This window comes from Ascidia mentula, chromosome 5 (genome assembly GCF_947561715.1).
Source record: "Ascidia mentula chromosome 5, kaAscMent1.1, whole genome shotgun sequence".
Lineage (NCBI taxonomy): Eukaryota > Metazoa > Chordata > Ascidiacea > Phlebobranchia > Ascidiidae > Ascidia > Ascidia mentula.
The window spans coordinates 10,091,340-10,363,969 of NC_138570.1; the positions used below are offsets into that span (position 1 = coordinate 10,091,340).

Below are 272,630 nucleotides of genomic sequence, written 5' to 3' on the forward strand. Positions count from 1 at the left end.
TACATGTACAGGTTACTTGTGTGCTGACGTAGATTGAAACATCAATTTATTGTAATTCCTTTCATATATGCTTTGGTTTTTTCAGATAAAACTGGGGTAAAAGATTTTATATCTTATGAAATGAGAATAAACGTTACCAGTGCAATTTCCTTCCACACCAGACCATGAACCGTCCTCTTGACACTTTCTCACGTCTGATCCGTTTAAATTGAAGCCGTCTAAGCAACCAAACACGCATTCTGATTGGTACAACTGAGACCCGTTCGAACTGCAGTTCATCGTTCCCCACTCCGGAACGCTTAATTGTGGACAAGTTATTGCTGTGGAAATAGAACATGTTTTTGTTATTACACTCCTTTGTTTGTAGATAAAGTTATAAAAGTATTAGGAATTAATACAGAATAAACGATATGCGTGTCAATGTTAAATGAAAAGTCGTGGGTGGTTAAGTCAGAATGTTAGGCTTCCAAAAATTGCTACTTACGATCACATTTCAATTCCACAGGATTAACGTCCCACAAAGCGTCAAGCGATGGATCTGTTTGAGTACAGACGGCTTTCGAAATGTTTCTAGGTGTGAAACCTTTCTCGCAACTCAATTTACATTCAGTCAACAAGTCACATTCTTTTCCATTGCACTAAAATGCAGAAAATCCGTTTAGCAGATATTGTTATACTGTTCCTAGTAAATATAAATGTCAAAACAGTGACAAACTACTTCCGATAAACTGGGCTGTGGACTTACCTCACCATTAGAACAATCAACTTTTGAGTTTGGAGGAGGAGCAAAGATGTCGCAAAACGGATAACCGATTTGCGTTACCCCATCCCATACGCAACTAGAAACAAAAACTATGCTAAAAATACATGGAAAATCAATGCGTTTTCAAATCATTTCCAAAACTCACGAAAATTCTTGTGCCACAATTTCGACGTTTTTTCTTTTTACGACTGACCACGAACCGTTTTTTGTGCAAACTTTCTCTACAGGTTTGACCTCCTTCTGTTTTAGGAAACCGGGCAAACATTGCAGGAAACATTCCGACGAAAAATATCTGTTGTCAGGTTCGCAAACGTATTCCGCATTTTGAGGAGGCTGAATTTCACCGCAGTCATGATCTATAAAAGTGATTGTAAACGTAAGATGCTCTTGATGGTGAGGTGAAAACAATAAAAAGGTCAAAGTTTTTTACTGTGTAATACATAAGTGTACTGAACCAAATTAAAGTTACGTTTATTATTTTCGTGTTTTTACAAACATGTGCTTGTAAACCTTCTAATATGGAAACTTAATTATTACAATAATGATCAATTCGTTGAACACGTATTTAACGTCGGTTGTACTTAACTCTACCACATTGCTGTGCTAACATACCTTTAAGACCCTCATTGCAACCGTCTCCCTCAGAACAGCAGTATCTGTGAAGAAATCGCGCGATAAATGGATCTAAAGTCGATGCCACAAAAGGTTACGTACCGACACACGGACAAAGGTGAGTCCAGGTCATTATTGCATTGTGTTGAAGGCCAACTCGTTCGATTATTCTGTGCTTCATTGTTCAAACACGCTTTTTGTTGTTTGCAACCTTTCCTGATTGTCAATGTAGGTTTTTCGAATTCTCCGTTTACCCTCGTGCGAATTTCCGTTTGACACCAATCCTAAAATACAACAAGTTCATAAATACCATTTCCTAAAGGGTTTGATGTTCAGCAAAGTACGCATGTTTTGAACTTGCATTTTGTTGCAACCACTGCTGTGCAGCGGTGTGTCAGTTTCACGAAAGCTTATCTGCTGTCCCACTTGTTACGTAACTCTCACCTCGCTTTTCGGACATTCCACTAATCCTTGTTTGTTGCATTCCGCGTTGCTTGAGGCTCCCGCACAGCTGTAGCATTTCACACCTTGTACAACGCACCGTGACATCAGCACTACAATACAAACAAAGCGATCACTAATTTGTACGAATTACTAATTGGCCGATTTGTTACTCACTCAAAAATAAGACAATAATCCGGAGCATAATCTCAAACAGCAGTTCCTTGCTTTGCTGACAGCACTGCACGAGTATTCTACACATGGGTGATAAATTGTACAACCAAGCCAACAAGCCAAGTGCGCCCTTGAACCCATAACTCCTGTAAGTAGGTAATGATTAGGCGTACTAGATTAGATTTCCGGAATGGCCACACATCGCCTCTATATTGAGACGACCAGCTTTGATAATAAGCGCGCTGCGACCCCGTGGTTTCTGTCTTCTAATCTCTTTGCCAATTCTCAACGATGATAATGGAGTTTTAGAATACACTCTCTCTCCACGATTATTTTTTGGATTGCGGTCGAATGACGTGTTTATCAAGTACTGCTTCAAGTGTCTGGTGTGATTGACAGCAAACTTGTACGTATTTTCCAATGTTTGGAGTTTCGAGATTGTTTTGTTACAATTCAGATTGGTAATACAGCATATAATTTTTCGCACCGATTTTTAGTTTTGGATATACAACCTTATCTTTCAGACCCCTTTCCTTACTTTGCAGCCCACAGTCATTACGGGTTGTCAATTTTGTATTCAAAACAATGAAACATAAAAACCCCAACAAATAAAACAGTTCAATAAGTACACCACGAATTCTACTGAATATTCATGCTAGGTAAAATATTTGGAAACAACTCTAGAATATTTTCATCAACATTGAACGCTGCAGACTTTATCGGCCACATTGCCAACAACTTCGTTGATGTCAGATACTTCGGCGAGACTGTAAGTGTTGTCACTGATTGGTTTGGAGGCAATAAGACTTAGATCCTGTAGGTGGGACCCAGTTATGCCGATCGCAATCACGTGAGTCTTTGAATCGCGAAGCTGTTTGGCTAAACAAAAGCAATAGTGACATTAGTTTTTTTGTTGTATCACCAAACGCAAATCGCAATTATGTTGTTGTTTTTAGCTGGTGGCATTAACTTGGTTTAGACAAAAATTAAAGTAATTTTGCTGTCACAATAATTTTTTTACCTGCATTACGAAGATCGTCCTTAGCATTTCCATCAGTAAGAACCACAACCACCGTGGGCACTCCTTCGTCGCTTCGCATTCCAGATAAATTTGCAGCCACAAACTTAAGTGCTTGGCCTTAAAAACGCCATAATTTTTTTAGTTATTTAGCTTGAATTGTTGAACTAATCAATATCTGGAAGTTTGGGATCAAGTCACGTGTCAAAAGAACTTTAAAGAGTAAAAAAACTTTACTTGTATTTTTAGTGGGACTGTAAAGCGCTAGTGTTGGTACCTGCAAGAGTACCCTTTCCGGTGTACGTCAGCTGTTGCAGCGACAATTGAACCGAAGCTTCATTGGTGTGCCACAAAGTGTCGTTCGGGACAAACACGGTTGAGTCGAATCCCACAAGAGAAACTTGAGTAAATACCGAGGAAATTTCAAATGATTTATACATCTGCGAATCAAAGCAATGGTAAGTCAAAGTTGTAAAGAGGTGGTAGAGGGAGTAGGAATGGATTAAACTCACAGCCTCGACAAAAGTAAGGATGGTCTGGAAATTTGTTGCACCGATACTGCTTGATCGATCCACGACAAAGACGAGATTTAGTTTGGCTTTAGGTGGGCATTGATCTGAAAAACAAAATAGCGTCGCGACCAAGAGCAAAAAATGTAAAATGTGGTTAATGATGCGCACCCAGACAGCAGGGCTTTCGGCCGCTCCAATCTAGGTTGTCTTCGCAGGCGACCATTGCGTTCCCGGAAAGTTTAAACCCGTCGTGGCACGAGTAGTGACACACTGACCCCACCTTGTGGCCATCAGTACACTGTACAGAACCTCCGCTTGGTACAGCAACATTCGGACAAACGGACTCTAAACAACATAAATATCACGGTTGTTTGGGTGCAAAAAGAAGGTCAAATAGAATGAATCCTTTCAACAGACCTTGTCCAAATAACTGTCACAAGCGGTGTAATTAAAACGCATTGTACGTGGGAATGTTGCTCAAAATATTGTGAAACACTGGTTCTTTACTTGCAATTTTGTATCAGCAGAAACTTTGGATGCACGTGCAGGCGAAATCGATTTTTCAATGTTTACAATAAACTAGCCGACTTCAATTATTGACTTCATAACGTGCAACACTCACCAACACACACTGGTAGGATGTTGTCCCATGCCATGTAGGGGGCGACACATTGCACAGTGTCGGATGGTCCCAGGAGAGTGAATCCGGGCTTGCACGTGAAAGTGCATCGTGAACCGTTTCTCCATCCGTCGGTGCAACTTACGTCACCATTGGGTAACCCGGCAAGGGCAGGCTGACAGAGACTAATTTGTTCTAAAAAAGTAGAAAGTGTATTGTAGATGGCCAATAACTAGGTGTTTTTCTAAGGTCTTAACATACCAATGGCTTTCTCGCTGTCACAAACGTATCTGGCGAATTCGTTGCACTGAAGTTCAACCCACTTGAAGTCGCGAGTGCCAAATCGACCAGGGTCTGACACCAAGTGAACGCAAACCGGTTCACGCTCTGCAGAGAAGCAAATTACTCTAATTTATTGTTATCCAGAAATATAAAAAGTAAAAAGGTAGTGATAAACCTCTGTAAAAATACAAAACCGTATACTTTCATCGAAACATGTTTACAACGAAATATGCGACGAAACAGTCTGTCTGTATTGTAAGTATATAGGCAAGATACAAGATGAAAAACATACGGTTTCCTATCTTCGGCGGCTTGTCTCCCCACATCTGGTAATCGTAAGGAGAGAGCACTGATCCATCCCTCCATCGGAGAACTCCAGTTTCATAACGATTGTCCAAACCAATCCATGGCCCCAAGATAACAGTTTTCATGTCATTTTCGGGAATAAGTTTGTTCTAAACAAAAACGTCAATAGGGCGTTTGTTGATAGACCTTAGGGTGAGTGGGGAAGCTTGTTTTAACTCTCTTCGATTTTCGGCCTTAATATCACCAAAAAAATGGCATGCAAAGGTTTGCACAACGCTGGCAATTCCGCTTTGGAGGTCATAATGTTTGCGTATATTTCGCGTTGTTTTCTTTAAAACGTTGAAGTTTCGAACTTTGTTTAACGTACCAAGAGAATCGCGTTGAGTGTTTCGTAATCTTCCTGGGTCCGGATGAGCGCTGGATGTCCGCTTTCAATGTTGGCGCAAGCGTCAGAAGCAGTGAAGGAAGGATGTTCGGGATCGACCACCATGTAACGGAAGCAGTACAAGCCGTCAAGAAGATCGTGTGCTGGACAAGGAAGATCAATTTCTGGAAATAAAGTTGTAGGTTATTTCACAATTCCCTCAATGTGTTTGCTTCCAACGCCAAGAATCGAACATATTATGCTTTAATATCGTGATTCTTACTTGTACAATTTCTCCCATTTCCGGTATATTCTGGTGCGCAAGTACAAGAGAATGTTCCAGGCAAGTTAACGCACATGCCCCCTTCGTCCGGCGTAGAGCAGTCGTCCAGACCTTCGATGCACTCGTTGATGTCCACACACGTAAAACCGTTACCTCTGTATCCAGGGTTACAAGTGCAACTGAAAAAACACGAAATAATGAAAACGACCCGTTGACGTATGTATGTTAAATGAACAGATTTCATACTCGAATGATCCGACTGTGTTTTCGCATGTGGCGTGCTCGTGGCACCCACTGAGCAAAGTGAAAAGACATTCATTTATGTCAGAACAAAGGTTATAGCCATCTCCTGTATAATGTGGAACAAGTTAGCTGTAATGTCGAACTTGTTTTTTTTTTTATTTTAAAGCAAGAATTCGCACCTTCGAAGCCTGTCCTGCACTCACAGTTCGTCTCGTCAATGGTTGGGACGGCCAGTGCATGGCAATCTGCAAAATAAGATTCGCTATAAATGGTGTGCATTGATGTACTTTCAATGATTTCACCAGAATGTATTTTTCCCGTCTTTTGACAAAAAAAACAAACAATGAATTATGAAATGGTTTTCAATCAAAGTGTGTTACCTTGTTTGCAGTGAGGCAAATCTCCGACCCACAGTCTCGTCTGTTCGTCGCACACGAGCTCGTCGCTGCCTTGAAGAGTGAAACCTTTATCACAAGAAAACGAACACACGGAGCCGACCCGGCTCTCCTTGGTGCAAGAAGAAGTTCCATTTCCCAACAAAATAACCGGTGGGGGAAGGGCCTCGCACACCACTAAAAACATTTTTTTATCCTGAACGTCTCAAGAGAGCCGAAATTAAACAAAATTAGTGATCGAATAGATTCCATGATTTTTTAGTGCCACTGTATAACAAGTTATTTCTTGTTACGATAATGGTGATGCAGAAAAAAATCGCAAGTTTTTACGAGATTATATTAGGGATAAGTCATGTGTTAGAAATTTTCGTATAGCTAAAAGTTTCCGCCACTGGACTAAACTTACTCAGCTGACAAACTGGTTTTTCATTGTCCCATTGTCTCGTGTCGCTGATGCACGTGGAAGCTTTGTTTCCAAACACCTCGTATCCGTCTTGGCAGGAAAATGAGCAACGCGATCCGAGTCTAGCGCCGTCTGTGCAATCCATTATTACATATTCCGGTTCAATCAGCATGTTGGTGTCACAGTAAGAAGCTGGGCAGTTTACATCTGACATGGGGTCTATACAAAAAAGATATTTAGTAAAGTTATCATTACATCCGCAGCCGTTATCGCAGGCCTAAATACCCAGTTTACATTTTTTGGAGCAAAAACTCAATGCAAAATAACTGTATATCTCACCATAAACACATATTGTTTGTTCCCCAGACCACGAGGTGCTGTCCAGGCATCTTCGGCTTGTTGGGCCATCTACTCGGTAACAGGTATCACATGTGATTTTACAAGTGGTATCGACTACAGGTATTCCCGCAGTTGAACAAGAAACCTCTCCGTTTTCCACATTAAGATTCGGACATTCCACCACTTGTGTTTTCTCCGTCACTGTGCATTTTTTTTACATTTTAAAGAACTTATACTATTTGACTAAAAGAATTGAAAGCACACCATCCAAAGTATAAAACTTTTTTAATTCAGCATGCTGAAAAATACCAGAATTTTATTCCAATATTATTTTTTAAACTTACAAAAACAGCGTGCTCTGGCGAAGTTCCATTCTTTGCTGGTTATGTCGCAAGTAATCGACTTTTGTCCAAACAAATCGTAGCCATCGTCGCAGACAAACGAGCAAACTGAACCGAATTTGTTTAAATCAGTGCATTTGACGCCACCATTCCTTGGAGGTTCAGTCATCTTAATGTCGCATACGTCGCAGTCGGTATCTGCATAAATCATCGGACGGATGATACTGACGACTTACCAGATCAAACAACAGCTTACTTACCATACACACACTGTGCTTCCTCGCCTGACCAAATCTCGTCCTCCATACACATTCGTCGCGACGAGCCGTTCAATTTAAAGCATTTGTTGCATTCAAAGTCGCAAACGTCTGTCTTAAACTCCTGGCTGTAACTGCAGAACGATTTCCCGTTTGCTGGGACATCGAGGGGTGAACATGACCTCTCTTCAAACGAGGGTTACGGTTTACAGAATGCCCCTTATTTCACGTTATATCGGAATTTATAATAAAAACACGAACTTACGATCCATGTCGCCGTTACAACCGGGTGTTGCGCAACAATGCCGACATACAGACAAAGGTGTGTCCTCCACGTTGTTGCACTGCGTGATGGGCCAGCTGGGTCGATAGTTCTGTTTCTCGTTGTTGAGGCAGGCATGGGTTTGCTTGCAACCCTGCAGCACAAACATTACAAATTTAGATTTATTGTTAGACTTACCAAATGTAGTGAAATTGCTCATTGCTTATTGCTCACCTTGCTGATTCTGACGTCGAACTCGTCTTTCGTGCTCCAAACACGAATCTCTGTTTGGCAAGACTGCTGTGAAGCCAGACACGTCACCAAGTTTCTGTTGCATTCCTCATTGGTTCGAGCGTTGTGGCAGGAGAAGCATTGCAAGTTGGAGTTGAGGGGACGGGAGAAAGGGATCGAGTTTGTGAAGACGCTTATCGGCAGTAGAAGAGTCAAAATCATCCGCAGAAGATGCTTCGCACCTTAATGTGCATAAAGTGTTAAAATTGTACTACCCTAGATTTTTACCTGACAGTCTACAGAAATCTTACCTTGGGCATTGTGAAATGTGTCCATGTTGTTCAAGAAAAGTCAGTAGTGTCGACCTATCTTTTTATGGTTAAAGAATGCAAAAAAATGCCTCCTAAAAAGAAAATACGTTTCTGTTACTACGAGTGTTTTGCTAGCTGAAACAATAGCTGCGAACTGCAATGATCCTTGTTGACATGGGGCCTTTATATAGGGATAAATCACTTCGGCGTCTTTTTTCACGCTTGGCTTAAACATACATACAGAAAGAGCAAACTACTTTTATTGTACATTGTCATAATTTTACGATCGTCTGTGTCTCATATACTGTTTCCCTGATTAACAAATACCAAGACAAGCGATATTACACTTGCCTGTCTGACGTTTTACGAGTTATGTTCTAAACAGCCGAATAGAAACCCTGTCAGTGCCTAACGACGTACCTAGATATGAATATGATTGTCTGGGGCTTGCACATAACATTGTCTTACAGAGTAAAAGTCAGACAGTCTCTCTAATCAGAATGTTTAAAATCTGTAATAAACTTTAACTGTGCACTTACTTTATGCTTTCTTACATTCCTGGTATGTCTCAAATCTGCAACAGACATCTAGTATATACTTTTTCTTGTATTACTAGATTTAGTTTAAAACACAAACGGTTCTGCCATTCCTTGTCATGCTTAATACTTGTAGACCCAGTTTATCTGTCTGTTGCCTTTTCTGTCAATTTCATTCGGTCAATGAAGCACACAAGTGTTGGGTAATTTTTTGTTGGTTATATTTTTCTTACGAAAGATGGAAAATTTACACAGCACGAAATTTCTCAGTCTCGTTACTTGTGGTACATCTTTTCAGTTAAATGCACGAATGAGAAATGCCGAAGGACGGTGAAGCTGTTACGTGTACATATTACTCAGAGGCCTAGTTACAGGTGATTGTGTGTGAAGGAGTGAGAAAACAAAACATGATAAAAACCAGCGAAAAGTCTCAAAACCCACAGAGATTTTTTCCGGCAGGCAAACGTTTCGCCTTTTGCTCGTTTCATAAATGTCCTGTCAATTCAGTTTGCTTTCGGCGAGTAAAAGTTAAAACGAACGTTAAAAAAACGAAATGTAAATCTCGTGATCACGTGACGACACGCATCAGTAGCTTCATATGTGGTTAGCACGGGCGCACAACAACGCCCTCTACGAATCTCAACACCATCGAGACGCACAAAGGGAAGGGGCGACTAAAATATTCTACGGTTAGTCCTACGGGTGGGAAACGGACGTGGTTAGTGACGAAAGGAAAGATAGCATTGTCGAAGGCACCACTGAGTTAACTCATTTCAAAATGGAGAACACATTCCAGAAGATGAAGGCACTTCTGGAATTAAGTAAAGACACGCACACAGTCAAGCTGCAAGCTTCGCTTCATCCAGCAGCGCGGCTTGAGGCTGATTGCAAGCATGCCGAAACGAGAAAAAAACGCGTTAATCCAGTCGGCGATTACGTAAGCTGGCGAATGGCGGGCGCGGTGGACGCAGAAAGCATTCAGATCATGCAAATGCTGCCGCAATCTTTATTATGTACACAATAAATTACAGATGAAAGTGCGGCGCACTTCCGGGCAAATGGTTCAACACGGATGAAATCCGTAGGTTGTTTTTATTTTTTGGTTTGTATTTCTGTATCTGCTGGGGTCTGCGGTCCCGGTGAGGTAGGTTTATGTAACTTTCCGCTGATTAAACATGGCTCCTGTAGCCACAGTAAAGGGTTTTAAAGCGGTGGTTTTTCTGTTGATGGTGGTGAGATTTGCCACGGGCGCGCTAAATAACACTCGATAGAGGAGTAAGAGAGCAAGGCAGGCCCGCCACAGGCGACGGCGGGACGAGAAAATAACGAACGCCATAAAATAATAATAGTAAGAATATGCTGCAATGCGACGTTACAGAAGGGCAAAATAAAATTCGACTAAAAACAGTAAAGTGGTATCAAGAGAGTATGCAGGTTGGATGTGGTCGGCTGTAGAGAAAGTTAAAACGTGACTTTGAAATTGTGCCGGCACCAATCCCGCTTATGTTCAATTCAAAAAACGCACATCGCATGACGATGATAATGTGGTGCGTCATATGACGTCACACGTATTTCGCGCAACGTCACGTGAATGTGGAGAAGTAGAGGTTTACTCTTTCTACAACAGTGCGGACGCGTTAAAATGCGTGACGCCAGCCGATCTTTTCTAACAAAAATGCGATGTCGTTTGTCGGCGTGAGACCGTATAGGTTTGGCATCCTGTATTAAGGCGAGAAGAAATGATTTTAGTCTTGCTCTACCGAGCTCACAGAGTTGCATGTGGTCGGGATTGCTTGATCGATCTCGTTCAGGTTTGCGATGTCCGCTTGCAGCTGCGCAATGTGCATGTCGTAGTCGGCTAACGTTGCGTTCTGTCGTTGCACCTCGGCTTCGAGTTCCTGCACCTTTGCTGGTAGGTCGGCAGCGGCGACGTCGACGCGCAGTTTCTCGAGCTGCCGTTCTAGTGCGGCGATGTCATTTTCATCCACATCCACCATTCCATCTACACGAGAAACATTGGCGTGGTTATAACCAAAAAGTAGCATTCGGGGCTACAGTTGCTTGAAAACAATTTGTTGATGTAATTTGATTGTAATCGTAAGAAATACATTCCCTTTAATATCTTGTGGCGGTTGACGTATTGTATACAACAAACGTTTCAAAAACCTCACTTACTTAGACTATCAAGGATATTTTGCAGCTCTGACAGGACACTATCCACCATCCCACGAGTTCTGGCAGCGTTGGCAGCTGCTGTATTTGCATTTGCAGTCACCTGTTACACATTCAGTTAGTAAAGTATCCACATCAAAAAATCGTCTCAAACCGAACCGGAGTGAAAATCAAAAGGCAGGTATACAAACCTCGGCTACAGCTGCCTGGTCTGCTGCAGCTTGTTGCTCGGCACTTGACAAATCCATTTCCGTTTGATCCAGATCGATTATGAGTCGGTCAACTTTTTCGCTCACAGCCGTCGCTTGTCCCGCGCTCGATTCCGCGTCGTTTAGGATGGTTTGGGCGCTCTGGAACAACAAACGAATAAGTAAATGATTAGTATTTCTATTGAACATATTTGTTGCATTACCTAAAATAATGATATTGTTGCAACCTAAAATAATGATAGTAATAGTTACGTAGGCCAGCATGCATCAGTTTGCACTTGTGTGTTGTGCACTAGAAAATTAGACGTGTTGTTTTGACACTGCTACGTGTTGAAATGACACACTTCTGTGTTGCCAAACGTGTTGTTTTATAAGCACCGAGTGAAAACAACACGCTTGATGTGTATTTCTAACACGGCGGTGTGTGTTTTAGCGTTAAAATCTGCAAACAACACGTGTGTTCTTTGGAAACAACACGGCAGTTTCTGGCAAACGTGTTGCAAATTTGCATAATAACACATCAACGTGTTATATGCACTATTGTTAGCAACACGCTTTCCGTGTTGTTATCAGACATCTATGTTTGCATAGGATATTGACAGTCAAAATTCGAAGGCTGGTGAGAAGATAAATTACTAAAGAAGTGTTTTATATTGCATATCAATATTTCTATTGAAGTAAGTAATGGCGATGGGAAATGCCCAACATGTATTCCTCTGTCATAATGTATTTTAAATTACGTCATAAAGCAAGCAATCAGTAAAATGCATTAATGCTGATTTTACTGCTAAGCACAATTGTATGCGCAATTGCTAGTGTATAATTAAGAGCGTTTTGAGTTAGATATTATCAAACTATACTCCTATCGTTTTGGCATTGCGAGTAAAATTTAGGTTCTCTCACCCACGTTTCGAAAACGCACAATCCGAAACATGGAGATCCGCCCATTGTAAGTATAAATTAATAACTACCTATCTTATTTGTCCATTATTTCTAAACGTAAATTAACTGTATTAATACAATAACATCTTGTAATGTCAGATTGTTATAAACTTGGAAGCTGAGAATTTTTTGGACTGTGTAGACAAGGTTTTATTTACACCTTACCTTGAAAATATTTCGGCGGGAATTTCATGGCGAAATGTTTCAAATCAGCTTGCCAGGTTGGCTTGTTAACTATGTTGTTTTAACTACAAGGGTAAGTCGTGCCACTTCGTTTTTAGCTATGTTAAAATGTGTATTTTGTCATTTTTAATATGAGCTGTTTGGTTTGCAAAATTATTTTAGGTTATATTGTATAAACTAGATCCTTGTATACTGTTGATCAACTTGTTGCAACACAAATTGTGGATTAGATGGATCACCCTGAGGTTAGTTAATTAGTTTCAAGCACTTTATCAACATGTGTGCTTTTTTAGCATGTGCTTTTATTCACTTCATTAACAATTGCATGTACAATAAACCAAACCTCAGGCACTTTAAAACATACATAACAATAAATGTTGTGCAGATGTTATTTTTGTTGTTGAATGTTTTGTAGATTGTCTTACTTGCTGGTTTGGGTCTGATACCAGAAGAATATGTTGACACATGAAAAGTAATGTTCAGTAAGTATTGTCATTTCTTATCAAAGTAACAAATATAGCATTTTTGTGTTCTGTATTTTGCCTTTGCCCTTCGGCAAATAAAATTTTTCAACAACAATTCTTTTTAGGTTAATTAATGTTGGGGTGGACAACATGAAGATACAAAGGAAAAAGTAATATCAGCAAGCATTCTACTGCCATTTTTGTTCCGACGAAGGTAAATATTTTTTATATTCACAAAACAATAAGTTAGTTTTGTAAGTAGTATGTATGAAGCCGCTTACAAAAACAAGTTACTGAAAATGCTCATTTTGTGGTAGCAAATTACTATATGGCATTCTTGTTTTTCATTAATTCGCATATTCGAAGGCTGAAAACATGTTGGTGATAATTTATATTCATACATTGACTTTGCAAGGCAAAGTTATATTGTTGTCTCAATTTTGACATGGTTTTAAAAATAACTAATTGTGTTAGTGTCAATGCTATATTCATATATTTTATCTTATGCCTATTTATTTTATTTTCAGAATGAACAGCCCAAGATGCTAGCCCATGCTTGTATTGTAATCAATACAAATAATGCTGGGTTCATTTGACCGATGTCCATTGCTGTGGATACCTCTATATAAAGTAAAGCTACCAAACATATTTGCTTGGTTGACTGTTCATTATAGTTTGATTTTGTTGAATCATGGTACTTTGCAGCCATAAAATGTTTTCAAAGTTAACATAGTTGAAGTTAATGCCTTCGACAAAATTGTAAGAAAACTGTTGACTTTGACATTTTGCATGTTTAACATAAAAAGGTGCTTGATATGTATTTCAACTACTTATGCTACTTGATGGTTTCAAATTTGGTTATAATTAGTGGCATATACACATTTTCACAGTTCTATTTGTTTTTCTGCATTTCGTTCCAGTCCTTTTCAATTGCCTTTGGTATTGTAATACAACTTGGTGCATATATAACTGTGTGGTTTAAAACAACACGCATTTCCCGTGTAATGGGCTTGTAGCCCTATACGACACATTACACGCGTGTTGTTTAGGCAGGATCGCAGATTTTCACGGCAAAACAACACGTTTGGTGTGTCACAGCATTCACAGGGAGGAACAACACGGCTGTTATGCAACACGTGTACAGTGTTGTATACGGCTACAGAATTGCCGTGTTAAAACAACACGTTTCACTTTTCTAGTGTGTGGCTGCCGGGTAAATGCCTCAACAACAACATTAAAAATTGACGCAATACATCTGAATACATGCGTCATTCGGCAGACACTATACCCTACATAGTAACCCGTAACAGCAAGTGGCAAAGGATCGATTCTTCGACAGGAAAACGCGTCATCAGCTTCCACTTACAGTTTGAATATTTCCGGCGATGTTCAGAGCCTGTTGGGCCTTGTTGCTCGCCTGCACGGCAATTTCGCGTGCTGTTCCCAAAGCGCTCTGCGCCTCAGCAGTCTTGTTGTTTGCGCGGTCAATCGTATTTTGAACGTTGTCAGTGTTCTGCAACGCGGCTTCAGCCTTCTCCCGGTTCATCGTGATTTCGTTGTCGAAACCTGCGCGAAAATTTGCGTAAGTGCGACGAACTCGTATTGGGGACACTGGTTTACTCATTGCACTACACTTACTTTCTAAAGTTGCCTTGCTGTTAAGTACTGATTGGTAGGATGCGTTGCCAACGGCGACCGCTTCAAGGGCACCTTGCTCTGCGCTGTGGACTTGTGCCATCAATTTATCCGCGTTCTGAAACCGCAAAAATGATGTTCTGTTAGCTTGGATTACGTAAGTTAATTAAAGCCTCCTGAAGTACATACGTTTTGGTAGGCGTCCGCGTAATTGTAACGGGTTTTTCCCAAGAGGATTTGGCCCTCTAGATCAGTATGACTTGCTTTGTATTCCTCGTTCAGTCGGTTGATCTATAAGTTAAGGTTCGAAGTTATAGACCTTGTTGACCACAGGTGATATTCCAATTTTTAATTAAGTGCATATCTTCAACGGAAGATTATACGTACCTCGGGAATTAATGCCTGTGCTTCATTGATTATATTTTGAGAGCGGGTGTCCATGCCATCAGTGTCAACACTAGGTACGGAAAGCTTGCCAGCCTTGGTGAAAAGGTCAGTTGATTCGTTCTTAGCAGCCTCGGCATTGTTTTTCACAATTGGAGCCTGTGTCATCAGTTCTTGACGTAATGTGCGAGCAGCTGGGATCTTGGAACTGCAGACGGAACAAAACACATATATTCCAATGTATGATCAAATTACAAATCAAATATTAATAAAAAACCCAAGGGTTAAGAAGCATAGCGTTACATATATACTCGTCATACCTGGACTCAATCATATCAGTGAGTTCAGTAACTAGCTCTTCGAGCGTGTCGAGCGCCGATTGGACGGCGTCCTGGGCTTGTCGTGACGTATCGTAAGCTTGTTGTGCGGTCGTAACGATCTCCTGGGATTTCATTTGATGACTGCAAAGTAACAACGATTTGTGATTATTAAATGCTGTGGTTAATCTTTTATAGTTTGCCAATTCACCTCGTAACAACGCAGGGGATAATTTACAAGTACTTAATAAACAAAATCAAGACAGGCCAACAGAAACTATAGCTTATAGTGTGAGAAAAAGCACGTACCTGTTCGCCAATGCCTCGGCTTGTTCAGCAAGGAGACTCATGTTGTTTTCTTTACTCAAACTCTCCAGAGCGATAGCCTGGGCGTCCATCAAATCGTCCATAGCCTTAAAAACAAACCATCTATTGTAACTCCATTCTCCATAACAGTTATCAGCAACGTCCACTTCTTTTATCCAACAAGGGATTGACAACGAAAACAAGAAGCATAATAATTACCTGATTCAATTTATCTTGGGCAACACGCAAGGAGTTTGCAATATCGACAGTGTCGTTGATACTTCGATCCATGGTCTCCCTTGCCTCTTCAACAGCGTTATTGCATGACTCGACATTCATTTCAACCATGGTGAGCTTTTGGTAAATCTGCTGAAGTTGTTCCTCGGCTATGTCCTGTTTCTCCTGAAGTCTTTCCATTTCATCTGAACCGAAAACAAACGTTTTAAAGCGAAAACTTGCACCTAACACCTCTAATGATCCATCAAACAATCAGACTTCACATGCAGTTGCAACCTATATTAGTTCATTTTTCAAGTGGAAGGCTTGTTGACAACAACATGTGTCAAGTTTTAGTAAAACACTGCCTATTAATGTTCACGAATTGATCCATTTTCAAAAAGATCATTTTTACGAAATTGGATCAAATTTTACAGTAAAATTTGTGATTCTAATACATCGAACTAGGCCATTATTTTATTTGTCTTGATGTTGAGTAAAAAAACGACTTACAGACGTACCTTTGTTTTTGGCAGCACGTTCATTGAGTTCCCGGACCGTGGTATTAAGTTGTGCGAGCTGGTCAAGAAAGTCTTCATTTCCGCTATCGGCCACTGGTTGAATGCCAATAGTGTCAGTCATCTCTTCAAGACGATCCAATTCTCCGCGGTGTGTTTCTACTGCACCTTGCACTAGACCATAGCAAGCCGGACATTCTGTGAGAGAGATGTATTATAGTACAATTGGACGTAACGTTTATAGATTTAAAAATGTCAGTATGTAGAGGCTGACAAACAAAGAAACAATAAACAAACTAATGAGATATTTTGGGGAAGAGAGTAAGTTAAAAAAAATATTTGTTTTGTTTTGTTGGGAAATCTGAAGTATTTATTGACGTCAGATTCGACCAAACACATTCTTATTTCGTACCAATACATCCACTAGCGAGGTCGTAGTAATTCTCCTGACATTGGTCGCACTTGATTCCAAGTACTCCTTTTTTGCATTCGCATCTGCCGTTTTCGTCACATTGCAGGCTTGTGCTTCCATCCATATTACAACCGCACGCTGAACAAATATAAATATCCGTTGTCCAATGCTGCCCCGGTTATCTTAAACAAATGCAAGCACTGTGTTCAAACCTGTGCATCCTTCGCCGGTCATGTTGAAATGGTTGGGCAGGCACTGTTCGCAACGTTGTCCCCCAACTCCGGGCAAACATTCGCATTGTCCGGTCTCCTGATCGCACTCGCCTTCCCTGGTCGCACCCACCTGATGACAATTGCACGCATCGCAACCCTGACCGCTGTGGAGGTTCCAGAAACCGGCACGGCATTGGTCACAAGCGCGACCTGCAATACACAAAGTGGGTTAATGAAGTTAGTTTCATATTTTGAGTTTTCCGCTATATTTGATTTCTAAAATATAGATATTGGTCTACAGGTCACAAATATGATGCAACAGTTGTTAAACCAGAACACAAAAATTTAAAAAACGGTTAAGGCAGTAACATACCAACGACGTTGGGATAGCAGTCGCACTTTCCGCTGGCAGGGTTGCACGTGGCGATATGTCGACTTCCCATGTGGTTGCACTCGCACACTGGAGAAATACAACAAAGAATATAAGTACGTCAAACTGCCGAAGCCACATCCAACATAAAACTTCAAAAAAATATCATTCCAAAAACCCTCGAGAATTCCACGAACCCGCGAGAATTCCATATCAAGCCTAAACTCACATTGGCATCGTTCCTCCGGGATATTGGTGATCGCCTTGCCGAAGTAACCGGGTAAGCATTCGTCGCAGTGGAATCCAGTCGTGTTGTGGATGCATTTGAGGCACTCGCCCGACGAGGTGTTGCAGTTCATGATCGCGTTGTCGTCAATGTTGCCATTGCACATGCAACGCTGACAAGGTCCAGTGACACGTGGGTCGCCGAACCAACCGTCCGTGCACATTTCACATTGTTTGCCTGTTTTGTCATTAACAAATAGTTTTGGTGTTTGTTAGTCCACTGATACCGAACAAACATAAACAAGAGAATGGTTGTCTGAAGTATTTTATCAACTCACCAAAATCTTCTGTAAGTTGTATTAAAAAAAACAGTTCGGCCCCAAAAGCACATTTTCGTTTGTTTTCGCATCTAACATAGCACACAAAAGTGAATTGTGTCTATACCTGCATGTCCAGGCGGGCAGCTGGTGCAGACCACACTTCCGTCGTCCATAAGCGCACAGGAAGAGTGGTTGGGAGGGCATGGACACGACTGACATTCGTGAGCAGTTCCTCGCCTGGATTCCTCACCGTTAAAGTAGTAACCTTCAGCGCAGAGCTCGCAGTAGTTGCCAATCGTGTTGTCGTTACACTCACACACGCCTGAAAGCGGAAATCCGTTGGGTTAGGCTCGGAAGGAAGCCAAGAGTTTGACCATAAACATTGAGGCCGTTTTGGTCTTGGATATATGAGTAACTCGCCACACTGAGGTCATTAGTGGGGTTGCACCATTGATCAAGTTAACGAAAATTAAAGTTAATTCAAGGGCTCAAAGAAACGTTCCCAATCCCAAGGTTCAAACAAATTCATAACCTCAGCCTAGCTATAAAGCGGTGTGAGAGGCTGATAGCAAAATTCAATTAGAGTTGTATTTCAGCACCACGGTCAACCGCAATTCCCACCAGATATAGAAACAATCTTCACACGGCGCTGTGTCCCATATCACAAATTCGTTGCATGCTTACCACTCTCGGGATCACACAAACTGGAGTGGCCGTTGCAGTTACACGCAACACAATCAGCCAGGACGCCACCGTTGGGTGGGTCACGTGTGTAGCCTTGTTGGCAACGGTCGGCAAGAATTCCGTCGAATCCTGGAGCAGTACACATTTCCACCCAGTTCACTTCTGGCCCGGGGCCGAATTGCTCAGCCGTGACCATCTGTACGTTGTCCAGGTGACCAATAACTGCAAATAAAATGGGAACACTGTTGGTGATGGACATACAATATAGACACAATGTTGCGCATGCAAAGGTAGCTATATACTGTGAACATGGATTGGAGTTTTTTCGAAAAGTATTGCCAGCAAATACATACGTCCTTCCCCGTAGGTTGATCGAATCTCAAACTTTTTCAGAGAGTTGAGCATCTGTTGGAATTGGAATGGTGTGATACGTGGAGAGAAACCTGCGGCCTCGTGCAAGCGGAACTGGTAAAGTTGCCTCTCGTTTCTCGGTATTTGATTGCCCTGAAACAGATGCAATCATTAGCCTCCCAAAAAAAATCCATACAAAGTTAGTCTAGATAAAACAGTCTTGATGTTGTACCTGTGCTTGGATGCTTATGGAAACTTTCATGTCGTTGCCATACTCGTCCTCGCCGACAAGTATGAGGTCTTCTGCACTCGCCACAGCAACACCTCCGTTCAAATCGCTTGCGCCACTGCCGGTGTCCAGGAGAGCAGACTCGTGTTCTTCCACCCACAACTCAAACTCGAGCATTTGGTTGTAACTAAAGAACTGCTGGCCCAGGTACTTATCTGTAAAACAAACAATAGACGTTGAAATATATCGAACATTGACGTTTAAATAACGCTTGGATATTGCAATTTTAGGAAAAGTGTATCAATACGCAAAAATGTTTTGACTGTGAAGTAGAGGCTGCGAAACTGTGTAGTTTTGGAAAGTAACCAAACATTTCAAACATTTTAACCTATGCACGACAAAAGTGCAGAGAGCGTGAAGTTGACAGACACGCCAATAGTGGCGCCTCGAGTCATTAACCTAGATTTGGCGCAGTGTTAAGCTGTATAACATCCGGTCAGCGGTGGTACCTGGAGCGACGAAGTAGGACATGTAGTAATTGTCAGGAAAGATGCTGATATCGTCCCCGTTGTAGCGAACTTCGCTCGGGTTCCCATAGTAATCCCGTCCTGTCCACCCGTCTTCACCTGGTAAATAATAGAACATATTGCTATATTAGGCTTGCAAAAGGGTATCATGAAACGAGGTTCAAGGAGAAAGTAAGAACTGGCAAAATTAAAGCACATATTTCACGAAACAAGAGGACACACAGAGAGAGGTAATATCCGTCTTATCACGCCCATCGAACCGACACCCACGGGACCCAGAGACCTTTACAGCTGATTTACGTAAGGAGGGGCGGTTAGTCAGGCTTTCAAATGGTTCAAAGTGGCTTTGGGCAAGGCCGGGTACAGTGGCAACTTTAATGGCGTGTAGCAAAACGTTGATGGGCGGCTCGGCGGCAATGCGTTGTTTGGTTATGGTTCCTTTTTCAATAGCCGTCGCCACAGGAAATGCCACCATTGGGAGACGGCGGCATTAACGCTGACGCAACCTGGCAAACCGACGGATTTTGCTCGCCTTCAAGAAAGCATTCTTTACCGACACCGCATTGGCCTTGGGGTATTGCAACATATCCAAGATTCGAAGGCACGATGCGGTGAGCTGCTATAGAGGTTGAAAACGTCTGAACCCACCTGATTGAAAGTCGCTTATGTGGTAGGCGATCGAAAAGTCGGGCGCCGTGTGGCAAACGGATGAATGGCCATGACAGAAGCACGCTGTGCATCCGTATGGATCGCTAGCTTGCATGTTCCAAAATCCAGGCTTGCAACTGAAAAGAATTACAGCTACTGTCACAAATAGTTACCAAAGTGACATACTTTGAGATTGAAAGCACATTGTTCCATAGTAGCATTGTGTAAATGCTCTTGAAAATAGCACAAAAAAATGTTTCTGAGCATCACAAGGTTGCGATTTTAATCAATGATTTCCACAGATTGCTGTTTTGTTTAGTGATACGATCCATTGACGTAAGTTTTCAGTTAAACTTACGTTTCGCAGTTTCTTCCTTCCACGTTAGTTTTGCAAACGCAATCGCCAGTCTCAGCGTCACAAACCGTTCCTGCTTGTGTTCCAGCACCAGAGCATTGGCACAATCTAATAAAAAACACGACATTTTGGCTCAGATCCAATCGGAATTAAAAATACGAGTCGCTTCCAATTCAAAACCAATACTTACGAGCATCCGGCTTCACTGAGGCCGTAGTAGCCGTTCATGCATTGGTCGCATCTTGCGCCACCGACACCTGCCTTGCACTGACATTGGCCGTTCTCATCACATTGCTGACTCGTGGCGCCTAAAATAAAACATATTGTTATTGCTCAGAAAACTAAAAATACATCAACGCATGGCTACAAATGTATTACAAAGTTGTTGGGATGTGACATACTTTATATTTTCGCAGCATATACAAATTGTACCAACCTATTCCATTGCATTCACATTCTGTGCATCTGTTAGTAGCGGGGTCTCTGAAGTGATATGATTTACAATATTCGCAGTGAGGCCCGTCTGTGTTGTCTCTACATTCCGTGCAGTGGCCTCCACGACCCGTCTGGCGATACAACTCGTCGTCGAAGTAGCAGCTGTCTGACATCCCGTTGCAGTCGCATTCTGAAAAGAGAAACGTTTGTTTTTTTGTTTGTAAAAGTATCTTTGTTATTCGTGCAAACACAACTCGGTCAGTCACTGCCGGTTTAAAAAATTGGAACGTTTCATTGGTCCGCTGTCATATGTGATTGTTGAGGCACTGATGATACGCATATAGCACCGCGCCACTTCAAAAGGTAAATGACAGCAATCAGGCGCGCCGACCGCAAGCGGAGGCCTTTTGAAGTTGTCCCGCAGCGCGAGAGCACCACGAGCAAATTCAAAAGATTATTTCCGGAGCCAAGGGTCTCACATTGCTCTGTTAGCTCGCCTACAACTCCGTGTTCTGGTTAAATCAGGAGTGACGACAGGTTAAAATGTAGTGGCGCGGCGACGCCCTTTAGCTCGAGTGTATTCTAGCTTTAGCGCACGCAGAAGTTTTCGAGGTAAAGACGGTCGCAACACTTCGTGGGCGGGTGAGCGCGAAAGGACGACGATTTCCCACCAGACAATGAGTCAAGTGAAAGTCGACAAGTGGGGCATGGCGGCCTGGCAAAAAGTGACATCACCCTGTGTCACAACAAACCTCCCCGACGAGTGTCAGACGCTTTGAGCAAAGGGTTTTATCCCTTATTTTGCACTTTGGTGGTTTCACGCTCTGCCCACCAAGTGTTGATACTGATTTATAGGCACTATTGCTAACGTTTCTTACACCGTCATACGCAATTAAAAACAAAGAAAAGACCCCAGAAGCGTGATGGTGTCTTAATTCACGAGAACGGAAAATGACTATATTGCAAAGCATATATTCGTACTCCTAAGTCCTAACCCAACATTATCAACATATGCCATGTCCGAGCGATTGTCCAAGCGCACGTGACGAAAGGCATCACTTCCTCAATCGGAAAACGACGCACCTGCCGTTATTATGTTGTGATATCCCCCCGACTACGTGGGGCGAATGGTTCAAACGTTTTTTGAGGAAGGATCCCTTCACGCGTGGCGGGGCCACTATAAGGTATCCGCGCCAACCGGACTCACCTCTCCACTCTACGCCGTCCCACATGATGCGTGCACGCGAGACGTTTGCTTGGAGGACTATCCATAACGTGCATAGATATACCACAGCACATAACTTTGCAAAACTGCGTTGATACTTCAGCATGCTGCTAAAATATTTCTAGACTTAACAAGCTAAGCGACTGTTTATGAGGAAAATCTCTTCATTAACTGCTGGACATCGCGTGTCTCCGTGGGCTTGGAGCTCTTAACCCGTCGCCTGAAGCTTTCAACTGGCCATGTCCCTTTTCGAGATGTTGCCGTTTTCAAACGAAGCCTTATAATCTCATTATAAACGAGGAAGTGATATACTGGTCGCCCCCACGGACCCATTAGCGATGGGAAGAAGGGAGGCGGACTCGTTTCTTCCACGGCATCATGAAAAAAACCGATGGTCCCCAAGCGAACGATTACGTCACATACAGAGGAATAACTATAATAAGTGTGGCTCCGTTGTGACAACATTATCACACGAACACTAATAGCCGACAGCGACATTTTGGGTCAAAACTGTCTACATTTCTAACTGCTCTCGCTCGAACTCAGCCAACTCTATAGGAAACACTCTGAACTGGGAAAAAACGTTGGTGGGAGGTGAGTTGCCGGTAGGAAACGGTGTATGGGAGTAAACATAAAGAATAACATTGTAAAGAGTACATTGTTTTTTTGCGCGTACTCCGTTTCGGCGAAACTTCATTGGCACTTCAAGCACGCGTTTTGGAGAATAAACTGGCAAAGAGTGAAATCGTTTTTAAGAAAAAGTTCTGGTTATTAACTACGTTGTTTATCATCAAACGTTAGCACATCGACAAGTTCCTTTCCAGAAAGGGTCAATTTTTTTCCGTAATAAAATTATCAAAAATTAACTTCAATAAATTTTTAATTGCCCAAATTCAAATTAGAATTTTTTTTCAAAAAGGAACCTCAACTTTCTACAGAGAAACACTGTTTCTGCTGGAACCTAAGTTGACCCGTTCGTAACTGTAACAATAAAAGGCGCGGAAAGAACGGAAACCATTTCTCACATAACAAGGAGAAAGTGGATACGATTGCTGGGTGTGTCCCATTGATGTATCGTCTGCACCTGTTTTTGTTACTTTACTTCAGTTGTGCATCTCCCATTTAAAAACTTTACCAAACAACTCTAACGTGAACAAAATTTTCGCAAACTGCCGGGGTACTTGTTTTTGAGGTAGTCGTAACCTCAAAGACTTTACTGCCACCAAACGATACAAAACAGTTTTGAAAATATCCGCAGAGTGGCGTTGTAACGGAAAGTGTGTCTTCGTATTCTCATAGTACACAAGGGCAGTGGACAACTTTAGTTTTTTTACCACGATATATAATCCAGTTTTAGCTTGCAAAATGTGATACTATTCTTACAGCAGACACACGATGCCTACTTCAAAAAGAACTGCTTGGAGGCTTACAAGTGAATAGATAAAACAATTCGACGAACCTTTCACGAAGCACACTCGTATTTCAGAAACATTTATGTACAGTCTAGGAATGTGCCTGGAAGCGCGAGACAAAGTCATAATTGATGCCATACCACAGGTTTATCCCGAAGGCAACAAGGCCACGATTGTACGTTAAAGTATTCGTGGTTGTGACAGATGTCTGAGGCCCTGCTGTGAAAACTTGCTTTCCTTTCGAGACATGCGTCATGATACCAAACTACGTGTAACGCGAGACGTCGGCAAATATTTCATTGCGTCGTCGCTGTGTATTATATCAGGCGCCGAGGGTTTCTGTGTACAGGATTTAATAAAAACCACAGGTTACACGAACTTGCTGACATGCAAGGTTATGTTTGCCAATTTTAACGTCGTAAAACGTAGTTATAACCGGATATAAAATTTCCACAAAATTTTCGTGGTTTCAATCACGCTTCTTTGACTTCGATGCAAAACAAGGCAACTCATTGTAATGAGAATTATCTCTTTACCTGCACATTCCGACGGGTCATCTCTGCTGGCGCGTCTCCATGGCCGGTCGTTGAACATGGGAGCACACTTTTCGCAGTCCCGCCCAGCCGTGTTATGCCTACATCGACACGTGAGCACACTGTCGAAGTTGAGGTAGCACTCGGATGCGTGGCCGTTACAGGAACATCTGCGATCAAGAAAAACGCGATTTAAAACGATCTTGTTTCGCCGTTTGAAAAAGGTGCAGGGGATGTTTGTAGTGTTGGCAATTGTCAGGCACTGTACGGTGCCTTTTCGGGGACCCATGAATTTGGCATTGTTTGAGCACAAAGGCCACATCCGCCGCGATTAGCAGGTACTCCAGACCTACTTCCACCGCACGTGAGACCTAACACCCCAATTCATAGGTGGTTTGAATCAAACTGTCGCCCGTCTGTCAAACAGTGTCATGAAGGTTTTGCCACACGCTTATTGTTTCAATATCGCGTTACAGGTAATTTCGTAATGTTGGTTTGCTGGGAGAAAAGATGATTTGTCACCAGACCGCCTGGAGCTCGAAAGTGTTACTGTTTGGGATGAAAACAATGGCTCTCCCCACTTCACAAGCGCTATACAGTCTCCTGTATACGTCGCTGACATTCTCAGTAAAACTGAAATCCGCCTTGCGTGGGCCGCGACGCCACCTACGCCTGATTGTGGCCTATTCACGCAGACGAAGGGCTAATACCGACGTCCAAGTGTTTAATGAATACACATCGCATCTCGTTTAAATCACACCAAGCGCAAATAAGGCAACACTAATCGCTTACACTGAAAAGGCCAATACACAATCCTGTATTGGAGGAAATACAACGCGTTAAATGCGTCAATTGACGTCTGGACAGAACCGAATTGACCTACAGTAGCGACAGGGCGCCACCTTGTTTACTCCTCACGTTTTGATCGCGCGCATGTGATGTAGTACGCAAGACATGTATTGACTACAAATAGCATTGATGTAAAGCTCACCTTCCACCAACAGACAGATCGGAAATGGCGTAGTAATACGACTTGAGCACTTTAGGATCTTGGAAAACTTCGTCACCGAATGTGTTGATTCGGTTGAGAGTGATTCGGATTGCGACGGCTTTCACCCAATCCTGCCAAGTAACGAAACAATAAATGTAACCAGTAAGCCAACAGTTCGCTTGCATATTAAACCGTTAGATAAGAACCAACAATGCATTTCCACATGTAAGTGGAGAAAATTTCTGGGTAACTTTACCTAAATGATTTAGATGAACAAAGTGAAAAGCGGATAAAATTACGAAATGCATTAGGCGGTAGATTGCGCCTGGGGCGAAACGGAGGCTAATGCGGTCGCGGCACTGAGGTGTTTGCACTTGCAACAAACGTCTATTGCTCTACAAGTGAATACAATGTCAACCATGCAAAGCAACGCGTGCCCGCCACTTCCGCATAACTGAGCGTTTTGGAGATGCGTCGTGCAGATACCGAAGATTGGGGACAAAGCAAAGACAGCAGGAGCAACGCAACTTGACGGATAGCGGGAAGTCAGGCCCGGAATTTTATTCAACATCGAATCCATTTAACGGCACGCGCCATGTTCCGCTTTACAATAGGAGAAATTGACTGCGGAAACACATATATATGGGCAGGAAGGCAGCAGCAAGTCGCATTGATTTGCAACGCAAGTTGCATTTCTACCCCACGAGCTGCGCTTGGGGCAACGAATCGTTTTCACAGCTTGCGCAAGAATTAGGCCGAAAGCCAAAGGTTCACCCGATTAGCTAATGCGGAAACGATCTTTTCCGATTGGCACCGTGGCAATTTAAAGCCTTCAGAACTGCAGCGTTTCGCATACAAATTTGCGGTCACTGACAGCGATTTCATAGCCGCGGTTTGCGCTATTTGTCGCGACCGGGATTTAAGTTATAAGCCGAGCAGATCCGCCGCTTTATATTCATAAAACGCACATAAAAATTTCCACGCTGGTAAACGTACAAGCGTCGCGGTAAGCAAATATCGGCGACCTACATCCGTTTCTGAAATGTCATTCTGTTGCGTCACAGAGCGCTTGTAGTGAGGGTAATTGGGCCGAAAATAGAAACGAGATATGCAATCTGCAAGTGCGGCCCAAAGCGCAGGGACTACATGAAACGGGCGGTCGACGTGCACTTATGTCGCTTGAAAACTTCAAGCGAGCAATTTGGTTTGCTGTAGTTGTGATGCGGTACTTTAATATTACTTGCTCTCCTTGCAAACGTCTTTGCAAATAAACTGTCACGTTGCTAGCTTAACGTGGGATTATAAGTAAATGTCGTCCCTTCTCTTCACTAAATTTAAATACCGCTTTAAAAATAGTAAATCCTTTTTAGAGTAAATTCAAACAGAAATTTACGTGTTTGTGTCCCGTTTCTGTGAAATTTCTAATTGAGAAGTTTAGATATAATTCTCACACAATTTTTGGGTGAAATTTCGGCGGGTTTAGCACATTTACGAATGGCCAACAATTACTTATAACAAGGAAACTACCCACCTGCAGTACGGGACTTCTGTCAAAGTTGTACGCGCTAGGCCGTCCTTCCAATGTACTAAACGCCACGTTGCCGCCTGTCAAAGGCGATATATCGGCGAATTCGTTGGTGCATATCGCTTTTCGTTCATTTTCGACGGTCACAATGCCCTGAATAAGATAACAGTTGGCTGGTTAATATCTCATGTCGAACTGACCGGCGCCATGCGAATAGGAGAACACCCACTTTATTGTCCAGGTTGTACGTAGCAAAGCAAGATCCCGAGTAGTACTGAAAGGGCTGCCAATCGCAAGTGTCACACGTCTTCTTGTAGATGGCAAAGCTCTCCGGGCGCGAAGTGTGAAACCTCAATCGTACGTAGGTGATGTCGAAGGATTTCGCTGTAAAAAACAAACAACAATCGGCGTGTTAGCGTTTTCTTATGTCATGTCTCTCAGTAGGTCTTTTAACACGAACTTGCAAACGGGTCGTAACGTTATCATATGCGTGTTATTTTCGAAATGGGCTGTGAAGAGGTCAGTTTTCGGTCGGGGTTACTTTGGTACAACGGGATAAACGTGCCAGTAAACAAAATATTTGTGATAAGAGGTCGCTTCCTCATCCTTGTTCATGGCCCGATGCGCAAAACCACGTAGTGCTTCGCGTGGACTAATTTGGTGATTTTCCCCATGTGGAATCCCACCTGCGAACAGGCTGCCGCAAAACAACAACCCGCGATGTACGTATATAAAGAAAATGTGAATTAAACGAGCAGTTTTTGGTCACAGTGAGCTCCAGCTGATCGCCCAACTCATTATTGCAGTCGAAAGAAATGCCCTTGGGCGATAAAGGAAATACGGCGGTAGTGAACGTCGTTGCAGACCACACAACGCCTGCTTCGGGGTAGCCGACAGCTGCTGGAACCCGAAAGTTTATAATTGAAACCTAATTGTGAAAAAGTGCCTTAAGGCTGCAACACAAACACGGCCGATTAAAGACACCCGAGATTTTACAACTAAGAGGTGGGAAAAAATCAACAAAGGTAATATTTCTTTAGAGGCGAGCAATCGTGGCTTACGCCGCGTACAAAGCCTCGCCCGTGTCGGAGGCAAGTAAAACGCGTCGCGATCAGCACGGTGCGGGGAAATGTGACCCTCTCTTTCTCTTTGCTTCGGCGCGCTGTTGCTAGACGCGCAACCTTGCCGCTTTGGCGCGCAGGAAGTGGATTGTCTGGAATCGTTTGGGACAAAATGCTGTCACTTGGCCGAAGTCGCGGCGCGCCAATGGCAATTGTCGAATTTGCACAACAAACCAATCGACCTCTCTTTAAACGACTTCTATTGAAGCGATGCAAAAAATACAGCAAACCTGTCTTGCCCAGCTAAACGTTGCCACACCTTTCTGTGGCTAAACACAGGCCATTTTAGTGCAAACCGGAGTTTTGAGAAAGTTTGCGCTTTTGGAAAAAGTTCAAATACGCCAAGACACAAGCCACACTCTCCGATGCACTCACTTTGATCATGTCAAGGGTCTTGGTTTTCTGAAGGACAGGTCATTGGACATTCCACAGGCTCGACCAAGCAGAAGCTGGCCGCTATAAGGGGCTTAGAAGTACTAAACAAGTAAGATAAATATTGCTATGGAAGCGTGCCCCCTGTTAGCAATCAAACATTGTACTCGCATGGAAGATAGAGCCGCAGGATTGGAAAGACGTCCAAATGACCGAGATTGACCAACCAATGTGGGTTAAGTGCAATCGAACTGTAAAATCTCCAACTGTTTGCAACCTTAGATCATTGTCGTAAATCAACCATCATCTAGGTTTGATGGCACGTAAAGGCGATTTTTAATTTAGGTCATTGGGTTTGTTATGTTTACTTTACTCGTCACTGCACTATAACTACGTGACCGAGGAATCTAACTGAATGTCGAACACTTTAAAATGAAACTTCTTAAACCAACCAGGTTTATGATGTTGGACTTGAGTGATACAAATTACCTAAACCCAATTCAGCAGTGCGGGTGTGATAGGCGAGGAAGTCAATTACCCATCATACGGATGTTAAGGATGTACGAAACATTCCACAAGGGAGTAAAGCGGAAAGCCGGCCTCGATGTGAGTCGTGTGCGTGTCTTGGGCCTATCTTTACACTTCAGATTTCTATTCCACAACTGTCAGTCAGACTCCAGCGTGTATCAATGCCATTGCGAGCGCTCACCGTGTAGTCGCAAAGCAAGCGCTGTCTAGGCGATTTCGTTAGGGATCGAAACACAAACTACATCAATGGACTGCACTTTGTGCAGTGACGCTTAAGCAAACCCGGGCGCGCAACACGGCGAGCGATGTTTGACTGATATAAATACCGCCCAACATCAGGCTTCATATTTGCTTGCCTGAGCGTTCTACAAACAGGTGTAGATTCTTGAGTCGGCAACCGGCGGGCCGCGCGCTTTGCGTGTTTGACTCATATTTATTATTTTAACTGGTGGTTTAAATCGACATTCCTCTCCAAATCTTTGTATGCATAAAAAGTAAAGGCATGGGTGTGCCGTTTAAGGATTTCTCGAATTGCACGCATGAAGTGCAGGCTGTTAGGAACCGCGTGCTCGCTTCATTACATTTTAACCGTAACAAAACAGTGAAAGTCCGGGCGCTCGTTCACCCACAAAACGTGTCGTGGAGACTCGGATGGTGACAGTTTTTCCCGACGTCACAGGCCACAGGGGAATATCAGCTGTAAGGGGCATGCGCCACTCATCGGCAACGCGATCCTGTCAATTAAGCTCAAGCGCTTTCGTCCAAAGCCAAGTTATCTCTTCCCCGCCCTTGCGGTGAGTCCGTGAGAATGTCATAGCACACTGGCGGGGGTATGACGGTGATCATGGAATGTCACAAGATCATCATCAAACCGCACGTTACATTCAACTGTAGGTCGCGTGTGCCAGTCCCCGTAGGCTTAGTGCCTTTTATGTGGAGAAAAGACGTGGCGCAAATTGTGTATATTGGCACAAAATTACGGCCAAAGCGCTCGAAGCCATGACAAGCGCCTACGGGGAAAGCTCTTATGTGCATTTTTTTGCGCGCAGCAATTGGCCTGAATTAAGCCCGACCTGCTTCGGCATTGTCGCGCAATGAACCGGAGAAATTGTGCCCGTGTTTGCGCAACCTTTAAAATTCCTGAACGTAACGTTGTTTATACTGAGAAAAAGTATACTTAACGCCCTTTTTCTTTAGGTTTAACATTGGAACGCGCAGATAAAGAGTCGAAGATAAGCAATTGTCGTCTGAGAACAGCACTGTCATTGCCCTCCTTTTTGATGTAAAACAAACACAGTTAACTGTTGAATCGCGGGATGAAAGATGAAAGAAAGGACCGGCCGCGAAAAGTCGCAATTCAAGTGAAAATAATTTGCAGGTGCTTGGGCGAAACAATACCGCTCATTTGCGCCATTGCTTGCAGGTGGAGGTTTCAAACGAAATGCCGAATTCACAATCGCGTCGTAAAATTTGTTTTGCACCCGGCTGTTTTGTTTAGAACGCGACGCGCGAGCACGGTCAAAAGGGAAGGCAATTTCTCAAAATAAGCGGTTAGGAGGAACGCTTCGATCTGCTGGTTTTCCACGAATTTAGGTAAGTTGAAGTTTTCAGGCAGCGACGCGGAAATAGAACTTGAGCGTTTGTTGCCAAACAATAACCAAACATCTCGGCACGTCGAGAATGATCCGACATTAGCAGACATGCAATACCGTTATGGTGTTGAAAAAAACATTACTTCACTTTACATATGGAATTTTCACTACTGTCTGTGTCATGCAGGTGCGAATCAGCCACTGAAAAATTGGGGGCGGGTGCCTGTTTTTTTTGTGTGTACCCTCCAATGAACCCGCAATGCCCGCGGTGGCACAGTGATTGCGGAGAAGATGTTTACTGATAGCGGTATTTCAAACCGCTAATCAATACAAAGAAGTGACAGGGACCCACCGAGGGAAGTAGGTTGGGCGATACACGACACAATCGCGACCCAACTACAAACAATGCTCCACGTTATTTGACGCTTTGAGCGGATATTTAATTTGGTTCGTCTCCTGTACACTATTTGACACCAAAAGTTCAAAAAGGCGTTTACGTTGTTTTCAGCAACAAACAATCACCATTGTTGCTTGCGTTCTTGGCTGGGACGGCTGCCAGTCTTTCGTGGTTTCCGGATAAACGGACGCATGCCTTTCAATGTCATGTTAACAAGCGGATAATGACAGAGCGCCTAAACGCCAGCGTCGGTTTTTTCAGGAAACGCAGAGTTAATGTGCCGGTAATAAGGGTACTCGTCCCTGGACTACATTGCCAATTATACCATAAGGCCGACGCTAGACGATTTATAATTGCTATCAACGGTTACCACTTCATTCTCTCAGCCCAAGTATGAGGCTTTTACCGAAACAAGGATCATCTCATGTATCTACTCGACTGTTTCCTACTTCATGTCTTTGAGGCTAGAAACATTAAAATCGTTGTAAGTATAACAACACAGACCTAGGTAATTGTTTAATTCGTCCTTGAACAACCACCGGGCGGTGCCTAAGGTAGGCTCTGTCGGCCTAGGGCATGGTTTCCGTGATTACCAGAGGTTCGAGACGGGTGCTTCCTGGGTTTCAAAGCACTAACCATGGGTGAGTATCAGCTTTAGGCATAAGCCACAAGGTAACTTTCCTAAATCTTTGATGTCAGTCGGCGCTGGTAACTGGAAAAGTGATACATACCCTTCGCTGACAAAATATGTGGGAACCTTATTTAGTATTACTCATTGCGAATGACTTATGCTTATCATGGAAACACAGTGACATTTTTTAAACTGGGTATTTGCTATTTTTACCAACTACACAAAAGGGCATCTGCGAAGTATCTGTCGGACAGGATGTCGGTTGTACGTTTTAGCACATTCCTTGACTTTGTTCTAGTCAACTGGACACAACACCCATCGTCAGCCACGGCCACAGAAAGTAGGTCGACTGGCTGGAGCCTTCAATTGAGATGAAGCCAACTAGGCAGTTGATGGGTCGAGCGCTTTTGTCAAGATATGGACAATTGGCTTTATGCCCAACCCGGTAAAATCACCGTTGGATACAACAACAAAGGATTGCTAACTATTGGTCTGCAGCCAACCATTTAGGTTTAGAATGAATGCAATCTAACGACAAGTGTTTTGATGTCGTGGACAATGTATTCAATGGTAAACGTTCGGCTTCCACCACAAACCCCATATCTCGGTCGATCATAAAGCGTTTTGACATTTTATTTCATGCGCAAATATCAACCTTTCAACCGAGTTAGCGACCAGCTCTATTTGCTTTCCAGGCAAACCATCTCCCAAAGCAAACGAACAACGTGCGCCGCTCGCTTTTTACAACACATGTGATGACATATTACCTAATATTTTGTTATTACACTTACTTAAATTCAAGGTGAGGTTGACACTTGTAGGGAATTGAACGTCATGCAGCATTGTACTGGACTGCCACCAGGTGCTGGTTTCTTCGTTGTTAAAATCCGTGAGCAGCGTTGCATCGCGTCTTGTGGCGGGGTTACTGCTATTACAAATGTGACAGGACTTTTTTACGCCAGTAACGCCCGTTTGCAAGCAGTATTCCTCTGCCGGCGTGCCACACGTATTGCTGGCAACCACAGTCCTGCCAAAAGCTGCATTTTCGAACGGAGGCAAACAGCGCTGAGGTGTGTGAGAATTTGGCAGGTAACATTCGTCCATGCTTGCAGCAGCGTATGTACACAAAGCCGTAAGGCCGACAAGAATAGCTTTGAGAAGCCCAAGCCACGTCATGATTTCGGGTATTCCAAGTATCTGAGATGGCAAGAGCTGTCCACCAACGTCTACCTTTTAAACACTACAACCGGGCGGGTGATTTACAAACTGTAACACTCTGATCTTATTTTCGACCCCGCCAACCCGTTTCCTTCGTTTGAAACTTTCCTGTCACAGATAGGCACGGGCGACACTGTGAGATAAACAAATACGTTAAACGAACTTTAGCTACATTCAAAACTAAGTAAAAACTAGATTAACGACTTTACAAAGCTGCCTTCCATCTACCACTTCACAGAGCCAGTCTCCTTTCAAGCTGGGTGCGTCTGCACTGGACGCTTTTACCGTTGCGCTCCGTTGCCTGTTTACCTTTTTTCCTTTTGTGCACTCAAGATCGTGTGACCTTTTTCCCTATTTCCACTTTAGCCTCCAAAAACGAACAATAGTGCCGCCGGTAAAGTCACTTCTCGATGCGTTTCAGCAACTTTTTTGCATGACAATCATGCTTGTTACCCTAATTGGCGTGTTGCAATAACAGCTCAATTTCTTGTCCAAACCAAAACTTTAAAAAAATGTTGCGACTGCATACATTTTCATAAACGTTACCGGTGCTGGATTGCGTGAGGAAACGAAGGAAACCATCTTGTTCTCATGCGACAAATTAGGAAGTATTTGAGTTATAAGTGAAAGGAGGCTTTGGAAATAAAAACAAGAATTTCGCGACGACGGGAAAGTTGTCTCGTCTGCCTCAAGCAACGACCAGTGGTTGGTAATAACAGTTAACCACGAAACAACATTCAATATTTTCGTTCCGAAATCGACCTTTTTCTAACGCCACTTGTTGTGCGTGACACAGGTGGAAACTTCACGTTTGCAAAATTCCAATATAAAATAACCTTGTGTCACGTTAACCACGAAAAAACAACCTTTATATTCGGAGACGGACTTTCCCTCGGTCTGATAAGTGAATACGTATAGTTTTTTCGCGACCTTTCTTGAGTGCATTTGCTTTCCGCAATCTAAAGCGGAATGTTGTCGCATTTTTTTGTGGCACTGAATCGTAATGTCACCACGGTGTGATAAACAAAGACAACACGATGGTTTCATTATGAGCAATGGGAAAGTTATACTTGGTAGTTATTCACACTTCGATGCGAATGTTTGCAGTCCTAACGATGCCGTCATATAGCATGATTATATGAAAGCGGAAAATGTAAATCTATTTCACGCGTACATTGAACAAGCTAGCTGTAGCAGACAAGATATCGTCCATATACAATGGACACTATTCACATTCTACTTACCCACACACAAAGTTTCATACTGCAGTATGTGTCCACATATATATAGTATATTATACATTGTGTAAAATGAGATATTTCAAAAAATTATATTTGCAGAAATAACAATAAATCCAACTCATCCACGTTTCCACATATAATTTAAATTAGCACCGACGTGTGTTTGGGTAAATCAGCATTGACCTAATTCAGTTCCCATCCTTGAGCAAACGAGTACACAAACATACGAGTTAAGATGGAAATTGGCGGTAATTTATCGCCGGACGAAGGTCCACCCATGTAGATGCCGTCCAAACTTAACCACTAATTGAAAGGCGACAGGATACGTGGGAAGTCTGCCGCCGTCGCATCCCACAGTCTTGCCATTGGACAGAAGTTTTATTGTTGGCCGCGTTGTGAAGTTAACTTGGCACCTTTATCATCGCTCTGTGGGATTTATTTAACTCTTAGAGACGCAGGGGTGATGTCAAAGGGTGATATCGCCTAACAAAGGTGCCAAAGTCGGCGCTGGAATTGAGTTAAAAAAATGTTTCCTTTACAAAAGGCTTTTACAAAGGCGAGATAGCACAATTTAACCTGGATATCACAGTCTGTTAAATTTTGCACGAAAAAGGTGCGTTGTTTCACTTTCAGGAGTGGTTGCAACACCGTGATGTATGTTCCTTCGATTTAAGTAAAACCCGCATTTTAGCTAAATTGAAATTTGTGCTTCTACAAATACCAATTCCTACCCATCGTATATGTGGTGTTTGACATTCGATTGACCGACTTTAAATTGAGGGAGAAACATTTTGGGAGAAGTTATCTAATGTAGAATTACTCGGGATGTGACTTGTTTGTAAAAGAAGCCACCGCGTTGCTACCTTCAGAATCTTTGTATTGAACAAATCATATCTAATTGCAAGTATATTCCTTGTTCAACAAAATGCTTCTAAAACTTTTACACACATTACTTTAGGTACACACACAAAACTATTAAACTCAAAAATATATGAATATACATATGAACAAACTGGGTCCATGCAGCGACACAGTGGAAACGGTGGGGGAATATGACGACAAAGTGTCCAACAAGCAAATATTTTTCAAAGGAAACCGCTGAAAAACCAACACATTACGGTCTGTAGGCAGCACCGGCGCCGGCCGCACCCCCAGTGAACTGACTGAGAAAACGTAGAACGTCTTGCAAAGAATAAGATGACGTCATCTTGGCGGCCATCGTCAACTTTTGCCAGTCTTCGCGATTCGCAGCGCGTCCTGGAGTCTTAAATTCGACCTTGTTCCGCAACACCGGGTAACCTGCGCCCAAAATGAACACACGGTCTAAAAATATGTCAGCGTGTGCGCGCACCTACTGTTTGATTATGCTAATTTTTCTATCAACAACGTCAAATAGACTTGGTATAAGAGAAGGTCGGGCAAATATGAACAAATTATTTGAATATCATTTTTACCGTTTACGTCTCGGTTAACCTTAAAAATCTTTAAAGGAAATTATCGAAAAGGATCAAAACAAATTCTTTTCATTTGCAGCATGCCTAAACTTGGGTACTATCAGTTTAATCGAACATGCTAATTAAATAAATTCATCACCGGTTCCTACCCACTGTGATAAACGAGGCAATCGAATTGTTTGTTTCGTAACACCCAAAATCTGTAAGGCACCTGATATGTGTGGATATTTTGTTTTCCAACTACCCGGCGATGTTGACACAAAACAAATAACCCCAGAAGAGGGGCAACTCTAGCGGTCTTACTACACGCCCAATGATGTACGTAAAAATAGGGCAAATGCTACGGTAGCACTGTAGTAGTTATGACAACAGCATGGATTAGTTTGGAGCCGGGCGTGATTGCTTCCCAGGACAGGGAAATATTTAGCATATATGGACGCAGCGCAGACTCGAATTTGAGTCTCGTCACGAAGACGATAGCATCGCGGTTATTACCAGCACTTATCAGGTTTTAATTAAGGGAAACCCGCACTTTTCTGTCTGGCAAGCGGCGCTGCGCAAAACGACGCCCGGCGGCTCACTGATCGGGCGGCAATGGTTTCCTTTGCCCAAGCCCGCTTGCCATCATTTATTCGCTACACTCTCTTTTTTCGCACCTGTGACAACGCAAGGTAACGCGCTAAGACCGGTGTTGTGTGCCAAGAGATTTCCTTCGAAGGTGTCACGCTCATCTACCGGCAGCACCTGCTCCACCTTGTGGTCGACCGACACCGCCAGCACCCAATCCCGCACTTCCTCGCGCCCTGACTCCTGCCAATGCAAGGGAAACCAGTCTTTGATCGCTGTTCGCGTTCTCGAACGCCATGCTCCATTGCAACGCTATGCGATGCAACAGCATAACACGAATGCTTGAGACCGGGCTGGTGTTTAAAGCGAGCGCGCAAAACGTTGGGGCGGAATTTTGACCGAGAAATGTGAAATATTTGGGCGTATTAACTTTTTTAGCGCCCCAACCGCGACTTATAGTGATGGAATATAGAAAAATATTCTCCAGTATTTTAGTTTTATTTTACTAACGACTTTCAACGTAATTTTTACACGACATATGCTTTTACTCAGGCGAAATTATTATCATTACAATCAACATTCTCATTGAAGTCGCCTTAAATGCTGGAATAATTATATTTACAATCACTTTACCAAAACCACATGCGCTTTAGTTAGCTGGTGTTTACAATACGCATGGCAGATCCGGCCAACCCAAGCTATTACAATATTTTTGTGTTTCTGCAACCCATGCTTACGTGTAGAAACTGCTTCTCAGGAAGTGGAACTTCGAACGGAATATCTGTCTCTTGAAAGTCTGTGTTGTCGATCATATCAAGGGAACCTTCATCTATCGCCTCTGACATATCCAAAAATCTGCAAAGAATAAAAAACCCTTAAAAACAATGCACTTCTAATCCAACATTTGTTTGTCTGTATTTGAATTAAACAAAAAAGCTATTTTTGTCGAAATTTAAAATTATTTGCACTTTATCGCAGGTTGCATATATTTCATTTTTGATTAGACTGCCGGATAACAGGTCATACATATAATAAACCTAACGGGAAGCTGGTATAGTGTTTATGTTGAGACTTTGTGACAATGTTCCTCAATGGGCTTTATCTTCATTGTAATTTTTTTTAATAATATACCACATTCCTATTAATCATAACCACAGGTTTCATACGAAAAACGGTTAATCTCCAATACAAGAGCAAAAGAGTCGTAAATGAAACAGTAATCGTTTTGCATCACCTGTTCCATAGGACAAAGGCCATGTTGAGTCGATCCACTTCCCGGCAATGCAGACCAGCCTCGTAGAAAGCTTTATCAGCGGGCACCACCGCAGTGTAACGAAGCATGGAGGTGCTGATTTTCGCCACAAGGTCGCCCTGAGCGACATATTACGTCAGTTCCATGCTCATACAATAACGTCTTGCGTGCACATCATGTATGCACTGCGGTGATCTTATAACCGAGGGTGAATGTTACATCACCCACACGGCGATAATTACTAACCTATGAGTGTTTCGCCCCTTTGTTGCTTTCAGATATTAATATATTAGAGTGCAATTTATTATGTGGGGTAAGGTTTGTGCTGTATTTAACCCTACAAGAAACACATAATGCCATACGAAATGAGCAAAAAGTACAACGAATAAAAAGTCGTGTATAACTGTGTGCAAAAAGTGGCTCAATCAAATACATGCAACACTGAAATGTTGACCACATCTTGCACATAAATCTAAGTGGCTTGAGGTTTACGTACCATGTCGTGTTCGCCCATGCAAGCTGATCTAACCGCGTAGTAATGCGACACAAGGAGGAAAGTGAGGAATTCCTCGTAGTCCGGGGAGTTAGTTTGTTGAGTGTGCTCCATGTTCTCCATCTAGTTAAGAAGGAAAATTGGTGTTAATAGAAACATTTTTAACTATTAAATAGGTGCAGCCTATAGAACGCATGTCTTTTTTCATCATTTTATCTTTGCTTCGTCCGTGTTGCGAAAGCCGAATGACAAGTTAAAGACAATTTAAGGCTAAAAACAATAAACGAATTGCAATTTCGGGATGGTGAGCGCCCATTATCTAAAATAATTCGCGCAACCTATTTTCTGCTTGGCACACAATAACCTTTGGTGTCGAATCAAACAACAAAATGCAGCACAAACTATAAACACTAAATCATGATGCCTTTTCATGTTTTGCAAAATGTTACACAAAGTTACAGGACAATTAAAAGAATATTGCTTTTTGTTGGCACGAGAGAGTCGAACGCGTTAACTGAACAAACGCAGCTTACCAAGTTATACATGACGTCACGTAGACTGGCCCAAGTCTTGTAGTTGTCACATTCGGACGAAGATACCAGATCATTTGCGATGCGCTTGTAAATGTTGAAGTTCTGGACGTTGGCCGGGGCTCCTGCGATGTGACAAACACTTAATTTTGGGCCGGATTATTGCTGAAAAGCAGATGGGTGGAAGATTCACACGCTAACGACTTGTAATCTCAAGATTGCAAGATTTTTGGCAGAAGTACAAAGCTGGTCAAAAACCTGGCAAGGCACTTGACCAATATAGGAGAATGGATCTACTACAAAGATAAAAGCTCGTTTGAAAGTTTGGCAGTAAAGCCACTCACGAAACAAAAATTGTTCACGCTTGAACTGCGAGTGGTTTTGTGAAATAAACCACATTTATTTCCAAATTAATTGCCCAGTCTTAAATTTACTTGAGGATTATTTTTGTATTTTGATTATAGAATTAGGAAAAATTGCGTAGTGTTATTAGTCTGCGACCCAACTATACAGAATATAAGAGTTTTTTGGCAAAATTTTGTGCCGAAATATCTTAGATAGTGGATTTGGGCAAGTTGTTCATAAAATACCATGTTGAACGTAGAGGTCAAGTGCTTCGAGAACGTTGTCATCCTTGAGAAGATGAGCGGCATATTGTGCCACGTACTTATGGAGAACTTGGTGGCCCTACATGAGAGAACAACATGATGTAATCGAACTGTAACAACTTGACATTTTCCATGCCAGCAAACAGTTTTGCAAAGCGTTTTAATGATTGCAGTTCCTCACAAAAAAGAAAAAGTTTTAATAATTTTTTATATTGTTTAGCATACAACTAACGGTATTGTGCATCATTTAAAATTTTTGTTGTAAATATGTTTAGTGAAAGAAACAATACTTTCAGAACAAATCATTCGGCAATAAATCAGTTCTTACTTCATATAATTGGCTACTTTGACAGAAAACAAAGAATGTTATTTTCAACCATGTTTCACCTGTTGTTCAGCTGTCTGAATGCATTTATCCCATTGACCACGTTCAACGTACATATCAAGTGCTGCAACCATGTCCACGGATGCCATCTTGTGGTAAAAATGTATGGGAATGATTAGCAATCAAAATATCAACATGGCAAAACTTGTTTTTCGGACATACGAAATTATATCACACACGGTTCGCAATAATCTTTGAAATCTTTTTAAATTAAGTCATTGATGTACAACATGATACATATTAGCGTGCCAATGATTACAACCAGGCTGTCAATACCAATCAAGCGTAATTAACAATTGCCAATAATAAATTTCTGTGGCAAGATAAACATCCTTGGCCCAATGTTCTAATGAAGCTTACCGCCTTGGTGTCTCCGTGGTGTTTGAGGTGCTGCTTGTACTTCTGATCGACATATTGTTCAAGGTGGGGAGCGTAATCTCGACAAACGCTTTTCGCTTTTTGAAACTCGCCACAATCCATGAATGCATCGGCCGCCTCCTGGATCATGTCTACTTGAACATACAACTCAGCAGCCTAAAATTAAAATGGTTACAACAATTTGGTGAACTTGATAATAAAAAAGGAAAGTAACATTATTTTTCAGCACGATTACTACCTTTTCGTGTTTTTGGATTCTTAAGAACTTCGGGCCGAGCAGTTTGATGACGGCGGTTGCTTTGTCGTTATCGAGGAATTTCAGTGCTAGGTCCGCAGCCTTTGACCAACACTTGTCCAAAACCCTAGAATGAACATTTACGCTAGTTAACATACCACCTTTTTGTTCTGTCAGAAAAATGCCTGTCAGCCATAGGGAAACACATCTTAAATATCAATTTAATTCGGATACATTACATTAGGTGAATATTCACTGTTAGAAAATTATGAAATAAAGCAAATATCCGGGAGGCAATTATGTCGAGTGTATTTCTAGTTTGAAATCTGTGATCGAACAAAAACAACAAACTTCGCTGTGGGAAACCGGTTTCAGCCAGTTTTAATTGGATTGCCGAAGACAACAAAAAGCGAAAGCGGTCGACCAAAGGATCAACGACTTGAGATAATTATTTACCTTGCGTCGGGGTTCATATCGTGTGTCACCTTACAATAGCACGAGATTGCCTGTGTGTATTCACCCCGCGCCTCCCAATCCCGAGCCTGCTTCACTAGTCCGTCGGCGCCACTGCTGCGGATACAAAACAAATAAATTTCGGTTCCACTGCGGTTTCGGGTTCAGCGGCGTGTGTGTGTGTGTGTGTGGGAAGGGGTTGTTTACGTGTTGTTCGTAGTCAGTTATACCGAGCCGCGTGGAGGATATGGTTGTACCAAGCCAACTTCACGATTTGGGAAATTTTGTTGTTGTGTTCATTTGATTGTAAATACATCCGCACGTTTAACCGGAAATTCAATGTTATTTGTAAATATGTGTATTGTTTTTTTGTTGAACACAAAATCATAATTGCTTTTTGCCTTGACAAACTGCCCACAGTCGGGTGAATTTTTTACCTGCACAATTATTTCTTATTAAATAAATAATATAATTTTAACAAAGTAACGGTGCAAGCTGGCAGTACTTTTCTAACATCAGTGTTGCAAATTTGGTCATTCCTCTTGAACAACATTTATCCTTCCTACAGTCACAATGTTATTCAGGTTTTGATCCACAAAATTATTTTAAAACAAATTTACTGGAGAAAACGCACGTTTGATAATTTTAGGTTGTTATTAGGTTTTTATGTCCTGTGGCAAACATTTTTATGAATGGTTGCTCTTTATTGGTTGAAAAAAACCACTTTGATGTAACATTACGTAAATTTGCCACACACGACCTTTCCGCTAAATCCCTTGAAATAGTTACCTAGAACCCGAACCGGCTATAACCGCGTCATATTCTTGTTGCAATATCTTAAACTTGTTGGGTGGCAGATATTCCTTTCCGATTCGCAGTGCTTCCATCCACATGTTTGCTTCTTTATAGTATTTTGCGCAAAGGTCTGCTCGCTGGGCGCGAAGCAGGAATGCTTCGGCTTGCTGGAACTCCTAAGAAAATTCTCACAGCATGAGTAACCTTCGTTATAATCTGACAAATGCATTAAAATTATCACACTGGGTACTATGAAGTTCTTCAGTGCAAAAATGTTCAGTTGAAATAATGATCATTGTTCATACCTTTTGCTCAAATGCGACTCTAGCTTGACCAATGAGTACATCGTTGACAGAATCTGGATCATGGGCGGCAGCAACACGCTGAGCGCTTTCCCAATCCTGGTTGTGGACATACCTAGACAAAGAAGATGTTACAAAATTCAACAACTCTCATTCTTATTGCGCCAGTTGTATCACAAAAACAGAAAAAGGGTAATTTTACATAGTGAGTCTTACATAAGAACTGCTTCCTTTGGTTTTGCAGCTTTGATAAATTCAGCTTCAGCCTCAGAAAATTTACCTGGTAATGAAAAGGAACAATACCGTCAAATTTCTTTTGGAACTAATTAAACTTAATCATACCTTCATCTTCCAAATACATGGCATACTTCAAATGAATATCGGGCATTTTTGTTTTCAGTCCTGTTTTTGCAAGATCAAATGCAAAATCGAAGGCACTGGAACAAAACAATACTGTGGAAATACCATAACACTAGCATTAGGATATTATATTTCATGTAGCTTATTCAAAATACACTGTAAAAAACATCTATTTATTTAAACTATCATACACAGAATTTTACCAGTTGTCAGCAGCATAATCAATAGCAGCATCGAGTAACCCGAACTTGGTGAGAAGTTTTACAGCTGAATCACCACCGAGTGACCTCGCCCATAAGTAAGCAACCTGACAACGTAATGGGTAATATAACTCCCATCTTTTTCCCAACTACATACAATTGCTTACCTGCTTGTGAGCTGTGGTTGTCCCATGTGACTTTGCTACTCTGTATGCATCTTCCCACAAATCCTTAGTAGGCAAAAAAAATTCTTTTAATAAAAATGTTTAATAAATGCTGAATGCTTTGCTGGTTGATAAGTCAACCCCAAACAAGAATTTGCACTTTTTGATAAATCTCGAGATTTACGCATAAAAAAAAGTATATGGTAGCGAAAATCACATTCTTTTGAAATTTATGTTGCAATAAATATTTGGAACAAATGCAAGGGCAGTGGTTTCAAACATCTGTTTTAGATACCAGGGATACAACAGCAAATGATGAGATTGGGAATAACTTAATTTAACTTTGTTTGAAAATTTATCTACTCACCCTCTGCCTGTACATGTTCACAACAGATTTCCAATCTTCCCCCTCAATAAAGTGGTGCTCTGCTTGTTGCAAGATTTCTTCATTTTCAAGTTCCTGAAACACATTTGGTGTTAGTTCTATTCAGCACCTAAACTCACAACAATTGCACACTTTAGCCAAGTGCAAATGGGTGTCTTGCAAAAGATCTGGGTGATAGTCTCTGACAAGTCGTATCATGTCATCATATCGTCTTAGTTTTTTGTGCATGGTAATTGCAAGATCTGGTTCTTCAACTGACAAGTACAACCTAAAAAAAACAAAAAAACGTTGAATTGTAAATTGAAGTGAAAATTTATTTATTTTCTACTGAATATTCAGTATTTTATCTAAATTGGATTAGTAAAAATCCTGTTGCATAACATACAGGAATTTAAACAAATAGCAACCCCTACCTTTCAGCCTCCCTGTATTTTGCTTTAGCCTCTTGTTGCTGTGCAGTATTAATATAGAGTGCTGTGACTTCCTCTGGCTTCATACAGGTCTGTGCAAGTGCATGAGCCTCCTCCCAGCGCTCAGATGCAAGCAAAAGTTCCACAGCCTCGTGTCTTGAACCCGCTTTCATAAAAAGTCTGGCAGCAGTCTGAAAAATAAATATGTGTGCTAACATTTCCTCTGAAACATTGTGCATGTTACAATTTATAGGTTGATTGTTCACAACTTATGCAATATATTTGTAATTATATACATAAATTAACCAGTATGTGCATAATTGCTTACATAGTTTGCAAGCATAAAGTAACTTACCTCATGATCATTAATTTGAGAATAATGCATTCCGATTTTGTGGTAATACTTCCCACCCATTGATGGATCTTGATTTTCCAAAATTAAAATGGCCTTTTTAAACTGGTGGGATCCAATTGCTGCCTCCACTGCTTTCTCCGTTGCACCAGCTTCAATATAGTGGTTGATGGCTAGAAAATAAAAAAAATTGTGGTGTTTGCCTGTCAGAAATCATCAAGTTTAAAATGACTTGATACCTGCATCGAGTTGTTTCTGTGAGTTAAGATGTTCAGCCCATTCATATTCCAGGCGAACAACTTCAGATGGGAATGAAGTTCTTGCCAGGGCAACCGCTCTCCTATGTTGAAAATATAGAAACATTAACTATCTACAAATGCTTTATAACTATGTAAACAGTATGTAACTGCTTTAAAAGTGTGATTTTCTGGGTTTACAAGCAAATATTTTATCCATGCAAGAATGAAATAGACCATAAACACACACCTGTATGCTTTGTCCCTTCTGTAGCAGTCAAGGGCACCTTGAAAGTTTCCAGTTTTTTCAAACAACTCTCCTGCCTAAAGGTAGTTGGTATAATAGAAAAAATATTTTTAGTAAATCTTAACTAGAAATTTACCTGTTCGTTGAGGTCATATTTCAACAAGCCAGAAGCAATTTGTTCCATCAGGTTTCTGTTAGACATCAGATCCTGCAAAATGTAACAATTACACAACTAAAAATTTTGAATGTGATTAAATTAACTTACAGATCGGGAGAGGGCAAGTTTAGCTGCTCTTGCAGGTAACCCAGCCTTCATGTAAAGAGCAATTGCTCCATGCCAGTCACCCTGTTGTTCTTTCGAAGCACCAGCTGCCTCATCCTGGTTTGTGTCAAGAAGCCATTGGTAATATGACTGATGTAGTTGATGAAGATCTGGATGATTCTGAAATCCGAATTTGGACATTAGTCACAGTAATATGTTGCAAACAGACAGATACAGATATAAATGTGAAATAAAACTGTAAGTAGTTTTTGTGAACACAGCATTAAGGTGACCTTTTCCTCTGCAACAGCTATGGCTTCACTCCACATATACATGTCTTGGTAGAAACTTATACATTCATCAACTGCTCCATTGCTCAAATATATCTGAAACCCAGGATTTTATTACACATTTGAATCAACATATCTTTTAGGCTATTAGTTAACTTACATGCTCAGCTTTTTTAAAATCTTTTTCAAATATTGCCAGGCGAGCTTGCACTTTGTAAAATTCTAAACCATCTCCACCCTACAAATGAGAAATTGAAAGTTTATTCTTGAACAGAATGATTTTTAAGGAAGTTCATACAGATTCCCGTTCATATTCATCCATAAGTTGATTTGTTTTCTTTAGGTATCTTGCTTTTGACACATCACCCAAAGCAGCGTAACACCTGTAATGATAAACATATTACTATTTTAGTTGTACCTTATCTGTAAACGGAAATAAAACTATAGTAGTTTCATTTAAATAACACTTCATAGTTTTGGGAGATAATCCACACTTATTACTTTGGAATAATAAAAAAGTGAATAATTTTTTTAAACTTATACCTCTCTGCTATGTACAGTTGCTGAGATTCCAATGCAATTTTGCTGAGAGTTGTCCACATTGCTTCAGTTTCTGGAGACATTTCCAATGTTTCCAAAAATGAAACAGCCCTAAAGAAAAGTTAAATTTGTGATATAATGGTTATTGGAATCAACACAATACATAGTCAAACTAACTGGTTCAAATTAACTTTTTCTCATACAAAGAGTGCAATATTTTTATGGAATCCCATTTGTAAATTAAGTCTTTAGTTATTAGTGATGAAATTTAAAAAGTTGATCCCACCTGTCGAAGTCGCCATCATCAGTGGCAGTTCCAAATTCAATCAGGCCTTCATCAAGAGTGTATGTCACAGTGTTCACTCCTTCCTGTACCAACACCTGCAAAAAAAAACTTAGATTACAGTTATTAGAATATGGCACAAAATGAAAACTTTTCTTTTGCCAGTTGCGAAGCCAGTTAAATTTATATTTACTAATAATGACGAAGATCATTTCAAAACACTGTTAAAAAATGATGCAATACACTGTAGGGACTAAATCTGAAGCTCAACAAACCACAGAATTTAAAATCATACCTCTGTTTTTCCTTCAGTACGTTCAAGGTCAATTATCTCCCCCTTAATTGGAAACATGGTGACACCCTCCGGTGTGTCAATGTTGTACCATACACAAAGGTTTTCCCTGTTTTGAGCAACCAGCACATCACTTTGTGGAACCCACTGCACAATAGTAGAACATGTTAATTCTCTAAAGAGATTAGAAGATTATTAGAAAGATCTACACAAACCTGTACAAATGAGCAATAATTTAAAAGCGTTGTTTTCTGCTCTGTTTTTACATCATATAAATGTAGATGCAATCTTTTGTCCCGGTACAATAGTTTGCCAGCTAAAAACACAGCAAAATTAACATACAGAAACTTACAAGCATGTTGGACCTTTTATAATGACTTTTTACTATAATATAAGTTTTTCATGAAAAAAATCACACACAAGTGAATATCAGTCTGAACCTCCAAAATTAACATGATATTAGATACAATAATGCTTTTCAAAAAATCAACAATCAAAGCACTGGTTTTCAGTACAGAAATAATCTGTTTTGCTGTCGTGAAAGTATTTGCCAACATGTTGTTTAGTTTGGATACATACCTGTCTCGTTAAGTTCCAACCAATCCAGTTTGGAATTATGTTGAATAGTTGCTATTGGATATGATGTCACCAGGTCCACTGATAGAAGTAAATAGAGGTAAGGTAAAATCTAGCATGGTGCAACAAAGACAAATATTACATACTTATTGATATTGTTTTGGGGTCAATGAGGTAGGCCATCTTTTTGTTGTCCGCAAACTGTTTGTGGGCATGTTGACGTTCATTCAACCTGACACTGATAAGATGAGGATTCATCTGTTCTGTTCTCACAGTTCCAAGCACAACATTGGTTCCATATTCAACCAAAGACAGTTCGCCTGCCAATTACACAAAACTATAACAAAAGAATTGTTCTCTACCTTGTAGACAGCATTACATACCAGCATTAAAAATCATGCACACATTTTCATTCTCAAAGAAGTATTTCTCATTTCCACCAGAACCTTGCCATGCAACTTCAGATAGTCTGTTTGATAGCAAATCACCGAGCAGTAAAGTGTCTGAGGTATGGCCCACCAAAAATCGTTCTCCGCCCAAAATTTTCACCTCGTCAATCTGCAACGTTTAGAATCTGGTTTGTACATCTATATCAGTATAAAGCTATTTTGGAATAATTTTTTTGCACATATGCAGCAAAAGAATATGTTTCAAGTGGAAATTTAGCACTAATGCGTTTTGTTTATTTAGAAATACTTGGCACACTCATTCAGTTTAAAGATCATTTCTGAACCAACAATATAACTGTCAAAGGATTTTTATATATTTTTTTATATTACTCACCTCATAACCATATTCAGATTTCAAAACCACTCTGGTTCCAGTGCTCATATTTCTTACAATCACCTACAAATAATGATTGTGGATAAGACAATTTCATGCTAACATAGTGTTTTTTTACAAACCTGTGAGAGACCAACATAAGTCATTTCAAACTTGTTTTTATAAATTGATCTACGCAGGCAACAATCAAACATCTCAACTCCCCCACACAAAGTTCCCTAAAAAGTAAAAAGAGTCAAAATAATGTTTTTGAACGCTGGAAAACTTGGAAATTTTTACTCTTACTGCACATAGTTTAGATCCATCTTTCTTCCAGGTTAGAGCAGTGATGGTATAAAGGTTTTTTATTTCTTTAGGCTTTGCCTCATCCCAGGCCCCCCGCCTCGGACTGTAGTTGAAAAGCCTAAGTCTAATCCATAATAATAACAAAACAGTGAGCATAACTGCAACATATTTGTATAACTTGTCACATATTTACCTGTCATAGCTGCCAACAACCACACTCTGACCACTAGGATTGGCAATAGCGACAGTAAATTCCTTTTCAGTGTCATCACGCGAGTAGTCAAAGTTTTGTATTGCTCTACCATCTCGATTGTAAACAACAACTCTTCTGTCACATCCAGCTACAACAATGCTGCACCAAATTGTAAAGTTGCCTTATTCTATTAGTTCACAAAAATCTGCTGTGCATATTAAACATATATACCTTGACGCAGCCCACGCCAATGCATAAGGGGAGCATGAGTGTGTAAGTATTTTTCCCTGAGACTCCCCACTTCCTTCATCATCAAAGAAATATCGCACAAGAGTTCCATCAGCATGGCCAGAAAGAACTCCCTTACCGCTTTGACTACAAGGAAATATCACTATGTTTTACACAGAAAATATTATTTACACAGTAAATGGTTGTGTGCATTTCTCATACTTTGTTGTAACTGCAACCACATAGGAATCAGTCCCATATATTGTGGAAGACTTGTTAGTTCTTGTGTTTGCCAAGCGGACTTTGCCTTCAGACAATCCAAAGACAATAGCATTTTCCATTGGCCACATTAGACATGTTACAGCACTCTAAAAGATATTCATGTGACACTGGTCCAGTCAAAGTGGTTAAAAAGATCTTACTGTTTGAACAAATTTGTTGCAGATTACTTTCTTATCTCCCCAATCCTCACCAATTTTGTAAACATAAATAATATTGTCTGTCTGTCCAAGAGCTATTTTGGTTGAACATGGTGAAAATGCCAAAGCTTTCACAGAATAACTTTTCTTTCCATACTGAAAACATGAAATTTGAAAACGGGATTATTGATGAGCACAGAAAAAATTTATAAAGTTTACCTTTGAGTCGACTGGCTTGGATGAAAACTTATCCCTTCTTTCCCCACTTTCATCATACAACAAAACAACTCGATCTGAAGTGCACACTGCAAGTTTATTGTTGTTTGGTGACCAACCCATGCAGCAAACTTTTGCAGCTCCGAGCTGTAAATAAATTAGACAATTTACTATTATGTTGATACATATGGATTTAATGACTCAACAAAATATGTGGTATGAAAAGTATTCATTTTTATTTGATATAGAACTGCTTTACGCATACGCTTATGTTATGAATAGTAATAACACCTAATGATGTTACCTGGGGATCCAGCAGGGTCTTCATATGTTTTAATTGCATGTCAACGGGTATTTACTGACGCTAGTATAACTTTGTCTGAATAAACACTACCAAATAAACTTGTGCTTGTCTCAAAGCATACTTCAAAAACTAAAAATATTTTTTACTTTGGCTGTATCGTCGCTATTGCTTAATTGTAGCTGTTGTGATTTAATTTCACATGCTTGTCAGGGAACAACTTGTTGTAGATAATACATGCAAACATGGACATACACCGTATGCCAATACTAGTAAAATATTTACTCAACACTTGCTTTGATGTTTTATTGTCTTTAAGTTTTGTTATTGCAAACGGTGGACGTTTATATTTTAATCAGAGGGGATCTCCCGGACTACGGCGAGCGTGTCTGTTTGCGTTGTTGGTGGTTGGTTTGTGTCTTTCGTCTGGCTTACAATTGCTAATGCTTTGTCAATTTTGCAGTCTGTACAATAACGAAACAGAGCGACAGACAATGATGTTGAATCAGCCTCATTTTGTATTCTAGCATGACAATTTTCGCATTGTTCCAATATTGTACTGTTAAAACTGTCAATAAAGCATGCATGTCATTTATTGTAGCTTCTTAATATAGTACTCCTTATGAAATTTTAAGCTAACATTTTATAGAACAAAAACCCTGGTAAACTTAATGTCTAGCCATTTTGATGAAAGGAGCGGCATTGTAGATTGCTCCACGCCTTGGGGTCGTTGGTATCAAACAGCAGAGGAAGTTTATGTTGAAGTTCTGTCGAATTCTCCAATCAGAGGTAAAGCAAATTAAACCACAGTTTTGATGTAGCTTGATTGACATTGTATCCCATTAGGCCGTGACGTCTGTGTCAAGTTTGTTTCAAATCACATTTCTTGCTCTATAAAGCAAGAGACGATATTCAAAGGTGATCTTCCCTCATCTATTATTGTTGACGAGTCAACATGGAGTGTTGAAGATCAAAAGCTTGTCAGAATACTTTTAGCAAAGTCCCTTAGAAAAGAAGGTTGGTATTACTAGTGTTTCAAGTCATTTTATTCTGCTTGAATTTGTACCACTGATCTACAGATCCTTGCTGGCGATCGCTTTTAAAGGAGGAGTATTTGGCTGATGCTTGGACTTATGAGGAAATGCAAAAAAAGTTAACCCTTGAAAAGTACCAAGTTGAACAGCCAGGCTTTGATTTTAGTTCTGCCGACATAACTGGAAACTATGCTTCGTGATTGTCATATTTACAAACTGATAACCCAATATGAATAAACAGTATTCTTCTGCTCTGGATTGTTTGTTTGATGATTTGCTTCAATTTTTGTCTTCAAAGCAAAGTCTTTATGACTGGATACAAAAATCCTTTGACAGTTATGTTGTTGGTTCAGAAATGATCTTTAAACTGAATGAGTGTGCCAAGTATTATTTGGAATCAAAATGGGAAAGTCTTTTGTACACGTCAAAAGAGGTATACATGATATGTTAGCAACATTTACTTACACTATATATTAACTGTTTCCAACTTGACAAGCAGATTGTCAATTATTCTTGGGAAATGCTTAACACTGGTCATTGGAAGGATGTGTCAGTAGAATGGAGAAATATTTATTCATGTGGAATGCTTTTTAAAGTTGTTGTGATAATCAAAACAAATGATGATTTAACAGCAATTTTACAGGTAAAAAAATAATATGCAAAATGTTTCCTGTATTTTTCAAATAGGTTAATATGTGTCAAATGAAAAAACAGTTTTCTCCTTTACTACTATGCGCTTCATTTTATTGAATGCATTTTCTACCATTTAGTGTTTATTGTCATAGTTGGATATACTGTACTAAGCTCTTGCTTTTCTGGTACTTAAAATTTATCGATTGAAAGACTTTTGCTGACTTGTTAATGCATGTTTAATTAGTGATTTTAAAATATAGAACATATGTGAGATTTCTGACAAAGCATTGCTTATGGGTGGCCCTTTGCTTGATCAAGCATTTCATCGAATAACCTCCATTTGCAAACCAAATGTAACGATAGCAAACAAAAGGACAAATAAAGATCAGGCTGAAGAGGACTGCAAAAGTGTAAGTTTGGGTTAATACATTTTTTACCAGTGTAATAGGTTTGATAAAAAATGTGATTTTGAATTGCACAGAAACACCAAAAGATAGTTATGGACAGTGTGATAAAAAATGCAATACCAGTTGCTAAATGTCCCTCTCTGGAATGCTTTAAGTCTCAACATATGGACACCTCTGTACCAGTCGTTATAGAAAATGCTATTGATCATTGGCCGGCATTATCTAAGTGGAGGTAGAGCTTAGGTGGCAATTTCTTCTGATAAATACACTGAAGTGATTTTGTACTTTTAGCTTAAAGTATATTGAAGATGTTTGTGGCCACAGAACAGTCCCTGTGGAAATTGGGTCAAAATACACAGATGATTCCTGGGGACAAAAACTAATAACTGTGTCAGAGTTCATTGAAACATACATTAAATGTGGAGATAGCAATGGCTATCTTGCTCAGCATCAACTATTCAACCAGGTTTGTCTTGTTTTTTAGTAAAATATATTTTTATCTTTAAAAGTGTATTTGTTGCTTTCAGATTCCAGAATTAAAAGAGGACATAGAAATTCCAGACTACTGTTGTTTGTCAAACCATGAAAATTTTATTCCAGAAACTGATGTTGATATTAATGCATGGTTTGGACCTAAAGGCACTGTGTCACCTTGCCACCATGACCCGAAGCACAATCTGTTAGTGCAGGTTGTTTACTGTGTTACATTCAATAACAGTGTAAAAAGATAATTTCCGTGTTATATTTATTGAAGGTTGTTGGTATAAAATACGTACGTCTCTACTCTCCAAAGCATTCCGACGCACTTTACCCACATGAAAGTTCATCATCTGTTCTCACCAATACCAGTCAAGTTGACGTGGAAGCGCCTGATTTAAAAAAATTTCCATTATTCAAGGAAATGAACGAGAAATTTGCTGAAGAGCACTTGTTGTTTCCTGGACAAATGTTGTATATTCCGCCGAAATACTGGCATTACATTCGTTCACTGGATGTTAGCTTTTCTGTTAGTTTTTGGTGGGAATAAAAACAATTGGTTCTTAAAGAAATGGTTGTGTTTGAAAGAACTTCATAAATACCGTTTATAGATTTACGTCTGCAACTGTTAAGTACGTCAATGAGATTCCTGTTACCGGCAGAAAAAACAAGGAAGCGCGGTGTTGACGACCAGAGATAAATGTGTAGCAAAAAGTAATATAGATTGCTTCCCTTCTGTTTGGAGCTAAAAAGGGGTTGGAACCCGATTAATCGTGGCTCAGGTCTGGGCTCTGATTTTGTTCGGTGAGCGATCATGCGACTCACCCCAGTTGCCGCCGGAATTACCTCCCACGGTATCGGTCCCCATCTTTGGGTAGTCGGCTACCTGGGGGCATTGTCAGGAAAGGTTTTAGACCTCGCTTAAAAAAATGAATGCGATATCCAGAATCTGATTTCTATGTGAAATGTAATTCTACTACAAGACAGTAGAAAAGTGATGTAATATACTGATTCCCAAACACATCTATTGTACAAGTTGTCCATGGAAACCACATCAAACGTGTATTTAGTTTCAAAAGAATCTAAGAGATATAACTTCATATGGCAAGGAAACATGCACTGACAGCGACATGACTCGCATGTCACAGTTATTGTTGTAAAGTGATGTTTACGTTAACCCAAAGTTTCAACCATTAACACACTCGACTCATTTTATCGGCGAATAAACAAAACATTTGCCTTGCACAAGTGTTTTTTTTTCATCAGCCTGACCAGCTTTCATTTTGACTAAAGAGGGCCGAGACACTAACAAACTCATTTTCTTAGTTTATTAACGACATTGTGGTTGGGCGACAGTAACAGTTTTACTACAAAGGTGAGACACTCTCAGAAGTTAATAAGTATAGCGGGTTGGCGAGAACAATATTATTATTAGTAAGTAGAACAATCATGCGGTGTAAATAAAATAGAAACGTATCGATATTAACACGGCACGTAATAAATACTGCACATAAAAGAAGGGAAAATGATGCTAACGAGCGGCCACACAGCCACCGGAACTGACTTATTAAGTGTATTTACTGACCACCTTTTACTTATTGAAGCACCCAGAACTCATAAAAGTGCTATGTCATGTGGTCCCGTCGAATTTGATGCGAAGCAGCCTGTGACACGATGAATTATTAGATGGAAACAAAGGAAAGTACAAGTATATTACACACCAGGCAATGAACGATAGATTTCAGTAGGGTTCCATGCACTCACATACAAGCGTACACACAACACGGAACGAGCTTTGAAGAAGGCTTGTTTTGTACAAAAAGGTAAAGTGGACGTAACCCAGCACGTAGGTTAAATGCTGTGAAGCCTGTTTCGGGCACCTTGTTTCATGGCTTATTTGCATCTCGTGCCAGAAAACAGACTTAACAGCCAAAATTTTGACAAATCGAATTTAAACACATTTGATTGGAGGATAAGATTTAGTGCACTGGTGCCTAAGTAATGTGGCATTGCGACTAATTTCACTTGAAAGGGGGCAGTCAGAAAGCTCATACAGTGCTTAGAATTGGTCAATTGCGACAAGGATGGCAATGAACAAGTTTCGGCGACGAAACCACATACGTTATACAGTGTATATATAATATACACCAATGGCAAATACCAATTTCTACGACACCTCATAACGCGACTGTCTTGATTTCAAGGTAAACACTGGGGCGCTGTTGCGCAAGTTTTAAGTTGCTTCAGTTGGGGCCGAAGTGCTTTCATTTTCATTTCCAGCAGTGGTTGAAATGTCAAGTTGTTCGACCGATTGGTCATTGGATGAAATAGTTTGCTGGTCTTCATCCTGGATAACACAGAATAAGATTGCGCACATAACAAACAATATGTATGACCTTAAAAATTAAGCTCAGAATATCTGAATTTCCTAATTCCCCCCAAAGACGCCAGGAAGCAATTTAAATACTCGATTCCCAAAGATATATATTGTCCAAGTTGCACTAGGCAATAAAAATGTATTTACGCAAGCGCAAAAAAAATAATTCATTTAAAACTAACCACGTTACTGTAGATATGGTAAATATACTGTAGTGGTCTCATCAGTTTACTTGTAGAAACGTTTGTTTTGTCATCACTTACACTTAGCGTTCAAAAATATGTTCAAAAATACCAACTACATTGTACGAAAACCGGGAACCAAAAACAAACCTTTAACACTGACAAGATTTGGAAACAATGCAACTTTGAACAATTACGCAAGAAGGAAATTTGATATTTTCTCTTCAACTCAGGCGCACCTCCACATAAACCTATACCGCTTTCTCATAAACTAAACCTCAATGGAATGTATTAGCATGACTCATCACGCGCAGCAATTTAAGGCGCCCACGCAAGTCGACTATTTGCAATACTTCGGACTGTTGGTCGAAATAAGAGATCGGACGACTTACAACGGGCGGTTGCAATCTCCTTGACCGTCTCTGCCTCGGTTTTATCTCCAGAGAAAGATCCCACAGAGCTTCGGTGGAGAGATGGTCGCTAAAGCGGTTCATGATACGTAAAACGTCCTCATCACGTTGAAAAGGATATTGGCTGCAAATAGTTTCGGTAAATATTTTACAAGCCTGACGAGACGGGTACAATACAATCATTCTCCAGGGTATGAGTCATTTCCACGTATTGTTTGAAACGTCTGGCCTCATTACACTGGTTTATCACATGATCTCAACCACAAACATTTCAGGAATGCCACCAACGGTTTCGTAAACTTCCAACATAAAAATCATAACAACTATAGTTGAGTTTATTTTTAACAGACGGTTGTATTCTGTATTTTATGTTGAAAACGTTAACAACGCACCCTCTTTAACCGCGAGCAATGAAAATGAATTCTGCTTTATTTCAACAAAATAAAACCACGTTGATGTAATGCTTTACCTTTGTTTGAATCGTCTCATAGTATCCAAAATATTAAACTGTTGCCAACGTTTTCTGAAATTCACCACACCCGGAGCCAACTCATCTTGATTACCGAGATGAATAAACGTGAGATCTTGTAGGATGAGACCGCTGCGTTAAACAGAGACATATTTATGATAACACTGACTTTATAACACAGCCGATGGAGAAATAAAAAATGTGCAACCTGATCAAATTCTTTTTGTAATAATAAATGGTAATTGGCAATGACAACTGTTGGTAAATGTACAGCGCATTTATTATTGCCTGACACAACCAACACCAAGGTAAAAATCACCGTCAAAATATGTTACGTGATATGTTATTGTTAATAAATCTTCTATTTCGTAACATTTGTGTCAGACTGTAATTCTTACAATAATTCCAACATAAAACAACAAATCAAAGCTGACGTATTATTGTGGGTTCGGGGTTTGAGTTTCCCACACGTCCACAAAGCAGGAAATGGGGCACAAGGAAATAGGATGAAGGGACGTTGAGGTCGCCAACAACAAGGAAACTACTGTTCGTTGCGAAAGGGCCTTAACCACAACGCTATGACAATTAACAAATAGTAAGCACATCAATCAGTTTCACGCTAATTAACTCACAGGTATGGGATACAGGGTTGGGAGGCCTCGGCTAGCGCTTCACGGTAGGTCCTGAATGACGACGAGCTATCAATTAAATGACAATATTCCTGCAATCCTTCCTTGGTCTGACGTTGCCATTCGAGACGACGAACTGGCGCGGAGTCGAGAGCGGATAGAACGGCCAGGTATGAGTTGAAGTTGTTGAGCTTCCTCAAATGCTACATGCAAAAAGTTGGAAACATGTAAATGAACCTACTACCTTCTTATTGTAACTGCATGTGGAGAAGACAGATTTAATACACAGTTCCCCGATATACCCTTTGTTACTAGCTTCAAAACAATTGCCCTGGAAAATACTTTCTGATACCTACGCCATAACTGTAAAGTTTATTTAAATGCCCAAATGCCTCAGAAATGCAGCTCCAACACTCAACTGCACAATCTTTAAACTAGTAAGGGTGGGGTTTTGTATCGCGTAAAACAGTGCAGCACGGACATACCCTCATGATTCGGACGAATTTATTGAGAAGCCGTTCTCGTTCCTGTGGTTTTTGTTGCGTCAGTATCACGGTTCGAGTCCAGTAAGACATCTTGTTAAAGTGTTCTGTGAACCTTGTGAGGTGCGGGCAGAGTTCTTCGGATTGTTCCTTGGCCCATTGCAAAACTTCAGGGATCTGTAAACACCGTTCAATTATTCACTACTTTTCTCACGGAGGTGAGACAGTGACACTTTGCATTGTACCGAAGTTGACTCAGTTAACACAGCACGCTGGTGCATTATGCTGGACATAAAGAAACTTTCCAATCTTTAAAAGTTGTTTAAAATATGTCCAAACACATTTCTGAGGCGTAATATACTTTTATCTTTGTTCTGTATTATATGTAACAAGGACAGTTTTCAGTCAGACCGAGACAGGCGACTTGCCTCTATTTTCTGAAACATCTCAAGGTCGAGCAAGGTCATCTGTTCTGCGAATTTCTCGCTGCTGAAGTCATGAATGCTCATCACCCTGCACAGAGAAACAAGTCGCGTCAGATGGATCGAACCACGCAGAAAGGCAAACATAAACATCGTGACGTAATCTGTGCGTAGAATTATGCAAAACATCTCACTTCGACGAAATGTGCAGAGAGGAAAGGGGTTGCGCCAGAACATCGAGGCTGTTCGCCTTGCGGTGTTCGTATTTTCCAAGTACTTTCGTGCGTAGGATTTTGGCGAGCATAAGTTGATCGCTGCACAAAAGTTTGTAAACGAGCTCCATGAGGATGTCGAGAACTTCGTTCGTGATGTCGGCCAGACTACAAAAGAAAAGTTCTCGTTCAAAGTAAAATGGAAATGATATCAACCAGAGTGCTTCGGTTGTTCGCTTGGCTATGTACATGTTTGTATAGACGGAGTGTTTTCAAACCGGTTTTGACACAATCTTTGACCAAACGACGCTATGTCAAATCAGTCGTACATATTTTCTCGGTAAAGTGGACGAAACCTAGCAAATTATACAGTAAATACCAGCAACATAGCAAGACTTTATCTTACACACCTGGATGTTCAGCCGTCATAGGCTAAACACCCTAATTGTGATACTCGTGTGGTTGTTACAATGCTCATGCATACCTCAGTTCGTCCACTACTCGCACCAACAGAAAGAAGGCGTTCTTGCTCACTCGCGCGTTTAAGCGATCGCCAGGTGTCGGTGATTCGGTGGAAAACTTCTCATGCGTGACGATGAGAATAGCATTAAGGAAATTATACGTCACGAAATTGTCACCTTGTTTTACCAATATATTTGAAGTGTTTATGAGGTTCCAACTGGGGCGAAAAATACGAATAAAGATTTTTTTAATAAAATTAAACAAGGTTTTACCCAAGAAAACACACGAACAAAATTGTTTACCACGTATTTGTGTTCGTATGTCTTTTGTTAATGTTGTTTACAAAAGTGGTTATCCCAAAATAACTATATGAATGTGTTTTTTGCTTCGTTATCGGTTTTACAACTAACAGCAATAAAAACAAAAAAGGATATCTGTAAAGCAACTTCTGTAACAGATCCAGCGGAGTGATGAAGGAACGATAGGTGGTGAGAAATGCCTCATAATAAATAAGGTCTACGAAGACAAAGGGTAATATGGTATTTATGCAATCCGGGGATAAGACAAAAGCATTGGAATCGACGGAAAGGGACTTGCTTAACGACATGTAAATCGATGCAGATCGGATCAGCCGACCCACATATTTTTCTGTTTGATCTTAAGGAATCGATTTCTAAGCACTGCCGTCTGCCCGCATATAAATAATAACTGCCGCTTTTAAAAGCTCAAAAACCGGGTTAAAAAAGGTGGGTTCCTAAAAAGATGAAACGATGGTACAACCTAACAAGGATACAAAGAAGTAATTTCAAAGATTGAGTAACTTGCGATATGACGTAGCCTTATTGTAATATATAGTAAGTTATAATCGTTTGTCCTTTTTTGTATATAATGTAAACATGGCCATAACGACTAACTCAAATTCGTGACACTAAATAATTGACATTAAACAACGGCAGTATCCTCAAATGACAACAGGAAATCACATCGACCAAATCACAGCGCAACTCACTTTTCTTGTGGAGTTCAGCCGCGTACACGATCAGAGCATCGACACACGCAGAACAAACTTCTGGTTGCGACTGTTCACTGTGTCTGTGAACACTCAGATAAGAAGATACGTCAACCATGTCCAGAAGGTTGCCTGGGTCTTCGGGAGGCAAAGCACAACCGTTATCCGATGACTGCATGCGACCACTCTTCGGTGAGGTTGGCTCCGTTTCTGGAGCTTCCGGTTTTTCCGTTTTGTCACCTTCACTGTTCTTTTGATGATCGGCATCACCTTCGCTGCCTGTAGGGATATGAGTAATTACAAACCAACCGTTTTGTAAACTGTTGGGCAACGTGAAAGGCGTCTTCGAACTAATATTTTTTTTGTCACATAATAAGTCGTATCAGTCTTGTGACACTAAACTACACTGTTTTGGTTCCAGCTGCAGTGATGTAACCAGATATTTTGAAACAGTGTGCACAACTGTGTGTTGTTATGGAAATGAAAAATCAGTCTTTCCAATAATGCCAAGACCGAAGTATCATTGGCTGGTTAATAACACTTCTAACTCTTATTACCTAGGAATCAAAATATGTTATATTTAAAAGCACTAAGTTGCCAGATTTGTAATTAAAAAAGGCCCATGGAGAGAATACTGGTCGGTGAAAGGCAAAACGAGTACCCGCAATCGCACCCGCATTTAAACGTCATAATCGATTTTTTTTAAACAATGCGTATATTGACGTACATAACAGCCGCACGTCACCCAACAGCTGAGCACAAAAATCCCGTGTGTACAAACCTTGTTGCGTGTCCCCACTCTGAACGTCTTGTGAGGGTGAGGGTTCGGGGTCAGTGTAGCTTGTTTCGGACTCCGAATGGAAGGAAACATGACCCGAGTCACGCTTAAAAACGTGAAGTAACGCGTTAAACACCGCACGGTCGTTAAAGGCTAAGTTCAAAACAAAACAGGCCGAGCGACAAAATAAAAACAAAACCAAACGGATAAATTTGTTGGAAAAACATAATTCGAAATGAAAATGTGTTGTTCGTTCTCATGCAAAACATTTAACATAAAATACAAATAAAGTGCGCCAGAACTAATGTTCTACCTGTAGAACCAAACTCAGTATATATCACCGAAATCTGCCCCTTTTTTTCTAAGCGGTATTATGTCACAGTACAGTCGCGATATACTGTGTTCATTACAAGCATCGTCTAATAATATGGAAAAGAAGTGATTTACATACCGACGACGGACTGCCGTTTATATGAACAGTTGGCGTCACCCTGGCAGTGCTTTTCTTCGGCAGGGGCGGCACACGATGCGACTCGGGCAGAGAAACCGGGCCCTGTTGTGCCAAGTGCCACTGGTTGACGCGCACTGTTGGGGAGTCGCCCAGGTCCACAGATACGTGGGCTGGCAGCGGGGGCGGCGTCGGGGAAGCACCGCCTTTCCACGTATGCTGGTGGTGGTAAGGACTGCGACTGCTAGAGGGTTTGCGGAAACTGAGACTAGTCCGCTTTGGCAAGAGTGGCGGCGGTTTATCGGCACCGCGCTCTGTTGTTGAGGCCACAGGAGGAAAGGCAAACGCTGTGGCACTGCGTTGCCGTGAGCTGGTGTTTTCGAACGCTGTGGCTGGGGTTTTTGCGGAGAGGGGCGAAGGACTCGGTGAACTGAGTGAGTTACAACGGCGTGCCGACTGCGTTGTGTTTTTGAATTTCCCGCGACGAGACAAAAAACGATCCATGCAAACGAAAGGAGAAATGCATGCAAATTAGGATATGCAAAAAAAGGGTTCCTTTACAAACATTGTACATATTTTCGGTATTACTATTATTGAAGAATGCGTAGATTGTATGAACAAAATACAACCAGATTCTAATACGTAATACTCAAAGCTAGAAATCAAAACTTGAAATTGAATAAAATCAAACATGAATTGAACAAAAATATAATCAACATAGGTGATAATGAGTCGGTGCATGTAGTGGGTTATGCCCGATAAAAAAAACTCACCAATCTATTTTTCTTGGGTGGTAATAATGGAGGAGTTTCGGGAAGGACTGGAAGAGGTTGTGTTACTTGCAGGGGGTCGTGTTGGTCTTGCAAAGACGATAAACTTGATTCGGAAGCATGGAGTGGTGTCCAATAACCGGACGATACGTCAGAGTGACGGGTATTTAGTGGCGATTGCTGCAAAATCGCAAAAAAAATTTGTACGTTAGCATTAACCTACGTTTTCGAACTGATTTATTTCGATTAACATGATAAAAATAGTACAATCACGTAAAGGTATTACATAATTTACAGCAAACCACTAATACGTTGTTGGCTATTTTCAGTAATCTGTATTCAATGTGTATACTTGGTAAGCAGCAACGTTTTCTATGTTACATATTTTTACATTATATGCTACACATGCTTGTCCAGCAACTAAGAGTAATAACGCCGGAAAGAAAATTACATGTCTTCACAGCCTACAAAAAGTAGGTACTGTTACAGTGGCGGATCTAGAAAAAATATGAGGGGGCTGTTCGGTTTCGGTACCTAATTAATGAAGCCGCAGTACTACTGTAGATAATGGAAAGTACCTGTGCAGATTGTTGGTCTTCTTCAGACGAAACAGTGGAAACATTCGATTTGAGGCTTAAAACTCTACTGAATTGCGCGGAGGTTTGTATCATGCTTTCCTCGGATGCGGGACTGTCTACAGATTGCCGCTGGTGGCCCACATAACGTCGCAATGATTCAGGCTGGTGGTAGCGACGAGCGGTCTGTCGCGATATATCCGACATAGGTGGGGGCTGAGGCTGTTCTTGCACAAATTGCATATACAGGTCGACTGCACATAAATATAACGAAACCAGTTGCAGGGGGGTGAAATTCATTAAAAATTATTTAAATCTTACATTTTTCCATGGAGATAATAGTAACTTAACTTAAAAGGGGATATTGCTCCAGAAAAAATGTACGACACTTTTAAATTCCACCAAACATTAAAAATATGCAATTTGAGAAAAGGTTAAACAGGCCCTTCACATAATTTCAAACATTCAGACAAAAATATATGTTTCTATTGTGTATATATATATATAAAGTATATACTTATAGATCTATTCCAGACCAGAAGGATACTGAAAATGCCATGCATTGTAACATGCATATAACACGTCATGTAACACTTGGAAAATTACTAACTTTTGTTCTTTTTAATTGGCAATGGTGGAACTTCATCATCATCACTGAGGTTTTCCATCGTTTCGTCTGCATCTTGTTGAGAAAATTGCATTCTAAGGAAACCAATGACATCATCAATGGTATTTACCCTCAAATGATCTCAGATTGCATGTCGTTGAATACTTTCCAAATATAGTAATATTGCATGCTGGTTTAGCATATGAATGGAGTTGCGTAGAGAGTTACATCAACCCTATTTATGATGACTTATCTACATACTGATTTACATACTACATAATGATGTACAACAATGGCTTCCTAAAACTAGAAGTAAAAAACCAGAAGTACAATCATGTCTTTCTTATCATTGCTTACTTGTTCTTTTTTACAGGCAATGCTGGGGGAATATTGTTTTCACTGTCATTTAGTGATTGTTGGGATGTGCTGTCAGTTTGCCAGGAACCATTTGAAGTTGGTCTGTAGGGACTGAAAATCATAAACTTTATGGATCAAATTTGTTTGCACATACAGTGAAACTGCTTTTTGCTGTGCACACACTATTGGCAGGCATTTTTGTCACTTAGTCATGTCATGATTCAACAAATTGTGTTTCTAAATATATAATCCCAGGGCGAGGCAAGAGTTTCAGCTTATGCCGAGTTGATTTGTCACACACCGAGTTGTATGTCGCTAAAAATTTAACTTTTTTCACTGAAATGTATAGGTAGGGAAATAAACCCATACACAAACGTTGTCAACAAATTACGAAGATAACATCAGACAGAATATACACTACACTACTAAAAGAAATACACAAAACCAAACTAAGAGTTTATTTTCAAAAAGTGGGAGAGTTAGTAATAACAGCTTTCTGTTTGTTGTATGGTTTCCTCTATCATAATATCCGGGTTGCATGCTTGCTGACGTCGAGGCATAATTGGCAGACGCCTTTATATGCGGCCAGAGCAGCACAAATGGGCTATACAGTGAATTGTGACCCACTGCATCCTGTCCGGGTCCCATTATTGGACCATTCTCCACCTGTGGCATGCAGTATTGCCCTCACACAGTGATTAAACACCCAGAACCATACATTTGAATGTGACAGTTTGGTGTAAGTTTGCGCAATGAGGTCGGTCCCTTTTAGGATTGCGATTGAAGTGAATCAGTTGAATGAAATGCGTACACTGTGTGTGTTTACTGGACAAACAACACTGTTAACTGTTAATGGACAAAAATGTCATGCCAACACATTGCTTTATAAGTGAGATAATGGACGCAAACCTCTCACACACAATTTAATGACAAATAATGTTGGAATTGAATGTTAAACATTACTATGGACAAGCTAGTATAGATCTATAATCCATATAAAAAGCAGAGCAACGGATTTTGGTTTAAAAGAAATTAATATAAAAGATTGTGGTGATGAAAAACCTCAACAGCTAAAACAGATGCCCTCTCATTGAACAATTTTTCAAACATGCTGTTAGTACAATTGAAATATTAATTGCTCATGCATGCAAAAGACATGACAAATGAGCAAACATGACACACTGTGTTAAGTTGACAAATTAACAAAAAAGCACAAACCTGTCAAGCAAGCAACCGGTCGAACTTGCATGGTGAGGTGAAGCCCAGTCGTCCACACTTGCAAAACTACTATCGCTGGCAGAACGCTGTGCCATACCATCCCCAAGGTTTAGCCTAACATGAATTACACACATGCATTTGCTTGAAGTCATGCAGTGAATGCAATATTTGTAATGCAATGTAAATGCCTTCATTTGTTAATTGCAATGAATTTGGTTGATGTTAGTATGGTTTTGACAAATCTAGGCCCCACCTTATTGGAAGATAATTTGGGAATGAAGTTGGACGGTCCTTTGTTGGGGAGCATGGCACAGCAAGCTTTTGATCAGATTCACTTATGCCCATTGTTGAGTGTGCATGGTGGACAAGTTGCTCATAGTCGCCAGAATCATGCTGTTCAACATTATGCTTTCGCAATATGTTGTGTACCACACTGGAGGCTTCACCATTCGTAAGTGCATCATAACTATCTGTAATCAACATGAACCTTTGTTTACAAGAAAAAAATGTGGCTTGAGGTTGATACGAGGTTTAATACATACTAATACATACTAAGGGACTACAGAACATACTTTCACCCTGCAGAAAGTTTAAGTAAACAATGACATTAAATATAATTTATATTTGTAACTTTTTCCTAACACATAAATGAGTTTCTTTTAAATTTGCTGGCCTTTTACAAAGTTTCGAATGTGCAAACTAGTTTGTATATTGGTTTCAGAACACAACACACTTCTGGATGTAAAAAGACAGTGATGTTGCAATAATGTCGAAATACATGTACACAGCACTAAACACCAGTCTAAACCAAACTTTTAAATCTTACCAGCTGTGTCTGAACTCATGTTGCTGGAACAGAAACTATCCCTGTCTCCAGGCTGATAAACATGAGAGGAAAAATAATTCTGGAGTGGGAAGAATTCATGATGACCCAGTAAGGATTCCTGTGATTTTGTGAGCCCTTGTACTCCCAAGATATTTTGCGCAGCCTAAAAAAAATTATGATTCAAACACAGAGAAAATGCCCACTTTTAACATTACTGTTCCAAAAATCCTGGACTTTTCCTAATTGGGATAATTTCTTTTAAAAGGCAATGAAGGAGTGACAATGAAATTATGTCAACATAAAGTTCTGATCCAATTTCAACTTGACTCTCTCACAAGGACCTTTACTTCATAAACAGTTAAGTCACTTCCAGGCAGAGACTGATCAAAACAAATGTGTTTCCTGTACAGGACAAGAACCAGCCTGTCGCTGTTTACATCAGTCCCTTTTCAAGTGCTTACATCTTGTGAAGCGTTGTTTGGTGCAACGATACCAACTGGTTTGGACAAACTGCTGCGTTTTTTAGGTGGAATTGGAGGGACATTTTGACTACCATCATGTAGAGGTGGTTTGGAGTCATTGAGTTCCTCTCCAATGTTGTTAAAATTGCTGAGTGTACATAAACACATGAGCATTATCCACTACACACATACACAAATATTATGTGATATTTGCAATGCAAGTTACTATAGTCACTGTCAGAAGAGTTAAAAAGTGGTATTTCTCATTGTCACTGAATTTGTGTTGATACTAGACACACCATACAGAATTTCTGCTATCGTAACAAATTTGTTACATAACAACAAACAACGGTTAAAGACAGCACTCTACTAATCAGGTCATGCACATTCCTGACAGGCAGAGAGCTGGTGCTTAGTGAAATACATTGAAACAATAAAATCACTCTGAACACATGACACTGTGCAGATGTACTTGGACCTGAAGGTTGGAAACTGTAGTAACAGTAGACCTATGATTTAATTGCTCAAAGAAGGTATAGGGTACCTGCCAAATGGAAAAGCCAATGATGTGCTTCGATGGGTGGGCACAATTGATGGCAACGAAGCAAATGCATCAGGCAGACTAAAACGAAGCAATATCAAGTCTGTGATTTACAGAAGACACAGCCAACAAGCATGCAATAAATATTTATTAGGATAAATTTTATTGTTGTCAAGCTTTCAATACTAGTGTTTTTCAGGTTTCGCTTTTTTAAGTCAACTTTTCTGCTATTAAACAACAGGGACAGGTTTTCATGCAACAAAAAAGCTGATGCTTATGAAATTAAACCAGTCAGAGCAAAAGTACCAATATAGAACAATTTTGCTGAATCAGATTCAAGGTAGAATAAACTGGCATGCAGCCCAAACTTTATCGAGCTACGAAGTTTGAAAAAAGATACAGCACCAATAATAAAATGACAAATTTAAGCAGACTAATTACAAACAAGACAACATTTTTGTATGTCATTATATGGGAATACTGAAACTTTTACGACCAAAAAAATTTCAAATGACTGTTGAACATTACACTTTACTGATAACATAGAGGTATCAACCAACACAATTCACCAACACCATTTCAAAGTATTTCAGGACTGCCCTGTGGTACTATCAAATAAAACCAGGAACAAATCTAACATGCACTCATGCAAATATATTGTATCAACAGCATGCTTCAAGGCAAAGCAAAAATAAAACAAATGTTTTAAAATTAGCATGCACAAACCTGAGCACTTATACAAGTTTATAATGTACCTTACAGCCCGGTTTGTAGGAGTAGGGGGTGCACTGTTGCGCGATCGAATTTTATTTACCGCCTCATTAACTAATTCATCCACACCTTTTTGCACACAGCCTTCAAAAGACAATTGGCAACTAGTTAATACTTAAAGAGCATGTTGGCAATTTGATAACATACCTATTATTTGTGGAGCTGTCTTTAAATTAGTTTCTAATGATGCCTCGGTTGATTCCAATAACATTCCGTCAGCCCAGTGTATTAAATCTGCAACTTTCTGAATGACATTGCTCCGGCATGACATAAGAACAGTACTGTAAAAAAAATACAGGATTTACATAATTTTGCAATCTGTGGTACAATGCAAAATTTGTAATATTTTTAACAACTTCAGCTATGTCAGAAATTCTTCTGGTATCAATTAATTGAACTCATTTGGACACACCTACACAATAATTAAGTACCGAGGAATGAAAATGACCCGGTATATAAATTATAATTAATTATCCATTGTGGACAAAAGGCAGACAAATTTGTTATCAACAGCTGACAGACGATATCCAGTTTTTTCATCCAAACATAAAAACTACACACACATAACAATATACTCAGTCGTAAAAATTAACAATAAACTTTGACATTAACAATACCTAAGCTCTGGGGCATATTGGATTCTGGCCAGTTGATCCAGTATTGTAATCACTACTTCCAAAACTTGAGTTGCAGAACCAGAAAATTGCTCTACACGCTTTTTGGCAATGATGGCCTCAAAGTACATAAGGACTACCCTCACCTCTTTGCACAACTCATGCAACTTATTTTCATCACTATCCTGAAATATGGAAAAAGCAAGATTAGAAATATAATGTTGGATATAACACCTATGTCATACTTTAGAACCAAAAAGGCCATCCCTTAGCAGGTCTTCCTGACTTCCTGATGGTGATGGTTTAAGTTTGTCGTGGCGATGTCGCAAACGTGCTGTCAATAACAGGAAAAATGAACTATTTTACCTCAACATCTAACTTGCTTTTTCAAATAATATTAAGTCACATAGTTACTTACATTTTCCAGGTTTTCTATACTGGCGATACTTTTCTAAATAAAAATCCTTTAAGTTTGTTGACTTAAATGACTCAGTAAGTTTTTGCCTGGCGACCTTCAGTTTTTTGGTCACTTTAGTACCCCCATCAGGTGCACCTGGGGACTCTGCAACAAAAACCTTGTTAGACACAATAATAAATTATAACACATGTATATACTAAAACACACAATAATGGAAATCACAAATACATAAATTCAAACAATGAGGAACTCTGAAATTATAATTTTACAACTGACCCCTTTTTTCAGGTATGTTATCCGACATGTTTTTTCGGCCTGTGTGGACAGCATGAATCTTCTAATGATGGTGCAAACCTTTAATTAATTGCCACAACAGGACAAATAGCACATTAACATAAATTACGTCATTTCATTTACCACATTTCACCTGTAGTTAATGAATGAATTCATTTATATTAACAACAGTGTAAAAACAGAAAGTCTTCTCAATAGTGCTTAGACACAAACAGCATGCATATAATTAAATTTTGCTTGAAAGCATCAAATCAATGCAAACCCACTGTTTGACAAACTCATGTGATAATGGCTTGACTGGGTCAACTATAATGTTATCTAAAAAATTGTGGTTTGCCAAAATGGAATTAATTTTTTTGTTACAACCTAAAATTTAATTTAAACCCTTCAGCATTTCTACAGATTTAACAACTGTATCTGTAGGCTATATACTTATGATAGGTCTCATTTTAGTTTTTGAATGCCCGTAGCTTTTTGAATGATCCATTCTAACTCTGACACAAGCAAGCTTTCTTACCCAAATAAGACTGCACTTCTCTACAACAAGCTAACAACAACTACTAAGTCTGCATGTTAACAATGTTAACTTTTCGACGCAAGAATAATTTTTCATATTACCAAACGCTCTTTTTTGTAACGTAATAATAATAAACAAAACATAAACATAGAGCCAATCCCCTTTCCTGCCTAACAACTAACAATCACTTTGATCTTCCGCAAGTTCCATCGATAATTATTACTTCAGTCAACAGTCAACACAATAGTAGTTTTCACAACTGTTCAGGAACGCTTCGAAAAGTTCTGTGGGCATCATAAAGATCTCAACCGAAAATTAACTATCAAATTAAATTCAGTCGAAATCATGTTGCAAGCTTAAAGCAACTGTCATCACAGGTATGATATCATAAATTCATTTCTTTTGAGCGATTTATGTCTAACAGTTCGGAGTAATGTAATTTGTGACATCATAAACCTTCACAAACGTTTGGAAACTATCGAAGGTTATCCCCCGTTTTTGATGATTTTTGCGGAGTGTTACATTGGAGATGTTCGCCCCCTTCTGACAGTTTTGTTGGGGCCTGCATTGATAATTGTGACTTGTAGTCAATTAGTTGTTTAAAGAAGAAAGGTTGTGTTATAATTAAAAATGTGGATTTGTGTGTCGTTTGCAGTCACCTAAAAAAACATGTTTTTTGTGCACGGGTCTGGCGATGGTTTGCATGCTCCGCATGTAGCTTCATCAGAAACTGTTTGGAAGACGTTGTATCTTTCAAGATCTTCCATTTTGGAACGGCCGTCATTTTGGCAATATTCCAAGTTTACTGCGGGTGGGTACCAGTCACCAATGCCCCCACCGTACATGGGAAGGTTTGTACATTTATCCTTGGTAAAGCTTACATCTAAAGCAGTAACTATATACCGAACACCTTATTGTTAGATCCTACCCCACGATGCATCCACATGTGTCCCACCCGTTTCCAGCCTACTGTTCCAAATTGGGATTTGACATGCCAAGGCCGAATTTATTTACACATAATCTGCGGTAATACAGACCAATAGTTCAGTTTGTTAAAATTACTAGTCATCGAAACATACATAAACTGTTTAGACACATCTATGGTGGTCATCTAGGGTCGGGCGACGGGCCTGTTGTGCCTGTTCCGTACGTGGAACCAGTGGGCTCGATTCGACTTCCACCCACACGACATAAAGATGAAATTACAAGCGATCGTAAGAAAGGCAAAGCGCCATATTTGTTTGTTTACTTAAATAAGTAAAAGTTCGACTGTGTATGGAACAGGTGCTTCAAAAAAGACAGACACAGTGCATAGGAAGCGACATATTTACACAAACGTGGAAAACTATCTTATAAAGATTGCTGAGTTTTACAACAAGCTGTCTTACCGGCATTGTTACAGGTTTGCATTTGGCTATGCGTAAATGTCCCCAAACAAAATTCTGCTTTCATCTTGCAGCCCTGGTCACTACAAAATGGCAGTTAACAAGCTACTAAACAAATCACAATCGCTTTTTTACACTCTGGAGTCACACGCTGTGCGTGACGTAATATCAAAGAATCAGGACTGGAAATCCACCGACCAGGCTGTGGAACTATTTCAACATAATGTATTTCAGTCGTGTTTACTCTTTTTGTAAAATTGACCAACTTTAACCATTTTTTTTTCTAAGTACCTTCTTCTGGCTGACAATTTGGCTGTCAATCTTCTGCAGTTTATACTGACTTACAGTGAGTATGGCTTCATATCCGTTGACCAGGAAGATCCATTAAGGTAGCCAGCGGTACCCACACTGCTTTCACGAAAAAAAATACAATAGTTGTGGTTTGTTGCCAGTGTATCTTCGTTCTACCGTGGTGAGATGCGTCTTGGCCGAGTTCTGCCCGGAGTTTACCAAATGCACGTGACATCATTACAATACACTACCTTAACCAACATCTTGCAGCTTTCGCCATGCCCACTTGAACATATGAAAGTTGAAAATCAAAATGATTCTATTGACTTTTCAACTGCTCTGTACATAAGGTGAATTAGATTTAATTATATCCCCTGGTGACTATTTAAGTTTATAATGTTATATAGTGACGAATCAGACTTGGACATCAGCGACATAGACCATGAGTGCGAAGAAGACGTGGATTTACTAACTAATGACATCGACGAACTTCCAATGACAACAGACGAAATAGAGGAGACTTCGAACTACTTGAAAATTTTGCGGTGGAAAGTTCGTTTTAACCAAAATCCGGACATGGAAGACGAAAAGTGATGGAAAAATCTGTTGTTTGCAACGTTATATAAATAGACCTTTTCTATTTTTAGTTACTATCTTTGCTGCAAAGCGGTGCGTCCGCATTACGACCAACCGGAGTTTATACTGCAACTCGACTCCGTTCAATACGTGTTTGGTAGGATGGTATCACCAAAGATGAAGTAAGTGTTGCTGTTGCTATATTACGTCCAACAGAAACTTGAAGCTCGACCAAACTAAGTAACGCCACGTGACCTTTCAGCTTGACAAAAGCACCCAAACAGAGGCGTTGACAACCGACTTCGTCTTCAGCCACACGAAAAAAAAACATTTTGATTAGAGCTAAAAAGAAACTTACAGAAATAAATTATCTGAAAATGGTACCTTTGAATATCGTACCTACGATACCTTATTTCGCGCCATAGCAGAAAGTCTTTTTGACTGGATGCTGATGAGTACACCTTTATACTTGGTCCATATAAATTGGTCATAAATAAGTCCATTTATCCACCATTATTGTTTCCCGGCAAGCTGATTGGGAGATTCAAGTTTAAACGTTAAAAAATTACGTATGTTGCAGTTTTGACAATCCAACAATAGAAGAAATCATTCTCGTGTGTCGCCCAGTTGGACGTTTTGAAGTTCTTTATTCATTCGGGCGTTCGTTGCCAACATACTCCCAGGCAGTTGCCATACTGGTGGACTATCTTCGTCACAAACGCTTTAAACGAACTGTGTTTTAAAAACTCGAATCGGTTCAGCAGTTGCAGAGCATTATGACCTTTGATCGCAACATGCAGACTAGCTTGAATACTGAATGTTCCATTTGTTCTTTTCTGCTTCTCTCCCCATTGTTTTCGTTTGTTTTGTACCGTACAACATTTTCAACCGACATTCTTTTAAACTTCGCTTGTTAATTACAATAATGGCCATTTAAAGAAATCTTGATGTTGACGTCAGAAAATAGTTGTCAGTGCGAGACCCTTTTTCGCAAGCGACTGTCAATTGAAGTACTTTTGACAAAACAGAAATGAAAGATATCACTAGATTTTGTTTTGGCGTCTTGACGATGACCCTCATTTGGTCGTGATTCACTGGCGACCATTTTAGAGTCCCGGGCGTCGCAACAACATTCTGAACATGTCCGAAAGAATGTAGGGTATTTAGGAACATTTTGCCATTTTTATCGGACGAAGATTGTAACGTCAGCATTCTGCAAAAAAAAGGTATTTTACATACGCTATTTTACAAAAACGCTTTTTCCATTTGTTTGAACATATGCTGCGAAATGGTCCTCATAGGAATTTGATTTCTATGCACGAGGGCAAAAGCATGAAGTTCTCTACTTTCCTTTGCTGTTATTTCAAGAGTTACGTTACGTACATGTTTGTTTTGAACACCCTCATTCCTGGCAAAACAACAACATTTATTTGCCATATTTTGAAGGTAAAACAAATATTTATCAAAACAATTATTTGTGATAAAACAAATTTAGTTGCAAAGGCTAGTTTAATCCATCTGTCAATCATGCCCTCAGCAGGCATTTAAAGCTAAGTGGTGCATAGTATAATATGGTGTATATGATAATACTATGGTTGCGGCACGGCACAAAATCTCGAATTCTGTTGAACCATAGAATGCTAAAACAGTATCTATACGCAAAAAAATTTCCAATTTTTTTTTGTTTAAGAGGTTTGAGATAATGTCTATATCGTCATTACCTTTAAATTCCTAATGGGGTTTTAATTAACCAATGAATTTGAAGGTCTTTTGCAATTCAAGAATTTTATTTCAATTTTATTTTTATGTTTGCAATAATTATTCTTTTAAATGTTTGTTGTGCCTTAAGAAAATATTGTAAATAGACGATATAATTCTGCCAGAATTTTGTCAGAGTGAAAGTGCAAGCAGAGTGGTTTGTTTTGATAATGCTAATTTTTGCTGATGTCAGGAAGGTTTGGTTTCGAGTACTGCCCAATTGAATGGTTTGATTATACTGTGTTACCAATTGTATAACCCCGTGTTTTGACCGTTCAATTAAAATTTAGTAAATTATACGTAGGCCTACAAAATATGCAACTTATTTGTTGTTTTGTGATTTGTATTTTTAGCATGCAAATGTGGTAGCCTAAGCCTATTTTTCAATTTTATTTACGTTTAATTTTAGCATTTTAAAGATGAACTCATGCATCATGCAACAATGTAATGTTGTAATGTAAAAAATTAAGTAGACTATAAAATGTCACCCATATCCTGAAGAAGTAAATTACCCATATGATAATATGTGCAAGCTTTTTTAAAACTGTTCTATAAAAGTTTGTGTTGTAAAATTTCCTTAACTGCTTTGTTGTTGTCTTATAAAATATTCTCTATTAAACATGTTTAAAAGTCAGCAATGCAATGCAACTCTATTTACTGTACACCATTGTCCTTGATGAGGTTATCAAAACGTATCGAAAAGTATTCAAATGTTTTGCCCATTAGATGTGACCAGAGGGAAGTTAGTTGACAAAAAAAATCCCTCTGGTTTAGATGTGTCACTGACTAAAAGATTTTCATTTGCAACTTAATAAGAAAAGCCTTATTTGGACTAATTTTCTTGTAACATTAATGTACCAATGTGCATTTCTCAATTTGCTTTATGTAATTAAGAGGATCATGGTGATTTTTTTCAAATTGCTTTGCCATATTTATTAGATGGCAGGTATGGTAGACTGGCATTAGGTCCAGTGTGGTTGTTTGTTTACAAGGAGCAAATTGGAAATATGGGAAAAGTGAACATTAAGAAATATTTTCCACTCAGCTTTGCCTCTGCACTGCTCTTGGTTGTACCTGGCCTATTTTATGCCTTCCCGTAAGTATACCTGTTTGCTACAGAATCTGATTCTCTCTTGTTAGTGTGTTAAAAACACTGTATTTAAATTTGCAGGGGGAAGAAAATGGCAATGGACGTGTCACCTTGGCTGGTGGTTTATGTCGGATTGATTTATGTTTATGTTTTAATAAACTTTCTGATGGCTGGAGCCAAAGATCCTGGAGTATATGCAAAGCGTAAGTGCAACTTGTTTTCAATAGATTGATGCATGTCTGCTGCCATTCCGAACATGATATTTATTCCAATGCTTTATCTCCTGTCTGGCAATACTTTGTACCTGTAAAACTAATGTTCCTTTTTAAGTACCATTGGGAGTAACTCTGGTCTGGTTTACTATTTATAAATGCATTAGAATAAACTTTAAGGCACCAATTATACCATGAGGCAAATGCTGCATATTTCTCGGGCATAAAACACATCAAGTGAATGTCTTATTTGTGCCTAACTTGTTGTAGTCTGTGTGTTGATTTTATCACCACTTAAGTGATTAGTGCCAGTTTCATTACACATGATGATAAATATTGTTTTTTTTGTGTAGGTGCAGAGCCAGAGGATGATGAAGATGATTTTCGGGCACCAGTTCATATCACAGCTTTAATTAACAATGTGTCAGTGCGTATGAAGTGGTGCAGCACCTGTAAATTTTACAGACCACCCAGGGTGTCCCACTGCAGTGCTTGCAATAACTGTATACTGGTATGTGCATAAATATTTAATTGATTTAGTGGCAACATTGTTTTCTGTGCTGTTTCTTGTACCCAATACAGTGTTGTTTCGTATATTTATTGGTCTAATCATAGCTTAAAAGTCACTATCAAGTGATGATTCATATGTCGACATTGATGTTGATTTGCAGAGGTAGCATTGATGCTGTTAGCTTTAACAGATCAAAACAACATATTGTCCCATTTTTAGCACTTTTTAAAGCAGTGTGTAGCGTTGTTCCATATTGTAAGAAGTACAAAAGCATTTTGTTTTATATTAGATATTGTTTAATTTATCTTTTATTTGTCATATTTTGCTTAATGTGGCTGTAAATACTAAGCTGTCCATTGTGTACCGTTGCATATTAAGGCGTGTCCTGTCAGATACATGCTGTGTATGGATTGCTGATTAATGATATCAGTACATGCATAGCTTGCGTTCATTGTAATTCATTTACAACCATAAATTACCATTATAAAACCTTATTGCAGTTTTCTTATACATTTATCAACGAATGTCCTTATTTCTAATGTCCTTATTAGAATTTGTCCTTACTTTTAACTTGAGTCCTGATTTTTGATAAGTAACGAGCGAATCATCCAAAAAGATATATACCCTGAGAATGCATAAATCATGTTTTATTATGGTCAAAGTCCATGTTCAATTTTTTGCAAGTCAGACTTGTGCTGTATTGTTTAATGCAGGGGTTCTCAAACTAATCCTGTATGTGGTTGCTGTATTGTTCTAATGCAAGTTTAATTTTGGGGTGTTAGGATTTATCACATTTATAATTTTATTTACAAAGAAGTGTAGTCTAACCATCAAGAGGTCCTAAAGAAATTCTTTTTCGAAATACAGCCACAGAACAAAAAAGTGTAAAAACCTCTGGTTTAATGAACATGTATATTTAAATACTGCTGCTTTTCAGAAATTTGACCATCATTGTCCATGGGTAAACAATTGCATCGGAGGCAAGAACTACAGATATTTCTTTATATTTTTAATCACCCTGTCAGTGCACATGGTTAACACAATAGTGGTGACTCTGTGGTTTTTGATAAGAAACCTTTCAAGCCGTATACCAGCGCCCACAAGTGATCCCCATGTAGGAATATCGTAAGTGCTACTACTGCCAAGTGTAAAACATTTTTTTAGATAAGAATTTAAATCTTTTGTTTCCATGTATATTATTTTGTACTGTGATGGTATTTTTGAGAATTTATAGTACTCTGATATTATCTGTGTTGCCTTTTACACTATAACAGTAAATAGAGCTCCATTGGGTTAAAATCGATCCATTGAATAGGATATAAAATGATTTATTGAATGCTGCTTTATTGTGAAATATTTTTCCTTAGCAATAAAAAAAATGACTTCCCTGTGACACATGTCATTTCCTTATGTGTTGATAATGTGATGAAGATATATATATATATATATAATAAGACTTAATTTTTTTGCAGAATCTTTATTCTTGTGATTGTAACTTTGCTGTTCATACCTGTATTTGGTCTCACTGTATTTCATGTCACATTGGTTGCACGTGGAAGAACTACAAATGAACAGGTCAGAAAAGAGTTATTTTATCCCACAAACTCCACTTAAAATAGAGGCCATATAAGCTATTTCACTAATTTTGTTTTCTATATACCTTTCACAGTTCCTCAAATGCTAAAATCAATAAATAAATGTGTTTGTCATTGACATTGTGGTCTGCTTTGCAACCTCTTGGCTGCCATAAATGCCAAGGCAATAATGCAAATTAAATTAGTATATTAGTGCCAAACCAAATTGCCAAAGTTTGTTGGAAGTCAATCTGGTAAATGTTTTCTGAGAGCATTTAGCATTGGCTTATATCATAACAAGAAGAAACTAAATGTAACAACTTGCATCATATTTTACTTTAAACTTGACTGATTAATGTGGTCTGACTGTGGCCTTAAGTTGAAAAGCAGATCAGAAGGTTGCAATCCATAATATATATCGTTTTTATGTCATGAATAAAATCGGATGGAAACTGTCACAATCAATTTTTATGGATTTGTCTTTCAGACTGCTTGAAGACCACAAAAATGTTTTGTTTTAATGCTGTCTATTCTGTGTTTGTAGGTTACAGGCAAGTTTAGAAATGGTATCAATCCTTTTGATGACGGGTGTTATACAAATTGCTCGAAAACATTTTGTTCCCCTGCAGCACCAAGGTGTGTCCATAAAATTCATATATATAAACCACACAAAATACATCAAAAAGAAGGATCCTGCCAGGGGCCTTTGGTTTTTTGATCCAGTTTTGATTTACTAATCACAGCAAAAAGAAGGAATTCTAAATATATTTTTTTTTATTTTAGCTATTTGAACTATCAAAATGTTGACCCATCAGCCTATGTTCAGTACATGAGGCACAGGAACAATGCAAAGACTGTATCGCCCAGCATGGTTGTTATAAAAGTTAATCAAAATGGTCATAGCAAGCCAAGTACCCTGCTTGCAAAGGTATGCTATTAAATTTCAGACATGATTTTGACACAAAAAACATGAAATTGTGGGAAACCTGTCTGGAAGAAATATGGTGACTGGAGACAAACCAAAATACTGTATTGCGGCATATATCACTGTTTATATAAAAATAAAATTAATCTTTTGGTATTAGAAACTTCTGTTTCTACATAAAAATAAAAATTTTGCACAATTTTGAAACTTCTGTACAGGTATGAAATAATAAAAACATGTTTTCCATTTCTTGCACAGAATAGTGGAAATGATGATGACTCGTTTGAGGACATTGAGTTAGATGGTTTATCTCCAGACACTGAAGCCCCACCTCCCAAACCCAAAGGTCAAAATCTAATGCCAAGTTCATCAGTGAAGTATGTTCAGTAAGATTTTTTTCCTGTCAAATTATGCATGAGTTATATTCAATGGCGTAGAGTTTTGCATATCAACGGGGGTGTGGCGAGTACAAAATGCTAACTTCAGAAGTTCGTTTGCACGCTATTTGTTGTAGCATCTTTCATGTTAACAAGTGTTTTGTTCGGCGTTCGAAAAAAATCGTGGTTTTTACGTGGATGAAACGTGATTTTAAATGCCTTTGCGACGAACTCGGTATTCAATTACACAAACGATAACGTGATTTCGCTTGTCTTGCTTAATTGTAGATCGCGATTACGATACATACGAAACTGCGTGTTAAGCACCTTTGTGAGTGTAGTTAGAGGTATGTGCCTTCATTTTTACTGCGGTTTGAACCGAACAAAGCCAATTAGACGCGATGTGAAATTTAGAAAAAAGCTGGGAGTGCGCTGCCACCCCCGCACTCTACGCCAGTACTTATATTTTGAGTTTATTGCTTTTATGTTTTTTCGCACACTTTCTGTAAATAGGAACCAATTTGGTCTAACTTAACTTGTTTTATTTTAAACAAGGACTTAAATTGAATATCAACACACTATCCTTGCATCTTTCTAGGCATTATGGGCCATCTGATTTTATGGAAATGGAAAGACTGCACACTGACACAGAGGTACAGATTATCCAGCCAGCCAACCGATCCTCCAGTCGAAAGGTTTGCATTTGTTTTTTAACAGCACTGTTTCCAAGATGCAAAATGTTTGTTTTTATGTTGTTCGTTTTAACCTGATTTTAAGTTTTATTGATTGCTTTTAAATTTATTTTTTACAATTTGTTTTCTAAGTTGGTATTTTTTCCATGTTTCCTTTAATCATTATTTTTTCATCTTTTGGTTTGTCAGGAATTTGATCCAAGTCGATTCCGGGCCAAAGTGACAGCGGTTCCTATGGAAACACATAGTTTCATGGTTGGCATGATTTGTTACACTTACCCAAATAATAACACAAAGTTATTGTGCAATTGCTTGCAAATAATAATAACCTCATCGGAATATTTCCTGCATTGCAGAGGGATGGAAGAAGTGAAGAACGCTCAACGCGAGATGATCTCAGCATAACTGACAGTAGATTAAGTTTATCGCTCTCAGAATCTGTTCTACAAAACTTTTATCTTGGAGTTCCAGGTTAGAACTCACAATTTGTGAAAGCAACAATACTAATTTGTTGCATTGGTAGTAACTTTTTTCTACAACAGGGAAAATCCCAGGCTCTATGAGTTCTCTGAACAACCGTCTCGATCTTTCCTCTTCCTCTGATAGCGAAGATGATCAACCAACTTCTTCCATCCATCATCCCAATTCTGAACCATCCGAATTCCGCGAGCAGCTCCAATCACAAGATGAAACCACCAAAGCTGCCCCGTTTCCCACCTCAGCAGCAGATAAAGAACAACTTAATGATTCAGTTACGCTTCTAACTCGCTCTGAAAACAACAGCAACAGCAGTACCAGGGATGGACCATACTTAGAGGCATCGCGCATGTCAAATGGACGTCTCAATCGAACCAAACATCGCTCGTACTCTGACAAAACTACTGGAGATTACGACAATCTTAACGCCATGTGGTTGCCTCCAAACAAACCCCTAATTCATTCGATGAGTGTAAATACGAACAACTCAAGCAACAGATCACTGGATGGTATGAGCACGGAACAGGTGATCTAGGATTGGTTGTGAACGTTGCATTTATTTTGTGACAATGGTGGCCTTCAACGATAACATATTTCGCTTGATTCGTTTAAAATCTGAAACAGTGTTAATTAATCTATTTTTTGATAACTTGTAAACAAAAGTAATATGTATAGTGTGATTGGCTTTCGGTTTACCATTGTTTTATTTTTAGACAAAACTAGAGTTGGAAGCTGCAATGCACGAAGCAAATCTGCAAGCGTATGCCGCTGAGGAAGAGTTACATCGCTACGATCATCCATCCACCACTGCCACGTTTGCCGACAGTGGTTGCGAGCTCACGCTGCGCGACGAAACCCGGCCGTTGCCAGACAACCAAGTGCCCAGAAGGGAAGATACGGTCGTGGAAACTACAACCACTTTATCGTCGGTGGAGTCGAGCCCTGGAGAGACGCGCGGATTAGCGGTTGTTCAACAAACGCGCTCCAAGACGCGAGCGCGTACAACGCCCGCAGCGCGCCATCTGATGGTGGGAATGTCCAAGTACGAACGTCTGCCCACTTCCGGCCACGTGTCGTCTATAATAGGACGTTTTGAGCATCCGAATAAGGACAATTCTCACGGTGACGATGTTGCAAACGTTTCTCCGACAAGGCGATCCAACGTCGGAAACCACTTGCTCAACAACAATCTGGAAACCGCAAGTTTGGTCGCGAAATGATGTATCGCAATCGTCATGACGACCCCGTCCACATACTTGCCCAGCAGTGTGCGCTTTCAAATCACGCTTCCCAATAACTTAATAAATATATCACACTTTGCATTCATCGCCCTCGAATGTGATCAAGACACTTGGTTACATAACAGACGGTTTAAGTACATCCAGGCATTGGACTTGTTTCAATGCAAACGGTAAACTGCCTAGATCATAAACTGAGGTGTAGATAAGCCTGGGATTGGTGTGTGATGCAGACAATTCCGCAGGTCTTGCGATATTACACACAGGGGAATAGTAAAACCCTTTTTCTCGCATTTATGGCGCACGCTTTGTCCGAATCCAAGTATGTTACGTATCGTCACGCAGTGTTGCACAAACGAAAAGTGAATTCTCTTTTATTTATTGCTCGTCACATTAATATTTCCTTCGTCTTCGGAATCGCATTTTCATCCTCATCCCGCTTGACGACGTAAGTGCTCGCAGTCCTCACATCACCCTTGTATTGATTTCCGAACGCTTATTTCTGCAACGGCGAAGTTGGCGCCGACTCGATTTTCCTCTGTATCGATCCCACACATCGATTTGGTGCGGGAATTTTCACTTTTCACTCCGGCACTTTGCATTACGTCATGCGTTTCTTTGGGTGACGTCATAGCTTAAGGATAGTTTTTTGGTTAAACTTTCTGGCGTGGAAACTGTTTTCAAACAGAACACCTCAATTAATGCAACCGATTTTGTAATTCATAAATTTGAAAAACAATTACGCCAACACACTAATACAAATCATACAAGAGCATTGAATCACAAATGTAAGTGTTTCGTAAAACCGCCAATTCGGGACTTTGTTTGATGTGGATTAAAACAGTGCTGTGTTAAGTTCACTTCTCTCACTCTGCGTTGATATCGATTGCACTATAAATGCGTTGATTCACGAACCATTCGTTTTCCCATTTCACGTCAACACTATTTGCGCTATACGTCTCCACCCACGAAAATTAGTATGTTCAGAATGTCAAAAATAATTGTTTATTTATCGCTTGCATAATGTGCAGTATTGGTTGCAAAATGATACGTCTTCTGATTTCTCAGAACGATTTTGAAACGAACAAGAAAGCGTGGTGACGGACAGAAGTACGATTCTCTGTAAATTTTCTGTTTTAACGCAACCCGAACTTTCTAACCATTGAAACTTCGCATACACAAGTTTGTACGTGACTATCAGTTTTGTCACTTTGCATCGTTGCATTGGAACTTAACACGAGCGACTTCGGTTTTTCGCTATACTGTCAGTGTTATAATGCTAACTTAACGCTTTGCTTATATGCGACCCTACGTATTAACGTGTTAGGCGCCAGCCTTGCCAAAAAGAGTAACATATTACAACAAGAAGGCTATTTTTCGTGTTGCAACAATACGGGGTGGCGGAAAGTTGTATTTATTCGCCTGTTCATGTTTTTCGCTCTTATTGGTTTGTATTCTATCGTTTTGTTGATCTTTGCGGCGCAGAGAGAGATCTTGTGATGATTCTAAAATTGTTTGTTATATAACTAGCGAAAAAATACATAACACAAACGATATGTGTGTCTGCTTTACTTGAAGTTACAAGGGAGTTAAGACGACAATTTGCAATAAAGCGTGAATTCTTTAGTTTAGGCGCTCCAGATCAGACGACATTTCGAAGATTTTAATCGTAGGCTTGACTTCAATGCCCCTCACATTATAACCGCAACTATACCATTGGTGTCATGTGCAATGTAATAAAGAAGTTTTGTGTAAATACAAATGAATAAAATAACCATAATATAGGTAAATAAAACTAAAAAAGAAAAAATATTTCACAAGTTTCAAAACTAACAGACAACATGTTCAAATAATTTTAAACCTACGTGTATGCATGTCAAGTGTCACCTTATTTCAAAGACACATCTACCACTAACAATTATAAATTTTTTCAGACAATAATACTTAGCCTATACTCTAATAATGAATGTGTGTGTGTTATTTGGTCACCAAACGTTAAAGCCATGTTCACATGCAGCAGTTTTGCTTTAATCACATTAAAAAATTCAACCTCATCGACGTTGGCATGTCTTATTGAATAATAAAGTCGCAAAAAAGATTTCAAATTATTTGGCAATCAACCGGGCACGTGACTCCGCAAGGTTCGTCACTTTTGACTCGCGGCATTGAATCAAAAATGCTGATTGGTTTTTCGGATTTTGGAGTGAAGTGAATTCGATTTCAGTCATTCTGTTTGCGAGAGCAGTGTGGTTGTTGTGCTTGTGTTGTTTCTCGGTTTAGGTTTGTTATGGCTTTTTTAGTTGTTGCAAGGTGTATTTCGATCATCATATTTATTTTGGTTATGTTGCGTATTTCCGTGGAAGGTATATATGCTGGTTTAATGTAGTGAGGAGGAAGCATGTAACTAACTTTGATTTTACTTTGCAAGGGAATGAAGGACGTTTCTTGGACGGCGAAACTTGGTTATGCAAGGATGGAAAATATTATATTGCCAGGAAAGAGGTTTGCGATGGCAGGCTAGATTGCGAAGATGAATCGGATGAGAGCGTAAACATATGTGGTAAGTAAATAAGTAAATATCTTTCTGTTATTTTTCTATCTTTAGCCTACATAGCCCACGACATCAAAACCCCCTGCAAATTAAATCACAACTTTGCAATATTTTAGCGGTCATTTAAAATATTGTTCCAAAACACGAAAGTAGCCAAACTCATTTTTGTCTTACTAATGTAGAGATTTCTATTGGAAAATGATAATTACATATTTACGTACCATATTTCTACGGTGAAAGACAAAAAAATATTTTCATATTCGTAGGTGCGGAAGATCCTCGTTGGTGTGAATTTCATTGCGAGAAAACAGGAAACTGTTTATTGAGTATACAATTATGCAATTTCGTGCCAGACTGTGGCGAAGACGACCTTTCAGACGAAGAAAACTGTGATGTAAGCTTTTCTGTAACATTGGAAGTGTTTTTATAGCAACTCACCTTTACCGTTTTAGTCCAACGAGTGCGAAGACAACTTGACTCCGTGCAATGATGATCTAAAGCGATGCTATGAGTCATCAAAGAAATGTGACGGTGATGATTTCTGTCTCGATGGTTCGGACGAATTTAATTGCACTCTAGCCGAAGGTAATCGACATTTTTTGTCGTGATGTAGGCTACATGTTACGAATTTACAACATTTAAGTTTGTTTCCATTTTCCACATAAGTGTATGGCCTAATTTATGCAATATTGGCATTTACTAATTTACATTTCACTTGGTTTAAGATAGCTATGTTTACAGAGAAAATGTTTACACCAACAGAGGTTGATGATTTAATGGTGACTGAACCAACCAAAGCGGCGAAGAAACAAGGAGGGAAATCTGGACGAAAATTGTCAAACCGCAAGTCTGGCAAAAAACGAAGAAGAAAACATCGCCGCAAAGCTACTCGTGAATTCTGGGAAAGCCACTGCGAAACCTGGAAAGCTTGTGACAAGAAGTTAAAAAAGAAAGTCGTGAAGTCGGCGTTCAAGCAGTGTTTGAATTCTCCCACCAATAAAGTCTGCCAGTGGAAACCAGTAAAGCGGTTTTCACTTAAGAAATGCAGACGGATTCAAAGAAAACAGAAATTCCGTTCACGCTGTGAAACTTTAACCGAACGATTGCAAGTACGCAAGTCTTGAAGTTTTATTCGTGCAAACTATACGAAATAGCCAAAACAAAATACAACTAAACTGATATCAAAATGTTAACAGGTTGTAAATTTGTGGTGCCAAATATAAGATTCAGTATGTTTTAAATCAAACACCAAGAAGAAGCTGCATGTCTACCACGAACCTTACCAAGACAACAAGTGATAATTAAAAGGCGTAGCTGAATGTGTGGTATTGCAAATGTTCAGTAACAACTGACGGTGTTTAATGGTTTCCTAAATTTCATTAACACAAAAATTTTTGCTCGCTTGCTGCCACAAAACGTGGCGTAACCCTAAAAACCAAGAAGCGTTTCATCTTTGAAGGATATTATCACTGCCAAAGCTGAACTAGCTTAGCGGCATAACGTGGCAAACGAAATAAATATACGCAAAGCTGCTTTGAAAGTCGTGTATGCTGTGGAAGTGAGGTTGCGACATCCTGCTGATGTCAAGTTGCCCGAGCTTTGGGCTCGTGTCGGAAATGGCGTTACAATGTTTGTTTTCACAGCAAGTTTTGGGCCAAACATAACAAGATTTTCTCATGTCCAAATTTGGGGCATATTGCACTATCACTGGGCATATTGGTGAAAGACATGAAAGTGGCCGTTACAGCTTGTTTACTAAACCAGGCAAGTTAACGTTTACATTAACACATTTTCAGAAGAGCATTTTCACTGCACGTCCTCGGAAAAAAATATAACTTGGTAACGTAATCACAGAGAATCGCGATTTTAACTGTAACCATAATATAATAATGAGCGTGTACCGTACTGTAACCATGCTGTAACACGGCAATAAAAAGTCTGGCTGTACATGTGGCGGCAGTGCAGAGCAGAGAGAAAGGCCTTGTTTGAAAATGGTACACTATGCTGGTAGTGTGGGCAGTGTTCAGCTCACACAAAAGAGTGTGGGTGTAGCACCAGCTTCAACCAAGTATCACGTTTTTTTGTGAGTGTATTTTGTCACAGTGGTTATTTCAGAATGACAAAAGTTGTAGATGTGTGCATAATACCAAACTTTGCAAGTAGAAATAGAATAAAAATGTGATGGAAGTTCCCTACAACTAAAATAGCTAAGCAAATATATGGCAAGCAAATTGAGAAAGGGATTTTGTAAGTTCAATAGTATAGTAAAAGCATTTTGTGCGTTTGCTAGATCTGTTTTGCACTTAGACCAGCTAAAACTGTCTTGTTGGCTTGTTTAGGACTTGGAAATTGATAACCTTGTTGTATCATCAGATAAGCCTACAACAACTTGTAATGTAATTCAATCTTACACTTGTTCAAAGTAATGTTACGTTATTAAGATAGGCAAAGAAGAGTAGGGTTCTTCTGGATGACAAACTATTGTGATTGATGTTTGTTACAGAGCAAACCTTTGTTATTATACTGCATGTACACCAACACTAGTAAAGTTCCTTTTTTACCTTTGGTATTGCAATGTTTTGAGAAACAAGTGCACAACTAAAGACTTTTGCGATATAAAAATGTTGTAAGTGCAACAGTAAGAGTCTGCTGGACTCACTGTAGTAGTAATTTCTTAAACATTGCAATGCCAAAGGTGAAAAAGAAAGTTTACTAGTGTTGGCATACATGTAGTATTATAACAAAGGTTTGCTGGATGGTCGTGATGTTTTTTTATCTTCGGACAATACAGTTACTTTTCATGGTGTTTTTGGTTTGAAAGATAAAATTATATACATTTACGATGAAATATAAATTTGCCAATAATAAATTAGAATAACAATCAAATGTTGTTGCTTTGCTGTAAAGACTTTCTTTTTCTAAGATTTACAATATATATGCAAACTGTTTTTCATAGTGGTGCTAAACAGACCGAAAATTTACATCATATTCCACAATTTTTATGTTTTTTTCTAACTTAAATTTGTTACATTGGGATTACAAAAATAGCCACACTGAAAACATATTATTGCTGGGCAAATGATGTACAGTTTTATGGGTAATGTATCTTGTATTTTTCTGCCATGCATGTTATTTCGAAGTTTTGACATAACCCAAAATAATGTTAAAAGTAGGGTGATAAAATTCCTTAAGTTTGTGAAACAAAGGAAAATGGACTAGACTTGTCCTGAAAGTTTTTTTCATAGCTCTTGACTATTTTAACAGCATTATTATTTTGTCAATCCAGGTGTGTAAATAGATGGTTGCGCTTGATGATTGTGCGGAAGAGGGACAAGGTGTGTTACTTTTAGTGTGTGATGAACTATGCTCAATCCGTCCAGTCGAAATGTGGCTTCAGGCAAAATTCTCCAAAGCCGACCCGCCGCAGAGAAGGGCGACCGCTCAATGTTTAGAGTCTCGTCATCACCACAACTACCGGCCTCCGGCGGATGCCAAAAGTTTGAGGAGCCACCAAATTACAACGATTCGGTGTCCATTAACGTAACCGACGATTTATCCCGTCCGGAGCGAAAGACTAAAAATGGAACATCTTCACACCCGCGAAAGACTACTACGCTGGGCTCAACGATGGACCAGTGCACGGCGGTTTGCGGGTTAACTGGCATGCCGGCCTTTAAAAACTCAAAACTCAATGGCCGATGCGTCCTAAATTCCCTGATGAAGGTTTACCGCCGGCGAAGTCAGATAATCATTCCTTTCATATGGGGAATTTTGGTTGGTATAACCATGACTGCCGTATGCTTCCAGCAACACATACTTTTTCGCGGCCCTATGCCATGGCCGGTCGACGGTGGAAAATCGTACATTATCTCAAGAGAACAATCTAACATATCTTTAAAGAATAAACCTCACTTGGAAACGCGAGGTCCAGAGACGGTTTCGGTGCGCGCCGTTCAGGAGCATCTTAAAGACCTGATCGTAAGCGACGGGCAGAGTTTGTCATCTGCACAGGTTAGACGACGTTAACTCCGGTGTTGCTATTCAGTTTCACTTACATGTTTATTCGCCAAATTTTTGTAGGCTGAAGGACATACGCGGTTTAAAACACGAATATTCGTTGGAGTTATCACCGCCGAAAAATTCCTCAACAGTCGTTCAGTTGCAGTCAACAACACGTGGGGTACTCAGGTATTTTTCACTATCAATGATTAACAATCTGGCAACGGTAGCGATTTGGCACAAAGCTATTAAAGCAATGATACTGATATGCCTGGCAGTACTCACTTGGATGGAGAGCACTATAGCCACTTTTAATACTCTCCCTTGTAAAAGCAACATCCCTTTCACTCTGCCTTTGTTCGGTTATTGTGATCCCAGAGTAAACTTGCACTGTAAGCTATGCTTTTTGCCACATTGTTTGGACAAAAATGTTTCTTTCACGTTGGTACGTTAAATAGTTAAAAAGCCATGAGGATTGTTCTTTCAAATCATTTAGTTGATTTTATGGTTTGTTCTACAAATGTAAATGTAAAACTAACAGCCCTGCGCCACGTACTTTTTGTTGCAGGTGGACAAGCTTGAGTTTTTTGCGGCAAAAGGCAGCCAAGATGAATTCCACGTACCAGTTGTCAACCTGAATGGAATCAGTGACACTGAGTATCCTCCGCAACGCAAAATGTTCACCATGCTCAAGGTAAACTTTTGCTTCTTACAATTATTTTGCATAGCTTTAGTTTTCTGAAATATTCAAGTATGCGACATCATACTCTCTGCATAACAAACTATATGGTTCATATCGCCGATTAGTGTGGATTCAAGCGTTTTAAAAGTATTTTGTGGGTGCGTGTAAGAATAAAGGCACTGCCCCCGTGACTTTAGTACCAATTGTGTGTTGGCGTCAGCATATAAAACATCGAATTTAAAATCTATTTTTGTTCAGCATATGTGCAAACATCACGTCGATAATTACGAATGGTTCATTCGCGCTGATGACGACGTTTACATTCGCGTGGAGAAACTGCGTTCGTTTCTGTCACAAATCGACGGAGAGAGAATGGTAAGCAAATCCAAACCCCGTTTAATGTTTATTTCCCAAATGCATTTTCGGAATTGTTGTAACTGAAGACCCCATCGCATAAATATTACATATACGTTTATTTCGCGTCGTGAACTATATTACGTGGGGAAAGGGTACCGAAAGTGGAAAATTGTGGACTGACTATGTTTTTGATGGGAATACAGTCATGATTTTAGTTTTGGGGGTTTGCGATCTTCTTAAAAACAACTCTGTCTACATACTAGGAACAAAAAATTCTCAAGCTAATGATTTCAAAATGCTAATCAAACTCTTAAAGAATTCAGGCAATCTATCGTATCGTTTTACCTTTTTGTGCCCAACTTACAAAAGCCAGCAGCGTACTCCCATTGTTAAAAAAATCCGAAGTCAATGTTCTATGTTTTATGCTGATGTCTGGCGACAAACTTCTTGAATAGTTTTTTGTGGATAAGGAATCTGCGGTGTTTGCATTCACATTGTGCACCTCACTTAATTACTACCGACTTTTCGTCGCAAGTCGATATTTTATTGTTCAGCTCGCATTGTACACGAAATGCTTGCGCTATCCAGTATCACGGCCTACACAGCATGGAAACAAGCGCTAGAAAATCTTACGACATAATTTACATGTTAATTAGAAGCAGTGCGAACTACCAAAAATTGCATTACTTGTTGCACATGTATAATGCAGGATATGCGTTATTTAGTTAATTAGTCAAATGGAGGCCGGTATATACCGGAGGCGACAGACTCTAGCACAATGGCCTTCGATGTGGCTGCTTTGTACAAACAAAGTATGGGGTTGAATGCAGTACTGTTTATTATTGTACAACATTAAGCTATTTGTTTGGTAGAGTGATAAATATGCGGTGTTTATTTCATTGTAGTGCAAACATTTGTTTAATGCTAAATGTTTAATGCTAAATGTTTGACTTTACAATATTCATAACCTTGTTGCCAAATGTCACACTATGGAAAACTGTAAAACTCGAATCGCATTCGATTTTTTCCCAACACACATTTCATTGCCTGTAGCAGTTAAATCGAGACATGTTAAGAGAGCGAGGTGCAAACGAAAGTGACCCACCCCATCGCGGTGTCCTCATTATCGCACGGACGAGCGACGTAGATGACACTCGAAAGCCTTGACGCGTCATTCTGTACATATTTAACGTTCTGACGTGGCGGCTCGATTCGCGAACCGACTTGTTTACGTTACAACACAGCGCCTTTCTAAAAAAGCATCATGCATCTCGCATTTCGTTGAATTGCGTGTGAACCTTACCACCCAAAGCGTGTTATTTGGTTGCTAGTTTTGTGTGGGAGGTGACTCGGGCAGCCCGTAATGTTGTTAAGCTACATAGTAAAAGGATCGAAATGATGGAAGTGTTTCAAAACTAAATTTTTAATCAGAGCTTGCAGAATTGCTACCATTTATATTTAAAATATCACCAAGCCCTAACTAAAAAAATGATATTCAATTGTGTACAGGGTTGGGGGTTTCATTCTCATTTTGAAGTAAAATATTTGCCTGATAATATCCAACATTTACTCTATCCCTGTTAAAAAAGTGTTGTTCCCTGCAAGCAAATTTCACCCACAAAGGGAGGTGCGTCGGTCTTCCAATTGTAAACACTTGCGGTAATGGTGGTGGCAACTACATTGTTATTTCAATACGGTTGACGCCCAGAGAAAGCACACCCCGCGGCTTCAATTTTTCACAAACAGCGATTTCAAACTCACGGCGTATTGACATTAGATACACCAAGGGATGGAAAATCCCGACTCTTGATGTACGATGTAGATTGATTTGGGATCTCCAGTTGATATGTTTAATCCGTTTGAAAACCTTCAGCGTGTGGTAAAACACGCACTTTCGTGGGAGTGCCACCTTCAAACGGATGCTGATTAATGTTCACCAGTGGAGAACAGATCACTCTGTTGTCTTATGCCTTAGCTGCTATTGTCCCATCGAAGGTTTCAAGCACCCTCGTGCTCAAAAGCGTACTACATATTTACTTTCATTCCGCTTCGGTTTATGGCCATTAACTGTCGCACATCCGCGTGTGGATCTTTGTATAGTTCACAATGTCGCAGCTCTTCGTAGACAATGTGGTTGATGAAGTTAGTTCATTGTTTTGCTCTGACGGGGATGAATCGTCACACCGGCTTAATTTAACTCAGCTATTTAACATTGTATTCGTAGAACTCTCACTGAGATGCGTTCGTAAATTTCCAACGGTCTTGCTTGATCACCCGAGCGGCACAAGTGTCCCTGTCTGTTTAACAACCGGGAATACATCAAAAACATAGCAACACATGTGGAAAGCGACATCCGCTACGTTTGCACATAAACTGCTTTGCGTGGGTCCAATTTAGTCCTAGGTTGTAGTTTGAAGGCAGACAATAACCGTTAAGTTTAACCATAATGACCCCCGCCCCGAATTGGGTTTGATGTTTGCTCGGACGAACCGTTAAATACAAAAATGCGAGTAAATCATGCTCGGTGGTGTTGGTAGTTCAAATATGCGGTGATTATGATGGTTTGTCGAGCGGAAAATCGTGACTTACCAAGTTTAACCTTCCATTCGCACCTTTTTGTTCAATAATGATGATTCAGACCCTTTAAACCATCCATGCGCACATTCGTCTTCATTTTTACTACTTTACAAACATCCTCTTTATTGGCCAAGACGACGACAGTCGTTTAAGCGTTAGTTTTGTAAGTTCTCTTTTATTTATTAAAATCACCAACGATAAACCATTTCTCTTAAAGCCGCTTGTATTGCAAATGTTTGAGCAAGAAAAGGACCAAGTTTTCCCATTTAAGGCGGCAAAAGTGGACAATATGTGGTCATGGTTTTTAGTTAAAGATGTCCAGATCGTAGTTTTTCGCGAAATCGTTCCTTTCGATTAATCGACTGGCAAATTTTAAAATTATTTCATATGTAGTATATTCTACATTCATGTACATTCAATTGCGGTTTCTGTTGAAATTTGTGTGAAAAAATATTGCTTGAGCGAATGAGCGACAACAGGGTACATCTTGCCTCCCATGCTCCGTCAATAAAATTTCCCAGAAACCATCGTATTGTTTTCCATACACTGGACATCTCTGTTATGTCGTCCACACCCTACGCACATTCACTGGCACGACTACAACCGGACCGTTTTAGTTTACACAGGCGCGTGTGAAGAAAATGCCAACGGTCGACATTGTTTTGACAGATCTACATGGGACAACCGGGCCATGGCGTGCCGGAAGTTAGGGAGAAGCTGGGATTGAATGGGCACAACTTCTGCATGGGAGGTCCAGGCGTTATCTTCAACCAGAAAGCGCTAAAAGGTAAGCTTGTGGTATTGTGAGGAACCGAAACAACGCCCGGAGCAGGGTAGCCCAAAAGACAGCTTTCGTGTAACTCTAAGCCAGGGGTGCACAACCTTTTTACTATTGCCGGCCGCAACACACACACCACTGTGTGCTAGCGGCCGCCACTGAATATACTGCTTTTTCAACGATATACCCCTGATAATTACGACAAGTTGACGTGAGCAATATTAGAAAGGAATGGAAATGATTCCATACCTGAAAAATGTACACTATTTATTATCTACATTTTCCAAATTACGTATATTATAATATATTGTATACAATGTAATGAAATGTCGAATTATTCAATGACTGCCTTGTCCTTGCAAGCTAGGTTCACGTCTCCATCATAAAATAATCCACTTCCCATTTGGGATTAAACGCCCTTTTCTCTTTTTTTTAACAACCTTTTGCGTTTCAGCATGCGGCCGTACGGCCGCAGGTTGTGCACCGCTGGCATATATTTTGATATAAATGTGCACGGCCGCAAAAAATAGCGTCCGCGGCCGTACGGCCGCAGGTTGTGCACCGCTGCTCTAAGCCTACGCGTTTTTGGATGCGGTTAGCGGTAAAATACATGGGTATATGTCGCCGTGTCGTGCTTGTGTTTGCTAACGTGATAAATCAATGTAGTCGACTGCAAATTTTGGCCCCTTTACGATTTTACAACTTCCTTAAACAAAAACCAGGGAACCTTTGGTTTCTCTTGGCCTGAAGGAGAATATTTGACAATAAAATTTTCGTCTTAGCTACCGGGTATTGAAACGAAATACGATAAAAACTCCCTCATAAAAACTCCTATGGATTGGAGATAACACATTGCGAGACAAGTTTATTTCAACACCAAACAATTGTGAGATAGATTTTTACATTTCCACACGTTATTCTTATCCAATGTGAAGGAAACCCAAATCATCATCCCCATAAACAGTTTGTATCCCGCAATTTTTGAACCGGATTTCGACCACAAAGTCCAAATATTACCACTGTTTTTTTTTTGACGTCGTCTAATCTGCGCGGCTTAACCCTCCAAATACGTTTATAGCCGAGTTGGCGCGTTAGAGGCCACGTGCTTGGTTCATGGTTTTCTAAACTCAAGCGAAACTTTTTGAATTTGAGAGTTGCGCGGAGTCGGGTTAGCTCTTTTGCGGTTACTGCAGGCTCCGCTACAGCGGGCAACTCCGATTAGTGTTCACGTTTCCTCGGTTTGCCGCTGTGGTTTCAGTAATTTGACACTTGGGGGTAAACGTGTTTCCCACTGTATCTCGAAACATCTGTGCAACAAGGTTTCTTTAGGTGGAAATGGTTTGTTCAACATGGCCATTTGTTTCTGCATTCACAGAATATGTCCATGTAAAACAAACATTTGATTGTTGATAATCTGTTGTTGTAACTTGACAGTACATCCAATCAATTTGCAATTACGGTCGATTGTATCAACATATTTCTGTTGTATCGCCAACATTTTATCCTGGGGAGTTGTGAAGTGGAAGAAGGTATCAGCAGTGGTTTTTAAGAATTTTTTTTTTATTTTGAAGAAATTTACCACTTTATTTGCCGGGAAACTCGCCCACGCAGCTAAAATGTTATTACACAGTACACACACGACTCCTAGAATTCCGTGCGTGCCGGCTCTTTACACAGTGGAATATAAAACATTTTCAACCGTTGCCTACCATCATTATATTGTTTGCCAACTCTGAGTCATTTTTTAGTGTCAAATTTAGCCAAGTCAAATTTGCTTTTGTCGCTTCGTTTCGTGCCACTGTTAATGATAGGAAATGAAGAAATGTGTTTACCAGACGCAAAGCGAAATCGTAACGTTACACATCAGCCATATTGTGATTGATAAACAAAGTGCATAATATAGCATAAAATGAAACATTTATTGTTTATTTATGTACATAGTTCGGATAAACCTGTTTTGTCGTTACAGAATGTTGCATGTTCTGTGAGTTGAATTACATTAAAAGTTTTACCATACATAACCTTCAAAGATAATGTGTTCCTGTATCTCAAGTAAACCAAACGCACCCTAAGGTTACCTCTAGTAAGGTATTCACTGAAATACATGCAAAAATTTGGTGCTGTGTATTGTAGCAGGGGAGCGAAGCAACACTCAACACAACACAAGCAATTCCCAGCAATTATTTTACACAACACCGCCTGAAACACCCCCAAATGCCCAGCCATCCTTTTGTTTGATTAAGATTATCTCTATAATGATTAACAAGTGGGCGTATAGCTCTTATTCGTCTTTAGGTACCATATTTTAACCCACATCCACAAGAAGTTGTGTCACAGTATTTGTTGTTTCTACCACCCACAGCTCTCTGTCCTCACATCGACCACTGCATGGAGGAAGTTGTTTCCAGTGAGGAAGACGTGGAACTCGGGCGGTGTGTCACCAATCATCTCCACATCGAATGCACTCATGCATGGGAGGTACGAGAAGACGGTTTTCTTACTTTGATTTTGTCACAAGTGGTATATGTTGCATTTAATTTCTCACATGCCCGGTGCAGCCCGCTAGCGCGAAGCCGTGGGAGAGCGTGTTTTGACACTATGGAAGGGTGGGGCAAATTCTTCACCCTGCGTGCGCGTCCAGTCAAATGCCGTTACACCGCATTGCTTATGACGTAAGCGGATAGTGGAAGGTATTATTTGCCTTTTCGCCTCGCTGTTTGTTCAGTTTATCGTGACCACAATGGCCAATACAATTCTCCCGTAAGTCCGTTATTGTGTTTGGTCAATTATCGTGGCCGATCAATCCTGGCGGTCTACAGATGCGCGTTCCAAAGTGATGCGAAACACTTTTTCAATTTCACAATAATTCATGTTTATTATGCACAATAAAATCTTACCCACAGATGAACAGTAAACTTGAGAATAAAATGGCATGGGCACCGATAAAACCATAAAGATTATCGAGCCAGACTCCCACATGAAGGTGGTAAGTATATCAACACAAAAAATTTGAATGTTAGCTGAAAGCTCAGCAGTACTTGTTTAAGGCTTTTCGGGTCGTGCTGTTTCAATCGGTTGCTACACTGTCTGGATGTCTTGTCGCACCGCCAATATTCAAATATCCAATGACGTCACGGAAACCTTCGCTCCGCATTCGAGACCTATGCTTAGTGCCGGCAGTAACCATTTGGTTTTGTTCGTTTTCGCGTTGGCCGAACGATGCGACCACAACCATATCCATAGCACCACTGAGTAGCGCTTGTCACAACAGGGCTGGTGCGCGTGGGACAAAACAAATTCGGTATTTTATTGAACCCACCAACGCTGTGATTACGTGTGTTGTTGTTATCTCTTCTCTATGACAATAATTGCTGTTTTGCCCCGTTGTGGGCGGTCGCGCAAATGAAGGCTTCCTGCCATATCTGCGATCTTAGGAGCAAGGCTCAATACGTTTGCATTATTTAAAGCTGTGCGCTGCTAAGCCTGGTCGTTGGGTTATCGTCGTTGCACGCAAGTTTGGTTTAACATTTAATTGTCAGGAGCAGTGCCTTAATGTTAGCTACCTGTTTATTTCGGGTCATGAACGCGATGTCTATTCACCTAATGGCAACGTTGCTTACCGTTCCGAATAGTCATCCGTTGATTTTAACAGGAAATTCCAACAACCTTTTGTCAAGTAGTGACGTCACGTTAAACGTTGCGTTGTTTTCACCTCCGTGAGCGTGGACAAACATTAGCATTGCTGGCAGACGTGCTGTCGTTCCTGCGACGTGTTGGCTGTCGCGCGGACTACCAAGAAAGATCAAGTCTGCAACATGTGTGTTCAGACGTTGTATCTGCCAGCCCAATGCAATCATGCGCTGTTTTTAGGCGCTTTTTGTTGAATGTCAAACAATTCCAAGTCCTTATCACAGTTTTTTCTTTCCCAGACCCTCAAGCTATTTTACCACTCGTACCAAGAGGAGTACACGGAGGAAAAGCCGTTTCTAGGCAACTTGGCCGAGAACGATCATGTGAGCAGGGCGCTGACGCTGCATCACATCAAAGTTCCCTACATCATGTACCGCGTCCATCGTCATTTTACCAGTCTTTTGTTGAACTCCACAATACAGGTTTGTTAACAAAATTGCTGTCCTTGCTATAAATGATTGTCTTGTTGTGTCGCGTTAATTGCAATGACTTAATTGCTGTATGTTCCATTTGGAAGAACTAATTAAATAACTATTTCTGGGCAAAGGAAACGATGAAATCACGCGTACGTCTAACAAAAATACATTTGACCGCGTGATTTTTGTGTAAACGTCAAATTTGACGTAGTACAAATCCATGAATTTCCACCATTTTCTCACCTTACATAAAGACCACTGTTGCCAAATCCAGTTCATGAATAAATATGTTTAGAACATTTGAGGACATGTTGCCTTCTAACGCAACTGTGGTTTATTGGACTTTGGTATTTCGTTCAGTTTGACCTTTGATGCAAGTAGTTGGCGGTGTTGCGGCCCTATAGATAGACTGGTCGGCAGCTTAGAAGGGTGTGTTGCACTTGTTTATGATTTGTAAACACCAAGCAAGGCTGACAACTAGCAGATCCGGCCAAATGAGTTTTCGCTGGTTTAGAAGTCTCCGACCATCGCCACACACCAACTATGTACACTGGTTTTTGGTTGTATCCCCGCAAAGCCGCTTGATTCTGAGGAATGCCGGTGCACAGTGGGTTGCGATGGAGCTTAAACAGACCAGCATCTCGGTTCCCGTTTTGGTTAACTTCACTATATATCGGGCCCTTATCTTGTATTTTGACGTATCCAATTTACAAACATTCTCTGGTTGCTGCAGCATTACCGAAACGCCGTTACAAATGGACGGCATTTGTCTTCGCCTTTTGTGGAATTAAACCCTGTCAGTGTAGTGAGGTATAGGCCTTTCAATACCGGCCTTTTGTAGAATGTTGAAATAATAACCCCTATGTTATATACGGTATTAAACACCCAGTCCCAGAAAAATGTTTGCAAAATAATCATTTAATCCGTTGGCTTACATGCGAACTGCAGGCAGAGCCACTGTTCGGGGGAAACTTAAACGGTCTTGCCAGCTGAATAACCTTGCAAGATCTCCACTTTGTGGTCACCATACAGTCGCCTTTAATCGTTTGGTAGTAAACCTTCATACAGTTTTGACATGTGGTGTATAAATGCGACCAGTTCATGCATCGCTAAACCCTTTACTGTACAGAAAGATTAGCTCCATTACTTAAAATATCTCGAGGTACTGATTTTTTCAAACGATGTAAACAACATAACAAATAACCAAAGTATGGGTAGAACGGAGTTACATCGCAGTTATGCCACCCTAATCCACTAAAAACCAATCACTTCATTGTTTGACCAATGACTCGTATCGACCTCGATTGCGATTACGTTAGCTCTCCGATTAGGAACACATGCTTCATTTAAACGCATGACGTAATTGTTTTATTTGTTATTACGCATGTTATAAAGCTACACTTAATCCCCAATATAGGCTTACACTTATTCGGATAATATTTAACTATTTTGAGACGTTTTTGTTTGGTTTGATGATAAATTAGGTCAACGGACCACAAAAGCGTTAACCCACAGCCTTTATGCGTGGAACACATGACGATCCAACGACACCTCATTGCGAAAAAGGCCTGCGGTTGATAAGTGCGTGAACTGGTTGCCTTGTGTCATCAGAAATTTCAGCCTTGCTGTTAATCATTTATCCCATATCGAAAAAACGATGCTATTCGCTTGTCGACGCGTAGGTTTTTAACGAAGGTTGCATTCTTGTGTGTGTCATAATTGTTTGTTGCGCGTAGAAACTTTCATATGGTGCAACGAGTACACACATGCGTTTGAACTCCCACTGACATAATGGTGGCAAACAGTTTCTTTAACGCGTAATAAACATACTCCAATTTATTATTTTTTATTGTAAAACTGACTGGTTTTGGTGTAAAAACTATAGTCACTTATTTTTTCTGTGTCCCTGTGGATTAAAGAAACGTATTTCTCTTCATTTTAATTGCTGTGATTTGCCCTTGGGTGAATCTGCACTATAGGGTTCGTCTGTTGTTTAAACCTGGGCATTTCATGCCAAGGAAAAACAATCTACATTAAATTGGAAAAACAATCTACAATAAAAACGACGTCGTTGGTGATGTAAGCATTTCATGTATACCAGGGTTACCCAAACTTTTTGGTCCACGAACCCCAATGTTGAACCTTTTTTCTCGAAACCACAGTCTCATGTCGCATCGATTCTGTGCGTTTTGTTGAACCATCAACCGACGTGAAAGTCAATAGAAAAAATATATGTTACGCAACCACCTACAATTATGATTGCTGAAGCTTATCGAAATAAAGTTTGACTTTTTGTCATATCGTCGCGGAACGCAGCTTGGGAAACCCTGATCATATGCCATACCGTTTGTTCCTTTTACATTGGATTCAGCCTATTGTTAGCGGAATGTCAGTGGCAAAATTGCGGCATTATTACACAGTATACTGTGTACAGTTGTTTGGCTCAATAGGTCTTACTTCCCTGGAAGTTCCCTTGCAAATTACCAGTAATTGGAGCTTGGTATATTTCACAGTTCGTTGAGTGCCAATCTGGTGGCTTTTCCCATCGATAACTGCAAAATACTTTTCGGCCGAATTCGCAAGGAAGTTGGTATGTCGAAAAAACAAGCAAAAATTTAAGACTTATTTTCCTTCCATTGTTAACTCGCGTTATCGATTTTATGACGAAACCTGTTTCTCGCTGCGTTTCGCCAGAGCGTTGCAGGAAATGCACACAAATCTTAAGTATGGAGCTTGGAGTGAACACCAATATTGTGATTCGATTTAACAGGAGTTATCTATTGTGGGGAAGGACTTGGACCGAACCAACGTGGTTTTGCCGTTAGACCAACAACGCTTCTTGTCAATGGAGAAGACCCTCGTTCCGGAGTTCAAGCCCCGCAGGTTTGTTGTTATTTGCCGCAAAGACCGCGCGTCCCGTTACCGTGGCAACTGCTAAATTATCTCTTTTTGTGTGTCGGCGTCGCTCGTCACGCTTAAATCGATACGAGACACCTGTGGTAAGATGGTCCTGAAGGGTTCGTTGAATTTAGGGTAAAGAAGAATCAAAACAAGTCACCTTTTTTTGGTGGGAAATACGAAAACGCCCTGTCCATATTTTTCGACATACGTCAGCAAAATATACATATCTCTGTCCCGCCAGAAAGCAATTGTCATTTATTATGGCGACAAATTTGGTTTGCGCTACACCTGGGTGGCATTTGAAAGCGCCAGAAACAACGATTCTTCACAGGAAAAATATAGTCTTCGGCTAGTTTTGTGTGTGTACGTCGTTCGGGTAAACGTGTGGGCGGTCATGGGTTATGTGAAAATAGCACCCCTGCAATCCAGGATTTTTTCCAGTATCTTTTAAGTGTCGGTTCCCTAGCAACGTATAGCCCCGGGATAATGTGTTCGGGATCAACTTTCTGCTCAAATCCCCAAATCAAATATTGGCGATCCCGTTTTGAGTCAATATTACAACAAGAACTGACTATAATAGTATGTGTCTCTGTCGCGCGTTTTGTGCTCCAAAAGACACAGATGTGGTTGTTACCACTATGATGAATTTACTTGTGTGCGAGTCGTTTCAAATACAAACAAATTTCGTTTGCTTGCTTGTAACTGCGTAATAGTTTGCTTTCAAAAAACCGGTCGTAGAGCGCGAGACCCTTGCGTTTTAATTGTTCAAAAAAAGCGAAAGCCTTTCAAAGCAGAGTCGTCAATTGCCATATGGAGTCTCGTAAATTACCAACACGATTATATTCTGCGCCCTTAAATGGTAACTCGGTCCTCGTGAACCTCAAAAAATAATTTGAGTCTGCCCCGTGCGGCAGCTTCTTAACTTTGTGCCAGGTTTGAAACAGTTCAAAACTTTCCCTAATCCCATTTGAACGCACTTTATTTCAGATTAAAAGATGTGAACGCTTGGGACTCTTTTGAGGTGGATTCCATGTACAGTTTGGCGCCATCGCAAGTCGTCCGAGATATTACAAATGACATGTTGGCTGATCTGAAACAGGTCAGAACGACCGCACTGCCTTGCTTTTTGAAACCTGTATAACCCACGCAATCAGTGTTTCATTGGCTGGTGTTTTCCGTTTTGTTCCTATTGGTTTTTAACATTTCTCTTGAGTTGAAAAAATTAAACCTATTATTGCGGCTGCACAAGTACATACTGGCCGCGAAAAGATTTTTCAGTATTTTTTTACGTAATTTGTAAAATAGAAACTTCATGATTCAAACTGTGTGGTTGCCAAAGCTTAACCACGATATGTAAATGCAAAAAATATCACTAACCACCTATTCATCGAAATGCGTTGTGAATGGACGCACAACTCTTTGCATGTTTGAGACAAACTCATGTAGCTGTTGTATTAATCTACTTTTAACGTTTTGTCTACATGCCTACATTTGTTATGCATTGAGAATGATTGTAGAAACAATTAAATTGTCTGCCTGACGAATTTAACAGCACCAATGTGGACTAGATTGTGAGTTGTGTTCTTGAATCTTTGCGCTTTTAGATTGGAGAAACTGGGATAGACGAAACAATCGGATTCCCCCAACAACAGACATTCAGCTACAGTCACGTTAGTGACGGTTACGTTCGGTCTGACCCGCACAGAGGCACAGATTACTTTCTCGACGTTTATTTTAACAGCAAACAGGCGGGCACTCCAGATCAGGTAACCCTTTCAGTCCATCCACTACTTTTGTCTACTTTGTATGTTGCTTTAAAAGGAATTTGAAAACCGTTTCAAAAATGTCAAATGTTGGTTGACCATTTCCTTTGCTGTTTTGTTTGAACGCAATCGATTCTTGTCCACAAAATGTTCCATTCAAAATGCATTTAATCATTGCTTTGTTTGTTGGGCGAAGCATTCAAGCGTTACACGCGTACTGACAGTCATACTGTTTAGGGTTAATTGCTTTTTCTCAATAAAGATCCAAGAATTTGCACCTAAAGACGGTATTGTCATTTCGTTTTTTTGGTTTTCGGCAATTTTAGGCCTTTTTCATTTAGTTAAGAAAAACCCATGAACAAAACGGTTTATAAAATTTCTAAAATATGGTCCTCGTTGCCATGTTTAAACCGGATTTCTTACTAAATAAATTATTCCATTTGTTGCACATCCAGGTACTGCTGGTATTCAATGTCAGATGTTAATAAAATACGATATATTTAGCTCTGCCTCCGTATGTTGCCGAACGGTATTGTACTGGCGCTTGCTTCAATGTTATGTCTACCGTTGCGAGCGCAGATTCAAGTAGCCATGGTTGAAAACAGAGCTCTTTCTAAATTGTCGTACGTTGTTTAACAAACTGTTGATTTGTTTCAAAACACGCCGGTCTCTTTGTTAGCTGCGATTGCTTCACTTTGAAACAAATGTCTGGTGGCGCAGGAACGTACATCTCTGTGAGGTTTTGCTGCCAAATTAAATTATCATCGACCTGAAACGGTCGCACGAATGGAAAACAGGAAGATGTCAGTACGTGTAACAGATGATATGTTTGTTGCAGATTCGGCGTGTTCGTCTCCTGCGTCCTGCCGGTGATCTGGAGGTGACAGGCTTGAGAGATTACCAGTCCTTAAATAAAGGTGGGCAAATCAGCGTAAAATTTTCGCATCGATTCGATGATTTTGCCACTACCTGCACGCGACTTATAATAGAAATTATACATATTTAAGTTGTAGCTAGGCTAAGTGTGTTGAAATGTTGATTTTGTTCACCTGAAAATGTGTAAACATTTTTGTCACTGTGCCTGGTTATAAATCATTGCTAAGCACTTGTCCTGCTTGACTACGCAAAATCCGATGAAATTTACGGGCTACAATAAAGGGTTTCTTTTCAGGGTATTTCAGTTGCGCCCCCTGCGTCGTTAGAATTCGGGTTATTTGCCGTACAACCAGTCACACAAATAAACACATATCTTGCTTTGCAGATAAGGCCGCGTATTTCTTCGTGATCGTCGCGGTAGCAAGGAGGCAGTCCTCGGCTTTCGAGACCTTCATGCGAAACCACTTCGAGAGCACATTTCTCTCCTCCGATGTCCACAGCAAGTCGGTTCTCATCGCCGTACCTTTTCGAGAGGACGGTGACAAAGACGACCAGTCGTGGGCTGCGTCACCCTCTGCTGAAGACGTGGTCAAATGGTACGGGATTAAATATCCCGATGCGCATATCATGTCCGCTGCGCCACAAGAATCACAACACGGCAACGACTGTTTGCAAAACGCCTACGCGAGAGGCTTGCTACTGGCCGAGAAGTTTTTGAGTTCATCCGCAGAGTCTAGCGCAGTTTCCTACGCGTTGCTGACGTCACCTAACCTGAGCTTGACCGCTGACGTCCTCCATACATGCGTTAGCAGAACTAGCGGGTCCACTGCGGGCGATACGGAGAACAACTACAACTTTTTAGATTACAAAGTGGGGAAGGCACGCCGCAGCACATCGTCCTTACTTTACCAACCGGTTCCCTTCCGCATTCTTCCTTCAGCTTCTGTAACTTCTTGGGATAATACGTACAACGCCCAAGGCATCGCAAAATCCTCACTCGACTCCAACGTCGGGTTTTGGGATTCGAGCGTCGCAACGGGCGAAGAAGGAAATGCTCTCACTGCGCCCCTGTGCGGACAATTTGGACAGTTCCTGCCTTCCGCTAGAGACGCTGTGGCGCAGATGAATTTGACGAATGAGTTGACGCCATCGTCGTTTCGCGACATTCTTTTTCAGCGCATATATGCAGGCGAGTTGCGGGTAATGCGTTCCCCCGACCGTGTATTTGTTAACATTCCGCGAAGGTAACGTTGACCAAAACACTAGCGGCCCTCGCGTTACCTCCGCGTTTCAGACGTAATCAACATTACTGTATATTTATTGCAAAAACCGTGGTTACTGTGCCTATATACTTACTGTCACCCCTTGCACCCAGTGTGTCTTGTTGTGAAGTTATCAAACGTAGCAACTCACCACACTATACTTACGACAACCGTATTGGTTTCTGACGAGGTTGTCTTACTGATTATTTTATCGTTCCGTCAGTGCCTTTGAACCTTTCAAATCATTGCTTTGCGTCTATCATTGGGCACTAAAACGCGAGGCGATCTTTTGGTAAAACTCGGTTGCCGCGTTTTTTGCCTAGTTTTTATCTCCGCGTCAGCCACATTTTGCTGCACCTCGGGATTTTGAACTTATGCAACAGCCCACATCGCACAGAGCTTAATCGTAACTGCAGTCCCAGCAGTTTTAGCTGTCAATCATGGAATCGTTACATTTGCTTTAGCTTATTCATTGCAGTTCTGTTTTCTGTAATTACGCGTGGTGTTTTGACATCACCACTTGACAAAATGCTTGTGTATTTGTAGCAAAAAGAAACTATTCATAACCTCCCCACTAACATTGTTCTCATGAATTCTATTGCGCTGTACTTTTTGCTTTCATCAAAATGCACTTCGATATTTTCGGGTTTCGTACTAAGTTGCGTTTGGCCATTTTACATCTCTGTGGTGAGCAGTGCGTCGCTGCGATTTACAATCGTTGTTGCTTCAATTTAATTAACCAACCAATTGTTCAAGGCCCCCCTCATTCCCATATTCAAGTACACACACCCGTCCCCGGTTTATTGCCCGGCTTGTGGCAGTACATGGAGCACACGGCTGGTCTCGGAGTTATGCGCCAGATCATATTTCCGACCGAGCCTGCTTGCCGCTTCGCTAACATAGACCCGCAGTGTTGTGTACTTGCAAAACCCGACCCCTCTCACGGCCTACTTGAACCGCATCACGTGGCTAAAGCAACAAACTGAAAATTAGTTCGTCTCCGGCCCAGCTTGTCACGCTTCACCTGTGCTCCGGTAATTCCCTGCTTCTGTGAATAGGTGGCTACTGTATGGCTGGCAACACCAACCTTGCAGTTAAATTTAGCTTTGCTGTTTCGCAATTTCGTATTCCAGTGATTCTGCTCATTCTTTACCGATCATGGCCTGACGTCGCCATTCCCGCTCTACCCGACGTTGTCGATCATCAGCTCCTGACGACGCCCAATTAAACTTTCTAGCAGTTGCTTGCCCGGCGCTCACTTAAATTCGTCGTCACTTAATCACTGTGCAATATAGTTTCGCTTTATAGTCGGTGCTTGATCGTGGCAATGCTGAAGGCGCAACCCGGCAACTTCTGTCACCAACTGCGCTGTCTTATGCAAAAACCACCAAATCGTCCGTCGCTGTTCGGTCCCTGACGCTTCTCAAACTTCGGCAAAACTCCAATCCTAAAACTTGGTGCGTGTTTTCATTGTTTTTTCATCCAACGTGGTTTACGGGTTTTTACTTTTCACCCTATCTTGCTTTGTTATTTATATGATCGTTTTCCCGTGAGCTTCGTTAGTTACAATACAATCTTTGAAACTTTTATCGACCTTGTTTTTTTTAACAAACCTAAAACTGCGCAAGTTACATCCGCTTATGAAACCGACACAAACTCAAAATATCACAAGTCTCAATAAAAAATATATTCAGTCCCATTTAGCTGATACGCAAAGTATATTAAAAAATGTGTCTTTATTTTACAATTTCCCCATATTTAAGGTGCAACATATCAAACAACTTGTATTTGTAGGAATGTTTCCAAGGTCACAAAATAGACAGGATTGCAGATAACTGCGTCAAGGTAGCACTTGACCTTCTGCAAGCTTTAGATAGGCGTCTTGTAATGGCCTGCCTGATGCTCACTAACAGATTTACGAGGAAAAAATTCTTAACACAGCGCGAAACTGCATGACACGATCTGCTATTTGGACATAATGATGTAAAATGATCTTACGACTTATGACGCACGCCATAAAATAAACGGGGAGGCAGCTTTAAAACCATCGCCCTAAGAGCATTGAGTGCATTATTTTGAACCTAAACGTGCAGCGTTTGGTTATGGTGCGATTTGGCCTGTCTGTGTACTATGGTCTGTGCCAAATTTCTTCGACAAGATGGTTTTTTTTCCATGTTTTTTTATATCTTTAGGCTTTGCACCGATATGCGTGGTTTAGCGTCGTTTTGCGCTGTACTCTGTACGCTTGCCAGCAGCAACGCTGTGCCAATTAATCAAAACTTGAGCGAACTCATTGAGGCTTTTGAACGGTTAGGAATAACATTTTCCCCGGACAATTCGGAGGACGGGTTTTCAGGAGGTAAGAGAGGTTTTTAATTTTATGCAGCTTTTGGATATAGCAAGAGTATTAAGAGTTTAGGAGAGTATTACATAGTTCCGTGAAGTTCCCATTTTATGACTTACCTGATATCTATGTTTCGGTGATGTGACCAATGATGGTCGCATTTTCCGAAGTCAATCTTTTTTCCATTCGTTTTTATCGTTTCTGGTAATCATTACCTCAAACACTCCCTGTACACTAATGAACCTGCCATTTTTTCGTTCATTTTTGATTGTCCACAGCTGGCTCGGGATTGGGAAGCTCGACTCCCGAGTTTGTCTCCCCTTCACCAAGTTCAAGTTCGACGACGGGAGTGCCATCAACTGCCAGCACCGTTCCAGTATCTACACCTTCCCAATCTCAATGCGGCAAGCAAACAATAAAGCCACGCCTCAGCCAATGGAAAAAGATCATTGACGGCAAGGCTGCAGTTCCTCACAGTTGGCCGTGGCAGGTATGTCCCTTCTGTGTTTACTTCATTGGTTTATGTGACATGCTTTTTTACAAGGTTTCATTGTTCCACGATAACGAAGCGTACTGCGGGGGCTCTATCGTCAATCGGAATACAGTTATAACAGCGGCCCATTGCTTTGAAAAACGGTAAATTCCACCAGTGATTTTACTGCATCTTGTTCTAAAATGTTAGTGTGGGTTTAGCAATTACATGGTCGTTTAGAAAACTGAAGGACTTCACGGTTATCTCGGGCATGCACCGTTTGTCAGACGACCACCGCACTAGATCTGTATCAAAAATCAGCCAAGCATACATCCACCCTCAATATTACGACGCGGACTACGACATCGCCGTTGTTAAAGTATGTTCAATATCTCTTTATATTTGATTTCTTTTGACTTTAGTTTTGGGGGTAATAACCATCACTACTTTTAGCTCGTCAAACCGATGTGATGGGCATACGAAATAAGTTACATGTGAAAATTTAGTACACGACGTACAGTGCTTATGAATCATTTGTCATTTAGCTGCTAACACCAGTGAACTACTCTGCAAAGATCAAACCGATTTGCCTGCCCGCTCAAAGTCAAGTTACTGCCACAGGAAAAAAATGCGTGGTTACAGGATGGGGAGAAACCAGTAAATGGATCGTTGTTTGTACTTATTGAAATACATTTTGTCCTCAGAACTATATTGTTATATATATACATATACATATCTTCATACCTACTAATATTTTCATGGTATGTAGGGCGCGGTGTTCCTGAAAGTGAACCGAACGAGGACTCTGATGAGTTGCTTCAAGTAAAAACGACTGTAGTTGGTGCTGCATTTTGCAACAAGCACTACAGCAACTCGTTAATAGACAACACATTTATTTGCGGTACAGCTTCAAACGGGGATGCCTGCCAGGTAGTGTAATAAGCGGGATAAACAAACTTTTCAGCAAAAAGCCCAATAGTGCCAACGTTGACGTACATAAAATAGGAAAAATTCTATTTTACTTGGGGCAACAACCTCAGTATAAAAAGTCGAAACCGCTCTCGATAAAAAGGTCATTTTACGAGTGTTATTTGTACTAATTTCATGAAGTAAAATATAAGTTTAATAATGGCATGTAACATTTTTTGGGTGGGTCGTGATCAGTTGCAAAATAATTTATATATATACGATCATAAAGCTGTTTTAACTCGAAGTCTATCATAAGGGTGACAGCGGTGGACCTATGCAGTGCGAAAACCCAGATGGTTCTTGGTACCTAGCAGGTATAGTGTCATGGGGTGATAGCTGCGGTGGAAGTTCCCCTGGAGTTTACACCAAAGTCGAGTATTTTCTCAAATGGATTGCAACTAAAATGTAAAACAAGTGAAATATGAGCCAGTTTATTTTCCGGGAATAAATCGAATATTCGACATATGAATTCACATTCAATGAATTGAGTTTTTAGTTATTTTCTTTTGTTTATTTTGTTTATCTTTGGTTATACGTGCACAATAATAAGTTTGCTTTTTGTCAACGTGTAAGTTGGTGCGTGCTCTCGTTTCAATTATTCAGAAACATCAGGGTATGGCATGTTTGAAAGAGATTTCAAAATGGAAACTTTAGGCATTACAGCAGAAACAAAACGATATTTCTAAGCATTTTACTGAAACTGATAAATGGCTTTGAACATATGGGTAATATTATAGATTGTTTAGGCATTTGTGGAGATAGGACTGACAAAGATACCGCCAAAATGGTGTACTGTAAACAACTTCTAAACGTCAGTCCTATTAGCAAACGATTATCGCTACATACCAGATTAGAAGTGCAGACCTCGTACAACTGCTGTTGGCAAATTACAGTGTGAATAGCGTATCTCCAGCCATAAGAAAATTTAGCAAAATGAAAAGGTTAGTTTCTTGCATGCTGTTTGTTTGGATCACGGTGCTAACGGGATGTTCTTGTTCAAGCGTGACAAATGAAGGTAAGTTTTAACAATCACAGTCGGCAACATGATGAAAACTAAATAATTATTTTTTTGTGTAGTTTTAAAGTTTTTGGATCAAATATTTAAAGAAGAGGTGGTATGCGGTTCGCCTGTCTATTCGCCGCATCTGGTTCACGCCAGGAAAATAATTAGAGGAAATGAGGCCGTTAGTAACTCGTGGCCATGGCAGGTGAGAGTTTTAACGTACGTATGTAAGTACATGACTATATGGTTGTCAGTCGTATGGGCAACGAGTATGAAAGTCGCCGGTTCATATAGGTTTTCAAAAAGTCTTGATTATACATGTAATATTGCATTTAGTGGAAGTCGATTGCTCACAAAGGGAGTATGTTTTGCAAATTAAGTCGCAGTGACAACAATTAACTGCTAGCAAAGCAAAATACGTTCAATCGCTTTCCTTTTTTATGAATTACAGCACTTGCGACTCCTAAAAGTAGTTGAAATTTACCTATTGCTAAAACACTCAATTACTGTTAAGCGCGACTATTGTGCCAACGGACACATATTAAAAATAATTTCTATTTTTGTAAAGGTATCTGTTTTTTCCAACGGGGGGCACGATTGTGGGGGAACACTGGTTGACAAAAACTTCGTTCTCACTGCTGCTCACTGCACACCAGATGACGGGTGAGTGCTTTCAAAATTTCCCAAAGCAGCAGAAAATTGTGACCGCAAACAACGTTTGAGACCGCAGCAAATTACATGAACCCCCAACATACGAGCAATTTGCATTAAAGCTTAACATACGAAATGGAAGGCATTTAGATTATCTTACTTTTTCGGCTATGAAGGAAAGAGAGGAAATGTCAGAGCTATGATTGTATAACTTACATTGTGATGTTGCAAACGTTTCAAACACATGTCGTGTTTATTTATAAAGTATTTTAAACCAATAACACTTGAGATTAGATGTCAAGACATTTGCAGTGACGGATCGTCGATGATGGTGCTGATGGGCGCTCATAACATAACTATCGAAGAATCCTCTCAACTGGAAATGTCAGTGTACAGAGTTATACGACACCCAAAGTTCAGACCTGACATTAATGCATTCGACATAGCTCTAATTGAAGTAAATAATTTTGGGAAATTGTATGCATAGGCTAACATCTAGTAATACAAAAAAATAGGCCTAAATTTTTCTATGTTTTGCATTTTCTTTTAAGTGCCGTTCCGTTGTAGGGAGCTAATTCATATCGTTTATAAATTTATCAACAGTTAGACAGGCCAGTTACATTTACGAACGAGATACAACCCATATGTTTACCTGAATTGGATGAAATACCGGAGACCGGTTTCACGTGCTTCATAACTGGGTGGGGTGCTGTGGGTAGGTTGGACAGACTGATGCCGTTTTACTCGACTTACCAGTAAGACCGTAATTGCGTATTTCCAGAGGATCCCGACGATGCCAAGCAAGGAGATGGTTCTGATATGTCTGATGTTTTATTGCAAGCCCCGACTACCATTTTGTCACCAGAGAAATGCGAATCATTCTTTGGCGAAACAATTATTCCCGAGTTGGTAATTTGTGGCACTTCCACAAGAGGGGACACGTGTCAGGTACATAACAAGCGTTTGCCACGTGGTTGAGGGATGATAATTTTTCGTATGGGCTATATTAATAAAACCATATGACAAACATTTTCTTTCAAGTAAGCTAAAATTGTTTAAAAACTTTACGTATATTCCACCACTGACTGTTTTTAGCCAACATTAGCTATTTCGCTTATATGGTCGCTGTTGGGCCACATCGCACTTTTAAAGCAATCAATCGATTACTTTTGCCAATATCTAGAAATATTTCTATAAATCTAAATCTAATCCTATACATAGGGTGATAGCGGAGGACCCCTTCAGTGCAGGTCGGCTGACGGTAGATGGCACCTGGCTGGCATTACTTCATGGGGTTGGAAGTGCGGCAAAGGTACACCTGCCGTTTACACTCGAGTTTCAAAGTACCTCGATTGGTACAAAATCGAGACCGGCACCTAAATTGCAGAAAATGTTTCCTAATTTTTTGGTGCTTGGCGAAATGTTGACAGTGCTTCTTTCCACCGTCCGGAGAACGACGTACTACTAAGCTTTTGATAAGCAGTACGCTATTATCCGGTCTGTAATTCAGAAGCGTACACCATTGCGTTTAACAGTTGTGAATACAGACAATAACTGAAAATGGCTTGGTTTTGTTCCCTATATTATCCAAAATATGGTGTTTCCTATAAATATCTTTTCTATAGCCTTTGACGATATTCGGTCGCATTATATCATGTTATTATTTCCTGGGCCTCAGCCATCAGGTCACATGTAGTTTTGATTACAAAGATATAAAACCATCATTTATATGAGGGTTTGAGGTGTAAAATAGATAAGGTGAGTTTGCATTTCAGACGAAGCAGCTTTCCCGGTACCGCATGGTTAACTCGCACTTTAGCACTTCTTGCGCAAATACCGACTGTCTGGGGTTTCAGTCATCGATCTACCTGCCCAGTTAACGCTTGGTTGGCAAAGGAGTATTGCCAACACAAGCGCTTGCCTATCGTTTCTCTGCTTAAAAGGAATTATGTGACCCATGGGTACCCAGTAAGGTGCAGGATTACTTGCTCTCGTTGAAGAAGGGTGAGCATGCCCAGTGCGATTTCACATACGAATCACGAACTGCCGCTTCTTTAAAAAGCGGTATACCTATACCTGGTTAGGCGGTTCCGCTTAATGCTCCAGTGAATAGGCTTGCTAACCAGCACTTTATGCGAAAGGTTATAGGATGTATAAGTTTAACCCTTCACAAGAATTCTGGGGTAGACCTTCAGTTAAAAAAATATCGGAAAAATTTTGAACAGAAAACAGAAACATTTGAAAAAAATATGAACAACTTAATTGTAAACTTGTTGGTTACATTTGTGTCAAAACGTAATAAAAGTAAATTTTATAAAAAGATTTAAGATTGTTTCGATGCCAGATCAAAACTTAGTAGTAAAAAAAACGTTTTTACAGTAACATTGCTTACATTTCAAAAATAAAAATATGTTTACCTTTGCAATTATAAAGCATCAACACATTTCTTTTACGCAGCTAAAATAACAACAAATATCTTTAAAGGTAAACACAAAATCAATCCCATACCTTTCAAAGCAATCCAACTTGATCCGGTACAGGGCAACGTTCGTCACGTTGACTGCGGCCCCCAAATGAGTCTTACCGTGGGACCGCCCAAAGATCGCACCATCCAAAGAGTCACGCTTATTCGGCCATGACAAGACGCGCTTAGTTAAGCGAGCAGAACTTGCTACGTTGGCATTTTAAGCTCGCAAGGTAGTTTTCGTTTCGAAGATTTTTTGCGCCTTTCTGAGGTTAAATGGTCACTTGAAGGCGATGTCGTGACGCGCATTTTGAGGCGTCACAGATATGACATCTACACACGTTCTGCAAGATCCCAGATTCCCACCAAAGTAAATAAAAAAAATTTTTAACATATAAAACAATAAATTTTACTTTTTGGAAACCTACCCTCTAGGCTGTAAGGCCCAGATTTTCTGAAGATAGTAAATATATATTGAGGTCTGCATCATTATTTTTGTAACGGAATTATAAACAACCTAAACATAACGCTTTGTTTCCTTTAAAGATAGCTATTTTTAGTGTGTCAGTGTTCGTGTTTATTTTGAATTGCAAAGCAAGGGTGATGAAGCAAACACCATGTCGGGAAGTCGGCCTACTGTATTAGTTCCTCAGACAGTTTGAACCATCAACTTGCATGCGACGGTTTTGCTCTATGCACATGACTGATGGAGCATCCTTATTTCCACGAAACCAGCCGAAAAAAGTTTTAGGTGTTGTATGTGGAAATATTAGGCTTGGTTGCCGAGTCTCTTTGACACGACAAGCTCAAACCCCCTTATAAACTTAATGCAATGTAAGTTACAAAAACTTATCACAGCATTACACAATATAACACCAGAGGCCATAGCAAAGCATCCCGGCGGTTAATAAACCAAGAAAAAATTGACCTTAGGTGACTGCATGCACCTCGTCGGTAGAAATGAAATAAATGCTTATACTGAAGGTGTATTGGTGCAATACGCTGCCACAGTATATTTTGCTGTGTGACATTTGAGTGGTTACTTGCTTTACGTTTGTCTCTTTACAATGTTTTAACACAATTGAAGCGTGTCTCTATTAGAGCTGGATCAATAAGACCCTGGTTGGATCAGTGGATTTACTTTGCTTATCGAGTCCGAGGAGTCCGGTATCGGGTATTGATAAAATGCCCAATGTTTGTGGAAAACGTTTCAAGCTCAACATACCGCTGGAAACATCAATTTTTATTCCGTGATATTATGGTTTGATTTAGTTTCAATTTTTCGTTTTTGTCCCTAAGGACACAACCAGACACATAACCTGTTGCGAATTAACAACGAATTCTAAAGTTTCGTGTTTATTGCAACGCAAACAAAAATAAATGCACAGGCAGTAGTTGGAGGTCAATATTTCTACGTAGAAAAGGGTACTTTGTTGCTCATTCTTTATCTAAATACTCTTTTAGGGTTCCAATATCGACGGGTACAGAAAGGTATTCGCCACCATCGGCACCCTGAAAACACGAAGTATAACACCCATTAAATGTAGGCTAACAAGCTTGGATGTAGAAACACACCTTTCTTATTTGTGCGAGCTTGTGATCAAGAAATTCTGTAAGATGGGCGCGCAAAGTTAGTTCGCTGTTCACCAAAAATTTCTCCCGGCATTTCTGGTACAGTTCGGAAAAAGACAAATCTGTAAACAAAATGTAAATTTACGGATCGAATGCCATCTAACAAAGAAATACAGAAACCTAAGTCCGAAAATTGTTTCCACCACCGTCAATGAAGAAAAAAACCTTTGTTTTGATTTTTGTGCCGAGTACATGTATCTAAAACTTCACGTGAGCCCTTTACCAACGGACTCTGGTTGATCGAAGTTCAACGAGGTTCAGATTAATTTGTGACTACGACGCAAAACTGGTAACGGGCTGTCGAACACTTTACATATGACAATAACTCAGTCAACAGGAATACTATTACAAAAACTTTTCAACAACACAGTTCTACATAACAACGTATGGAGTACACTCCAACCTTCTTGTACCGCATCTTCTGTTTCTGCGCTTTTTCCCTCTTCCAGATCAATTTGATGTTCCGCCAAAATCCGAAATACGCCTCTAGCATTAGATGTTAAACTTCTAGCTACATGCAACAAACCGCTAAGGGCCAGAGCGGCGCCCCGAGCACCAATGCCGGAACCGGCGCCGGACAGCAAAAGCGACCCTTCGTAGGAAGTCTCTTCTCGGTACGGTGAAAACGTGGTGACGTCATACCACAACCAGTTAAACTGGGACTGCATGGTTTGATCCCAAACTACAAACATAACACACTTGGTCAACAAAAATGTACATTTTCATGAAATAGCATTAGAATTTATGAAAATGAAACTCTTCACCTACTCAGTGGGGCATTGATGTGATCTATAGATGCAAGAATGTGAATTCGCGGACATGAGGCAAGTTGGCTTAAAACAGTTTGGGCTCTTGAGTTCCGCAAGCACATACCATCGATGTTGTGAACAACCAGAAACAGACGATCTGCATAAATGTATAACTTGGGTTTTACAAATATACATTAGGAAGGCGTTTAATGTCAAGAAAATTTAAAAAAAAAGTTTGTTAAAACAGAGCACATTGAACAATAACTTTAAAGAAAACTTTTTTATAGTTTTTTTTATTGACCTGATTTGTCCTCTGCACTATAGTGTGAACATATCTGCTGTATCTGCAGTTCAATATTAGAAAAACTGACAGTGTGTTCCAAAATCTCTTCACATATCGACATTAAAATCTACCCCAAAAAAAGTGTTTAGTGTTGTTTTCTACTCAGAAACAAAACACAATTACCGATTTTATAGAGAGACTGGGAAAAAAACCGTTGACAACAAGTTTGCTTTGATTTGATAAATATTCAGAGCAAAAGGAATGAATCAGCTGACGTTTGGAACCAAGACCAAAGAGCATAACATTGAAGTTGTTACTAAACAGAGTATGCAAATGTCAACATGTTTTTATATTAAATTCAGTAAATAAACTTACCACAAGTGAAACAACCACTTTACAAACATCTGTTTATGGCTTTTACACAATATGTCTTTAGCTGCTACAACTTCCTGTACTTCCTTTACTATAACAAGATCCAGAGTATTGGTAATGCAGACACAAAATTAACTTGTATCTCATTGCAACAATAAAATTTGAAAAGGTACTACTCACTATTTTTTGCCTCATTGCTGTGTTTCAACAAGGCATTTGACAGTTGATCTGGATTCAGTTGGGGATTTTTAAGTTTTTGTAAGGTGTGGTCTGATGTCTTTGTGAGCTGTTTTTTGTTCTTTTTTCCCCCATGTGTGTCAAAGTACAATTCCCTTTCTGAAGGCTTAAAATTAAAATACAAAAAGTTGACACTTAGATAAAAGGAACTACAACTTTAATGACATTTACCAGTTGCAAACCACTTGATAAATGCTTGCTTTTTGATGTGGTTTTAGTGTCTCCATTTCTGCATGAAACAATTTCAGATAGCATTCATTGTAAATAATACTACTAATCACTGTTATACTCTGTCATTATCTCATCTTCAGAAGAATCAGATGAATCTCCACTATCACTGCTAGAAGCCTCCTCCACATTGTGTTGAAGAGCATATTGTGTTCCTAGAATCAAGGTTAAACACTGCTATACGGTTACAATTTTGCAAGTCGAAGAACCACAACATACTTGTAACTGCTTGCATAGCAACAACACTTTTCTTTAGTTCAGCATCCGTCTGACAGTAAAAATAATGTTTTTATTTATCTTGCAAAAAGTTTAAATATAGCGCACTCACGAACATTGACAGACGAAGTTTCGTCTGTTTTCTTTCTCACAGACTCAGCTGTTGATCATATTACTATTGTTATAAAAAAACGGTAGTAACACAACAAACAAATTACAGCATACCAAATTTGCTCATCTGTTTGGAGCGCTTGGGAGTTTTGAAACTGTAAACATTAGTTCCGCTTTGATTGCTTTCATTATCAAGCAAGACACTGGAAGCTGAAAATACATAAACTTGAATGATCTAGGACAATGGTAATCAGCTAAAGTATAAATATTTCACCTATTTGCACTGAAATGGACTGTAAGTCTTCTGACAAGGTGTTGGTCTTTGTTTTTTTGGAAGATTTCTTGGATTGTTCACCAATTGTTGCCTCAACAAATTTCGTCGAAAGCTTTGAAGTGGCTTTGTGTGCTGTTACAATAACTTTGTTTAGGAAAACCTTGTCCACTTTATTTTAACATCAGATGAAAACTCATTTAAATAACATACATGTTTTCTTTCCTTTAAGTGCTTTGATGTGCCTGGGGATATCATCATTTCCAACAAACACAACTGGCACTGTTACTGGACTATCAGCCATACTTAACTGAAATTTTTTTACCTTTTTTATTCCAAGTTCAATCTGATTTTAAAACACAATACCATTAACAAAAGAATTCCCAATACAACCACATACAAGCAGAAAAATGTATGCACAAAAGAATTACAACAACTGTTAATTTCACCAATAAAAATATTGCATGAACTATTGTGTGCAGCAAATATATAGATTTACATATACCAACATTGCAAACATATTTCCTAAAAGAATTTAGCAACATTTTGACAATTTAGATTTACCAATTCACATTAACATGGGTATGAGGCACTTAGCAACATGCAGAGAAGTATATGCACTAAATCTCTACAAAGATGCATCAACCAAGTTTATGAAAGAAACAGTGATGCATGTGGCATAAATATCTATGAAAGCAGTTTTTTACACAAGCTTTTTAGCCTCAAAGAAGCCCTTTAGATGCCTCATTTGCCAAACTCCAGCAAGAACAAGGACACAGGTTTGAGCAAGTGACCACCAAAGTACTCTCGAATTGGTGTTTTCACTAGTTTGTCGAAAGCGACTCTCACGAACTCGTTGGTAATTCTGTTCCTTCTGAATTTGTTCCACTTGGTCCAGGAGTTGCCGAACACGTAATTGCAGCTCTGTCAACTTGTCCTTCTCAGCAATCTTGCCATAATCATTTGTGTGCTCCCCGACTTGAATATCAAGATACACGCGAATCTTTCCACCAGCGAATAGAGACCATTTTGTAGAGTTGGAGTGAATGCAAATTTGTTGTTCACCAGGGGTATGTGAAGTAAATGTAAATGCCCCCTCTGAGCCATATGTCTTAGATAAAAGAATCTTATTGTTTGGATCTTTTACCTCTACATGCATCCCCATACCAGGTGGGGAGTCAAGGAAATTGTTAGACCGTTTGTCCCAAAGTTGGGCTTTATATTTTCCTGTTACCATCGTATCTTCCGGCAGCTCCTCAATAAAACATTTTTTTTCTTTTTCACCGATGTGGAAGTACACAGCACATGTCAGCTGCATACAACTCAGCAGTAACAGACATACTGACCATTTCATTTTAAATTACTATAGTAATTACTGGCTAAAAACAAGAGAAATATTACATATATCTTCAACTTACAGTGTAAGTCTATTGTGTTTCCATCATTGATACACAATGTTATAGGATAAAAAAAACTTTTCCAGCCACAAAAACTAGTAAGTGGTATGCGATGCTAAGTAGGTCGAATCAACAAACCGACAAGAAACCTCTTGTTACATGACACTTAAAACAACATTTATAGAACTTGAAAATAAACATGCTACCACTACAATAATTATGTATGAAGTTTGGTTTATACAACATTGTACTGCACAATTTATTAAAATTTGTCGATTCAAAAAATGATGCTTCCATCGTCACCACTTCCATATGGTTGATAACGTTGATTTGTCTTTTTTTTAATCCATACCACAAAAACTCAAACGATAAAGTTTGTTGTGCAAAATATTATTGTCCAGTAAAAACAATTTTATTCTAATGATTTTTCATGTATTATATTACAAACACTTGTATTTATTGAAGTACGATGTGGTCTTGTCTCCTTTTAAAGTATGTCGTAGAGGTGCGGATTATATGTGTATATTATGACACGTCAGAATTTTTCCACGCAAGAAGGATGCACAAACGGACACGCCAATCAAACAACATGTACAAATCATTTAAAATAACACACACAAACGTTTTGTAGAAAAATACACAACTTTCGTACTTTGATAAGTGACTATGAGTTTTTTTATTGGGCATGGATGCTGTTATAAGCTATGTAACTACTGCAAAAAGGGGTCAGAAATGGATGATCCAGGGCGAAGATTAACGGCATCGGTAGAACTTATGTATCTCTTCCACTGATTTGCCTCTATACCGAGCTTTGTATTCTCACGTTTCGGCCTCTCAAGACGCTTTCTTCTGAACAACATTGGAATTTCGAAACATGGATATAAGGTATCTTTTTGATTGTAAGGTATAAAAGGCGTTTCTGAAATTAAACCTCTTAACTTTCTTTTTGGGTGCAATATCACCAGAGGTGAAAGTAAGAATATTCTTACCGGGACGATTGGATATACACGAAAAAATAAACCATTGTGTTTTTGTATACTAGGTGAGATTTATCATATAAGTGAATAAACTATGTTTATATAACTACTAGGGACACACCAGCAGCCTTTGAATTCTTACCGGTACGCACTTCCAGCAAGAATTGTCTAGCAGGAACTTTTTCAGCCCTGATTATTACCACAGAATATACCTTGACCAGCGTTTCCACAAACGATGGCGAAATTTTTTGAATGGTAACCAGTTCTTCTTGGCGTCATTTAACATGCGATGCCAGCGAAGGGAAAATGCCCGACTGAATGTTGCCGGTTTGGTAGGATCAGCTCGGTCCACATCATGCCATGATGCCACCACCCATTCAATTATCAACAGAATTACACTTTCGCCGGCTGCTATCACCAAAAACTGGAAAGCTCCAGACATGCTGTTGTACGTCAATGGAACGTCCTGTTGTTGGAGAATTTGGTCTGGAAACAAACGAGAGTTGTAGAAACAATAAGTTTTTGGAATAAAAAAAAAATTTGCACTTTTTGAAAATGCAAAGAATAGGGTTTTTTAAAATGACAATCAATTGGACATTATCATTTTAATGCAAGATTCACTGTAAAGACAATTAACGTGAAGACATTTCCAGTTGACGTTTGAAACCTGCCATATAATGCAGTAACTTGTATGTACGAATAAAGTATTAAAAAGTATAGCCTACCTTTCGTTATTTGACACATTTCGGTATTGCTAAAGTATTTTTCGCGTAAACGCTCCAAATAACCCGTTTTCTTCAGTCTGTCTAACTCCAATGAAATCCGACCTAAAACAATTCAAATTGATAACTACAAGTGAACGATAACGTTTTCCTGCATTAGCTAACCTGTATACGGCGAATGTTTCTTAAAGGCAAACCCATAGGACGAAACTCCAAAGCTCAGGTCTACCGTAGTAAGTCTGCAGTCGGTGTTTTGAGCGATGTGATCTAAAATAACTCCGTCCCATATAAATGCCAGTTCCCCGCTTTCGACAAGATTCATGGCGGCGGTTTGATTTGGTTGCAGTGATTTCCCTGCAAGCATGAAACTGGAATAACATTTGTTTCGTGTGAATAATCTACGTTGTCAATTTAGTACGAAGCAAATCACCAATTTCGGTAATTAAAACAAAAAATGTTACGAAATTTGTGGTTTCTCTTATTTTGCCTGACGCTGCTGTTTTTCATGTAGGTAATTAACACGCTAAACCAAAATTTACCTGGATTACGCAAAATTGCCTCCTGTACTTTTTCGGCGATTCTTAAATCGGAAGACATGATAAGGTTGTTAACGGAGCTGTCTTGTAGTGTGCCAATGGGTACCTTGTTTTGCGAAACCAATCCACGTACTGTAAGCAGCAACGTTGAATCCCTGTGAAAAACGAGCGAACAAAGTGGCATAATTCGAAATATTCACTTCTGGTTAAATATATAGTGTTTGTGTTTGGACTGTATATACTGTCAATCTGAAGTGAACCTTTTTCTTTTTTAAATCATCGACCAATTCTTTTCACACCAAACCTAACCTGCTATACAATCACAAATACCAGGAGTTACTTCAAGTTCCCAATTGTTTACTGGCATTTTAAACGGATAAATACGAAAGGCGGCTCAATAAACAACGTTTGTTTCTCAGCAAGACTTTCTGCACGTTGCGTTTAGCTAATTGAATATAAGGAGCTGTACTTACATGGTGAAGGACGCAAGCATAACCAAGTTAGCGGTGTAAGTTGTAATCAGTATCACCCCGACCATGTACCATATACCGGCTGGGATCCTTGTTGATGGGGCGCGGGGTACGGTCTCTGGGCTTTGCCATAACATTGCGGCAAACGCAAAAAAGAGTGCGTTGCTTAGCGACATGTGGCGTTGCGCGCTACGTCTGACGTCTAACTCATCAAATTCCTCGTCGTCTTCTGCACAAACAAATATTGAATAAATTTATTCCAGTTTCTTGAAATTCTGTAATTCACAATTTGGGACAATTGACGTTGTACAAACTGGATTTAGAATAAGATTTAGCTTAATTAAAACAGGAAAGTCCATCCCAACCGCTTACTATCATACAAATTACCAATTTTAATTGGAATTACAGATTGAACCAAAAATTATCTTCTATATGTCAAAAAAGAGAAGTCTACAGTTTTGTGCCAGTCGTGAATTTCGCGTCCTTCATGGAAAACCATTCTGATGACCCAAAAACAAAATTGTCGGAAAACGATTTTTACCGGGAAGAAGCGACATGGTAGAAACTCCTTGAAAAGTCACTGATGAGCTTGGCATTGTCGTCGCGTCTGTAAACATAACAGTATTTCGCAATACCTGAATACAGCAGAATTGAAACACTAGAATTACCTGAAACTTTATGCCCAAACCGATTTCTGAGCGTTGAAGGTTTCTGTGGCATGTAACAACCATTGTAAAAGCAAAACAGCAAATCGATTTACAATATTTCGATTTTAACTTATTAAGTATATTTTAGGAACGTTTCGCAAGAACTCGCCTGGTATGCGATCGATGATCGTCTGCGCAGCAACGAAACAGATGATCTTCTCATGGTTGTCATGACACTACTTCTTCTCGCCAAACGTGCGTTACTTTCTTCTGCCTCTTCGCTTTGAAAGTAATGTCCATACGCACCGTAAGGACTAAGTTTGGAAACCAACAGCAGATAAAAAGCCATGCTGACAGCAGTTGCACACACCGCAAGCCAGAGCTTCATGGAAAATGGTTGGGCGAACGCATAACCGCCATAATCAGTCAAACTTTCCTCGACCTGGCGACTGTTTACTACATATTTGATGTTGGTCTGTAAATTACAATGCATTTCGTGTAAAAGTTCGATATGATTGGAGTAAAACAGTACAACTAAAAGGTAATAGTGACGTAAAATTTTAAGTAAGCAAACAACGTACAGCATTGTTACACACAGTTGATTATAACAACGTCGTCTGCACGCATCCATAAAGTTTCCGCGCATATAAACGACTTGCCTACAACTTTCACTAAAGAACATGCCTCAAAAAAGCTTGGGGTGAAGGTAACGGCTTCCTCCCTCTCAGGTGTGACTGTAAGAGCTGTAACTGCTACATCAGCCTTGTTATCAATCAACTCCCCAATCAAACCTGTCCATAAACCACTGACTGGATTCCGATCTCCGAAAACTCCGCTGGATGATTCACGGTAACGGACTGGAATCTCGAGTTTTTTCACAATCGTTTCGAACAACTCGAACGCGTAACCACCGTAAACCTAAAGATAAAACGAAAGTTTTGTAAAAGGGGAAATGTGAAAAGCACTGAATTGTTGAGCAGTGTACCCTTCGTCCATGTTCGTCTCTGCTTACAGTGAGAAAGGGCGGGGAGGCAACTGTAATAACTTCCAATACTTGATGTACTGATCTTGAAAAGTTTCCTGCATTAGATCGACCTTGGAATGGTATCCTTGTCATTAGTTGAATATCGCCAAAAAGCGGACTTCCTTCTTTCGGTGACCACAAACCTGAGATACTTCATCAAATAAGTGAAGACAATTTGCATTTCCATACTACAATTTTTTAGAGATGAAAGGCACCATCATACTTTGTGTCTTGTATAATGTTAAACAGCATTGCAAAGGACATGTTTAATAAACATGCTACCTAAGGTGCATAAATGGGTGTTATTTGCAGAATGCGACAGAAAAATGATGAAGACTGAAAATACTGAAAAAGGTTTTAACCACCGGGTAACATGATGATCACTTAATTTACAGTCAAAACAAACGAACCCATAACTTTTTCTTCTCCGTGTTGTCGAAGTATTATTTCGTAAGATTGTTGTTTGTCCCTGGACTTGTTTACGATTTTAGAATTTTTCAAGGACAAACTGTCCCTGTACAATCCTGAAAAAACACACATTATGTAAGAAACACAAATATGCAAAAAAAATATTGCGTAAATACCCGAAATATTTTGCAGTGGGAAATGGTAGTTGTTAAAAAGTTTTGTCTTGTTAGCAACAAAATATAAACTTTTTACGAACTGAAATTTTTCTCCGTTTGAACCTTCGAAAATGCCTATTGACAAATTGAATGGTTTCAGTGCTGATTTTACGCAACATACAAAACTTACCGCAATTTTCTCCAAGTCGATTAAAAAGCGTGTGCTTACTTGAAGTTACTGGACGAAATGTAATTATTTGTTGCGCAACCTGTAGATTCTAAAACAACAATCGAATTCAAAAGATTGCACTGCTCACGTGTCTTTGCAAGCAAAACATACCTCAAACTGGTCAATTTCGCTGGCCGGTAGAATCCACACTGGTTCATTGCTCAAAGCAACGTTGCCAGATAACAAACCAAAAAACAAGCTGGCTGTAGTTGACGAGCATAACAAGAAAACAATTCTGAGATCATTTTGTTTGAGTTTTGTAAATAATTGGCGGACGTAATTGTTGTCCAGAGACTTTTTAACAAAAGTTGTGTGGAGTCGAATCTACACAATGAACTTGCAATAAGATACAACAGATGTTATTTTAGCTTTGAACACATATTTTAATACCGATATACCATATATCTCCCTCGTGTTGAACAGGATTTGTGCCATGTAACGGTAGTCATTTTCGCTTGAAGCAAGAACTCCCACATCCGACCATCCCAACGCTACTACACTTTCCAACATAATGTTTACCTAACAAAATACGAAGTTATTTGTACAAAATTAAAAAAGTCATTTATTGCATCTAAATTACATTCTTGTTGACATCCAGAGATAAGTTGAACATCCATGAAAGTAAAAGACTTGGTGGCAAATGGACTTCAGCATGGTCGGAAGCAAAAAGTAATATCCTTTTTGAATTACATGACGCTTCCAAGTTTTCAAAAATTTTAAAGTGTTTGTACAAGTTTTCTCCGTTGTGGCCAATGGACTTGTTCGCAAATGGTATGTCCAAAATAACTTCCCAACCATTTGACTTCAAATGTGCTTCCACACATGACACCACACCTAGCAGACCCTCTGCAAAGTCTGCACCAGTCAAAACATGACTTAGAGTTGTCACCGACAATGTTTGGTTTTCGTCTGCCCCTTCTACAACGGCATATAACAGCAGCAAGTTGAGGTAATGAAATAACATCGATTCATAACGGTACTTTCCTGGCCTAAAAATCTTGAACTCATTTGCCTAAACTTGTTTTCTGTTCTTTTGATTGCGCATTGTGTGACGCAACAATAGCTTTATTCCATCTTCACTCAAGCGTAAAACTTGGCATTCAGGGAAAGTACCGGAAAAAGTTGTAAAATATTGTGTGCAGTTTTCCTCACTTGATCGTGTAGGTTGACTCTGTTTCGTTGCTGTCGAAATTACCATGGTTTTCAAAAAGTAAGGATCTGAACAACGTCAGCAACTTTATCGCTTCGATATTGGTTGCAAACCACTTACCCATTTTCTCAAATAACGTATTGTCAGAGCTTATTGTCAATTTGTTTATGTAAAACATTCAGAGTTAGGCTTTACTCGTGTCATTATGATGTCCCTTTATCAAAAGTTTGCAGTACACGTTGCACGCAGAGTTCAATGGACACCAGTACGGACATTTTCAGGGATTGGAAAAGTAAACCATGTGGCAATTGCTGTGCCTAATCTAGGTAGACAAAATGTGGCCTTGATAAAAAACGGTTGTTTATTAAGTTTACAATCGTTTTTCTAGATTCCGCAACAAAACTCTACAGAGATGTACTTGGAGCAAAAGTTAGTGAGATACAATCTTTACCAGAACATGGTGTCAGTGTAACTTTTGTGGAGCTTGGGGACACCAAAATTGAGGTGTGTTGTATTTTGTATAGTGTTTCAGGTAGATCTTTTCCAATTGTCTCAATAAAACCAAGCTTGCAATCACATAAATCTATTTATCAATGGTTTGGAATACTGTTTACAAATATATAGTCTATCCATTGGCATTAAAGTAAGGATTTTTTTTTAGGTTTTAATAATCTGTGTTATTATTAAACGTGCAATGACAGCCAAGTACTTCGATAAGTTTATGAACAGAAAATTAAAAACATGATTAGTAGCACATAGCAAGGATTTGGTTACAAGGAAAAATAAGAAAAAATGTTTTTTTTAACCAAGCTACACATTTAAGCAGTTCCCAATATTATTTGATTATGGCTGATGCTTTTACAATTGGCTAGTTAGTTGTTACTCAGGCAGGCAGGTAATCAATCAATGTTATTCAATTACATATGTGTACACCAGGAATTGGCAACCTTTTGAAAGCCACATGTCAGCTTTTTCCATAATGACAGGAGGTTGGTGACTCTGGTGTACTTAGATACATTTATACATATAAATAATGCATTGTAAAAATGTAAGGAAGAAAAACTTATATAATGAAGAGATTTTCTTTAGAGTCAATCCTTGCTATGCCAATTCCATCGGTTAAACTTCCACATAAAACAGTGTTTTCATTGAGTGATGTAACACAGGTTAAAGTGCCAATTCCAAAGTCTATTGCACTAAGATAATTTGGTTTTGTGTCTTGCCAAAATGCCAAGGTGCCATCATTACAACTTGACACAAATCTTTTGCAAGAATCTGAAGGCCCAAAGAAACTGCAGCCGCTGACACTTTCTGTATGACCACTAAAATCAGGATCAATGTTACTTTTTTGCTGTAATTGATTGAATGGGATTGGTAGTACCAGTATTCCATTAGGACTTGACGTTGTCGAAGATCCCAAAGGTTTATTTGACAACCTTGGCCACTAAATCCATTATTTCCAGTCAAAAATGTGTTTTCCCTCAAGTCACAACAAGTTTGTATTTGTGTCAGCGTTGGAAAAGTATGCACTACCTAAAGAAATAGGTTAAAAAGCGTGCATGTTTGTTTGGTATTCATAGTCAAACAAACATATTGTTTGAAACCATCGTTACCTCTAGCAACCTTGTGTCCCACAATTTTATTGTTTTGTCCTCTGAAGTTTGTACAACTAAATTTTGTGCATCTGCCCATTTCAGGTCAGTTACCAAATTTCTGCCGGGTAAAAAATAATTACAATACATTCGACAAAGCAATATTTTTGTTCTGCAAGATATCGCAAAACTGTAATCAAGTTTACTTACACCAAAAAAAACTCGAAGAAAATTAGTGTGTTATTTTAATTAAACTACAGGATCAGCCTGGCTTTTTATCAGGAATATATATTTCACTTCATGGACACCTTAGGAACTTTACAGTAAACACAATAATTGGTTAGATCCCAATTTTTAAATTTTGAAGTCATTTTTGTACTTAAAAGTTGTTACAAGTGATATTTTTTTAAGTTGCCAACATGAATATAGCATCTTCGGTTGAAATAACTTGAACCACAAAATTAATTTATCCCACAGGACCTAGGATTGTAAATCCAATGAGGAAATTGATACAAATAAATTGTATTGCAAGAATCAATAGTTATGCAGTTTTGTCAAGGTTGTGTCACCTGCTTATGTTGTTTTCCATTAGACATTGTTGTGTTTCAACATCCCAAACTCTTACAGTGTTATCCCTTGATCCTGAACAAATCATAGATCCCTCTGAATTTAAATCGATTGCCGATACAACCAATGAGTGGCCAGACAATTTGCCTAAAACACATTCTTTGTGATATAAAACAACTGAAATAATGCATCACGGTGTTTTTACCTTTGCAACTTTCGGGGTTATTCATATTCCACAAACCAATGGTTAAATCTCTTGATGCACTGGCAATGAGTGAGCTTTTGCACTTTACTTTGGTGACAGATTGCTTGTGTGCATTCCATTTATGCAATAATGTTCCTTTATTCAAGTCCTAAAATAAGCAATTGCAATTAATTGTCCCATCATAGTCAAATGTATAAATTGTGTTAATATGAAGTTGTTGTCATTTTGTTTGATATCAATTTGACTTTACTTTGTGATAGTCTCTAAAAATTAATCTAAAAATGTTTTTTTCTTGTCCAAATAGTATATTGTGCTGACAATACAAAAAGCATGTCAACATGCCAATTAATAAAATTTAGGTTGATGTTTTTAGTAGTATTATATGAAACATTTTATATGTTTGACGCGGCCAGCTTAACATACCTAATTTTTATTAACAAGCAAACATTAGACACTGGAAGTTCATACAAGTTTGCAAAACAAATCCGCTTAACTCACTTGCATGACAAGACATCCGTCCTTGCATGCGGATATGCATAAGTTTGGTGATATAACTTCAATGGATGAGACTGCATCTTTTTTGCAAGCATCCGCCATGATTTTGTCAGGTCGCGTGCTTTTACTTTCAGTCTGCATTTCCCGTTCTGACCGTGTGGACGATCGTTTTCGCCTTCTAGTCATTTTGCTATGTTTGGGTTCGTCTGTTTCACTGTATCTACGTTGCTTGCTTGCCCATTTTCCCATATTGTTTGTGGTTGTCAAAATTCATAAAACTATCATATGTATTTTACCTTACGAATGTTTGGCAGTAACGAAAAACGAAGTTATCGCGTCCAATAAAACCAAGCAACCGTAAAACAGGTGATTCCCCGCTTCATGATGCGCCACCATACGGTGTAAAAAGACGATCAAATTTGCTAAGATACTCTCACCAAACTTATCAAACGCTAAACCCAAATTGTTCGGTTCTGACGGTAAACCGCTGCTACTGGATATATCCATTTTGAAACTACTGCAGTTTTTTTTTATATAATGTGTAATTTGTGCCTATATGTTAATATTCGCAGCTTTTGCATCCACTGGGCGACGCCAGTCCGATATCTGCGTTTTTGAAAAAAAACAAATCCGGCGGCCTACATCATATTTGCGTGGAGGTGGGAAACATCGAGGATGCCATGAAAGAGTTAAAAATCAATGGTGTGCGAACACTGACGGACGAACCAAAGATAGGCGCTCACGGAAAGCCGGTTGTATTCTGTCATCCTAAAGACTGTGACGGAGTGCTCCTGGAGCTAGAGGAAACATAATTGTTTGCAGATTGCAGGAGTTGTAACTGAACAAGCTTTCTTTAGAAACATTATTTATTGAATATGTAACAACACATTATCACAAAAGCAATTCAAAATAAAACATGAAAGTATTATCCTCTGTGGTCAATATGCACTTCTATATTCCTGCCTTCCATTTCCAGACCATTGAAATGTCGGACTGCTGCTTGGGCCTGGTCTGGAGACTCAAATCTTACATTTCCAAAACCTCGTGACTTTCCATTATCCATCTTTATATCCGCATACATGACGTTACCTAATGGTGTAAATTCTTCAATAAATTTTTTGTATCTTGCCTTTAGAAATGTAAACCTAATAGAAGTTGAATCGCGGTGATTTTTAATAAATCCACACACAGAAAATGAGCTCTTTAAATCGACTTACCACAACGACTGAATCGGTCTCTAAGCTTTTGCCAAGTTAAGCTGAATGGAAGGTTTCTTACAAACACAGTTGTTCCTGGAATTCTCATTGAACCACCTCTTGAATCTATTAAGCAGAAACAAGTAAGAAGATGCTGCAATAACAAGTAACAACCTTAAAAGTAAATTAAATATTACTAACCCTGTTTTATTGCTCCCAATGGTGGAGGCATAGGTGGGTGTTTTTGTTGATTGTAATTTCCTCGTTCAGATGCTGCAACAAGACTTCTGTCAATGTCACGAATCCTGTTGTCAACTCTGGCAATGTCCCTAATAGTTGACAATTCAGAATTTATTACATTACACTAAATATCACAGCTAAAGCAAAAAAGTTACATTTCTATTCTTTCCCGATCAGACAAGCCCCTTGCAGCAGCAAGCAACCTCAGTCGGTGCTGGTCAAGCAATCTTTGATCAATTTGTTCTCTGTTTCCACCTCCGCCAAGTCCAATACTGGACAAATCACCAAGGCCCAAACCTGCTATCCCAGCCAGACCCAATCCACCTCCACCTGCCAGGCCTAAACAGCAGATTATTAGTCGGATGTTCGACAAACTAAATGGCAGAGATTAACAGTTGGTAGACGCATATCAGTCGGCCGTTCTTTTGTCGGCACTTTGTATAAACAACTAAGACGAACGAGACTTGAGTATCATCATCTATGCATTTGTACATTACAATGATTCTATTAAACAACTGGTTTCACCTGCAATAGAATTTGCTTGCAGAGTTTCACTTAGTCTGTTAGCTTGCTGATTTAAAGCACTCAGACCAGCAGCAAGAGGATTAGAACCAGCACCATTTTTGTGCATGTCTCTTACAGACCCCATGTCATTTCCATTGCCATAGCCACCCATGGGTGACCAACCACTGCTGCCTCCACCATTGCCACCTAAAATTGAGGATTCTATTAAGACAAGTAGGAATATTAGCATGTCAACAGTATTATATTTATACCCAGTAGATTACTGCTTCCCAAACCAAACGAATTTCTTCCCATTGGTCCATCACCCATGCCTGGTCACATAAAAATAGTATTAATGCCATGACATATAAAAACACACATGTCAATGCAGATTTGCTAACCTCCAGAATCTCTTTGTCGCATATTCAATGGAGGCCCGATGCCTGAAAGGCCACTTGGCAACTCAGGCATTCCTTTTTCATTAGGGTTACCTTTGTCCATTTTCACAATCATGGTTCGGTCAAACAGCTTTTGATTGTGCAGCATTGCTATTATCTGAAGTCAAGAATGTAACCACCAAGTGTAATGTAAAAATATAAAGAAAGTTCTCCCAACAAAAATTAAATGAATAGTGGGAAGAGATTTAAGATTCTGATTAATCCCACACACAAGTTCCAAAAGGATACAAATTGCTTGGGATGCTTCCATTGGATCATCATAAGTGATGGTGGCCATTCCTCTGCTTTTGTTGTCTTTGTCAAGCATAAGATCAACTTTAATAACTCGTCCAGCAAGCTGAAATACTTCTTTCAGCTTCGAGTATGTGACTTTATAATCCAACTGTAAAAACAGGTGTCATTTTTTGAAAAACATACATTTTATTTTGAAGTATCAGGAAAAACTTACATTTGCCACAAAGACTGTATTTCCCATGGGTCCTAAGTTTGGTGGCATGGGATCATTTTGTTGAGAAGGCATGCCCATTCTACCCATGGGGGGTGGCATTGGTGGGTGAGGACCATGCCTGCCAGGCATTGGTGGGGGAAGACCAGGCATGGGTGGTCCACGTGCTGGTCCTCCATCCCTCATCAACATCTTTCTTACTAACTCACCCTCATAATCCTATAAGTCGAATGAAACACTGATGTTAAGAAATAGGTAATAGGTGGATTAATGGAATACTTACAGGTTTAACGACAAGCTTTCTGTTGTTTATTTCAAAGCGGTTCATCTTCTCAATGGCTAATTCACATGTTTCCTTGTCTTTGAATTCAACCACTCTGCAAAAATTTGTTACTTATGAATATATTAAACACATGCTTTCATGACTGTTTGATCACATCAAACAAATAATCCTTTTTGAATCATCTTTTATCTGAAGTACACTTTCCAGACTAGTGTGAACCAGTATTACTTCAGTCTTGGTATAAAGTAAAGAACAAAGATCAATTACTGCAAATGCCAGTGGCAAACAAGTTTTACCTGGACAACAAACCATCAATAATTTGAAATGGGTATTTTAACTGATTCAACATTATACAGTACAGCAGTGTTTCATTTCAAACCTCCTGTTGTAACAAACTATCAGCCAACTGCCAAATTGCATCACAAACCGACAAAGCTTCAGATCTTGATCATTAGCTACAGAACTAATGGTTGATTAAATAAAGTACAAAACCTCCCTAAAGCCAACATATTTCATCAAAAACAACGGCTGGTCTTCAACATGTGTAGAAAATCAAGCAGCTAAAGCTCATTGGATTTAATTTAAAGAAATGTCAACAAAACTTATCCTAAACAGGATGTGTAACGAAGACCAATTCACAAGCTTAAATCACGAGTCTGGCAATATTACTGCAACCAGCACTTTGGTTTTGTTCTTGTACTAATTAGAACAATCAACGTGTACAAGCCAAGACAACAATTTGCATGCAATCTTGACATGGATTTTTTTTAAACTTTTGTGTAACATAACATTTCATAATTTCAACCAGTTACATAAAACACTGCTGTACTGTATTGAATAAGCGGAGGCTCGTTTCAAGGACAAGGGACCACCATCCAGATCAGAGTTTCAAAGTAAAAAATACACAACAGTTGCAAAACAATAACCCGCCAACTTACCCATAACCCTACAATCGACGACAAGATCAGCATTTGAAAACCACATCCAGCAGAAACATGTTGACAAAAGGAACATCATAAGGACTATTAAACTATTAACTTCTTATTTTATTGGGATTTGAACTCCCAAGGGCACACTTTAGTCCCACCAGTAATGGCTTGTTCTTATTCAACACTATCAGGCGAACATTTCCACATAGCATGCCAAGTTTCATCAAATAGTTTTTCAGGCAGAATTTGTAAATGCTACAGATTTTACAAAACAAAATTCAAACGTGAATTATCAAATAGGACGCAATGCACCAAGACATTAGCACAATACCCTAGCTACAATGAAACCAGGGATATTAGAAAATTCACTTCAAATTATATGCAGCAAGGTCATAAAATACTTTATACAGATAACCAGTAAGCAATGTTCTTGGTTTTTATGATGATGCTTTAAATATGTTTGAAATTATTGCATTACACCAGATTAACCAATAGTGTTTTTTTCATCCATATAAAATCATCATTTAAGTGAGCCCTTCAGTTATTCTGGGAATTTAAATTCCTGACATGTACAGAAAGCAACAGCACACTTTTCAAAACAACTGCATCTGAGACAAACTTACCCGAGATTTACCATTTTCATCAGTAAACAACTCCACATAGGTAACTTCACCAACTGTATAGAAAATATTAAACCAAATACTGAAAGGATTATGCAAAACAAAACCAGAAAAGAAAAACCAATCATAACTTACAAAGATAGTAAGACTGTGACAAAACTTTTTTATTGTTAGCAGTTTGAATGACAGAAGCAATTACAAAATTAAATCAACAAAGACCAAGATGTCCAACGTGCTGCACTTCCCATAACCATTTTATATGTGATTTTATTGCAGCATACCTTTTTTTCTAAAAGTATCTTTGAGATTTTGCCACTTTTCCTCATAAGGTATGTTGTTTACAAAGACTCTCCAAAAAGGAGGACCTCTTGAAGACCGAAACGGCCTTCCATCTTTGGGATAGGGAGCCGGACGGTCCCTCTTAAACGATGATCTTTCAACGCGATCGCGGTCTCGTATTGGATGGCTGTTTACGAACAAATTTACAAATCGACACTTACAATATGTCACGCAATTGAATCACAACAAAGGTATGTCCAAGAAAGTTCCAAAGCTTACCTCATAACTTTTCCTTTTGAGATCGATGAACACAGATAAATAAAAACCAACCTTCCCACAGCAAGCGAGCGAAGGAAAGACCGAATTGGTTTAGTCTCGAAACAGCCGTACACACAGAAGTTGTGCTTAAACGCTTTGTGCAGCGAAGCATATAATTTACATTGCCACGAAGTCTTGGCCAGCACATTGGCAATATATAATACGAAAAGTTTTCATAAATTTAAAAAACTGTGCTAATTTTGCAAACTGTGTAATTAAATAATTTACCCTATACCTTGCACTGTGTCCACGATAGGTAACTTTGTCGAACGTTAGGGTAGTCACGCTATACCTTCGACTGTGTCCACGATAGGCAACTTTGTCAAACGTTAGGGTAGTCACGCTATACCTTGCACTGTGTCCACGATAGGTAACTTTGTGAAACGTTAGGGTAGTCACGCTATACCTTGGACTGTGTCCACGATAGGTAACTTTGTCAAACGTTAGGGTAGTCACGCTATACCTTGGACTGTGTCCACGATAGGCAACTTTGTCAAACGTTAGGGTAGTCACGCTATACCTTGCACTGTGTCCACGATAGGTAACTTTGTCAAACGTTAGGGTAGTCACGCTATACCTTGGACTGTGTCCACGATAGGTAACTTTGTCAAACGTTAGGGCAGTCACGCTATACCTTGGACTGTGTCCACGATAGGTAACTTTGTCAAACGCAAGCGAGATAACTAGCGAAGGCGCCAGAAAGACGGGTGTAAATGTAAAAGTGTATAAATCGGTTTCAAAAGACCAACTTTAAACAAAATATCAATAAATATACGAATTACCACAAGCCAAAATCACTACAAGCGTTAGGGTAGTCACTCTATACCTTGCACTGTGTCCACGATAGATAACTTTGTTAAACGTTAGGGTAGTCACGCTGTAGCTTGTCCACGATAGGCAACTTTGTTACCGCCAGACAATGCACCATGTACGTCACGTCCATTGTTTCACAATATGTACCGCATGCTCGCTTTTTACTTGTGATGGAGCTTTGTGAAGTATGCTGTGTAAAACAAACTGGAGGCCTGGACGATAGATTTTGTGTTAACATTATTTCGTCAGACACATTGGGCCTAACATTTTTTATACTTTGCCATGTGTCCATTACAGGTTGCTTTGGTTTGAACGGATTTGGTGATTGGTTTGTCTGTTAAACGCTTAAAAGTGCATGTGACAGGGAAAAATCAAACACGTTAATAATTAAACTAAGAGATGTTCATAACTTTAAAACATTTTTTGGGAAAAAAGCAGCTTGATACGCAACTGGTTTCTGAGATGCAGTTGATCAAAGTCTCATTTTTACCGCTGCGAACGAAATCGTGAGAACGCGAGATTATTGTTATGTGACGTCATAGAAGGCGCTTTGGTCGTGCGAGTGCTGCTGGCAGCAAGCCTTATGCGTAGGAACGGAAAATGTTGTAAAATATGTTTAGTATAGTTTTGCATTAAATAGGGAAAAACAAGTAAACAAGTGCAACAAACGGATTTTGATGTTAATTTGAGCTGCAGACAGATGGCCGCTGTTTCGACCCATTATGTCTTATACTTAGTTGTGTAATAATAAATTAGCAGTTACTGGGACAGGGTGTTCTTGTTGTCATAGCATTTATGATCGATAACGTGATACATGAACTTTTGAAAACACGACAGAGACCAACCGTCAGTTTAGCATTGTCGTTTTGTCCACTCACAGCAAAAGATAAGTAGGTTAATTGAATTTTGAGAAAGGTCGACCAAATTAGCTGATTGTGCAACAAAGTTATTCTGTCATAGTACCACTGTTTGCCTGGCAGATCAGTAGCGTTGTTTACGAGTTCTCGTCATAAATGATTTATTTAATTCGCCACTATCAACCACTAATGTATTTTTCGCAATGTAGTTGTAACTAGAAATGTTGGAATCATCAAATTCAAATCAACACACAGGTAAAGTTAAAGTTATGACATCACACCCCAAAAAACGTCATGTATAATGTCACAGAGCAAAGAAACGTACCATTCCCGTGTTATCGAAGTAGAGAGTAGTGTCGTTTGTGCCATACCATTTGCTATGGTCTTCCGATAATTAGGAGAAAATAATCCTTTCGTTTGTGACGTCACAGTGACATATTTTTGTGTGATGTAAAACCCTGTCCTGACCTTTGAGGTAACGTAATCTGTGGATTCTCCTATGTGTGAAACTATTCGATATCTGCAATATTAGGCGCCTTCTCCTATCTAAACAATGCATTTTTCGACGCAGGCGCCTTGTGTGATGTCATTTTCGCCACAGCGCAAATGGTTTACGATTTTTGGTCGCCGCTACTTTTCGTGCGGTTTTCTACATTTTTTAATTGACGTAGAACCGAAAAACTTTGGATGTATGTTTGTTGTAGATATACCTTCAGTTCTACGCAAAGTTGCCACATGTCCGTGACATATGCACTGCAGGTGTTGTTTGAAAGTATTTCCGACCAGAAATCGATGCAAGCGCCATTTTAGACAAAGTCCTCAGTCACGGTGGCGAAAGTGAACATCTCAGAAAAGTGGAAGCATTTCCAGAAATTGCAGAAAACTTTCAGTTGCAAGACAAGTTTCTTGAAGATCTGTCGCGCAGCGGAGGGTACAAAATGATGAAAGACTCGAGTACTGATGCCTGTAAGGAAATAAGAAATATGGCCACAGAAAATAATTGCCCTGCAATCGTTGCTATCAAAGATAGAAAACGGTTTCAGCACTTTTCTGTTTTCTATGGAGCAGTATATTACCACTGTAAATTCGGGCGAGTTATGGTCACTGCCGATTTACAAAACAGCACTTTAGATTGCCGTTGTGGCTCACACAGGCGATCGTGCATGCACAACAAAATCTTCTTGATGACTTCAAGGGTTGGCTGTTGGCAGAAGTAAACGACGATTACAAAGTAGAACAAAAAATGGATGTTGACGAAGAAGTAGTATCAAATGACATGGATTTAGGCATCGTGGACACAGTGCAAGGTATAGCGTGACTGACCTAACGTTTAATAAAGCTACTTATTGGGTCGCAATGTAAGGTATTGCGTGACAACCCTAATGTTTAACAAAGTTACTTATCGTGGACACAGTGCAAGGTATAGCGTGCCTACCCTAACGTTTACAAAGTTACCTATCGTGGACACAGTGCAAGGTATAGGGCATAGGCGTCGATTTAGGGGTGACTTGGATGACATGTCACCCCTCACAAACAAACAGGGGTGACAACGTATGTATTGTTTCTAAAAGCTAGTTTCAAAAAAAAGAAATGTGCTGCTTTCAGTAAGGGGGTCCGTAATTGAAGTGTTTAAAACTTAGTGCTACAAAAACATGGTTCGGTGTAAAAACAAAGTGACACGAAACGGACTTTGGGTCGTTTGTCTATGTTTAAGGCGGACGGTCACCCTTAGTATTTTACAAAATGTTACAAAATCGACGCCTATGGTATAGGGTAAGTGATTTCAATTAACCCCCTTGGATGATAATATGTACCATCCCTGTTTGCCGCTGCAGTCACGTGTTTAGGTTACCGATTTTGTCCAGATTACTGATCTTGGACGCTTACTTATGTTTGCTGTAACTCCGCCAAATTTACGTTTTTATTCGATTATGAGAAGTTATTTCGACTTTTTTTTCATCAGGATATAATAGAACATGTATGGCCTTGTCATATGAACTGACATAAGTTTACTTGTGAAATATAACTATGCTGTCCATCATTAGCCACTGGTTTGCATTGTTTGCAGAAGTTGCCTTTGATTATGCAAACTATTATCAAAACATTGCCTTTGTTTGGTTGGACTATTACTTTCCAGGTATATTGTTTGTACAGCACTTAACATGTTGCTTACACAATAATATGTAAAACAATAAAACATTACCATTGTGTTTAATTTGCAGGTTGGAGATTGTATCTCCTATCGCCGTTTGTCATCATTTTTCTCATTTTGCCAATGCTTTTAGTTGTTTACCTTTACCTTAGTGCACTTTTATTGTTTGTTTATCGTCGGAGACACTCTATTTATGATGCATTTCACAATCACAGTGTTTGGGAAGGATACAGACAAACCATTGCAGCGTTTTGGAGTGGCCATGGTTGGATTTGGCATGGTAACACTTATTATATTTCATAAAAAAAACAGTATTATGGTTATACATTTTTATACAAACTGCAAACAGTAGGCCTACATTACATTTTTAGTATTACAATACAATCACAGCTGTGTTTATTACAACATCAAAACCTATAGGTGATTTTACCAATTATCCCTATTGTGTTTCTGGACAGTACATTTTTTCCAAAAAATGAGAATTATTACCAACTTATTTCTATCAATCTATATTTCAAATGTTTTCTGTTTTACAGGGTATGAAGTAGTTGGGATGTCAAACATTCCTAAAAATGGTCCTGCCCTTATTATCTACTATCATGGAGCATTTCCCATAGATTTGTATTATTTAGTTGCTCACATTTACCTTGAAAGAAAACGAGTTGTCAGAAATGTAATGGATGAATTTGCATTTAAAATTCCTGGTTGGTTGCATTATTGGTTTTCTTTAAAGACTTTTTGAATTAATATTACTGTTACAGGTCTCTCAAGACTGTTTCGATTTTGGGGATCATTCCCTGGGCCTAGAAGCAAAGTGGTTGAGTTATTAAAAGCTGGTGAAATTATTTCCATTGCACCTGGTGGGGTACGGGAAGCTTTGTTCAGTGAAAACTATTCTCTTGTTTGGGAAAACAGAGTTGGTTTTGCTAAAGCTGCACTGGAAACTGGTGTGGTTAGTTTTGATGCAAAAATGTTCTATTGCATAAAAACTTACCAAAATTTTTTTTACAGCCCATACTTCCAATGTTTACTGAAAACTGTAGACAAGCTTTCGAATATGTTAAAACTGGAAAAAGTAAGTTTATATTTCTGTTTTTTTGCACACATTAAACCCTACATTTGCATGTTCTATTTGTAAAGACATTTTCAGGTATGTTTACGAAAAAACAAGGCTGCCTCTAATGCCAATATATGGGGGATTTCCAGTAAAGTTGCGAACATATATTGGAAAGCCTATTACCTATGATGCATCACTTACACCCACAGCATTAGCAAAAAAGGTGTGTGTGTTGTCTCAGTTTTTTCAGCATTAACTGCCATAACTTAACCCATGATTCTGAGTATAAAGAGACTGGCCCATATTGTTATTAACACTGTCATGTAAAATAAGACGTTTCGGCCGATAGCAAAATGACGTCACCACCCCCGCGAGCCTTATCTGTGACATCGGTCAGGTCAGCTGCTGATAATGATGGAGCTACACCAATCGCGTCAGTCAAACTGATGATGACATAAGTTTTTGTCGAAACAACTTATTTTAACATGGCAGTGTTAATAACAATATGGGCCAGTCTCTATACTCAGAATTATGAGAAACCTGTGATTTGTGTTCTTAACCCATAAAACCTAGCACAACTTCATGATTATATTTTCTTATTTTAGGTAAAATTTGCTCTTCAGGCTATGATAGAAATGTATCAAACCCAACCTGGAAGTATTCTTGTTGGCTTGAAACATCGTTTATTTTTAAAACCGCCCAAGAGAGTTCCATCTAGCAATAACCGAGCCAAGAGAAAGCAATCCAGAAAATAGGAAATACTGTTGCAATAATGTTGTTTTGTAGCTTTTATGATTATGCACAGTGTAATAATGCAGTATTTTTTTTAAATCAGTGTGTGTTGGATGTTGCTACAAAAGCCAATGTAGTTTTGCTGGATGCCGGTAACTCAATTGGTAATTGTGAAACACGAATGTTGGAAAATGTTAATTGTTTTTCAAAAGGCACAGTGCATCAGAATGTTATTATTTTACCGTTTGCACTGCATTGAAAATACCCAAACCTTTTTGTTTAAGTTTTAAAGTAATGTCGAATTTTATGGTTTATTGTAAATTTTATGGTGGATGATTTGATTTGTGTTGGAGTAGGACTGGTGGAGCAATTAGGTGTTCTAGATTTGAATTGTTACTCCTGAATCTGACCGAGGAAAATGGTCAGTAGTAGTGACCGGAAATAATGCTGAATCATGTAACTATGATGTATTTTTGAGTTCACTATGATGTAACATAACCACAGAATTTCAGCGTTTCCTCTGATGCAATTTTCAGAACACCTAAATATTATGTGTACATTCAGCTCTATAATAAGTCAAGGGACTGAAGTGAATTGCCTTACTATTACTCTTTTTCCACTGTGGTTATCATTTGTCTCTTGTTTTCAATTTGACTGTGTCCCCAAACCCCAATATACTTTGACTACTTCCAGTTATGGTGTGTTTCCATAGATTTTAAAAATAAAAGTGATGCATAAGTTACTTCCTTTACTCATATTAATGAAAAAAAATTGTAGTTTAGGATAGGTATAACCGTTCAGCACAGGGTCCCTACTAAAACAGCTACTTGTTGCAGTATGTCGGCGTTGTTATTTTCCTCGTATTTTTGTAATTTGTTTAGCGAAACGCAAAGTTGATAGAAATTTGAAATAACTGCTATTGCTTTCATCGTGTTGATCTCGAAGGTATACGCGGTATATAATGCTACTCTGGAAATCACCTCCTCAGTAAAAAATATGTGAAACTTGCCCACATGTTTTAATTCGAGTTTGTGAAACCACTAATATTGTATAGGGGTAATAAGCATTGCTTATTCATGGTTGCGTTTTCTTCGCTAAACGTAAATTTTAGTTTTGGGTGCTAAATTGGTACTTATTTTCTTCGACAACAAAAGGATTTACCGCAGCGCCACACGCGTTTTTTTACAACTCTTATCTAAGCCAAAGCGTTTTCAGCCAAACTTTACCTGCAGCATTGTGACGTCATACCCATTGATGACGCGAAATCGCAACCAAGAATTCATTTCAACTTCATCTGTGCGTTTTTTTCTTTATTATTTTAAAACTAAACGCTGATTTTCCACTGCGAAATCACAATTGGTAATATTTACGCGTCTACGCATGCAGTGTATGATTTCGGAAGAGGTTTTGCACGGTTACCTCTGTCGATTGGGTATTTTAATAGTATTTAATCATTTCGTTGATTTGCAATAAAATACAATTCTACATTATCTTCTACAGATTCGACAAATTAAAATATTGTTGTAGCCTACCACGAGAATGTGGCAAAATTTAGCATTAGTTTTCAACATGAAAGAGCAGAGGCTACAAGTAAATAACATAGGGAAGAAAATTCTAGAGTATGATTTACCGACTGTTTACTCGTCTCGTTCGATAAATTCGACGCTGGTTTAACCATTATAGGCAAAATCAGCACGAACATACATAGGGCATTAATTATGACAAGGGAAGCACCACATATGCATGATCCTTCATTCGCTGCTGGGTTTGTTAAACCGTTAAATTTGCGGACAGAATGAAGCACGATGGACACGGTTCTATAAAATCCGCTGGAAACTCATCTATAGCCAGTGCTCCACGTTGTAACCGTCGGAAGTGGTTGTGGTACACATGTACTAATTACACATTGTATGGCAATATTGGGGAACCAAACTCTTAGCCTGGGTATTGCTTTAGTTTGATTTAGACTTTAGGAACATGTAGGCCCATAAACGACACAAACGTCAAAGTTGTATGAATACTTACTTTGTTGCGACTTATTACGTTGTTAACCTCGTTTGTGTTTCGTCACACTCCATGCTCTGTACTCCCTTTATCGTCGCAATTCTAAATAGGTTGTTTTTCTTTATCTTCAATATTTTAGATTTATATTTTTTCATACTCAAGTCAAAAAAAAAAAATCTTGACCCAAACTTCGTACGACACCTGCAGATTTTCGCAACCAGATTGTAGAGTGAAGTAGAACAACATTCCTGGGCATGAAGAGGGCACTCACGCCTGGAAAATGAAAAATTAATCATAGAAAATTTTTATTGGCTTCCCATGAGATTTTTCTGTGGATAACCATGTTCTTCGAGTAAGCTAGGGCAAAATTGTCCTCTACCTTGATCGTGTGACAAACGTTGTAGTAGTATAGTGCTGTCTCTAGCACCACAACCCGGATGTTATTTAAAATGGTCCTCTAGCTCCACAACACGGATGTTATTTAAAATGGTCCTCTAGCTCCACAACCCGGATGTTATTTAAAATAGTCCTCTAGCTCCACCACACGGATATTATTTAAAATAGTCCTCTAGCTCCACAACCCGGATGTTATTTAAAATGATCCTCTAGCTCCACAACCCGAATGTTATTTGAAATGGTCCTCTAGCTCCACCACACGGATGTTATTTAAAATAGTCCTCTAGCTCCACAACCCGGATGTTATTTAAAATAGTCCTCTAGCTCCACCACACGGATGTTATTTAAAATAGTCCTCTAGCTCCACCACACGGATGTTATTTAAAATAGTCGTCTAGCTCCGACACATTGATGTTATTTAAAGTAGTCGTCTAGCTCCACCACCCGGATGTTATTTAAAATAGTCGTCTAGCTCCACCCTATGGAGCAGGGTTTCCCAAACTTCTTTGGCCGCGGACCACATTTTTTGAACATGTTTTTTTCTCGGACCCCTAATCTCACAGCAAATCATTTTTCCCACGTAATCAGTGGAAAATACTACAAAACAGTATCAACAGTAATCATGTTTATTTAAGCAGCTATTTGCGTCAGAAAAACTCTTCAGTCCAAATCCACATATAGTCTGGACTCGACACACTATTTAGTTTGTATGTCACCAGCAATAAGTGTGAATTCCTATGTCATAGACGCGTCGTAAAAAAACAATTCGTAGGATACAAAAGACAGTGTAAGAACCATTCAAAAGTGGACTACTTGTCCACTATACGCATTGTAAAACTAATTTACTGCAGTGAATACTGTACGCACTGTACCAAACGTACCAGTTGTGTTTTTAAAATATCTTTACGGACCCACGTGCAGTCGTTGCGGACCCCCAGGGATCCGCAGACCCATTTTGGGAATCCCCGGTCTAAACAACACCCGGTGTAGCTGTAATGTCAAAGATAATAAATCATTAAGTTCCACTCAATCATTCATGTGCAGTGGATATATATACATTTTCTTGATTACTTTTTTGCTCATACAAAACACGCTGTTGCATTAAAATGACATAAAAAGCGTTTGCTGTTATCTGCCATCAATTTTCAAATTTATGATGTTACAAAAACGTTTTTTGTTAAAATGTACCCTAGATTATCTTTCAAAGTGTTAAATTCCACAAACGGGATTGTGTTTTTTTTTTGTTCATAACAACGGAAGATACTCGTGACAGTTGCGTTTGTGTATTTTGTGCAAGGTTTTCTTTGTAAAATTAATATGTGTATGAAATCTTGCCATGTGAGGAGCCTTGTTTCAAAACCGATTACTTTTGAAAAGGCAACCGAGTGTACGGTAGATGTGTCTGCCAGTATTGTCATCAGCCATATTCTTCATATTCAAAATGCAATAGTAAAAAATAGTTGATGCTATTTTATTTCAAGTTTTGTTTGTTAGCTGTTTAATGTAGATGTACAAAGAGAAAATGCCTGTTTTCAGAGAAGTTCATCCAAAAAAAAAAATATTGAATATGTTTTTATTTTTTGCTGTTTAGAATTTTCCTGAATCAGGAATTTAATTGAAACCCATGTAGGCCTAACTAATAAACTAAATATTTTTCTGTCCAATGAGATTAGTCTTATGCCTCGCTTCAAAAGTTTTTTCAAATAAAAATAGGAAGATTAAACTACATAACAATACTCAAAATGAAAATAGTCGAATTACTTTTTCTTAGATGGTGCACTCCAGAAAGTGCCCATCAGCAATGACTGTATATATAAAAATGTTTTAATTGTAATGTTTGGATATACTTTCTGTGATCCTGAGGGTTCACAAGATATATTTTTTAACAACTGGTGGCCAAGGGTAAAAATTTTCAAGAAACGCTGTTTTTCTAAGTTGTACTGTGACACTGTGTATCAAAATACATTCAGGGAATTCTGATTGCAATGTTTAGTTTGCAAGTTATTTTGTTAAATATATATACCATAAAAAATTGCCACAAAGCTGTTTGAATTAATATACAACCATTTATTTTTGGTGTTTCAGATAGCTAAATGTAGTTGAATGAATGACTGCAGATAAGAATGTAAAAGCATGATTTGGGTTTATGCAATTATTCGTGTAACACAATGCACAAAATCATGTTTCGGCAACTGTGGAATATAAAAGACTAACAGTCTACAAGATGAATCGTTATGTGCAAATGAAACCCCTTGGAGATGGGACCTATGGTTCTGTCATTCTGGGAAGAAGTAATGAGACTGGGGAAATGGTTGCCATCAAAAAGTGAGAATGTAGCAATTCACATATTTGCAACTTTACCAGGAAGGCATGCCACCTTTGCATGACTTTGTTTTCTCATGTCTTGTTTTCAAGGACGCCTTTGCAGGAGATGTAGACAAACAGTTTCATAGTTCTAGTCTAGATATTCTTACTAGTTTTTAACATTTTGAAATCATTTGTTAAGATGCATTTTAGAAAGTATACATGAATGTTTAAATATTTTTCATATCAAACTCATTGCTTTTTCGGTTTGTGTTTAGAACCAAGTTAAACTTTACATTTATATCAACAACAGGTGATAAGTAGGCAGCTAGTGAAAGGTTTTAACATTAGCCATGCTCTAGCAAGATGTCATCAGCAGCTGTAACAATGCAACCACAGCGAGATAATTTACCTGTGATCGGGCCCTTAACAAACCTACAGCAGCCTGCTACTAAAACCAAAGGCCTTGCCAAATATGAATTTGTAAAGCAGCTTGGTGATGGCACTTTTGGTGATGTTCATCTCTGCCGTACCAAAGATACAAATGAAATGGTGGCAATTAAGACGTGAGTCAGATGTCGTGTTCAGTGTGGAGTTTTGAGATTGTTGAGGTTTTCCATTTACTGCTTTAGCGTTAGTGTAGATGTACTAAATTGTTTGAATGCCTTTTTGTGTAAAACTTCTTTCACTTTTGAGTTTCACTAACATGTGTGTTTTTCACTGTAAGTCTTGCGACAACATAATGCTGGATTTTTAACCTATTAGGCCTGAAATTATTTACCAAATCTTTAATAACAACATCATGATTTGATTTCAATTTTCAACTCTTATAGAATGAAGAAGAAGTTTTACAACTGGGAGGAATGTGTAAACTTAAGAGAAGTTCGTTCACTCAAAAAACTGAATCATGTCAATGTGGTGAAGCTCAAAGAAGTAATTCGTGAAGATAACCAGCTGTATTTTGTCTTTGAATATATGAAGGAAAACCTTTACCAGCTAATGAAAGAGAGGTAGGTTATAGGGTAAATTATCCAATCACCTACTATGAAACATGAGCCTACAGAGTAACGAATCGAAGGTATTTCAATAAACAAAAACTTTTTCAAAACCTCCATATCAGTTTCATTTCTAATGTTTGTGTATGGAAAGCCCACGTCTGTTGAAGAGCAGTCTGTGTACCTTTCAATGACATTGAACAATAGCCACAATATGCTGTTGAGCACTTGTAATAATAACGGATCCCTTTTATTAGCCATGCTCAATGAATGTTAAAAGTACTTCTTCCAAATTTTATTAGGTTTGTGAAGAGTATATATATTAATAAACAAACAAAATTGTTTTTTAAAGTTCGATTGTATGAATAATGTAACACTTTATATTTTCTGTATGTAAAGTATCTTGTACATTTTTTTTTTCCTATATCTTATCAAATCTTAAGAAAAAGTACTTAACCAAATGTTTTTATACTATATTAAAAAAATCAATAACAGAACAATTTTGTAAGATTATTAAATTTACTACAGAATGTCTAATAGACTGTAACATGCTACAATTTGTGAAAGAACATCTGGCAACAAAAAAAAAGTGATTTCATTTGAAGTTAAAGTCCAGGAGAAAATATTCATATATGGTTTATAAGTCTTAATAGAGTTTGGAATGTTTTTTGTCAACCTATTTTACTAGTTTTTGCATTTTTGTAATTCATGTAACCTGCTTATATTGGTTTGCTGGTGCTAAATCACAAACACATGTTTGCTTGTAAATGCAGATAACAGCCATGTCAAAGGCCCAGTAATAACACACAATAGTGGAACAATAGTTCACAGAGTATGGCAAAAGCTGTGTCAATAATTAATGAGTTAAGTTGGTAAGATTATTTAGGCAAGGCGCGTTCACACTGTTACCATGACGGTGGGGTACATAAAATAATAATGATCGTCCTCTGGGCAATGTTACTATTGGTTTTGTCTGTAAACTGGTGATTTATAGATTTACACAACTTTTCTATTTACATTGCAGAGATAAATTTCTCCCAGAGCCCTCGATAAGAAACATGGTGTTTCAAGTACTACAGGGAATGGCTTTCATGCACAAACATGGCTTCTTTCACCGAGATATGAAGCCAGAAAACTTGCTTTGCATGGGTCCAGATTTGGTTAAAATTGCTGATTTTGGCCTGGCAAGGGAAATTCGATCGAAACCTCCATACACTGATTATGTTTCAACCAGATGGTACGAATTTGCTGCAGTTTGCTTTTTTGTCAAGTTTTTTATGTTTATAATGTATATGTGTATAAAGGTATCGGGCACCTGAAGTTTTGCTCAGATCAACAAACTATAGTTCACCCATTGATATTTGGGCTATTGGGTGCATTGTTGCAGAGTTGTATATGCTAAAGCCACTCTTTCCTGGGTCATCTGAAATGGATGAAATTTTCAAACTGTGTCAAGTGCTAGGTCCACCAACGAAGGTACACACTGCACAGTTTGTTGCTGCAGTGACAGTTGGTTGACCATATTTGTTTAGACTGACTGGCCTGAGGGACACAACTTGGCCAACCAGATGAACTTCAGGTGGCCACAAGTGACTGGAATCGGATTAAGAGCAAAACTTTCCAATGCAAGTCCAGAAGCCTTGCAACTTATTATTGACATGCTACAGTGGAACCCGAAGAAACGTCCAACTGCAAGTCAGGTACATTATCATTTCCAGTACTATCTAAAATGTACTAAATTTTTTTGTAACTCCAGTGATGGCGGATTTTGTTTGCAGGCACTTCGTTATCCATATTTTAGTGTCAACCAAGATTTAGGCCCCAAGATTACACAGCAACAAGCTTTAGAAAAACTTCATGAGCAAAGAATTTTTGGCAATCTTCCACCACCCATCTTTTCACCTCCAATCCAACAACTTCCTGCAGTGGAAGCAAAGGAAAACAGAAAACAGTCAGCTCCAAAAGAAAACTCTTTTGCTCTTGATAAGAAATCAGAGCTGTCTAAACAAAAAGATATTAAACAGTTGCAACATGAGCATTCCCAGGGCAGCGCCCAACACTTGCCCACAGTAGATAAGAAAAAGACTGCTTTGTCTGCCAATAAGTGGAAGCAAAAGGCGCCAGTTAAAAACGTTGAAGATAGCCTAGACTTTATGCTCGATGAGGCTCTAGAAAAAAATTATTCACCGAAAACCCACAAAAGCAAGCAACATGCAGTGGGTCTTAATCAAAATAAATCAAAGCAGCTTAAACAAAATTCCTATGACACCGACTTTGAGTCAGAGTTGCATGGAATTAGACCTGAAGACAAGCCTGTGGAAGCAAACAAACACAGACCACATAGACCTTCCCCGCTGTCAACTTTTAAAAGTATATTAGATGACGATGAGGTTGACAAAATCATGGGAAGAGACAGTGCAAAAAGAACTATGCCAAGTTATGCACTTCATCGTCATGACAGCAATGGCAGCAGAGATACAAGTGCATCCAAACCTGCAAGGTTTAGACCTCATCAAGTAAATTACAGAAAGTTGCCTCAGGTGAGCAATCGCCTTGCTGGTGGAAGTATCCATGGAATAGGTCTGGGCAATAACAACTCCTCCAAGGCTGATGGTTTTAATCAAGCAACAGAAGTAAAATATGACCCTTTTTCATTGAATGTGGATTCAAACTACAACAACAACAATGGATTTGATCATGGGCATATTCACATCAAAAAAGAGGTGGGACGTAGGCCTTTGGGACAAAGGAACACATTTTGGACAGACGTGTTCAACGAGAACAAGCTGCATGATGTAAAGCCTTTGCCACCCCTCTCCAAAAAGGTGCATAAGGAAGACAGGTACATGTATTAACCAATCTCTTTATTTGTTGAAAAGTTACTAGATGTACAGTGGTTATCAGGAAAATAAACAGCCTGATTTGTGGTGCTGGAATCATTTGTAAAAGCAAGTGACTCCATTTTTTTTTACTTTTTACAAGTGACTTGTGGTATATGGGTTAGTGATACAACTTCCATAAACATGTAAACAAATCAACGTTTTTTTGTTAAGTCCTACACAAATGGATAGTTTTGGACATAAACCTGGACGTAGAAGATGGAGAACTGTCCCAGGAGTAAACAAAGTAAACCGTATCGATGATTATTCCTTGGATCCAAACATGGGGCATGGAACCAAAAAACGTACAGATGTCGATTATATTTTTGGGTAAGAACTAAGTTTTTTTGTGTGTAAAATGCAGAAAGCCATTGCATTATAAATTATTATAAATGTACAGTATAATAACCATTTATAAGTTGAACATTTACAACAATTAAATTATTACACTAGCACTTAAATATAAAATGCATCACCTAACTGGTAAAACAACTACTCAATTTATGTAAATTAACAACATAGAAAAAATCGTCAGACACTTTTATTGCTATTCTGTTTTCAGACAGAGACTGAAGATGCCAATAGGCGAAATTAATATTTCTTTTAGTTCTTATACTGGCGTGGTCGTCTTTTACTCCTTTTGGAGCTCTAGAAATTAACAACATATTCATCAAACAAAATCTGTAAATTTTTTAGCTCAGAAACAAAACCAGCCTATGCACCACGGACAAGGGTTGATGTTGGTATAAATTCTACAAAAGCAACTCAACAACGGCAGTCAGGAAAGCAACATTATGGAACACAATCACGTTACTTATCTGGTAAACTCATTAGATTACAGAAAATTTTAATGTGTGATTGTAACTAAACAATATTATCACAAAATTCATGTTGACAGAAAATGTTTGCGTGAGTTTCTGTTTATGTGTGCATTCTGTTAAAAACAACATTGATGTTAACTAGGTATCAAAATCAAAGAGGCAGAAGTAAATGGGTGGACTGGCAACCACAACTACCATTCACCTGGAGGATACAAGCCAATGGGTAAGCAAAATTGTACATAGAAGGAAAATCTTCTTTGTATGACAAATTTTATTGCTGAAAGGTTCCCAAGCAAAAGATTACACTGTTGGCGCCCCATACATGCCTTCCTTTGCAACCAAGAAAGAAGTTGGTTCGGCCGGACAAAGAATCCAGCTTCCAGTTGCACCAGCCACCAGTAAGTGCTGCTAATGTTTAGGTTATTGCACAAACGATCTGGATATAATTTTCCACCTTTAAAAAAACGATCTTGAAAACCAGTTAGCTGTTGATCAGCAGAAACATAATGGCGGTCACATTCCAATTCTGCTACATGCTTAATGTTGACTAAAGCAGAATTTTTACATTGCTTTAGGCTTTAACACTTGGAAGTCGAGAGCAATCGGTTCCCAGATTCAGTCGGCAGTAAAAAACAAAACCAGCCCGCCGACGCTGCGCCCCCAGGCGGTCAATGATCGATTTGGCAGGACGGATTGGAAAGCAAAGTAGGTCTTAAGGATTTAATAAAAGATTATGTTTTGTGCGAGGTGTTACAGTTGATTAAAACATTCGCCTGGGCATGTCTAATACCCTTACTACCAATCCTATTAATTTGGCTGATGGGTTAAGTTGCTGAAACTGATTGGTTTCGGGTAAGTAAACAACATTGTTTACCTTTCCAGGTACGGGGGACCGAGGTGATTGTATGTTCAATCTCACACAAGCACTTAATTCTCGCAACACTGTTCCCGGGCCAGTGCCTGGCGCATTCGTTTTACTGTTTTACTTCGGCACATTTGGCATCTTAAAAAGGTGCTTCGTTACTGTTCTGTGCTTTTTTCTACTTAGTTTTATGTCCGAGCATTGTGCTGTGCGGTTCGGTCCTGTGACCTCTCGCAGCCAATTTTCACTTTCTTTTTGTTACTTCTTCATCGACAATCCTATTTTACCTGGCAATTATTTGCAAACGTTTGGTTTCAAAGGTACTGGATGTCACTGTTTTCTTTCGTTGTATTTTTCTATGTATGACTTGACGAGGTCGAAAGTATTTATTGCGGCGCCGTGTATAACCGTGAAGCTATAGGATATTTTTGTTACTCGTTGCTTCTAATTTTGTAATAAATGAGCTGTAGACACCAATGTCGATTGTGAATCATTTACCACAAGGATGCTCGATATTGACTGTCAAATGTAAACTGTGCGATATTCCATCAACATGCTGAAAGTTTTGTGTGTCGAGTTTGCTCTTAACGCCATATTTCAGCATTTATGCGTTGTATATAGAACTAATGTTAACCACGTGATAAGGTTTAATTACCACAGACCAATATTCCAAATTCAAGCAGTTTTCTTGGCCGCTATTTTAATTTGATGCTGACAACAACACTAAAAGAGAACAAAAACAAATTATTAAATATCGACTAACACCAGGTCGGATTGACAAGCAAAAACTTTTGCAAAGAACTGTTTGAGTAACTGACAGCAATTTATTCGGACACACAAAGGTGTTGCAAAACAAAATAACACAAAGTACCTGCAATAAGAATCACGGCCCTGAGAAAAACAATTAAAGTTTGCATGTCGACCTAAACATCAACGCAGCATTGAAGATTTTTAGTGCCGGACCCAACTTGATGTTGAGACGATGTGTGATGTCTTCCTGTGTCAAAAGCATCAATGCTTCCCCGTCAACTTCTTCCTTCTTAAGAAGATCCGCGCATTCCACTTTTCCTGTCAACTTAGCAACGAACTGCGCGACGCTGGCAACATCCCACTCGATGACGTCATTAATGCTTATGTCATCAACACCCGGTAAGGACTGCACGACCAGATCCCATCGGTATGTAAAAGGTTCTTGAGTGCACGGATTTATTGGTAGACTTTTTTCGGTGGCACATGTTGCCTTCGGGGGCTCCGAGGGCTCCGGGAATTTTACAGTTTCAACTGATGTGCGCAAAATGGCGCGGTCCTGTTTGCGCCTTTTTCGTTTCCTGTTTTTTTGTCGAGACGTTGCTGTTGACTTACACACCACAGGTGCACATGGAGTGGCGTTGTCGGCGACGGAAGCGTCAGCACCACCCTCCTGTTCTTGCTGTGTGGCATCCAACCGGTCTGGAAGAATACTAACGTTTGCTGTCCCGTAGGGACAATCGGACTGTAGGTGATGCGAACTTCGGTATACGTTTTCGCGCTTTGTTCTCGCGTGACCTTGTCCTCCACATCCGGGAGTCCCGCATCCCTTTGTATCGTCGTCTTTAATATCGACCGGAGGCTGAAGAAGGTGACCAGTCTTTAGGCACCAAGTGGGCGGATGAATGTCGGGGCTGTCAACATCTAACCACGTTGAACTGTCTGTAGGCCAACCGTCGTATTGCACATTCACACGATGCTCGTCGACGTTGACTATACTTGCAACGCGTACAAGCAGGGGGTTCCGCTTGTCCACTACCTCCAGCTTCATTCCAACCTTTATACTGGAACGATGATCGTAAGTGTTTGAAAAACAGTCTGCAACAGCAGCACGCGATTTGGTCGCTTTTAAATACTGTGACCACAAAAAACTTCCTCTGTGGTTCGGGGGAATGGCGAGCGTTCGTCCAATAGACTGACACCAACCGACTGGGTGAATTAGTGGGGAATCGCACCGTGCCCAGTAATCGTAATCAGTGTGCCATCCATCAAAATGTATGAGAATGTAGTCTCGTATTATGTCGACCACAGTTGCCACACATGTAAGATCTCGATTTTTTCGATCTACAGCCTCAAGTTTTTCACCGATTTTGAACGCTGTCAAGTTTTCAAAAAACATTTTACCAAACATTTCTTGCTGCTCCGCAAAGGGCGTCTGCGGTTCCAAATCCCGACCCTCGTGCGGAAAATGTTTGGCAGTATCAAGTTTCCGGCCAGTGCGCTTGCAGAATCCGTTCGGGAATATAAACGGCGAGTCCGCGTTGGTCCAAATGTCGTAACACGAGTAGTCACCGACAAAATGAAGTCGTAGTCTATATCCCTGGACTTCAGAAACTCTCATCAAGCAAATGTTAGATTGGTGGTCTGGATCCACCGCTTCTACGTAGCAACCAACTTTAAATGGGTTAGGATGCATAGGGAATGGACTTCTGCCGTGCAGTGTCGTTAAAATATCTTCTGCCAGTGGAGTTGCCTTGTTCATTTCCATGTAGAGCTTCCACGAAAACTTTTCTTTTGTTTGCTTTAACCCTGCTAGATTTTGCGACTCCACCTTTTCGGTTGCAACTTTATCACACGAATTTCGTGCAGGGCTTACATGGCCTGAAACGTTCATTTTGAAAAGAGAAAGTCCGTGTTGTTCGGACAAATGTTGCATTTGTTTGTTGTCTGAAGGCGCCGTAGCTGCTAGCAGTTGTTCAGTAGAAAGTCTCCTCGCAGTTTCGTGACGTTGGCTTATGTTGCATACGTTCTTGGCAACGCAATCTTCGCTACAAAAGCGACCTTGATGAATCCTGCTTGCCCGTTGAGTCAGGCAGGCAATACAATTGGAAGAGTTTTCTGCTCGCATTGAGGTGTTTGAGTTTAAAGATGCTCTACGCTTGGCTACTTCGCTTTTTTGTTGACTCGACGCTGCACGTGAAGATGTTCCAACCTAGGTTTTTGAAACGGGAAACACTGCTTGAAAATGTTTGAATTAAAAACGCAAAACATGTAGGTATAAAGTATTGTATACAGCTTGAATAGAAAAAACATTTCAACATAATTATCGGAAAACAAATTTCAACAGAAACTGATAGTTATAGGCTAACTTACACGTTTATTAAGATGTCATTGCTATTGATGGGGGTTATCAGCAAATAAAATACTTTTAATAATCTTATCTTACGTCTAAATCTTGTCCCAGGGATTCTTCGTCTGAAATCATTTCGAGGTCTCCGTTTTCGTTCATACGAAACTGAAGAGCACAACAGGCATAATGTTATAATAAGAATTTTTTTCCATTAAACACAATATAGTTTTGTTGCTTGTTGACGTTTCTAATTACTAGTTTGAATTCGGGTCTCGACTGAATTTTGCTTTATCGGTTTTATATATATTTGGTAGTCGCTGTTTAATTTTAGTTTTATTAGTAGCCAACATTAATTACGCTGAGCCGGCCGTCCCACAGTTTCAAAATCATTACAGTGTCATCAGGTTTTGAGCATGAAGCGGAAAGTAGAGAGAGAAAAACAGCAAAACAGGACGACAAAGTATAGACGTTTCACACTTTTTTTACAGAACCTGTAGATCGCTTCCTGGCAGTTTTCCAACTCCATTCTCCCATTTGAGGCCAAGGTTTGCTGCACTTTCACTTTCCACTATCAATGGATCGGTGGACATATTTGTTTCCTGCACAGAAATATTTATCGGTATTCGCGAAACATAAATATACAATAACTAACCTTTAGCATTCGGCGTTTTGATGTTTCGGTAGGACTTGAAAAAAGATCAGGGAGGCAGGCCTGACTATTAAATGCAAACGACAATGCAATGTGCTTATCTTTCCAACTTACCAGGGACAGTTAATATCACTAGCAGCGACGGTGCACTGGTACGCTGATATTTTCCAGTAGTATCCGATTACACTATTCTTTTTAAAACGCAAACCTAACTTTGAAGTAATGCACCTATTTCAACAAAAACAGCATCAACGAATGAAGTCTTCGCAGCTGTATTTGAAGAGTAGTTTCATTGAAACAATGCCTTTATTTCCAACAATCAAAACAATAGCGCCACGGTCTGTTTGCAAAAAAGGTCACTCACTGTGAACTACCTAGAAAAGTTTAACTTGGGTCGTTGGAACAACTAAAGTCTCACTACTATTGCAAACGCACTACTATACACAAATACAGGCATCCTTTAGCTTTCGAGCACATCAAGAAAGAGACAAAACAAATGACCATGCTTGCAATTTTTCAATAGCACGTTGCGACAGTGGAAACTCGATTAATCTTGTTCACAGCAAGCCAAGAAATGCACTGCGCTTCTTAAAGAGCAAACAGCTCGCGAAAGCGCCTCGCTTCACGCGATGAAAAAAGGGAGAAGCAACAAAGAAACGTTCCATGAAAGCGCGAAATAAGTCTTCAAGCACTCAGCTTCTGACTGGCGATTGATACTTCCCGCATTTGCTTCCTTTCGTGATTGAGTGAATTAATTATAGGTTAATCATTTTAAACCTAAAACAACCAAATCAAACACGTTTTGAACTTCAATTTGGTCAGCGGTAGTTAGTTCAGCAAGGCAATACTGCTTTCGTTGTGAAAAAATAATAATTAATCAGGGCGTTTTGACTAAAACTACATTTTTGAAAAATTACTAAATTTTCTTGGTACATTAAATAGCTGCTCGGGTTTCTACTGCTTCCTTTCCAACCTCTTAAACTGCGGCAAACCCTTCAACCATCACGGTTCATTGTATTGGAGTAAAGCAACAAGCAAATACGGCAGTTTGAAACATTTGCACTACATTAACGAATGAACATCAATCCCAATAAGTTTGTTTTTAATAATTCAAAGTTTCGAGTTACGGTGTAGCCCTCGCATTTTTATGCTCACATTTTCTTTGCAGCAATTACTCTGGCAGCTCACGGGCAACGATATGTTAGTGCACTTTCAATACCCACACATAATGTGAGAAATAAAAATAGGCAATTTTTCAATTAACCACTTAGATCGTTAGAAGCATATTTCTGGTAGGGATAAGAAAGTGCTGTGACTCTATTTCCTCCAAACCATCTGTTGTTGAGTGCAGAAATTGCCTTGTCACTTTCCTCTATCTTGGAAAACTCAACAAAAATTTTCACTACTATTTCAGCACCATCCTCTTCATCCTTCAAGTACATTTATGTCCCATAAAAACTTTAATTACATCTATATACCATATATTACCTGTTTCTCTTGATATATAATAACTCTTTCCACTGCCCCAAATTTCCCACATTCTTCTGTAACTTCACCTTCAAGGTCATCATCAATGTCATCCACTTGAACCATATTATGCAGCACCATCACCCGACTCTAAGGACACAATACACATAAAGAAGTGTACTGTTTTCCAAGCGACTTTCACACCTGTGGAGCAGATGGCTTTCCAGAATTTTGTGGGGTGTGCTGGTGAAAGCTCGATGATCCACTTGTTGGTGTCACCCCTGTGGTTTTACATTCAAAACAAACAAGAGAGCTGGACAAAAACATGTCAACAGGGCATTCGCTCATTCTTAGGGGTAAGGAAGGTCAAGGGTTGGGGTAAATCTCCAAGCAGTATGTTTTGGTGTCAGGAAAAGGAAATTAAGAAACTGGGGTTTTAGATTCAGGATGGGTTTGGTTTCTCTGATGGTTAATTCTCTTGAAACTACAGGATTGTTGGGTGATGGTTTAGTAGTTGCAGGTTATTGGATAGGTAGAGGGTGTTGGTCAAATCACAATAACAAGTATCAAAAAACAGCATAGTTAGATATATTGAAATAAAATCATAATTATAGGATTTTAAACATATACTTGTACATGGTCTACACTTCATAAAAATATTGTGTTTTTTAACTAATTGCTACATGATGTCTGTACCGGTTACTACTCCAGGTTGGTTGGCAGCCATAACTGCAGTAGGTTGAGATAGTGGAGGAATGATTATTCCAGAACCACCACCCATACCATTCAAACTTCCAGATCGAACTTGATTAAATCCTACACAAGTAATATAGCCATTTTATGAACAACATAACAAACAAATATTGAAATCAAACCTGGTACAATGTTTGGGGCCACTCTCTGGGGCACAAGAAGTGGTTTAGCAGCTTCCTGTGCCATTATCTTAGAGGTGGCTGCAGCTGCTGCTACTGCAGCAGCAGCAGGTAAGGTTGATGTATTGCTTGTGCTGAGGTACTATCAAGAAAATCAAAATGTAACATTCTTAGAAAGCTATGTTTACATAGATAATGTTTATACCATTTCAAAATGTGTGTTTGGTGGCGTAATAGCTCTTCCTACCCTAAGGTATTGACCTCCCAAATCAAACATATTCATGCTGGAAATAGCATCTAATGCTGATTGAAGCTTTTCATACTCTGCAAGTACAACCCGTACACACATATGACAGATTTTAAGTAAAAAAAACTTTACCAATAAAGGCATATCCTCTGTGTCTTCGACTCACTGCCTCTCTGTCTAACTGACAAGCAACAATTTTTCCAAATGCTTCAAACACAGATCGTAAATCACTTTCCTCCAAGTCCGGATGTATGGAAGCCACATATATTCTAAAAGTAACAAAACTAATACTGGAGAAAGTACAAGCAATCAAATTTTATTCGACACGCTTGCATTTTGGCTTTACTACCTGTTATAATGTTTAGCTTCTTCAGCTAATTGATTTATGATTGGTTGAGCCTGACCAATGTTGCTTGGGCGACCCACTTTGATAGTTCTTCCTGTAACAGAAAGTTTGGTTGAATATTTTCATTAATAAATGTAAGCAACTGTTTCCAAACACTCATGGTAATTCTATTTGTATTTCATGAGTTTGCAGTTTTATTCATTTAAATTAATATATGGCCACTATTACCTCCGAGTTGACTGGTTTGCATGTGCTCAGTGGCAAGATGAGCTGCCTCTGGTATTTCATAATCAATGAAGCAATACCCCTGCAAAACATCTGCAACTTTTAACCACAATCCTAATTTTTTGTTTACATTTCTATGATTGGTATATATTTTATAAGTCCTGATTGGACCAGAAATGCTGCAATTAACTTTCCAAGACATAATCCTTTAATGTTGATAAAACATTATTCAAACCTTGTGCTTCTGTGTAATTGGGTCATATGACATATCAATGCTTTTGATTGGCCCAAATGGTGTAAATGAATCTCTCACAGTCTCTTGCCGTACATCATAATAAATTGATCCAACATACACCCTGCACATAATGGCTAAAGCCCTTTGTTTTTGGGCTGATGTCTAAACAGTCATTTTATATTAAGAATCAAATATAATTGTTTTTTTATCAAATATAATAGAAAACCTGTTGAGATGACATTTGTGTTTGTTGGTGTTGAATAGTTTGTTTCAAAAGAATATCCTTGATACTCTGTTCCATAGCATACTTCTTTGCCTTTAAAAACATTTCTTGTGAAATGAGCGGACTTCCATGAATTATTACACCACTTTTTGTCTCAAAAAATATCATGATTGGTTTACCTTTTCCAATGCTATTTTTTGACTTGGAGTTAATGGTGGCAATGGATTCATTACTTGTGTAATCATGTTTATGTCACCCATTTTCAAGCATTAAAAGATGAAAATGATTATTAAACCTGTCACATAATATAAAATGTTAAGTTTTTGAAAAACACATTTAAGCAGCCATAATTATTGTTGTACAAGAAAGACATCAACTATAACATTGTTTAAGAATGCAAAACATTATTTTTTGTAAGACTTTCTTTGTAAGTTGGGGTTTTATATACAGTATTTGAAGCTTTTTGTTTCTTAAACTAATTTTTAACGAATCTTTGGTAAATTTCTGAACACAACCATTTTTTATCAGGAAATTTTTAAGATGAGGATCTTTAATTAAAAACACACGACATATAATAGAACCTCACCCTTGGGCTTTTCACGCTTAATTCAAAAGTTCTAGACCACAGTAGCCTGAAGCCCTGAATTATGTTTTTTCACTATTCAAAAAGGAACAATCAGTTTGTATGCCAACTGTTATATGAATTCAAAATAAGAACGCACTTAAATAAATCTTGGATCTTAGATTGTATTTACAATCCCCGATCAGGGACCAGATCGATTGATTCGTATCAATTTTATGAACAATTGTTCAGAAACTCGTTTATCACGAATGATCTCAAATCAATTGTTTGTGTTAAAAATGTCTTTGCTCAATGGCGCCGCGTAGCTGTAGCGCATTCAGGCGTCTGAGGAACGCTTGTTGTTCAGTAGGGCGCCTTTTCCAGCTAACTCAGGGGTCCTTAAACTGCGGGGCGTGGAAGGTTGGCAAGGGGGGAGCAAATGTTTTTTGGTTATCCGTCCAGCGACCAATCAGTGATATATCCATATTTAGTATTTTTGTGTTCAGAAACCTTTCTATAAATTTGAGCAAAGATTTTGCCGTTTGCAAGTAAAACACTACAACGAGGTAACTGTCGACGCGATTATATTGACGAAAGTAGTTTTTGATTACTGACTGAATGTTCTGCATTTGCGACGCATAAGTTGTTAGTGTGAAGACAAGCACGGAAAAAGGCCACGATGCAGCCGACCTGCGATGTGCATTGTCATCCACCAAACAACGAGTTAAATACCTGGTTCAAAAAAGCAACCCTCATTCCTCGCAATGACTAGCGACATTAAAATAAATGAATAGCTCTTTATGAATGGAATTTTTATGTGTTGTGGGGACGCAAGATTTGATGAAAAATGTCAGGGGGGCGCGACCACAAAAGTTCCACCGAGCTTATTGGACGTGTTGTCTTTATATTTGTTTGTCAAGTTTGTTTAACGTGTCACAAGATAAATCGTACCATTGCATTAATTCCAATGCAGCCAACCTGTGGCGTATTCAGGAATTTAGTGGTATAGCCTAAACTTTGTGTTGGAGGTTTTGACACTAACTGTTTTTGCCATAGCATAATTAATTATATTTGCCATCAAAGAAATAATTTTATCTCAATCCCAATTTGATTCTTCTATCGAGGTAGTAAAAACTTTTATCTTTGGCTTATCAAAAATTATGCAATATAGCCTACACATAAGCTAGCTAACGAAACAGGAATTGAGGATATTTCATTCCGAAATCGACCGTTTTTCAAACACCACTTGCTGATGGAAACGTCACATTTCATGACCTCGTGTCAAAACGCAGTTTATTGATAAACTGATATTGAGGATATCCTGATAGAGTAGAGTCCACTTTGGAAGGCGAAGTCTAGGTTGGGAAATCAGTGCAAACAACAGTTTTTGGTGCCATGAACAACAGCTTACAAATTGGGGAAAAAAGAACATCGTTCAACCAAAGATGAAGACTTTAAATAATAAGCCAAAAAATAATTACTTTTATAACCTTTTTTTCTTTGTGTGCAAACAAAGAGCCAATAATGATCAGTGATCTGCAGACAGTTGTGCCACTGCCACAGTATTGCAGCTTTTCATAAGTTTTCGATTGATGCTGTCTGCTATATACGTGTTCTTTACTATAGCTACTAAATTTAACTCCGTGAGCAGACTTACTTTATTCAAAAGAAAGACACGTTGCAATATCAGGTGGCGTAACTTTAAATTGTTCCAAGAGCGTTATATAGTGAATGAGCGAGTATTTTTAATTTTTTTTAAGTACGCGCGTGCCAGTTAGTTAGTTGGATGGCAAAGTGAATGAGAGAATGACAGAAAAAGTGACCGTGGTCAGTTACCAGCTGCACTGATGAGACCTGTTTGCTATATGTATTTATGGCCAATTTCATGTTATCAATACTCTCCAGCGGTTCGCAATAGGTTATCTGCAATAAACAAGTCTACCTTTAACAAGTGTCAGTTGTAATTGGAGTAGAATATAAGTCGGTCAATTTGTCTTGATTTGTTTAGACGAAGTTACAGGTTTCGGATGCAGTGGTCCAGAATAAAAGCGTTAGTCAAGTTACACATTAACCCTTATTTAATCAAAGCCTGACCATTGCATGCACGCAGTCTGCATACACGAAAAGAAATTTCATAGTGAGATGTACTGTCGAGCTTTTGGCAAGATTGTTTTTCTGTGCTAGTGATGGGCCAGTAAAAAAACATATTGTGGTACTGACCATACGGTCCCCTTTAAGTATAACATAAGTTATTGTGTTGATGTTCTTAAAATCTTTACTGTTTACTGTCATATTTCTATAACGTTTCGTCGGAAATGTAATTGCGTGTCAAATTACTTTTACAGTGCTTAAGTAATTGAAAATTTCAGTGTGTGTTTCGGTTGTACTTGTGGAGCTACCAAGATAAGTAAACTATGACTGACGACCTCGAACCTATTATTGAAAATATCGAGTACCCGCTGACTCTGTACAAAAGAAGATGGATTTTTTTGGTTTGTTTGATGATTTTGCAAACTTTCCAGGGAATATCATTCTCCAGCTATGGCCAAATAAGTAATTTTTACGTTCAATTCTTCAATTCGACCCATGCTCAGGTAGACTGGATTACAAACGCTAAAAATATTATGCCTTTAGTTATCACATTTCCGCTAGCTTGGCTTTTATTTAGAAATACAATCAAAGCCAAGTTTTTGGTTTTACTCACATCTGTATCTGCCGCTGTTGGGTTGCTATTGGTTACAATATCATTGACGGACCGTTCATTGTTACTTGTAATTGTATTTGGACAAGTGTTATGCGGTTTGTCAGACACTATTGCAGTAGCACTCCCTTCAATATTTGCAGTTCTTTGGTTTCCCGAAAGTCAAATTGGAACAGCAATTTCACTCAATATGGTGGGAATGTACACTGGTGATTTGTTGGGTGCCATTTTGCCACCAGTTTTATTGATGTCAGCAAATCACACAACCTTAAATGGAGTTACAACATACGACGAACAAGGTTTAAGATTGGGGCAACATTACTTGTTGATTTTTTATGGTTCTTTTTTGGCTTTCGCTGTTGCAGTGACAATAGTATTTTGTTTCTTTTTCACGGATAAACCTCCATCACCACCAACTAAAGCGCAAGAAATCAAGTGTCATCATAGAGAACCAGAGGCTGGATCATTTCGAGAGTTTTGGGGGCAACTGAAACTACTTTTCTCAAACAAAGATTACGTATTTTGCTGCCTAACATTCGGGTTGATATACCAGCTACCTTTGCTGGAAAGTTTGCTAATGTCAGAAGTTGTACAAACAATCACGACTGGTTGGAACCTGAAGTCAAATGTAATATCTGGAATCACTTTTGGAGTACTCAGTTTGGGTGGATTAATTGGTGCCTTGGTCGCCGGGAAAATGGTGGACACTATTAAGCAATACAAATTACTTGCAATTGTCGAGACTACATTGGTTTTGCTTTCAACGTTAAGTATGGCGCTCGCTGTTTCCTTCAACAATATGGTTGCGGTTCTCGTGGCAAACGCAATGCTTGGATTTTTCACGGGAACTACTGAAGTCGTTATGTTGGAAATAGCAACCCAAGTTACGTACCCAATTGACGAGACTATTGTTAACACGTGGTTGACTGGAATACTGTCGGCAATTGGACTTGGACTAGGGGTATTAGGAAGAGTTACATATAATGAGTTGGGAACCATGTGGCTTCTTAGTTTTCAAAGTTTGATGGTTTTTGTTGCGCTTATAATGCTTTTTCCAATTAAATCTTGGAATGCCAGACTTGATGCCAGTACAATTAACTAAGATATTTTGACTTTTCCATATGGTTTCATTTGCTGAGTATGGTTACACGCACAAAATTGATATCATATAATAAATATACAACAAGCCTGATGATGTTGTCGATCTTCCGGGATCCACGAAACCTCCACACGATTGGAAGATGTACGCAAATGATAAAGTGATATCGTTTCATTCTAACAAGAAACATTCAACGTCTAATTTCCAAACGAAAGTGAAAAGCTACTCTTTTCGGATATAAAATTGATTTGGGGCGAGTTTTTTTTAAATCAATATAGCCTACACACAAGCTAGCTAACGAAACAGAAATTAAAGATATTAAAATCAGCAGCCTGGTGTATCGCAACGTACGAATCTAAATCTTTATTTCTGTAGGACCATAAAAGTGGCCGTATACAGAATCCTTACTGAAATGGGCAAATGCATTGGTTTTGAATGTTAAGGGGGAGCCATTTTCCCACGCGACCGGATAAGAGTTTTCAGGTAAAAATTTAATGATTCTGCGCATTATTTTTTTTTACAAGTTCCTTATAGCAGAAGCTATCTAACCCTGTTTTTAGATTAAGTGTCAGAAATAGTTTCATAGCAGCTCATGTGTTATTGAAAATGACATTAAGAGAAAATGAACTAGTTGCATAACATAAATTTGTGTCATGCTGGTGTTCTAGGTATATTTGTTTCATTTTGCATTTGTGTTTTGTTTCTCTCATACTAAAACCTCTGCTTTTCCTGTTTTCTTTTTTGTATTTTATGGTTAATTTTAGTCCAAATAAATCCTTTTATAATAAACATGCAAAAGAAATTAAGAAACAACTACGATGACTTCCAGTAATCAGTCCTTGCAAGTCTCTCTGGACAAATATTGTATTCGAATATGTCCACAGGTTCGCAATTTTCCAACGCCACTTGTTGTGCGTGACACAGGTGGAAACTTCATATTTGCAAAATTACGATATAAATAACCTCGTGTCAAAACGCAGTTTATTAATAAATTGATTTTGAGGATATCCTAATAGAGTAGATAGTCCAATTTGGAAGGCAAAGTCTAGTTTAGGACATCAGAGCAAACAACATTTTTTGGTGCCATGAACAACAGCTTACAAATTGGGGAAAAAAGAACATCGTTCAACCAAAGATCAAGACTTTGAATAATAAGCCAAAAAAATAACTTACTTTCATAACCTTTTTTTATGTGCAAACAAAGAGCCAATAATGATCAGTGATCTGTAGACAGTTGTGCCACTGCCACAGTATTGCAGCTTTTCATAAGTTTTCGGTTGATGCTGTCTGCTATATACGTGTTCTTTACTATAGCTACTAAATTTAACTCCGTGAGCAGACTTACTTTATTCAAAAGAAAGACACGTTGCAATATCAGGTGGCGTAACTTTAAATTGTTCCAAGAGCGTTACATAGTGACTAAGCGAGTATTTTTAATTCTTTTTAAGTACGCGCGTGCCAGTTAGTTAGTTGGGTGGCAAAGTGAAGGAGAGAATGACAGCAAAAGTGACCGTGGTCAGTTACCAGCTGCACTGATGAGACCTGTCAGGTTAAAACTGTGTGCACAACTGTTTGTTTCTTTAGTTTTTTTATTTCTGCCTTTGCTATATGTAACTTAATAATCTGTACTTCTGGCATATCTAAAACGTAACTTTATTCACCGACGTTTCGCCTGTTATTCAACAAGGCTTCCTCAAGGTAATGAGACAGGTACAGCACACAACTAACGCCAAAAAACGGGCCAACACGAAAAAGGGGATAACGCTAACACCGCTTGTAAAATCATGTGATGTATAAAAAATGGGCAGGAAAACTACAGTTACAGTAAGTTGTTATAGAGCACCGGGAAGTAAACGCACTGTTCCCTATCAATAACACAGCGATACGCGCGTGCCAGTTAGTTAGTTGGGTGGCAAATTAAATGAGAGAATGACAGAGAAAGTTCGAACAGTATACTCATATGGTTGTGCACACTGTTTCGCAAGACCGTGGTCAGTTACCATCTGCACAGTAGAGATCTGTCAGGTTAAAACTGTGTGCACAACTGTTTGTTTCTAAATTTTTTTTGTTTCTGCCTTTGCTATGTATTTATGGCCAATTTCATGTTTTGTTTGTATTTTTATCAATACTCTCCAGCGGTTCGCAATATGTTATCTGCGATAAACAAGCTGCAAATATCCTGGCAACTTACCGACGATTGTATAGTGTTAAGACAGAGACTTACTGGTCATTGCTGCGGAAAAGAGTGAATATGTCCGTATGAAAAACAGCGGGAATGAACCAACCAAGCCAAATTGTTCACGTCAAAAGCCTGTTGGCAGTGCAGTTACAAAGTCTACCTTTAACAAGTGTCAGTTGTAATTGGAGTAGAATATATATCGGTTAATTTGTTTCGATTTGTTTAGACGAAGTTACAGGTTTCGGATGCAGTGGTCCACAATAAAAGCGTTAGTCAAGTTACAAATTAACCCTTACTTAATCAAAGCTTGACCATTAAATGCACGCAGTCTGCATACACGAAAAGAAATTTCATAGTGAGATGTACTGTCGAGCTTTTGGCAAGATTGTTTTTCTGTGCTAGTGATGGGCCAGTAAAAAAACATATTGTGGTACTGATCATACAGTCCCCTTTAAGTATAACATAAGTTATTTTGTTGATGTTCTCAAAATCTTTACTGTTTACTGTCATATTTCTATAACCTTTCGTCGGAAATGTAATCGCGTGTCAAATTACTTTTACAGTGCTTAAGTAATTGAAAATTTCAGTGTGTGTTTCGGTTGTACTTGTGGAGCCACCAAGATAAGCAAACTATGACTGACGACCTCAAACCTATCATTGAAAATCTTGAGTACCCGCTAACTCTGTACAAAAGAAGATGGATTTTTTTGGTTTGTCTGATGATTTTGCAAACTTTCCAAGGAATATCATTCTCCAGCTATGGCCAAATAAGTAATTTTTACGTTCAATTCTTCAATTCGACCCATGCTCAGGTAGACTGGATTACAAACGCTAAAAATATTATGCCTTTAGTTATCACATTTCCGCTAGCTTGGCTTTTATTTAGAAATACAATCAAAGCCAAGTTTTTGGTTTTACTCACATCTGTATCTGCCGCTGTTGGGTTGCTATTGGCTACAATATCATTGACGAACCGTTCATTGTTACTTGTAATTGTATTTGGACAAGTGTTATGCGGTTTGTCAGACACTATTGCAGTAGCACTCCCTTCAATATTTGCAGTTCTTTGGTTTCCCGAAAGTCAAATTGGAACAGCAATTTCACTCAATATGGTGGGAATGTACACTGGTGATTTGTTGGGTGCCATTTTGCCACCAGTTTTATTGATGTCAGCAAATCACACAACCTTAAATGGAGTTACAACATGCGACGAACAAGGTTTAAGATTGGGGCAACATTACTTGTTGATTTTTTATGGTTCTTTTTTGGCTTTCGCTGTTGCAGTGACAATAGTATTTTGTTTCTTTTTCACGGATAAACCTCCATCACCACCAACTAAAGCGCAAGAAATCAAGTTTCATCACAGAGAGCCAGAGGCTGGATCATTCGAGAGTTTTTGGGGCAACTGAAGCTACTTTTCTCAAACAAAGATTACGTATTTTGCTGCCTCACATTCGGGTTGGTATACCAGCTACCGTTGCTGGAAAGTTTGCTAATGTCAGAAGTTGTACAAACAATCACGACTGGTTGGAACCTGAAGTCAAATGTAATATCTGGAATCACTTTTGGAGTACTCAATTTGGGTGGATTAATTGGTGCCTTGGTCGCCGGGAAAATGGTGAACACTATTAAGAAATACAAATTACTTGCAATTGTCGAGACTACATTGGTTTTGCTTTCAACGTTAAGTATGGCGCTCGCTGTTTCCTTCAACAATATGGTTGCGGTTCTCGTGGCAAACGCAATGCTTGGATTTTTCACGGGAACTACTGAAGTCGTTATGTTGGAAATAGCAACCCAAGTTACGTACCCAATTGACGAGACTATTGTTAACACGTGGTTGACTGGAATACTGTCGGCAATTGGACTTGGACTAGGGGTATTAGGAAGAGTTACATATAATGAGTTGGGAACCATGTGGCTTCTTAGTTTTCAAAGTTTGATGGTTTTTGTTGCGCTTATAATGCTTTTTCCAATTAAATCTTGGAATGCCAGACTTGATGCCAGTACAATTAACTAAGATATTTTGACTTTTCCATATGGTTTCATTTGCTGAGTATGGTTACACGCACAAAATTGATATCATATAATAAATATACAACAAGCCTGATGATGTTGTCGATCTTCCGGGATCCACGAAACCTCCACACGATTGGAAGATGTACGCAAATGATAAAGTGATATCGTTTCATTCTAACAAGAAACATTCAACGTCTAATTTCCAAACGAAAGTGAAAAGCTACTCTTTTCGGATATAAAATTGATTTGGGGCGAGTTTTTTTTAAATCAATATAGCCTACACACAAGCTAGCTAACGAAACAGAAATTAAAGATATTAAAATCAGCAGCCTGGTGTATCGCAACGTACGAATCTAAATCTTTATTTCTGTAGGACCATAAAAGTGGCCGTATACAGAATCCTTACTGAAATGGGCAAATGCATTGGTTTTGAATGTTAAGGGGGAGCCATTTTCCCACGCGACCGGATAAGAGTTTTCAGGTAAAAATTTAATGATTCTGCGCATTATTTTTTTTTACAAGTTCCTTATAGCAGAAGCTATCTAACCCTGTTTTTAGATTAAGTGTCAGAAATAGTTTCATAGCAGCTCATGTGTTATTGAAAATGACATTAAGAGAAAATGAACTAGTTGCATAACATAAATTTGTGTCATGCTGGTGTTCTAGGTATATTTGTTTCATTTTGCATTTGTGTTTTGTTTCTCTCATACTAAAACCTCTGCTTTTCCTGTTTTCTTTTTTGTATTTTATGGTTAATTTTAGTCCAAATAAATCCTTTTATAATAAACATGCAAAAGAAATTAAGAAACAACTACGATGACTTCCAGTAATCAGTCCTTGCAAGTCTCTCTGGACAAATATTGTATTCGAATATGTCCACAGGTTCGCAATTTTCCAACGCCACTTGTTGTGCGTGACACAGGTGGAAACTTCATATTTGCAAAATTACGATATAAATAACCTCGTGTCAAAACGCAGTTTATTAATAAATTGATTTTGAGGATATCCTAATAGAGTAGATAGTCCAATTTGGAAGGCAAAGTCTAGTTTAGGACATCAGAGCAAACAACATTTTTTGGTGCCATGAACAACAGCTTACAAATTGGGGAAAAAAGAACATCGTTCAACCAAAGATCAAGACTTTGAATAATAAGCCAAAAAAATAACTTACTTTCATAACCTTTTTTTATGTGCAAACAAAGAGCCAATAATGATCAGTGATCTGTAGACAGTTGTGCCACTGCCACAGTATTGCAGCTTTTCATAAGTTTTCGGTTGATGCTGTCTGCTATATACGTGTTCTTTACTATAGCTACTAAATTTAACTCCGTGAGCAGACTTACTTTATTCAAAAGAAAGACACGTTGCAATATCAGGTGGCGTAACTTTAAATTGTTCCAAGAGCGTTACATAGTGACTAAGCGAGTATTTTTAATTCTTTTTAAGTACGCGCGTGCCAGTTAGTTAGTTGGGTGGCAAAGTGAAGGAGAGAATGACAGCAAAAGTGACCGTGGTCAGTTACCAGCTGCACTGATGAGACCTGTCAGGTTAAAACTGTGTGCACAACTGTTTGTTTCTTTAGTTTTTTTATTTCTGCCTTTGCTATATGTAACTTAATAATCTGTACTTCTGGCATATCTAAAACGTAACTTTATTCACCGACGTTTCGCCTGTTATTCAACAAGGCTTCCTCAAGGTAATGAGACAGGTACAGCACACAACTAACGCCAAAAAACGGGCCAACACGAAAAAGGGGATAACGCTAACACCGCTTGTAAAATCATGTGATGTATAAAAAATGGGCAGGAAAACTACAGTTACAGTAAGTTGTTATAGAGCACCGGGAAGTAAACGCACTGTTCCCTATCAATAACACAGCGATACGCGCGTGCCAGTTAGTTAGTTGGGTGGCAAATTAAATGAGAGAATGACAGAGAAAGTTCGAACAGTATACTCATATGGTTGTGCACACTGTTTCGCAAGACCGTGGTCAGTTACCATCTGCACAGTAGAGATCTGTCAGGTTAAAACTGTGTGCACAACTGTTTGTTTCTAAATTTTTTTTGTTTCTGCCTTTGCTATGTATTTATGGCCAATTTCATGTTTTGTTTGTATTTTTATCAATACTCTCCAGCGGTTCGCAATATGTTATCTGCGATAAACAAGCTGCAAATATCCTGGCAACTTACCGACGATTGTATAGTGTTAAGACAGAGACTTACTGGTCATTGCTGCGGAAAAGAGTGAATATGTCCGTATGAAAAACAGCGGGAATGAACCAACCAAGCCAAATTGTTCACGTCAAAAGCCTGTTGGCAGTGCAGTTACAAAGTCTACCTTTAACAAGTGTCAGTTGTAATTGGAGTAGAATATATATCGGTTAATTTGTTTCGATTTGTTTAGACGAAGTTACAGGTTTCGGATGCAGTGGTCCACAATAAAAGCGTTAGTCAAGTTACAAATTAACCCTTACTTAATCAAAGCTTGACCATTAAATGCACGCAGTCTGCATACACGAAAAGAAATTTCATAGTGAGATGTACTGTCGAGCTTTTGGCAAGATTGTTTTTCTGTGCTAGTGATGGGCCAGTAAAAAAACATATTGTGGTACTGATCATACAGTCCCCTTTAAGTATAACATAAGTTATTTTGTTGATGTTCTCAAAATCTTTACTGTTTACTGTCATATTTCTATAACCTTTCGTCGGAAATGTAATCGCGTGTCAAATTACTTTTACAGTGCTTAAGTAATTGAAAAATTCAGTGTGTGTTTCGGTTGTACTTGTGGAGCCACCAAGATAAGCAAACTATGACTGACGACCTCAAACCTATCATTGAAAATCTTGAGTACCCGCTAACTCTGTACAAAAGAAGATGGATTTTTTTGGTTTGTCTGATGATTTTGCAAACTTTCCAAGGAATATCATTCTCCAGCTATGGCCAAATAAGTAATTTTTACGTTCAATTCTTCAATTCGACCCATGCTCAGGTAGACTGGATTACAAACGCTAAAAATATTATGCCTTTAGTTATCACATTTCCGCTAGCTTGGCTTTTATTTAGAAATACAATCAAAGCCAAGTTTTTGGTTTTACTCACATCTGTATCTGCCGCTGTTGGGTTGCTATTGGCTACAATATCATTGACGAACCGTTCATTGTTACTTGTAATTGTATTTGGACAAGTGTTATGCGGTTTGTCAGACACTATTGCAGTAGCACTCCCTTCAATATTTGCAGTTCTTTGGTTTCCCGAAAGTCAAATTGGAACAGCAATTTCACTCAATATGGTGGGAATGTATACTGGTGATTTGTTGGGTGCCATTTTGCCACCAGTTTTATTGATGTCAGCAAATCACACAACCTTAAATGGAGTTACAACATACGACGAACAAGGTTTAAGATTGGGGCAACATTACTTGTTGATTTTTTATTGTTCTTTTTTGGCTTTCGCTGTTGCAGTGACAATAGTATTATGTTTCTTTTTCACGGATAAACCTCCATCACCGCCAACTAAAGCGCAAGAAATCAAGTTTCATCACAGAGAGCCAGAGGCTGGATCATTTCGAGAGTTTTTGGGGCAACTGAAGCTACTTTTCTCAAACAAAGATTACGTATTTTGCTGCCTCACATTCGGGTTGGTATTCCAGCTACCGTTGCTGGAAAGTTTGCTAATGTCAGAAGTTGTACAAACAATCACGACGGGTTGGAACCTAAGTCAAATGTAATATCTGGAATCACTTTTGGAGTACTCAGTTTGGGTGGATTAATTGGTGCTTTGGTCGCCGGGAAAATGGTGGACACTATTAAGAAATACAAATTACCTGCAATTGTCGAGACTACATTGGTTTTGCTTTCAACGTTAAGTATGGCGCTCGCTGTTTCCTTCAACAATATGTTTGCGGTTCTCGTGGCAAACGCAATGCTTGGATTTTTCACGGGAACTACTGAAGTCGTTATGTTGGAAATAGCAACCCAAGTTACGTACCCAATTGACGAGACTATTGTTAACACGTGGCTAACTGGTATACTGTCGGCCATTGGACTTGGACTGGGGGTATTAGGGAGAGTTACATATAATGAGTTGGGAACCATGTGGCTTCTTAGTTTTCAAAGTTTGATGGTTTTTGTTGCGCTTATAATGCTTTTTCCCATTAAATCTTGGAATGCCAGACTTGATGCCAGTACAATTAACTAAGATATTTTGACTTTTCGACATGGTTTCATTTGCTGGGTATGGTTACACGCACAAAATTGATGTCACAATAAATATACAACAACCCTGGTGATGTTGTCTTTCATCTGATATCGTGGAAATCTCTACACAATTGAAAGATGTACGGAGCCAAAATTAAACTGGACACGCTTTTAACGAGCCAAAGCAAGAACATTATCATTCGTATTGGGGCACGTTGAGCAGAGGATGCAAGAAAATACACCAAACACTTCCTTAACATAAAAAAAATAAAATAAAAAGCTTGACTTAAAACAAACAAATACCATGACATGCCTTATCCACAAATTCGCTCTTCCAAAATCACTGTCGAACAAGCGGAAAAACTAAAAGAGTAAACGACAGAACTAGGGGCGATAAAAGCATAAAGAAAAACACTTCGCCAGACCTGTAGGCGGCATTCCTGTCGAATTCTTCGTTATTGTGTCGTGCACAGATAGATGTAAAAACCCGGTGTTAATTTTTGTTTCCTTGTACGAATTGCTCACTTACAACGTTCTTCTGTATATTCTCCCATGTCAGAAACCACACGTTGTTTTGTGATTTTTGTACATCTGTACAGTATAGTTTGTGGCCATGACAAATGCAAGTAGTCAATTAAATTAGGTGCCGGTATGTAGGCAAAAAATGTATTAGCGGTACAAATCCACGTGAAAATCCAGTTTCAAAGCAAAACATTATATTCGCTGCCCCGACTGCACCCTCCTCTCGTGGGTCTTCACATGTTTTAGGTTTAGTGCCTCGAAAGATTTTGCTTCGCATTGAAACATTTTGTTGTCGCCTGATGTTGGTTGCAGAGTCGTTAACAAACCGTTTATAATTTTTTACTTTAACCGGGTTGGGACAATTATTAAACCATCACATTGCCGTTTTGTGGTTCCAGAACTTCAGGACGTGACGGCTATTTCTGTTCACTTGCTTGGATCATATATTGGGGATGTTTTGGACGCCTTTTTGGCACCGATTCTGCTTGTGCAATCGTACCAAATGAACAATACAACTATTGCTCCTATTATACGAAGTCTTACCATGGGACAACAACATTCATTGATAATATTTGACTGTCTTGATGTTTGCTTTGGCAGTGTTTACAATAATGACGTTTTGTGCCTTCTTTGTCCACAAGCCTCCAACACCACCGACCAGGGCACAGCTTGGCAAATCACAGACGCACTCAATAGAACTTAAAGATTTCTTAAAACAGCTCCTTTCAAACCTTGATTTTGTGCTTTGTTGCATTGAGTTCGGTGTGCTGTTTCAGTTACCACTATTGGAAAGTTTAATGATGGCGGAAGTTATTCGGGTGTTTCCACTATTGGTGCTTACGGTATCACACACTATCATATTTAACTTTTTTTGGAGCTGGTGTTGGTACATTAATAGCTGGAAAAGATACTGGCTACTATTGGAACATTCTCGGTACTGGCATCCTCTGTTACCTTGGGGTGGAAATGCTATAAGGGTGATTACTGTCTTTTCGCTTTTTTTTGCGACTGAAGTCGTGATGCTGGAAATGGCAACCAGGCGACATGTCCAGTTGACGAGACAACTGCAAACACGTGGCTTACCGGGATAGTGGTAACTTTGCTTTGGGATACTGGGAATAAAAATATTTTAAAGCATGGCGACCTTTGGGACTTCTTTTAGAGTGTGTTAGGTTTTGTCAGACTAACTTTGCTTTGACTGTTAGCTGTTTACAAGTGGTGTAAAGTGATTAATCTACAATGCTAGCGATGACCTTCGCTAACAAATAAATACGCGAAGAACCGCACAATCACAAACAGAGCTGTAAAAGTATTAAAGTTCTGTTTCCAATCTGAAATTGCTAAAAGTTTGAAGCCACCACTTGGAGGTCCTAATCTGTTTGAAAGCGTTGATTATTAGGGTCTTCAAAAAATCCAGCACAGATTGAGGCATGAAACATTTTAATCAACAAATAATTATTAAAAACTTGTTGTGCTTTCTGTTTTCCAAAAGTGCTTTATTAGGGACAGAATGCTTTCTAAGTTGCACAAATGTTTTAGGCTTTAATACTGTACATTGCCGATAACAACAATAACAGTATTTTTGTCTAGCGTACTGAGGCTTAAATGACAAAAAAAAAAAACTTCTATAGATCACAGAATAGTTATAAAATGTGATGTAATTTTTAAATTCAAGAAAAGTAAATGGATTTTCATGCCAAAGTTTACTGGTTACTTTGTGCATAATACAATATTACATGCAATAATGTAACAAAGAAAACATACAAGTATCCAGCTGATAGTGATTGAAAAATAGTGTAAGCCTAAATGTCAATGTTTGATCAGTTGTAATGTAAACACTACTAATCTTAGCAGTATTTAAATTATTTAGTTGTCATTTTGTTGAAACCAAGTATTTACATTTTTCTTAATAATCGGGTTTACATTCCAGTTAACATTTTTTGGCATATGCCGATAAATAGCTGAAGAAACAAACACAACATAACAGCAATTTTCACTAGCAGTCCAGAAAGTTAGCTGCCATTAGAAGTTCCAGGGCAATTTCAGGTGTGATGCAAAATTCCGGAATTTCTGTTGAGCTGTTGGTGTACCGCACTTTGTAAATGAAATATTGACAAACTTTCGCAAGCACATGTGATCTGAAAGAAATGAACTATTCATTAACAGTATTTCTAAAATTGGACATGTTATGATTGCTTTCAAATTTTATTAGTTAACTTTAAACATTTTAATAAATAACATCATGCCTTAGGTACATATATTGTGTTTGCTTGGTGATAAAGAATGTGTTGTCAAACAGGCTTACGGAATTTCCCTGAAAATCACTTCATTTGTTTCATTTTCAGCAAACTGTCCAGGTCCACTAAGCATTGACTTAATTGTGCCTGAAGTCAGGGCATAATCCCGTTTTACAATGAATTCATGACCATCTGAAGAGACAAGTCGAACATACATAGAATCTGCTCCTTCGCACCCACCAAACTCATCATCTGAAGAATTATATATAAGTAGCATGTATTGCAATGGCAATGCTATTGATTAACAATAAAAATGAATGTACTGGTACACTTTTTGCATAGATTGATGTTCAGAAATATATGCTTAGCCTAAATAAAAAAAAACATTTGAATATATTTGACAACAAGGTTTGAATTAGCAGTTCGCAATTTGGGAATTGCCAAACGTTTTGGGAGTTGTTGCGATCCGTTTTTGAGATTATTGCGATGCTACACGAAGCAGGTTATAAGGCGCCGCATCCTTCTTTACTTATTCATTTGCACACGTAACAAGCGCTAATGCAAACAACGTTGTTAACTTTTCTTGGCAATGTTAACGAGTTTAAAACAGCAGGTTTTAAGCGTAATGCACAATCGCATACGAAGCAAAATTCAAGTATTGGAATTTAGGTTGTTATGTTTTGCAAAACCCTTTTTTACCGCTAATTCGAACCTTGGACAACAAGAATTTTCACAATGAAAACACTTGAAGGTAAAAAAAGGGAACTCAACTTATTAGGTTTCAGAACACGTACACATAGAACAAAGGCTTTTGATAACAAATTAGCAAAAATGGTTAAAAAACGTTTGATATAAGAAACAAGCATAATTCACATTTCCCACTAATTTATGTAAAATCCATACCTTGTTTTTCCTCTGCCATATTAAAAAATTAAATGGAAATACAGACTGTATCTGTAGAAACAACAAAATACTCTCTTTAGCTAACTAATTGTTATGTGTAAAAAAGCAATGATCCAACAATTACGTTGTTATTAAAAAGTAAGCTTCACCCTCCGCTGCACGAAATCAAACCTGCTGGTTGCTGAAGTAACGTCAAAGTTAATCCGGATCCGTATGGTCCGATTACGAAAATAAATCCAATGCGTTACATAAGAATGTGATGTTTGCTTTTAAAGGCGATTAAAAAGTGCCGGTTCGTTTGTGACATTCAATAAAATAATCATTAAATTTTTCCGCAACAACATCAAATTTTGCGCAATCTACTTTAGATGAACAAAATAAAGAAATGATATCATCACCTTTCTCACCCAGCAAATATAATGAAAGATTTACTTGTTTTTTCGAACTTTTCCTGTGCAACTCCAACGCTTGCCTTTTTCGCATAGATCTTCGCACCCAGTTGTTCCAACAGTTAGGATTCACAAAATTAAACATTTTTGGTGGTGATATTCAAATCTAGTAGGCAAAACGCAAAAGGAAGGAATGTTTTATGATGAAGTTGAAGAGTATGTTGTTTCGGCAGTGATATTAGCTTCCTTGGCAATTTCTGACCGTCGACTGAAAGAAATTGCTACATAAATTCAGTTGGACCCAGTTTGTTCATGGGTGATGCAGTATTGTCAAAGTAATTGCCTGTAAAGTTGACTGTAATTAATACCTTTTAAAAGGGTTACGGAAGACCTGTCAATTCAGCAAGGCCTGGTAATGAAAGGCGATTGTATGGTAATACCTTCCTCGCTGTGTTCAAGTGTGCTTGAAAAAAATCATGCAGGACATCAAGGGGAAGTAAAATGTAGCGAGAGAACAAATCTGTGTGGTGGCCTGGAATGAATCGTACAGACGTTAAAAAATTTGTTGGCAATTGTGCCGTTTGTGCGAAATGGCGAAGAAACTCTGCTGAACCACTTAATCCGTCCTTTTAGGCCTACATGTTGGTTGTGGACTATTTTTCCAGATTTATTGAAATCCCCAAAATGCTAAAAGACACACTTCAGAGAGTTCGATACCACATTTGAAATATGTTTTTGCTTCTCATGGCATTCCAGAAGTGGTTGTTTCCGACAACGGGCCGCAATTCGCTTCGAGGTACTTAAAGAATTTGCAGCGCCGTATACAGTTTTAGTTCTAGCACGTTACCAGTAGTCCACATTTTTCACATAGCAATGGCGAGGCACAGCGTGCAATTCAAACGATAAAAGGTCTAATCCCAAAATCGCGCGAGATATTCACACAGAGTTGCTAACATGCCGTTTAACACCTATGAAGTCGGGTTATAGTCTCCCGCCGAATTATCAATGGGTGGAAATGGGTCCCATGATGAAGAAATGCATTAAAGCAGACCAAACCTATGTCCAGGAAGAAAAAGCAGTTAATATGCACGACATCGCGTACACTGGCGAATAACTGTTACACTTTTTGTATTGCTATCGCGGGTATAACATAATAATAACACACAGTAATAAATTTTGCAACAGCCTTATTGACACCTGTGATGTCAAATTTGTATTGAAGATACCTTGGCCTGAAAGCCAATTATTGCAATAAAATGTACAGGCACCATGAAATGGTACCATAAAAAGCTCTGGTTCGTCTCTTGCATGTTACTATTTTCGATTCGTTGCTAAAATGGCCGAGGATACCGTTACCAAATTAGTCAAACATGTTTAATTTTAATAAGGACTTAACGGATTGTCAAAAGACAAGTAAAAAAACCTATCACAAAAACACAGGTTACATTTCCGCATTGAAAGCTTTATTCAAAAGCAACAAAGGCAAAGTATAAGAATATTTCCTCACAAAAAAGGCAATTACGCAAACCAAACGAAATTAAATTCACAGTAAAAGGTTGATTTCACTTTCACTATACCCTATTATTTAAAACTTGTTATATCTGCCCAAGTACCGCGTGACTATATATGTGATATATGCATCGTGAATACCAAGCAAGGAACAAGTCGTATAGCAGACAGCTGAAAAAATGTAAGTGCAACCGTGGATTAAAGAAACGCTAGAATACGCATCATAACTCGTCATTCAGCCGATCAGGGTTTTTCTTAATCTCGGACGTCAAAATAAGTTCTTGAATTTCTTTGTAGATTGTTTTGGCGGCGGCTTTTCCCCATAGAAAGTCCATGTGGTCCCATCCATCGAGCTAAAATTGTTAAAACCAAGACCGTTACAAGAAGCAGTGTTAATACATTTGGAGGGCTGTACTAACTTGAATGAGATAACACATTTAAAACATATGCAGTCTCAAATGAAAAAATACGACAACGGAAATATCGACATCAAACAATAGACACAATAACAGGGGTACAAATATAAATACTCTTTTTTCTTATTGATGGCTGTTACATTACAAGAAAAAAAAAAAAAAAAATTCAGAAAATTACAAGCAATATTTTTAGGCAGAAATACAAATGAAAATGAGGGTTAACTTACCAACTTGTAGTGAATTACAGATTTTAGCTTTGACAGTAGAAGTGCACTGTCAACAGGATCGGCCAACTGGTCCTCGGATCCAACATACACCACAACAGGCGTTCGGAATTCTGCCAAGTCGTATTCTGGCGGCGAACTCTGTCCATACACTTTTACATTTTCCGCATCTGAAACAAAGCAAATATTTGCAACGACACATGCCACAGTCAACCGTATTTTTCAATGGTACAAATTTTGCCATTTGGCGTTTTTTACCAAAGAAAACGAAAAAACAGCTGTTAACAAGACATAACTCTCGAAAATGATGATACTTTTGTGTGTTTTCGCACAGCTTCTTTGACAAATCGAATCGTGAGACGATTATTGACTTCACTTATTTTGCGACTTAATGGCGCGTTGTCACAAGTCTCATATTTTACTTTTGCGATATCAAACAAAATGACCGCCGTTTACTCAAAATATGTGACCTTCAAAATGTGACAAGTTACCTGACATATAATCCCACTTCTGCATCTTCCCGCTTTCCACCAACTGCGACATGTGAAGGAGATTGTGCAGAGAGGTTCCTGCTGGGGTGTGTGAAAAGTAGATCGGCATCCTCTCCTTGTAATAATGTTCAGGATGGACACCACTCAGAAACATCATCAAGTTGTTGCCGTGGTAAGCTACCTGTTCGCCGATTGAATGATTCTGGGAGTTATATATTCTGCACAAAACACGCTGGTGGTTATCAGAGGCTGTTATGCGAGACCAAAAAAAAAAAAAAAAAAACTATCTAATAATTTTAGAATAGTATTTAGGATTTTGGAACATGGGATATTGAATTCTGTCAAGTATTCGGTACTACATTCATGTACAAAAGGTATGTACCGTAGGTTAATTATGCAAGGATACGATTACTGTTCACTTATTTTATCCGTCTCAGCATGGTGCTAAACTCAAGAAACATATTACACGTTTTCGTGATATTTTTTGTGTGTTTGTTGAAAAAAAATCACTGTGCAAAGTTGCTGTATATTGTTAGTTACAAAAACTTTTTCGAGTTAAATATCTTGAGATTCAATTCCGCACAAATTTAGTGAGCCCAAATACAAAAATACTCGTGGGAACCTATACATGGTGTAAATATGCTACATGAAACAAACATAAAAATAGTAACCATAAAGACTCTTTGGTCGCTTTAAAAAAAGCATAAAAGGGAAAGTATTTTAGCCGCAAAACCCGCGCAGCAGCTTTAGTTACATTAAACTGTTAACACAAAGAAACTTCAAGCTCAAGCGAATCCAAACTGTGTGATTACCTACGTTGTTTCTTATTTTGTTGACCAAGCGCATACTGATACAATTACGTCACGAGCCCTATTTGCCCACTTGCCTGTGTAACTTTGCCGATATAAGTCGGGACATCGAAGACTTGGGAAGAATTTCGGTACCGCCAAACAGGGAAAGGCCGAAGTGAGCTAGTTTGCTGAGGAAGGTGAGACTTTTGACGGGACTTGTTATGTGAGCCAGAGTCGACACGGGCCCAAGCGCAAACATGAGTTTAATTTTCTTTGCAAACTCTGGATCCTCCGAGAGTTTGGCAAATGCGATTAATGTTCCTTGAGAGTGCCCGATGTAATACAACGACTCTTGGCCAGATACCTCCGTCGCTTTGTTTATCATTGCTGGCAGGTCAGATTCGGCCATGTTTTGCCACGAAAAGCGCCAAAACTTTTCGTCTTTCTTCGCGTTCATTCTGGTGTGCGAACGGGAATAGGTGCTTCCCCGGACGTTGCCAAGCCACACGTCGCATCCTGCATCGGCCAAAATATATGGAAGACTGCGACCAGCACCGTTTGCAATCCAACACGACGAGTCGGCCAATATGCCGTGTTGAAAGAATACAACCGGGCGTTCCCGGGGCGGATGAGCGGAAGAAGGTCCTCCCTCACGTGGCTCTTTAGCATAGGGTATTCTGTGGAGGTGTAATATGTAGCCATCGTCAGTGGTTGCGGTATGAACTTCAACCGGATACCCAGCATGACGTATCATTTCTGGCTAAAATAGGATACGATATTAGGATCTAATGTTGGCGTAGACTGTCAACTACATTGGTAACGTACAACACTACCACAATTTTATCCAAAACTGCAAGAGTATTTCGTAGTTGGATTCGTTTTAAATTGTTGCGTGACGTTATTTCTACGTCCGGATGAACAACTATTGTAAACAAACTGGCTGGAAGAGTACTATAGTCAGTGAAGCAGACAAATGTATATAAAATAAAATTAAAAAAACATGTCAAAGGTATTTTATTGTGAGTTTTAGGTGCCTGACCCAAACATATTATACTGATAACTTGCACGTACACTTGTCATTGAACATTCCACAGGTATTTCAACGCCGTCTCCCATTTCAGGGGGCTCTTCACTTTCTGCTCAACACCAAACGCACACAAAGGTTACGAAGAAAGCCAAACAATGTATTGTGATGAATATTTGTTTGGACTGTGTGATCACAATGACCACTGTAGCTGACAGTGCCATTTTTTCAAATTTTGTAGATAAGATAAACTAAACATGACAGAAAACAACTCCATTATCCAACCTGTGGGTTCCTTGGCTGGCAGTAGTTGCGCTGAAAACGATTCCCAATCAAACTCAGAAATGTGGTTTTTAACGTAATCAAGATCGAGTCCCAGTGATGGAAATTCAGGCAGACTGTTTCGGAATTCTTCCAATTTCGCCTTAACACATGAAACCTTATGTAAAGCATAGATGCTGTGCGTCGAAACTATGTAAAACTTACTTTTCCTACTTCTAGACCAGATGTCATAGGATTGTCATTTTCCATAAAATCGGTTAAAATCTGATCGACTTTCTCTTTTGTTGCTTGAAACGCAGTCTGTATGTCTTCCCATTGCGTTGTTTCTATTCCAAAATATCAATTGCCAACACGGCCTTACTGAGCAAACAGTTTAATGTGGTGCGTTTACCTTCCTCTAAATCGCCTTCCTCGTCATTCGTCGTACGCCCAGTAACTACATTGAATAGGCCCGTGAATGTCTGTGTGGTTACACTGTACCAGCTGCTAGTCATGACTCGAGGCTCGACTGTGAAGGCAAGGGTGGAAGCGGTAAGCCATGAAACTACAAAACATTGCAGCAAATGTTGATATACGATATGCTCTGCCGCCATTGAGCATATACAAACCTAATAGATGACACTAAAACAAAGAAACTAACATTCGTATTCAACCAATTGATTCCGCTACGGTTTTTCATGAAAAACAACCGTTTTGGTTTGCACTGGCCCGGTTAACCTGGCATAATATATAATACCATGTAACCTCACAAACGACTTGCAATTGTGACAACATTAAATAAGTGCTGGTTGCCTTCGCACTTTGATCCCGCAAGGCCGCAACACGCTTGCCTTGACGAAAACAAGCAAAAAATGCAAATAGTTCCGTCATGCTTGATAGATTACCACGGGAAACGTACACGGCGAATCAATATTTGACACAGAAAATTACTTACTTTTAGGCGATTAAACACAAAGTAAACATTTGCTATTAACGTGAAACTTACGTATATGCGGTACTTAAAACACATAGGCGTGGAAGAAGGTTCATACTGTAATTGTGACGGTATTGGCTGTGATGAATCATTTTTGACGCACCGTATTGTTTTTTTATAAATGACGCTTGTACGCATTATCGAATATAAATGAAAGTGACTATATAGTCTTACCTTTCATTTTTTCCTGTTTGGAAATTGAAATTCGTGCACAAGATAGAATCAGGGGTGCGAATTTCCATACTGGTCGAATTGCGAAGAGAGGCATCATGTTTCGTGACCTACTACTGACGACACCCAATAACTACAGTCCCCGTTTTACAAATTTGCTTTTCACAAGTTTGGTATGATGGAATATGTCCATAGCAACGTTGTTGACAATTTCTCTATTCCTTTTGACTATTTCGTTGTTTTTAACTGATTTATGCAAAAATAGTTTTCAGTCCACTGTATAAATTCATGTAACAAGAACACGAATTACAAGAATTTTGCGGCCTTTCTGGTTCATTCGAATCCGATGTCGCTCGTCGAAATTGTGTCATTGCTTTTTAATTTGAAAAAATGATGCCGATGTGAAGATGATGCTATAGTAGCCTGCTTATTTTAGTCGAAATAAAAAGTTACAAAAATATTCTGTGAGAAATTTGTTGTTTTTAACATCGTTATAACGGTTGGTCACATAAATACTTCATGAAAACTATGTCAAAAAGATTTGCAGGAGAGAGGTGATTTTAAAGGGTTTTAAACAGCTGGAAAGGCACACATTTTATGCAATAGTATATTGTGGATGGACCCTTTTCATATAGGTACACTCCATGGTTTTTATCGCAACAAATTAAAAGCTTTGGTTTAATAAATTTTTTCAGTAACTACAATCTTCAATATTTTTCGTCTTCAGCAGCATCTATTAAGGAGAGTATAACTTAGTGCAATTATTTCGGTCAAATTTCATTAACAACAAACATGTGATAATTGTCTAAATCTCACGCTATGTCTCTTTTTTTATTCGGCAGCATTTTTTTAATATACTGATAAATCCTTGTTTCGTTCTGTGCAAAGCTGCCAAAGTACCAACTGTCACAATTCATAAAAAATTGTTTCATGAAAACGCTGAACTTTTAAATACATTTGATAGCTTTAAATTTCCTGAGCTACCGTATCTCATATGTCATTATCGCACCCATTTTCGCTAGGTTGCTTTGTTACGTAGCCTATGTAGGGGATTAATTATTGGTGTAGGTCAGTCAAGGTTATTTTAGTTCGCCATACATGTGTGTGCAAAATCAATACGGTTGACAATGAAACAATGGCGATCAACACACGAGTGACGTAAGGGCCTATATATTTACGGAAAATATGCAATTAGTTTCGATTTACCAATAAACCACAAATTATACGAAAAGGTGTAGTTATATGCGGAGAAGAACGTTTGAGATAAAAATCTTTTTTGTACTGAATTCGGTCTCTGGGAATTAAACCCCGTGACTGTATATTTTTTTATTTGCCTTTCAACATTTTCTGCTTCTACTAAAACCCCTTTCTGGTCATAATTGAGCAGTCTTCAATACATTGTCTCATTGTATTTCAAGCGTTTCAACAAATAAAAATACATCCTCATACACACACAGATACGTGCGGTCTCAAAGACTGAGGCACTTATTGTGTATAGTAACAAACTAGGCCACAGTTATTTACGCCCACAGCCTCGGGACTTTTGCTTGCCTCAAAGAAAATGCTGCAGGGCTGACAGGCCTGGAGAATATATAATTACCTACAGCTACAGACCTTTGGCTTATCGCCTATAAGCGCTTGATACCCCACAGGTCACAGATTTTCGAAAAATCATGGGATCTTCTTGTGTTTTGAATCTCTGTAACTGTCATCCCCAAATCTAAATTGACATAAAACAGCATTTGAATAACGCTATCAAGTTTTTCAGTGCTGTGTAATTTCCGAACTATGGCCACTAATGCTGTGGTTTGCATTTTGATGTTTTGTGAATGTTTTTCTGTCAAAAAACTTTCAATAACTTTTCAAAGCATGAATGGTTTATTATTGGTTTGTGCTTTTAAATTTTTGGCCAAGATTTACAAACAAGTTTTTAACTTTGATTGACATCTGCAACCTTCACTTGAAAAAAAACATTTCTATGCTCACCGCCAATTGTACGCATGAGTAGTTTTGTTTCCACTTTTTGGACAGATTTTGCTTTGTAGTAAATATTACGATCAGGTTGGTTTTGGTTATTGATTAGTACACAAGAATGACTGTGTTCTCAATTTATATCATCAACAAAGCTGGCGGTTTAATTTATCAATATGATCACCAAAAAACTGCGGTGGAAATGGAAAAGACTTTCAGGTTTGTCTTTAAAAATGTAGTTTTAAAACCACGAATTTGGCAGTAAATATTATTCATGGTTCCGACTTCGCGTCAACAATGGGTATGGCGTCACAATGCTGCAGGTAAAGATTGCCGGAAAATGCATTTGTTAATAGATAGGAATTCTTCAATTTAATGCGTGTAACGCTGCAATAGGCTATATCATTTTGTGGGAATTTATTTGTTTGTTTAGGCAAAGCAGAAGTTTTCGAAGAATTAGTAGAACACGTTTATAATTTGATTTTGAGTCTTTTATTTCATATGCTGTGATTTTCCCCACTAACGAGAAAGTAAACGAGCACGTCATTGCAATGCAGCTGTGGAAAATTGCAGCGTATGAAATAGGGTTTGCCTACACGTAAATTTTTTCCCACAAAAGGAATTTCAGCTGCGCTACATGCATTTTAGTAAAATAACTCCTATATAAACAAATACATTTTCAGCCAATCTTTACCTGAAGCATTGTGATGACAGACCCATTGTTGACATGAAGTCAAAACCATGAATTGACGAATTGCAAGTGCATCACTATTTGTTGATTTAAGAAACATTACACTTAATTTCATGTTGTTTTTTAACTTGACAATGTATTGCCCACAAGAAAAATTGTATAGTAGGCTATAAACAAATTGTTTAGTGATATGTTTTTTTGTTTGGTTATTCTGAAAAAAAAACGTTCCCCTAAAAATTTCTATTGCAAATAACAAACTTTTCAATTTGAACTACCTATTGTTATTTATAGTTATCCTTTGGATTTAAAGTTGGAGACACAGTCTGATCAAGTAGCTGTTGTTTTTGGTCAAAGAGATGGGATTCAAGTGGGACATGTTGTGTTATCTGTAAATGGAAAAGCTGTAAATGGAAAGAAGCTTGAAGATGGATGTGATGTTCTTGAGGTGTAGCTTATGAATTGTAACACGTGAAAATCTAGTCTAGTGCTATATGTATTTTAGTTAAAGGGTGGTTTTTAAATGTGTAAATTACTTCTGCTTGTAGGAAATTGCAAATGAAAAGAATTATCCAATAAGCATCAAGTTTGGTCGTCCCAAGTTATCATCAAATCAAAAAATTATGATGGCCAGTATGTTTCACTCGCTGTATGCGATTAGTGTCCAGCTTTCTCCAGTTTCGGGAAGTTCGGGCATCGAAAAACTTGAAACAGACACTTTTACTTTACACTGTAACCAAACTCTTACTGGTGTAAAATTTGTTGTTATGGCTGAACCACACCAAGTAAGTACCATACTTGGATGAAAACTATTTTTCTCTGCAAAGACACAGTGATTTCTAAATGATTAACTTTCCTTCAGGTTGGAATTGATTCCCTTCTTCACAGACTTTACCAGATATACTCAGACTTCGCCCTGAAAAATCCATTTTACTCTCTAGAAATGCCTATCAGAACTGAGCAGTTTGATTCACATGTACTCACAGCAGTTGAAAACACAGAAAAAACTGGATCAGCAGCATAGCTTCCACAAACAATTGAAGCTGATATTAAAGAACAATATTTGTTTACTCTTTACATATATAGTGCAATTCTAAATTATCTTGTACCATTGATTTGTATTATCTTTCCTGCAACTTTTTATTCTGTTTTAGTTTTTTTTTCAATATCATACTATAGGCACTGCTGTAAGTGATGTCTGAATTTATTGGTCCTGCACTTCCTCCTCACCTGGCTGCATTGAAAAACGAAAGCACCGAGGACGATTCCTCATATAATTCAGAATGTAAAGAAAAATCTTCATCTGAAAGTAAACCTGCAATAGGACCCTGCCTCCCACCTTCTTGTCCAACATCTGAAGCTGATGATAAAGAAGATGACTCCTTGTTTGGTCCATCACTGCCTCCTCACCTTAAAAACAATGCAATGAAGGTTATGGGACCATCACTTCCTTCTGGATTTCAAAGGTTTCTGTGCTAAAAAAGTTGTAATGACTGAAACCATGTTGGTTTATATTGAATTTTTTTGTAAACATTACTTTGCCATGTGAACCACATTAATGTGTAGGGTTGAAGTTGAAGATTCTGATTCTGAAGAAGAAACAATAGGCCCCCTACCACCTCCAGTCACACAAAGTTTAGCGGGTGAAAAAGAAATAATTGCAAAGGAATTTGAAGCCAGGTAAGTTCATAAAAAAGTTTTACTTGATAAAAAATATGCTGAAACTTACCACACAAAGATCAAAGAAAATGAAGGATAAACTGACCGGTAATGATAAACCAGAAAAACTGGAGAGAGAAGAGTGGATGACGGAACTTCCTCCTGTTTTACAGGTGTGTACATTTGCCATTTATTTTAAACCTGTGTAAAAACGATTCAAACAACAACCATACAGACTATCAGCTGAAATTTTGTTCAGGTTTTATCTAGTAAGGCATCATCAGTTAGTGCAACTTATTTATTCTAGTTTTCTGTATGATTGTTGTTTGAATCTAACATAGAAATACCACTTCGGTACTACTATATGTCCAGCTTATTTTCTATTATTGTAACAAATGATGGTATATACATGTTTCTTACTAATCTAGGGCTTTGGTATGGGTCCTAGATCATTCAAGATGAATCCTACGAAAATAGGTGACCGCTCTGTGTGGACTGACACTCCACAAGATAAAGCCAAAAGGGTAACACTTTGTGGTGTAGAAAGCACACAAACTGCAACCTACATTTTGTGTGTTGAAAATAATGACTAGCACTTTAAAATATGATTTGTTGTGTCAGGCTTTGAAGCAACAATCTGGTTCAAAAACAACAGCTGACCCTATATCAAAATACGTGAGAGAGCGTGATGCAGAAATTGCCAAACAGATATCAACCTATGAGGTAATGACAGGTTGTTCAAATTCAAATATCATTATAACCAATAAAACAGATTTTTTGTATGTCAACCCTGAATTTATATAAATGTAATAACTTTGTGTTACAGCCTGAAAAAGGGCAGGAATCCCTAATGTCAATACATGAAAAGTCCAGAAAACGAAAGTTGAAGGAGGAAGGCAGCGCATCTGACAATATCAGAAGACCATTTGACCGGGATGTTGATTTACAAGTAATCCTTCCAAATAAATGTTTACAAAACCTTATCATAGACTCGTTGTGGATTTTTTTGAAGGTTGCAAGTATAGATACAACCCATGTATATAATACATAATATTTTTTCCAGGCAAATCGATTTGATGATGCTGCAAAAAAACGCGTTATGAAACAGTCACAAGGTTTGAACTCTCGCTTTTCCCATGGTGAAACATCTGGAACATTTCTGTGACAAGTTTTACTGCAATTCCAAATAATTGTTGGTTGCAAAAGCTTCACTAAGGCCAGAAAACAAAGGTTGATGGAGATGTCGGTGGTTAAAGGCAAATGCTATAAACAGATGGAAACTGGTGACATTACTACTCTTAACACTTTATTGCTGAACTATATATTTTGGCCTATTTGTCCCAAAAGTGTCATGCCAAGTATAGTGTTTTTTATCAGACTTGTTTTGTATGACAGATTGCCACCTTTCTGGTTAAATACAATGTCTATATATGTGCACATGCTTCTGTTAGGTCTGTTTCAGGACTAAATTAAAACCAGGTTGGTTCCGTGAATCAAATGACCGGTTGTGGCGACTTTGTTGTTTAGTGTGCACCGTTGCATAATGATTGTTTTTTTCTTGTTGCCCTTGAGAAGAGCATGTCTCCTGATTATCTGATGTATTTTGCACTGCACATCCATTGTGCAACCTTCTTGCATTAAAGCATCCTTACTATCACCTTTGTTCATTTGATCTGTACAAAACTATCGATAAGAGCCCACCGTATTTTGAGAGTGTCTATGCATGTGTGTGTTGGTTGTATGTGCCACATGTCAAAAAATACATTTAAATATTGCAAACTTGCATTTTTATGCACTTTTCCGTAATTATTTGTTTTGTTTTTTTTAGAGTAAATTTAGTTTTCTGACAGCAAAAAAGGCTGTGTTGGTATGGAAGCTGACCCTGATTACTCATATGACCTTGTGCAAGAAGGGTACAACAATGACAAAGCTCCACTACAGGAAGCAGACGGTAAGTAATGCCCCTCTCCCTTTCTTATGACAATAATATTATCCAAGTAAATTTGAAATCAATTTTACAGCTAGACAAGCAGTGGCTGAAAAAATTCGCACCATCATCAAGAAGCATTTTGCTCAAGGCATCACTGAAAAGGTTATTTTTCTTCTTTGCGTATTTCGGAAGAGAGTTTAACAAATTTCTCCACTTTTATTAGGAAAGGGAGATTCAGCTTATCACTCATCGACTTTCGGAGACCAGACAGCTTTTGGACCGTTTAAGAGCATGTGCTGTCGCCAGCTACTATGCATCAAGTTTTGCAAAACCATTGGAAAAAAAGAAAGGGCCTGAACTTGGGGCTGCACAACACCCTGCAATACAGGTCAGCAAAAGTGCTGGTTTTTATTTAAAGGTTTTAATTGTGATAAAAATATTTGCAACAAAAATAATTGCGGTAAAAAAGCATATATAATTGTGTATGGCCAAGCACAATCAAATCTTGTTTTATTGCTGAAACTACTGCAAACAAAACAGTGCAAGATGTATCAAATCTTATTGCCAGCCAATTAATTAACACAATCAACCGTTTGCAAACTTTTTTGTACATTGGTAAGACAGAAAGCAAATTATTGACACAAAAACAACAATCGAAGCTAAATGCCATGCAAAAAATAATGTGGCAAACTCAATATTGTTGTGTGATTGTTCATTCCAAGGTGTTCCATTGGGGGGGTACAACACAAAAGCAATCTGCATGACAAGAATTTTAGTGATGAACTTACTTTGTTATTTATATGCAACAGCTTTTACAATATGAAAGTAAAGTAATTTCTGTGTACAACAGTTTGTTACCTGCCAAAACCACGTTCCCTGCAATAGTATTGATGCTGCTCCAAGCAATTTCAAAAACGTGGGAAGGCTTTTTCTGTGCATGCTTTCTGCTTGTATTGTTGTTAGTTTTGATTCCAATGCTTGCACGAGTAACTCTGCTTGTTTTAAGTCCTTGACATCATGTGAATTTGTATCGCTATTATACAGCTCTGTTTCTGTCTCATCAAGTTGTATTGCTTCACCATTCATGTGATTGTTTCCCTTAAGGAGGGTATATGTGGCTCCATCTTCAACATTTTCTGGACCCCTCTCTGTAACAGCAAACCCAGCTTATTTTTCTTTTAAGACTATACAGCAGGAGTTGGCAAACTTTTCTCACTCACCGCCAAGAAGTTATAAAAATTTTGAGGAATATTAAATGCGTCACATGAGTAAAAGTGGACAGTGTTTCCACTTTAAGTTAAAGAACAACATTTGGCACTTAAATACTGTACCCGAAAAGCAAAAATTGTGCATGAAAATTGCATCAAACCATTCAACAACTTCCTCATGTGACACTGATTTATAACAACCCTTGTCAGGTCCAATTGAAATACCTAATGGGCCAGATTTGGCCCATGTCTTCTATACGGTATTTAACAACAAAAAACGACTCAAGTTTTTTAGGAAATTCTTGTGATTAAGCACCAGATTTGTTCCCTGATTAAAGTGTTGTTGTAAGTTCTCTAAGACTTAACACACCTTGTGGCTGCATTCCCACAATTCCGGCCAAGATACTGAAAGACAATGCTCCTGTCCATATTGCTATTATTAACAATGTATGAAGCCTCACATCAAGCTCTTCTCTTCCATGAGTATGAAAGTAAAATAGGTAACCTTCAATGAGAAGAGCTAGGGACATCATGAGATGTTGAAGCCCTGTGTAAAAAAACAGTTCATGCAAAATTCATGACTACGTATCAACAATTCACCTTGAAAAACAAGCTTTGGTGAAATTGCCACTATGATATCAGCTAGTCCAGAAAAGATGAAGAAAGAGTACATCGTGCAATGTGACCAGTTGTTTCCCATTTGATATTGATCCAATGGGTTGATCAGATGAAATTTTGGCCCTCCATTTGTAACTTGTTCCAGTAGAAAACCTACAATGGCAATGGAAAAAATATTCGTTGCGATGCCACATAGGATAGCAATTGAATTTGACAAAAAGTTTCATTGCATTTGAAATATATAAATCCTGTATTTAATCTTACCTAGTGAGGAACATGAGATTTTTATCAATCCTTCAATAATATCCCAACTACAGGGGCAGCATTTTTGTGTACTTTTCCGCTGCGGTGCTTTGAAATGTCTGTAACAAGAAGCTGGAAATAAGTGTTTTTTTGAACCAGAAGTTACAATTATATCAGAAGGGGTGCAAGAAATGGTTGCTTGTGTGCCAACAAAGACCACTGATATCAACAGCTGCATCTGGCATACTTACTGATAGGAAAATCGAATTGCTAACCAGGTTCCAAAAAATATAAAAAATGATCCTGGAAGTCCATGCCCAGCAAAACTACCCATTTTTAAAAGATTTTGTTAAAGGGTCTGTAAAATGAAACACACACACTGTTACATACTTCACTTACACCAAACTATCTCTTTGTCTTGTTGAAAATTGTTTGTGTTACACAGAGTGTCCACACCTCCCAAACTTTTCATAGTAAATTATTTACAATATAAAACCGTCCTAACAAAGGCTGTTTGCGTACAACACACAAATTTCCTTGGAATGAATGATTCCAATTAATGTTGCATGTACTCAGAAGTAGCATGTCAAAGAAATTTGTATGCTCAATAAGCTTTGTGTTTAACAAGCATTATTTGTATACATTCCGTATACTTGTGGGAACTCACTATTCAGTCAAATATATGTCTTGTGACCTCTCACTAATTTTCTGTAGAACGTTTTGAGAAAAGCTGTTACATCTGTCCTCAGTAAAAACGTTACTGTCCAAAAAGAACATCACCCTAGTACTGCACCTGTTCTGACGGAAAAACAAGAACTACAAAGTGACGTTGCTGGTATGATATTAACACCAAAATGTAACCTTCTAGTTTCGTAACAAACTGATTTGTTCAATTTCACAGAAAACGACAAGAAAAAACTTGTTTCAAGCGAAGTCCTCAACACTGTCAATAGTCCCTCAAGCATCGAAGACACTCACAAAGAAAGCGGATTCACTCAACAAAGTTTGGGGTAACACGTGTGAACACGCAATAGCAGCAGATGCTCCGACATTCGCCTCAGGGCTTTTAAGATACACTTACAAAGTAGGGCACAAAGGCGACATCCTCAAGGCGTGTTGTTGAAACCAAAACTCCAAGTCCCTTTCTAGCCGAAAATACATCAACCATGACTAGGAATACATGCTCGCTTATTTGTATAATTTGCCTTTTTCTACGGCCAGTAAACGTTTCCGCGACGTGATCTGAGTAACAGGGTGAATGACTGAACGCATATCCGACCAGCGCGTCAGACAGCCAGCAACAATTCCTTGCTGAAATGCAAAAATATAAAACAAAGCATTGTTTACATATATTCAAAAGGTCGTATATGGTGTGTATAAGGTTGACACCTTTCATCCTAAATGTGAAGCCATCCCCCTACCTGGTCAGTTTACCTTGCACTAACGGTCCACAAGACCAGAGCTGGAGCCGTGCGGCAAACTTTTGTAAAAGGCCACTGACACATCAATACAACATTACAATAATACAATTACCGGCATCAGTGCCAGAAAATCATAGGAACGCCACAATAATTCACTGAACTAGCACCTTGATTTAGGCATTCGCAGGATGGACTTGTGCCCTGCACTTGCGTTTACGTGCATTATGACTGGAAATGCAACTAGAAAAATAATTGTTAACAACACTGAGTATTTCGGACCACTGTGGTTATTGGTGTTGACATGTACAGTGTTAGTTGAATGTAAAATTTCCAAATGTTTGTCAAATTCAGTCTGTTTTGCGATCTGTAGATTATTTAAAAGGTAATTGTATTTGGACGTACACAATTAATACAAAAAAAATAATACAAAAATTACGCGCTAATGCATTTTTTCGTCACAAAATTAAAGAGGACGCCATCGCATTAAGAAGACAGTGATAGTTGGGAATGTATCGAAGTACATTCCTCCGGACAAACGGGAGGGGAACGACAAGTCCACTCACAAATGGATGGTTTACGTTCGTGGAGGGAAGGAAGAAGCACGCATTGACCATTTCGTACGGAAGGTAAGTAATTTGGCTAATCAGACATGTACTCAAAAATACCGTTTTTGAACAGATTATGTTTTAATATTTTCACGTGTTTTTTGCATTGTGTGGCCTATGTACACAAAACTGCTACACTTGCCTGTTAAACCTTTTTGGGCAACAGGCGCGTCATAACGACGTTATAGATGAAAAACTGTTCGTTTTCCAGATGTTTCTGGCGTTTTGGTGCTTCCAAGTCAACCTTAATAACCTTGTAGGGTTAAGCACTAAAAAAAATTCGGAAACACTTTGGATGACATGTTGACCATCACATGTGCGTCTGAGCCGCAATAATTTCCAAATATAAGCGTCACCCTTCATGTAGGTCTGGTTTTTCCTTCATCCGAGTTACCGACCAAACGACCTAGTCGAAGTTACCGAAGCACCATTTCATCTCACCAGAAGAGGTTGGGGCGAATTTCCGATCCGAATTCAACTGCATTTTTGCGATCCGAGAAATCGTCGGGTAGACATCATTCACAACCTACGACTTGACAGGTAAGATTCACTTTTCCATAGATAAATATGTGGCAACTTAGGCATGTACCTAGTAGGTTTTTTGTCCACGTCGGTACCCGCACTTGGGACAAGTAGATGATTATAAATCTGTAACTGGACGAATTACAGCAAAATACTGGTTTTCCTAAGTAATTTGAAAAAAATGAGTAGGCACTACATGGATATTTATTTGCAGAACATACACTGGGCTCCAAACGTTAGGTGGCGAAACCATCTGTGAGGTAGAATTGGATAGAGCCACTGTGGGCCTTGTAGTCGACAATTTTCTATCTCAACCAGTTTACAGCAATGATAATATCAAAAAGGAACATACAGGTATTTTGTAGCAAAATTGTGAAATAATTAAAAATCAATGAGATTTTATGCACAGTGGAAGACGCTAAGGGTCCAGCATTGAATGATGCCATTGAAGAAATGTGCCAGAACCCGGTAACAGATTGGTTTTAATTAATTTTATCTGCAGGATTCATTTAACTGAACAAAATGTGTTTTTTTAGTTGGAACAAAAAGACCCTATCTTACCAGAGAACAGCAAATCTCAAGGTACCTTCGAAGATTAGATTAATAATAGTGTTGCTAGAAAAATTTGTGCCTTATTGTAGAACAACCCATGGCTAAAAGAACAGAAGCTGATAAAGTGTCTCCTAATGGCAAGATTGATAATGGTGCAGAAGAACCAAACCAAAAGGGCTTGGTATGCAGTGACAAGAAGAAGCGTAGAAGAAGAGGGGACAGCTCTTGTGTTATGGAAACGGAGGAAGCCACTAGGAACTTACAAGCAGTAACACGGATTTTATTTATAATACCACACTTTTTTTGCCAATATTTATATATTACTGTATGATTTAGAAAAAATCCTTGGTTTTTCGTTTACTTGGTTCAGACAAATCCACTGAGAAGGAAAATGTTGAACTTAAAGCACAAGGTAATAAAAATTTGTGGATAAATAAGCGATGTTCCTTTTGTAACTGAAAAAAGGATAACCTCATTGCTTTGACAGATACACAAGAAGTTTCTAAAGACTCCAAAGAAGGGTAAGGGTATTATTTACACAATAATATGACTGTTAAGGGTTAAAGGCAGCTTTTTATTTGTGTTTCACAGAACTTCTGATTGTGTGACAGAAACAAATACAGTGGAAAAACCACCAAGCAAAATTTGTACCAAGCCCATCATTTTTCGCACTCCTGAAAAGGGAATAACTGGTCAACTGGAGTCACCAAAGAAGATAAATCACTCTGCCAATGTTACACCCAAGGCAACAACTGTGCCCTCTTCACCAGTAAACTCGAAAACATGTGTTATTCTAACAACAAGCCCAAAACCTTTATCATCCAAAGGTCAAACAGCACAAAACATTGCAACAGTTATGTCTCCAAGGCAGAGGTCTGTGTCTGCTGACAGTGTGACTTCTATTGACCGAACTGGCACAAATCTAATGGGGAAAGTACTGTTGCTACAAAAGCACGAAGGAGAACTGAAGAAGACACAAGTTAGTTCAAACCTGGGCAAACAGCTGGTTGTATTGAGAAATAGATCTCAGTCTTCTCTGACAGAAGAAACAGCCACAAGGGCTCAAGTGGATCCTTCTGGTTATACACTTCTGAAGCGCATTGCTTTACCAGCAGGTCAGCCATTGCAAATTGCACAGCGAAAAAGGCAAGCTGAGACTGATTCCGTTCCTGGAACATACTTGTTGAGTGTTGTGCCGGAAAAACAAAGAAAAATTGATGCAAGTGATGTCAAAAAACAAGTTCACATTCTTTCTAAACCTACCTTACCTGATGCCAAAATCCCATTGACCAGCAAAACTAGTGGTAAGATGCTTAAATAACAGAAGTTTAAAGCAATAAAAAGTTTACTTAACAGTTTGTCATTTCAGGGACTTCTGGATCTGTGGTGATTCCACACAAAACATGTGCATTTCCTGCCTCTTCAAGTTTCAAACAAGATCTGGATCAGCAACAGAAATCATTTGTTTTGAAAAGCACTAAACAAGGCCTGGTACTTGTCAGTGATAAAAATGCAATGAAGACAAGTGCAACAACAAGCAGCAAGTCAAAAGGAAAGGTAAACATTTGTCTGTGTTATTCTACTTACATTTAAGTTGGAAGCAGTGGTACTTCTAGTTTTACTGGAGCAGCAGCCAGTCTGTGACAAAATAATATGCACCCTAAATTACAATTTATTGTGGATTAGTACAACTGCCTAAAGCAAATCTACCACAATGTACATATGGTAAAGGTATTTTTTAAGGGTGATGCGGTAAAAGGATTGTCCCAACAGCAATTGGTTTCGCTTAAGGCTTTACAAACTGCTTTGTTGGGTGCGGGAGTAAGTATCAACAGACCTGTTCAAGTTAAAGTAGAGAAACCGGCCGGTAGTACTTTTGTTGTTGGGGAGCCAAATGAAACAAAGTTTAAAAAAATTTTTGACTTACAGCTGCCAGTCCCACTGTACAACAGGGCAAACCACTTCCTAAAACTCCACAGTTTGTGCTTACAACAGTTACCACTGATCAAGTAATGTTAATTGTGTGTCAAAACTTTAGGACATAACTTACCGCGTAGTTATACATTTGTTGTACCAGGGTGACCAGCAAATTGCCCTTATCAGTGCAGAGCACCTAAAAAGAAAAGTGCAGAAACCAACTGTGAAAGGTTGAAATCAATCGCTCAGTCAAATTAGACACCCTTTTGAAGCACGTTTAATTTATTTCAGATCATCAGATGCCAAAACAAGAGCATACTGAAATTCCAATACATTCCCACCATGTTAAGCCCAAAGAAAACCTGCCTTTTTACAAAGAAGTTGGAAACAAAATAAGGAAGAATACTTTGCATGAGTTGGTTGGAGATGCTCTTCCACTTGCTGCCACATACATTCCGCTTGTAGAAAGAGATAGACACGTTGTTAATCTACCATTTGCAGCACAATCAGAAGCAGAGTTTCTGGAATGGAATGTTGGAAAACAGCATGCAGCTGAAGTAAGTGTTATTGACACAAAATGTAATGAATTCCTTCTAATCATTTTGTACCATCAGTGGCAACGTGCAAGTTTGATCCGCAAGACGCTTGCTTACATCAAGGATACAAACGAAGCATTTGCAAGTGCAAAGTTACCCTCGAAGAGGTTCATAGTTAACTGGTGTCTTAAAAGAGGGTATTCTGTATTTACAGATGGTAAGATCCGTTATACGCTGTTATACTTTTTAAATTATTAACAAAAGTTTGGTTTTGATGTGTGATAGAATTTGAAGACTCTGAAGGTGTAAAACCCATGGAAATTTCTTCTGTGGCACCTTCGACATTATCTCTTCCTGATGAAGTTGTCGATATTTGTGAAACGTCACCATCAGTTTGTTTGAGGTAAGTTGTTGAATAAAACACACTCGTGTAAAAAAAAGTCCGTGTACAATATTTTGTTGAAATGCCCACTGTTTTTGCAGAGGTGGAGAGGCAGATATTGACATTGTTTCTGTCACCCCACCGAAGGTAAAAACAGAGTTAACAGACCTCAATGGTATTTCCCCTGCGGATTCTGTTTACCAGGTGAACCCAACACCAGAAATCGTTGCTGTGGAAGAGTTAGCTCAGCAGGTAATTTCAAAAACTTTTACCAAGTAGATATATTCAAAAACAAGTAGATATAATTGAAATAAATAACTGGATCATATTATCTATGATATGCTGACAGGCTGTCAATTGTGCGCCGTATCTTTATCAGTATTTCATTTAAATACGTAGTAGCAAAAATGCCGCCCGGGTGATATATTTTTTTAGTAAAACAACATCTACGTTTGACAGGAATGCTGTTCAACATTTCATTCATTATTTGTGATGCCTTTCTAGGTGGAAGTTAGGCTACCGTTCCTACCTATTGCTCAGGACCTAAATGCTCCATTAAGTCAGATTGTTCTTGCGAAGGCATTGGAGATGTTTTGTCAGCAGCTGTGTAAAGAATCGTTGGCATCCTCTTTGGAAAGGTATTTTCTCTTGTTTGTAAATATGTCTACCCTGGTTAACGTATGATTGGAATTTCAGGCGTGATGGACCGAGTAGAGCACAGCGCATTTTGCCGTCTGCGGTTGACGTCCAAGATGTTTCTCACGCCCTCGTTAACCACAAACAGCTGAGCATGTTGACAAACACTTCCATTGGGTCGTTGTAGAAGGAATTTGTACCAACTTACTCGTATGACGCCCGAATTTTCCTGTTATTGCAAACAATGTTTTTGTTGATATTCAAATGGGATCCTTGCAAATATATACCGAGAAAAGCAAAAATGTGCATTTTTGTTATGTTTGAGTTGGTTTTAAAACTCTTGTATCTGGAAAATAACTTCTAAAAGTGGAGCCAATAATATGAATTGTGTAAGCTGCAGACAGATGGCCACTGTGTCGACCTAAAATGTTTCATCGGTGCAGCTGGTGTGACTTTCAGACGCTGACCAAACGGCCAAGCAAAGACTTCCACTTTGTAGTGACTATACAATCACCGTTATCCGTTTGGCACCAAACTAGATGCAACCTTACGGAGAAAAACAAGGTGGAAACACTATGGCCAAGCAATAAAGCTCAACCAATAATGCCGTCAGGCCCCGTGTCACAATAATCATATGATAAGCAAAGTGGAGCCAATAATGAATTGTTGAGTTGCCATATTCACTACAATATTTTGCGCAGAATATATTGGATGCGGGCACAGGCATATGTTATTTTACTATGCGCAAATGCATCTAAAACTGCTGTCTCTCGTGGTCCACGTTCATCATCACGTCAAAATGATAAATGTAAAAAATGGTCCTATTTCTGGGCGAGAATCACGATCCGGTGTGCTACTTTGTATATTCGCCGGACGTATTTATGTAGTGCCACCATGTACACTTTTAGCGCCTAAAACCACCATAGTGGGTAGCAACATTGCTACAATTGAAATAAAAAATACATCCAACAACAAGGCTTTTTATTTATAAGTAAATAAGTAATACAATATTTCCGCTCCTCCGAGTGAATTGAAATCTTTCCGTTTTACCATGTTTTAAAAAGTAAACCATAATAAAAATATGGCGTCTTTTGCACACCGTGTTCCATCCAGGGTAAAGAAATTATTATTGGACATTTTGTATGTTCTGTATCAAATGATTACATGCCAAAGATAAATAAAAATTAAACGTTACTACACCTACTTAGGTGAAAATGAACTGCTTGGTCATTGCTGTATCATGTTTAACTACATTCACATGACAAGTGTAGTACGTGCCGGTTGTAATAAATCAGTTCGTCATTAATTTGTTTCCAAAAACGATTGCAAACAGCCGTCTTATAAAATTTGATTGTGCTATTATTGGCAATGTTATGTTTGTTTTTGGCAAGTTTGCGTGCAAAATTTATAACTTAAAAACTTGTTCCCCTGTACTGACTCGGTAATTTTGTTCCAAATTCAAGTGAAGTTGTAGTGTTGTGAAATTGTTACAATGCTTGTTGTATCAATGATTTATGTATTCAACATTACTTGCTTGTCTAAAGTACAAACATGTAATATTTTGTAACTTAATTTATCTTAGGAACATAACTAACGGTTTTGTAGATCTTTAATATGAACAGAATAATGGTTGTAGAAACAATCGAAACGTTTACATGAAGTTTTCGAGCACTGTATTGGCTATTCTGTTCATATTAATTTATCTTAATATTATGTTATTTTTAGGACGGAAAATAGTTTTTTTTACCCTCCAAAGTAATACTGCATCATGCATATCACTTCAGCAGGTATGTCGTATGAACGTCGCATTTATTTTCTTAGTATTTAGTGCTGTGCTTTGCATTGTAACCTAATATTGTAAATTTTAACATTGTATGTTTGTAAACCACCTGAAAGTTTTAGAAAAGTAACTAACTCAATGTATCTTCCAAAATATAAGTTGTAAAATGATTTTGTATGATGTAAATTTATGCACATTTTATGCAGCTGGGGTAATTGCTCTGCTTGATGAACCAGAAGATGAATTGAAGGTGTATGCACTCAATCGCTTGAATGATATTGTGCCTGAATTTTGGCCTGAAATATCAGACCATGTGGAAAAAATGTAAGCCAGTCAATACAAGTTTTTTAACTGTCAAACTTGTATATAATGTGTATTTTGTACATTTGTTGTTTAGAGAAGTTTTGTATGAGGATGAAACTTTTAAGCACAGAGAAATTTCTGCCTTATTGGCATCAAAGCTTTATTATTACTTGGGGTCATATGAAGATTCCCTAAATTATGCTCTGTGTGCTGGTAGTGCATTTAATGTGAAGGAAAGCTCTGAGTATGTTGTCACAACAATTTGTAAGTATACTTTTAGCTACTATGACCTTATAAAGCTCAGACAAAAACTTTTTTTATTTTGTTGTAGTTAAAAAAAATAAATTCATCATTTTTAAAGTTTTTAAAAAAAAATCATTTTGTTATTTTAGGCAAATGCATTGACCATTACACAAAACTTCGACAACAACTACATGATGCTAAAATTGAGGGTGACATGAAGCCTGACATAGATAGTCGCCTTGAGGAAATTGTCAATAGAATGTTTGACAACTGCTTGGAATCAGGACAATTTAAGCAGGCGATTGGAATTGCGATTGAAACAAAGAGACTTGATGTTTTGGAGAAGGCTATACGCTTGACGGTATGTTACATTTGTTGCAGTTATTAAGGTCCATATGTAATTGGTAAAATTGGAAAAAAAAAACAATGTAAAAAGTAACTAAAACCAGGGATGTGCCTTAAAGATGCACCCAACATTGTGTCAAAGCAGGACCTATCTGAATATTTAAAACCTTACACATGTCATTTATATTTTTGCTAAGCAACATAATTTTATTCCTGTTTCGACCTATAAGGCCTTGTCAGGTCAGCTGGTTTGGTCGGCAAAGTCTCATCTACGTACATACTGATACTGCTGTTCTCCTGAAATACTAATTTTATATATTTTAGCCCAACTTAAGTGAAATGCTCTCCTATTGTACCAATCTTTGCACGAGGATGTTGCAACACAAAGGGTTGCGAGAGGACATCTTGCGTCTTCTTGTGCGTTTGCACTCAAATCTTGAACCAACCAGTGCTGGGATCGCCTCCCAACCTGACTACATCAACATCTGTCAGTGTCTTATCTACCTGGATGATCCAGCGTCAGTTTCTGACATCTTACGGAAGTTAATACGCGATGATCAGGTACAGGTCATGTTTTATTTACTGATTGGAAATTGGTTAGGATCAAATGTTAGCAATACGCTTTTAGAAAAAAATAGTTACCCAGTATTATATATTTATTATAATGATTGTAAGCCACAAAAATCTTTTTGGAATGGTAAGATAAGCTGTCCTTGTACTGGATTATAAATTTTGCGAAATTATAAATTGAACAAAATGTTAAGCACATGCATGTTTTGCACAGGATCAAGTATCATTGGCATATCAAATTGCCTTTGATCTGTATGATAGTGCCTCACAGCACTTCTTGTCAGACATTGTCCAGGCTTTAAAAGCTGGCACAACCCCTGAGCCTTCCTCAGAGAAGACTGAAGATACACAACAAGATAAGTCTGAGAATGAGCCTGATTCTGTAAGTGCAACAAAATTTTGTCTCTGTCTCTATGGGTCTGTAATTGTAGTTATCTGCTAATTTTGAATATTTCTTTTCACACAGAAAGAAAAGAAGGTTGTTGAATCTCAGTCAGACAAGGATGTCAGAAACTATACAAATCGACTTGCGAAAATCCTCAGTGGTGATGAAAGCATTGAGCTTTATTTGCAGTTTTACATTCGAAACAACCACACTGACCTACAAATTTTGAAAAACACTAAAGACCAAGTAAGCAAGGTTAAAAAACCTATGTGAAATGCTACATATAAATAACAACCTTCTGCACTTCTTTTTAGGTGCGCAATTCAGTATGCCACAATGCATGTGTCATAGCAAATGCCTTTATGCACTGTGGCACCACCATAGACCAATTTTTGAGGTATTTTCTTTAACATTTGGGTAGTGTTTTTTGTTTATTGTTTGTGTTAACTCCAGAGATAATCTTGAATGGCTTGCACGAGCAACAAACTGGGCAAAGTTTTCAGCAACTGCAAGTTTGGGAGTCATTCACAAAGGACATGAAAAAGTACTACAAATGTTTTTTTTGAAGTTTTTGAAAAGAAAATTTACTTGATTTGTTGGGTTTATTTTTATCTATGTTGCAGGATTCACTTAACTTGATGTCGACGTATTTACCCAAAGACTCAACTGGTGGTAGCGCATACCAAGAAGGTGGTGGTTTGTATGCACTTGGATTGATTCATGCCAACCATGGAAAGGGCAAAATTACAGACTACCTGCACACACAACTAAGCTCGGCCTCAAATGAGGTTTGTTTAAAGTTTCTATGTTACAGACAGTAGAAAGAAGTGGAAGAACAGAAAATAAATAAAAAATATGGAATGTACAAAGCATCACAAATTTAATTTGATTTCTGAATTAGGCTTTCCTTTCGTAAATTTTAAATTCTTGTTAGATAATTATCCATGGAGGGTGCCTTGGTCTTGGTCTGGCGTCACTTGGAACTGCAAATCATGGTATAATCATGTTTTATCATTTTACTCATGTCTTGTCTAAATGGTTTTTGTTTTTTTTTCGCAAAAAGTGATTAAAAAGAATGTTTAGTTGTAACACACCAGCCTTTAACACTTAATGTCTATTTAGATGTTTATGAACTGCTAAAGAGCAACCTTTATCAAGATGATGCAGTAACTGGTGAAGCAGCAGGTTTGGCTATGGGACTTGTAATGATGGGTAAGTAATATATGTGCATTTTTAACAGAGAATCTATAGTAATTGCGTGCCACAACTAGAGTGTCATTTGGAATATCTTAGAGATTTGTTTGTGTCACATACTCCACATTTGTGCAGGCTCCAACAACCCCCAAGCAATTGAAGACATGGTGGCCTATGCACAAGAAACCCAACATGAGAAGATTATTCGTGGGTTAGCTGTCGGAATTGCTTTGGTAATCAACATACACAACAATATAAAATTTATAGAATTTAACAATCAATGGATCAGATGGAAGATAATGCCTAGCAATTTAATAAAACCGAAGAATATTATTTTTTCTATGGATAAATGAAAGTTTGTTTTCTTCAAATCGCCTGTTGTCTTTTTGACTCACGGAGACTCAGTAACAGATTTAGCAGAAAACATTATAAATAATCCTTAGTCGTCTGTCTGTTTGACGTTTTTCTACGATATATATATATTTCGCCTGTGTTTGCAGGCATCATCAGTATATCTAAAAACACACAAACATCGCCGTTTTAACTCAAGATTATTTATAGTATTTCTTGGATAGACACGTCTTGGCTATAATTTATCCTGTAGACCCCAATTAGCGTCTTTCAATAGGTTATGTACGGGCGCATGGAAGAGGCTGACAGTCTTATAGAAAACCTAATGCGTGACAAGGATCCTATTCTTCGCCGTTGTGGAGTTTACACCATTGCCATGGCTTACGTTGGTTCCGGTAGCAACAAGGCCAACCGCAAGTTGTTGCACGTTGCGGTCAGTTATTTATTTAAATTGGAAACTGTTTTGTGGATAAATGTGTTTGTATAATATTGTTAAAGTTACACAGGTCAGTAAAGCCAGTTAAAATTTAAAAATTACAGTCATTCTGTAGCTCCTAATATGCATTAATAAAATGTAAAACCGTGGTTTAAAAAAAATACTTTGTTGCCGCTAGGTGTCGGACGTAAACAACGATGTTCGTCGTGCCGCCGTTGAATCGCTTGGATTCATACTTTTCAGGTTTGGCGTTTTTTACTTGGTGAAATCGTTATTACCAAATGACGAAATTGTATTTTGTTAAAACCTTCCTTTGCGAGGGAATATGTATTTTCATTCAATTGTCAAACAATTACCTTTTGAAATATGCTAGCGGTATTTTTAAAACTTAAAAAACTGCTTTCATATTCTTTGCGCTTTATTTTAACCCTTTACCCATTTTCAAGGCATTACCGGTACAAGGGCCACAGTTTCTTAGTACTTACGACTGTAGCAGTTTTTACCAATCAAAGTTTATTTGATTCCATGCGTTAATCTATAATTACTAAAAAACACAAACGTGTAAACGTGCCACAATGCACGCATATTTCTATTTCGTAAGAAAGGAGCGCGGCCCTAAGTGACCTAAATTTGAAGGCACGCGTACCAAGTAAATCCAGCTCTTACCCTTTATCTAATCTACCTCTACCACCACTTGAAAGGGACACCTGCTAAACCAATGCTCAGTGAGTCATATTTGCTTTTTTCTGATCCAGAGTGGTTTGTAATGTGTTTTCAGGACAACAGTTTTCTTTTGTGATTTACTTAAACATACCGGATAACTTTAAAATAGGGCCAATTTAATTCGGGTTGGAGGCTGATTTTTTACCCTTTACCATCTTTAACCTTTCAAGCACGCGCATTTGATAAATTTTGTGAAATGACTTCGTTTATGGGTAAATTATAGTTGAGTTTTAAATACCAATTATCATACCGGGCTACAGTTTGTCATTTTCGATTCAGTTGCTTGCTCTTAAAAGTCCTTACAAGGTCAACTAAAAAGTTTACCTTGTAGGACCCCACATAATTTGAGTTTTCTGAGCTGTCTGGAAAGTAGTTTTCGCATTTCCCATTTACAAAGCCGACTTATATCTACCTGACAGAAAGGTCGCAAAACTGGGAAGTTCGACTTCTGTTAGCTCATTTTGTTCGATTTACGACAAGGTAAATGTCACCCAACAGCACTATTGACGCAAGCTTGGACATTTCTCTTGACTTTTGTTAGCAGCGCACTAACAGCATACAGTCGTAAATTTTAAGGATATTCTCAGGGTTGAAATCAACTTGTCATAAAACTCAGCAAAGACATGAACGACTTCCGTGATGCGAAACATGTTACCAAAAGAATGCTTTGGGTCATTGTGTAATTTCTGTAAGTTAACATAACCTGAAAAATGTGCGTTAGGTAGACAAAGAAGACGACATTTTTTCCAAAAATATGTAAAGCCCATTTTGTCTGCAAAAGATTTCTTTTTTGGAGCCCAGTGACCCTTCTTACACATTCATCTTGCCTTATTAACCACAAGTAATGACTTGTGAGCCCCTAAATCAGAATATTGTCCAGACGAAGTTGTCTGATTCCTTATTGTATAACAGTTAACTTACGCCCTGTAGTAATTGAAGTAGCTGCGCCAAACAAGTGCTTACTTGTACAAAACGACATTGATGGACTGGTAATATCTCCGAGAGAACGAGCTCATTCGGTTTTGAACAAGCAATAACCGCAATGAGTGTCCCACAGCGTCTGTATTACTTGCCCCGATCGCTGTAACCAAATTAGGAATCAATATTATCCCACCGTCCGCCTCCCACACTAAGTCGTCCAAAAAAACTAGTAGAGTTTGGGATAGACATTTATGCACGGTGGGATAAAAAAATCGTTGCTAACCTGGTTTGTGTTGTGGCCACTTACACATGCATTGAACGCTACCAGAGTGTAGTTTGTATTGGTAAAGTTGTTTTTAAAAGGTTGTGGTTTTTCACGTTTTGGTATTGAGTTATATTCCCTATATCACAACAATGACTGTGTGATGTGTTAGATTAAAAAAAAAATTCAACTATTATTTTCCAGTATGGGAACTATTCGCTAAAACACGCCGCAAACTGCAGTACTTTCACTTTTAGTGAACTGGCGAGGCTTTTGTTGGGTTGTTTGTATAGCTCGCATTTGACTTCCACATTCCTTGGCGTATTACCCTGTCAATGCGAGCTTTTACTTTGCATTAGCGCAAAGATAATGTTTTGAAATGCATGCAACGTTGTATGTGAGCCGCCGAAGTGGGATTTGCGATGACGTTTGCACCGACCCAACCTGTTGGTTCAAGTGGCTTTCGAGAGACGGAATCGTGCGGATGCCACTTTGCGCAGTCGAACGCGACCACGCCATTGTTGCCCGTTGCATTGGGGTTATATTTTCAGGGCATGACGTCATCGTGCTGTCATAACAACGCTGCTTTTATCCCAAGTGAAGGACAATTATATTTGTATTGTACAACAGCGGGAACTTTGTGTGTCTTGTGGGCCTTGCCATGCGTTCTGGAAAATCTTGAGTAGTTTGGTTGGGCGTTAACAGGTTTATTGGACGCAAACCACGATAAACTTAACAAAAAGACACTGTGGCAACAACATATATAATGCGATATGAATAGGAAAACTTAACAGTGAGTCTGGCGCAGAGTAACAATGACATGTTCATGACAAAGACGCACAACCTTCAAAAGAGGCGCCCATACCACTGTCCTCGCGTTTGAGCGCTTGTCTGCGTTTAATTAGGAAAGCCTGGTCGCTAAAATCGTCGTAAAGTTCCAGAATCTCGCTGAGATCTGTTACATTTGTTAAATCGACTTCACTTTCCGTTTTTTGCTCCGTCTCCAAATGTTTTTTCGAAGTTGGGCCTGTTTCCGAATTGTCAACGTTGTCGTAAACTGAGGCCCAAACTTCACTACTCGACGACTCTTCTCCAGATGCCCACACGCTGTCGTCATCAGTCAAGTTTTCTGGTTGCGCAATCCAAGGTCTCGGAACACAGTCTTTTTCAGCATCTAAATTATGTGTTTGTATTAGTTTTTAATAAAATGACTTCCAATCAATATTTAGCTGAGCAAAAACAAAAAAAATTGTTTTTCATGTCACAAAACGCACCCGCTTCTGCAATGGCTGAAAACGTTTTGCAACTTCTTATGTGTTGATCCACGTCACTGGCCGAAAAGTGACGTTTTGATCGTGAAGGTTTTTTGACTCCTGTATTGCTGTTTTGATTGCTTTGTGAACTCCTCCTGTATCTTTTACCTCCATCCGCACACGCTGCATGCCAAGTGGAACGCCACACCTTATTGGTAGAAGCACGGGCCGCTTTTGCTGGTTGGTTTTTGTACAAAACACTCTGTAGCACAACCTTCTCTTCGGCAACATCATTTTCTGCAGAATCCGAGCTGAAAGCATCCTGTTTGGTTTCGACCACCACAGTTTCGCCACTAGGGGGCGAGTGCACCTGTTTGCTCGACAACTGCTTCGATGTTTTTCGTTTGGAAGAGGCGCCGAAAGTGACAAAAGATGCATTTGAGAGGTTTTCGTGGCGACTGGAGTAGTCTCTTCTTATTTGACGTTTGTTAATCTCGGAGGTCTTGCACCTCACAATCTTGAAGAAGGTGTCCCGGAATCGCTTGCTGAACAAGGTGTAGACGCACGGGTTGACGCCGGACGATACGTATCCCACCCACACGAACCTGAAACAGAGTACCGAATTTCTGTTAAAATCATAGTACAAGGTCTAAATAACCAACAGTACAAGCATCATAATCGAGCAAAAACTCCCCAAGTCATTTGTTCAATGTGTTGTTAGTATCTGGGGAAGAGTAAAGCAACGACAACTGCATTCAATTGATCACAGTTAAACATTACTGGACATAGTTTTCCGCGATGAAATGTTGCACTACGTAATGACAGCGCATTTTTCGTGTCTCAAAATTTAGCCCTGTTTTATTTGAACAAGAAAGTGCATAGTTGTGTTTTGGTTCAGGATAATTTTCGCCAACTTCACGTTGGCAGCCACGGTTTGTTTTGTCGCGGGAACTGAAAGCGCCGCTACTCGTCGATTCGCTTGCTGCAATAACACGCTGCGTCATGAAACACTTAGCTGTGTTTGCATCGTTGAGAATACCCCCTCCGAATTCCGTCCCAATACCCACTACTGTTGTTGTTACCCAACTGGGTCTGTGGTACTTTTATCGAATAAGTACTTGACAGAGCATAATGATTGAGCGATACGTTAACCATTATTGATTGGCGGTTCCGCATGTTTGACAAGCCCGATAAACGCTGTGTGCGTAATTTTGAATTTAAGATACACTGCCATTACAGCAAAGGTAGACTTACCAATTCATGCATTCACCCATCAAAACCTGGTCGCACGCCGGACAAAAGCGGCTCACTACATTGGTGATGAAGAATGGACACCAGAACAAACAAAAAAGAACAAAAATGAGACCGAGAACCTGGAAGGAGTGAAAACGTGTCAATTCGTGAATATTAAAGAACATTATAAAGCATGTGTGAGTGACCCCGTACCTTGGAAGCACGTTGCTCATTGTTGATGCTTGCCATCGCGCGGTTTTTAAAGGAGCTCGACAGGCGACGTCCGTAGGATGGAAATTTTCTGGGAAAGAAGGCTTTGCGATCCCGCCTATCGTTGTTGTTGCGCTCGAAAAGCTTGCAGTTGCACCTGTTGTCAAAAGGTCAAAATGTGAATCCTACGATCCTGTACCTCAAATTGAAAAATCATTTCTACCGTTTGGAATGGTTTTTGTGGCAAATTTCATCTGCGGTGGAGTCGGCGGCTGCAACCATTCCTCCGAAGCCGGCAAAGGACTGAACTTGAATCAGAGCCTTTGCGATCGGTCTCCACGTCCTTTTGGTCCAGTGCTGGCCACCGGAGTTTTTCTGTCGCCCACATTTCTCGCATCGATCCCAGCTTCTCCTGGAGTAACCGCGCGTTAGGACCGACCTCAAGCTGTCAGTCAGCGACGTCTCGTCGTCGGTCGCCACCGAGCCTTGAAAATGTTTTGCCGGTTGCATGAGTGACGCTGTCTCGTATGTCTGTCCCTCACCGCCAACCGCACCCCCATCGACTCCAGGCGTCTTACTCTTGCGGGAGGATCGGTGTCGTTTTGCCGCATAATTACGCGACGAAGATCTGGAATGTGGCACCATCATGCTGGTGACGAGACGAGCCTGTTTGCGCAGCATCCGTATGGTGAGTGTGTACATGGCGAACATGATGATCAGCGGAAGAAAAAAAGCGACCAGGGAACCAAACGTTGCAAACTCCGGCATGTTTATCGCACAAAATCCATCAATCATGAGGTTGTTGCGGTCTTGCTTGCCGAGAATTGGGAGAGGGATAGCGATTCCTGATAAGATGAAACGGAAATCATTGAACCTTATACCGCGGTTTACATTCAAACTGCTAGCAATCATCACATTTTGGCAGTTGTCCATTGGCACACTATTAACATTGCCTCTTGAAAAAAAATAAGGTATATCAATGCGTAACTCACCCAAAGCAATCGTCCATACGACCAAAATACGGGTCGCCACCCTCCTGTTAAAGTTGGTGTTTTTCTCCACGCCATAGCGCAGCCCACCCATCCTAGCACCACTGCCTGAACCTCGACTGGGACCGTAGTGGAAAGGTCGGGTAAGCGCAAGGTAGCGATCGAGGGAGATCATGCATAGGTGAAGGATCGACGAAGTGCTGAAGAAAACGTCCAACATCACCCAGATACCGCATAATTCGTCGCTGAATGGCCAAACATAATCTAAAGTGATGAAAAAACACTCAAGTTAAACACTGGGGTTTTGAAAATTACTATGTTGTTATGTGGGCCGCCATCTGCGATATTGGACGACAGTCTTGTAAAATATCAAAATAATGAGATTTCCTAATCTGTAAGCAAGCACTGGATTTGGACAAGTTATTGAAATTTAGTTGTTGCTGTTAATGCCTTTACATTTCAATTGCGTTTAAACTCGTTTTTCCCCTTGACAACGGAGATGAAACGCCAGTTTTCAAGTGCTGTTCAAACATCAGTGTTATGACAAAAGATCAGCCGCCAGGGCAGGATTTAAGTATAATTGACAGTGGTGAACTTTTGTATGAAGTTCTGTATTTTTTTGATATTTACTCTGGTCTTGTGATGCGGACACTCCGATCTTTGTTGGACATCGTTTTGTGCCTCCACTGTCAAACTCCTCTCAACTTGTGCCCAGCGGCGTGGCTTAAAATGTCAAGTTACAACGCATGCCTGATTGTGTAGGGTTGCTAATGCGTGGTGTGGGGCTAGGCAAGTTTCGGACAAAACGCATCTTGCTTGACTTTGACAAACCGGACGTCTGAGGTTGTTTACAAGACGTTAGTAAAGCGAGCCCGCCTATTCTTGACTCTTGGATGGCATTTCAATGACCCTCGTTTATGCTAATTTCAAGTCCAACGCGATTGCTGCAATTGTTTCCGTGACGTGTGCGTCAGCGAAAACTCAACACCGCGGGTGAGAATACCCGTGAAATTCAAGGCACGCAGGTTTCTAAACTTGTTCAACGTCGAGGTCGTTTCTTACCGCGTTAGCACGCAACGTTGTTATTCCTTTTTTTCTATAGGATTGTTTTCCCCAAGGGCTTGCTTTTTTGCCATATTCACACGTCACTCCGAGTTGATTTGGTTTTGACCTACACCTGTGGCGACCTCGCTAAGCCCGTGTATTTATGCGCTAGTCGAAATCGCTGTGGATTTGCCACGATTTTGACGCGCCTATAAACGATCCACACTCGTCCAGGAAAATAAACAATCCGGTTTAGCCAGCGCTCTTTGTTAACTTGAACCCGCGCCTGGTCTTTCGTAACGCGCTCTGCCAACATCAAGTCTTATGCACGCAGCCCTGTACACGTTAAAAGCGGCGGGAATCGAGCCCACTTCGACCTGGCAACGGTTAACTTCGGTAAACATTTGCCTACTCATTTCAAAACCTGGCGGGCGCTTTTACGGTGTTGCGTCGCCATATCAGTGGCATGATTTCACCATGTTGTGTTTGGCATTGACAGGGTTTCAATGGAAACATGTCAAGTACTCGTGCTCCTCACTTGTTCCCACCACGCTATTTTCCCTCTGATCCCGGGCTGTTTTCTTTGCAACGCCCTGTGGTTCCAACTTTACCGGAACCGCGCAGCGAGTTATTTGCACACGAAAAAACGTATTTTCGCCCCTGTACTTACTGTTTATAATCATTGCAAGGCTGGGTGGCATGACGGTGAGTGCCACCAGCAGGTCGGCAACTGCCAGTGATGTTAGGAAATAGTTTGTGGAGCTTCGTAGTTTTCTGTCTATACAAACTGCCATGATGACCAACACATTGCCGGCTGCTACCAACACGATGATCGGTGTCACGAGAAGAAACAACCATTTTAAAGATTCCACGGTTTCACCTTCAACAAATACAAAATTATGTTTAGAGTTTGGGCTTGGATTTTATTCCTTGTTTAAAAATTAAGAATCGTTAAAAACAACCAAAATTTTACCTTGTGTTGTGTTAAATGGAATAACAGTAAAGTTGTCCAGTAACGTAAGATTTTTCATTTCAGTATCCATTTCTATGACACTTTTTTTAGCTCTTTAATCAAGCATAAAATCCATGCACAGCACTCACTGTCGTACTGTAGCTACTGTAAATCCACTTTATTGCTTCTGCTACCGTTCAGTTATCGCAAATGTGAATCCACCTTTCCATCGACTGCTCGCGCACTTTAAAGTACCCTTTTTTTTCTCTGTGTGGTTTCGAGAGCGGCTCGTTCACCTCCTCTGCTCAGTCTGTCACCTCGTCTGGTGTCGCCTCTCATCACTACCTGTCACAATGGCGGGCATTCTTGCGGTTGAATCTCGTATTTTGTGTCACATTTTAACGTTGTAACGTTGCCCTTGAAGGTATAGGGTCTGACACATCGTGAAACATGACCGGGCTGAACAGCTTGGTTTGGGTAATGATTAATTTCAGGAAGGCGATTAAACAAGTGCTGGCGAGTGCCAGTAACATCAAGTCGTATTTCTATTCTCTAAATAGCTCCTTCATGACTAAATTAGCCGTGTTTTAAATTTGTTTTCTGGTAACGATACTCTGCTGTAGCTTTTTGATGTAATGTTGAATTTTATTGCAAAAAATTGCGCATTCAGAATACCCGTTTACTTCGTCACAATTGTGCGCATACTAACTTGTGACAAAAATTGTTGAGGTTTTTTGGTTCAGTAAATCGTACTGTGATATTCACCTTTCTGATAGACCAATACTCCTAAATTCGCAAACTCTCGTATTCATTCTCGCGGTATGTGACTAATGTTTTGTTGTTTGAAAAAAAGTTATGTCACTGCAACAGCTTAAAAGTCTGTCACTTTGCCGTCTGTTAGACAGCAGAGAATTTAAAACGAATACTTAGCGAATACAGTTGAAGTGAGTCTGCGACACCAATAGAATTTACTTGACATTTCAAGAAAACAGTTTTCGAGTTCCTACGGACGTGACATTCTAATTTCATTTTGTGTACCGAAAACAAAAATTTCATTAAGTTGCCTCCCGCCCTACCCAGTCGGAATTGGACTCCACTTACACACTTTCCTTTTCGAGAATTTTTCAATTCTTAATGCGGAGCTAATGCATGTTGACGGGTCGACGGTTGTGCGTTTGTTTTGGAGTGGCTTCAAGCTCCAGTGAAAGCGTGGAATGACAGTCGATAGATTGAGTTTAATTGGAAATAGACCTAAATGATTTCCCTCTTACTTTAATGCAAATCGAAAGAGACGCAAAAAAGAGATATTTTCTGTGCAGAGTTTCTGATTAAATATTGCGATGAAGAGACAGCAAGCCTTTGTTCTTTGTTACCAAACAGCACTTTTTTTGTTTTTGCGTGGTTAGCAAGTTGTTGACGGAGTTGAACAGGGTCATGTGTGACGCAAAATTTCCAGTCAACCGTTATGTCTCTATTTGCAGTTTTAAGTGAAGAAATGTACGAACAAATATTGTTGTAAATTTTCGATTTTGAAATATGTAGTTAGTTCTGTGGCTGGTTTGTTGTTTCAGCAATTACGACAGCACATTTTGTCCCAAGCAAATACGTACAATGGTTCCATTGTCAAGTGGTAAAGAGGGGGCATGTATTGTGAGTGTTGCCAATATGCTTTTAGCGCAGCAGTTTTTACGTTGGACCGAGCAAATATTCGATTTTTATTTTGTGGTTAAACGTGTTTACAAACTTTGCACCCATGGGTTTTGGTCGGGCAGACCACCCATATTTCGCATACCAAAGTTTCTTGTCCTTGATCCTTAGAATAACAAATATTTAAACTAAAAAAAACACACCTAGAGTAGAAAATAGCATCGACCCTGATGGGACTCGAACCCACAGTCTTCAGCTCCGGAGGCTGACGCCTTATCCATTAGGCCACAGGGTCGCGGGTCGTGTTCGAGTGGAATCGTGCGTTTTAAAAGGCAAAGCAAAAAAATGCGTTTCAGTGTGACTTGCTTGTTTCAGATAAATACCCTCAACATTTACTAGCCTGTATTTTTTTGACAGCTGTAGTTTTAAACTTGCTGTGGTACATAATGTGTACATAATTTCTTTGCTATTTGTGAAGGGGACGTATTGTTTAAATCTGTAAAAGGTAGCATGTCGCTATATTCCATGGACTTTGTTCTGTTCCACCGTGCAGATAGAGGTAGCATAATGTTGCATGAGTGTGCTCACGATTTTATTGCTTTAGAACCCCGGAGCAGTGCCCCAGCGTCGTTTCCTTGCTGTCGGAAAGCTACAATCCCCACGTAAGATACGGGGCTGCTATGGCCCTGGGGATATCATGTGCTGGAACAGGAAGCAAGGTGAGTCACGTTTTTCGCCATTCATCAATATATGGGACTCGGTAAATGGAGGTTAATTTTTGGTGCAGGACGCCCTGGGCTTGTTGGAGCCACTTGCGAGCGATTCGGTGAACTACGTTCGCCAAGGTGCCCTCATCGCCTCCGCAATGATTCTTGTTCAACACACTGAGGCAACTTGCACCAAGGTTAGAGTTGTTCTTTAGTTTTCATAAGCTGCCAAACCACATAGTAGGGTAGAGAAGGGGGTTTCCAACCACACCGGGCCGTGAGTCATGACGGAAGCAAAATTATTTGGTCCCAATTTATCAATGCCATATACTTCCTTCGAATTGTCAGACGTCGTACCCCCATCTACAATGCTCTACGCTAAAGTCCACATGCATAGAATTATTTTCGTTGGTTTGAGGGTATAATTTACAGAGCAAAAACAAAAATTTTCCGTTGTTGGCTGGCCACGACCTCTTGAGTATGAAAACAAAGAACATGTTGGAACGCTGAATGGAAAGGCATTTTAATGTTGTTCCTAGGTAGTTTATAGATACTTTTCTAGCTGTCTAAAATCACATCGTCGTACGGCTACCTGTTTACGCCAGCTGTTGTGACAATGAAGAGATTACTTGCGTGCTTTTCTGTCGTTCCAAAACAACCTAAAACAACTCTATGTTGACATTGGCTCGGGAAGTACCTTCGCTTTTATAAATTCATTAAAACCAATTGGGGGATACTCCACGCAACTGGCTGAGCACTTGATATTATAGCGGTTTGCTATATGAACCCGCTCCAGCAATAAAGACACAAAGCGCGCGTGATCTTGTTGTTTCTATCAAACTCCACAAGCACCTTGGGGTTTGAACGACGGAAATCCCCCACGCATTGTCCATTGTGCTGTTTTCTGGAACACATGCACTCGCTTTGTGTTAAACTTCCGTATGCTACGTCATAGGCCCCTGCGATGATAAGCGTCCCCTTGGCAACGCGGTGAAACTTACCGCTAGAAGTCTGTTCGCAATTACTTGAAGAGATAAGTCCCCGTGGGAGTGAAAACGCACCATTGTTGTTTCTTGCGACCGTGTAACGACAAGTTTACTTAGAACCGATTTGAAGCGGCCTCTTGTCCCAACTTTACATTCACTCTTATAAAAGGCCATCGCCAGCTCCCCTCGTTCCTTTAAGCAATTAGTCATCGGCCCACGCCCATCACAGAGTCGCGGGCGGCAAATGCGTCGAGTGCTTGATGCTGCTCGTTATGTGTGAACACGCAATGAGATTACGGGACCCAATATTTCCTGTGAGTAACCTCCAGTAAATTCTGATTGTAATTCGACCGTCCCCAGACCAAAGCGGGGCGACTTTTTCTGCCACTGTCTCGAGTGTTCGACGTTTGATTTGTCATGGTTACGGTGTGGTGTGTTGAAGTATGTAAGTGTCTGCCCATGAACTGCATGTTAACGTATAGCACCGCATACTTACAACTATGTTCGAAAATAATACATGGGTTCTCCTTCAAAAATATGTTAACATTCCAAGTTGATTTGTGGTTAAGCCCAAGTTTATCATCTTATTTTTCGAGTTTTGCTTGTCTCTGTTGTAGCATTTCCTTTCGTGACGGCAAATTTAGGCGAGACGGATATTTAGTTAAATCTGTTTTTCAAAATAGTAACAAACGATGTAACATGTTCACCCTCTGGCAGTGAAATTTGAAAATTAACAGCGGATGCCGAACCTCGAGATTTTCTCCCTAACTCCCAAGACCGTTTTTTACGTCTCGTATTTCCCTTTCTGCCTTTCTAACCCGTCGATTTACTAAGCTCACGTTTTTTGATCAGGATTACTGTGCTTGATGTATTTTGGGGTAGGTCAGCTATAAGGTCCGAAATGACGACTTTCCATTTTTGGAAAATGTCGTTTATATTTGGGCGACACTAAATAAAGTTTGACGAATGTGATCTTGTAACTATGCTCAAAATCGACTTCAGACCGGAAATTGCGTTTGATGTGACCCGACAAAACGTACATATTGTCCTGTATAACTAACAATGTACCGCCTTGGTGCAAAAAGAGACGCACCCTCCTTACTTTATGACAAGCTTCGAACCGGTGCTGTATTGAGCACAACACGTTTGTTTACCTTTTCGTGGTCGATTATAAATTACCAGATCATAAGTGAAGTCATGTTTTCAGTTGAAAACGTTCAAGGAACTTTACCGCAAAGTGATAAACGACAAACATGAGGACGTGATGGCCAAGTTTGGTGCCATCCTTGCTCAGGGAATCATAGACGGAGGTATTTGAAGAGATCGCAACAATAACTGCCTAGTGTAAATTTTATCATTGCTGAATCGATATTGCCTATTGATCGAGAAATGTAAACTTTTGTCTATCCCCCCTATACTTTGTTTGTTATGTGACACGCAGCAGTGCCACTCTGTCACGACTCTTATGCTACTTTTACATTCAAATCCATTTTAAAGGCAGTTTGCAAATCCATACTTTGTATCTCAGGTGGTCGCAACGTCACGCTTTCCATGCAGTCCCGCACTGGTCACGTGAACATGGCGGCTGTAGTCGGAATGTTGGTGTTCTGTCAGTTCTGGTATTGGTTTCCACTTTCTCATTTTCTTTCCCTTACGTTTACACCTGCTGCTATCATCGGACTCAATGCAGAACTGAAGGTAAGGGCAAGTTTGTGTCACATGAATTGTTGTGTGTGAGTTTCGTTTACCCGCGATTAATGAAGTTTTTTGTCTTCCCAACGCCTGAGTGAAATATGTGTAGGATGCCAAATTTTGTTGCTAACGCTGTTTTCTTCTGCTTACAAAAGTCGACACAAACACCAAAACTTATATTTGTATTACCGAAAAACACATATAACTTTATACACTCTGTAAACTGGTCTCCCAATGTCGTAGTCCACACCGTAATACCCTCCTGCTACCGGTTCGTGAGTCAGGTGTGGCGCTCAAAACAGAAACAATAAATTATTTACAAAATTTCCGTTATATTGATTTAAGTTATCGTTTATATTAAATTAGAATTCCACAATTAGGGTTTTAAAGGATTCATTTCCCTGTATTGAATAGCCGTCCATTTATGTTGGCTGCATTTATTTGTAGAATTACAAAGTACATCCTTGAGTAATATTATGGGGATGAAAAGTCTCTACAGTGCAACTGATACTACCTGTTTAAGTGACTCCACTTCATACCATATGACAGTATATGTTTGTTTTCTCGCCTTTGAACACATGCGGCAAAAACCACACTTGACAGCTTGAGAATCATCAGGTGTTGAGAAATTGCCGCATGGGAGATTGACTCGTGTGTGGATTTTCAATCGATGTTTGTTCCGTCTTCTCACATTTTCAGTCCCTAATGTAGGAAGTCAATAATCCCTTTACCTTCATTACCCTTAACTACAGCCTCCTCGACCTAACCACTCACCTTCATTAGCCGCCTGTCGTCTCCATTTTGATGTATCTCCCAGTGACGTCAATCCGTGGTTAGGGATCTAGCTCGGGTGTGCGTCGTGACCGGTCATGCGTGACGCGGTTTTGCTGCCTCTTGATTTTCGTTAATCTGGCTTCCTACATTACATTGTCTGCGTTTTGAGAAATTCTTATTCTCGTTACGAACCATTAGTACAACGAATTCGTTTTACTCTGGTGAATAATTGACTTGCGCCTTATCTCATCCCCGAAAAAAATGTTTACCTGACAAAAGTAAGTCCCGCACGGTGTTTGTTTCCTTGCTTGTTTCGATTTATTTTTTTATATATATTTTACGCTGAAATATGAGCTTCCTGAATGATTCACTTTTTCAGGAAATCCTGCTTCGTGTTTGTTAATACCGGCACTTACATGGGAGTAAAGCTTGTACGTTACTTTGGCGAAGCGTGGTTAACTAATTTCTGTGCAATCAAAATTGATCGTTTACATAAAAAAGTAACCGCAGTAAGCATTCCTCCACTTTTCTTGCAGATGCCGAAGATGGAATTCCGTTCCAATGCCCGACCCAGCATCTACGCTTATCCCAATCCTCTTGAAGAGAAGAAGGGCAGAGAGACTGAAAAGGTGGAAACTGCTGTCCTCTCAACAACCGCCAAACAGAAGGCTAAGGAAATTAAGAAGGAGAAACGCAAGGCATCCACGTCATCAACCGCCGTTACCCCGGCAACCGGGTCACGACCTCCGACTGTCGAAGAGAAGATGGATCTTGTAAGTTTCAATAAAAATCTCTGCCGATAAAGAGAGGGGTCACAGAAAGTTTAAATTAAATGAAATAATTCGCGAGCGGTGTCAAGCTAGCTCTGGTGTAGATAGTTAAGTAATGGCATTTGATGTGTCGTCAAGATTTTTATTCCGTGAGAAATATTTCAACGTTTATTTTCAGGAGGAAACTGAAGCAAAACCCGTTAAAAAAGAAAAGGAGGCAACACTGGCTGAAGGATCCATGGAAGTCGATCAGGTGGTTCAACTTTTAACAACTTGTTTCCGGTGTCAGCAACATGCGTTATCGGATGTTTTCTAGTCGACAACACAAAAGAAAGAAGGCGAAAAAGAAAAGGAGAAAGAAAAAGAGAAAGAAAAACCGGAGCCGACTTTCGAAATGATCAGTAATCCTTGTCGGGCGATCCCACCGCAATTAAAAGTAATCAGCATGCCAGAAGATAGCAACTACACATCTCTGAAACCGGTAGGAGTGCGTTTGTAAAAAAGTCGCGTGTGCAGTTACATAAAAAAAATCACACCATTTATTTCCATCATGTTTTAATAGCTCTCCCATGGCGGCATAATTTTGCTGAAGTACAAGAAATTATCTGAGCCTGAAGAACTACTGGAGCCCGTTACAGGTTAGTATAAAAATCACCGGTGCACATACATGTATGAATTCCGGTTTCCCAAGTACCTTTGTCTCATACTTTTCATTGAAACGACCAACGAACATTTTTTAAGACTGGCGTTTTTAAGACTTTTCGTAACATCGGTCTATTATGTACGGTAGAGTTGCCAGACGTCCGGAATTTGCTGTTAAAATCTACGCCCGGGGAATGGGAAAAAGTGCCCAAATGTCTGAAATTTAATGATCATTAATTTAATGTTATCTTCCTTAGTTGCGACTAGCTTGAGAAATGGTCAACTCTGACACGCTGTGAAAAATTCCTTCAAAATTTGGGATGATAAATATGTCAACGTCGATGACAATACTAATATAGTAACCCTAACGTACGGTAGCAAGTCCAGCAATATCATTTTTTGTAGCCGGGGGACCGAAGAAAGAGGAGGCCGAAGAAGAAGGAGATGAACCGGAACCTCCCGAACCATTCGAGTTCGTTGAATAAATAAAGATATGAAAGTTCCGTTAAGTCGCAAGCATTGTTCCAACGAATTCACGTGCTTTCGCTATTTGTGTTGCCACAATAAACCAGTGTAAGTCTGTAGTTTTTTGCTTAGCAGAAAAGTCAGCTATATATTTTTGCTCGCAAAGGAAACTGTCAATCTAAATAGCTGCCTTGCGTGCAGTTTGTCGCCAGGCGCATGAGGTTCCTCTTAATCTGTTAAGAAAGATTAATCTTTCATTCGAATTCCTGCTTATTACAATCTCTTTCTAATTCCTACTAAGCACTCCGTTACGTTTTGATGTGGACCGCCAGTATTTCTATTGAAGCAAGTTCTTTCTTGTGGAAATGCCCTTCTCGTGCTTCGTCACAATATCTGATCATAAAGCAATGCCTGACCATCAATCCCGATCAGGTTTTTTTACCTGAAGTGTTGTGTGGTGTGGAGTTTGTTTATTGGTCTATATCACCACCAAGCGGACAATTTTTAAAATCGCATAAGCGTTTTCATAATAGATATTGCTATTTATCTTTTAAAGTTGGACTATTTCCATGAACTAAATAAGATCTGGTTTACTGCATACCAGTTTTCCAAAGTTTGACAGCAAATAAATGGTACATGGTTATCTGTAGTAAATATAGTTAAAAAACAACACAGTTTGGCGAGAAAGAATGCAAAACACAACAAACAACAGAGTAAGTAGGCTTGTAAATGCCACAATAGTAACAAGATAGGAATGCTGCCACTGTGAAGACGTGTAATATGTTTAACATTACCAGCCAAATTATTCTTTGACTGATCTCTTTTTCAAATAATCTCCACCAGCCAGTAACGCCCTGCCGCACCACGTCAAAGCGACACCTGTCCAGCGAGCCACGCAATATATCAGCATTCTCGCGCTACCAAGACGCATTTCGTATGTCACCGACATTCCGTTGCGCCCTCCTGTGGTGGTAGTAAAGCGAACACATCCGATTTGCGACTTTGGCCCGCGGTATACGTCCATCGCGAACTTTGCAATATGCTTATCTGTCACCTGCTCGCACGCAGGCTCTATATGTGGTCTTCGCGTGTCGTTGTTCCTGGGGTGTTCGGATCGTTGCCAGTCCAAGTTTAACTCTCCACAATTCCAAGTTTGTCTTTGTCCTTCTAGCAACACAAGGTCGACTTCGTTGGTGAGCTGACGCAAGTAGTCGTCGTCAATAATTGATGTTCCGTCGACCAGTTTCACAAGCCGATATACCGGTGCTAATGACTTCAACTGGACCTCGTTGACTATTTTCCCGTTTGATTCCGCGCGAGCCTGAACTGCTTTGTGTTTCAGCTCACGTACTGATCGCGCAGATATCCCGACCGGATTAGCTTCCAGTAAATCCGGACTGACCTTTTCAGCATCATCCCGACTAAACCACACACGGAATGACATTGGTTTTTGTTCCGTTTGTCGGATTGACGGTAAATTCCAGTAAAACCACTTATTAACTGACATAATATCGTGAAAGTGTTAAGAATCTACCAAAGTTCAAATTCGAATTATTTACCCTGTTGGTTTTGTGGCGGCACCTTGCGTGTGACATGCAAACATTAACCTGTTGGCGAAAGTATCATTGAATTAACTTATAACTCTCACCAATTAACATACACAAACTGATTTTTTGTTTTTATGTTTTGAGCACATCTGGGTCCTATCTATAGTTTCTTGACTTTTTTCTGCGATATACACAACTGTAACAAACTTAAATTTTAGAACAAAACGCACGACATGTACCCAAGCTTGTACTGCTAACTTCAACCCGAAAAAAGTTAACGATAACATGTCCTTTATATACTTGCATTCAATCACGATTTCGAAATGACGCTGATGCTCACGTGACGTCATTCTGCTAACAGAAATTTGTCCTCGTGTGGTACAAAGTCCGTCTCGGCTTTACAATCTCTTTGAAATATTGTCCATTGACGAAATAGGTTGGGCATCCAACAGCCAACATTACGTAATCCACCAACAGATGGGGTGGACCAGCATGTGAATCAAAGTCCAACTTGTTGAAATTGACTCGTATCGAATTTTTATAAACAGAATACGCACTTATAGTTGTTTATTGCAGTCCAAAGTGCATGTTTTGGCAATGTGAAGTTCCGGAACAAAAACCATATATTGACAAAAAATGGTGCGATTTCACGGAGGGTTAAACAAAACTGGACTTCGGAAACACCGAGCGATTGCGATATTTATACTCCAACTACTGTTTGGAATGCGCTGCTCATGCTTCTCTTGACGCATTTGCTTTGGTAAGAGTTATTGTCGCGAATGTCAGTCTTAAATGCTGGACTAATCGCAATGCGGCCGTAATCGATACGTGGAAAGCACAGAGCGACCCAGTAATTGCAGACTGCTCGTTCACTCGTTGGCAGCCGATCGCAACATGGCAGGTTGCATTATTCATTCGCCACTGGTCGCTTGTTGATTTTCAGCGCGGTTGCATCTAGGTATGGACGTACGGGCAATTATCAGATCTACCAGTCAACCCCAGATGCTCGCACAACGCACGGTTATAACTGTTTCCAGTCCTGCTGTTCAGTGTAGCGCGATAGGACTCAATTAACATTAAAGCTAGTTGTGACGTGAGTATCAGGTAGTTGTTGGTTACAAGGGCACTTATAATATTTTTGTACATCTGTCAGTTAGATGTTTATTTTAAATTTGGGCTAGGATTTAGAGAGGGATCGGTCTATACCCCAGTTAGATAACATCAACAGCAAGGAATAAGTTGTGTTGCTAGGAAAAATGTTTGTTGCTATCTTTCAAAAGAATTCCTGATAATAAGACAGACTTTTGGATGTTGCGTTCATTTACCAGGCATCAATAATTTATTGTCTTCTTCATCTTTGCTAGCCTGAATCGAAGTGTGTTTAGTTTCCGTTTTATACAAAGGTGGTCTTGCTGTACCGAGATAAGGGGGTGAACTTCTGTGAACTAAGGCAATTACCGTTTTATTTTGTGTACTTCATTTCCCCTGCAATAAACCGAACGCACGAAAAGGGCAAACTGGAAAGAATGTTAACAGTGAGTGAGATGGCAACGGGTAATTGTGTTTCGACGATGCCCTCGAGGCTAAATGTTTACAACTCGTCATGTCTGCCCAAGCGCGTTTGGCTACGAGGCGGTAAATAGTGGTATGCTGGCTTGTAATTAAGTCTCACTAGAATGTTTTATTGATGCTTTTGGCGTTGGGCAGTCGCGAGGAAAAGCTGCCAGGAGATGCGGTTACTCCGAAGATATCGATTCATGTAAACAAGTACGTTAGGATTAGCCACCTAGCCACAACGATGTGCTGCAAGCTTAACAATATGAGTTAGTCGAGCTGAGAATACGAAACACGAGCGCAAAGAATGCCCAAGTGTTGTATGGCTGCGTATGAAACTTGAATGACGGAAGGTGTTGCTGTTTCCAGACTGGTAGTTTTCCGTTAAAGTCTGTCTATTTTGCAGGGGATTTGATAGTCAGATTAAAAGATTTGATCTGTGCTTCTGGATAAGTTTGGTATAGTTTGCTAAACATCCAAGCTTCTTTGATCTTCCATTTCTTATAACCTACAGTGTTGGCCAGCGAAATCAAGGATATATTCGATTTATTAAAAACAACAATACGGAATACAACGCTTCGCAAAGCTCCGTCGCCTGTCTAAGCCCTTCGGTCATGTCAAGGTCATCGATTGAATAAAGGACTTCGCGATCCGTCAGTGGATCACGACTTTCGTTTGCCAGCTGTACGGAGAAGTTTTTGATTCCAGGACGAAGCAAGGTGGTGATCAACGTATCTGCGCCGGCCTGTCCTCCGGATGGTTCCGTGGACCGGTGCTTGATATGCATCAGTTTTTACTGCACGCTGTGTTCACTGTTTCCCCGCATATGCCTTTTAAGTGTCCTTGTGGCCGAGGACTGAAATTTCGTGCACCCGTTGTCGGTAAGTAGACTTGTTTATTTTATTGCATGTTTGTGAACTTTTTGCAGCCCCTTGTTTTTCACAATATGTTCGACAATTTAAGTATCGTTAGAGAGGAATTTCTTGTAAATTGGGTCATTATTAATGCGCATTTGCGACTAGTCTGCTTTGTAACTACACGTCAACATGATGTTTTTTCGTTGGTCATTTTTATGAAAATTTAGTAAATTTGAACTGGCGGGCTTTAGTTGAAAATTTGCATCATTTTCTAATGTGGATTAGTAAACATGTTCTTGTAGACCGATGAAAGGCAACTGCCTTAATCTTTTCTCTTGTTATAAGGCCTTCCGCGCCAAGTGGCAAAATGTAGATAGCGTGAAGATCAATACGTGTCGTGTAAAGTCGAGGGTCATAAGCGAAAATCCTTTGGGAAATTCTCATGCTGTTAAACCGATTTGACCATTCCCTTTACTACGTGTGTAAAGTTTATTAAAGTGCGTAGAAAATCTGTTACTGGTATTCGCCCAGGCAATGGCGTAGCACACAACGTAAAACCGTCGAGATTAAATGACCATGTGTGATTTTAGTGTTGTGATCGACGAAAGTGATATAACATAACACTGACTGTAATCACGAAATTTGCATATGAGGTAACGGCCATTAGCATACATTTATATAAATGTGTTGACTTACACCACGATAAATCTGACAAAAATACATAAAAAAAACAAGGCCTTACCGTTAGATAAGTGTCTGCGACTCGTTAACTTAAAAATCGCAAAATGTCCACACTTGTTTATATGTTCATAGCAATTTGTTTGGATAACTGAAGTTAAAAACCTAATTTGGTTTCCGAATGCGCGTTGACACAACGACAAGTAAATTTATTGGAATCTAACAGCAAGGATTTGCTAAATCTACTCGAAATGCGGATATATGGTTTCTTCTCTTTCAAGCATGATTTCTTAAAACGTGTAACCAAGGGCATAACGTAATTTGATCACACCTCGGAACATTAAAGTTCATTACTCGATGCATATGGTAGCACACGGAGGCTCCTATTGATTTCGAAAGTTGAATAATTTATGTGAAAGTGGTCTAATGGAGTTAAATTAGGCGATTACTCTTTAACGCCAACGCGTCGTCATATTTTGTGTAGCAATAACCGCTCGTGGGCGTAAGAGAGTAAAAAGCTTCACAAAAGAAGGGGAAAGGTTTTTCATAAATAAAGTTTTTTTGCGTGATTTTGTGATTACTGTTGCGGCATCACCGAAGTTTTGAAATGTATTGTCCATTCAATAGCTGTTTTTTTTCTATTTTTTTTTCATGCTTCTATAAACCCTCGCTGCAAACGGAAAGTTGGCTTGCAGAAGTTGGAATCGATAAAATCTAGCACTTGCTTATACCAATATACGTCCATAGGGATAAGCCTTTTCAAATTTAAATTAAAATGCCGAAATGACAATGACCTTTGTTTAAAAACTCGGTGGTACATCACATAAGTAAAAGTCTTACACAGCTTCGGGTTGCTCCTCAACTGTTTTAAATGAAGCAGTGCAGTTTTCACGGTAAAAAGTTTAAAAATAGTTATGGCCAACGAAAAATCTTCAGGTAAGCAAGGAATAAAAGTCTTTTTATTTGTTTTTTTTTTCACCCTAGCTGATACGCAGTGACTGCAACCAGTTTTTAATGTTATTGTCAAAAAGCAAATTACAGTTGATATTTTGCTTTACTTTTTTAAAAAAAAATGTCGATCCATTTTTAAAGACATTGTTTAGTGAAAATGGTTCCTGGGGTTCTTCAAAACATATTTTTTGCAGTGGTACTTCCATCGCTGCGGTAAATTATTCATGGACTGCACCCAATTACATTAGCCTTTATCAAACATTTATTCAGGAAGAAATGACAAAATAACAGGTGCCAACCGGACCAATTTCATGTCATTATAAAATAATTTACATGGCGTGATACTATACTGCTGATACACAACAACTGTCGAAAAACTAATAACTATTGGACAATTTGCCATGATGTTGTATCTTCGCCATTTGTTTGTTTGCTGTTTCGCTTTGTGGAATTTGCATGTCGCCACTAAGGGTTATAAGCTTAGTCGATCGAATTTCGTTGCCATCGATCGGATACGCTTGTTTTGAAAATTGCCTGGGCCTAACGCATGATGCCGGTGTGTGGTAAATTAGCAGTATATACTGCCGTCCTTTAAGGTTGTGTACTGAAAAATTCATGAAGTTCTGTGCGGGGAGGTTTGAGAAGACTCAGCCCATCAACCGAAAAAGCATTACCGTCCGTGATTTTCATCTCAGAGCTAGCCACTGCCAGTTAAAGTAGTTACAGCTGCCAAGTTAGATCAGTAGTTGCGTTCACCCGTACGGAGACCAGCTGCTATCGACAACAAGGATACAGTGTTGCTTTGGATTATCAGTTGTTTTGTCCACGACTAAGTATAAGAGTAATGTGTAAAAATGGAGAAATTTAAATCTGGTGGCCAAAACAAAGCACTCAAAGGTAGGAGGCAACTTGTTCAAAATAGACCATTTTGATTGGCGTGCAGCTGATAAATACTTGATGCTCTGCCTATCTCCGCGTTATGAATGTAGTGCACGCCTGTTGATAAATAATTTAACTTCAGCATGCTGAAATGTCATTGGCGACACCATCAATTTTTTTGGGAAAACCGCAAATATTGTCTCCAACAAGAACGCCTTTTGCGCCGTACCAGGCTTTGAAATATTAAACAGACGATCAGCTGCCGTAACGTAAGATGAAATAAACCCTCATTCATTTGAACTTTGTGTTAAGTTTGCCTTCGGCTTGGTGATGTGTTGTGCTGAGTATTTTACCGTGTTAGTTCTTGTGCCTTTGTTGTAATAACATACATGGATGAGGCAACCATTTTAATAGGAAGGCATGAGGAAAGTAGCTCAAGTAGCCACCGGGGTACGGTTTGTTTTAAGGAAGACGTTGTTTATATCAGCAAATTTTCCGGCATTTTATAAATCGAGGCAATTGAAAAGATTTCGGTTTTAGTGTAAAATCTTGGCGGAAATGTTGCCTATCACAAAACTGGCGAAAGAAGATCAAATTATTTGTTGAATCGATTGGCTAAAAACGCGGGTTACTCCGGTCTAAAATCCATTAAGTTCAAACTTTATTTCTCCCAGGTTGATGTTCTCGTCAAGTATTAATTATATTGATCATGTGTGTTTTCTGTGGCTGCCTTTTGGTACACAACATTTGCATCAAACTTTTCTAAACGATTTCAACATGAACTTGTTCTTGCTCAGCCTTAATATAAGGTACAAAATTATACGGTTGTTGAAAATTACCCATGTACATTCTCAGAACCCCAGCTAAAGGGTGTGAAGACACAGCTGTTCTCGCGACAAGGATTCTATTTGTCGGTGGACCGCGAAAATGGGAGCGTATACGGCATTCCCGAGGATGGAGACCCAACCGTGTTTTATCTCATACCTGTGGGGCTGAGAATCATTTCGATTCAGCATCGTGACACACTTCTCTACGTCGGCATGAACAGCGAAGGGCGTCTATACACCACGGTAAAACCAGTCGCATACTGACGATAATAAAGTGCTTATAGTTTATACACAAAAAAGACTGTTCGTGGTTGGCAGACTACATTCTGGTGTTCTCATATCGGAATAACTTGGTTGATTGATTTGGTCCTAGTTCATCATGTCGACGAGGACCATTAACGCTTGGCATTGTTTAACAGGACACGTACACCTCTGAGTGTAAATTCAAGGAATCGGTGTACGAAAACTACTACGTCGTGTACACCTCGTGCTTATATAAACAGCTGCAAAGTGACAGAGCTTGGAATATCGGTCTCGGCAAGGACGGAGTTCCAGTGAAAGGATCTCGTGCCAAGAAACACAAGACATGCTCACATTTTGTTCCTCGGCCCATAGAAGGTGTTTTAATTGTACCTGTTAATTTCACATGGCAATTTAATGTCCTGTCACAAACGTGCGACGCACAAGCTTATATTTTTTGTTTGAATTGTATAAAATTTATGTTTTGAATGGTAAAAAGAACATCCCAGACATATACGGGGATAGCATGCTTATGAAGAAAAGCTTGTAATTATACGCCAACATTTGTTCCCCCTTTTTCGCAGTCCATATGTTGAAGGAGCCAAGTCTGTGCGACATTGCAGTTGCAAATAGAAGCGACGCTAAGAAACGAAAGACCTGAGCCGTTTTCCCGTGGGACGTTTAACAACCAACCATTCCCTCCTATCGATCGATGGCTGCACAGTATCTCGCACTGCTATCCACTCTGTACGCTTACCTTACGCGTATAGTTTCGTCATAAGTTTCAGAAGCATGTTCGGGATCTGCATCCAGCACTTGTGTTTTGCATCGTCCTTTTTTACTGGTATCGGTGAATTTGTTTCGCTTTTTGTCGACGTTGCTACGAAAAAAGAGAAAATATAACGTTGTTGTGTCATAAGTTTATTCGCTTGTGCAAATGTAAGTCGTATTGAGAAAAATCACATTCGAAGAAAATTATAAAATGAGTTAAACTATGGCACTATGGGTCATCCTTTGGTAGCTAAAACCATACTAACAAGTAAACTGGAGTCGACTGACCTTTTGTTAACTGTAATATTCTTTTTAGCAATAGGCAATTCATCATAAAATTTCGATTAAATTTGATAATCAAATTATGATGAATTAAATTTGTAAAAATTTCTTTACCATCTCGAGTAGGGCTTATTGGGTTCAGTGATTGGTGTTAAAGTTTCTGCTGTGGCATTATTTCGCAATAAACTCGAAAGAACAAAACTGGGCATCGTAAGTGTAGTCAGTGGTGAACGCATCTTTTTTTCTTCGTATTGTTGCGTTCGATTCTTGCGTTTTAACAACTGCCAAGTAAATGTATGGGTTTTAGGTGGGAAATCTCTAGTTGTGAAGATTATAGCAGGTAACATGCAGTTGTATCATCGATGTTTTTCACAAAAGGTGCGAAGTCATTTTTCCGAATTACATTGCCTGTCAACAAGAATTATCGATAACATTTTCGTGTGCTGTAAACAAAATCCCATGCCTTTAAGAAAGAGAGTTGTGTTGTGAATGTAAGAAGTTGGCTGTAAATCAGTATTTCCCAACTTTTTGTGGTCATTTATGCTACTTGGCGATAACGAAAGTTTTATTGAAAGTAACTTCGATCAGATATTTTTTTGAATTGGATATAACAATCGATTTTGGGTATATAACTTTGCCCATTGCGCATGGAAAATTATGTTCGGGAAAACCAAGCCGGTTTTTGCTCACTGATTTTATATTTATCTTGACAAAAAACTCTGCTCACACCTCTGTAAAGTTTAGGAAATGTGAGTTTAAAAAAACATATTGGAGAACAATCTTGTGCATGGCATTTGCAGTATCTTCAGCCGGAATATCAATGAGTTTTTTTTTTTCCCCAGTCCTACAGGTTAATTGGATTAACTGAGAATGATGGTAAACGTAGGTACAGCATCATTTCACGTCCGAAAAGTAATGGGAAAGCTCATCTTTTGGTAAAGCGAGGTAACGGAGTTATATCTTCGTCATATTGAGTATAGTATCCGCTCCTAAAATTACTTTCTAACACCCAAACAAATGTCTGAACAAATGAAGTAAATCGCGGTACGTTGTCATCGGTCCAAAGTATTGGGAGGTAGAGGTGGTGTTGGTGACGCTGTGTATTCGTCATATTTTCGTCAAATTCTACCGATGTTTTCGACGACTCGGCGTTTTACAGTGTTGGTTTTAGCCACTGGTATCCTGACCTCTGGTACACCGCGCCTGTCACCAACTTCAGTAGCTTTTTTGCCATCAAAACTAAATGGTTTCCCACATATTTGTCGGAGTTTTTAGTCGTTCGGAATCTTGAGTACTGGAAATAATTTTGTCGCTTCACAACATAGAATTCTATGTTCACAGGGAAAAATGTGGCGCTATCTTGTGGTTATCACATGATTGATCATAATACTAAAACTAGTGAAGCATAACGCTCGTAATTGCCGAATGAGGGATAAGTGTTTTTTTAAATGCTTTCTTTTATACAAAAAAGATTTTACTATATGTTTCGACAAGACTATGCTAAAAGTGGTCCACTATCTGTAAATGAAATATAAGTGCAAAGTAAATCTTGGACAAAGCAAATTTAGGCAAGGTTTTAACGTTTTACTTGCATACAAGTAAAGTTACTTTGCTGTCATCCAGTAGAAGCATATTTCTTGTTTGGCTGTTAGTTGCTTTTTGTACTTGGACGGTCGTATGTATTAATTTGTCTTGTGCTATTGGACTTTTCTGGTTTGCAAAAACATGAAGAAGTTACTTGGAATTCTTCAGCTTGCTGGTTAGTATGCGTAAATCCAAAACATAGTTCTCCTGGTTAATAGAACAACTAAAATTAAGTATATTTTTAACGAATGTTCCTTTTTGTTTGTTTTTTCAGGTCTGGTGTCATGTTGCTTCGCTTCCGATATATACTTCACATCAATTCCGTCAAGTATGAAACTTTCAAAAAATCAGGACCCTATAAATGTGGCAGATGTGAGTCATGTTATAAACTATATGATGGGGCTCTCCACACAAAAGGCACGGACATGGAATGGTGAGAGATACAGTAATATAAGTAAACACCATCTTTAACCAATCCTTATTTTATAGGCATTGAACACCTGGACATTTTCAACCGTCCTAAAGCAAACTTGTTTATTAATGTACATGTTCCAGCTTTGTCTGATATTTCAATTAAACAGGTTTGTTCAAGTACATTTTCATAATGATTAAATTTAGAAACAAAAAAAGGTTAAATTTATTTTCAGTTTGAGGCTAAAATAAAAACACAAGAATCAGAAGGGATGGCACCTACCCTTGAAGAAACAAATGCTGCAATTTATTATTCAAGCACTGATAGAAAACCGCTGATTGTAGATTTTGAAAGGGATCAAACTGTAAGTGTTAGCAAACGGTGTATACTATGTTGAATGACATGCTACATAAGCAACATATTTGCATGTTTAAACACCAAAACATTGGCTAATGCATTAACATTGGTCCATGCAACATAAATATAATCAACATTCACAAAACAACTTTGATTCTGAGATGTTTACATCAGTGGTTTTACTTTCAGGTATTCAATACACTTGCCCACAATAGTTGATTGTTTAATGACTTAGCTGCAACTTTTACTGAAATAAAACAACGCCTGGAAAAACCAAACTCTGTGGCAGGGATGTTAAGCCCAACTTCATGTTTACGAACTTCCCAAGAGGATGATGTGTTGTTTTTGGGTGAATTGCAAATTATGCAGGATATTCTTTCCAGGGTATGATGTGTAGAATGTTGGAAATTTGTTTTGTTATATGTGCATCCATTTTTGCAGCTGACCTCTAATGCTGAGAATATCGTTGATGAAATACCTGATAGCTATTACTTTACTGTAAGTGGTGTGGACATGCTTGTTAAAAAGTATGGAACAACTTCATGCCAAGTAAAGGAGGCTTTGCAACTTCTTGAGCAATTCCTTGCTGAGGTTTGACACTGAAACACTCTACTTAACCTTTTTTTTGTAATGATGACTGTAGTGTTACAGTAGGTCAGTTTAACACATTGCATTTAATGATTTTATGTTTAATGATTTTGTGCAGTCCATATGTTGAAGGAGCCAAGTCTGTGCGACATTGCAGTTGCAAATAGAAGCGACGCTAAGAAACGAAAGACCTGAGCCGTTTTCCCGTGGGACGTTTAACAACCAACCATTCCCTCCTATCGATCGATGGCTGCACAGTATCTCGCACTGCTATCCACTCTGTACGCTTACCTTACGCGTATAGTTTCGTCATAAGTTTCAGAAGCATGTTCGGGATCTGCATCCAGCACTTGTGTTTTGCATCGTCCTTTTTTACTGGTATCGGTGAATTTGTTTCGCTTTTTGTCGACGTTGCTACGAAAAAAGAGAAAATATAACGTTGTTGTGTCATAAGTTTATTCGCTTGTGCAAATGTAAGTCGTATTGAGAAAAATCACATTCGAAGAAAATTATAAAATGAGTTAAACTATGGCACTATGGGTCATCCTTTGGTAGCTAAAACCATACTAACAAGTAAACTGGAGTCGACTGACCTTTTGTTAACTGTAATATTCTTTTTAGCAATAGGCAATTCATCATAAAATTTCGATTAAATTTGATAATCAAATTATGATGAATTAAATTTGTAAAAATTTCTTTACCATCTCGAGTAGGGCTTATTGGGTTCAGTGATTGGTGTTAAAGTTTCTGCTGTGGCATTATTTCGCAATAAACTCGAAAGAACAAAACTGGGCATCGTAAGTGTAGTCAGTGGTGAACGCATCTTTTTTTCTTCGTATTGTTGCGTTCGATTCTTGCGTTTTAACAACTGCCAAGTAAATGTATGGGTTTTAGGTGGGAAATCTCTAGTTGTGAAGATTATAGCAGGTAACATGCAGTTGTATCATCGATGTTTTTCACAAAAGGTGCGAAGTCATTTTTCCGAATTACATTGCCTGTCAACAAGAATTATCGATAACATTTTCGTGTGCTGTAAACAAAATCCCATGCCTTTAAGAAAGAGAGTTGTGTTGTGAATGTAAGAAGTTGGCTGTAAATCAGTATTTCCCAACTTTTTGTGGTCATTTATGCTACTTGGCGATAACGAAAGTTTTATTGAAAGTAACTTCGATCAGATATTTTTTTGAATTGGATATAACAATCGATTTTGGGTATATAACTTTGCCCATTGCGCATGGAAAATTATGTTCGGGAAAACCAAGCCGGTTTTTGCTCACTGATTTTATATTTATCTTGACAAAAAACTCTGCTCACACCTCTGTAAAGTTTAGGAAATGTGAGTTTAAAAAAACATATTGGAGAACAATCTTGTGCATGGCATTTGCAGTATCTTCAGCCGGAATATCAATGAGTTTTTTTTTTTCCCCAGTCCTACAGGTTAATTGGATTAACTGAGAATGATGGTAAACGTAGGTACAGCATCATTTCACGTCCGAAAAGTAATGGGAAAGCTCATCTTTTGGTAAAGCGAGGTAACGGAGTTATATCTTCGTCATATTGAGTATAGTATCCGCTCCTAAAATTACTTTCTAACACCCAAACAAATGTCTGAACAAATGAAGTAAATCGCGGTACGTTGTCATCGGTCCAAAGTATTGGGAGGTAGAGGTGGTGTTGGTGACGCTGTGTATTCGTCATATTTTCGTCAAATTCTACCGATGTTTTCGACGACTCGGCGTTTTACAGTGTTGGTTTTAGCCACTGGTATCCTGACCTCTGGTACACCGCGCCTGTCACCAACTTCAGTAGCTTTTTTGCCATCAAAACTAAATGGTTTCCCACATATTTGTCGGAGTTTTTAGTCGTTCGGAATCTTGAGTACTGGAAATAATTTTGTCGCTTCACAACATAGAATTCTATGTTCACAGGGAAAAATGTGGCGCTATCTTGTGGTTATCACATGATTGATCATAATACTAAAACTAGTGAAGCATAACGCTCGTAATTGCCGAATGAGGGATAAGTGTTTTTTTAAATGCTTTCTTTTATACAAAAAAGATTTTACTATATGTTTCGACAAGACTATGCTAAAAGTGGTCCACTATCTGTAAATGAAATATAAGTGCAAAGTAAATCTTGGACAAAGCAAATTTAGGCAAGGTTTTAACGTTTTACTTGCATACAAGTAAAGTTACTTTGCTGTCATCCAGTAGAAGCATATTTCTTGTTTGGCTGTTAGTTGCTTTTTGTACTTGGACGGTCGTATGTATTAATTTGTCTTGTGCTATTGGACTTTTCTGGTTTGCAAAAACATGAAGAAGTTACTTGGAATTCTTCAGCTTGCTGGTTAGTATGCGTAAATCCAAAACATAGTTCTCCTGGTTAATAGAACAACTAAAATTAAGTATATTTTTAACGAATGTTCCTTTTTGTTTGTTTTTTCAGGTCTGGTGTCATGTTGCTTCGCTTCCGATATATACTTCACATCAATTCCGTCAAGTATGAAACTTTCAAAAAATCAGGACCCTATAAATGTGGCAGATGTGAGTCATGTTATAAACTATATGATGGGGCTCTCCACACAAAAGGCACGGACATGGAATGGTGAGAGATACAGTAATATAAGTAAACACCATCTTTAACCAATCCTTATTTTATAGGCATTGAACACCTGGACATTTTCAACCGTCCTAAAGCAAACTTGTTTATTAATGTACATGTTCCAGCTTTGTCTGATATTTCAATTAAACAGGTTTGTTCAAGTACATTTTCATAATGATTAAATTTAGAAACAAAAAAAGGTTAAATTTATTTTCAGTTTGAGGCTAAAATAAAAACACAAGAATCAGAAGGGATGGCACCTACCCTTGAAGAAACAAATGCTGCAATTTATTATTCAAGCACTGATAGAAAACCGCTGATTGTAGATTTTGAAAGGGATCAAACTGTAAGTGTTAGCAAACGGTGTATACTATGTTGAATGACATGCTACATAAGCAACATATTTGCATGTTTAAACACCAAAACATTGGCTAATGCATTAACATTGGTCCATGCAACATAAATATAATCAACATTCACAAAACAACTTTGATTCTGAGATGTTTACATCAGTGGTTTTACTTTCAGGTATTCAATACACTTGCCCACAATAGTGGATTGTTTAATGACTTAGCTGCAACTTTTACTGAAATAAAACAACGCCTGGAAAAACCAAACTCTGTGGCAGGGATGTTAAGCCCAACTTCATGTTTACGAACTTCCCAAGAGGATGATGTGTTGTTTTTGGGTGAATTGCAAATTATGCAGGATATTCTTTCCAGGGTATGATGTGTAGAATGTTGGAAATTTGTTTTGTTATATGTGCATCCATTTTTGCAGCTGACCTCTAATGCTGAGAATATCGTTGATGAAATACCTGATAGCTATTACTTTACTGTAAGTGGTGTGGACATGCTTGTTAAAAAGTATGGAACAACTTCATGCCAAGTAAAGGAGGCTTTGCAACTTCTTGAGCAATTCCTTGCTGAGGTTTGACACTGAAACACTCTACTTAACCTTTTTTTTGTAATGATGACTGTAGTGTTACAGTAGGTCAGTTTAACACATTGCATTTAATGATTTTATGTTGGTAAATATGTCACAGAATTATTTGCCATGACAACACCAGTCTTGTCTGCCATAATGCAGGATTTGTGTTTTTAACTTGTGATCTAATATATTTTTTCTGTTACAGTACACAAGAAGCTTCAATGACTTGTACAAGGGTCAGCTGCTTGCAGAAGTTAATGTAATTGCTGAGGTCAAGCGAGAATTTTTTCAAATCAGACGTTCGAGGAGCCTGATGGCAACAAATGAAACCACAGTTTTGGGTGGTTATGTGGAACCAACTATGCCAGATTTTGCAATCTACATCAACATCGCAGTGTGGACCTTGGTGGTAATTGCTCTTGCTACTCTTGCTTCTTCATACTTTATTTGGTTTATGGACCCTGGTAGAGACAGCATTATCTACCGCATGACAACACAAAGAATGAAATTAGATTAACATTTCTGCTTGTTGTTATGTTTTATCTTTTTATGACTTCTATACAATATATATGAGTTAAATTGAAAGTTACAGGTTTAGTTTGGAGTATGTGAAGTAAATTGATTTACTCCTTGGGTGTGATTTGACACTGCATTGTTGTAAACTGTTGAGATTTTTGCACACTATTTGTGTTCAATAGGTGAAACATATTTAATACTGTGTGAGTACTTTGTGTGGTTGCATTACGCTTCTCTCGAAAAACATGGAACCAATTTATTGTATCATAGAAAACAGTCTATCCTCATTTGAACCCCAAACTTGTTGTTTCTGTGCAATATGTATGTTAAATAAAATTTCCGATCTGATCCGGATCGTTTTACGACAGTTGACCTAACAGAGAGAGCGCGTTTCGGGCCGCTGACTCCTTTGCCTCCCTTGCAGTTGAAAATCCACAGTCGTCACTAACAACCGTAAACTCCTGGTTGGTTGAATGCAAGCAGGGACTAGCAACGACGCACTCGTATTGTTGCGGATATTCAACAACCGGTTTGATCTGGCAGTAAAAATAAGTGGTACATTTCAAGCAATTCACCGAGAATAGAAGATAAATTACATCCACCGTTTCCACCTGAAAAGAGTGATACACAGGACAGAAGTCCCATTGAAGGCAATGATCTTTCAACGTAGACTTGTAACTTCGGTCTGTGCATAGCGAAACGTCGAAACCGAGTTTTTCCAGAACAGCGCGAGCGGCTGATTCTTCTGACTTCATCCGACTGCGACAGGGCTGGGAATGTATTGTTAGGCTTTTGAAGAAAGTAATTTAAACACAAACAGTCTTACTAAACCAGACGTTGCTTCTATCAAGTCATGCTGACTGGCTGTATGTGCTTCACATTCGTTTTCCATTTCTGATTCAATAAATTCATCGGAGTTTAGAGTGCTTTGTAATAAATATTTCCGCAAAAACGAAGTGACGGTGCTGTCTTGATACTTTATGTTCGTCTTCACGTCGAACCAATTTTCATTTCGATAAACGGGGAGTGTAGCGCCATTCTGCAAGCAGTATTCGTTCAATGCCCCTACAAAGCAATGCAACTGTGACAAAACGACACTTTTATATTACAAACGATTACATCTAGCTTGTTGATCCAGGTGTTGGTTTTGGATAATTTCCAATTCACTCAAAAATTAAATTGACTTCTGTCATTATTTATGCATATATTTTAGCCTACTTCTATTAGCAATATGACAAAATATGGCCGGTCAGGAACTGAATGCCTTACCTTTCAGGTCTGTTATAGCTTCAACATTTATACAAGCGTCCTCCAGAGCCGTTCTAGCTGCAATTAATTCCGCGTCCTCTTTACTGCAGCCTTGCACATTGCAAGTCACCTGTGCAAATTTAAAAATTACCAAGAAGTTGCTGCATAAAGTTGAAATAAAGTAGAATTTTGGTCACCTGAAGGAATAATTCATGTTGTGAAAGGTGTTCTATGTAATACATCGTGTTGTGGTTTAAAACTTGTAGCAGGGTGAAGTATGGTTTCGTCGATACTTTGTACGATTTGTACGAGGGCAACTTTTTCGGAACAGCTTTACAAAAAATATCAAGCATAAGCTTTGCATCCTTTTTTTCTGTTCTTTTTAATCCAAGCCACTCTAGCGCCTAAACCGGATTAGTACCAGTTTAAATACTTGTATTGGGGATTGGGAATACTTTAAACACTACCATGGAGGCAGATTCCTGTTCAGCTTCCTTGATTGTTTCTTTCGGATGGCGTCCAATTATCGCAAAATTGGAAACAAAGTCGACCATGGCGTGAAATTTTCCTTGTTTGTCTTTTTTGTCAAAATATTCACCTCCACTGTTTTCTTTCTAAAAAAACAACTGTGTAGGTTTGTGAAAATCTTGTACCACTGACCCTTCTCCCCTTGACTAAACAACAGCAACTATTGTAAAAGTCAGTTGGAGCTGAAATATTGATCGTAAATCTCACCTGGGATAAAAGGAAATTGTGTAACATATCTTTGTACTGCGTCCCACCTCCTCCACCGCCAGACGGCGCCTTTCTTCGTTTTTCATCCTGTAAAAATTGGCAACATCGGGATTTCGCACATACCAAAAAGAGGACCTGATCGGGATTCGTGTCCTGGATATGTGAGTTCAAACCCCGGTGTGGTAAAAAAAAGCAATTTCAGTGTACTGCCTGAAGCACCCCATTTAGTTTTTGTGCCTATAGTTTCTTTTACTTGTAATTTCGTGATTTTAATGATAAATTAACGATAAAATGCGGGGCTTTTGGATTCGAGAGCAGGGTAACCTGAGTTCTAATCCTGGTAACATAAGAAAATAACCAAACGCTACGACATGATCAGCTGCATGAAAACACTTTAAACTATGCCGTGCTTACTATATTATGTATAAACGTTCCTATACCACGTTAAACTTAGGTGAACACTCATTAGTTTTTCTACGCTTGCTGCTGCTGCATGATGCAACGTCATCCATCTCATCATCACGCTTGCGTTTCCCACAAGGCAGAAAGGCGCCATTACAACTTCTATCTGAATGGTATCTTCGAATTGATTTGTTTGTGTTCATGAAAGGATTGTTGGCGAGATAGATTGCTCGCCACACATTATTGCCGCCAATGATTTCCGTAACGTTGGTTTCAGATTTGCTTCGAAATATGATTTGGGGTGGAGTGTTACTCACTATATTGAAAATAAAAATGTGTCTGAAAGGAAGAATTTAAACAATCGTATAGATTACTCTTTACTTACACGCTTTAATTTGTGTCGTCTTCAAATAATATGCTTCAGAGCTGTGGTTTCCAAATCTGCTTGCCTAAAAAAATAAAATAATAAATAAAATAAATAAATAGAGTATCAACAAATTTCCTCGGTGTTACATTGCTAGTTCGCTGATGTAGTTTATGTTGAACTGATCTGGACTTTGTTAGCGTGCGTTGGTGGCTGTCGACCAAATTGCGATTGGCAGTTGTGCAACAGATGGAAGGAGATAAAATCTTGGACGCCACATCTTTGAGAGACTGAACACAGGAAATATGCTCGTTAGTGCCGTGCATACTTAAAAATGTCATGTCAAAAATGCATGCTCTTCTTACCAACAGCGAAGTCTTTTTAGCCGACGGAGTAAGACCAGGGTCAGAGTCGAGAATTCGGTCATCAATTATTCCCAATGTCGACCGCGCGGTGGCGGTTACGGTCAGGTCAGCCATTTTAATCTTAACAAAAAACAGGAAAACTTCAAATAGGGCTGCCTATATATCGAGTGCCAAACCGTGCCTAGGACAACGTTTAGTTCAATTTGAGGAATCACATATGCTTGGTGTCATAATATATTTGGGACACATTGTTACTCAACTATATTGTATTTAATGAATTAATGTTCAGAATATCGATTTATCAGATGGTTTGATACTATTTGCTACAACGCATATCTGTAATTAGACATTGTGTGTAATTAAATTGATAATGTGTAGAATTTAAATAAATAACCCATTGTAAAAATAAGATTCGAGTTCGATTTTTTCCAGGCATGTTCGGGAAATATTGCATCCGATGAATTGAAGTAATATTCTGTTGACGCCGGGACTTCCCAAAACGACATTAGCGATGTTGACGTTGACACAAAAAATGCGGCGGTGTATGTCAAGCCCTGTAGTCCGGTCCTTACTGTGATTTAATTTTGGGAAACTAAACCGTCCATTACAATTTTATAAATTTTGGACGCTCAACACCAACCGGTTTCAAAATAAAAACCTATTTTAGATACTCGTGCGATGCTCAAAACGGGATACATAAAACACCCAATAAATATTTAACGCTGCTCAGCATCCGACTGTGTCGAGAACTGGCGTTGGCATGGAGACAGGCGCCAGCCCATCATACTAAAATCTAACCTCCATGACGTTTCTGAGCAAAGCTGAGGTATCCAGTGACTGATCGACGTGGAACCTAAGGCTGGTGTCTTGAAACATAGCGAGAATGTGATCGAATTGCTCGTCGCGTTCTTCGTCTGTGAAGCCGAATCGTGGACTGTGCATCGTGTTGTTTCTGGCCTGTGGCAAAACATGTTCACATAAAGCATCATTATTCAGAATTGCAACGTTAGTCATATAAAATATCTTTTCAGTTAATTAAAAAAAATTTTGTTTTGTTTACTTTCATTCGAAATGAACAATTCGATTTTAACGACCAAATTGTGGCAAACGCCTCAGTTACCTTAAGCACTCTGCATACGTTTTCAAAGTTGTCAACATACTTTTCTACCACCCGGCAACGCTTTAGAAAATTAAACAGAGCTGTTGCATCAAACGTTGATGCATCAAAAGACCCTCCAGTGGGGTAACCATTAGACATGTACACCTGAAGTTTACATGTATATCACACTAAATATTTTTGTAAACCTGATTCGTAAACATGCTGCGCACCTTAGCGATTTCCCATAACCCGTCTTGTGTGGGCCACAAAGTCAAATCACAAATACGATGTAATTGAGCCTTAGATGGTGGGTTTCTGTGGAGTCGAAACACATCTTTAATCCACCTTTCAAGGAGTCTGTGAAGTTTGAAAGTATTAGTAATTGGATTTATGCGCATACACATTATCAAACAACTTTGACTCGAAGTGACGCAAAGAAGTGGACGAGCCATGTTTCTCAATCAAGCTGCTGTGAATATCCTTGGCGATCAGTTCCACTATCGGAGAAACATATTCGCATGCAGTTCTACGCAACAAGGTTTTTAAACGTTTCTCATGACAACTTGTTGTCACACGAGGGCAATTAGGTACAATGTTACAATCTATTCCTCATATTTACCGTCGTGCGACCGCAATTTACGTCATGTTGGGACGAAATTAATTTTATTGAACTTATTGATTAGTTTCATATGTGTTACTTCCCATCAAAATTTGATGCATCGAGTATATTTATATGCACTGACATCTGCATGTTTCCAAAATTTCTTTTATTTAACTCACCGTAAGGCCAACCCAACTTTGAGCCAGTTTTTATAATTTCGACTGTTTAACAACGTTCTCCATGAATCCTCGCCAACTTGCAGTAAAGTGTTTGATTCTTGAAAGAGAAGGTTTTGAACAACGTAGCAAAGCAGTTGATTAAAACAGTTTGTAGTAAATACTATTATTGTTGTTTTATTTATGTCAGTTTTATTTCTCATTTTGGAACATTATCGGATATGTTTTGAGACATGCAGTTTTTTCTTGCTACGTTCGCCATCTTAAAAACAGAAATTGTTGCACTCATGGTTTGTCTTGCACGTAACCATAATCCACTTCTTAAGTGACGTTAACTCAAATGTCATTTCAATGCGTTTGTTTTATTCTGTCACAGAGATTTGGGAATTCTATGGAAACCAATTTACAACAACTGATGTCTCAGAACATACAGCGCAGAATGTAGAACGTTGCAAAGGTTGTCTTTGGGTTTTTGTAAAAAGCCAGTTACAGTCAAATTACATTAAATACCGGTAGTAGTCGCTGCATCACGAGTCGCACTTGACAGATTTAGAGCATTTGACTGTAGTTTCGCTTTGCCAGACCGATTTTTTGTATCCCGGCTTTCGTTGTCGTTTTTCCGCTTGGAAGGGTGTTGGGTAGAGGTTCGTAGGGAGCGAACGGAGGCTTGAACATTTTTGTAGCTTGTTTTAAAGCGTTGCAAAAACTTTCCGTACATTTTGATATACACTGGGTTACCAACCACATAGATTTTGAAATAAACATTGACATGCTTTTCTTAAACAGCTATATGGACACACTTTACATAAACTCCGCACATTTTAATCCCTCTGAAACAATAACAATTACCACCCTGATGCTGCTATCTCATCACATGGTCTATGACGTCACAAAACAATTTATAAACCACACAAGTTAATTGAAATACTTGCAGTGGGAAAAAACCTTGCATATTTTTATTCTTTTCAACAGTTGATTGTTGACATGCATAAGTTTTTGTTACCAACATAGGTTTGTGTAACCAGCATAAACAATTTTACGGTATTTGATTTTATGGCAAATATGCCCGGAATATTGGCATGCCAAATGGACTAAAACTTGTGTACGACGTCGGTTAATCACTTTATCAGAGGAGACGGTTTTAGGAAATTTATAAAGTATTTATGCTGGATGCGCGGTTATGTGTGAAAGTTATGCATTTTTAGTTTAGTTTATTTCGCAAAATACACACAAAAAATATTTCATCTGAAATAAAATGATGTATTTTTCTTGCTGACGCTGCCGGGCAGAATGTTTTTTCTGATAAAGGTCGATTGCATAACGACCGAAACATCGACCATCTTAATTATTTTCTGCCAGAAGAGCTTGTGAGTTTATTCAATATATTTTTCTTCTGAAAGTGGTTGTATTTGTCTTTCATGTATTTGCAAACACTTACAGTTGTTGATTTGTTGTATTCAGGTCATATATTAACAGGAGCAAAATATACAATTGACAAAACAACATAAAATGTACTGTCGTACACGCTTTGGCGGCGTTTATTGCGTCATCAAAAGGCAGCGCGAAAATGCTGGGTTTTGGTTTCTCTGTGGTTCTGACTTTTATTATCATCTGCCTCATTTCATAGACAAGAACATTACTATTGTACATAAACTAAATCGCTGTCCGTTTATTGGGCTTATACAAACAAGAAAAAAAATATAAATGAAACATGTCAATTAGAATCGATCTTCGTACAACAAGTGTCCTGAGAACGAGGAGAAACGCCATCCCCCGTCCAAATTTCCTTCCATAACTTCGATCCGAACCCGATCGTTGACGTTAAGGTGAACTAGGCCTGCATTGTGCGCCAGTTGTGGAGGACGCGAACTGTCGTTGGCAAAAGCAGTAAGAAGGACGACACCATTGATCTGCCAAGAAACAAAGTGTTTCGATCAGCAGTCTGCTTTCACTGCAACTGGCACGGCCTTGGGACTTAATGTCACCCGCAAGTAATGATGCTGTTTAAGCAAGCAGCCTTTGACCCGTGGATGAAACGCATGAAGCAAAATCCCTGACCGTTTTTAAGAATTCGGCGATTAGAGACCTTTGTGCGTTGTTTTGGACAAGCTTCGCAATGGACTGTGCATTTAAACGAGAATTAATAATGCAAAATAAATATTTGATACACACAGATTAAACGTTATCCGATTGCACTGCTGCGCGCAGACAAATAGCGTTGCAGCACGTAGAAGGTGACATCACTCACGGCCCGCAAAGGGCCAGATCTAAACCGCTGGCGCATAAATTTTTAAATTGGCGAAATGCTAGACGCGTAACAAAACCATGCAGGCCATGCAAAACCTCTCATATGGCTCATCCCGATCCCCAATTAAAATTTGATAAAGCGTTTACCCCGGCGGCGCCCCCAGATGTAATTACTTTTAAACGCCTTTTCATGCCACCCTTGTCTGTTTACACGTTACGCGTGCTCCAAAGATAAATCCCGACAGCTTATAAAAGTTATTTTTAATGTTTGTGGAAAATAATTATGATTTTAAAAAAAATTTTCTGCACCTTCTGTATCTACTTGTATTTGAGTGCAAACTCAAACTTTAAATTTTTTGTTTTAAGTTTTTATGTTTTAGAATTTTTTTTTTTTAGAATTTTTTTCGAAGTTTTAGGAAATGTTGAAACAGCCACAAGTCTCATTAGCCCACTCAGAATTATTTTCTCCACTTACATGTTTTCCACAAAACAATGAATGTTGCATTAAATTGCACCGAATTCACCTTTCAATTCCCTGTTGTTTTTATATTTGCCGACATCACCGAGTAAATCAATTTAACCAAAGCCTCCACGTACCGTCAAACCAATTGTTACGGCATTCCTGTTGAAAAGCTTGTAAATATTAAAGTTGACAGAATACACTCCGGATACGGGTGGTACGAAGGTGCTCGTGGCGGAGTCAAATGCATTTCCAATATTCAACAACAGATAGTCGAAAGTAACCACCACTGGGCCGTCTGATCCGTTCGGCAATCCAGAATTGGAATTTTTCTGCACAGAAAAGGCAACTCTCCGTGGAACGGGTGAAGGTGTGGCGAATGTTTGCTGTGTTTGGGTTTGAACTGCATCACATACAACCACACACTGTCCTTGAAGGGCGATATTTGGGTCCACGCCCGGAAACATCGATTCCCCATTGTCCAGTGTTGGTCGCGTTGTCTGGCATTTCACCAACAGGGACAATAACAGACAATGCAGGCACTTATAAATTTCCAAGTAAAAAGGCCTCATCTTTTCCTGCTAATTCCTACTCTATTTCCTGCAAGATTTTAGTTAAATTTAATCGTAGATAATATGAAGTTCAATGTATAATAGTTAAATAAAAACCCTACAATTTTAAATGAAAATACAATGAAATAATTTTGGTCGCATGTGAAACAAGAAATCGATTTTTTCAAAGCCATTTTTCACGAAGACGTCACAAAAGAGTGTTGGCGTCATACAAACGATTTTATTTTCACCTTCGATCGATAGTTAGACCTGACTTGCACATGGAAGGTAACATCCACACTAATATTTGTTGTTTGGCTATTTGAAGTTTCGGTCACAATGCTTTGTACAAACATACGGTAACTAATAATGCTATTGACGTGAATAATTTTGCTGCAGGAGGTTTCCATTCAAACACACTCTTTCACATAATGTAACAACAAATTTAAATATCATCACGTTTAATTACTATGAAAGCGCGAAACTTCTATCTTACATAAATGTCCTCATAAAACAATTCACGAAGGAAATTCGTGATTGTTCAACTGGAGATAAGTAGCGTAAGGGCCTAATGCTCTTTCATCTCTGCCTCATCATCCCTGACATATGTAGCGTGCAGTGCTTGTGGGATTAAATAATGTTTGGATCAATCTTAACCGACTTAGACAAAAATCTCAAACTTTCTAAGTAATGTCACATTCCAAATATAAATCACCTGATGAGCAGTACGTATTGCAACATTTTAAGCAAAAAATTGTATCTGTTCCATTTTTTTAATTTTAGCAGTTCTAAAACTTTCGAGCTGATTAAACTGGATGGCAAATTCAACAAACACTTGATCAACATGTCGAAATACAATTGCGGCCCCTGATTTTTACATGACATATTCTGAATGTTTGCTACGCATAATGTAAAGAATAATTATTATTTTGTTGTTTGATTCTCATCTAAACATAATTACCTAACTATAACAATCCAAATAATCTTATTTTATAAACAATAAAAAAAAAACCAACAAAACTTTTGCCTTTTCCAGCAAGGCCTATTGTAACATATAGGCTTTTAATTTTAAATGGGGCAATCATTTCCATTTGGAAAAACTTTCATTAGAGTTTGGCTAATTAAATTTTAATTTTTAAGCTATAAATAAATCCTGTGCACTTATTAGTAAACATCTAAAAAAGCTAGTAAATGCTTGTAAATTACAAAGTATGTTACAAAAAAATTCACAGCAACTTGTTGTATTCTGCCAGTTTTTCCGACAAAGCAGACATATGGCAGGACTTTAGACGGAAATTTGGTAGTTTATCAATAATTTAATCCGTTTATCAGAGGCCGCCAACTGTGGTTCATTCTTATATCTTCGTGATATGTTACGACAATAACATTAACCTGCGTAGATTTAAAGCGAATGTTGTTGTTATCAATCCTATTTAAACTGCATTATTGCCTTTATTTCCAATTATTGCCTTTTTCTCATTTCTTACCTCACATACAGTCCCCACAAAATTATACAAATCCGCGATGTATGGTCCTGCAAGGCATATAAAGATTGTCATTTTCCATCAAAAATTCAGCATAGATTTTATCTAACTAACATTTCGACCAGCATACGATGAGGTTTCTAACATCGAAAGGACAGTTGTCTTCTTACACATGACTTTCGCCTCCCTGACAAACAACAAACTTTTATTTCATGGCTCAAGTCGGTGCCGCCCACAGGACTTTGTAAACCTGACGCCCACGGAGCGTTTAAACCCCGTCGAGTCGACCGCAGGCATGGGAAAATTAATATTTTAGAGACAACTATTTGGAAGGTTATCTGTCACACGCTCTGTAAGTGGCGACGGCGGTTGGTTTCACTCTTGGTGAAAATTTGCTAAAAAGGGGCACTGGCTTGAACTAAAAGCATGCTGTCGATTGATCGAGATCGTTGGTTTTTCGCAGCTATTAGCAACTGGAGCGTTTAAATAATTTAACGCTTGAATTATCTTGATAACACCAACCAACACAGCACTGCTGCAAACCAGATTAAACGAGGTGAGATTGAAATAACACAACGAAAGTTTTTTATGTAGATTCGCGCGACACTCCCACGTAAAATCGGGCTTTGAGCCAATTGCAGATCAATTATTCAGCAGATGTATCTGCTTACAGTATTGCAATAAATTGCGTCCAACTTGATAAATATAGTTCTTCTGCGATTGTCACCGAATTGTTCTCAGCGTCTTTTCAGTCACTTTAACTTGTGACCCTGCAAGTAACCTGACCACGCGATTAGAGGAGCGGGCCCTTTGTTCCTACACATAATAAAAGTCCTTTAAAGTAGGGATTTCAATGTGCAGAAGGTAAAACACTTTATTGATTTCTGTTGTGTAAATCCCAAGAAAAAATAAAACCTACTAAAAACTGACAAGACAGACGCAAGCTTACGTTTATCGGATATCCATCAACTGGTAATATATAAAACGCTTGGATTTGCTTTACGGTCCGTTAGATTAAGCACAGTAACTGTATTATATCGATTAAACCTTTAAAAAACAAGTCTGTTGATTATAAATGAAAAGTCGAAACTATAACCCAGAAATCTCCATCTCTAGGAATTTGGTTGTCAACATAAACGATGGGCCGAGTCATAACAAAACTTCACAGCACATATGTTCTGATTTCATGGTGAATCCAACAAGCTCAGGGTGGCTAAATGAACGTTGCAAGGCACATCCTTCATTTTCCCTGAGGATCGTTACAGCATGCTTATCAGCAATGGGTGAAATTGCAGCAATACTGGGTTTTGTGTGCAAAAGCGTCACTGTTTAACCGAGACCTACAACCATAGGGTTACCATCGACATGGATTAAAAAAAAGCACGGTGTTTTTTAATGCCCACAATCGGATCTGTGTCAGAACTTCGTTCGATTTTAAGAATATTACCAATTTTTCGTCGAGTTTGTTGCGTACGTCCAATACTGCGCCATATATGATCAATTTTACGAACTATTTTTGTGAACAAATAAGCACGCTTGGAGGCAAAACTGGGAAAAACATAAGCACGTTTCTCAGAAAAATGCACATTTGCATTTTTTTAAGACACTTTTTGTGAAAAGTCTAAAACGAAATAAACACGGTATAACCCTGCCCATTAAGTGAAGGTGCAGTGATTTGGAAAATTTAAATTTTGCATCGACTTTTTTAAACTTCATGTTATAATATAGTATGAGGTTGTTTTTGTTTGTATTAGGAAAAGAGAGTTTGACTGTAACGTTGAATTGTAGGTATAAAAAAAAAACGCTGGAGTACATGCATAGGTGTATTCAGGTTATAGGCTTCTGTTGCTCTTCAGTTTTTGTTGTACAAACTACAGGTTATGGTACTTTTGCAACGCCGGGATTTTTTCCCATCAATGCATTCAGATTTATTCGTTTGAATTTTTTTTGGCCGCACCGGGGTTTGAACCCAGGACGTACTGGGTACAAATCCCGATCAGGTTTTCTTCTTGGTATATGGGTCGGGCGCCTGACTAATGCTGCCAATCACCCGCCCTTCTTCTTGGGGAAGGAACGCCACAGAAGCCTGCATATAGCAGCACCGAGAGGTATTTTTTTCGGCGATTGTCTTCCGCTAAGATGCGGTAGTGAGACCAAGGTGCAGAATGCTTGCGAACAACAACATCTCATTTACAACGTAATGAGAGGTTGCACTGCTACCGCGCCTTAAGGCGAACTAATGGGAAAAATGTTTTGTTTTCATGTCAGGTAGCCTATTATTTTGGTCACAAAAAAGCCTACCTAAATACAAAATTTCCATAGGTTCTCGTGTTATTTCTTTAATTATGATGAAGTGTTCATTTGAATTAAGTTAATTTGTATTTGACACAAAAAAAATGATTAACATTGAAACTAACTTCCTCTTGAATACGTAAATCAGCAGCTGTTTGATATACATACAGATGTAAGCCATTATGGCACATGACTGTCAAACTGAGCGACAATACGTGCGGGCTTTGTCTGTCACGTGACCCCGCCCGCCGTAGCGATTCGGCGTAAACAAGTCTCGAAAAACAGACTGCCGTCGCTCGGGCACTCGACGTAGCTTGCTGGGCGTTGTTTTCGTAAAAGACTCCCTTGGTCGCGACGACGCCGCGCTGGGCCCGACGAGTCATTCATTAATTTTTTATTCCCATTGCGCGGGACGGTGTTTATGGAGCGGACCGCAGCGAGGCAACGCCTGCTGGCAGCGGGATGTGAATCAGATTATTCGTGGGTATGAGCAAGGTGCTTGAAGCGAAACAGAAGTCGTTCACCTGTGATGAATAACAAAGAAAACAACTACGCCCTTACAAACGACGTTCCAGTGTGTGGGCCCGAGTTCTAAGAATTTCGTCTGAAAACCAATTTATTTTATGACTGCGGGTCACGTATGCGCCAAATACATTTCTTTTAACTTTCGTTTTATGAAAGGTAGTACTGAATTCGCTAATTTCAAGCATTGTTGTTCTGAAGTGTAATAACAAATCAAGAGATTCATTTTCCACATGATTTTCACCCACAAAAATATCACGAAACTCACGTTCATAACCCAAGCGGATTCTCAATTAATTTCCAACAACGTGTAACATAACTTGGAGCAAAAAGCACGGTGGGTGCCAGCAGTTTTGTTACGCGATTGCAAATGAAACAATTTTCTCTTGGAAGTGCCATTTGCGCAGGTCGGCGGTTACCAGTACGAAATGGAACTCACGTTTGCTTCACACATCCGCTCTCCCGCGTCAATTACTCGAAATTACCCTCAACGTCTTCGTTCCTCTGTCTGCTATTGACGACATTTGCTGTGGGACGTCAGCGCCTATCTCTGCCCCATTCCATGTAATCGAACGATGACCGTGAATTTACTGTCAGCTGTTGAGGCGGTAAACCGACTGCGCCTCGTGAAGACAGACACAGCCGTTGGGATATCATTTGTTTCTTTGTATTTTTCGCGACAATAGACTCGAAATACGATGAAGAAAAATACTAGAAAATAAAGCAACCAAATACAAAAAACAAACGAAAGAAAAACGACGGTGACAACAGCAATTAAAATATTTTAATGGTGAATATCAAGAAGTGAAAACGGAAAAGGGGGTTTTCACAATAAATATTACGACGAAGACCTCATACCAACGAAAAGCAAAAACTGACAGACAGCGTACTACCAACAATTAGGGTACCGTGTTGGTGTCCAAAGAACAATAAGTATTGCGCCAAAGAGAAATAGAAAGCGTGAAGGTGAGTGGACAAGATCCGATGAGCGATACATGACCGTGCATTCGTTCAAGCATGGGTGCTTTGTTTTTGATTACTATGGAACTGACAATCTCAACCCATGATATTATTTGCGTCACAGCTCTTTTCGGCAGCAAGGCAACCCCTCGCTTTAAGTAGGGACGTTGATTACAGTACAGGGCGTAGCGCGACACGATTCGAAAAGATCGATCGAAATTGTTCAGGCGAGCGATGTTGAGCGCCGGGGAGTTGGTTCTATGACGCCGGGACCTAACGCGTAACTCACAAGGGCCGTTGGAAATAGCCCGCAGCCGAAGCGGGCCACACGCGCGCGAGCACTCCACAATGACGTCACGGCGAGTCCGAACAAGAGCGAAAACCAACAAAGCGAATGTGGGATCTGTGAGTGAGCCGAGGCGGCGTGGCAAATGAAAAAAAAAACGCACACAAGGTTGTTTACTGATTTGGGCGCGATAGAACCGAGAAAAGTGCGCGCGCGAGTAACTTCTCACTACAATTTTTGTTGTGATTCAGCCCTTAATCCCCAACGTGACTGCAAACCAAAGTCGGGTTAAAACATGCTCATGGCGCGGATAACACCGGCGTACCGTCTAAAAATTCCGCCGCAGTATACAGTCATCCTTTTAAGAGCTGGCAAATGTCGCCGATGCGTCAGTGGTTCGAACGACCGGTGACACACACACACTCTCACACAAAAAAAACACGGTGAGAAAACAAATTTGGCTATTTTCAAAAAGATGAGTGAGTGCTTTGGGGTGACACACGCTATAGGTGGTGGGGGCAAAATCAGTGACGTGGCGGTAAAGTGCACGGGGAGGAGGTCGATTCGCGTCTTTTTCTTTGGACAGTCGAAAACAGTGTGGTCGAATTGAACATGGTGAGGTGCACGGCAAATCACCGCGCGGAGGTAATTCACATCATCGCGTACCAGTAGCATTGGAACGTCGCCGATCACGTTTTGACACAAAAAAAACATGGAGACAGTGCCAAGTGCGAACCACCAACACGACGCCTAAAAGTTCCAAGCGATTTTGCGGATTTACACAGGTTGTGGCCAGGGAGCGTGGGTTTTTGTACAAACAAGGACGTCGTCATGGTTCCTGCGTGGGAAGGGGATGCGGGCGCAGAGAATGGATCAGGACTCAACGTTCAATGCGGAAAAAACAGCCGGGGTGACGTAGGCATGGCCTGCCTGTCCCAATCTCCGGTCTAACCATTCTATCCATCAAACCGAATGTTATTATGGCGGCCATTAGAGCCATAAGGATGTTTACAGCCTTTTCATTAAGTTTGGCAATAGTTGTTGTTTGAGAGAAATGTTAAATACTTGTTAGCTTTGTTTTGAATTTACAATGACGCACGTGATTTATTTAAAAATAACGCATTAAATGGGATTTTACGTTCCTTAAGTTAATACTATATTACACAAACGATCTTTAACCAAAGCTGGTTTTATGAGTTGTTTACATCAACCAACGCCGAAAGGCACTCGCCGCGCATATTTCCCATTCATAAAAACGCATACGCGCTTGTTAGCCAATGGGATTCGATTTCCGCCTTCGTAGCGGCTCCCAGTAGAGCGTTCGAGCGCTGTTGCGCAAAGGAAAACAGCAACAGTGCAGGAAAACTGGCGGCTGTTAAACGTCGCTCCAGCTATTTTGGTGTCGACAAATTTGTCATGTGTGCAAACGCCCGTCAAGAATAACGGCCACCACTAACGCGACAGCAGCGGCTGGGCAGCGTCACAATCCGTGGCTCACCGTGGAGGATTACGCGAACGAAAGTAAATTCATGCAAACAAAAATCCAACGTGAATCACTGAAAACCGCCCAAGTACGCCTTGCACCAAACAAGGTACGAAAACACGCACGTGTGTACGTCACGTCTGACGTTAACCTGGGGTGTTCGTCACAGGGCACCAGGCGACGGTGACGGTGACTGTTCAATTTCACGGACAGGTTACTGACGCGACGCTACACGAGATAAACAAATATACTGCATTGCCACGCGGTACAGGTTGTAATACGGTATTACATGAACCATTCGTATAATGTTTAGAAGAAACGAACAGAGAAGTTCCATGCGTTTTACAAAGAAAGCACCTAATACGTGGGTTATTATTATCACGTTTATAGAAGTTTGGTTTCATTATTACATTTGACACATTTTAAGGTAAATGACTGGAAAGGCTACGCGTTATTCTCGACGCGCGGAGGCGATTGATTAAAATCGCAATTAAGGGTTGAGGTGGGAAAATGACATAATACGTGAATTTTAAATAAGCAGCAACGCAAGCATCGCCACACATGGGCGGGCGTAGCTTCGAGCAATCGCACGCGGTCCCAAGGGATTAAAGAATAGTGACTACCGCCAAAGACGTCAGTTACTTAATGCATCAAAGGTCATGTCCGTGTAGTCATTTCCGAGGTCGACAGCCGACGCGCTCTGTTTGAGAGTGATCCGGGGTGTCGCAGAGTCGTCTTCGGAGGCGGTAACAGTTACCACGTATGGCGAGTTGGTCTGTTTCTGTGCCTTGGCGAAATCAATGTTCACGTACTCGCCATTTAAAGAGTCCCTGTTGCGCGCATCGCCGTTGGTTGGCGGAGAAGACGACACGTGGTTGTTTCGGGCGTCGTTGTTGACCTTTTTCTTGGTGTGTTTAAACGACTGAGTTCTCCTGGTGGTGTTAGAGTGACTGACAGCCTGGCGAATGCCGTAAAGGGTCTTCGGCCGCTTCGACTTGTGCTTGGTACGTTCCAAAGAGTTGGTGGGGAACATATGTTTGGACAATCCGTCCTTCTTCTGGTGTGGGTACTGAAACCGCGTGCCGTTTTCCGTCACCCGGCGGCCGTTGGTGCCGTTGGCGCCGTTGGCGCTCAAGGGACTCATGTGCAAGTAACCATTGGCATCTTTCACATAGGCCTCGGAGTCAGGCGGAGAAGAGGAGACCGACTCCGTCTTGACTTTACCAGTCTTCGTGGGTAGGTCGTGACTCAGCGGTCGCATGTTGAGATAATCCTTGGGGTTTGATGGACTCGGGGTCGACCCTCTCGAGTGGTCAGCTGGGGTGGTTAAATGGCCGTTACAATTCTTGGAGTTCACAACTTGTTGCCCGCCATCGGGAACGTCGCTGCCCTCAAAGTCCGACGACAACTTGAGGTGGCAGTTGTAATGCGGGGAAGACGGTTGCATCTTGCAATACGCAGATTCTGCATCGTCGACCTCACCCGCCCTTCCAGTGGCACCAAATGTCCTTTCCTCGTACATTAAACCACAGTGACAAGGTGCAGTGGAAATACCGCATTTTTCCGGGGAGTGACCGTAAACTCCAAAGTTTCCATTTACCATTGAGGTACTACGTGGAACCGCCGCGTCTGGGACGGAGCGGCGACGCTTGTCGATATCTTGCGGTTTGGACCTAACCGGCCTCATCGGCACGTAACCGTTTTGGATATGGATATGTTTGTTGTTAACTTCGGGGGTCGTCCACGGCTTGGACATGGGGGTATAGTCGGAGGGCGACGACTGTAGATTGTTGTTGGAACTTTGGAAAGAACCTCCCGAAAAGGACATTAACCGAGAAATAAATGTTGACGAGGAAGGCGGGGTAGACTGTTTACGACTCGGGACCGTTGTAATTTGATGAGGGTATTTCGAGCTACCGTCAAAATCCATCACAGCGTAATCATCTGGCTGCGAAAAGCTGTCCGCTGCTCCGGCTGCGAGTACAATTCCCTTTGGCGATGCTGTGGATGAGGGTGTACACGAGTACGAGCTATTTTCCGAATGCGAGGAGTACTGCGACGGGGACTGGCTGTAACTATCCATCGCTTTGCTCGTATTCGATTGCTCAGGGTTGGGATGAAATGTACCCTGCTGTTGGGGGGACGCGGATAAAGAGGATGCCGCAGTGCTGTAACTCAAACTATCGTCCAGCGAATGAGTCCGAGAGTGCGGTGGGACATTTACGTAATCCACTTGGTTGGTTGACGGCGTGTTGGGATTAGAGGGTGGTTGTTCTGTCGGGGGTGGCGGTGCCTGCTGGACTTGGGGCATAAGTCGGGGATTGCACACAGAAGGGTCACTATATGTTGTCTGCGACAGGTGGATGAGGCAGTTCGGGCAATAATGACGACCAGCCGGCGTGTCTTCGTGTATAGGCGGGGTCGAACTGGGGTGCGGGAACTCCGGGGTCATTGATCGACCTTGAAAAGACTTGGTATGTCGCAAGCCTCCCTTGATCGAAGACTGAGTGGGACTGTGTCTTCCTTCGCCCATATATTCCTCAAGACTGTCAGAGGGTGCGAACGAAGACGGCGTGCAGCTTGAGTAACCAGTCGAAAACTCGGTACTGGAGGTGAGAGCCGTGTTAAGTTGTTCCGTGCTAGATGCTTCACTCGAGCTGTGACAGCTTCCTGGCAGCGACGCCGTGTGCGCGTGTGACACAACGTGTCCTGATCGCTTGCTGTGAGCAGCAAGAATGCGGTTGCGCATGGCTGGACTACTGGGTGACCGCACACTGCTGAATCGCAGAGGCCGCTTCATGGTACCTTCGCCTTCGCTGCCTGTGCGTAACCTTGAATCGTGGATGACACCGTGCGAACCCGGCAGGCTGTCGCAGCGGATTCGTCGGCTGGGGATAGTGGTAAGTTTCCCCATGCCGATCTGACTCGGAGGTGGGTTATTGTGATGCGAGCGCACTGGTCTTAGTCGCCCGGAGGTGGAGCCAGAACTGTACGAGCGACCGCGGTAGCTGTTATTTTCTTCCTCCTTCTTCAAACTGTACATCACATCGATGATGGTCTGATGCATCTGGGCGGCCATCACGTCGTCTCCGAGGTCCATCCACAGCTTTCCGCTGCCGATTCCAGACGCGCGTCCCGGCTCAATAAAGAAAGAGTTATCGCTGTGTCCGCAAACCCGAATGCTCGTGATGCGAATTTCAACTGGCTCGCTACGGGACCGATCTCGACCGCCGGAATTGTTAACGTGGACAAACACCATGCAGTCATGGGTGAGGCAAATGCGGTGTGGGCCGTTGAGACTCATTAGCAGGCTGCTGTTTGTCATTTCGAGCTCCTTGTTTTCCAACGTCACGTGCCACACATGTTTGAATAGCAGCGAACCGGGTTCTACAAAGAGAAAACAAACACTAGGGTTAATTCAACGCGCACAAATACAATTAAAAAGCTTTCAAAAGTCACTTTGGTTAGGAAAACACGGTAACTAAACCCACACTATCCAATAAACAAAACGTAAAGCACGGTCCAATAAAGCTTGAATGTTAAATCTTATCGGAATGCGGATGGTGAGTGTTTGTTTTCAACTGTTTGCCGAGCCAACGTTTCTGGCCGTTACACGACGCTAAGCTGCGCTTTTGGCATTTTTTCGAAGTTGTTGTTGTCCGGTGGGCGCTACGAACGCCGCCCGGAGTTTATTGTGAAATAGAAGCGGGAAGCTTTGTGGTGTTCCCGAATACCGGCGAAGAAGTTTGCGCGCTCAAGGAGCCAGTTCCTTCCGAGTCTTTGTTTCACATTTCGAGCGTTCCTGTGTGACCAAAGCGACAAGCGCGGCTTTGTTTATTGCAAACGCCTCTCATACAATTACCTCGCGTGTGAGAAGTAAGATTATACCCCACAGGAAATGTTACTAAGTACGGTTTGATCCGAAATCAAGGATCCGATTGAAAAACAACAACAGTTTAACGACCATACGAGGAATAACTATTCTATTAATCGGCTCGGGAGATGCGTCCAGGCATCATAATGAGCGTAACAGCTGTCCTGACCAGGAACACCAACGTGATTGCGTGTGTTGACTTCTTGCCACGAAGCGTATGGCTATGGCGTACTCGTTGCGTGGCCTGGCGGTAACGCGAAGGGGCGAAGAAAACAACTGCTTTAAGTGCAGTGTTGAGTGAAAACATGCCCAGCTGACGAGCCAATTTACGTGGCGGTGGGACGCTCTTAATCGCAATCGCTGCCGCAGGCGAGGTCGGGCCAACAAACAACAATTCGGGTCTCGACCTTCGCTGAACCTCAAACCAGCGGTTTGTAAGTACCGACGCTGTTATACGAAGTAAAAACCACCATTATTGAGTCAAACTCTGCAGTGTGAATCTAACGTTGGTAAAATATTTAAACAAGAATCGTCGCCGAGGCAACGACGTCACTCTAAAGGTGACTAGTCGTGTTGTTTAGAGAAGCGAGCAAAGTTATGCGATAATAACACTATCCTTGTGCCAAAACAACACCGTCCAAGATACGCGAAATTGCCTCTGGCGTTGCGACAGAACGGGACACCACGCAAAAGAAAAAATACTCACAACTGCTTATTATTGATGTTTAGACAAAGTTCCCATTTCCAAACAGTATGTTTTGATGGAATTAGAAGAAAACCGACACAATGCCACAATGCGTGGCATCGGATACACGGGAAGAGTCGTTGGTATCGCGGAAACAAAATGCATTGGACGAGTTCAACCCTTGACTTGTTTTTCCAGTGCGTTATTGACATATCAAAGGTCGGGCGTTGCGATTTATTACCGGGAATCTCGTCGGTCTAACGGGCAACGACCGGCTGTTAAATTGGGGAAACCTCCCGCAATACATTATCGCGGAAACGGTGTTGGGCAACCAAGTTACAGCTGCTACGAGTGCTACACAGTCGATGCGATTTATTGCGTGGAATTGGGTGGATATATAGATCGCTACGACGTAGCCTTTTGTTGCTTGACGAGGAAGCCCGTTTCCAAGAACCACCGCAGAACTGGTAAACAAGCCTCAGATGTCAAATATTGGTAAACACGTCGCTTCGTTTTGACAGACGATCAGTTATGTTTTAACTTTTAACGAAACTCATAAATGCGAGCAATAGCTAAGCAAAAAATAAATTAAGAAAAACAATGATTTAAAACTAAAACAAATTTTGTCAAAAAAAATTGGATGGGTCTTAACACACGCCTAAAAGAACAAGTTTTGCCGAAGAAATGACCATTGCCCAAAATACGCAGCATGTCACGTCCGTATGCCGCCTGTTTATACTACATGAACGACAACACCCCTGTTTTCGTCTGGAACTGCGCGAGCGCTGTACGTGGGCGGACAAATAGAAAGAGAGAAGGAAGCATTTCTAACTGGGTCCCCCGAAAGAGAAAGATGGGAAGTGCGCTTGCTACCACCAGAACGCCTTCCCAAGAAGAGAACAAAAAAAAGAGAAGTACGACTTTAGCGAAAAACACTTCAAAAGGTCAGACTTTGATCTCAGCAGCTCCGCGGATGCTCAGTGGAAAACGCGCCAATAAATTCGGGTGGGGAATAGAGATTAACGCAAAGTGCGGATGCAGCCACCAAAACAGCTTGCCTTTAGTTTTTTTTTGTCGCAAGAAGTTTGAAGTGCCAAAGCCACCGCAGTGAAATGTTGTCGACATTATAACACGATAATCACAACTTGTTGAACGAGATAGTGCCACAAACCGATGTTTAATAATTGCCCTCCGCGACGCCCGAGCGCATCCAGCACATCTGCGGGCGCTGCTTGGTTACAATAACACTTTCTTCTACCTACGCAACCCAACACCGCGCGAAAGTGTTGGGGATTTGTGTCTGACATTTTCCAGCTACAGATTGACCCGACCAAAAGACACCAACCGCGACATGTCCTTTCCGTTAAACGGGAAGATTGCTTGACGCTGACAAACTGCAGCCATTTTTGTGCAATTAACTGGTTAAAAAGATAAGACTTGGTGACCCACCAGAGAACAAAAAGTTTTATCATGCCATCGTCACAATAAAGTGAAAACTGTGACACTGCCACAAAGTAGTTCAGACAGAAATACTATACAGGCGAACAACAAGTGGTGCATTGTTGGTTTCTCAACCATGTTTATGATGGGTAATCGTAAGCGTGGGCATCTACAGCTGAGGTCACGAACATAGCGAAGAGGCATTTCCCTCTTCGTCGCACGTCAAAACAAAACACAAGCAAAAATGGAACGCGCTTTGCGCAAATGTAGAATTAACCCAAGAGCACCATCTGTTCCCAGCAACGTCACTGGGGAAAGTTGCAAGTAACTGCACCTGCTGCTGTGCGACCGATGACGCAATTAAGACAACTAACCGTCTTTCTAATTTTGTCCAACCTCTGAGTCTTGAAAGAACAACATGCACGGCAATTTTTTTTAGATTGTTTGCTTTGTGTACCCGCTGACGCGCCATTTACACAAAATGGTGTTTGTCTGTAAGTCTCGATTGACTATTATACGTAATTCGAGGATACCGCAGTTTTCTTGGCCATCATTTTGTCCAACGTTTTTTTCGATCTAAAGTATCACTTCTAAACCAAATGCCCGACTGGTAATTCATCGGTGTTGAATTTTCGACAATACATACAGACGTCTGACCCATACAAAGTGGCGGGACGACGCCCATTGAAAAACCACACAGCCCCGTTTTACCGATCCGTCAAAGGTTTTTAAATGGAAACATGGACCCTCGACTTACGTGGTTACTTATATTACACGAGGTAAACGACGCCAATCACAAAAGGGCGGAAACTTTTTATTGGTCGGCAATTGTAAAAAGTGCGGGAATCGGGGCGTTTGATGCAGCCCAATCATGTCCATTTAGGAGTAAAATAACAAGTACCAGGAGCGCGCGTAGTAGAGACGGAGTTACGTAGACGCGAAGGAATGTGGAACACTCGGCGAGTTGTTTTCGCGCGACGGGATCAGGATTGTGCGCGCACGCGCCTGTGACACACCCAAGGTGCGACTAAAACCGAACACACACGCGCCCACTGACATTCGCTCTCCTCTTAGCTCGTCTCTCTCCCTGTGTGTGACGAACCACAACATTATACTCAATAACAGGTACCATGACAAACAAGTCGGCGTTGAGAGCGCCTTGAAAACATAATAACGGCGGAATACTTGTTTTACGATAGCCAACAGTCAATCATTTTCGCACGTTTTGTTTTAAGACTGTGAACTTAACGACAATATAACATTGGTACGATCTGTCGTTGTTAAAATTCATCCACAGTGCGTAGTTCCCAAATTCGTAAATAATTAGCTACATATCCAGACAGGCACTAAACGCGTGATCACGACCAAAGTCGAGTTAGACGTGGCAGAGTTAACAAACAGGGCGATCGGGTTCAAATCGGCGGTTTCAAAACATATCGAAAACATCCATGCGCAAAGTGGTGAGCGGAAGTTACATGGTTGGATTTGGCGGCGATTCGTTTAGTAGTTGGGCCTTGTATTGAATCGCGATCGGTCACATGTGAAAATTTAACGCGCTGGGAACTTCATGGATGAGCGATGTAAAAGTATGTCTTGGGAAACCAGCGAGCCGTGGGAAGCAGCCGCCGAAACGGCCATGCAGCTACGGAAACATTCTGTAGCTTGACCACCCAGAAATGCTGCAAGCGTTGGGCTATTTACCTTGGGGCTGACTGCATTCGATTTAGTAGGTTAAAAGACATATGTTACCACACCCGGCGGCATTGTGCAGACTGAATGCTAATTATATGACATCAGCAGACAATCAAACTATACCCTACATAAATGATTCATTAGCAACAGCACCTTATCAAATTGCATATTGTTTTGTATAATTGCAGCAGATGCAATTTGGGCACCGGTTTATGCACACTTAAATTTTAAAGCCCTCTTTAAATTGCTGAAAATTTTGCGACTAATTGACTTTCCTAAATTTTTCCAACAACACATCAAATGGTTAAAAAGAGCAAATTCTGAAATGGCACCGTAAGAGGGCATGCAACCAATTCAAGCAATATATATGGTGATTATTGCTGGATTGTACTTCCCATTGCTACAATTTGGCACAAATTGTTATTGTAGTATTTAATCCAGCCGTCCTACGGTACATGTGCATTGTTGCCACTACACTACTATATATACTTCCAAAATAAAACAAAATTTTCCTTTGCAATTCCAATACAGTTTACAATTAAATTAGCCAAAATCTCTTTACCTGGGCGTAATGCTCTTTGCAATGCTGTTACCCACTGTCCTTGTATATCAGCATTGTCAGCAGCCATTGTGAAATGTTCATCTTCAGTAAATATAACAATGAGGTAGTCATGTTTGGAGTCTTTCTTTTTGCTTACGTTCCAAGGATTGTCCAAATCAATTTGGCGCTTTGGCTTGTCACTTTTTTGTCCTTTCCACTTTTTCTCATTTTCATAGTATTCCAGTTTAGGTGGGGGGCCTTCCCTCAACACAAAAAAACGCTTGTTTTTTGCTTTGCGTAATATTCCTTTGATGATTATATCAGTTGACATTGTATAATCAGGTTCTGGAGCCATGACATTGATATAAATATTGTATGATGGTTTTAACCTTTCATCTAAACATATGTTATACTTTTGTAACAGCAAATCAAAGTACTTAATTAATAAACAACAAAAAAGTCCAAACACATTAAAACTCACTTTAACTTTGCACTCATAAACATTTCAAAGCACTCCTTATTTTGAATCAACCAGCAATAAAATAATTCATGTACAATTGCGCCTGTTCAACTTTACCACTGACAAGAAAACACTTACAGAACCATGACATGTCCACTGCCGAGCGTTATTATGTGCCATAGCATGTTTTTTTACCAGCAAATTGTACATGATGTGTTCTTCCTAAAACTGCAGATACTAAATCACATTACCATGTACACCAATTGCCAAGATACTATACTGATTAACACATATATAAACAGTGTCAGCCAGCAAACTTCACCTCACTTAATAAGCTTGCACTAAGTACAATCACTGAATTATTTTTCGGTCCCGAAAGACAAAATTTAATTTTCTTATTCATTTAAATTTGATAAATTACGAGTACTAGAACACTTCTTACTCCCGCCTATTAAAGTATATCCCAACAAACAATCTACGCAAGGCGTGTGAGGGTAAAAACACATCCTTTTTTACTACACTCATCTCGGGACATAATGAAGAAAAAAGGCGGAGAGAGGGCGCGAGCTCTCACGACAGGGCTTTATCCTTGTTTTCTACATCAGCTTGCGTTACACTTTCATGTTTGCTTGGCTGCTACTCGTACAATTTCGTGACCTTGTTATTTGCCCCTTTGTACTGCCGTGCGCGTTGCGATTCAGGGGCACATTGTTTTTGCGCGCAAGTGGCTCCGCTTTTCTTTTGTCGCCACCGAGATAAAGGGAAAAGGGGCATGAAATTGTACGGTTGTTTACACTTTTGCCCAGGGCATTCATCACGTGACTGAACGGGCTGTTACCGATAAACACTATTTTCCTGTCGACAGCTTGAGAACTAATACCAGTAGCATGCAACCTGGAGCAGTCAAACTATTTTTGGTAGTCAGACGTGTAAACCACTACATCAAAGGATTGATACTAAATTAAACTGTGAAATCGGAAACTACGATTAAAAAAAATGGTAACAATCATTTTGATGACAGTCAGTTACAAATTAATTTTGTTTAAATTTACATGCAGACATGACTTTTCCAATATGCAAAAACTAAAAACTCGAGCGAGCACTACATAAGGTACTCGTATTTTCGGGCAATAAGAAAAAGGTCGCAAAAATCAAACACCAGCGACATCAAGTGGATTGGTATACCTCAACTTCAGTAATAGTACACGGTGTTTTCTAAGTATACTTTATACTGAACTCCGTTTGTTTTGTGAAGCAAGTAGCAACTTGTCATGCACAAAATCAAAAATTGTAGTCACCCTAAGCACTGCAAATAAAGCAAGGTTTTTGCCAGAACGTATCATGCTCAGACCAGCAATACAGTAATCAATACAAGCGTCATTTGCACAAATCGATTGGATGATAAAAACAGTTGGAATCTCTATTGACGTCTTTAATTGGTTCTGTTTTGCAAGAAGTTTTGAACAATTTGCACAAAACAGATTCGGTGCGTAAACAACTTGTTTACTGCTATCATCTGCGCATGAACCGAATTGAACCCTGTCAGCAGCCGTGTGTGGTAACAATCGGGTTGCGGCTTGGGCCTTGTAAGCTGCACGATTTACAAATCAGTATATTAATTTTTTATAGGTAGAAGAAAATCTACGACGATCGTTCAATTTCAAATGCAGTCACATGCTATACATCGCCTTAAAAGAGATTGAAGATGTTAATTAGTGAAACGTCAGCAAAAAGTATTGATTGAGTGACAAAATTTTGTCCCAAGTTTTTTTTGATTTACCGGAACACGCAAGAAATTATAAGTGACTTTGTCAAGCAATTTTCCATTTTCGCGCAACTGGTGAACGTGGTGGCCCGCTCATCTACACCTTATCTATATCCGCAATCAGATTAAGTTCATTCCATCTTCTTCTGGGACTTCATGGAACGTGCATTGACTCACGTAAAGAAAACCAACAGATTTTCTCATTGCGCGGCGGTTTGGTCTTGGGACAAATTGCAACAAACACATTATCCACCGAATGTTATACTAATGCTAAAACAAATCGACATAATGACCAAAACGATTTCTAATGTATAAAGCGTTATTGTTAAAGCCATCACACCTGCCAGTTTTAAATCAATACGATGAAACTTGTTTCCTTTATTTTCAGCAACAGGTGGACGTCCAACCGAATTACACTGTAGTTTGACAATTTTGACGGCAGCTATAGGCCTATGCAAACCTCTCAAAAATATACAAAATATCTCTTACTGCCGTGTTGTGTCGGAGTCACACATAAAACTGTTTAATTTTCTACACATAAAACGGGAAAGTCGTACAAACACATAAGAAACAACATCGTGTGGACAACGGGCGTATTGCAACGATGGTGAATTAGCAAGAGTCGGAAAACTGGGACGTATTGACCGAAGCACTGATCCACATACTTTTTCGTCCCCATTAAACTAACATTTAAAAATTATTTGGCCGTCAAGTGATCTCTCACAGCACTTTTAAATTGGCAACAAACTTGTTGTTGTTTTAAAACGCAATAATCCCCAAGAATTTCGTTGACGTATTAGGTCAGGGTAAACATCAGTCTTGTATATTTGCACAAAATTGCATACACGAGTCTCCAACTTTGTTTTTTTTTGAAATAATTATGTTTCGGCGCAACAATGCTTTGAATTACCAAGCACAAAACCGACATATTTTAAGGTAAATAGGACGAGAAACAATAACAGAAGAACCTCTGCTCACCGCAATTAGACCACACCACAATGCTATGACAAAATTTCCATATATCGGTATAGCGATATGATATCAAATTCCATGTGGAATGCAGTTGTTTGAAAACTTATAAACGACGTCGGGGTTTTACAACAGAAATTCTTTTTTTTTTAATTTGTTTGCCGTCGAATATTTCAGCGTCAATTAAATAATTTAAAACCGCGATACATTTTTTTTCTAATTGGCGGCGGTGCGTCACCTAGTGTCCTCATCGTCCGAATCTTCATCTTCGTCGTCTTCCATGGATTGGATGAAGAGACTTTCGTTGCGATTGAGTCCGGCATCTTTAATGAGTGGGATTTCTGTTGCGTCGTCGTCAATTTCTTCAGTCGAGCACCCTGGAATTGCTCGACGGGGAAAGTTACTGAAAACTTTAAATCGGGGAGGAGAATTTTCATGTGAGTAGACGTAGTCGTGCACTGCCTGTTGACGAAGTACAATCAGTAAAATGATAAATGCTCAGGCAAATTAACCGAAGCAATAAGTTTAACGGTAACTGAAAAATAAAATGCGGTCTGTCGTTTGAAGCACTTCGATGGTAATTTTGGTTACCAACATTTATTGCTTGAAAACGAAACTAAAACTGACTGTGTATATGTGCATCTTAAAAAAAACAACCGCTGTATTTGTATAATGCCATCATATATTGCTGTTAATCTGATTACTAGCAATAGTAATTGACCTACTTTCACGGATTCTGTGGGCAGGAAACGGCGCTTTAGTCTCGATCCATCTGGCATTTTGATTTGAAGAGTTACGATATCCGCTTCATTCTGGCAAGGTTCCTCAGGCAGTTCTACAAAACAAGTCAGCTAAAGAAAGTCCCACCAAGTCCGTGCGGTCTTACTACACATCGGATGAGAAGCCACATCTACTTGAATCCGCCAAATGCGGTTGGAAACACAGAAAACTTGTGAACAAATCTATATTTGGAAATCATGTTTTACAAAAACGTGTCAAAATTGGTACATTTGTGTTGTTTCTATGACTCCTCACTTCCCAGGATGTTCTAATCTCGGCAAATGTGATCCCATTTCTGAGAATCACAGTTGAAAATGTTTTTGGTAATTACCTTGTTTACAGCTCTCCTTCCTCTGGCGACAGATTTGTTTGGCAAACTCTCGATCTCGTTGCAGTTGTTCTTTTTTCTCTTTCAACTTTTGAACTTCTTCCTCTTCTTTTTTCTTTTTTGCAATCTGTGCAAAAAAAGCGACACAAAAATGAAGAAAAGAAGCAAAAACGAATCTAAGCCAAGAATTTGCAACGGATGATTTTATTATTCATGAAGGGTAAAAATACACACAATTGTATTGAATTGTCAACAGGAATTTAGATGAAACATAAACAAAGAACCGACAACCTTATTCTGAAACCAAGTTTGTTGTTTCATTGTGCATAATGTGCACACAAGCAAAGTTTATTATGGAAACATAGATAATAAATAGAAGTTACAACCACTCTGATCTGCACAATGTTTCCTGTCATATTTTATTGTAAACATGATGGATGTTACTGGTTACGGGTATTACACTTTACCAGTAGGACAATATTGTCATGCACCTAATCTACAAAACAGCTTTACTTCCTGAAGCCAAAAGATTAAAAATAAATCAAACTTACAACTACAGTTTGTTCATTATACTGGTGATCAATATTGGGCAAAAATTGTTTTAATAGGTGATAGCAGGAATTCTAATAGCAGACTACAAATATAGCACAAACTTTTTCCTGGTCTTTTTGCAAGGCTTTCTTGTAAGCAGCATCTTGTTCCTCACGAATTAGCTGATTCTGCGCAAGTGCATTACGATCAGATCGCACAGCTACCAGGACTGGTTCATAGGCTTCTACAACTTCACTCAGCTTGCCAATCAGCTCCTAGACACATTGTAGCCAATTTGTATTTTTTGTACTAAATCATCCCAGAAAATTTAGTTCTTTACAGTTTAAAGTAAGGAATGCAGATTGGACCAATACCTGATGAGTCAACTTTCCATACAGCCTTCCCACGACTGTCATTTGGTTTTGAAAGAGACAAACAACAGCCAATGAGGGACATTCAGGATACCGAAGTATCTTGGACACTAAAAATAATAAAGCTTGCTAAAAGTATTACTGTGAATCATTAAAACACAACCACAGCATATATGCAGGGTCGCTATACTATAGGGTTGTTTGTAAGATTTGTATATACTTATTTTCAATTTCGAGTGTAAAGTTTTTATTTTGGCTTGGTCCACATTCTATTAGTCAATCCATTATATGAAAGATGGTTGACCTTTGAGGCCATAACAATTCAGTCATGCTTAATTGGCTGTAGGTTGCACACCCATCTTAGAAAATAGAAAAGTAGTAGATGTTTTTGAGACATATTTGCCCATGTGGCCAATGAACAAATTATCATTTTAAGTTTCTGAAAGACTATGTGTCATAAAAAAGCAGACAGTGTTCTCATTTTTTTTATCAAGGCTGGTGTTACTCTGCATATATAGATCAAAATAATAAACAGTAAAAAAATCACAATGTCCTCTAAATCTAATGAATATTTAAACATATTTTATTACCCCTGTATCCTTCCGGTTTTTGCACAGAACAACCCCACAATATCATGTTTCGATTGATGAATTCAATTGCATCAGCATTGCATAATGAATCTTTAATAAATGTTTGAGACTCCTCTACATTAGGATCATGGAGAAATGCTAATAGAAAACGCAATTCTTTTTTTGCCTCAGCTTGTGCCTTTGCATATGTTCCCTACAAAAATGTTTTTATTATAAAGTTGCATTGGATGAAGCAAAAAAATAAGTCTTATTACAATAAATACCTGAAAAAAGTTGGGTAATCTTGGGTATTTATCACTAAGTTCTTGAATAAATTCTGTTACATCGCCATGTGGGTTTGTAATCATATTGCGGGGATCAGGAACAAATATCCTCCAAACAAATCTACGTAAAAAAAACAAATGTCTTTTTACTTAGATTTCTACAAACGTTCAGGTATACTTTGGTTGAATCACTCATGCACATTGGTTGAATTATATTTCATAATTTTTCTAAATATTTTCAACAAAAACACTCACCTCAATATTTCAAACACTTGGGTTATGGTGTACTTTATAGGAGATATTAAAAGAAAAAATCCCCATCCAAAAATTCCCTGTGGTGGTTGACGACGTTGTCTTCCAGCAAAGTAAATCATTTGTCTGGGCATAACTGTGTGTTGACGTAATATTGAATGTGATGGTGCAAATCTATTTCGAACTCCATGTGCAATATCATTCTGTAAATGCTAAAAAACACAATTTCTAAACTGTGGTAAATTCTAGAATATTGAAAATGAATTTAACGTCACACACATTAACGTGGGGCACTTGTGGTGCTGCTCGCGGTGGTGATGGTTCTGGGTCAGGAACATTTAAAGTTGAATGGACAGCACTTTGAATGTTCCAGTTGTGTTCCTGCAGAATTGTTCGACACCTTTCCAAATCATCCATTTGTGTCACATCCTAAAAACTTACTGTATTATGAATATGACACCAATGTAATGCATTATTCAACAGAACACGAAAACACAACAAAACAAAAATTAGTAGTTCAAGCTGGCAAAATTTTTTTACCTGAAAGTGTAAGATCTTTTCAGTTTGTTCCTCAGAAATGTTTGAATTTGATATTCCATTACTATCTGGTTCAGTCATTTTTTTACAATTCATTCATTCAATATTCGGGTCTAGTGTACAAATGAAAATACCTAAAAAAAATACATCACAGTGATGTCAATATACCGAAGATACGCATTTACGAAAATTCTCGCCTGCACTGACGCAAGCGGGAAAAACACTATTGTCATATTCTGGCGAAATAAATAATTACAAAAGCGTTCCGCATGACGAGTCTTAATTTCTGGTTCAGAGTAAATAGACGGACTTGTGGGTGAAAATGTTCACTTCGGTGAAGTTACTTCACCCAACTTCACTTGAGCCGGGTTTTCGGTGCACGCATTTCACTCGGTGCGGTGACTTCAGTCGGTGCAGTGACTGCACTCTGTTCAGTAACCTTACTCTGTGCAGTGCAGTGTTGCCAGTAGGGCGCTTTTTACGCCCAATTGGGCGTGTTGTCTTTTGCGCTTTTTTTGTTGCACCTTGCGCTTTAGGCGTGTTTCAAAAATTAAAAAAATTGATTATTAGCTCAATATTTATGTGACAAAACGCTGTTTCAGCCGTATTTAAAATACTGGAAACAGACCACACAACGAAATATGACGTCATAGTCATATTGCAAAGACGACTGTGATCAAAATAATGAGTGTTACAGGTGTTGCGTCCTGCTCACGGTCTTAGTTTACGGTTTAAGTGTTCAACCATAAGCATAAAATGACCATTGGTGTACGTAACTGATATGTGTAAACTTGATTAACATTGGGCGCATTTGGGCGTGTTGTTTTTGTAAAAATTGGCGCTTTGGGGCGTGTTAAAACAAAAATTAGGCGCCTTTGGTAAAAAAAATCTGGCAACACTGGTGCAGTGTTACTTCACTCGGTGCAGTGTGACTTCACTGAAAAGTGCTTGCCCCTATAATACATACACGCCACCAATTGACGTCACTTAACTGTACTCTGGTTTGATTGCGTACTACTTGAACCCATGTCGCTTATTTAATAGTGATGTTCCCAGTTCCAAATTATCCGGATAGTTATTGATCAAATCCGGCCGGATAATTTGGATCCGGCAGTTTGTTAACACCGATTCGTGTATTATGGCAAAAATTATTCAGAATTGCTCTTCTGGCACTTAGTTTCTAAAGTGTTTATTGGAAACCAACGTTTCGTCCGCCATCCGGCGAGACTTATTCAGGGTTATGTCAACAGTAAAGCATCACGCACATAAAACACTAAAAACGTAGGAAAAACGCAAGAAAAACACAAGGAAAAAGGAATAGATAACATTGGCACCGCTTGCATCGTCACGTGAACCAGGTGTGTAGCGGGGCGTAACATTTACAACAAGTTGTTGTATACAGCAGGAAAATATACACTTTGCTCCTTATCGTTAATGCAATGGTCGTTTTTGTGGATGTGGAGCGTCTCCAGGAACAGACGTTTTGTATGATCGTCCTCCATCTCTAGGATTTGCACGTCATCAAAGTTAACTCGGTGGCCGAGTGTGGCAGCGTGTTTTGCCAGTGCTGTCCTCTGGCTGTTCTTCGCTGCAACGTCGCGGCGATGCTCTTTTTACCGAGTCTGTAACCTTCTCCCTGTCTCACCGATGTACGCTCCACCGCAGTCCTTGCACGGAATGTAACAAACAACGCCTTTTGGTTGGACCGTACCCTTCTCGATAGGGTGAGACAACATCCTGCCCAGTGTTCTGTGTGGCTTAGTGTAGACCGCAATACCATAGTCCAACATCATACGCCTTGTCGTGTCTGTTAGAACCGGAACATATGGCAAAACGATCGTACCGGTAGTTGGCGCTGTTTCTTGTGGCTTGACCGCAGGCTTTCTTCTAAACATCCATGACGGATACAGATGTTTCCGCAGTACCTTCTTTATGAACTTCACCTCTTTATCACGGTCTTCTTCTCGGGAAACCAGAGCCTCGGCTCTATCCGTCAGTGACCGCACTACCGCTGTCTTGTGCTGTATCGAATGTGCCGACTTAAACGATACGTACCGATTGGTGTGCGTCGGCTTGCGGTACACACGAGTGCTGATCAAACCTTTCTCATCACGGATAACCTCTGTATCTAAAAACGGTAGTGTACCACCACTTTCCTTTTCTAAAGTGAATTTGATGGAATCTTCCACATGGTTAATGTGGGTAAGGAACAACTGGAGCTGTGCTTCATCAACGATGGCGAAGGTGTCGTCGACATATCGCTTCCAGTAACGAGGAGGATGCGCAAAAGTGGCGAGTGCCTTATCCTCAATTGTTTCCATTACAATGTTCGCCACTACCACAGAGATGGGAGAACCCATCGCCGTACCAAACACCTGTATTTACTTGGTTAACCTTAACCATACTTAAATCTGGCCGTTTTTCATCTTTTATGCAAATAATATTAAATATTAAATAAATAGTGGTAACTATCTAAAACATATTGACATAATCAAATAAATTCTTGTGTCGTTTTTTATATTCCATTGGTTTTGAGCAATTCATGCCACATATGAGCCGATGCTCTGTGAATATTAATGAACTTGCTTTTTTTGTACTAGTAATCTACCTTATACATTTTTCCCACACATCACTGAGTTTTCTATTTGATTTCATTGTAAATATTTGGTTGCATATTGGCATTTTTGTCCGAAAGTTCGCCTTTTAAGTGTTGATTAGTCGAATTTTGTCAAACTATTGCACACATAACAGAAGTATTTTTTTTACTCTTATCATAACACTTGGTTGAATGCTCCTGACACAGTTGAAAATATGTAATGTTTTGTTGAACTAAACATAATTGCCTTTTGTTTCAGCAAAATTGGACCTTAATATATTAATAACCTTTTTCACTAGTCATTTTTTTTCTTCTCAGATTAGTTTTAAGTAAAACACAACAGAATTTGATTTAGATATATATTAAAATGATTCTGAGGAGACATGTCATGTTGAAGAAAAAGATGAAAGTTTTCAGAATTTGCTCGTATGCAAACACTTAAAAACAAATTATAGTTGGTTTATATTGGAAGTATTCCCACTGCCCTTGAGCATTTGCAAGCAATCAACATATATTTTGTCAGGGCTTAGCTTTTTCAAACCCATATTATGCACTAAAATGTTGTTTTGTGTTGGACTTTACTGACAACATTTGCACTCAGCAGTATGAACATGGTGTTGGCGAGGTATTTCCTGATATCAACTGATTTTAATAATTTGGCTCATTATAATATCTTCATCTCCATCTTCATCAAGATACTGAAAAAAGCAGTCATACTATCGTTTGTCAACTGTTTGTCAAATGCCCTGTTTTTGCAAAATAAATATTCCCAAACAATCGCATTACTGTGTGCAGAGATACTGTCCTAGAAAAAAACATAATAAGCAAGTAGTTGATTTTACATAACAAGCATAGTAGTTGATAACATTACTCGATTTAGCCTCCCACTGCTTGCAAACAGCAAAAGCGCGCAATTATTTGTTCATAGTTTGACCCAAAAGGCAGTAGACAGCAAATCGCCTTAAAAAATGATGCGACACGATTTATTCAAAATCATCCACATATTTCAAAAGACGAGGGACCAAAATTCCTGTTACTTTAAAAAAGTGTTAAATTTTGTTCTATTTAATGGGTTTTTAAGCCCTTTAAAAAACACCAAAATCGCATTTTACCCAATGCATTTTTCATTTCGCGTAAAGTGTTTACTCATGCGTGACGGCGCACTTTCAGCGGAGTTTCTATTCCATGTTTTAGGATTCTATGCTTCCACAATGGAATCCTCTCAAAAACCTTTATTCTGGAACCTTCATTTTTGGTTAAGTTGTAAGCTTACAGAAGCCTATCATCAAAACAACTCCAGCACCGCGACTTTGTGGACTGTTAACTTATAAATGTATCAAGCTTTTTCCTTCACTAGCATGGATTTGAAACGATATAGTGATGTTCCCAGTTTCCTATTATCTAACCCGGCTGGATCCGAATAGGTATAAATCAAATCTTTGCTAACTGCCCAAAAACATATGTTTTACGGATGTAGCAAAAGTTGCTGTTAACCAAGAGTTTTCTATGTCATAATAACTTATCACTTCTGGTCTAAGTTTCCCATTTTTGTTGGCAAATTTATTTGGAAAGACCTAGGATGTTTGTAAATTGTGTATTATGTTTTAATTGCCAAAGGTAAAAATGCTGTTTTGTATTTTGAAGTGAAATGTAATTAAATGAAAAGTAGTCAAATGAGAACTAAAACTGTTTCCCATGGACTGATTCCTGTATCTTTTGTTGCCCTTCTGCAATTGGAATCTGTGAATTGCTTATTGATATATACACATTAACCTAAATGGATCAGAATGGTGATCAATGTGGTTCAAACAGTGATCAATACCAAACAAGTCCGGTATGGCAATGCTTTTGTTTTTTTAGGAAGTAATGGTTTTCTGACATTTCAACTACTACAAAGCAAATAATTTAAAAATTCTTCACTGGAAATATTTTCCAATGCCAATGGGACATTTCATAATTTTTACCTTTCATTTCTGTACTGTAAACTTGTTATGTATGTGATTAAATGTGTTATGTATGTCAGTAACAAAACACTGGTCAATGTTTGTGTTGGTAAAACTATGTCTTGGGGAATCCTGTACAGCCTTTTGTAATGTGCTTGTGTGAGATCGATTGTTTCAGTAACACTGTTTTTATCGATCATTCTCATGCACATTTTTACTGGTTTTGAAGATTGCCATGATAAAGGATTTTGTAGAAATATTATTGAGTGTCCTGTATGAACAAAGGTTTGTCAGTTCATTTCTATGGAAGTTTTCATTATCCTCCCAAAAGTGTAATCGAAAAATGTTCCAAAAGATACTAGTAATGAAGACTTTATTATGAGACCTTCTATGTTGTTGTAGGATTCATTTTCACGTTCTATCAATCCTCAGTCAATACAACCAGGTCAAGGAATCCATCAGGTGACTAATGTACCAGCTTTTAATCAAACTCCATATATTCCACACCCACAAATACCACATCATTCCACTGTTCAGCAACCTGACGAGGAAGTAACCTCTCAGCATCTCAGTATACCATCAACACCTCAAAGCCACCCATCAGATTTGGTGTATTCCCACAATAAGTACAGTCCTAATCCCACGCAACCTAATCCTATAGGATATGCACCCTATCAACCGAATTGTGGGTGGCATTCATCCTATCAAGGTCTTTTGCACCAAAGGGGAATAATTCCTAGTTTTCAAGGTGCTCTACCTATTTTGCATAGCTATGAACAAGGTACATCTTTTTTGGTTTCAAATGAAAGTCAATTGAGAGTTCCAAATCAACAAATGTCTCCACAACGTGCACCGACCCAACCAATGTATGCAACAACGTAATTCAAAGAGTTTATTTCTTGTTGTTTAAATTAACAAAGCAACTATTTACAGGCACCAGAGGAAAACGCAACAACCTTGTTTGGAAAATGTTGGTGTAGATCCAAGAGAAATTACACTGTTGAGTAACAATCCTCAAACTCTAAACAACCAAACCCAAAATCTTCAGAGTACATGTTTTATTTTTTGATTTAATTAAAGTTTTGACATTTGTTAAAATAAAAATGCTTGCGAACAACACGTTTATCAAAGTTACAAGTATTTGAAGTGAAATACCTGAGTTTAATTTAAATCAGAATGTTTGTATTTGACACTTGCTTCATAATACCTCTGCAACACCAAATACAAAGCAATTTAATTTTCAAAACAAGGCCACATTCTTCCAGGACTGTTTGTTTGTGTATAAACTTTGTTTGTTTGTCACAGGTTTAAATCTGAATGTATCGGCTCCATCAGCCACAATTGAAAATAGCATTGTTGGTGCTGGAAGTGTTACCCAAATACATGGTGGTTTATGTATGTAAAGCTTTTTTAAGGTTTTTGGGACCACAATTGGCTTTTTTGTAACTGTTGATTATTTTAGATCAATATTTTGAAAATGTAAATTCATCATCACACCTCAGTGGCGGTAAATAGTTATTTTTCATTTCTATGTAATTTGTGCATTTGATAATCAAAAAACTCAATAATGGTTTGGTCATTTTTAATGTGGTTGTGAAATCTTGATCCAAAAATGTTTCAAAAATCAATACTAGTTAGGTCAACAAAATAGTTATTTATTCTGATTTTAACAAAATGTTATTTATGGATTTTTTTTCCACTTAAATGCAGAAAAACTTAAATGTACTGTGTCTTTGAAATTTTCATTGTTTTTTAAATTTCTTTTAGATGAGCGTTGTGGCATTGAGGGTTTGTTGCTTGAAGCAACTCAAGAACAGTGCAAATCTAAGGGTTTTCAGGTTTTGACACAACAGCAAATTGAAATTTGTAAACTGGAAATAACAGATAAGCCATCAAAAAAAGTTTATCCTGCAGGACAAAAACCTGCAAAAAATTTAGCACCTTTTCTACAATACAGTGATGAAGACGGACATTACAACAGAAGTCAAGATTATGAGACAATTGACTTAAAACAGGACAGTAAAATATCAGTTGAAGAACTGTTTGCAAGAGCAGAGAAGGCAGCATATGATCGAGGAATGCCACGGTATGCAAATATCGTTGCATTAATAGGACAGCCCGGTATTGGAAAAACCACACTGTCTAAAGTTATAACTGAAAAAGCGATATGTGGTGAAATGGACAAAGTTGATGAAATTCAGTTTTGTTTTTACATTTCTGTGAAAAAAATTGACTTTGATACTCCCACAACATTTGTAAAGTTTTTGCTAAAAAATGCTTTACCAACTGACTCCTATGCTGAATCACCTATTGAAGAACGAACGGAAAAGTCATTTTTCCTTTTATTGGCTAAATCCAAAAAGGTGTTGATAACAGTGGATGGCCTTGATGAAGCTGCTACCGAATGGAAATTAAAATACAAAAATGTTGATCCTTATGACAAACATCATTCTCTTCATTATGTTTATGGTCTTATGAAGGGGGATTTGCTGAAAAATGCGAAAAAAATTTTTACTTCTCGACAAAACCATTTTTTTTCAATTGAAGCAGAATATCGACCATTGTTTGTGGCTGAGGTTATGGGCCTCAATGAAAAATCCCAAGAAAAACTTTGCAATCAGATTTGCATTGACAATGGTGCTGATGTTTGGAATGTCATAAAAGGCAATCCAAACTTTTTCTATTCTTGCTATGTACCAGCAAAATGCATTTTTATTTCTTTTGTCATCTGGAAAAGTCTTAAAGAGGACAATAAAGGCCGATTTCACTCTCTTACACATGTTTTTGCAAATGGGTTCTTGTACTATTTTAAGCAGGACTTTGTCAGGGGGGAAAAATCGGAAATGGAAAGTTACCAAAAAGAAGCACTAAGAAAAAATTACTTAAGCAAGATATGTGAATTGGCTTGGAATGGATTTAATGACAAAAAGTTTGTTTTTAGGACAGTTGACTTTGAAGCCGTGGGCATTGAGCAAAATACATTAACAGGGCTTCTTGTATCATTTGTAACCAAGGACAATTGGAATATAAAGATTATGAGTTCTGAAGTTGTGAGCAACTTTGCACACTTAATATGGCTGGAATATTTTGCTGCTTGCAACCTTGTGTTTTTTTCAAGTGTTGAAGAGTTTACAAAACTGCTTCCTGAATTTAAAACAAACAGATGGGAAGTTGTCACAAAATTTGTTTTTGGTCTTTGTAATGACAAGGTTTCTGAAGTTGCAAAAGATTGTTTTAGCAACACCAAGAATGAAGCAATTGCAAGTAAGAAAAGCTTACTCAAAAAGTTTTGCCTTAAACAACTACAAACATCTGAATTTAAACAAAAAGAACTTTTGCAAATTTGCTCATGGTTACATGAAGTTGATGATGAAACTTTTTATGAAGACAGTTTTCATTTGCTGCCAGAAACATTAACTTTAACTGGAAACATACTTCCAACAGATGCCTATAGTATTGGTTGTGTTTTTACTAAATCAAAAAGATTGTTTAATATTGAAATTGCAGAAGGTTGCAAATTTTTTTATGGGAGTTTTGAAATATTGCTGGATTTAATGAGGAACCATATACAGGTTTGATAAATTTTGGCTGCAATGAAATTGTATGTTGAACTATACAAATAAACATTTGTTTCTTTCTGGTAGGACTTTTCTGTCTGCGAGAAAGTGACCATTCAAGAAATAAAGGCTTTGGCAAGAAATTGCCCAGCCATTAAAGGGGAGTTAATTATCGGTGGTAGCTCTTTCTCATCGAATAACTTTTTCAAAACATTTGTTAAGAATATTCAACCAGCAAGCAAGGTAAAAGCTTAATTTTGTCAGCTACACTTTGCCTGGATTGTGATCAAATTTTTAGTTGTCTATATTTACTTCTACTTTATCAACATGACTAAAGTCATAGATTTGGTCAACTGGCAAATTTAAAGACAGTGACTTGTTTCTTTCCATCAACTCTCTACTTCATGTCATATATATTGTAAAACTGTGCAGTAATCCCAGTTAATAAGTTTTTTTTTTTTTTATCATGACAGGTGAAAATTTTGAATTTAAGCAAAGCTTCAGTTTCAAGATCTGTGTTACCATCCCTCTTAGATGAATGTTTTCTTGACAATGTTGACAAACTCTTTGTTTCTAAATTTAAAATATCAGAAATTGGCATTAAAAATGTTGGAAAAATTGATTTGCTATTTTGCATATCTGAGGTACAGTGGTTATATGTTAATTGATCAATATGTAGATGTGTTGTATACATTACGCAAACAATTGTTATTGTTGCCATTTTTTTCAGAAGCAAACAAAACTGATGAAAATGGAGAAAAATTGCATTGATTTTGTATTCGAGGTATGGCAAATATTTCTATATACTACATTTGTCTAACTATGTAACCCTATATATATACAAAATTCTTTCAATTATATGACTTCTTTCATTTTGTTGAACAAATACGTCATGTATTTATTCGTACAGTAGAACTTGGTTAATTTGGATTCGCTTCTACAATTTCGCCTAATTCATACACTATTGGAGGTACTTATGATTAAAATAGTTTTTTTTTCATAAAAAGCTTCAAATATTCCAAACTATTTATTCTGGATCTTTGCCAATTCTGTTGTTTTTTTGCATCTTTTAATCTGAATGTTGGTGAATTTTCCCACTTCAACTGTGCATTCGTACACCAAAGCATGTTTCAGTTGCATTTTTATTCATAACAACCATTTACAATTAGATTCTTGGTCAATTGAATTCTTCTCTACAACATTTAAGTTTGACACTAACCGCCAATGTTTGTGTGACATGACAATCAATTCTCCCCAATGGTTTTGAGTAATCGTTGCTTAACACACATTGCAGTGCTGTCTTAAATGGGTGCAATTAAAAAAACTTCAATGAACACTTGCTAACAGCCTTAGCCTTAAAACAAATGTCTTCAGACAATCTGAAACTTTACCCAATTTAGACAATTCATATCCTGATTAAATGAGTTCTACTATACCTTACAACTTACAATAGCAGACTTCATTCCGAAGTGTGGCTTACAAACTTCTTCATAACCCATTATTAGCATTCAACCAATAATAGCTTTTACCCCTTCATGAATATAGCATGTGTCACTTAGTTATTTACAGTGAGTTATCAATGATTGCATGTCAATAAATTAAACCCAGCATGTTAATCTAGTAACGTTGCATTTAATGCACTCACTCTTTTTATATGGGACAAAGATTTTTGTTTGCAATTGTTGCACCACAAAGATGTTTGTGAAAGGTTCAAATGTCACATAATCAGTTTATTTAAAAAAAAAATTAATAATTGTTTTACCAAATAATATTATTTAAAAAAATATTAAGCAGGTTAAAATATTTTGTTTATTACCAGATTGACTCCATCCCGCACAAGCTGATTTTGAATGGTGATGAAGAAGCTTTTGCTTTGTCATGTGTTTTACATTTATTTCCTCCAACACTGGAACTTACATTAAGAAATGTTAGTTCGTTTGCACTCCAAGAAGTTGCCAGATCAATAAAGCAAAAGGTATAGTATGTGTATATTGGGTTGTATAACTAGAAACTTTGATTGCAAAACTAACAATTATTTTTTTGCATACAGAACTATTCGTTTACTTAAATTATTCCCCTTTAAGCTGGTAGGCACACACCAAAGTAGTTTAGTCTATCTCAAAGTAGCTTTGAATTTCCATGTTGTACTTATTTGCTCCTGGATGTATTTGTTTCTTCTAGATGACATCTTTGAAACTTATCGACATCACAGTTGATAATGGAAGTGCATCTGCTATTACTTCCTGTATTCCTTGGCTTGAAAACCTGTCCCTGGAAGGTTGTAAGACGACAACAGTTGGTATCTCTAGAATTGCAAATTCCATATCAAAACTTCAGAAACCAGTAAGTACGCAGCAGAAAATGTGCAATGCTCTCTGAAATCTTAAAAAACAATTCCTCCAATCCAAATGGGCTACGTTTTAATGCTTTACACAAATGAATGTCATCACAAATTTGTTGGAAGGCAGCATTGAATTATTTTTGTTTTGATCAAAAACCTTTTGCAGTCTTGGTCAAAGCGTTAAACTTTGGTCTTGTATTCTTTTATGGTTGCTGCAGAATGGGAAAATTCTGCAAAAGGTCTTCTGATATTAATTTCCCCAAAACAAGTTGAAGTGTAGAGTCTGTTTACCACTTGTTTGTCAACAATGGTGGAAATTTTGTGCCTTGTCAGTTCACATTTAATTGTCATGAAAACACTTTTGTAACGAAACATGATTGCTGTTATTTTAGCGACAAAACTTATTTTTTACCATTGGTATGTATTATTACATCCTACCAGTCTTTGTAGTGGCCAGCTTTATTGCTAGGTGGTAGTGGCACTACACAATTGGTCGTCAACATACAACAACTATCACTAATGCCACTAACACAATATTTCCTAAATGACAACATACATATTTATAAAATCAAGTGGAACAAGTATACTAAAATTATAATTTAGTAGGTTTTGCGTTAACCTAGTAATTTTATTGTAAAAACATTTCAATTTTTGTAGATGACTTCATTGAATCTAGATAGGAACTGCATACATGATAAAGTTGCTCCTGCTATTGCTTCATGTATTGAATGGATTAAGGATCTGTCTATGCGGGATTGTAAGATGACAAGCAATTGTATCTGTGAGATGTTGGATTCCATTTCACAAAATCAAAAACCAGTAAGTTGTAGGTATGACCATTAAAGTGGTGATGCAAAAAAAATTGTTGTAAATGTTCAAAAGAAGAATAATTTTTTGCCACATCTTTACTGCCATTTGTTTTATGTTTGGCCATTTGGTTCCATGTACTTTTATGTATTGTAACAACATATTTTAGCTATTTAGAAATGTTTACAACAATTGTAATACAGCAAAAGACACAAAGAATGGATCAGTGATGTATGTTTCACAGTTCACTTGTGTGTAAAAAATGCTTTTTAGGTCAAAATTTGTTTAATTTTTTAGGTCAAAAAATAATTGCCCTTAGTAATCATGTTCTTGCATTTTGTCTCCTATTTCTCAGCATATCAGAGAATAATTAGGCCACAGCATTGCAACAGAACTTTTACAACTAAGTTATGTGGAAGGATGATGTAGAGTTTGCTAAACACTAAACTTGAATGTCATATCATGTGAACATATACAGTTTATGACGTAAAGTTGAAAGCTTATGCAGTTGCAACAGTCAGTAAACATGCACTTGTCAGACAGTAAACATGCATTTGGCCTTGTCTACTTTTTGATCCATGTGACTAGTTTTTCCTGTCTGTGTGCTGTCTAGGTAGGAAATAAATGTGAACAAACAAGAGAAAAGTCCTCCTTTAGAGATCAACATTTGGGGAATATCTTCTGTGTGTTTATGTGTGGTTCAAATTACTTGTATTTATTCATCTGTGCACAAAACCAGGTAAAAAGGTTAAAAGTGTTGTTGTTTCATCAGATGACATCATTGAAACTTGACAAGAATAAAATTGATGACAAATGTGCATCTGCTATTGCTTCATCTATTCAATGGATTGATAATCTGTCTCTGGGAGGTTGTGGGATGACAAGTGATGGTATCTGTAAGATTGCAAATTCCATATCACAACTTCAGAAAAAAGTAAGTTGTATGTAAACACAATAGAAAGGACGAACATTATTACATTGAAACACTTTTTTTGTCCAATTATCAGTGATCTTATAAGCTTGAATAACCACGCCTGTTGACAGGGCTTTGCATGCCGTAAGGACATTGTTTGTAAAACAGACAAAATTTGGTAGTGGTTCCTACCCTTTTTCATTTTTTTTCCCACCCATTTTCAGAATAGGCAGGGGTGGGATTCTTTATAAAAAAGGTATTGAACGATAAAGCAATTTCATTGTTGATGTTGCCAGATTTGCAAAAAAGCCTTGTGTTGAGAATATAGCTTCAAATATTGTGATTTGCCTGTGTACTTTTCATTGGCACATAGATGTTGTGTTTAACCTGATTGGCTGACACTATTTTCAACAAAATACATTGATAAACCCTAAAAATCACTGTTAAGTTAATTGAAGTCATTCAATAGTGGATAAAAAGGATGACAGAGACTTGTAACTGTGATGTTGCAATTGTGCACTAACACCATGCGGTGCCACAAAGCCTACTACTCAGCAATAAACCTTGGCATCTGTACCGATAAGGGACAAAATTTAACCAGACAAATTATTTATTAATTCTTTGCCGTTAGCAATAAAAAGGATTCGTTGTTCCAACTACAACTCCTTGTTTGCTTTAGATGACATTGGTAAATCTTGACGGAAACACCATTGATGATGAAAGCGCATCTGCTATTGCTTCATGTATTGAGTGGATTGAAAATCTGTCTCTTCAATATTGTAGGTTGTCGAGTGCTGTTTTTTGTATCCATACTGGCATCTCTAGGATTGCAACTTCCATATCACAACTTAATAAACCAGTAAGTTCTAAACCAGCATCTTGCATGCATACACATGGAAAGTATGAATTGCCTGCCAGAAAGCTTTGAAAATAAATTCGATGAAGTGCTTTTTCTGTTGGAATTATTTTTTGGAAACATGTTTTAAATGTCATACTCTACTTCTCAGATACATGAGAACATGAAAATGAGTATAAACAGCACTGCTACAAAGCTGCAACTGTAAAATAATGACCCTGTGTTAGATCAATCATAAATTCACCAAGCCATCTGTAGATTCATGTGCTATGATTTATTTATGGAAACATTTGTAAAGCCAATGTGTGATGATAACCTTGAGTCAAAACAACCTTGTTATTGTGTGAGCAACATCGGGATTTCTGGACATCTCAGTTAACAGCTTTTCCATCTCTTTGTTTTAATATTTGATAAGAGTCTCATTGTCATGTTTTATCACATTTTCTGAAATAACATTGTCATGAGTATAGTTTGGTTCATTGACAACGATAGTTCTAGTTTCAAACTATGTGATAATATTTGTAAGAAGATTAGATATGTTGTTGCATTTTCCAGCTATGTCATTGCAGATGGAATCTTTGTATATCAGTATATCTTTGGTTTCAAAACCCATGTTGCCATTGATCATGGATAAAGCTGTTCTTACCAATCTTAAAAAGATGTATATGTCCAAGATTAAAATATCAAAAGAGGGCATAAAAAACATTGGAGTATGTGATTTGATCCCTTGCATTTCAAAGGTATTAACTTTTTAACAGTTTGCCAAAAAATAAAAATTATTTAGTTACAAACTAGTAGAGGACAGTTACCCTGTTATAGCTGCAATTACATACGAAAAAAATGTTTTGCAGAAAGTTTCACCGTCTATCATTTGTTCTAATACTAGTGATATATGAGCTATTACTGTAGTCGCCACCATGCAGAGTTTGACAGACTTTGTGTTTTTCAGTGTTCTGCACAGGAAGAAGACATTACTACAAAATTTATTGATTCATTGTTTGAGGTTTGTTAATGTTGTTGTATTTGTTTTATGAAACTAAATTGACAAAAAAAAGTTCTATAGTGGTGGAATGACCTTATATATGCTGCCCATAATTTGTTACTAGGTCAAGTCAATTCCACAAGATCTTACTGTGATTGATGATGAAGAAGCTTGGGCTTTCTCATATGTGACTCATTTATTTCCTCCAACACTGGAACTTACATTGAGACATATCAGCAACCCTGCATTACAAGAAGTTGCCAGAGCAATAACACAGAAGGTATAATATGCACAGTTATTGTTCGTATGGCAGCTGTATTCAGAAAACTGTTTTGATTCACAGTATTTCTGTAACTCTACTGTTAAACTTTGAACCAAATATGACTGACCAATTTTATTACTTACCTGTTTGACAAGTGAACTCTTGATCGTTTTTATGACTTCATATTTCCAGTGTTAGATCAGCTTTTGGCAGATTCATAAGGCTTCTATCGCTGGTCATGTATAGTATTGTTCCTTATCTCATATTGTTATTGTGCTTGTTGACACTCATGTCCATGATACCTTAGTACTAAACGTCAAACATGGTGTGAAAGTTTTTTATGACCAGGCTCAACTCTGGTGATCTAAGGGCAAAGTGCATGACCACAAATCAGTGTAAACCTTTTGATTTCTCGCGACCGCAGATATCAGTTGTGATAGTTTGACTTTATTTACAAGATTTTTTTTACTTAATAAACATTTTGTTTTTAAGATGAATCTTCCTGTTTGTTTTAGATTACATCAGTAATACTCATAAAAAGCCCAGTTAATGATAAAAGTGCATCAGCTATTGGCCAATGTATTCAGTGGATTGAAAATCTGTCACTGAGGTATTGTTACGCATCAAGTGCTGGAATCTGTAATATTGCAAATTCCATATCAAAACTTCGGAAACCAGTAAGTAGTATATCAGACTTCGGCTACATTATTGCTTGTGATTGCAGCTCACATAGTTGGAATACCATTTTACCTGTGGGCAGTGGCCACATGGGGCATAGGGTGACACTGACATAAATATTGAAAACGTTTTTGCCCAGAAATAGGGTCAAACTATTGTGTCACCAAACATCTTTCTCTAATTGAAACGAATATTGTATATTAATAAAAAATGTTTTTATAGTGATGTTGGCTATGCCATGCAAAGATTTCTTTTAAATATGCTTACATGCTTGCTTTTTTCAGATGACGTCGTTGAAACTTTATAAAGACATGATTGATATTAAAAGTGCATCTGCTGTTGCTTCTTGTATTCAGTGGATTGAGAATCTGTCCATAACATATTGTGAGATGACAAGTGCTTGCATCTGTAAAGTTGCAAATTCCACATCAAAACTTAGCAAACCTGTAAGTTTTAGATTACACCATAGTATAAGATGCATACATCTTAATCGCGGGAAGATTGATGCATGCTGATTTATTTACATGCCGCATTTTCCATAATAATGATTATGATTTAGGACATGAGTTTGTTTGTGTTTTTCTGCATAAAACTTTTTCAGTAACGTAAAGCCATTACACAAACCCTATATTGTGCATTGTTTTTCGCAGACTCCGACATTCGTAATTTGTAAAGCACGACTGTTTTGTAAAATCTCCTAATTAATGGTGTATGAATAAACTATGATTTTTTTTATTTCTGGCAATATTAACTAGCTATATTTAGCTGTGTCGGTAAGTGACGCAATGATATTTAAAATTTAAAAAGGAATGAGGACAGGGTTGGGATGTTAGCGTTTGATTTCCTTTCCGTTAATTGTTATGGGCAAAAATTTACTGTATTCAAGTGCAAATGAAAAGTAAACCAAATCTTTGCATTGTTTGAAATACAAACATTCTTGCTTATTCCAGATGACATCGTTGACATTGGATGAAAACTCAGTGGATGATGAAAGTGCATGTGCTATTGCTTCATGTATTGAGTGGGTTAATAATCTGTCTCTAGTGGATTCTAGAATGACAAGTGTAGGAATCTGTAAAATTGCAAATTCCGTATCACAACTTGAAAAACTCGTAAGTTATGTATATAAACGGTACAAAGTACAAAAGCTTTACATTTTTTTGGAACTTAAAGTGCTTCTCTGTGTAATGGCATTGGGTGTACAGCATAATGTCTCCAACATAACTAGGTTTGTGCAGGAATTTGAACTTTGATAATGCCAGAAGTTGTATTGTTAAATAATTCGCATCGTACACTTTTGTCAAGCAGTTTTGTTGTGTTAAGCGAAGTTTTTTGTGAAAGACATGCACAACTGTTTTGTTTTGACGATGCCCAATTGTAGGTGAAATATAAATATATCAGAAACAACATGATGACAAATGACTAGGTTTTCTGTCATGTAACTTTTCTTTTTGTTCAAGATGAATTCTTTGAATCTTGACAAAAACAAGGTTGATGATGAAAGTGCATCTGCTATTGCCTCATGTATTCAGTGGATTAATAATCTGTCTCTGGGAGGTTGTGAGATGACAAGTGGTGGAATCTGCATGATTTCAAATTCCATATCACAACTACAGAAACCAGTAAGTTGTATGTTAACATGTTTAGTTACTCAGTGTCTGAGCTGAGTCCTCTCCTGGTTCCTCCACCACGTCCGAGTCATTAAGTAATTTTCAACATAGGCTTCACAATGCACGTTATTTCTGCACAAACTATACTTCATCTTTCGCATTACAACTTTTCTAGAACCTCTCTTTGTCACTTTGATTTAGTTTTTAACTCTGATAGGTAACAGTGTAATGCGGTCAAGGTTTTGTGTCATGCCCTCTGTCTTCTTTTCGCTACCCGTGAAAGTCGTTATATGAACTGGGTTTTTAGATGAGTAAGTTGGATTTTCGTGGAAATGACATACATGGTGATACGGCAAAAGCCTTACTCAAATGTGTTCACAATATACAAGATGAACTTGATGTCAGTCGCCCACGCATAGTTAACGATTTTGAAGAAGAGTTTTCAAATCTACCAGACCCTGTAAGTATTTTAGCTTCTATGTGAACGCAATCATTATTGTAACCTTTGTTAACATAGTGTTGTAAGGATAACTGAGCTTGTGAGGCAAATATTTCAAAGCTTGGTCACACGTCCTCAAATAATTTAGTGATTATTTTTTAACAAGCAGGCAGATGGACTGTAAAATGCATGAACATAAATGTAATTATGTTTGACAACGAAAGAAACATGTGTGTTTAACCGAAGTACAATATTAGGAGAGCATTTTTTTATCCGTAACACACACAACCACACCAGATTGATCCTTCATGTTACACAAGTTTGCACAATCTTAGGAACATAACTGACGGTTTTGTAAATCTTCAATCCGAACAAAATAACCAATGCAATAGTCAAGATTTTAACGATACAGACATTTCGATTGTTGTAATACAATTTTACACTGAAAATGATTGTAGTACAACAATCGAAACGTCTGTATCATGAAATTCCCGCCTAATGCATTGGTTATTTTGTTTAGAATGAGAAATATTTTAAGCAATGAATAACTATCGTATGATGTGGTTTACAGAAGCCGAAGTTGACGGTTTGGGGTTAACTCTCACCACATCTACCGCATGGGGTTGTGAGACAGAATCCAAAAACATCTCGTGAAAAGAATGATCGCATCATATTCAAAGCGGAATGAATCCGGTCTATATTTTATAGGTGAGCGCAGTATAGGATTATGAACATTGTTTAGAAATTACAGCACATTGCGC

General features: G+C 39.0%; 40 protein-coding genes, 2 long non-coding RNA genes, 1 other non-coding gene and 2 pseudogenes across 69 annotated transcripts in view; 22 read left to right on the plus strand and 23 right to left on the minus strand.

The window, feature by feature from the left end:
• Positions 1-2,684: 2,684 nt before the first annotated feature.
• LOC145902879 (uncharacterized) lies at positions 2,685-8,181 on the minus strand. Its single transcript, XM_082990969.1, has 19 exons — positions 8,157-8,181; positions 7,849-8,087; positions 7,618-7,768; positions 7,356-7,538; positions 7,099-7,293; positions 6,755-6,955; positions 6,419-6,634; positions 5,797-5,862; positions 5,621-5,723; positions 5,375-5,553; positions 5,095-5,276; positions 4,714-4,876; positions 4,401-4,526; positions 4,143-4,334; positions 3,689-3,865; positions 3,521-3,624; positions 3,286-3,448; positions 3,012-3,128; positions 2,685-2,869 (listed from the first exon to the last, which is right to left on the minus strand). The coding sequence occupies exons 1-19, from the start codon at positions 8,179-8,181 to the stop codon at positions 2,685-2,687; spliced, it is 2,967 nt and encodes a 988-aa protein (XP_082847095.1).
• Positions 8,182-8,897: 716 nt separating this feature from the next.
• LOC145903943 (laminin subunit gamma-1-like) lies at positions 8,898-32,503 on the minus strand. 2 transcript variants are annotated; one of them, XM_082992138.1, is made up of 29 exons: positions 31,925-32,503; positions 26,722-26,876; positions 26,499-26,645; positions 24,968-25,098; positions 23,980-24,146; positions 20,808-20,996; positions 20,562-20,679; positions 20,375-20,479; positions 20,017-20,153; positions 19,351-19,467; positions 18,845-19,056; positions 18,615-18,765; positions 18,262-18,483; positions 17,702-17,899; positions 17,262-17,495; positions 17,036-17,122; positions 16,663-16,872; positions 16,451-16,588; positions 16,042-16,236; positions 15,524-15,726; positions 15,308-15,411; positions 15,002-15,142; positions 14,685-14,889; positions 14,487-14,588; positions 14,301-14,415; positions 14,029-14,228; positions 11,056-11,214; positions 10,868-10,967; positions 8,898-10,694 (listed from the first exon to the last, which is right to left on the minus strand). In XM_082992138.1, the coding sequence occupies exons 1-29, from the start codon at positions 32,307-32,309 to the stop codon at positions 10,438-10,440; spliced, it is 4,884 nt and encodes a 1,627-aa protein (XP_082848264.1). In that variant the 5' UTR covers positions 32,310-32,503; the 3' UTR covers positions 8,898-10,437. The 2 variants fall into 2 exon arrangements, with proteins under 2 accessions (XP_082848264.1, XP_082848266.1); XM_082992140.1 differs by lacking the exons at positions 23,980-24,146; positions 24,968-25,098; positions 26,499-26,645; positions 26,722-26,876; positions 31,925-32,503 and adding an exon at positions 22,014-22,277.
• LOC145903944 (uncharacterized) lies at positions 11,973-13,355 on the plus strand. Its single transcript, XR_014402702.1, has 4 exons — positions 11,973-12,443; positions 12,614-12,680; positions 12,788-12,876; positions 13,190-13,355. It is a non-coding gene; the product is annotated as an uncharacterized LOC145903944 (long non-coding RNA).
• A 1,982-nt stretch (positions 32,504-34,485) lies between the features above and the next one.
• LOC145903518 (intraflagellar transport protein 172 homolog) lies at positions 34,486-48,209 on the minus strand. The gene is made up of 44 exons (XM_082991603.1): positions 48,070-48,209; positions 47,769-47,912; positions 47,553-47,705; positions 47,353-47,498; positions 47,134-47,277; positions 46,903-47,061; positions 46,710-46,833; positions 46,547-46,642; positions 46,425-46,487; positions 46,025-46,199; positions 45,788-45,961; positions 45,645-45,722; positions 45,281-45,381; positions 45,069-45,212; positions 44,777-44,871; positions 44,494-44,601; positions 44,249-44,333; positions 44,111-44,188; positions 43,954-44,046; positions 43,664-43,840; positions 43,535-43,606; positions 43,402-43,475; positions 43,155-43,255; positions 42,919-43,088; positions 42,567-42,754; positions 42,286-42,421; positions 42,136-42,228; positions 41,772-41,834; positions 41,608-41,711; positions 41,387-41,481; positions 41,261-41,324; positions 41,048-41,159; positions 40,737-40,918; positions 39,951-40,064; positions 39,498-39,621; positions 39,242-39,415; positions 38,884-38,970; positions 38,479-38,575; positions 37,892-38,013; positions 37,362-37,481; positions 36,848-36,984; positions 36,351-36,468; positions 35,703-35,856; positions 34,486-34,891 (listed from the first exon to the last, which is right to left on the minus strand). Exons 1-44 carry the CDS (start codon positions 48,106-48,108, stop codon positions 34,707-34,709), a joined length of 5,262 nt encoding a protein of 1,753 aa, XP_082847729.1. The 5' UTR covers positions 48,109-48,209; the 3' UTR covers positions 34,486-34,706.
• Positions 48,210-48,671: 462 nt separating this feature from the next.
• LOC145902543 (nudC domain-containing protein 2-like) lies at positions 48,672-49,300 on the plus strand. Its single transcript, XM_082990557.1, has 3 exons — positions 48,672-48,855; positions 48,913-49,083; positions 49,146-49,300. Exons 1-3 carry the CDS (start codon positions 48,738-48,740, stop codon positions 49,298-49,300), a joined length of 444 nt encoding a protein of 147 aa, XP_082846683.1. The 5' UTR covers positions 48,672-48,737.
• Positions 49,301-49,329: 29 nt separating this feature from the next.
• On the plus strand, positions 49,330-51,167 carry LOC145902542 (bifunctional peptidase and arginyl-hydroxylase JMJD5-like). Its single transcript, XM_082990556.1, has 7 exons — positions 49,330-49,533; positions 49,600-49,743; positions 49,994-50,143; positions 50,215-50,372; positions 50,432-50,606; positions 50,668-50,829; positions 50,895-51,167. The coding sequence occupies exons 1-7, from the start codon at positions 49,330-49,332 to the stop codon at positions 51,165-51,167; spliced, it is 1,266 nt and encodes a 421-aa protein (XP_082846682.1).
• Positions 51,168-51,937: 770 nt separating this feature from the next.
• On the minus strand, positions 51,938-66,078 carry LOC145901343 (rap guanine nucleotide exchange factor 1-like). 4 transcript variants are annotated; one of them, XM_082988974.1, is made up of 27 exons: positions 65,932-66,078; positions 65,656-65,799; positions 65,483-65,571; positions 65,241-65,422; positions 64,771-64,904; positions 64,608-64,707; positions 63,856-63,933; positions 63,312-63,459; positions 62,851-63,013; positions 62,278-62,494; positions 62,025-62,138; positions 60,807-60,917; positions 60,453-60,544; positions 59,846-60,096; positions 59,271-59,447; positions 58,501-58,953; positions 58,053-58,155; positions 57,272-57,550; positions 56,697-56,778; positions 56,285-56,389; positions 55,783-55,968; positions 55,595-55,679; positions 55,170-55,343; positions 54,688-54,887; positions 54,056-54,187; positions 53,569-53,710; positions 51,938-52,964 (listed from the first exon to the last, which is right to left on the minus strand). In XM_082988974.1, the coding sequence occupies exons 1-27, from the start codon at positions 65,957-65,959 to the stop codon at positions 52,851-52,853; spliced, it is 4,083 nt and encodes a 1,360-aa protein (XP_082845100.1). In that variant the 5' UTR covers positions 65,960-66,078; the 3' UTR covers positions 51,938-52,850. The 4 variants fall into 4 exon arrangements, with proteins under 4 accessions (XP_082845100.1, XP_082845101.1, XP_082845102.1 ...); XM_082988975.1 differs by lacking the exon at positions 63,856-63,933; XM_082988976.1 differs by lacking the exon at positions 62,025-62,138.
• Positions 66,079-67,135: 1,057 nt separating this feature from the next.
• Positions 67,136-69,461, plus strand: LOC145902880 (uncharacterized). The gene is made up of 9 exons (XM_082990970.1): positions 67,136-67,317; positions 67,559-67,680; positions 67,751-67,868; positions 67,926-68,076; positions 68,140-68,240; positions 68,304-68,492; positions 68,550-68,732; positions 68,790-68,900; positions 69,299-69,461. The coding sequence occupies exons 1-9, from the start codon at positions 67,136-67,138 to the stop codon at positions 69,459-69,461; spliced, it is 1,320 nt and encodes a 439-aa protein (XP_082847096.1).
• A 1,955-nt stretch (positions 69,462-71,416) lies between these two features.
• Positions 71,417-79,128, plus strand: LOC145902071 (uncharacterized). 2 transcript variants are annotated; one of them, XM_082989919.1, is made up of 13 exons: positions 71,417-71,572; positions 71,648-71,769; positions 72,132-72,289; positions 73,227-73,414; positions 73,762-73,864; positions 74,408-74,499; positions 74,647-74,791; positions 75,047-75,165; positions 75,764-75,860; positions 76,047-76,112; positions 76,214-76,328; positions 76,400-76,860; positions 77,048-79,128. In XM_082989919.1, the coding sequence occupies exons 1-13, from the start codon at positions 71,484-71,486 to the stop codon at positions 77,552-77,554; spliced, it is 2,262 nt and encodes a 753-aa protein (XP_082846045.1). In that variant the 5' UTR covers positions 71,417-71,483; the 3' UTR covers positions 77,555-79,128. The 2 variants fall into 2 exon arrangements, with proteins under 2 accessions (XP_082846045.1, XP_082846046.1); XM_082989920.1 differs by lacking the exon at positions 76,047-76,112.
• Positions 79,129-79,816: 688 nt separating this feature from the next.
• Positions 79,817-81,247, plus strand: LOC145902881 (uncharacterized). The gene is made up of 5 exons (XM_082990971.1): positions 79,817-79,935; positions 80,001-80,132; positions 80,390-80,517; positions 80,576-80,708; positions 80,865-81,247. The coding sequence occupies exons 1-5, from the start codon at positions 79,860-79,862 to the stop codon at positions 81,245-81,247; spliced, it is 852 nt and encodes a 283-aa protein (XP_082847097.1). The 5' UTR covers positions 79,817-79,859.
• A 2,166-nt stretch (positions 81,248-83,413) lies between these two features.
• Positions 83,414-101,006, plus strand: LOC145901635 (chondroitin sulfate synthase 1-like). Its single transcript, XM_082989393.1, has 12 exons — positions 83,414-84,134; positions 84,204-84,311; positions 84,691-84,816; positions 85,063-85,179; positions 88,408-88,525; positions 90,879-90,994; positions 92,446-92,628; positions 95,393-95,505; positions 96,511-96,622; positions 97,128-97,289; positions 98,125-98,203; positions 98,548-101,006. The coding sequence occupies exons 1-12, from the start codon at positions 83,487-83,489 to the stop codon at positions 99,408-99,410; spliced, it is 2,745 nt and encodes a 914-aa protein (XP_082845519.1). The 5' UTR covers positions 83,414-83,486; the 3' UTR covers positions 99,411-101,006.
• A 623-nt stretch (positions 101,007-101,629) lies between these two features.
• LOC145902882 (chymotrypsin B-like) lies at positions 101,630-103,631 on the plus strand. Its single transcript, XM_082990972.1, has 7 exons — positions 101,630-101,783; positions 102,047-102,258; positions 102,313-102,404; positions 102,481-102,619; positions 102,786-102,897; positions 103,010-103,170; positions 103,466-103,631. The coding sequence occupies exons 1-7, from the start codon at positions 101,630-101,632 to the stop codon at positions 103,616-103,618; spliced, it is 1,023 nt and encodes a 340-aa protein (XP_082847098.1). The 3' UTR covers positions 103,619-103,631.
• A 511-nt stretch (positions 103,632-104,142) lies between these two features.
• Positions 104,143-106,243, plus strand: LOC145902883 (chymotrypsin B-like). Its single transcript, XM_082990973.1, has 7 exons — positions 104,143-104,224; positions 104,287-104,417; positions 104,781-104,875; positions 105,176-105,320; positions 105,467-105,578; positions 105,645-105,811; positions 106,085-106,243. The coding sequence occupies exons 1-7, from the start codon at positions 104,143-104,145 to the stop codon at positions 106,241-106,243; spliced, it is 891 nt and encodes a 296-aa protein (XP_082847099.1).
• A 2,470-nt stretch (positions 106,244-108,713) lies between these two features.
• Positions 108,714-111,771, minus strand: LOC145904004 (uncharacterized). The gene is made up of 15 exons (XM_082992208.1): positions 111,640-111,771; positions 111,430-111,561; positions 111,270-111,365; positions 111,161-111,204; positions 111,048-111,096; positions 110,890-110,983; positions 110,772-110,829; positions 110,544-110,706; positions 110,367-110,454; positions 110,175-110,307; positions 110,010-110,118; positions 109,728-109,865; positions 109,363-109,641; positions 108,903-109,021; positions 108,714-108,839 (listed from the first exon to the last, which is right to left on the minus strand). The coding sequence occupies exons 1-15, from the start codon at positions 111,728-111,730 to the stop codon at positions 108,765-108,767; spliced, it is 1,668 nt and encodes a 555-aa protein (XP_082848334.1). The 5' UTR covers positions 111,731-111,771; the 3' UTR covers positions 108,714-108,764.
• Positions 111,772-112,826, minus strand: LOC145904005 (transmembrane emp24 domain-containing protein 4-like). The gene has a single exon (XM_082992209.1). It carries the CDS (start codon positions 112,778-112,780, stop codon positions 112,130-112,132), a length of 651 nt encoding a protein of 216 aa, XP_082848335.1. The 5' UTR covers positions 112,781-112,826; the 3' UTR covers positions 111,772-112,129.
• A 707-nt stretch (positions 112,827-113,533) lies between these two features.
• Positions 113,534-119,265, minus strand: LOC145902884 (glutamate receptor 1-like). The gene is made up of 16 exons (XM_082990974.1): positions 119,262-119,265; positions 118,572-118,846; positions 118,382-118,510; positions 118,103-118,315; positions 117,953-118,040; positions 117,610-117,723; positions 117,161-117,342; positions 116,860-117,093; positions 116,345-116,650; positions 116,070-116,163; positions 115,532-115,757; positions 115,062-115,213; positions 114,688-114,876; positions 114,526-114,627; positions 114,013-114,286; positions 113,534-113,672 (listed from the first exon to the last, which is right to left on the minus strand). The coding sequence occupies exons 1-16, from the start codon at positions 119,263-119,265 to the stop codon at positions 113,534-113,536; spliced, it is 2,721 nt and encodes a 906-aa protein (XP_082847100.1).
• A 62-nt stretch (positions 119,266-119,327) lies between these two features.
• On the plus strand, positions 119,328-122,812 carry LOC145901309 (methylmalonyl-CoA epimerase, mitochondrial-like). The gene is made up of 3 exons (XM_082988930.1): positions 119,328-119,467; positions 119,530-119,645; positions 122,573-122,812. The coding sequence occupies exons 1-3, from the start codon at positions 119,347-119,349 to the stop codon at positions 122,810-122,812; spliced, it is 477 nt and encodes a 158-aa protein (XP_082845056.1). The 5' UTR covers positions 119,328-119,346.
• LOC145902717 (WD repeat-containing protein 31-like) lies at positions 119,744-122,447 on the minus strand. Its single transcript, XM_082990807.1, has 6 exons — positions 122,004-122,447; positions 121,506-121,653; positions 121,303-121,447; positions 120,755-120,854; positions 120,523-120,674; positions 119,744-120,463 (listed from the first exon to the last, which is right to left on the minus strand). Exons 1-6 carry the CDS (start codon positions 122,247-122,249, stop codon positions 120,205-120,207), a joined length of 1,050 nt encoding a protein of 349 aa, XP_082846933.1. The 5' UTR covers positions 122,250-122,447; the 3' UTR covers positions 119,744-120,204.
• A 36-nt stretch (positions 122,813-122,848) lies between the features above and the next one.
• Positions 122,849-127,343, minus strand: LOC145901308 (myelin expression factor 2-like). 3 transcript variants are annotated; one of them, XM_082988926.1, is made up of 13 exons: positions 127,234-127,343; positions 126,957-127,141; positions 126,671-126,731; positions 125,127-125,220; positions 124,847-125,062; positions 124,627-124,780; positions 124,342-124,488; positions 124,213-124,272; positions 123,962-124,147; positions 123,592-123,775; positions 123,398-123,525; positions 123,218-123,322; positions 122,849-123,089 (listed from the first exon to the last, which is right to left on the minus strand). In XM_082988926.1, the coding sequence occupies exons 1-13, from the start codon at positions 127,236-127,238 to the stop codon at positions 122,926-122,928; spliced, it is 1,689 nt and encodes a 562-aa protein (XP_082845052.1). In that variant the 5' UTR covers positions 127,239-127,343; the 3' UTR covers positions 122,849-122,925. The 3 variants fall into 3 exon arrangements, with proteins under 3 accessions (XP_082845052.1, XP_082845054.1, XP_082845053.1); XM_082988928.1 differs by lacking the exons at positions 126,671-126,731; positions 127,234-127,343 and having other exon boundaries at positions 126,957-127,097; XM_082988927.1 differs by lacking the exons at positions 126,671-126,731; positions 126,957-127,141; positions 127,234-127,343 and adding an exon at positions 126,065-126,635.
• A 3,541-nt stretch (positions 127,344-130,884) lies between these two features.
• On the plus strand, positions 130,885-133,611 carry LOC145902477 (DGAT1/2-independent enzyme synthesizing storage lipids-like). Its single transcript, XM_082990467.1, has 7 exons — positions 130,885-131,079; positions 131,165-131,374; positions 131,631-131,798; positions 131,856-132,046; positions 132,106-132,169; positions 132,235-132,374; positions 132,757-133,611. Exons 1-7 carry the CDS (start codon positions 130,971-130,973, stop codon positions 132,904-132,906), a joined length of 1,032 nt encoding a protein of 343 aa, XP_082846593.1. The 5' UTR covers positions 130,885-130,970; the 3' UTR covers positions 132,907-133,611.
• A 3,761-nt stretch (positions 133,612-137,372) lies between these two features.
• On the plus strand, positions 137,373-143,615 carry LOC145903830 (uncharacterized). 2 transcript variants are annotated; one of them, XM_082991993.1, is made up of 12 exons: positions 137,373-137,608; positions 138,421-138,597; positions 139,607-139,819; positions 139,887-140,058; positions 140,115-140,282; positions 140,361-141,424; positions 141,636-141,791; positions 142,158-142,282; positions 142,425-142,505; positions 142,567-142,680; positions 142,858-142,987; positions 143,165-143,615. In XM_082991993.1, the coding sequence occupies exons 1-12, from the start codon at positions 137,508-137,510 to the stop codon at positions 143,181-143,183; spliced, it is 2,520 nt and encodes an 839-aa protein (XP_082848119.1). In that variant the 5' UTR covers positions 137,373-137,507; the 3' UTR covers positions 143,184-143,615. The 2 variants fall into 2 exon arrangements, with proteins under 2 accessions (XP_082848119.1, XP_082848118.1); XM_082991992.1 differs by lacking the exon at positions 137,373-137,608 and adding an exon at positions 137,905-138,153.
• Positions 143,616-144,048: 433 nt separating this feature from the next.
• Positions 144,049-147,080, minus strand: LOC145902886 (lethal(3)malignant brain tumor-like protein 4). Its single transcript, XM_082990975.1, has 4 exons — positions 146,894-147,080; positions 146,733-146,840; positions 146,338-146,406; positions 144,049-146,103 (listed from the first exon to the last, which is right to left on the minus strand). Exons 1-4 carry the CDS (start codon positions 146,900-146,902, stop codon positions 144,049-144,051), a joined length of 2,241 nt encoding a protein of 746 aa, XP_082847101.1. The 5' UTR covers positions 146,903-147,080.
• Positions 147,081-147,906: 826 nt separating this feature from the next.
• On the minus strand, positions 147,907-151,151 carry LOC145903773 (poly(U)-binding-splicing factor PUF60-like). 2 transcript variants are annotated; one of them, XM_082991911.1, is made up of 13 exons: positions 151,092-151,148; positions 150,685-150,800; positions 150,509-150,598; positions 150,283-150,444; positions 150,051-150,129; positions 149,826-149,916; positions 149,609-149,745; positions 149,435-149,553; positions 149,233-149,371; positions 149,054-149,173; positions 148,562-148,638; positions 148,379-148,507; positions 147,907-148,320 (listed from the first exon to the last, which is right to left on the minus strand). In XM_082991911.1, exons 2-13 carry the CDS (start codon positions 150,763-150,765, stop codon positions 148,150-148,152), a joined length of 1,395 nt encoding a protein of 464 aa, XP_082848037.1. In that variant the 5' UTR covers positions 150,766-150,800; positions 151,092-151,148; the 3' UTR covers positions 147,907-148,149. The 2 variants fall into 2 exon arrangements, with proteins under 2 accessions (XP_082848037.1, XP_082848039.1); XM_082991913.1 differs by lacking the exons at positions 147,907-148,320; positions 148,379-148,507 and having other exon boundaries at positions 148,568-148,841; positions 151,092-151,151.
• Positions 151,152-153,481: 2,330 nt separating this feature from the next.
• On the plus strand, positions 153,482-154,870 carry LOC145902887 (putative MFS-type transporter C09D4.1). The gene has a single exon (XM_082990976.1). It carries the CDS (start codon positions 153,482-153,484, stop codon positions 154,868-154,870), a length of 1,389 nt encoding a protein of 462 aa, XP_082847102.1.
• Positions 154,871-161,874: 7,004 nt separating this feature from the next.
• Positions 161,875-163,262, plus strand: LOC145902888 (choline/ethanolamine transporter flvcr2a-like; annotated as a pseudogene).
• A 1,966-nt stretch (positions 163,263-165,228) lies between these two features.
• LOC145903780 (elongin-C-like) lies at positions 165,229-167,100 on the minus strand. The gene is made up of 4 exons (XM_082991922.1): positions 167,048-167,100; positions 166,924-166,974; positions 166,089-166,272; positions 165,229-165,921 (listed from the first exon to the last, which is right to left on the minus strand). The coding sequence occupies exons 2-4, from the start codon at positions 166,940-166,942 to the stop codon at positions 165,780-165,782; spliced, it is 345 nt and encodes a 114-aa protein (XP_082848048.1). The 5' UTR covers positions 166,943-166,974; positions 167,048-167,100; the 3' UTR covers positions 165,229-165,779.
• Positions 167,101-168,607: 1,507 nt separating this feature from the next.
• LOC145903779 (lysosomal acid lipase/cholesteryl ester hydrolase-like) lies at positions 168,608-172,850 on the minus strand. 2 transcript variants are annotated; one of them, XM_082991921.1, is made up of 9 exons: positions 172,658-172,850; positions 172,441-172,593; positions 172,254-172,375; positions 172,053-172,191; positions 171,815-171,879; positions 170,839-171,503; positions 169,953-170,170; positions 169,465-169,631; positions 168,608-169,174 (listed from the first exon to the last, which is right to left on the minus strand). In XM_082991921.1, the coding sequence occupies exons 2-9, from the start codon at positions 172,541-172,543 to the stop codon at positions 169,043-169,045; spliced, it is 1,611 nt and encodes a 536-aa protein (XP_082848047.1). In that variant the 5' UTR covers positions 172,544-172,593; positions 172,658-172,850; the 3' UTR covers positions 168,608-169,042. The 2 variants fall into 2 exon arrangements, with proteins under 2 accessions (XP_082848047.1, XP_082848045.1); XM_082991919.1 differs by having other exon boundaries at positions 172,441-172,850.
• A 2,379-nt stretch (positions 172,851-175,229) lies between these two features.
• On the plus strand, positions 175,230-177,001 carry LOC145901633 (trafficking protein particle complex subunit 4-like). The gene is made up of 4 exons (XM_082989391.1): positions 175,230-175,383; positions 176,147-176,300; positions 176,401-176,637; positions 176,715-177,001. Exons 1-4 carry the CDS (start codon positions 175,286-175,288, stop codon positions 176,874-176,876), a joined length of 651 nt encoding a protein of 216 aa, XP_082845517.1. The 5' UTR covers positions 175,230-175,285; the 3' UTR covers positions 176,877-177,001.
• On the plus strand, positions 176,919-179,259 carry LOC145901632 (GPALPP motifs-containing protein 1-like). The gene is made up of 7 exons (XM_082989389.1): positions 176,919-177,318; positions 177,419-177,532; positions 177,591-177,684; positions 177,940-178,035; positions 178,133-178,234; positions 178,338-178,460; positions 178,575-179,259. Exons 1-7 carry the CDS (start codon positions 177,047-177,049, stop codon positions 178,674-178,676), a joined length of 903 nt encoding a protein of 300 aa, XP_082845515.1. The 5' UTR covers positions 176,919-177,046; the 3' UTR covers positions 178,677-179,259.
• Positions 179,260-179,337: 78 nt separating this feature from the next.
• LOC145901512 (uncharacterized) lies at positions 179,338-188,366 on the plus strand. Its single transcript, XM_082989213.1, has 24 exons — positions 179,338-179,462; positions 179,533-179,603; positions 179,665-179,829; positions 182,225-182,345; positions 182,412-182,520; positions 183,401-183,557; positions 183,904-184,076; positions 184,273-184,412; positions 184,468-184,526; positions 184,595-184,640; positions 184,700-184,878; positions 184,947-185,022; positions 185,098-185,131; positions 185,202-185,914; positions 185,980-186,167; positions 186,354-186,477; positions 186,540-186,619; positions 186,688-186,757; positions 186,819-187,084; positions 187,142-187,280; positions 187,349-187,466; positions 187,547-187,697; positions 187,950-188,083; positions 188,142-188,366. The coding sequence occupies exons 1-24, from the start codon at positions 179,381-179,383 to the stop codon at positions 188,266-188,268; spliced, it is 3,522 nt and encodes a 1,173-aa protein (XP_082845339.1). The 5' UTR covers positions 179,338-179,380; the 3' UTR covers positions 188,269-188,366.
• Positions 179,836-181,882, minus strand: LOC145901513 (transmembrane protein 45B-like). The gene is made up of 6 exons (XM_082989214.1): positions 181,762-181,882; positions 181,532-181,629; positions 181,250-181,420; positions 181,020-181,196; positions 180,300-180,589; positions 179,836-180,197 (listed from the first exon to the last, which is right to left on the minus strand). The coding sequence occupies exons 1-6, from the start codon at positions 181,842-181,844 to the stop codon at positions 180,027-180,029; spliced, it is 990 nt and encodes a 329-aa protein (XP_082845340.1). The 5' UTR covers positions 181,845-181,882; the 3' UTR covers positions 179,836-180,026.
• Positions 188,367-189,779: 1,413 nt separating the features above from the next.
• Positions 189,780-209,077, plus strand: LOC145903840 (26S proteasome non-ATPase regulatory subunit 1-like). 2 transcript variants are annotated; one of them, XM_082992005.1, is made up of 24 exons: positions 189,780-189,868; positions 190,068-190,185; positions 190,259-190,428; positions 190,557-190,768; positions 191,077-191,313; positions 191,537-191,704; positions 191,789-191,962; positions 192,022-192,104; positions 192,161-192,251; positions 192,331-192,495; positions 192,642-192,702; positions 192,830-192,919; positions 193,037-193,134; positions 193,530-193,685; positions 193,867-193,931; positions 203,527-203,641; positions 203,710-203,826; positions 205,823-205,925; positions 206,144-206,313; positions 207,618-207,854; positions 208,030-208,104; positions 208,168-208,332; positions 208,414-208,489; positions 208,899-209,077. In XM_082992005.1, the coding sequence occupies exons 1-24, from the start codon at positions 189,850-189,852 to the stop codon at positions 208,976-208,978; spliced, it is 3,045 nt and encodes a 1,014-aa protein (XP_082848131.1). In that variant the 5' UTR covers positions 189,780-189,849; the 3' UTR covers positions 208,979-209,077. The 2 variants fall into 2 exon arrangements, with proteins under 2 accessions (XP_082848131.1, XP_082848132.1); XM_082992006.1 differs by having other exon boundaries at positions 191,789-191,953.
• Positions 195,979-202,015, minus strand: LOC145901716 (D(2) dopamine receptor-like). The gene is made up of 8 exons (XM_082989480.1): positions 201,297-202,015; positions 200,994-201,203; positions 199,283-199,543; positions 198,514-199,135; positions 198,294-198,447; positions 198,102-198,220; positions 196,869-197,452; positions 195,979-196,768 (listed from the first exon to the last, which is right to left on the minus strand). Exons 1-8 carry the CDS (start codon positions 201,364-201,366, stop codon positions 196,419-196,421), a joined length of 2,370 nt encoding a protein of 789 aa, XP_082845606.1. The 5' UTR covers positions 201,367-202,015; the 3' UTR covers positions 195,979-196,418.
• On the minus strand, positions 203,145-203,217 carry Trnar-ccg (transfer RNA arginine (anticodon CCG)). The gene has a single exon. It is a non-coding gene; the product is annotated as a tRNA-Arg (tRNA).
• A 683-nt stretch (positions 209,078-209,760) lies between the features above and the next one.
• LOC145902889 (uncharacterized) lies at positions 209,761-210,465 on the minus strand. The gene has a single exon (XM_082990978.1). It carries the CDS (start codon positions 210,463-210,465, stop codon positions 209,761-209,763), a length of 705 nt encoding a protein of 234 aa, XP_082847104.1.
• Positions 210,466-212,470: 2,005 nt separating this feature from the next.
• LOC145903842 (fibroblast growth factor 12-like) lies at positions 212,471-217,648 on the plus strand. Of its 3 annotated transcripts, none has more exons than XM_082992007.1 (4): positions 212,471-212,940; positions 216,280-216,494; positions 216,671-216,869; positions 217,076-217,647. In XM_082992007.1, exons 1-4 carry the CDS (start codon positions 212,841-212,843, stop codon positions 217,150-217,152), a joined length of 591 nt encoding a protein of 196 aa, XP_082848133.1. In that variant the 5' UTR covers positions 212,471-212,840; the 3' UTR covers positions 217,153-217,647. The 3 variants fall into 3 exon arrangements, with proteins under 3 accessions (XP_082848133.1, XP_082848135.1, XP_082848134.1); XM_082992009.1 differs by lacking the exon at positions 212,471-212,940 and adding an exon at positions 215,169-215,442 and having other exon boundaries at positions 217,076-217,648; XM_082992008.1 differs by lacking the exon at positions 212,471-212,940 and adding an exon at positions 215,707-215,874 and having other exon boundaries at positions 217,076-217,646.
• A 1,523-nt stretch (positions 217,649-219,171) lies between these two features.
• Positions 219,172-221,108, plus strand: LOC145903399 (renin receptor-like; annotated as a pseudogene). The gene is made up of 7 exons (XR_014402643.1): positions 219,172-219,303; positions 219,403-219,561; positions 219,618-219,709; positions 219,776-219,904; positions 220,087-220,281; positions 220,339-220,488; positions 220,604-221,108. The product of XR_014402643.1 is annotated as a renin receptor-like (transcript).
• Positions 221,109-222,699: 1,591 nt separating this feature from the next.
• LOC145902673 (renin receptor-like) lies at positions 222,700-224,880 on the plus strand. The gene is made up of 7 exons (XM_082990740.1): positions 222,700-222,831; positions 222,931-223,089; positions 223,146-223,237; positions 223,304-223,432; positions 223,615-223,809; positions 223,867-224,016; positions 224,222-224,880. Exons 1-7 carry the CDS (start codon positions 222,798-222,800, stop codon positions 224,531-224,533), a joined length of 1,071 nt encoding a protein of 356 aa, XP_082846866.1. The 5' UTR covers positions 222,700-222,797; the 3' UTR covers positions 224,534-224,880.
• LOC145902890 (uncharacterized) lies at positions 224,875-226,334 on the minus strand. Its single transcript, XM_082990979.1, has 6 exons — positions 226,248-226,334; positions 225,978-226,184; positions 225,802-225,910; positions 225,359-225,597; positions 225,144-225,302; positions 224,875-225,068 (listed from the first exon to the last, which is right to left on the minus strand). The coding sequence occupies exons 1-6, from the start codon at positions 226,332-226,334 to the stop codon at positions 224,892-224,894; spliced, it is 978 nt and encodes a 325-aa protein (XP_082847105.1). The 3' UTR covers positions 224,875-224,891.
• An 828-nt stretch (positions 226,335-227,162) lies between these two features.
• LOC145904008 (uncharacterized) lies at positions 227,163-227,498 on the minus strand. The gene is made up of 3 exons (XR_014402707.1): positions 227,431-227,498; positions 227,303-227,366; positions 227,163-227,233 (listed from the first exon to the last, which is right to left on the minus strand). It is a non-coding gene; the product is annotated as an uncharacterized LOC145904008 (long non-coding RNA).
• Positions 227,499-231,198: 3,700 nt separating this feature from the next.
• LOC145903430 (cerebellin-1-like) lies at positions 231,199-232,821 on the minus strand. The gene is made up of 2 exons (XM_082991512.1): positions 232,367-232,821; positions 231,199-231,432 (listed from the first exon to the last, which is right to left on the minus strand). The coding sequence occupies exons 1-2, from the start codon at positions 232,799-232,801 to the stop codon at positions 231,241-231,243; spliced, it is 627 nt and encodes a 208-aa protein (XP_082847638.1). The 5' UTR covers positions 232,802-232,821; the 3' UTR covers positions 231,199-231,240.
• A 4,914-nt stretch (positions 232,822-237,735) lies between these two features.
• On the minus strand, positions 237,736-248,431 carry LOC145902292 (uncharacterized). The gene is made up of 2 exons (XM_082990216.1): positions 248,061-248,431; positions 237,736-243,194 (listed from the first exon to the last, which is right to left on the minus strand). Exons 1-2 carry the CDS (start codon positions 248,392-248,394, stop codon positions 240,442-240,444), a joined length of 3,087 nt encoding a protein of 1,028 aa, XP_082846342.1. The 5' UTR covers positions 248,395-248,431; the 3' UTR covers positions 237,736-240,441.
• Positions 248,432-250,627: 2,196 nt separating this feature from the next.
• Positions 250,628-255,027, minus strand: LOC145902437 (FAS-associated factor 2-like). Of its 3 annotated transcripts, none has more exons than XM_082990400.1 (10): positions 254,889-255,027; positions 254,628-254,777; positions 254,352-254,551; positions 254,097-254,217; positions 253,834-254,026; positions 253,247-253,353; positions 252,995-253,147; positions 252,345-252,468; positions 251,959-252,068; positions 250,628-251,695 (listed from the first exon to the last, which is right to left on the minus strand). In XM_082990400.1, exons 1-10 carry the CDS (start codon positions 254,979-254,981, stop codon positions 251,468-251,470), a joined length of 1,479 nt encoding a protein of 492 aa, XP_082846526.1. In that variant the 5' UTR covers positions 254,982-255,027; the 3' UTR covers positions 250,628-251,467. The 3 variants fall into 3 exon arrangements, with proteins under 3 accessions (XP_082846526.1, XP_082846525.1, XP_082846527.1); XM_082990399.1 differs by having other exon boundaries at positions 254,352-254,560; XM_082990401.1 differs by having other exon boundaries at positions 250,628-251,691; positions 251,955-252,068; positions 254,352-254,560.
• A 1,471-nt stretch (positions 255,028-256,498) lies between these two features.
• LOC145902891 (uncharacterized) lies at positions 256,499-257,245 on the minus strand. Its single transcript, XM_082990980.1, has one exon. It carries the CDS (start codon positions 257,243-257,245, stop codon positions 256,499-256,501), a length of 747 nt encoding a protein of 248 aa, XP_082847106.1.
• Positions 257,246-258,690: 1,445 nt separating this feature from the next.
• LOC145902506 (uncharacterized) overlaps positions 258,691-272,630 on the plus strand; it is a 14,955-nt gene continuing 1,015 nt past the window's right edge. For 4 of the 11 annotated variants that reach the window (XM_082990499.1, XM_082990502.1, XM_082990504.1 and 1 more), the window contains exons 1-23: positions 258,691-259,315; positions 259,827-260,290; positions 260,358-260,473; positions 260,730-260,819; positions 260,887-260,931; positions 261,192-262,996; positions 263,069-263,224; positions 263,455-263,625; positions 263,712-263,765; positions 264,801-264,956; positions 265,163-265,324; positions 265,980-266,141; positions 266,902-267,063; positions 267,722-267,901; positions 268,468-268,638; positions 268,848-268,901; positions 269,005-269,160; positions 269,658-269,819; positions 270,105-270,266; positions 270,771-270,932; positions 271,281-271,442; positions 271,738-271,890; positions 272,441-272,630. The exon at positions 272,441-272,630 is cut by the window's right edge. In XM_082990499.1, the coding sequence (XP_082846625.1) occupies positions 259,259-259,315; positions 259,827-260,290; positions 260,358-260,473; positions 260,730-260,819; positions 260,887-260,931; positions 261,192-262,996; positions 263,069-263,224; positions 263,455-263,625; positions 263,712-263,765; positions 264,801-264,956; positions 265,163-265,324; positions 265,980-266,141; positions 266,902-267,063; positions 267,722-267,901; positions 268,468-268,638; positions 268,848-268,901; positions 269,005-269,160; positions 269,658-269,819; positions 270,105-270,266; positions 270,771-270,932; positions 271,281-271,442; positions 271,738-271,890; positions 272,441-272,467 (4,989 nt within the window). In that variant the 5' untranslated portion in view covers positions 258,691-259,258 and the 3' untranslated portion in view covers positions 272,468-272,630. The remainder of the gene's footprint in view (positions 259,316-259,826; positions 260,291-260,357; positions 260,474-260,729; positions 260,820-260,886; positions 260,932-261,191; positions 262,997-263,068; positions 263,225-263,454; positions 263,626-263,711; positions 263,766-264,800; positions 264,957-265,162; positions 265,325-265,979; positions 266,142-266,901; positions 267,064-267,721; positions 267,902-268,467; positions 268,639-268,847; positions 268,902-269,004; positions 269,161-269,657; positions 269,820-270,104; positions 270,267-270,770; positions 270,933-271,280; positions 271,443-271,737; positions 271,891-272,440) is intronic. The other 7 variants (XM_082990500.1, XM_082990501.1, XM_082990505.1 and 4 more) reach the window with 4 other exon arrangements.

Excerpts from the sequence above, each read along its gene's own strand:
- LOC145901632 (XM_082989389.1), top strand. The coding sequence starts at position 177,047 with ATGTCTGAATTTATTGGTCCTGCACTTCCTCCTCACCTGGCTGCATTG. Across the intron at positions 177,319-177,418 it reads CTTCCTTCTGGATTTCAAAG|GGTTGAAGTTGAAGATTCTG; the intron begins GTTTCTGTGCTA and ends ATTAATGTGTAG. Across the intron at positions 178,461-178,574 it reads ACCGGGATGTTGATTTACAA|GCAAATCGATTTGATGATGC; the intron begins GTAATCCTTCCA and ends TATTTTTTCCAG.
- LOC145904005 (XM_082992209.1), bottom strand. The coding sequence starts at position 112,780 with ATGAAATGGTCAGTATGTCTGTTACTGCTGAGTTGTATGCAGCTGACA.
- LOC145902477 (XM_082990467.1), top strand. The coding sequence starts at position 130,971 with ATGCTGTCCATCATTAGCCACTGGTTTGCATTGTTTGCAGAAGTTGCC. Across the intron at positions 131,080-131,164 it reads GTTGGACTATTACTTTCCAG|GTTGGAGATTGTATCTCCTA; the intron begins GTATATTGTTTG and ends TTTAATTTGCAG. Across the intron at positions 132,375-132,756 it reads CCACAGCATTAGCAAAAAAG|GTAAAATTTGCTCTTCAGGC; the intron begins GTGTGTGTGTTG and ends TTCTTATTTTAG.
- LOC145901343 (XM_082988974.1), bottom strand. The coding sequence starts at position 65,959 with ATGTCGGATAACATACCTGAAAAAAGGG. Across the intron at positions 60,918-62,024 it reads ACCGGTTGCTTGCTTGACAG|TCCCTACAGACCAACTTCAA; the intron begins GTTTGTGCTTTT and ends TATGATTTTCAG. Across the intron at positions 54,888-55,169 it reads AATTCGTCCGAATCATGAGG|CATTTGAGGAAGCTCAACAA; the intron begins GTATGTCCGTGC and ends TTTTGCATGTAG.
- LOC145901635 (XM_082989393.1), top strand. The coding sequence starts at position 83,487 with ATGCTCAATCCGTCCAGTCGAAATGTGGCTTCAGGCAAAATTCTCCAA. Across the intron at positions 85,180-88,407 it reads AAATCGACGGAGAGAGAATG|ATCTACATGGGACAACCGGG; the intron begins GTAAGCAAATCC and ends TTGTTTTGACAG. Across the intron at positions 95,506-96,510 it reads CCGGAGTTCAAGCCCCGCAG|ATTAAAAGATGTGAACGCTT; the intron begins GTTTGTTGTTAT and ends ACTTTATTTCAG.
- LOC145902890 (XM_082990979.1), bottom strand. The coding sequence starts at position 226,334 with ATGGTCGACTTTGTTTCCAATTTTGCGATAATTGGACGCCATCCGAAA. Across the intron at positions 225,911-225,977 it reads AACATGAATTATTCCTTCAG|GTGACTTGCAATGTGCAAGG; the intron begins GTGACCAAAATT and ends AAATTTGCACAG. Across the intron at positions 225,069-225,143 it reads CTGTGTATCACTCTTTTCAG|ATCAAACCGGTTGTTGAATA; the intron begins GTGGAAACGGTG and ends TTTTACTGCCAG.
- LOC145901513 (XM_082989214.1), bottom strand. The coding sequence starts at position 181,844 with ATGGGTAGTTTTGCTGGGCATGGACTTCCAGGATCATTTTTTATATTT. Across the intron at positions 181,197-181,249 it reads ACCAAAGCTTGTTTTTCAAG|GGCTTCAACATCTCATGATG; the intron begins GTGAATTGTTGA and ends TTTTTTACACAG. Across the intron at positions 180,590-181,019 it reads TGTGGGAATGCAGCCACAAG|AGAGGGGTCCAGAAAATGTT; the intron begins GTGTGTTAAGTC and ends TTGCTGTTACAG.
- LOC145902882 (XM_082990972.1), top strand. The coding sequence starts at position 101,630 with ATGCGTGGTTTAGCGTCGTTTTGCGCTGTACTCTGTACGCTTGCCAGC. Across the intron at positions 101,784-102,046 it reads GGAGGACGGGTTTTCAGGAG|CTGGCTCGGGATTGGGAAGC; the intron begins GTAAGAGAGGTT and ends GATTGTCCACAG. Across the intron at positions 102,259-102,312 it reads CTCACAGTTGGCCGTGGCAG|GTTTCATTGTTCCACGATAA; the intron begins GTATGTCCCTTC and ends CTTTTTTACAAG.
- LOC145901512 (XM_082989213.1), top strand. The coding sequence starts at position 179,381 with ATGGAAGCTGACCCTGATTACTCATATGACCTTGTGCAAGAAGGGTAC. Across the intron at positions 179,463-179,532 it reads TCCACTACAGGAAGCAGACG|CTAGACAAGCAGTGGCTGAA; the intron begins GTAAGTAATGCC and ends TCAATTTTACAG. Across the intron at positions 187,281-187,348 it reads GTATTCTGTATTTACAGATG|AATTTGAAGACTCTGAAGGT; the intron begins GTAAGATCCGTT and ends GATGTGTGATAG.
- LOC145903518 (XM_082991603.1), bottom strand. The coding sequence starts at position 48,108 with ATGCAATTAAAACATATGAAGACCCTGCTGGATCCCCAG. Across the intron at positions 46,834-46,902 it reads GTTGTTGGCAGCTATGACAG|ACTTAGGCTTTTCAACTACA; the intron begins GTAAATATGTGA and ends ATTATGGATTAG. Across the intron at positions 36,985-37,361 it reads GCATGGGCGAACACGACATG|GGCGACCTTGTGGCGAAAAT; the intron begins GTACGTAAACCT and ends TATGTCGCTCAG.
- LOC145904004 (XM_082992208.1), bottom strand. The coding sequence starts at position 111,730 with ATGGCTGATAGTCCAGTAACAGTGCCAGTTGTGTTTGTTGGAAATGAT. Across the intron at positions 111,562-111,639 it reads ACTTAAAGGAAAGAAAACAT|CACACAAAGCCACTTCAAAG; the intron begins GTATGTTATTTA and ends TTATTGTAACAG. Across the intron at positions 111,205-111,269 it reads CAAACAGATGAGCAAATTTG|CTGAGTCTGTGAGAAAGAAA; the intron begins GTATGCTGTAAT and ends TATGATCAACAG.
- LOC145902883 (XM_082990973.1), top strand. The coding sequence starts at position 104,143 with ATGAAAAGGTTAGTTTCTTGCATGCTGTTTGTTTGGATCACGGTGCTA. Across the intron at positions 104,225-104,286 it reads TTCAAGCGTGACAAATGAAG|TTTTAAAGTTTTTGGATCAA; the intron begins GTAAGTTTTAAC and ends TTTTTTGTGTAG. Across the intron at positions 105,812-106,084 it reads CAAGAGGGGACACGTGTCAG|GGTGATAGCGGAGGACCCCT; the intron begins GTACATAACAAG and ends TCCTATACATAG.
- LOC145902889 (XM_082990978.1), bottom strand. The coding sequence starts at position 210,465 with ATGTCAGTTAATAAGTGGTTTTACTGGAATTTACCGTCAATCCGACAA.
- LOC145903430 (XM_082991512.1), bottom strand. The coding sequence starts at position 232,801 with ATGAGGCCTTTTTACTTGGAAATTTATAAGTGCCTGCATTGTCTGTTA. Across the intron at positions 231,433-232,366 it reads CCGTAACAATTGGTTTGACG|ATCAATGGTGTCGTCCTTCT; the intron begins GTACGTGGAGGC and ends GTTTCTTGGCAG.
- LOC145901633 (XM_082989391.1), top strand. The coding sequence starts at position 175,286 with ATGACTGTGTTCTCAATTTATATCATCAACAAAGCTGGCGGTTTAATT. Across the intron at positions 175,384-176,146 it reads GAAATGGAAAAGACTTTCAG|TTATCCTTTGGATTTAAAGT; the intron begins GTTTGTCTTTAA and ends TGTTATTTATAG. Across the intron at positions 176,638-176,714 it reads TTATGGCTGAACCACACCAA|GTTGGAATTGATTCCCTTCT; the intron begins GTAAGTACCATA and ends ACTTTCCTTCAG.
- LOC145903840 (XM_082992005.1), top strand. Across the intron at positions 192,496-192,641 it reads TAAGCTCGGCCTCAAATGAG|ATAATTATCCATGGAGGGTG; the intron begins GTTTGTTTAAAG and ends AATTCTTGTTAG. Across the intron at positions 203,827-205,822 it reads CTGAGGCAACTTGCACCAAG|TTGAAAACGTTCAAGGAACT; the intron begins GTTAGAGTTGTT and ends TCATGTTTTCAG.
- LOC145902717 (XM_082990807.1), bottom strand. The coding sequence starts at position 122,249 with ATGGGAAAATGGGCAAGCAAGCAACGTAGATACAGTGAAACAGACGAA. Across the intron at positions 121,448-121,505 it reads TAACCCCGAAAGTTGCAAAG|GCAAATTGTCTGGCCACTCA; the intron begins GTAAAAACACCG and ends AATGTGTTTTAG. Across the intron at positions 120,675-120,754 it reads GGGACACAAGGTTGCTAGAG|GTAGTGCATACTTTTCCAAC; the intron begins GTAACGATGGTT and ends CTATTTCTTTAG.
- LOC145903779 (XM_082991919.1), bottom strand. The coding sequence starts at position 172,642 with ATGGCGGCAGAGCATATCGTATATCAACATTTGCTGCAATGTTTTGTA. Across the intron at positions 171,880-172,052 it reads GCCAGCCAAGGAACCCACAG|AAAGTGAAGAGCCCCCTGAA; the intron begins GTTGGATAATGG and ends GGTGTTGAGCAG. Across the intron at positions 169,632-169,952 it reads GAAGTGGGATTATATGTCAG|ATGCGGAAAATGTAAAAGTG; the intron begins GTAACTTGTCAC and ends GCTTTGTTTCAG.
- LOC145902437 (XM_082990399.1), bottom strand. The coding sequence starts at position 254,981 with ATGAATTGTAAAAAAATGACTGAACCAGATAGTAATGGAATATCAAAT. Across the intron at positions 254,778-254,888 it reads AAAAGATCTTACACTTTCAG|GATGTGACACAAATGGATGA; the intron begins GTAAAAAAATTT and ends GTAAGTTTTTAG. Across the intron at positions 254,218-254,351 it reads CAAGTGTTTGAAATATTGAG|ATTTGTTTGGAGGATATTTG; the intron begins GTGAGTGTTTTT and ends TTTTTTACGTAG.
- LOC145902879 (XM_082990969.1), bottom strand. The coding sequence starts at position 8,181 with ATGGACACATTTCACAATGCCCAAG. Across the intron at positions 7,539-7,617 it reads TTGTAACGGCGACATGGATC|AGAGGTCATGTTCACCCCTC; the intron begins GTAAGTTCGTGT and ends CCTCGTTTGAAG. Across the intron at positions 5,724-5,796 it reads GTGCAGGACAGGCTTCGAAG|GAGATGGCTATAACCTTTGT; the intron begins GTGCGAATTCTT and ends CACATTATACAG.
- LOC145902292 (XM_082990216.1), bottom strand. The coding sequence starts at position 248,394 with ATGGCTCCAGAACCTGATTATACAATGTCAACTGATATAATCATCAAA. Across the intron at positions 243,195-248,060 it reads GCAAAGAGCATTACGCCCAG|AACCCGGTTCGCTGCTATTC; the intron begins GTAAAGAGATTT and ends TTCTCTTTGTAG.
- LOC145903943 (XM_082992138.1), bottom strand. The coding sequence starts at position 32,309 with ATGACGTGGCTTGGGCTTCTCAAAGCTATTCTTGTCGGCCTTACGGCT. Across the intron at positions 18,766-18,844 it reads CCATAAGCATCCAAGCACAG|GGCAATCAAATACCGAGAAA; the intron begins GTACAACATCAA and ends CATCTGTTTCAG. Across the intron at positions 16,873-17,035 it reads CTGCTATCCCAACGTCGTTG|GTCGCGCTTGTGACCAATGC; the intron begins GTATGTTACTGC and ends TGTGTATTGCAG.
- LOC145902542 (XM_082990556.1), top strand. The coding sequence starts at position 49,330 with ATGAATAAACAGTATTCTTCTGCTCTGGATTGTTTGTTTGATGATTTG. Across the intron at positions 50,144-50,214 it reads CTGAAGAGGACTGCAAAAGT|AAACACCAAAAGATAGTTAT; the intron begins GTAAGTTTGGGT and ends TGAATTGCACAG. Across the intron at positions 50,830-50,894 it reads AGCACAATCTGTTAGTGCAG|GTTGTTGGTATAAAATACGT; the intron begins GTTGTTTACTGT and ends TATTTATTGAAG.
- LOC145902881 (XM_082990971.1), top strand. The coding sequence starts at position 79,860 with ATGGCTTTTTTAGTTGTTGCAAGGTGTATTTCGATCATCATATTTATT. Across the intron at positions 80,133-80,389 it reads TGAGAGCGTAAACATATGTG|GTGCGGAAGATCCTCGTTGG; the intron begins GTAAGTAAATAA and ends TCATATTCGTAG. Across the intron at positions 80,709-80,864 it reads TAATTGCACTCTAGCCGAAG|AGAAAATGTTTACACCAACA; the intron begins GTAATCGACATT and ends CTATGTTTACAG.
- LOC145902071 (XM_082989919.1), top strand. The coding sequence starts at position 71,484 with ATGGGAAAAGTGAACATTAAGAAATATTTTCCACTCAGCTTTGCCTCT. Across the intron at positions 74,500-74,646 it reads TGTTCCCCTGCAGCACCAAG|CTATTTGAACTATCAAAATG; the intron begins GTGTGTCCATAA and ends TTTTTATTTTAG. Across the intron at positions 75,166-75,763 it reads ATGCCAAGTTCATCAGTGAA|GCATTATGGGCCATCTGATT; the intron begins GTATGTTCAGTA and ends GCATCTTTCTAG.
- LOC145902891 (XM_082990980.1), bottom strand. The coding sequence starts at position 257,245 with ATGGGTTCTCCCATCTCTGTGGTAGTGGCGAACATTGTAATGGAAACA.
- LOC145902887 (XM_082990976.1), top strand. The coding sequence starts at position 153,482 with ATGACTGACGACCTCGAACCTATTATTGAAAATATCGAGTACCCGCTG.
- LOC145902673 (XM_082990740.1), top strand. The coding sequence starts at position 222,798 with ATGAAGAAGTTACTTGGAATTCTTCAGCTTGCTG. Across the intron at positions 222,832-222,930 it reads TGGAATTCTTCAGCTTGCTG|GTCTGGTGTCATGTTGCTTC; the intron begins GTTAGTATGCGT and ends TTGTTTTTTCAG. Across the intron at positions 223,433-223,614 it reads ATTTTGAAAGGGATCAAACT|GTATTCAATACACTTGCCCA; the intron begins GTAAGTGTTAGC and ends TTTTACTTTCAG.
- LOC145902884 (XM_082990974.1), bottom strand. Across the intron at positions 118,511-118,571 it reads CTCTGGATGTCAACAAGAAT|GTAAACATTATGTTGGAAAG; the intron begins GTAATTTAGATG and ends GTATTTTGTTAG. Across the intron at positions 116,164-116,344 it reads GATCATCGATCGCATACCAG|GTATTGCGAAATACTGTTAT; the intron begins GCGAGTTCTTGC and ends TGCTGTATTCAG.
- LOC145903842 (XM_082992007.1), top strand. The coding sequence starts at position 212,841 with ATGCATCAGTTTTTACTGCACGCTGTGTTCACTGTTTCCCCGCATATG. Across the intron at positions 212,941-216,279 it reads ATTTCGTGCACCCGTTGTCG|AACCCCAGCTAAAGGGTGTG; the intron begins GTAAGTAGACTT and ends GTACATTCTCAG. Across the intron at positions 216,495-216,670 it reads AAGGGCGTCTATACACCACG|GACACGTACACCTCTGAGTG; the intron begins GTAAAACCAGTC and ends ATTGTTTAACAG.
- LOC145902543 (XM_082990557.1), top strand. The coding sequence starts at position 48,738 with ATGTCTAGCCATTTTGATGAAAGGAGCGGCATTGTAGATTGCTCCACG. Across the intron at positions 48,856-48,912 it reads GTCGAATTCTCCAATCAGAG|GCCGTGACGTCTGTGTCAAG; the intron begins GTAAAGCAAATT and ends GTATCCCATTAG. Across the intron at positions 49,084-49,145 it reads AAAGTCCCTTAGAAAAGAAG|ATCCTTGCTGGCGATCGCTT; the intron begins GTTGGTATTACT and ends ACTGATCTACAG.
- LOC145901308 (XM_082988926.1), bottom strand. Across the intron at positions 125,221-126,670 it reads GGTAAATCTCGGGTAAGTTT|AGTGGTTGAATTCAAAGACA; the intron begins GTCTCAGATGCA and ends AAATTTTTGCAG. Across the intron at positions 124,489-124,626 it reads GGAAGCATCCCAAGCAATTT|CAATGCTGCACAATCAAAAG; the intron begins GTATCCTTTTGG and ends TTCAGATAATAG.
- LOC145903773 (XM_082991911.1), bottom strand. The coding sequence starts at position 150,765 with ATGGGTGACATAAACATGATTACACAAGTAATGAATCCATTGCCACCA. Across the intron at positions 150,445-150,508 it reads CACAAATGTCATCTCAACAG|ACATCAGCCCAAAAACAAAG; the intron begins GTTTTCTATTAT and ends ATGACTGTTTAG. Across the intron at positions 148,508-148,561 it reads GAAAGCCATCTGCTCCACAG|AGTCGGGTGATGGTGCTGCA; the intron begins GTGTGAAAGTCG and ends TTGTGTCCTTAG.
- LOC145903780 (XM_082991922.1), bottom strand. Across the intron at positions 165,922-166,088 it reads GTGATTTTCAGGGAAATTCC|ATCACATGTGCTTGCGAAAG; the intron begins GTAAGCCTGTTT and ends CATTTCTTTCAG.
- LOC145902880 (XM_082990970.1), top strand. The coding sequence starts at position 67,136 with ATGTTTTTTGTGCACGGGTCTGGCGATGGTTTGCATGCTCCGCATGTA. Across the intron at positions 67,681-67,750 it reads AGATGAAATTACAAGCGATC|GTGCTTCAAAAAAGACAGAC; the intron begins GTAAGAAAGGCA and ends TGTATGGAACAG. Across the intron at positions 68,901-69,298 it reads ATGGTATCACCAAAGATGAA|TTTTGACAATCCAACAATAG; the intron begins GTAAGTGTTGCT and ends CGTATGTTGCAG.
- LOC145902886 (XM_082990975.1), bottom strand. Across the intron at positions 146,407-146,732 it reads TGCCAGGAAGCGATCTACAG|TTTCGTATGAACGAAAACGG; the intron begins GTTCTGTAAAAA and ends TGTGCTCTTCAG. Across the intron at positions 146,104-146,337 it reads CCCTGGGACAAGATTTAGAC|GTTGGAACATCTTCACGTGC; the intron begins GTAAGATAAGAT and ends TCAAAAACCTAG.
- LOC145903830 (XM_082991992.1), top strand. The coding sequence starts at position 137,954 with ATGTCATCAGCAGCTGTAACAATGCAACCACAGCGAGATAATTTACCT. Across the intron at positions 141,425-141,635 it reads AAGGTGCATAAGGAAGACAG|TCCTACACAAATGGATAGTT; the intron begins GTACATGTATTA and ends TTTTTTGTTAAG. Across the intron at positions 142,283-142,424 it reads ACAATCACGTTACTTATCTG|GTATCAAAATCAAAGAGGCA; the intron begins GTAAACTCATTA and ends GATGTTAACTAG.
- LOC145901716 (XM_082989480.1), bottom strand. The coding sequence starts at position 201,366 with ATGGATACTGAAATGAAAAATCTTACGTTACTGGACAACTTTACTGTT. Across the intron at positions 199,136-199,282 it reads CGTATGGACGATTGCTTTGG|GAATCGCTATCCCTCTCCCA; the intron begins GTGAGTTACGCA and ends TCATCTTATCAG. Across the intron at positions 198,448-198,513 it reads CACAAAAACCATTCCAAACG|GTGCAACTGCAAGCTTTTCG; the intron begins GTAGAAATGATT and ends TTTTGACAACAG.
- LOC145901309 (XM_082988930.1), top strand. The coding sequence starts at position 119,347 with ATGATGTCCCTTTATCAAAAGTTTGCAGTACACGTTGCACGCAGAGTT. Across the intron at positions 119,468-119,529 it reads AATTGCTGTGCCTAATCTAG|ATTCCGCAACAAAACTCTAC; the intron begins GTAGACAAAATG and ends TCGTTTTTCTAG. Across the intron at positions 119,646-122,572 it reads TTGGGGACACCAAAATTGAG|CTTTTGCATCCACTGGGCGA; the intron begins GTGTGTTGTATT and ends TAATATTCGCAG.